The sequence below is a fragment of the Silurus meridionalis genome, chromosome 25 (genome assembly GCF_014805685.1).
Source record: "Silurus meridionalis isolate SWU-2019-XX chromosome 25, ASM1480568v1, whole genome shotgun sequence".
In the NCBI taxonomy this organism is placed as follows: Eukaryota; Metazoa; Chordata; class Actinopteri; order Siluriformes; family Siluridae; genus Silurus; species Silurus meridionalis.
The window spans coordinates 13,664,749-13,897,112 of NC_060908.1; the positions used below are offsets into that span (position 1 = coordinate 13,664,749).

Here is a 232,364-nt window from a genome sequence, read left to right on the forward strand (position 1 = left end):
TCAATGCTGCTATTATTGAAAATGAATCAACATCAGCCAGCCAATCAGAATCGAACATTGAGCAGTTTTTCAAGATATTATTAACAGCTTTAGGACCTTAAAAATATTCAGCTCCTGTACGGTAGATATTGGCCGTAGATGCAACTGGTGCAGTGGTTAAGATGTTGGTCTTTTGATCAGAAGGTTGTAAGTTCAAATCCATGCATCACCAAGCTGCCAAGGGCCTTGAGTAAGGCAGTTAACCCTCAACTGCTCAGTTCTAAAATGGGTTTGTTGTAAGTTTGCACTGGTTGAGGGTGTCTAGTAAATGTGCTGCAAGCTTTTGCACTAGGTTGTCCATGTTTTGCTGATTAACCGATGAGAATGTTCCTTTGGACGTACCATTACGTTCCATTAGACTTTACCTCACCAATTTTCCACATTCCAATGGGCACCTTCAGGGCAGTTTCTCAGACATGACTAGATTTAGTGCGTGAGACAAAAAAAAGAAAGGATTCTATTGATCAGGGGAGAAGTTCACCAAAAATCACTTAAATCCACTTTAAAACACAATGCTACACATAATAGCCCTGCCCCTGGAAAGAGCATTTAAGGCGGTTGCCAGAACCCTGGCTAATGAACTTTTATCTCATTTCAACAAAATCTGCTGCGTGGTCCAAATGAATATCTTACTGGAATATGAGGTTTTAATGAGATGTCCAAAGTGGGCAATAATGGTGGAAGGGTGTCCGAAATTAGATGTGCCCCAAAACAAGTGAGGAATACGTTCATATCTGATTGGTGTAGCCAAAAAAAAAGGAAGGCATTCACTCTGAGACAATCCATAGACGTCCGTATCTATTAGGCAAAGGAAATAAAAAGGAAATGAAAGGGAAGCACGTGGGAAAAGGGAAGTGAAAAAAAGAAATTCGAGCTGTGTCACGTCGAGAATTAGTTGTGGGTAAATACTATGTTAATTTGAATGCGATCCTAGGAGAACTTCTCTTGATTACAGAAACAGGCCTGTACCAGCCATTAAGGAACAGCGAGCAACAAATAACCGTAAACGCATGAAGGCTACATGTAGCACCGTAACTTTAACGCCGTCTCGTTTAACGGCCACCAACGTGGTTTCAGTGCGACTAATTACATGTGGTTGATTTTTTTTGATGATTGATTTTCAATGGCAGCAAAACAAACGAGATTTTCAGTAAAAGATGTTTGTTTTTACACATTCAGAAGAGTAATAAGTTGAGTGTTTGGTACAAAAGAGTTTTTTTTTTAAACAAGTTTATACAGTTAGGCGATAAATCAATGAACAACACAGAAAAATAATAGTGGTGTTATTTGGTCGTCAATTGAGGTCTTGGGTCAAACACGGCTGCTTGCTGCTAAACGCTAAACACAAGTCCTTGAAGCTAAATGGTCCAAATTAATTTATTGGGACAAAATGCTAAAATGAACGACTGAAGCTAATGGGTAACAAGCTAATGCTTATAAACTATAAATTGATATGTTCCTTGAAACTAAATGGAAGAAGTGACTCCTTGATTCATTTTTCTATTAAAAAATTAATTACCTGAAACTTAAAACTATAAGCATAAACATTTCTAATTCAATTTTAATGTTACAATTTCTTTTTTGGGATTAAGTACTACGTATATCTATCAGTAGCCAGCCATCAAGACCTTGACTGGCTTAAATACTTGGCCTAAACACTGGCTCATTTCCATGAATATGTATTCAATTATTCCCAATAGTCTATTCTCTTCATTTCATAGCTTTTCTCTCAGTTGTGCTGCTTCCAGCAGTGTATCTTTATGTTATTGTATCAATCCAAGCAGATTCAGTTATAACATGTTGACAGGCCAAAATAATCTTCAACTGTTGGACGCCTGTAACGTAAAACACATCACTAAAACTTCTGCTTTAACCAATCTGATTTTGAGTTGTCGATACACCGGGGCCATCTAGCAGGCCTACAATAACGTCGGCATCTTTTGATTAGATGGTTAGAGAGCGCACTATTCGGAGCTCGCAAACTGCACCTGTAGCAAAGCTCAAATATATTCATGTGGATTTAATAGCTTTTTTAATTCTACAATAGCTGATAGAGGAATGTTGAAGCTGGATATCGTGAGGAATGGCCAGCCCAGTAAGTTTAAAACGGGTTACCAGTAGAATGTGACACACAATTTGCCATCATTTCAAATCCCCAGGGAAATCCCCTCGTATTTCCATGTTTGGAAAACTCAAAAGGTACTACGTAGAGAAATGCACGGAAAACCTGGGTCATAATATAATATCAACGCTTCTGCTAGAGATGATGGATGTGGGTTGTGCAGCTGTGGCTGCAGTGAAAGGAGAATATGTTATACTATGTCTCACTGTAATATTGATGGTTTCCATTGCCGTGGTGTCATAATGATGGTATTAGGAGACAGATTGATTCAGGTAGGGCGCCACTGAAAGCCTGGCTGGGAAATGCACGTCCTGCCACTGGTATCCATCATCTATGATCTATCTAAAGGACTCATTGAATCTAAATATAACTCCTTAATAGTTTTTACTTTAAACAACTAACTGAATCGAAATGCTCTAAATGACCCTTGAATCAATAACCTACAAATGACAAATGAAATGGTCACCCCATGATTTAATAAATGAATGTACTGAGGAGAAAGAAGAATTTCTTTTTATTTTTTTGAGTAGTAAAAGACAAAAGTATTACACAGAAAGACAAAGCAGAGTTCAAGTAAAGGGCTGGACTTTTGTATTCTTTAATGAACATGATTCAGAAGGTATAAGCAAGTCCTGAAGCACAGCACTGCTGTCCTAGTTTTCCGGCTGCGTTTTTTTTTTTTTTTTATTGCGTTCGTTTATGCAATATTTCTTCTTTCCATCACGCTATAATAATAAGGATTTCAAAAACGATGATAGAGTCCTACGAGTCATGAGGTTGAACTAATTCTTAATCAGTGCGCTTACGTTTAAATCTGCCGTGCATGGAACAGGGACAGATTTAATCAGATGAATTTATCACACGGGAAAGCTGAAGGAATCTGTAATGCGAGATTAAGCGAAACACGAGCATATCTCTCTCATTCTCTCTTTCTCTCTCTCCAGCTGGTGGCTGGTGGTGGTGTGCCAACCTTCTCCTCTCTCCTGGCGGCCATTTGTTTCTCTTTACTGTGACTTTAGCTGTATGAAAGGCACGTTTCAGGACAAGCGCCATCATTCAGCCTTCCTTGTCCGATCCCGATCGCAGCGTCTTATCTTTCGGCGAGATTTATATCGCAGCCTTCGCTGGGAGAAAATGAAGCTCGACGGCGCATTCCAGCCAGGAGCCATTTGCCAACCAATAAAACCTCCGGCTTTGAAAATTCAAATACAAGATAGACTCGTTTCTGCGGTGGTGCCTGCGTCAGGCAGGTTGTGCAGCTTTTTTCATGCACCTCATACAAATCCAGGATATGGGAGGGCTTTATTGTCAAATGAACTGATTGGCCATTTTATTAGAAACACCTCTGCATCTCTAATTATCTGATTAGCCCAATTTACAGAGGTCATTGGGTTATCAATGCGATCTCGGTCTGTATGAAATTGTCACAATGTTGCTTATTAGGCAGTACATTGATTTAGGTGATTAAGCCTACCAAAACTACCTACGTGTTTGCCGGTCTGAAATCACATTTTTTAGCCAATCAGAATCGAGTATTTAGTATAATAATGGTACAGTCGCAATAATACCATGCACAATACGTTAAGTAAATAATCTACTGTATAATTCAGTGGTGTGATGTGGGTTGTAAAAACTTCACACCACAATGAAGATCAGATTCAGTATAATGTTTTTGTTCACTAGTACACTAGTACAGAGACAATGAAGATTTTATGCAAGCAGTAGTGCAAATAGCAAACAGATACAACAATTGTGTGTATTGTTCATGGTATGATGCATATCAGTAATGGCAATGGAAATAAATAATAATAATAATAATAGGTTAAATAATCCTAGGGTAAATAAAAATAGGGGCAGTAGGTTGATGTAGAGTTTACACACACGTGCAAGATCATTAATTGAAGGCTCGGGGACACTTAGGAGCTGATTTCAGCATGTTTGCAATCAAAAGCAAAAAAAATTTTTTGTTGCACAGCAGCATTCTGTACTGTTTTTCTAAGGGGGGATGTAAACATAGTCCATGGTGGGGGCTTTAATAAGCAGCACTTTTAATAAAGGTCTGTAATTTTGTGCAAATGTGTTCCAATAATGTGTTGGGCAGTTTCCACTTCATAAAAACGATTCTGTTTTTTGAGCAACACACTATGAAGTGTTCTATTACTGCTTTATAGCATGTTTTGTCTGAACTCTAAATTCTGATTGGCTGGAAGGTATGCATTTAAACTGGTGAATGCCGAGGTAAGTCAATTTAATCACAGATTTAAATGAATGCGCTGCCTTTTTTGCAGCAGCAATTAGATACAAAGCTAGATAGCTATTGGGAACTTTTTCTATTTACCTTCGATCAATGTTTTTTTGCATGTTATTTGGTGAATCTAGCATTTTTATTAATGTCAGAAGAAACCAAATAAGAAATATAACAAATTGGCACCATCAAATGCTTTATTATTAGTGTCGTCCACTGCCTATCCAAGTTCTTCCACACCACCCCACTGCTGCGCTCCCTTCACTGGCTTCCCGTAGCTCCATGTATCAGATCAAAAACACTGATGATGCCTACAATGCCAAAAATGGACCAGCACTATCTCACCTCGGAGACCTTATCACACCTCACACTGCACCACGCTGTCTGAGATCCTCCAACACTTCTCGACTGGTACCACCTACTCTCAGGATGAGCGGTAAGTATACTTCAAGGCTCTTCTCAGTTCTGGCACCGAGGTGGTGGAATGAACTTACCAGTACTAGAATTGAGTCAAGTCTTATTTGGGGTCCCCAGTTGTTGTGTAATACATATACTTTTTTCTAAAATAATCTTGGGAATATTTTACTTGTCATGGTGGGGTCCTTAATGCCTTATGGGGGCTCCTGGATATCCCAAGTCCAGCCTCAATTCAAGCACTGGAACTTACCCTAGATGTCTGAACAGTGGAGTCCATGGCTATTTTCAAGCGATGGTTGAAGACCAACCTCTTCCTGAAACACTTTAATTAGCACTTTTCAAGTTTGCTTTGTAAAAATCAAGAGTTGTAGTGTGATTTATCTTAAGTTTGTAATCTAGTGTACCAGTGTAGATTTATTCAGACTCAAAGCACTTTTGTACGTCGCTCTGGACAAGGGCAAAAAAATGTAAATGTGTCTCTTAGGTGTTCTCACTCATAACTATTTATTACATTTTACTTGAATAAACAAAATTGTACTTTTTTCCAGCTTTAGTTTCATTAAAATGTTTTGTAAGGTCCTGTGACTTTGTTATCTCATTACCTCACCTTAAAAAAAAAAAAATAATGATAATAAAAAAATGAAATAAATAATCCTATCAGTAGTTTCGAAAGTTAAACATTTGCACTTTCTTTTTGGTAAGAAAAAGAGCATCTCTAAAGAAATCTAGCCACTCAACAAAAAGCTAGATAATATACACTGACTCTTCCTCTAGAGCTCCAGCGCTCGTCTTTTGGCCGGAATGAATTCATCACGCAGCAGATCTAAATGCAATTTGTTTTGCAGGGGTAATGTTCCCTGCGGCACATTCATCACGGAAGACTTCAGCACTGTTTGTTTAACTCTTCCCAGAACTCCATATTTCATCTGTAGGCTCATATTAGTGGCCAGGTTTATCAACGTGGGGGGAGGAGGGGGGAAAAAACAGCGAGGTGCTCTGACTCAAAAGGCGTGTGGAACAACTTGACATCAGAAATAAATGCTGTATCAATCCAGAAACTTTTTCCAAAGACTCATGAGTGAAAACACTTAATTTTTTTATTTGTAGATGCATCCGTCAAAGCACACATCCTCTGTGCATTATGTGGATATGAAAAATGTTTTAGCTTCTCTAATAATTTCTTAACATAGCAAACCAACCGAAAGGTCACGCATCCTCGTTTTTTGTTTTAAAGAGAAAAATCCTTCGTTTGTTCTCAGGTTAAGAGAAAATCTTTTCTCGATAATTGGCGAAGCCACGACTCCCAAGGTACAAAGATCTCACGCTGTGACTCGGCTTGGTGCTAATTCACACATTGCAGAGCAGATTTCTGGCTGCAATAGTAAAAATAATATAAATAAATAAACTCTATCATAAGGAATTGTTATGGAAGTGTGACCAAGCGCTTTGCTTCAGGTGGAAATTAACTATGCACAATTACAGTAAATGAAACAAAGAATGTGTGGACACCAAAGCATACGTGTGCTTTTTGAACATCCCGTTCCACATTTAGAGCCGATTTGCTGTTATAATAAACCTCCACTCTTCTGGGAAGATGATCCACCAGATATTGGGGTGTGTTTTTGGAGATTTGGGTTTATTCAGCCTGATGTATAGTAGCAGACGTGAGGAGGCCTGGAGTGCAGTCGCTGTTCCAATTCATCCCAAATGTTCACTAGGCTTTTTAGCTCTATAGCAGGCCCCTTAAGATCCTCCACACCAACCCATGTAATCCGCATCTTCACAGTATCTTCACAGTTGGATGTAAAAACATTCTGATTTATAATTTTCTCTGGTATATTTGGAATATTTTCTCAATGTCTCTGGTCATCTTTGCTAAACGTTTTGCGAAATCCAAAATCTCATGATCTACAATAAGGTTTTTTTTGTTGTTGTTGTTGTTGTTTTGTTTTTTGCACTTGGAGCAAATCAACTCCTAACCTTAAATCATTACATTGAAACCAAATATTGACCATCTGAAATCATAAGTATCATGCAATTATTCTAAAATTAATGACAAAACATTTCTATCAACACTGGATATGTGATACTGAATGTTTTGTTTTGAATTGAATTACGGTTTTTATTTGTTTGTTCGTTTGTTTTTTAGGTATAAAGTTTTATCCATGTTTTATTCGTGGTATTCCCAAACCTAGCAAATTTACATGAAATGATAAAATAATAATTTTTTTTTAATAATTTGTGTGAAAGGTTTAATTTAGAAATAAAGAATAAAACATTACGGACTGTGGCACTATAACGATGTAATTATGCAACGGTGTGACAAAAAGTTTTGTTTAATAAGTGAATTCGATACACATAGTTATTAGTTTTTGTACAGTTATGTAACAAATCTAATCCTGTGTTCTCCCCATCGTCCATCCTGAAAACTGTTCAACAAATGCAGGTTGAAATCACATGGCAGGTGGGGGATATAAGTTGTTTAACGTACCAGTGTCTGTCAAAATATTTGATTCTGATTGGCTGGAAGGTGTGCAGAAACTTTTGAGGCAATTCTGGTCAATTTAATCAGTTCTATATGAATTCACTGCCCTATTAATATATACAGCTATTCTAAAAATTTCCTAATAACATTACTGAGCTGAATGGATGGTTTTTTTGTGGGTCATTTAATTATACAGTGAATACAGTGAATTTGAATAGGCCGAGGCACAAGATAAATTTGACACACTGGAGAAGAAAAGGTTAAAATGTGAAATATGACCCAAAATAAAACAGCAAAAGGAGTTAACAATAATTAGACACTAAATTAGACACTAAACACTACTTAGATGTATATAGAAAGTAAATGAACACCTTCTGACTAATCAGATTCGAGAGTCCTACAGCGCTGTAGTATAAAGTCACAGGATTATGTAAAGCACTAGGTTTGACCCAGAATGACCCCTGACACGTTAATCCAGCTGTGTTTGATCAAAATCGATTCTGGCATTTTTAACAGTTAATAATAATGATAATGAGAACCAGGATAATGCCTGGTTCTTCGGCTAAATCTGATCTCGCGGGCTGCAGATACAACGGTTGACATTTCTCCCGACAAGGCCTTGCCCTTTAGTTGCCAAGCAGAAATGACACATTGATTTACCCCTCAATACAATCAGAGTTGAGGACTCTCTCCGTGTGTCAGTTTAAAGAAACATAATGCATTTTTCAACTGACTTGGGGCTCGCTGGTGGAGAATTGCTCCAAAATAAAAGCTCAGACTAAACAGTATCGATTGAGCACATTTTAGGGTTGAAGAAAGGTAACGTTCTTTCTGAGCGTTCACTGGACTAAGAAATCCAGTTGAATTCCTCAGGTTTCATGTGATTTGCCACCAGATTTTGATGGTAATAGTATTCTTGTGGTGTTACTTTTCTTTTTTTTTGAGGAATTAATACTTCTTTTCCCCCCATAATTTAGTCATTTTCCAGCTTTCAACAACACTCTCACTAGCTCGATATCTTTCTCGATATAAGAGCAATTAACCGGGGTTAAATCTAACACATGCTTCCTCCAAGACACCTCAGAGCACTGCTCCAATCTCATTGGTCTCACCAACTCTCACGGCACAAGGAAAGCATGTATTATGTTCTGGTACCTAGGCGGTGGAATGAACTTTAATCTGTTGTTCGTACAGCCGAGTAAAAAAAAAAAAGACGACTAAAGACCTCTTCCTGTTGTACTTATTTCTAAAATAGGATGTGGTAGCTCAGCAGTTAGGGCTCTTGGTTACTGATTAGAAAGATGGGGTTATACGGTATCACCCAGCTGTCACTCTTGGGCCCTTAAACAAGGCCTTTAACCCTCTTGTGCTCCTGGGAAGCTGTATCACATCTGATTCTAGCTTCCTATCATTGCTGGGATATGTGAAGAAAGGATTTCATTGAGCTGTAATGTACATGTAACAAGTAAACACACTCAGAGTTTATAGACTGGTGCTTCTTTTTGGGCCATGACCTAGACAACTAGTTTCAGTATTTATTTATCCATAGAGACTTAAAAGCACCTCTGTAAGTCACTCTGGATAAGGGCAGAAAAATGTCAATACCCTGTTTTATAATGTCAAAACACGTCAACGTTTATATATTATGATCATTAAGGATTAAGTTTGAGGGTTCCCGGTGGTCTAGTGGTTAGGATGCGGCGCTCTCACCGCTGTGGCCCGGGTTCGATCCCCGGTCAGGGAACCAACCCCAGCCACTCTTAGTGCCGGTCCCAAGCCCGGATAAATGGGGAGAGTTGCATTAGGGAGTGCATCCAGTGTAAAAACGTGTGCCAGATCAAACATGTGGAGGATCCGCTGTGGTGACCCCTAACGGGAGAAGCCAAAGGAAAGTTTATTAAGGAATAAGTTTGGAGAAGTGGAAGAAAAAGACCATTTGAATTGAAGAACTTGTATTAGTGTAAACTAGGCACGATTTATTTGCATTCAAAGCCACACATGATGGAGAAATTCTTGTTCCCTGAATGATCACACCAGTGCAGAGGTGCAGGCCAGGGTGCATAATAGAACACTGACAAATTCATAATCCAGTCACTGAACTGAACACCTCTAACCTCCGGTGCGTTAGCCAAAAAACAACGCATTATTTATTCTTACAGGCGGACTCCTTCTCTTTTTTCGCCTTCTCAAATCCTGGGCATAAAAGATCAAAGACCTATTATCTGTGCTAATAATGATGTACTTATTCATTAACCAAATCGATAAGCCTATTCATAGTCAAAGCCAAAAAATAACACGGGATTTCATTTCTTTCTATATTTCAATCCATAGCTAGGGGCATCCATTGACCTCCTCAACCCGAACGATACAGCTGCCGTTATAACTATAACCTAATTGCGTCAAATCAGTAAGCAGGGTTTACAAGGCAAGTGTGTGAAACAGCCCAGAGGATGTATAAGAACAAAAAAAATTGCCCGTACTGGATCATATTTTCTGTTTATCTGCAGCAGTAGGAAAAAAACACACACCAACAAGGTAATTGACTGGAGGCAAAAACAAACGAAGGCGGTGAATTTAGACACAGCGTAGGTGCGTCGAGAGAAAACCAAGCAGCATTTTTGCCTTTGAGGGCCAGATAGATTTTGGCAGACGGTTCCATTTATTGTGGATTTAGCCCTCAAAACGAGCCCATAAGGTGTTCAAAGAGGTGCGAGAGGACTGCTAGGTATGATAATGTAGCAGCAGCAGTAGTATATAAGTCCTACTCAACTTGAAATACAGAATTGTATATGCACTCGATTGGCTTTATTACACGATACGTGGGCGATCGCATGAACCTGAGGCAACGTTGCAGATTTCAACGTGACCCTAATGGAAAAGGACAAGAAGCCTGAGAGGTAATAAAGTGAATTTGGAGTTTCGGGCCGAAAATCCTATTTCTGTGAAATCAGGCGGATTACGAGTCATGCTGCAGAGGAGAGGGATAAAGTGAGAAAAGTGTTTCTGGAGTAAGCGACGTTTGAATGCAAACGTTAACTCGCTCTCCGAGTACGAAGTGGTCGCGGAAACAAGAGAACGAAGTTTCGTTTACAAAAACACTTTAAAACCTAGTGTGTTTAATGCCCGGCTACTTAGGCTTTCCCCTCTTAAGTGGGAGACCAGAGACACTCGATCTTTCTTTCTCTCTCTCTCTTCTTCCCTCTCTCTCTCTCTCTTTCTCTCTCTCTTTCTTTCTCTCTCTCTCCTTTTCACCTGTCTTCCTTTCCGCATTCTCTGTTTTTAGCCTAATAGCTTCATTAAAGCAAAGATCAATAAGTTAATTTCATTCCCTACTCACAGCTTGAAGTGTTAATGGCGCATCTGAAGCGGTAGGCACAACAGCTGTTTCAGGGAGAAGACCCCTCCATACACACACACACACACACACACACACACAATTTACTGTGTGCTTTTGTGTTGGGTCACCATATCATAGCTTCATTTTGCACCCAATGGCCAAGAACACGCATTCCCTATTCAAATTTCTTTGTAGGCGTTTCAGTGGCACGCAAAAAAAACTTTGAAATCGAGAATAAACTTGTAATATGTTCAGAACAATGTCAAAATATTCAGAGAATAAAGTTGTAGCAGTACGAGAAAAAAGTAATATTTTAAGAAAAAGCGCAGAATTGCGAGAAACGTTTCACTGTTTTGAAACGAATGTTGAGGATTTGTTTCAATCCTAGCAATGAGAAAGCATGGCGTTTTAATTACTAAACGAACACGGCAGCGGTTATTAAGGAAACGTAATTTATTCCGAAGAAAGATTCAGACAGACATTGAGGAAATTGTCACTTTTGTGCAGTCTGAAATGGCTAACAGTGGTCCACTCTGAGGAAACTTTTTTCTTTCGGCTTCATCCATTAGGGGTCGGCACAGCGGATTTCCGTATTCATGATCCGCATGTTCGATTTGACACATGTTTACGCTGGATGCCCTTCTTAATGCAACCGTCCCTATTTATCCCGGCTTGAGACCGGCACTAAGAGTGTACTGGCTTGTGCAACCCTAATGGCTGGGGTTGGTTTCCTGACCGGGGATCGAACCCGGGCTGCAGCGGTGAGGTCGACTCCGAGGATATTGATGGTTAAATCTGTGACTAATAAAAGACTATGAGGATGGTGAACGAAGAACCCTGAAGGATCGATTTATTCTTGTATCACAACGACTTTTTTTTTATGTGGCACTAAAACGGTATTAGGAAACGTAGGTTTTGTTAAAAAGGTAAGAAATAAAATATACAAAATAGACATAAACACCACCAGTTGATTGTCGCTACGGCACAAGTTTTCAGAAACTAGAACATTCTGTGGTTAGAAACTACGACTCATTAGCACAACTGAAACATGTTGCATTCTACATGGAGTACTAAATGTACACTGTTTTGTATTTTTGGTTTTTTCAAACATTGGTTTGCTGGGTCTCTGTAATTGTCTGAACGAACCTAACGAGATAATGAGAGTTTGCAAACAGATCTGACTCCCCCCTTTCTCTCTGTGTAATGTAATATCCTTCAATATTGTAGGCATGTCTATCTGTGGTAACCAAATCAACTAGACCTATATTCGACGGGCGACCAATTGTCTGCTTCTCTGTTGTTGTTCGGGTTTTTGTTTTGTTTTTAATCTGCTCGTAAAGACGATAACCTGAAATTGGTTCCCATCTCTTCGGAATCCTTAGGCCTGCTCGTCTTGATGTAAGTGCATTGCGCGTTGCGTCTGTTCTGGTCGTAGGTTTGCAGGCTTAGAGATACACTAATAACCTCGGATGAATAAATGAATGATGGCTTTGCATACCGATTGCATTTAAGCCATCTTGGTTTTTACGTCCTTGGAGAAATGCGAGAGCCTGGAAGGATCGTTTCTAGGGATTTTTTGTATGATTGTCTTCCTGTATTCAGTGGTGCTTTTGAAAGTTGGCAGCATACAATGCGCTCTTCTACACAAATACCAACCAAGTACCTATCACAGTATAGCACAGGGAGGACTAATTACCCAAATCAAGGCCATCATTGAGGAAAAGGTACCTATGTGGATAATATGTTGCACTTCTGAACATAAAGTCATGAGTTGAAATCCCAGCACCGCCAAACTGCCACTGCTGGGCCTTTGAGCATATATATATATATATATATATATATATATATATATATATATATATATATATATATGTGTGATAAATGTGAGTTGCTCTAGATAAGGTCGTCTGCCAAATAAATGGGTATTACGATCCCACCATATTCAACTCCCCTAAAAAACCAAGACAAATACATCACTAAGTTTATCACATTTCATTTATGTCTCAGAGGCAATATTTGTATTCAACGTAAAAAAAAAAAAAAAAAAAGGTTCTCAAAGATTTTGGAATTTATTTATAAAATGAAGCCAACGAAAAAGAAAAAAAGTCAACAGAGGTGCAACATGTAATTGGTAACGATCATTGTCAATTCAAATATAGTGAAGTGCAAATATTGAATAATAAATATAGTTAAGTAAAGAGTAAAAGTTTCTTATATCTTCTATACTACTAAATAGAAAGCAGCCAAAAAATTATAAATGTACAGTGACAAAGTACATTTACTAAAATACTTTATACCACTGACAGATTTTAGATCAGGGGTCACCAACCAGGTAGCCCGCAAGAACCACATGATTAGCCTGCGGGCCTTTTCTAAAAATAGCTGTTTCCTGCTTTGTTAAATCATTTTTGATAATTATTAAATCATTGTTAAAATCATTAACACGATCAGTGTCTTCACATAGATGAATATCATTAATTATTAATAATAACATATAATAAAAGGTAAATTAATCAAATTTGTTATTTCAGATCAAACTGAAAACTGTGTGTATTAAACTGGTAGCCCTTCACATTAATCGGTACCCAAGAAGTAGCTCTCAGTTTTAAAAGGTTGGTGACCCCTGTTTTAGATCATATACATGCAGTACTTTTCTAAATTTTAAAAAGGAATGAAATACAAGCAAAAGCTTTCCCTCTTGGCTTTCTTGTCCATTGTGACACATCATGGGCATTGTTTTATTACATTTTTTCTTTCTTACATAACTAATAGCTACCTAATAAATAGCATCACAGCAATATATACCTGCACATACACACACACACACACACACACATATCAGATGCTAAACTGAACTGCTAGGTTTGCATAATAATGGAGTGACAGGTTTTCAATGAAGAGGACACTGATTACATAGTGGCACTGAGTTGCACACTGAGTTAATTGAAAATGATAATATGTTCACCTGCTATCAATCCCAAAAGGCCCTACAATACATTACCAAGGTCTCCTGCAGGCAATAATCACAGTTTGAGAACGTGTGCACGTGTATGGGATGCAACCGATGGTAGTATTTTCTTGCTATCTTCACTCGCTCAATTCATCTAAACATAATTGCTTTATATTCAGCTCAGACTTGTGGTATGTACAGTATAAAAAACCTATATCACTGCACAGACGGTAGGAACACACCCCGGATGGGATGGCTGATCTCAGGACCTTGGAGCTTTGTAGCCATAGTGCAAGTATAAATGATTTATGGCCACACATTCATCAAACACGGTCTTTTCTTCGTCCTGCGAGCTTCGTATCAGACCACTCGCTCATGTCCACACATGAAAGTGAAACTTTTCACTCGCATGGTTTTCATTTCGCCTGTGCAATCCTGATCCTTTTGCTTCAACCAGATGGCATGTGAACCTTTCTGACAAGCTTGCCAAAATAAATCATACTATATATTAGTTAACTGTGTGTGTTAGCGGTACACCATCCAACCCCTATGTTGTGTACAGGCTCCAAGTTTCAAATATTGAATAATATCCAGGTAAGTGAGTGCTCTCAACCTTGGTGAAAGCTCTCTGAAGACCACTTTGGTGTTGGAGAAAGAGCAGCAACATACTGCTGATGGAATCGCGCATTACCGTTGACCCGTCTGAGGGCACTCAACATACTGCCTCGGGTGAGCTGAAGAGCTGAAGAGTGAGAGGCAATCAGCTGGGATAATACAAAGGCTTTGGGCCAAGTTCTTCAACCTGACAGTGCTGAGACTGGAAGAATATGACACCCCCAACTTCCTCTCCCATCATTCCTACCACATAAAAAAAAAAAAAAACCCACAACAACGTTAAACCCTAATGCTTTTGGACAGGGACAGATGTGTCCCATGCCACCAGAGATTTCCTGACTTTCCTCTCCACAGTTCAGCTGCATACAAGTAGGTGTAGGTGAGAAGAAATCAGGTGACTTTTAAAGCGATGGCTAAGAATCACCTCCATTCTTGTGAGCAGAAGGTTGAGCAGACAAACAGCGTAACCTTCTCAACATTTATTTCTCCAGGCGATTTATCATGGGCTGCTCTCAATCTGCTGGAGTCGTCGCATTAGCAGCAGGCGCATTTGCATATCGATCCATCAGTCATCGCCCAGACAGCTAGACAAGCAGGATTGATGTGAGGCTTCTCTCGTTCATTGAGGAGCAAAAAGAGAAATGTGGAACACTGCACAGGAGCGGCATGTCTCAACCGATAGACTTTGCTATTGAAATTTTGTTCTTTTTAATCATTATTAACGCCAGGAACGGTAGCATTGCGCTTTACAAACTCGTAAGGCAGATGGCTGAATTCAAAACGTAGCAGCTCAGATTAATCTCCCAAGGAAGATGACAGTCAACACTGCTTATTATATATACAAAGAATAAATGAATGACTAGGAACGAACAGGTACCTGAGTGGAAACCTCACTGCACAGATGGTTTCCTCAATGATATGAAATCATTTTCTTTTCTTTAAAGTATGTTATAGGATGGATAAGTTACTCAAACATGGGTTTTACCTTCTTGTCTAAATGCCAATGGCGCACAAATGGCACTTCCTGTTGCAGCTATTCTCGGAGGGTTGAAAACAAAAGAATGATAACTTTCATGGTAACCACGGGTACTCCGAGGTTCAAGCCACAGTTATGAGAGGCGGTGAGGTGTGACTAAGCCATCAGGTTTAAAGCGCTGGCGGTTTCCGCACTGCCAAGCTCAGCTGAATTATAGCACAGTCGGCTCCAATTCATTACACCGATGAAAGGTGAGTTAGCCCATTGTCTTTCCGATTTAAAAACCCTTAGCATTATTAAAGTTCTGTCTGACCTCTGAATGCTTGATGTTTTAACAGTTTTTTTTTCCCCAAGAAGCTTATGCTTTGTTCATGATATATTGGAGAAAAGATGTGGATCAATTGAGCCATATAGAACTTATATGAGCTAGAGATCACAGATCTGCTGCCGACTTTAGTATCCGAGAAAATGTAAAATAAATTCTCCTATCTAATAATACTTGTTAAACTACCAATATCAACATTTACATGGTAAATGTCAGAATAGAATAGCCTTTCTTTGTCACATATACATTACAGCAAAGTGAAATCCTTTTCTTCACATATACCAATTTGTTCAGAAGCTGGGGTCTGCGCACCCCTGGAGCATAGAGGGTAAAGGTCCATTTTTAAGATCCTAAGAGTAGCAGCTTGGTGACCTTCCGATCAGTAACCCAGATCCTTAACCACTAAACTACCACTCTCCCTTATTTAGATGTATTCAGACAAAATAAATACTATATGTGTTGATCTTAAGCCGCTGGGTTGAAGTACATTGGCCAGTCATATGTGGTTCCTCTCCCAACAGTTACCACAAAGATGGAGGCACACAATTGTATAGGATGTCAAAACATTTGCAGCATGACAATGTCCCTGTGCACAAAGCCAGCTCTATGAACATATGGTTTACATGGCTTAGAATGAAAGATCTTGAATGGCCTGCTATAAAGCTCTGACCTCAACCCTACTGAACACATTTGGGATGAATTGGAACACCGACTGCACCTCAGGCCTCCTCACTCTCTCTGTATTTGATCATTACTTATTCAAGTTACAAATATTGTATATGCATTTGCATAGTTGTAAAAATATGTTAGCTTATGGCTCTGTGTTATTATATTACATTATTTTATTACATTAATTTTGTTCAAATCTTGTTTTGTCGCAGTCGAGAGGGGCGGATCTATGGTACAACAAATAACTGTGAGCTCCTAAGAACATGTGTGACATATGTGGCAAAAAACAAATGGCCTTGAAGAGGGCATGCATCCAAAAAATTAGAGATGGTTTAATTCCAGTAAACATTTGGCTGCATGAATACATACACATGTAAACACACTGAATACACTGCTACACATAGAAAGTATGTAATTAACTCAAAATAACAAGCACGTTTGTCTCGGTTCACAAATGTATCACACACCATTCTCATCCACCGCTTATGTGCTGACAAAACTAAATGCAAGCACAAGTTTCAAACTGCAGTGAAATTAAACTCAGGGGTGGGCCGTGCATTTCAGACCCAGGCCTTCAGTGGTGTCCTGCCTAAATCAATCCATCTCTTAATTCCATCATGACATCACGGCTATCAAAACCATTAATATTATACAAAAATGCAGTATAAAAGAGCGCTGCATCACAGACAGGAATATCATACAGCGAGAATGAATGTCATTACTAATGCAAGAAACCCAATTACCACAATACAGTCTTCTTTCACTGTAGCCACAGCTGCATCATCTCTAACAGAAGCATCAATATTCACCTCATAAAATGACCCAGAGTTTTTTTTTTGACCTTTGTGCATTTTTTTCATTTGTTATGGCACGCATCCAATCAACAGATGTAAAAAAAAACAATGTGTTCGGATGCCTGCTAGGGTGCCAAATTGTGCTCTGGTTGATCAAAATTACAGCTTTTACAAGTTTATGGTCAAAAAGCCCGCAGCTGCTGACTCTGCTGGTCAGATACCTTTGGCCCCCGGCAACACATAATGTGACGGCTGAAATATAAATGAATTGAATTGCAAAAAGTAACAAATGTATAAAATCACCTAAAAACTATAAAAAATGCAAAATAATAAAATAAAAAAAAGAAAGAAAAAAAACATTACCATCTTTAGTCTTCTATTTGTATTAGTTAAAAATATAAATGAATGTAACTTAAATAAGAAAAAAACTAAGAAAAATTTCAATTAAATAAATTTAAGGGGGCAATTGAGGCCAACACGTAAATTATTTTTTTTCTTTACATCCAGCAAATCTGAAATGCAGACTATTGGGAATAAATGAATACATATTCATGGAGAAAAAATATTAAATTTTAAGTCAGTGATTCTGATAGAGGTTATGCCAGCGAAAAAGCCCTTTAATTTTATTCATGATTTAAAGCATGGTTGTTAAAAACTATGGTTCTCAGTGGCATCCCAGGTTTTATAAATGTGAGGGGGAAAAAACAACAAAGGATGCATACCACTAATATCCAAACAGTCAGACCAGGAAGGCATCCTCACTTTCTATCGGTCCTGTTGCTTGGAAATTCAAAAAGATACGTCATTTGCATTGAAATAGGAGCTGCATTGGATTAGATGGCGTAGATTAGTGTGGCTTTCGAGGGAGCGATGCGTGGATTTGGATTTTTAAAATGGCTGGTTTCTGAGGCACTGCATTAAGTAGCCTTACCTGACTACAGGCCAACATTAAACTATATCTTTAAACCTGGCCAAGGATATATTAGTACTTTATTGTGGCGTTAGCTTATCATCTACGACTCGAGGCACTTTGACGAACGGACTTGATAGCTATTGGTGTTAGGTGCGTTCCTTGTGCCACTACATGGTAACACAACTAACTACACACGTTCATTAAAATTGCATTCAACTTATATTAAGATATTTAGGATTATTTTAATAGTGATGGCATGCAAATATTGTTCATTATCTTGTCACATGTTTTCATTCACCACAGTGTAACTTCCTGGTATTGCTGTGTGCACTTTGCATTTAGTTTCCTGGTCGTATAAAGGTGCTTCAAGTAGAAGACTTTTTTATGACCAGTGGGATATGTCCAGGCAGAGTCTCTTAATTGACGCCAATTTGTCTCCTCTCATAAATTCATCATCGCAGGGGTCGAACCTGTGCTCTCTGGGCAGCTTTTAGTGCTCTGGGACCATAAACCACAGTAACATATTTGAACATCAATATTGCATCGGCCGCACTTTTCCAGGATGACCTGGCCACTTTCCAACTTTCTTGAAGGCAGTGGCCATGACAAACTCCTAAACTCATCATCCCAAGGTTTAAAAATGTAGGACAGTAAGCAGGTGATTGCAGGATTAAGGGTTTTAATGATGAATCCTTTTTTTGATAATGATTCTAAACTACTAAAGATGTATAAACCAATGTTAAGCAAAAATATGTGATTTTAAATGGTGTCTTTTCCTTAAGATCTACTAATAAATGAATGGCAGGATTAGCATAGAATTACACAAATGATGGTTAATTAGCATTCTTGTTAATGACATCATGACAACAAAGCCATTAGTTTTTATCAAATGATTACTGATCAAATGATGATTGTATTTTCGTAATAAATTGCCTTTCAATTATAAATCAGGTAACAGTATTGTCGATATATGGTGATCATTTAAGTTCCAGTTTCAGTATTATAAGTAAATATTAAGTGGGAGAATAAACAATGAAATCACTTTTCAGAAAACTTTGGGTAAATTTGCACCTTGTGGTAAATCTAATGTTTAATGTTGTGTCGAGTACATAATTCATCCGCTGTAGGGTTGATCAATCTGTTTCAATTAATTATCTTTGCAACTTATGTAATGTTAAATTATGTCAATTTAGCTACAAATTTAGTTTTTCCAAAATATGATGTGCTAAGGAATTATACAATTATAACATGGAAAAGTTCAAGTGGGTGAATATTTATGCATGGTCCTTTAGTTCTGTAATTCCTATAATAAAGATCATTGCATTTGCTGCACTTGCAGAGAATTAATTTCTGAGAACTCTTTAGTGAGTTAAAATGTAATTATTCATAAAGTATGTGTGTAAATATGGAAGTGACATAATCATCTGCTTTAGTTTCAACTGATGAGTGTTAATTGTGCTTAATTTACTCAAATACAAACTAAAAAGTAATGATAAAAAAAAAAGAATCTTCAGCTTTAGCACCATCAATTGATTTTTACAAAGGTCTATAATAACAATTCGTCCCTCTTTCTTCATTCAGGGCACGTTCATAGTCTTGCAATTCTGGTCCTTCACTTCTGGTCTTTATGTAACGATTGAATTTATCATCAGTTAAAACAAAATCTGATATTTTCGCCATACAAGGTCATTATTTACGCAATGAGAAGTTTGCCCGCAAAAACCACAAGCTGGAAAACTGCACATTTGCATCCACACTCGATCAAGTCTAACGTTAACCATGGAACAAATGGGCATGGTGTTTTTTACGACCATTCTGATGTGAATTTTACAGTCAAATGTCACGTCGGACGCCGATTCACTGTCAAAAACATATTCAACAATAACATGGCAGTTGCTCACAATCTGATTTTGTGTATGTCCCTTTTTTCGTCCTATTTGACGTGAGGATCAAACATATTTCTCATCCCATCCTTTAATATCATACGGTTTATCTCCAAAAGAATGAGTTTTATAACTGTAAAATGCACCTGGTGTCATTATAAAGGACAGAACCTTCGTTAAGAAGGTTTCATGCAACAAGTAGCAGTCATGGTGAAGATTAAGAATTTCATCGAATATTTAAGGAATCTTATCAAGCACTTGATTGGGGAATGAAAGGTTATAGGGCTGTAGCGGAGACCTTCAACATCCCTATCATATCAGCTGGTTCGATCATCTTCAGGTGGAAAGGTCATAAAACCAAATATGTTCATAAGATAAAAATCTATTGTATAATTTCCAAATATGTTTGTTAAATCGATTAGTTTGAACTATGCAGGATTTCACATGGCACACTCAGTTCACGTTTATCAATTTAATTAGCAAATGTTCAGAATGTCAATGACTTTCAGGAATCCTATGTAATCAGGTCATCACACGAACCAAACCACGCACAATTTTGGAATTTACAGTGGGATGATGTCTAGGTATTTACAGCTTATCCTGTGGCAAATGTTTACAGTTTTGGAATTCTTTGTGCACACAAATCTCCCAGTAGGTTGCAGGCATGTAAGAAGAAGAAGCACGTTTAAAATTCTTCAAAACAAGTCCTAATCAGCAACAAGCAGACGACAAAACAACAGCGTGATTAGCGTCTTGGTAAAACAACAATGGTGTCTCTATTGAAAGCAAGTCACTTTCATACAGCGTTTAATGAAGAGGGTTTTTAAAAAACAGTTTTTATAGTCTGGGTTTGTCACATAGCCCTAGCAACCCCGCAGAACTGAACCCACGCAGTAGAAAAGAGACCACTACACTCATTTCTGCTCTACCTGATTAGCACTTGCTGAAAAAGTAAGCATAGTGTTTTCTCCAGTGGATGTGTGTACAGCTCCTTTCCCCTCTCCTGGCTCACTTACACCCACACACACCTCCACTAAGCCAGAGTAGAACCGATGCAGTATGTTTCTTACTTTGTTATGGATGTTCGCCTGCGCTCCTGAGATTTAGAGTCGACTCAGACCTTTTCAGTAGGGGACAGTGTTATTCTGAACAGAGCAGCTATTTGAGCCGAGCTTTGATTATAATACAAAGGTGAAAATTAAATTGATGAGCCCGGTGTAAACAAAAGCACTTTTTATTTTTTTTGCAGGCTTATATTCCCTCTACTAAAGCGGCTGTAATGAATTTCAATTCAGTACAAACTGCATTATAAATGGGAGCAATACACTGGTGCCATTTAAATGGACCAATTAATTACTGACGAATTAAGAATTTGCGAAGAAAATTAACGAAGTGGATTAGCAAGGTGTTGGGGCACCAGATTCTACAAGTCGCTGGATGTAGACTCAAGTAATGAACAGGACTCTTTTTAAAAAATGTAGAACTTTCATACAAAATGGATTGTAAAAGTTTACTTTGGTCGACTGTCCAAATTGGACTGAATAGAACTCTGGGCTTTATGCTGATCCATCCACATACCAGAAGAGAGAGTCTCTAATCCCTCTCTCCTAACCTGCATGATGCATCCTAGGAAGTTGATTCGACTTGGCAGCTCTCATCTTGCTAATCCGCCCTTATCGCAATCTTGTCAGTTACAGCTTCATTGGATGTCATGACACGTCCATGCACCGGGAAACTCGATGTCAAGGAGCTTTCTGGAGCATGATATAGTCGCTGGATTGTAAAAATTATTTGTGAGGTTTACGACATCCTAGGCATCTCTTCGGGCATCTAGACATTGAGCAAACCAGAGTCCTAAAGCAGTAACAATTTTATATTGACAGTCATTGTGGATACGGAGTGTGTTCCTGGAACGCTGGGTTTGAGGCAGAAAAACAGCCTAAATTGGATGCCAGTACATTCAATGTGCACTAGAGTCATCAAATTCTACCTATGGTCTTCTCTAGGAAAGTTGACAATCTGCAGGAAGCAGGCATTTTGTCGGTATGTAAATTACACACAGCCAGCAACCCGAGAGACTGAACTGGGACCCTGGTGCTGTGAGCTCTGTAGCGCTGTTCCATCGGAGCAATTTCTATTAATACATTTCAAGTAAAAACAACAGTCTCTAGGTTGTTTGGTTGTAATTTCAGTCAAAAAAACTGCACAACTTGCACAGATACGTTTCTTGGTTGTAAAGTTTATATTCAATTCAATTCATTTTAATTTGTATTGCGCTTTTAACAATATACATTGTCTCAAAGCAGCTTTACACACATAATGTGGTGATAAAAATGAATATGTTCTTTATAAGTGTAAGTTTGTCCCTAATGAGCGAGTCGGTGTCGTCTGTGCCAAGGAAAAACTCCCTGAGATGGCATAAGGAAGAAACCTTGAGAGGAACCAGACTAAAGAGGGAACCCATCCTCATCTGGGTGGCACCAAATGTCTATTCATTAGAGCTAAATGATGTGAAGGTGTGCAGTGATGGTGATCAGATGCAAACTGTAGTCCTGGGTCAGTGTAGACTGTTGACATTAAGTACAGTTCAAATCCATCTTTAAAGCTCTATAATTTCATGGATCCACAGGCCATTGATAAGAAACACCATCAACAGATCTGAGGAGAGGGGCAGGAACTGTGGTCACTGGTCCCTCAGGAGCATGTTTAACTCGACTGAGAGAGAGAGAGAGAGAAAAAAGAGGGGTGACTGGGAGTGAAGGATATGGATTATTAAGTATCCTTATTACTGTATAAAAGTTAAAGATACTGGCAAGCCTATGGCAGCATAACTAAAAGGTAGAACCAGAAGGTAACACAGACATGAGGGATCTCTGGGATAAGAGACCACCACACCACTAGCAACAAACCTGAGTGAATGCGTGAGAGTAAGTAAATCCCAACAATGTCACAGCCATCAATAGCCAAGTGCCAAAAATTGGCCATGCATGTTCTTTGTATGGAATCGAGAATACACTCCAGTCAATTGCTGGTACATTTAAGTATGTTTAGGAGCAAAGCTAATGTAGATACTTTCTGCTGAGTTTGTTAGACTACATCCTATAATGTAGCACAAGCAGTAATACAAAAAAATGTGGTCTTGGAGGAATCAAGTGCAAACCTTTGTCCCTTTCTATTGGTAGTTGCTGTGTGATATCGATGAATATGCTAGAGAGGGGACAGGAATTGGTAAATAACCAAAATGGTGTTCTATGTGAGTGATTTATGATGCAATTAAGCAACAATACAAATAATTGGATGCAGTGAATTCCTCAGATCAATCTTCTGCCCTTTAGATCTTGAGAAATACTTTACTCTTAATTGCAATACATGGAGGAAAACCATTTTCTAAATTTCACCCGGGTTTTATTAGTATATTAAAAAAATATACACCGGAAGGTACAAAAGCCAGAGTTGCAAGGTCAACGTGAAATGGCCGGCCCAAGAGACAAAGCTAAAGTGATGTCAGTGACTCGTGCTATTGTGAATGCAAGAGATGCTTTTGGAAAAAATATATATATAAATAACAACAGTGGTTTATTTTTTATCTCATAATGACCTCTTTCCATAAAATCCAACCAAATCGTTTTTGCTTTTCAGTAGTTCCAAGAATTTTACACAATGCCAGGGTCACCCATTCGAGTCGAGGATTCAACCTCGTGACCCCTTAAGGACATTTCCTGAGCATTTTTACTCTTTCCCATTTTTTTAACCTGCTGTTAATTTCTAATTGTTTCTAGACTTTACTATCAAAACGAGTAAGTGTCCAGCTCAGGTGTTACATCAGGAATACTAAAGTAACACTTCCTGTCTTTCTAGTCTGGTGTAGCACAAGCATTTGATAGACTGTATTTGATTTATAGCTAAAAGAATACAATTTTATCTCACACAAAATTTAAAGGTATTATTTTAAAAGAAAGCTTATAACCTTGTTTCTAAACCTTACCCGTCAAAAATGTACAAATTTTACAATCCTGGGGACCTTGTTATGTCGAAAGATTGCCATTTGATCCTGTGTATTTCTGCACACCGAGAAGCCACGCAGGGTCAAGATGGTCAGAACACTAGGCCACATTCTGTTTTTCTTCCAGTTAAAAGGAAAAAAAAGGAAGAGGAGTTTGGAGGATAATACTTGGGAGAAAAAATAGATTTTTGTTCCTGCAATTATGTAAGGCATTGTGTAAGATTTGCATCTTATGAATTGGGATTTAATCTGCTACTTGATATATTTAGTCAAGGTCTGGTGAAACTGTTGTCTTCCCAGGATCTTAATGGCTTTACTCCTTCAAAGCCAAAAGTTAACATTAAATGTTTAGGGTCATGAGGTGCATTCTTTAATGGCAGCCATAATAATCAGGTTGCCAGTCAAAATAATTTGGTCAGGAAAAGACATTATCATTTTCGTGTTTTGTCCAGGCAAGTTTTCGAAAGTTTAATTGCGATGGCATTCCTCTAGAGATACACTATATGGACAAAAGTTTGTAGACACATGATTATAAGATTGGTGTGTGCTTTCTGAACATCTCATTCCACATTTGGTCTCTATCTGCAGTGAGCCAATCCTCCACTTTTCTGGAAAGATGTTTCACAAAAAAAAAAAATGTTGTGCTCTTTCAGCCACAAGGGTGTTAGTGAAGTCTGGTACTGGTGTAGGTTTAGGAGATCAGCATTCCAATGCATTCCCAAAGGTGATGATATTCCACTCTAATCCATGTAAACCATATCATATCATAGAGCTGGCGTTGTGCACATGCTGGAACAGGTTTGGGTCTCATAGTTCAGTGAAGTGACCATTGCATCCAAAGGCATCCTATACAATTGTCGGGCTCCAGATTTCCAACATATTTCTGGAAAATCCACATAGTGTATCTGAAATTAAATAAACAACTATATCTAATCAACTGTAATCAATTTGACCCTTAATATGCCCATTATAAATAATTTCAATGCACAAGACACCATTTGGACCCAATGTACCTGAATTAATTCTGTTATAAAACATTTTTAGGTGCTCATTGAAAGAATACTCCATAACCAATCAGCCATAAAACCCCAAGGTGATTGTTTCATTAGAAATTTTCTGATTGGAAATAATATTTCACCACATCTCAAGAGAACATGTGCGAGATGGGGGGAAATACATTTCATTACTGCAAAGTGTTGATACAGTGCACAGGGCCTTGTTTTGGGAATATTTTCTGTATCCGCAATCAGCCTAGGACTGAAACGGAGCAGCCGCATTGTTTGTAATAGGAGATCTCTCCAGTGCACACAGAGGTAAGCTGCAATGTGTTACTGAAGCATAAATATTGCAATACATTGCAAAAAAAAAGGCTAGAATGCACATTTTATAGGGTCAAATTTCCTGTCGATCATTCCCGGAAATAGTCACTAGTCATCAGAGAAAAGTGTTGCTGAATATCTTTGATATGTGAGAAATCAAACAAAATGTCATCGAGATTATGCGGCAAAGGGTCAGGATGTAGGTATGGGAAGGTTGCATCCGGCTGCAGGGCCTGGCAGATCGTTTGACGATAAACAGGAGAGCATCATTGCACACGCTGATTCATGCCGACGCGTTGTACAGGCGCGGCGCGGCGAAATCAATAAGCCCCCTAACCTCTAAATGAGCAAAACCTGTTGTGGAACTCATTCATCACTCACACTTTCTTAATGAACCGCTCAAACCCAGCAAAGGCGCCTCGCAGGGTGGTAAGTACACACAGGCGGGCAGTGAGGAACGAGCAACGAATGAATTAAGTGTAGCACCTCTGCGGCATTCCTACTCTATTCGCTTCAGCCTCAGATTGAGCATAAATCACTTCCGAGCCCTGACACGCGGATAGATTCGGATGGTTTTTTTTTATCCCAGAATGCCGTTTCAAGCACCTCCGAGTGATCCATTATCACTCTGATCCTCAGTGAAGGTGTAGAAGTCAATTACTAGGTTTAAATTTCGAGAGCTTGTTAATTCAGCGAGGAAAAAGAAATGAATGAATAAACAATAGAAAGTGAAAAAAGGCAATATAATAATGTGCACTGCTTCCTATCCAATGACATGTCAAGTGCATGACTGGCAAAGCAACCCACGTTTGATTAATGGCCAGTGCAATACTTTTATTTTTAAGTGTGGAAGTTGTAGGTTGGGTGGGAAGAACTTTTTCTAAGCACAAAACAAGGCAAAACAATCTATAGTTTCGGCTGCACGTCCTGCTCTGACCCTTAGCTCGTGCCAGTGAGGAAAAACCGTCATGGCTGTTTGCCCGAAAGATGCATGATTCCAAACCGAGTGTCCACTGCTGATTTGCCGTCTCTTGGCAGCAGTACTGTCTCTGGCACTGAGTCAACGTTGGCTCATTTGTGAGAGTGTGCGTGGTCATGGACGCATATCATGTACGTCATAGCAAGAGGCAAATCTTGAACTCCAATTAGATTAATATTAAAGGATAAGGATTTTCACTGAATGGTTTAAATGACTTGCAACTCTGAATGTTTTTTAATTTTGAATAACGTTCAGCTGATGATCGTGATGCGAGCCGGTGAAGCCCTCGCTTCATCTCTACAGAAAGCAATGCAGGGCGCTTTAGTCCTTTATTCCATCCAGTTATTTCACCTTCTCATCTCTAAACCCCAAAAAGAGATCCACTTTCAAAGCTTCAACTAACACTATTGATGGCATGATGCTGTCTGTCTCTGGGGATCGCTAACAAGTCGAGTAAACCATTCATACGGTGCATTCTGGTTACCTCCTTACTTTAAGATTTTTTCTCCTTTCTGCACAAACCTATCGCAAAGATGCAGCACCAAGCTACAAATTAGGACCAGAATAGCTAAACCCGTCACATATATTTCAATATAAACCGTCATGCTGGGGGGAACGGCAAGAGTTGTGCAGCAAAACACACTGATAAACGGAATTCATATATTCATAACCGAGTTGAGCAGAGTAGGCAGAAAGGCCAATGCAGAGGCCACAGGTCCCAGTATGGAAGCCCCTTGAGGTATTATTTATGTCAGAGCTCATCAGCTGGGAACCTGGTGAAGTATTTTCACTAGCCCAAGCTGAGCTTTTGAATAAAATATCGTAGCAGAGCCAATTGGTGTATGGAGAGTAAAAAGTTGAGTTCATCGAGTCTAGTTTTCCCAAAGAATGACAAGCTTGGCTGATGGAGTAGATCCTCTGTTGACATTTAAACAGTCGCATGTATTTATGTCAGTTAGTTAGCTATATACTATATAATTTTACTTTGATTGAATGCACCTGTTGTAAAAAATATTTTTGAAAAACAAACATTGTATACAATTGTATTGTATTGTAAAGAATAGGTTTTGTAAATTGTAAAACTTATATATAATATATATTATTTTAATACATTTTTTAATAAATAGCATTACATCAAATAAATATAATAAAGAAATAAAAATGTCAAAAACATATTTTACTTGTAAAATGTAGTGTAAAACATTTATAGTTTATGTCTATTGCGCTTTTCACAGTGGACACTGTCTCAAAGCAGCTTTTAAAGATCGAAAGAATAAAATATTGGAATATAAGTGATATAAATGTGTATTAATCACCGATAAGCAGCCTGGGGCAGCTGTGGCAATGAAAAACTCCCCTAGACAATATGAGGAAGAAACCTTGAGAGGAACCAGACTCAAAAGAGGAACCCATCGTCATGATCTTATACAGTCAGATGACATTATGGATTCAGGTGCTATTGAGTCAACATATACAATATAATTTATAAAATATTACCTCAGTTTATAAGCAAACATGTATATCATGATACCTACCATGTAACATGTAAATCCCTCATATCACCCAGCCTTACTTCTTTAACCCTGGTGGTCAGCTAAAACGTTTAAAGGACAATGAAAGACAGAAACGGGAAACATACAGATTTGTCCATTAATTTATCATAAATTCTCTTCTCAAAACTAGAGGGTGGATAAAATCAAGTTGGGAATATGCTGCAACTTGGTTTAACAGCTCAAACCCATTAGTGATTCATCCACCGTATACCTAAATGGGCTTAGGTTTTGTTAATAAACCCTAGTGTTTTTCACCAGAAAAACTTCTAAAACACACAATATTGTTGCTAAAGGTGTCTTTCATAGCAAAAAGGTAGGCCATGTAACTGAAATGATGTCTACTTGTTTACAAGTTTGTGAACACATGACCCTAAAATTGGTATGTGCTTTCTGAACATCCACATATAATCCATATTTCCTGCTAAATGAACCTTCACTTTTCTGGAAAAGTCAGGTCTTCTAATACTTTTGTCCATATAGTCTGTCATTGCTTTCAAGGATATAGCATCAAAGTGTACATGCTTGTACCTGTTGAGTAAAAGGCTTTCTCCAGCATTTTTACCTCAGGAATGATGCAGTGCCAGGCAGCACACTCCTCACCACATAGCTGTGTAATGATTAACAGCACCGCGCCCATTATAACATCTTAATTATTGTTCAGCACGCTGTAATCAGCATTTGTTTTTTCATTAGCATGGCTTGTAATGCTGCATTCAGGATACTATATTTTTTGCTAATTGATCCAAAACAATCGTTTCCAATAAATATATTTGGGGACTAGATTGGCTATTCTGTGGGGACTGGGCATTCGCACTTCGTTTTGCATCACTGGAATAAATAAAGAAAAAACTCAAAGGATGAGGTTTTTGTAGTCTGCAAGGCACATAGTGGTTTAATGCAAATCATTAATCACTGCACGCTCAAGGCACAAAGTGTCGGGGGAATATGTCACCTTCATGCGAATAGAAGCACTACATATGGGATGGTGAGGGACGCCTAACGAGTTAAGAGGAGATGACTGTGGTGTGTTTTTTTTCCTGAGGAAGCACTTAATTACTGATGAGTTTTTCCTTTATAAACAAGTCCAAATTTTGGTAGCTTTTAAAAAAAGATTGCTAGCACTTTCCCACTAACAACTTTCATCTAATGCTTCAAAGCTGCTTAGGACAACATGGGCACCCTCGGGCCATTCATTCGTCTTCAGTAACCTTTTCATCCTGGTCAAGACTCTGGAATACACACTTGATAGATGTGTCTATCAACACAGAATGTTGAAGAAACTGGAAAACCTACACAGACATGACCATTTAAACAGTAAGTAACCTGGGGATAACCTTAGGATCAATCTAGGCACCTTGTATAGCAGTTGATAACAGTCCATAGGTTTGGTGAATTGGTGCCTTTTGTAATGGGTGCAAAGGGATCACTATTTGGGAGGTAGTAGCTCAGTGGTCAAGGAATTGGACTTTGGATCCAAAGGTTGTGAGTTCAAATCCAAGCCACACTAAGCTGCAATTCCTGGACCGCTGAGCGAGACCCTTAACCCAATAGCTGCTCAGTTGTATGAATTATAGAAATGTAAGTCACTTTGGATAAGAGTAAATGTCAAATTTAACACAAGGTATACAAGGTGGCAGTTTCCAAGTGGGAATTCTGAAGTCTGATCGGCTTCAAAATGAATGCAACACGAGACTCATCATCAGTTGCATCACATTAAACACAAAGAACCAAATTAGCCATATTTCCTCCCACACAAACCCAAAAATATCACACTTTTATTCTTACACCATGGACAGAAACAAGTGAGAACAAGTTATTAGCAAAAAAAAAAAGGAAGAAGCGGTCTAAGCATAAGGAAAACAAGCGTGTCTGGATTTAGTCTTTGCACTGCGACTTGTTAAGCATGTGGTGTACGGCATAATTTCGATCTCAGAATTGGTTTGGAAGGTTATATTTAATCATATGTGTGAATGACAATTTAGTCCTTCAGTGATTCAGTGGTAAATTTGTTTAATGTATACAAGCCAATCGCTTATTAATGCACTTTTAAATAAATTAGTAGGTTTAGAGTTACATGTTCGGGGTCACGAATAAATAATGTACAATGTGACAAAATGAATATTAACATTTTTGTAATCACTGTGTATAGCATTGGGAGATTCGAGACTTAAAATGCAAATATTGCACATAATCTGAGGCATTTATTTAACATCTATGGAAAAAGTCTCCAGAGTCAGTGCTTCGTAACAGCATGATTTCCACCACCAGAAAGTCTTCAGTTATGTGTTTATAGGCTAGATAAACCAGACACTGCTGCGAGTCTTTGTGGATTTGTTAATATATCTGCCACCAACCTACCAAACCCACAGTTCTCATTCTGCATCATTGTCTTTATTGCCACCATTTACCTCACATTGTCTGTCTGTATGGAGCTCGTCATCATCTCATATTGCCCATTAAGCCAGAGAGATAGGCATAGGCCTCAGTCTATATAGAGGTTCCTGTCCAATTTTCAGATGCCGAGGATCGATAGATAATTTGATGGATGGCGTCAGGAAAAGAGGAGTCCAGATAATTCCTCACGAGGGCCGTTAGCAAAGAAGACCGAATCTCAGAATGGAGCCCCGAAGTGAGGCCATAATAACGCAATACCGCAACGCTGACAGAACATCCCAATATTTCACCTATTATCTAATTAAAAAGCTAATATCCAAACTTGCGCCACTGACAGTGCAGCCAAAAAAATACTTATTACCTCATATATCCTGGTGGCCAGCACACAAAGGAGCAAAAATATATATAAAAACCTCACATTTGCTCAGATCGATCCAGCAAAACATACAGCATATCTTTTTAATGAGGAAGCAGATATGCTTGGGAAAGGCGAGCCAGAGGCGACGGTTTGGAGCTAATTTAGCAGACCTCTTACAGCCCTCTTGGCTGAATATTTATTCTAAAGGCCATTGTTTTGGCATTTTGCAAACTGCTGGCTAAGACTAACGGAAGCGAAACCCCGGTCTGAACCAGTCGCTGACACACGCGAGGTGTAGAAATGGAAATGTTATGGCACTCTGAAGCCCACTGGAGCATAAGATTTCTATCCATTTACATTATTAATTATGAGCTGCAGGATAAGGGCTGGAAGCTTGGCGTTAATGAACTGAGAGCGGCTCGACTGCAGGGATTCGCAAGAGGCAGAGCTTCTGGAAATTTGCAATTTTGCAGCAGGGGTCGGGAACATACCCGGCGTGATCACCAGTCATTAATGAGATTTGACAGTTCAACTGATTAACGGGGGTGGCTCACATGTACTCACATGAAAATTTGTGGGAATTGTGGGAGCACTTTATTTTAAGAAATACTATAACTTTTTAAAATAAAATTTTAATTGTGTCATAATTGGGCACTGGTGGTTCAGTGGATAAGCCTCTGGGTTACTGAACATAAGATCAGGGCATTAGGCCCAAATGCCAACAAGCTGCTGCTGTTTGGCCCTTGAGCAAGGTACTTAACCCAATCTGCTCCAGGGGTGCTGCATCATGGCTGATCCTGCGCTCTGACCCCAAGCTGGGATATGTAAAGAAAATAATTTCTGTGACAATTAGAGATTTTTTTTTTGATCCCATGTCCACTGTACCTACATTGATGGATGTACAATGATACACAACTCTGCAAATGCTACTGCATTGTTAGGCAAACATGAGTGGCATGATATACCAGGACAAAGCATTCAAAGAGAATATCCATCAATCTCAAGTAACTGAATCTTTTGCAAAATCCCTTGCATGCCCTCGCCAATCTCCTGACTTGAATCCCATTGAAAAATGTATGGAGGATTTTGAAACTGCGAGTCCATCAGAAAAAAGGGATCCTCATAACCTTGGGGAATTGAAGACAATTTGCCAAGAGCAATGTGCCACAAAAGTTTGGGAAAAAAGCTAATTACTTCTTATCAGACGTCTTGATGTTGTAATTGGCAACAATAGCTTTGCAGGAAAGCACTAATGTTGGGAATTTTCCCCCATACATTTGATTTCTTACTTAATCTTATTTAATATTCTTTATGTTCACAAATATATCATATTTACAAGCATGAAACTAAAATAATATGGCAGCAAAATTAGGGGCAGTGGTAGCTCAGTGGTTAAGGCTCTGAGTGCTGGTCAGAAGGTCAGGGGGTTCATAACCCAATATCACCATGCTGTCACTCTTGGGCCCTTGAGCAAGGCCTTTAACCCTCTGTGCTCCATAGGTGCTGTTATCATATCTGACCCCAGCTTCCAAACATTACTGGATGTACTTTTAAAGCAGGTATATAAACTAGACGTACAGATATTAACTAAAAATGTGTCAGAAAACTGTTCCCCTCACTGTCAATAAAATCAAAGCTTGTAATTTTGCTATGCAAGTTAACGTCCTATAGAGTCGCCCTCGATTCTGCGGAAGATAGAATGGGTGAGATTGCTGGAACTTCCCGATCAGCAAGTGACTGATTATAAAATATTCTCCTCCTGGAATCCGGAGAGGATCGTAAGACTTGAATTATAAACAGCTGCACCGGAGGTCAGCTTCGAGCTGGAGGTTTGTTCCTGACAAATGAGCGCCGTTAATGAATCCGGCTCAGTGGCCAGGATGCCCATTCGTTCCGACACAACCGTTACTCCCGATGTGGTCGATTCCGACTATGGATGGCGCCATAAAACCAGACGGGACTCCGCCCATTTATTTCCGAGCGTCGTTAGGCAAACGACGTTTCTGCACGCCTGTGCCTCTAATCCTAATGTAATCTACCCGCAAATCGGCAAGACGTACAGCCTCGTCGTCAATGGACGAAAATCAAAAACACGATCACTGGCTTCCATTATCAAACACAAGGAAGGAAATGAGCAGTCGGTCGAGGGATGAACTGTATTTGCACCAGACTACATTCGTCTACAGTCCCCCCCCCCTCACTTCTCTCTGCTCATTTTAATTACAGACAACAAACAGCATAGAAGCTTCCTAATAAGATGCAATCGGAGTGGGAATCGTTATGTTCATGAAGATGGAGCATGAAGAGATAGCTTTCATAAGGTGGAACGTTCCTCGCACATGGGGAGGAAGCGCCCCAGACTTGGCTACGTGCCAAATTTGTGAATATTTATATGTCTAAAATTATTTCAAGCAACCGGTTTGATGCCTAGCTGTCTGGTTCGTTACAAGCTTACTGACAAAATACGTGTATGAGCTGTCGAATGTTTTTTCTTGTGGAGAAAAAAGGTACTGCAATAACCCTCTGGAAATGTTTAATAATCGCAGCCAAAACTTTACACTGAAAATTTTTATAAAAAAATTCTAAAAATTTCCAAATGTATTTATGTAAAAACAGCTTCAAACCTGAAGGGCTTTCCCCCGTTCGGTCAAAGGAAGAATTCTAGTTGAGTCAAGTTTGATGGAAGTCTTCATTCGTTCCAGAAGAAAAACCGATCTCTCACACGTTGGCTCGTCGACACGTCGCATCAATGTAAATGCCTGGAGTCGTTCGGAGAGCTATTAGACATGACATGAATTCTTTTCCCATCTATTCAGTGCTCAAAAAGCTGACATGGCTTTATTTTCTCAATGGTGACATCGACCGTGATTGATTTTGTGAGATGGGGATATTTCTTTGGCTCATTGGAGCATTCTTAGCTAATTGTTCGGAGATATTTTGGTGCTGACATAGCATCGATGAGAAATGCAATCGGAAGGTCAGTTTTAGCCTTGGGCACGACTAAACTAGCACGGTCATTTACATTCTTCGTTTTTAGCTCAGCCAATTGGAGATGTTCATCTCTTTTTTAAAGATTTTTTTATAACCATTCTGATTTCAGTAAGGGCATTTTTAAATAATTGGTACCTGTGTAGATCATAGGTAATTCATCATTTCATAAAAAAAATTAATATATTCCATAGCAAGGACATTCCTGCATCTTATTTTAGTATACTATATAGTATAATAAACTACTTGCACAAACGTATTGGAACTTTTTCAGTCATATGTAGTTCTTTCCCAAACTGTAACTACAAAGTTAAAGGTACGTTATTGTACATAATGATGCGGAAACCATGAAATCTTCCCTTAATTTGAACCAAACCTGTTTCAGCTTGACAATGTGTATCATGAAGGTATGCTTTACATGGGGTTGCAAAATTATTGAAATTTTCAAGACTGGAAACTTTAAATGGGAATTCTTGCAAATGAAAAGGAATAAACCGAGAATTTACAAAATTGCAGGTTCGCCTATTAACAGAGAAATTTTATCTAGTTGGGAAAAAAAAATACAACCAGATTTAATACAGTTTCGGTTGAATTTCTACCTGCGCATTCATCAATCACATAACACATAATTGTTTGAATCCTGCATGTCAAAATAATGTCAAAAATGTTTCATCTTGGTATTTATTCAACAAAATTATACTATATTATACTTCAGTAACAATGAAGTCAAAGTAAAAATACTTTTTTTTAATTAAAATTTGTATTCGTTTGCATGCATGTCAGCTTATGACCAAACAAAATGTTTATATTTGTTTGTATGATACAATTTATATAAATTTAGCAAATTTCTAATTCATTCGCATACATTTCTGTAAATTCCCATTAATTCCTGTTAGGTTTCCAACTTGAAATATTTCCATAATGCCCCAGATGAAGTTCCCATAAAAAGTTTCTGGGAATTTTGCAATTCTAGTTGGAAGTATGCAGAAACATCTTCCCAGATGTAGAGTTAAAGGTTATTAAAACAGCAAATCGGGACTAAATGTGGAACTGGAGATTCTATGACTCTTGTCTATACAGTGTATATTCAATTCTGTTCGTTTAGAAGATTTGGATTCTTTTTCTAGAACAGCAGGTCTTATACATTACTGTTTCTATAGTAACCTATACAGCGACTCAAAAAATTCAAGAAAAAAAAATGCTGAAAATTTTATTTATAATTTAGTGGCATTTTCTGGGAAAAGGGGTTTATTTAGCATATTTTTGGAAGGAGGTAAAGTAGGAAGTGGCATTAACGTTGTAGCAATAAACAGATTAGATTTAAATTAATAAATAAATGTTGTCGTTGGCTATTTTGAGTTTTTGGATGGATTCAGGGAAGTAACAGTAAATCTTTATACACTCCACTGTATCATTGAAACAGCAGGCCCTGTTGTGTTTTTTTTTTCTTGCTGTCAAGTTAGAATATTGGCATCATTTGTAATTTCTAGCAAATATTTAAACATAACCGGGTCTCCTTTAAATCTAAGCTCCAAGGACCTCAATACAGAATACTTTGCTAGCTGTCGTATTATTATAATGTACGGAATGAGCCACCGTTTTATTAAAGGGATCCGAATCCCTTTTTAATCATAACAACCTCTTCATCCGAGCCCGTGGTTATTGCCGGTGTGGCACAGTGAACATCAAAGAAGTGAACATGGCTTACTCACCCTTCACTTCATTTCATGCACTGCTGAACTCGTGTTGAGTAATGAACCATCAACACGGCCCAGTCACACATCCCAGGCTGAAAGTGTGCAGCGTGTCGGGTCGGAGCCACGCTTTTCTCTTCGAGAGAACAGCGTTTGGTGAAAGAAAACACCTTCGTGGGGGCCTAAACAAATGGAGCGTGCCCTCTTCTGCCCGTGTTGTGGAACACGCTTTTTTAGCTATGACAGGGAAGTGCGACATCTTTACTTTACATTATCATGTCTGCGACAACAGCTGAGACAATGTCTTTCTCTTTTTTTCCCCCCACACAACCCCCTTACAAAACACACAATATAATTTCTGAGCAAGAAGAGTTATTTGACTGAGATTTTGAACGGGTTTAAATCTCGCAGCTCAATACTGCCCTCTGATGGAGAATGGTGCATCTGGCCAATGTACTAGAAAAGCTGTTAAATGTAATTTAACCAAACAGTTCTGTGGATTTAAAATACAAAATATGACTCCGTTGAATCACATGAATATGAAGATGTCTCACTAGGTTTTGGAGAGTGCTTGTGGAGATTTGTGTGCACAAGTATGCTAGTAAAGTCAGGTTTTGATGTGGGGTGTCGAGGCCTGCGGTGCAGTCAGTGTTCTAATTTTACCAAATGTGTTCCACCATCTTCCAACCAATATAAACCGAATCTTTATGGAGCATTTACATGCTGGAGCAGGGTCTCCCTATACAACTGTGTGCCTCAGTTTGAAAATGAACCACATATGGCTCAGAAAAACAGGTGTCCAAATACTTTTGCCCATTTTATTTTTGTGTGTATATATATTTAGATATACATACAGATAGATAGAGAGAGAGAGAGAGAGAGAGAGAGAGAGAGAGAGAGAGAGAAATAAACCCATTCTCCCAGAAAATGCACAAAATTTTCAGCATTTTTTTTCGTTCATTTTCCAAGTCGCTGTATAGGTTACTATAGAAACAGTAATGTCTTAGAAGTGCAGAACTGTGGTTCTAGAAAAGGAATCAAAATCTTCTAAACGAACAGAATTGCATATACACTGTATAGACGAGTCATATAGAACCTCCAGTTCCACGTTTAGTCCCGATTTGCTGTTTTAATAACCTTTAACTCTAGTTCAGGGAAGTTGTTCCACAGGATTGTGGTGGTGGAGATTTGTGCTCTTCAGCCACAAGGGTGTTCAGGTACCGAGATGTAGGTGATGTAAGGAGTCCTGGGGTGCAGTCAGTGTTTCAATTCCAAAGATATTCCATAGGGTTGAGGTCATAGCTCTATAGCAGGCCACTGAAGATCGATTTATCTAGTAGCAACATAAAGGCAATTGCATTTCACGGAATGATGAAGAAAAATTTTGAATGAGAAATAAAGTGTTAAAAAAATGGCACAAGTTTGAACACAAACAGCTTCTTATTACAACTCGTTTCATGATCATCTTATAGCACTAATTACTCTGTGTGCGATTTAGATTGGGCAGAATTATTTATATCCAGGCATAATCTAGACAGACAGACGGGCAGACGGAAGAACAGACGGATGGACAGACTTGGGTCCCCCCGACCCTCGTCGCAGACGATGAATTTGGAAAACAAGACAAGAGGCACAACGTGTAGAAATAAAGGAGACGAATGTGGGAATTAATGGAACTTGAACAGCATTGTGGGAATTTAAAATCTGCTTTCATTTCCCTATTCACCTTATGTAACATGGTTTTAATTTAAATGGGGTGTCTATTCTACCCCCTCCCCCTCCCTAAAGTGTGTGTGTGTGTGTGTGTGTGTGTGTGTGTGTGTGTGATATCCCTTGTGCGTTCAAAAACCTAAACAGCAGCATCAAAGCATTTCAAACAGCATGAATTGAAATGTTCGCAAATCGTAACACTTTTAATTTTGTAATACAAGTAATACAGTACTAGTAAAAACTATTTGCAGTGTTTTGCAATAATGACATGGGATCGTTGGAAGTTGGAAGTTGGAAGAAGCGTCAGAAGTTACTATAAATGGTGGTCTGTAACGCATGCCATGCCGGGAAAGAAGCGTTTTTGATAATTTTATGTTTTATTTAGATTTTTTTTTAAAGCTACACTTGGCTTTAGAAATCCCTTTATGATTCACAGCACTGCCAGAGCTAAAGTGCTACGGAAAAAAATAAATCGCGTGTTCAAACCCAAATCGTAGCTGCCTCTCGGATGGTATGAGAAAAAAGTGACAGCTGTTCAGAAACAGAGATATACTTAAGAGTCGGGGGAAAAAATGTAAAAAGAGGATGGAGGTCCATCGCCACTTATGTACAAAAAAAAAAAAAACTTCATACTGTAAACCTTCCCTTGTTCTCTCGTCCTTAAGTAATGTACCGAGTAACATTTGGCTCAGGTTCTGAACGCCTGTATGGCTGTTGTATACGCTGGACCAGCCATTTAAAAAAATCCTGGATGTTACAGAGAATCGGCTCTTAAATCCTAGCGGAGATGCGATAAAGGGTTGTACTTTTTTTTTTTTTTTTTTTAAATGATGCCCAAGCATTTTACATGCTCAAAATCTGCCTACGATCTCACACAGTGTCTCATTCAGGGCGATCTACTCGGGCTCACGTGACCGAGACGTGTCTCTTTTCAGGCAGTCCTCGGTTACGCCCTGCGCCGCCAGCTCGGCCAGGACGTTGTCCAGGTAGTTGGGGTCTGGGTATCCGTGGCCCGATACGTTCGACATCATCTCGGTCTTGTGGTGGATCTCGTTCCACACCACCGTGTCGGGCTCGCCTGTGGTGTTGGACGTGCCTACTGTGAAGATCAAACGCCGCGTCCACGCCACCTTCAGCAGCTCCAGAACCTGTGGAGAAAGACACCGAGATGGTGGGAGATTGTATCTGGAATCTGACTGTAAAAGAATTCAAACTCCAGCAACACTTCTTTATATTAATCACTGTGTGTTACCTCGTATTTATACCTCTGTGAAACAGAGAACAATTTTCTTGTTCCTTCTTACTCAAATACATTTTGATCCATGATGAAACACAGATCTTTGATTCTTGACCAAACTTTGTCATTATTCTCAGAAGAGCTCTTCTTTAGAGAGCGACTGTGTAATTAAAACACATGCGATACCTTTCTGCCCTTGTCGTTGTCAGGCAGGAAGCAGAAGCGAGGAAAACCTCGACAGGTGTAAGGCTGGCCCGGATTCGGGTGCTCGGAACCCTGAGGACAGAAACACGAAACTCGATGTAATTAAATCGTCTCGCTCGTCTAAAGCTACCGCTCAGAGCTGCGTGATGCGGACATGCTTCCCGGCGACTCCCTTTTAAATGAGACAATCAAGATTTTGACTTTGATAAAGTTAAATGGGAACCAGATTAACTAGTGTAAATATATGCTGTACTCTATATGAATAGTGTAAGATTTGCTTTTCTGAACATCCTATTCCACATTTAGTCCCTGTCTGCTGTTGTTATAGACTCTTCTCTTCTGGGAAGTTGTTCTACTGAATTTCGGAGTGTGCTTGTGGAGAGCTGCGCTCTTTTCGCCACAAGGGGGCGGTCAGCGTTTGAATTCGTCCCGAAGGTGTTCAATAGTGTTGAGGTCGATGCTCTATAGCAGTATATGATGCATATATAAATGTAAACAGCTGAATGGTGCAGTGACCTGTAATCCAGGAGGGATGTTGTAGATTATCTGTATTGTGCCACAGTCCGGGTGACCAGGGAGGGATTGAGGGATGCTGTATATTTCCATCTTGCCCTTTGGTTGAGTGCCGGTCTTTTCGCCGTAGATTGTCTTGCAAGAGGGACACTGCAGGCTGCCGTCCTTCCAAAAACGACAGACACAGAAATGTCAAAAAAAAAAAAGCTGATATACAACACGGAGAACACTGTAAACAAAAATACGCTCATGCGTGTAAACAAAACAGAAGACGCCGTTTTTAAAGCGCTTTGAATTCGTGTCGTTTTAATCCGAAGGCGTTCGTTTGTAAAATGAGAAATCCACAACATGCTTTTTTATAATTAATTAAGTTTCCATAATGTTATGCATAATTATTCAGTTTTGTATCATTATGTGGAAAATATGATGAAATAAAAAAACAAACAATAATAATAATATTTTACCTATAAATTAATACCTAGTAATTATATATTGCATTGTTCATATACAAAATGTATATATTTTTATTTTATTTATTGATGCAGACTAAAATGGCACAGCTGTTAGGGGTTAATAGATACAGAGAGTAAAAGCGAAAGAATGTGAGTGACAAAAAAAAAAGAGAGAAAGAGAAACAGAGAGAGAAAGAACAAGAAAAAAAAGAGGAGAGATGAGCAGCTTTCTTTGTTTTTCCTGCAGGCCACATTACAATATCATCATGACAACAATAAAACAAAATCCCCCTTTATCCAAATACAAACTATATCAGCTGGCATGTGAATGGGTCTACCTGGAACCCCTAAATGGGTTCTAAAGGAACTGAAGACTTTTTCAGGCTTGGTGGTCCGTTATTTGGTTTCTAACCGCATCTCAGTTTTGTTTGTTTTTTTAATAAATCCTCCTCGACCGGTTTGATTCATGTGTTCTTCAGCTCTGTTTATTGGACTCTCCACTGTGCAGGTTGTGAACTCTCTAGAGAACCCAATGTGGGGAGCGGTTATGGTTTAGATTTCGAAGGACTTCGTTCAGAAGGTGCGAGTGACATACGCAGGCGCCGACGTAAGCGTCGCATATGTCCGAGTATGTTTTGAGCAAGGGGCCGCATATCAGATCCATACGGGAGGATCGAAGGCCGGGGAAGTCGGATTTTGTTCTTGGTAGAGATGAAAATTCTGCATACTGATAATTTAAGTATTAAATAGAACCTCGTCATTGGTATTGAAGAAAACCCTGATTGGCTGGCTTCAGATCTCATCATGAGATATGCTACATACAAATTACACTACAAACTTCACACGCATGCACAAATGTTTTGTGTGTATATATATATTTTTTCCCCCTCCCCACCAGGTGCGTCTCTGCTGGAAATGCAAAAATGGTAGATATATTTGTTTTATTCTCATCTTATTCTTAAACTTGTAGTTTGACTTCCACGATGGACGATTTATTTTTAAAGGCTGAAGAATGAGGCCCATTGTTTGTACTTACATTGTGAGAGAAACAAAACCATTACTCAAATGCATCATAAATCAGCCTGGTTTTTTTTTTCCCCCACTATGTGCCACTAATCTCAAACCACATTACTTCCTGAGCAAGTATTTAAATCCTGTCTGCGTCAGTTCTTGCGGTCGAAAGCAGTGGGTCTGTATTTGAGAAATGCAGCTCGGTGAGAAGCGTTATACCTTGTTGCCGTTGTTGTACATGGCCAGCATGCAGAGCATGTGTAAGGTGTGACCACACTTGGTGAACTTGCCCACGGTGCTAGGCTGCAGCGCCTGGCTTCCCCCTTCAGGGCTGTCGTAGCCAGAGGGGCACGACAGACGCTCCATGCAAATCATGCAATCCTGAAACGACACCACATGACTCACTCTTTTCCCCCCGGCTGCACACCAAGCACATACTACAGTGACACGGGAAACGACATCACAATCGCAATCGTACCTCATCTGGGATCGCCCGCACTTCCTCCATGTACTTCTTAATGACCTCTTCGGGTTTCTGGGCAGCTGAGGACACACAACGGAAACATTTTATGCGCGTCCAAAATCGGAGCATCCTCTCAACGGGCTGAGGGATTACACACAAATCTGTCGCCGCTATCGCTAAAAGAATACGCTAAACAATGTAGAGTCTCGGTGACCACGCAGTTCTCTTTTTTTGCACACATTAAGAGCACAAATCATGTGTGAACTCTGTACGGTGAAAAGTGCTGAGTTGAGACGTTAAGCAGTTTAGCAAAAGGCATACTCTGGGAAAGAGTCTATTCGCACCGCCGCCGCTTCCTGCGACGCATAACTGCCTCCCGAAGTAAATACATTACTAAAGACAAATCATCTGGTACCACTTTCCCAGAGTAATAGTGAAGCTATGGCGAGGAAATTGATGTGCAGTAAGCGGCAGTTCGGGTCCCCTGGGTCCTAGCGCACTTGACTGAACAAGTCCGAGTGAATTAACCGCGTTAAAAACGGAAAGGTTTGTCGTTAGCGGATATTAAAAGGAAGTGGGTTAGGCTTGCTTGTAAGTGTCAGTCTTGTCGGAACCTCGTCAGATCCTCCCCGCTTACGTGGTTTTTCAAGCGGCCAGGAAGCGCACAGCGACTTCTTGTTATGCGCGATACACGTGATGTTTAGGCTCGTGGGTTAAACGGCGTGCGTGTCACAAGCAGGTGATGGCCGGACAACAAATGGACAATCGATGCAGGCATTTCGAAAGGCAGAGTGGCTGAGTGCGCATGCACAACGTGAAGTAGGGACCAGTGAGGTGAAACACAAAAACCACACACAGTTTTCTATATATAACAACAACAAAAAAGGAACTGAGCAAAGTGGCGTTTTAGGGCAAGCAGCAGAATCATGTGAGGAAATAAGAAAAAAAAAAAAAAAGGAGGGATGCGGGCAGCAGGGGCAGTTCAGGGGTGCGGGGTTAGGTGTAGAAGGTTTGGCACGGCTTAGCTACCTGTCCTGTGCTGTCTCTTTGCCCTCTTAACGGAGCTGGCTTGGGCTTGGTTGGGCCTGCCGGAGGGGCTGGTCATGAAGCGAACTCCCAGTCCTGCTGCAGACATCAAAATGGAAGCCATGCCTGGACAGCCGACCCCCGAGGCGGAAAACATGCGGGGGGGTAGGGAGGGAGGGAGGGAGGGAAGGAAAGAGGGAGGGAAGGAGGGAAGTAAGGAGGGGTGGGGAGGGAATGGAGGAGAGGAAAAGTGATGAGCCAAAAAGTGGAGCAGGCCAACCACAAGTGAGTGGGGTGGTTGCATGCTGTGATGAGGGCGTGAGTTCAGAGCATCCCTTGACGGTAAGGAACCCTGGCAGTGAGTGTCATCCACCTGACTGCGCTTTAGAGAGCTGTACCGTCGGAACGCCTCGGAGAAATCGGAACCCATCTGGCTTGGCACAGAGGGCGGCGAGCGGCTCGTTATCCCAGTTCTGTCTTGACCAGGACTATTTTTTTCTCACTGAGAAACCGCAGACAGCTCCTAATTCCCTCGACCGGCTGTCAAATCCAACCTTAAACATACACTATCTAGGCTGCTGCGCGACCTGGTGGTAAACTCACGTGGAGAACTTTTTTTTTTTTACGATAGCTTCTGTACAATGATAATGAATCTGGGCTGATGAGATGCGACTGCACCGGGTCAGGAAATATTTCCAGCGCTTTTTTTAAATATCCGAGCCATGTCAAAGATACAGACTAATCTGCTTGGCATCTGCTGGGAATCTTCACCTGGTTGACTGACTGACTGATTGATTGACACTCACAAGAAGGGCGATTTCTGCAGGCTACGGGTCAAAATGCACAATCGGGGGGGGGGGGTTAGAGGAACTGAAGACAAAGACACATGGGAAAAGCTGTTGTTTGCAGATGTACGTGTATGCTACCTGCCAGGGCGGCACTCACGCTGCTGGAGCCGTTCAGTTGTAAGGGGATTGACGGGATGCTGTGGAAATAGAAAAATCATAATTCGTTATCAATGACTGTATTACGACACACAGCGCAGTTGAATACTCAAATCTGATTGGTCGGGCGACTTATTTTCAGCACCTCCATCTGTCTCATCTTAAAGATTTTGCACCCAAAGCATCTGCCTGTGTGAAGCGGTGAAGGATGTCCGCTTAAATCAGAGCCTAAAAATAACCATTTCAGGATGTCAGCGTGACTCGTTTGAAAGAACGCAAACAATCCATGGTTTCGGATCTCGAGACCGGTCTAAACATCAGCATCAGGAAAAAGCAGAGCGTTAAACGACACCATAAGGAAATCCAGAGGCCTGATCCAAACCTAGGACTTTTCTTAAAGTACTTGATAAAGGTGTTAGGATCCGGATACGGCTGTAGATTTCCTGTTCTATCCCTTCAGTCATACCGTGTTAGTTAATTTCATTTTCATTTCATCGCTGACTGAGGTCGCACTCGTGCACTTGACCGTGTAATTTCCCTAATGGCACACACTCACTCTCTCTCACACACACAGCAAACTACTGTTAAGATGATTTACTGCCATTAACTCATTCCCATCCGGATGTAATAAAACTTAATAAACCAGAGATGTTTTGCATCGATGTAACACGTGTTTGGAAACTGCCCCCCCTCTTTTTTTGTTTTCAATTAGCGGGTAAAATGTGTGCGCATGGCAACCCGAGTTAGAATGTGAATATAAACCAAAAACAATCAATGTTCAAAAGGAAAAAGGAGAAATGTAGGAAAGAGCTTGGACTTCCTGTCTGATGGATGCTGTGTGGTCTATTTTGCACGTATTAATAGAGCATCAGGGTCACTGAAAGTGGAGAAACAGGGTGGCACTGTGGTTGGTGCGAGATGCTTAAACATGGGCACAAAGAGCCTGTGTAGACAGAAAGGAAGTACTATTTCTGTAACACCTCCAATTAGCATAGCCCAGACTACTTTCAGTCGACAAGACAAAACAAACTGTCTTTCTTTCACAATCAGAAGCAAGTTCAGCAAATAAACTATAAACACGTTCATCTGGAGAAAAAAAAAATGAAAAATAAGAAAGAAAACCCTAAACCATACAAAAGCTGGCCATTTTTAAACCCCTGAACTGTCTACGTGTTCCATCTTCCAACCAGAACCTTACAGAACACCAGCTAAACATTCAAGATTGACATCTGCAAATACTTTCAGCCTGATGACTCGAACTGACCTCAAGCCATTCGGAGTACTCGGAAAGGACTGCACCGGCCCTGGAGGCTGAGCCATAGAAGAAGCCGCTGAGCTCCAGGGTCCTCCCCAAGCCATGTTCCCTACGGAGAGCGGCCTTCTGGGATACGGCGAGTACGCCGAGGAAGGGCCGGCAGCAGCTGAGAAAGAGTGCCGTGAGCGCCCGGGCATGGGTCCGTGGCTCAAACACTGCTGGCAGGTGCATGCCGGTCCCGAGTGGATGACCGACCCCGAGCCCGTGCCCGTGCCCGAGACCGATGCAGGCGGGTACGGAGTCCCGGTTTGCCTGCGCACGCGCCGCCTGTAACCAGACGTCTTGTTGACTTGCTCGAACGTCATGAAGTCCACCACGTAGTTCTGGCTGTGTGGTCCTAAGTCAGCCGTGGTCTGGCGGGTTACGTAACTGTGCTCCAGCAAAGCAGACGTGTGCATTTCGTAAGCTGTCCAGCTGCCTTCGTCATTGGCCCATTCCCAGAGCACGCCGTTGCCCAGCGCAGGCGACTGAGGGAACAGGCTGCGTCGCACCGAGCGGACTTTACCTGCAGGAAACAGGTTTTTAGTGAGTTTTTTACTACCGTAGGTAATCGATATAATTGTGTGTTACGCTGGTAAGCCGCCCTGTTTGTTCTTCTGATATGAAACACAGAAACAGTAAACAGAAACACGCTGCATACAAAATGCAAAACGTACCTAAAATTAACTTGCCATTTGTGTAAGTACTAATTTTAAGTGCAACTTTTGAGAGTTTCCCCCCCCAACTGCTGTCCTTCCTGTCTGAACCTGCAGCACATTTCCTGCTATTATTTCCTCCCTCGTCCTTCCTGTTCAGTCAGCAGGGAGTGCAGGTGTCGCAGGTCTTTCAAAAACACTAAAGTGAAACTAACGGTTGTGTGGGCTTTTCACTGTTTTGGCTCACGGTGATTTTGGTTATTACAGGCGCAGTCTGTATGCTGAAGGTCATGTGGCGCGAGCGTACTTCTCTGGGAAATACCCAGCAGTGTCATGTGGAACCGAGTCTCCGGTTAAAACCCAACCTATTCACTTAAACAGGGTTCTTTCTCAAACAATAACAAAGTTCTGGTAGTTATTAAAGGCTCTCTGTGGATAAAATAAACAGCTGCTGAGCCTGAAATCTGACAGAATCTTTAGTATGGTGGTGGTATTAATGGTGATGGGATCATGGTGATGGGATCATGGTGGTGGTGGTGGTGGTAGTAATGGTGATGGGATCATGGTGGTGGTAGTAATGATGATGGGATCATGGTGGTGGTGGTAGTAATAGTGATGGGATCATGGTGGTGGTATTAATGGTGATGGGATCATGGTGGTGGTATTAATGGTGATGGGATCATGGTGGTGTAGTAATGGTGATGGGATCATGGTGGTGGAAGTAATGGTGATGGGATCATGGTGGTGGTAGTAATGGTGATGGGATCATGGTGGTGTAGTAATGGTGATGGGATCATGGTGGTGGTAGTAATGGTGATGGGATCATGGTGGTGGTAGTAATGGTGATGGGATCATGGTGGTGGTAGTAATGGTGATGGGATCATGGTGGTGGTAGTAATGGTGATGGGATCATGGTGGTGGTAGTAATGGTGATGGGATCATGGTGGTGGTGGTAGTAGTAATGGTGATATGGTGGTGGTATTACAGCTAAATGGTCCATGGTTCAATCAGTTGAAGTTTACTTCATCTAGGAGACAACATATATATTGGCACCCCTACCAGTGAAAGCACTAATGAGGCGGATAAAAGACAATGTAGCCTGTGTGTGGCAGAGGCGCATACCGGTGTCCTGTCGGAACTGTGTGAAGCTCGGGATGTCGATGATGTAGGCAGCCAGACTCGCGTCACTCTGCCCTAGGGAGATGGTGGTGACAGCCGGGCCTGCGCTCCGGTGAGGATGGAGACACTGCTCTATGAAGCAGCTGACTTGGCCGCTGTAGGGCCGCCACGCGCCCGAATCGTCCTGCCATTCCCACACCGCCACCATGGCCTGCGACTGGCCGACGGCTCCGGACGAGGTCCCGGGCGAGGCAGCGGACAGAGCCGCGCCACTCCGCGAAGGGAAACCGGAAGCGGTGGCCATTCCTCACCCCGGGATCGTGTGGAAACAAACTAGCTGATTTGATTTCCTCCCCAGAAGCGAGCTAGCCGAGCCGTGTCGCAACCAGGTTCATGTGAAGACCCAGGGGTGTCTTGTATCCGGATGAGCCAGCTCGTTGTCCTGCGTGAAACACGGTTCCTCCACAAAGGCCTTCAATCTCTCCCAAAACCCGCTCGCATCTCCTAAAGCGCCGCTAACTCCGCTAACCGAGCCGCCCTCGAGCGCTAGCCACCGAGCGCTGCTTCTCCTCACCGAGCAACCTACTAGTTCTGCATTACAGCGCCTACAACCCGGACAACTGACCGACATGAAGTCAGAATTACTGCTGTCAGGACCATGTCTCTGTATCTCAGGTGATAATGTGGTGTTGGAGAAGAACCGGAGTGAGAGCGGAACTGTGACCCCGAGCTGCTGCGCTGCTGAGCCGCGGACGGAACACAGCGATAACAAAGCGGTAACCGCGCGTCACTGCGCGCGCGCGCCGAACATCAAAGCAACAAACCAACAAGCCCCGCCCCCTAAGGAGAAAACCTGCTCACCTATAAATCCCTCTCTGATTATTATTTTTATTATTGAAAATATATTCAACTGATGTAGTTTATTATTATTATTATTTTTTTTTTTTTTTATTATTATTTTTTTTTTTTTTTTAGCAATAGTATTTTCATTCTTTTTCGTCTTCTCCCATTAGGGGGCGCCACAGCAGTTCATCTCACCATACCCCCGTCCTTACATCTGCCTCTTACACAACAACTACCTGCATGTCTTCCTTCACCACATCCATAAACCTTCTCTTTTCCTCCTTACTGGTGGCTCCATCCTAAGCATTCTCCTACAGACATACCCCATGTCCCTCCTCTGCACATGTCCAAACCATCTCAATCTCGCCTCCCTCACCTTGTCTCTGAAACGTCCTACAAGCTCTGTCCCTCTAATAAACTCATTTCTAATCCTGTCCATCGTCGTCACTCCCAACGAAAACCTCAACATCTTCATCTCAGCTACCTTCAGCTCCACCTCCTGTCTTTTACTCAATGCCACTGTCTCTAATCCATACATCATCTCAGGTCTCACCACAGTCCTATAAACTTCCCTTTTCCTTTCACTCTTGCAGATACTCTTCTATCACAAATCACTCCTGCTATTACTCTTCTCCACCCACTCCACCCTGCCTGCACTCTTTTTATAGTAGTAATATCAATGTTATTATGATTAGAAGTAGTAGTAATATAATTATTATTAGTATTATTATTAATAGCAGTAATGTTATTATTAGTAGTGATATTAATGTTATTATTATTAGTAGTAATATTATTATTAGTAGTAGTGTTTTTATAATTAGTAGTAATATTATTATTATGATTATTAATAGCAGTAATGTTAATATGATTAGTAGTAATAATAGCAGTAATATTATTATTAATAATGTTATTATAATTAGTAGTAGTAATATGATTATTAGTAGAAGTCGACAGTATTCTACTATCATTGTACTATATTTTTTCCTTTTCTTATTCTTTGTAGTAACACTGCTGCCAATAATAATAATAATAATAATAATAATAATAATAATAACTAGTTAACTCTAGTCATTATTAATTAGTTATTCATTCATTCATTCATTCATTACTGTATTTACAATTCTTTACAAATATTTGTTGATTGTTGTTTTATTACTATTAATAATACTATGATACTATAATTATTACAAAACCTAAATAAAACAAATATCAATAAACATTAATGAATTATTGTACCTCCTAGTTAATATATATGGTATACATTTAACTACCGTTGTACTATTTATTTTTTTCTTAAAACGTAATTGTTTTTTTTTTCTACTTCTTATTATAGAAGTATATAGAAACAGTTATTGTTGTTCTGTTACTACTACAACTACTACAATAATAAACTTATTACTGTTGTTTGTACTAATACTATTATACTACTACTACTAACAACAATAATATTGCTGTTATTTCAAAACAATCAATAAAAGTAAGAATTAACTATGAGTTATGATACAAACCTATTCATAAATATACTAATTAACTTCTATATTTTGTGTTCTCGTTTTTCTCCTTCATAAAATTATTATTAGTATAGTATATTACTGTTACTCCTACTGCTAAAAATCAATCTAATGAATAATAACTGGCTACTAGCAAAATATAATTCATTAGTTATTAATAAATAATTATGTCTGTCATACATAAATATGTTTGTAGAAACTTATTCCTGTTACTCTTAAAGCAGCAGTAGTAGTTGTATGTCTTACTACTATATTAATAGTATAATAGTACATTCCTCTTTTTTTATTTCTTAGCATGTGTATTCAAGGAAATATTTTATTTCATATGTAACTTATATGTTCTGCATTCAAATAAATAAACAAACAATCGAAATACAAAAGCTATTTCTGTGTTCTTTGATATTCTTAACATCAAACGTCCAGTGATGGTCTGTGTGTAGTCACACTATTCACCACTAGATAGCGCTGTAGGCAGATTTGTGATGTTAATGAGAAACGAGCATGAATAATTGATGATTTTTTTTAAAATGTAAATATCAAGTTTCAATTAATCCGATTTCTTGTTTCTTGCAAACGAATGAGTAATTTTCGCCAACCACGAATATTTTGGGTTTATTTGAATAATTTATAAAACCTACCTCTACTGCAATCCTTGGATTTATTTCACAGATGTTCAAAACATGTCACGAATCTCAGAACGGACAGAATTACACATTTGAAGCTAAGAGATATGGTGGCATACGGTAGACTGTAACTTTATGGTCAATTGTAGTATTTATGAAGATTTGAATAAATTAGGAACAACGGCCAATCGGCTTTCATCGCCACAGAGCGGTAAAAAAGACGATTGGACCCTGTAGATCGCAGCTCTATTACGACCGTGTGCTGTTTTTATTTATTTTTTTAGATAAACCTGCACCATCACGCTCGAATGCAGTGGACGCAAGGCAACACATTTTTATTTAAAAGGCCTAAATGGCATTAAAGTACAGCATATAAATACTGGTGATTCCAGAGAGAGTCCCATAATGAATAACATTATAACCAGTCTTTCCTTTACATACAATACATTCATGATGTGTGTGTGTGTTTTTGTTCCTCTGTGAAGGATCATCCTGCATGATCCATGAGAACAGGGGTAACTTACAAGGCTATAATAATAATAATAATAATAATAATAATAATAATAATAATAATATAAAAAAACGCCTTTCATTGAAATATGTTAGTGCTATCATGTTAGAGTAGTCCAACTCAACAGAATCAGGGAAGAAAGTGGAGAAAAAAAAAAAGAAAAAATATATAATACAAAATAAAAAAGCTCTCTGTGTGTACATACAGTAACTAACCTGTTTTAGTGTCATCAGTCATGGAAATTCAGCACTTTTTGTACTGAACAGCGCACATTCCCTGCGTATTCAAATTCCTTTTTACCGCATTTCTTTTCTCCTTATTATTGTTATAAATAAATAAATAAATAATACAACATTTAGCTACGAGTCAAAGCCAGATACTACAGTTTTGTAGTGTGGAGTTACACACGTGTTCAGCACCAGTTTGGGTTCTCCATCCCAATCGTTACCCAGCAGCACCTGTGTTTGATAACGATTGCCCTCACGACTCGTTACAACATGAAAACGCTCCTTTGGGATGAGAAACGGCGCACGGGACTAATCGGGAAGTGACGATCGGTGCGATTTTGCGCAAAAAAAATAATAACAATGCTGCTTGGAAACGGCAGGAAGAGCGTCTCCTCGGTTCTGTTTCCGTCGTCACGCTTAAGGAGTTCACGATTTCCAGCTTCCGTGAGCGAGTTCGGGTATATGGGGCGATCGGAGCTTCCAGCTGTGCTCCAGCTGAGTTGAAACCGGGTGGCCTTTCTTCAGAGGGCTAGTATTTCACCTTCCCTGGAACTTGGACGTTCACGCCACTATAGTCCACCATGTACATGGGCCATTGCTAATAAAAGAGAGAGAGAGAGAGAGAGAGAGAGAGAGAGAGAGAGACTATACATTACATATATCATCGATCCCCAACCTTTTTTGCACCATAGACCGCTTTTACACGTGACAATTTTTCTAACCGGATAAACACAATAGCTAAACACAATACCATGCAAATCATGTTAATACTATACATTTTATACGATTGAATTTTTAGCATAATTATAACATATATAATAAAACATAACTCAACTCACCATAATTCAGAGCTTATTTTAACGATGCATGGTACAAAAAACAGCGACTAAATCTAAGTGCGGGAAATTGGCACAGGCAGAAGTGGTCCTTTTCAAAATTCAAATAAAAAACACCACTGACCACAAAATCAAACATTTTTATTCTTTCTATGTGACCGGGTAGCAAAAAAAACGTTCCACCGCCCAGTACCGATCCACAGCCCGGTGGTTATACATAGCATTTTTGGAAATATTAAACATAGTAATAATCTATCGAGGGATAAGAAAAAAAATTGCACGTACCATGACTGGAATCTGATTGGTCGAATTGGCAGGGTCGGCTCCCAAAGGCGGCGCGTTTAAACTGTTATCCGGCACTCGTTTCCGTTTGCGTCGGTTGACCGCCACTTCATTTCCTTCTGCAAGCGATGAGTGGAAATGTACATACATAATCTATATCTTACTGTACATATATAATCTATAGACTCATACACCCTTTTGCTTTGGGAAGGATGGATTGTCGGTAAACGAGCAGCCTAAATGAATTTAAGACTAATGTTTTAAACACTAAATACTGAAGACTAATGCAAATTGTCCATAACGATGTACAGTGATACAGTGGTTGGATCCAGAATGGTCTGATCCATTCTTTGCATTTGACTTCTAAAAATGAATAGTATGAATGAGCAGCCCCTTAGGAAGGGAACGTACCTGAACTGGAAGTCTGTGGACAAAGCTGTACGAAAGGCCTGAACACAAAAACACATTCCATTACACAATATGAAACATCCACCGCACTGGACTGACGCAAAACCCAAATAAAGACGATCTATACGCACTGCAGCGGTGTTTTGATGTTGATCGTTATGTCGTCGCGAGCCTGGAGGATCTTCTCCAACCGGATGATGTCATACGTGTTGGGGTTTCTGAAGGGGACGTCTTCTGGAAGACCGGACACCTCCAGAGAGTCGGGACTGGCTCGGATCAGCTTGTACGGGACCACGACGGGCCGATCCAGACCCAGAGCTTCTCCTAAACGCAGGGATCTCAGAGTCAGAAACCTGCGTTGTACTCTAAGCGCGAACGATGTAACCGTTAACGAGTTCTGACCGTATTTCTTATTGAACAGCTCCTTGACTTGTTCCCTCAATATGACTTTTTCACCCATGCGATTGATGTCTTCCTCTTCTGCTGCATAACAACAGACATCACAAATCAGAATCTTTTCCGCAGGCGACACTAAATGAAAATGCGGCTACCGCGAGAACAGGATGAGGCTCTCACCGCTTATCGAGGAGTACGCTTTCTTTAATAAGGTGATTCTTCTGGGTGCTAATAAAGAAAAGTAAAGAAATTCAGGTTCAGCGATGAAAACATTTTACACAAACACAAGGGCTAGATTTGAGAACGCCCACCTGGTTTGGGGATAAGTCCTTGGAAAGGCCTGCAGACAAAACAAAAATACAACCGGCGATTAAAGACTACAGATTTTAACCTTTTCCAAAATCACCCAGGGTGCACCTTGTTTAAGCTCCTGAGGGGCGTGTAACTCATTCTGTTGCTTAAATGATGACATTCTACTCTTCGCTATTGCTTGTACGTTCTCACCTCATAATGGTGAAGGAGATCTTATCAGCCACCGCCAGTATCCTCTCTAGGTTCTGTGAACCGAACGTGCAAGGTTTCCGGAAGGGGATTCCCGGCGGCAAGCCCTCGATGATCACCGATCCGGGGTTGCTCTTGATCCTCTTGTAAGGCACTTGCACGGGATACTTGATGCCCAGTGCCTCGCCGTACTTCCTGTTGAACAGATCCTGGACCTGCTCCCTCAGCGTGTTGGCCAAGTCGATGCGAGACAGTTTGGCCTCTAAGCTGTCTGTGAACGGACACAAAGAGACAGCAATGAGCCTTCTCATAAAAGGTGTTTGGAGGGTAGAAAACCTTCGGTCGTAGGAGTACCTAGGAATCCAGGTCTTTTGGAAGCAGGTCCAGGGTCTTCTGCGAGGTTGTCTTTGGGCTCGCATTCGCCTGGAATGAGAAGAAACGTCTCGGCTATAAAGTGAAACCGAAAAGTGTTCACAGCGCTTCAATACTTATAAAAAAATCGCATGTACATTTGTTTCAAACTAACTTCTCCCACGTTGTCCTTATGGGGTATTGTTTGTAGAATCTTTAAGGAAAATAATAAATTGAATCCATTTTGGAATAAGACTGTCACACAAAATGCTGGAAAATGTGCAAAATGTGAAAAAAGTGAAGCACCGAGGTGCTGGAATGATGTCCATGGCTATCTTCAAGCGACGGTTGAAGACCTACCTCTTCCTGAAATACTTAAATGAGCACTTTCCAAGTTTGCGTTGTAGATTTCAAGAGTTATATTTATATTAAGTTTGTAATCTGGTGGAGCAGTGTAGATTTATTCATTGCTAGAACAAGGGCGTCTGCTAAATGCTGCAAATGTAATGGTAAATGTAAATGTAGCGCTGTGAACACTTTCCGGATGCACTGTATGTTTGTGAGTCTGAATAGAGAGAAATAGAGTATTTCTGAAAATGTTTACCTGGACCACAGGGCGACTGAGATGGAGGCTCCTGCTTGAGTTGGGGTTCAGTTAGCAAATCTGGCCTTGAATTGAGAAAAAGAAAGTTTTAATACTAGAAGTGTAACGGTACACGTATTCAGTAAAGGGCTGAATGCAGTCCTTTTTACGTGCGGAACAGAGTTCAAATCAATATTCAGTTCCTGTTCAATAGTTGGGAATGACTATTAATATGTAATATAGTTTTCTTCCAGACACACCTTTTGATTACAAACTGGATCTGGTTGCTGGCACTGAGAATCTTTCGTAATTTGGCTGCTCCGAAGCAATTGGGTCTCCGGAATGTGATCCCTTCTGGAAGTCCTGTGAGGTACAGGTCCTCGGGATACATCTGGAACTTCGAGTAGGGCACCTTCACTGGCTCAGGCAGTCCAAGAGCCTCCGCTGGAGAGAAATAATAATAATAATTTGACAAAATGTACAGCTGGAGTGCATTTATAGGAAAATAATCGACCACTGAGATGCACTGTTTCACACCTCATTAAAAAAAACCTCACCATAATCAATATTTCTGACAAAACTTATTTCAATGCTGTTGTTACAGACCAACCGAACATGATGGACCCCTCACCGTATTTGATGCTGAAGAAACTCTCGACTTGCTTCCGCAGCTGCAGAATCATCTCTCCGATGTCTTCTAGAAAAACGGACAGCAATCAAACGATCCGACGGAGGCAGGTGTAAAAATGTATGCGAGAGCATCCGATAAAATGGCGGCTTACCTTCGACAACTCTCTTGAGCCCTTGGGGCGCGGACTTCTGCGCCAACTCTTCCACTGCACGCCAAAAAAAACACAAAAAACTTGCGTTACCCGAAATGCGCCGTGAAGTCTTTGCGTTTGAGGAGAGATAAAAGTGGGTATTCGGAGATATAATATATATAATGTAATAGTCTGAGACGTTGCTTTTAAAGCACCACTCACCTTTCGCTTACTCCAATGACCATTTGTGTAATGCAGACTTTAAAATAACAGATTCAATTTTATTTTATTCATCCAACAAAATAAGAAAAGAAAAAAAAACTAAATGAGTTAATACGGACAATTCAACTCCAGTTGTGCGGCCACGGCTTCTGAATTTCCCATTCGTTTTCATTGAGCGCTTTACAGATATCATAGAATTTATTGCGGTCTTTGACAAAGACGTCTCGTGGCTGCCTCGTGGTGGAGCTGAACAGTGATATTAGCTCGCACTGTAACACTAACACTGAAGTCCAGGGTTGGGAGACTAAGGGAAAGCTCTAATGTTCTCTATGTTTGATGAAACAACAATACAAGGAGAAAGAAAGGAAATATATTTAGGAGATTCTAATCAGGTGTAGCTGATACCTGGTTTCTCAACAACAACAAAAGTAAACACCAGACAATTTGGGTAAAAAGCTCAGTGTTATTGCATCCTAATTTCTAACAACCAATCAGCTTTCAGTATGCAAATGAATACAAAGAGAATTGCAATGCAAAGAGAATTCTCTCTATAAGAACGTCTGCCAAATGCAAATGTAAATGAAGGTCATCTCACATTGGTTTTTCTAACAAAAGGAGCTTCGAGATTCAAGACTTTTACGTGACATCTGACACCAGCACAAACGAACGTGGACTAGGGAATGGAACAGGAAACTACATTAGGACCGGGAAAAGACAGGGTCATTATCTAGCAAGGTCATCACCGGTTTCCTGGCTTTGTTCACTGAAATCTGTGCCTGAGGGTGAGATTTCTTCCAAAGCCTGCGCGTGCTGCGTCCGAGCTCCTGATGGGAGGAAGGCGAGGATTTCAGTTACCTGCGAGAGGCTCCAGGGGGCGCCGAAGATCAGGGGTCACAAGTTCAACCTGAGGCTCGCACGGCTCCTCCGAGGCTGCTGTGTTCTCTAGAGAGAAAGGGTTTAATGAGCCGTGACGTTCCGCAGTTCTGTATCCACCTCCGTGTCTCGTGATGCATTTTTGTCTAAACGTTATTAAGCATCGTGCTTTCGGGAATCAGTTCTTTTAGACTGGTGAAAAGCTAACAGTTAACTTCAGTAGCAGTGGCTCTGGCATTGTTCTTGACCCAAAGCCTGATCTTTTGAGTTTAAATCGATACGATTATTACTGACTCATTTACCAGCCATGAAATGATCATAAAAAAGGGGGCGGGACTTCCGTAGGTGTTGCTATTTATATTGGAGATTTCAAAAACACGTACATGGCTGTCCATCATTCCTTATACACTATACGGACAGATGTTTGGGGACACCCGGTTGTAAGATTGGTATGTGCTTGTTTGAACATCTCATTTCACATTTAGTCTTCATTTTCTCTTATAACATCCTCCACTCTTCTGGGAAGATGTTCCACTGGATTTTTTCCAAGAGATTTGTGTTCATTCAGCCACAAATATGTTAGTAAAGTCAGAATTCTGAGTCAGCGTTAAAAATCATCCCAGGTGCTTGGAAAAATCAGGTGTCCCAATACTTTGTCCGTATAGTGTATGTAGGTTGGTTCATCAGAACCTTTATATTTGCACTGGAACCAAAACTGCAGCTTTTCATAAAGTGACTTCCTGTCTAACGTTGTAACATCCTTACTTGATATTTCTGCCACTGTTTCTGTGCTGGTGACTGAAATGCAAATGAAAAGACAAAGACCTAAAGTAAGCCATTGTACAAACTAGGACCTGAATACAGTTTAAAGGATCGCTGGAAATGATGTTTCACGTTCCAGGAGGAGGAAAGGAAACTCGTACCTGGTACAGTGACCTGAATGATATCTCCATCTGGCGGCTCGGTTTTGACCTTTTTTAAAGAAACGCAGTCTCCCGAAGGCCCTGAAAGAAACACGTTTTCTGTTCGTGATGTGAAAATAATATATACAAAGAGGAAAAAAGCGACTGACAATAAGCCGAGTGTAGAGTGACGGGGGCTCACCTGCTTCGCAGTCTGCCAAGGGACTGACGCAGGAGCTGGTGGATCTGAGAGAAGAAAAAAGCAAAAGGGACGAGCGAGTGCAATTTAGTAAGTAAACACAGTTAACCCTGACTGGCAGGAAAATATTTAAAAGCTTTGCTAAAGGGCTTTGCAGTAGTCTAATTAAACAGCATAGAGCTCGCCTGAAGTTCAACAAAAATTAGCGTTGTGTGCTTTGGCTGAACGCGTCGGCTCGCGTGTTTAAAACTAATTAGCCGAGCTGCCAGTCTGGACGCCGGCAGGGCGCTGACGTGTACCTGCTGCTGTGCGTGTTGGTGAGCAGCTCGAGGCCGGAGCTCGGCACCCTAAGCCCGTCTGGGAAGCCGTCTTCGGGGGAGGAGCCATCCCCCCTGCTTTCCTCTTTAGCTAATTTTCCTGCGGCTGATTAAAAAAAAAATGATGGAAAGTTTAACTTTCTAAACTAAACAGTGTTAAAGCAAATTTCAGTTGTGTATCACGACCCTGTCGAAGCAAACGCAAGGCTCTGATTTAGTAAATCTGTGACTCACCGGTGAAGATCCGCTCATCGAACATCCTGAAAGAGAAATGAAACAAGCGCGTGAACAAACACGAGTGAGAAAAAAGCAGGCCGCCATATTGAGTCGCTTTATTTGGATGCGTGAGGCTGCCGACTCAGCGGGAGACATCCTCGTTAAAGCCAAATCGGGGGGCGCACGCTGGCACGTGGAGGGCAGTGGTTACTGCACCCGGCAAACGGCGAACGCCAGCCTGCCAGATGGCACCTGGAGGCTGGACGCTTTATTCACGAGATAAATGAGAAAATTCTCCAATAAAGGGAATGCAGTCAGATCTGAAATGAAACGGTAAACGAACTGAAGCGAATCGCTGAGCCGTGCGTCTCCTGCACATCTGTTTCAGGGAGCCAGTTATTTGCGTTTGTTTACAGTGACATCCAAGTTATTCCTTACGGACGTATTGGGACACCTGATTTTTTCAGCCGTATGTGGTCCTTTCCCAGACTGGTACCACAAACGCTGTAGGCACACAATTGTCTAGAACGTCTTTAGATGTAGGAGCATTCGATTTTCCATTCATTTGAACTGGGAATGATATTTTTTTAATACAAAGTTATTAAAGTTAGGGATAATACACTGTATGGACAGACTTATGTGGTTCTTCGCCAAGTTGAAGGCAAACAATTGTATCGGTTCACTTGAACTATGAGACCCAAACCTGTTCCAGCAGGACAATGCTCCTGTCCACAAAGTCCACAAAGCTGGAGATATGGTTTACATTAGGGGTGTAACAAAACACAAGATTCACAGTTAAGTCACGGGTCGGTTCAATTTCTGTACAGTTTGGGGGAAAAGGGCAAAATCTAAAATTGCTTGTCGTTTTTTTTTTTTTTTTTTTACAATTGTGAACATCGACTTTTTTTTAAAACAATTTTAAATAAAATGCCTGCTTTCCTTAAATAATATCAAATTATATTTTTCAATATTTAATACAAAAATAAAATAGTACAAATCGAATTTATTGCATTGATTTAATTAAGTAATCAATCAAATTGGCAAAAATGAAATGGATTAAATAAAATGTAATAAATGGAAAAATTTGAGATGTGTATGTAAGTGTTGGGGTGTGTGTGTGTGTGTGTGTGTGTGTGTGTGTGTGTGTGTGTGTGTGTGTGTTTTACATTTTATATTTATTTCTCTAAAGATATGAACTACGTAACTGTCTACTTATTTCAGCAGATTTTAACAAATGTCTTCATTCTTTCCATCCTTCATTCATTCACACCCTCGATATGTGGAACTGTCGGGATTTTCTCCTTTTAAGAGAAATTCTTGACTTGAAATTCTTAAAGCTGCACATAAAATGCTAAAGTATCCATAGTGCTAGCGTTAGCTGCTAGCCACTTCCTGGTTAGCGGCTAAGGTTAGCGCTATGAAACCTTTTCATGAATTTCAAGACAAATCGTATTTCCAGTACGGAGTGAGCAGCCACAGTGACACTGCGCTAACTCTAGTTTCCTTTTTTAATATCCCTGGAATTATTGTGTATGTTTTCAAGTATAATAATAATTATAAAAATGCACTCAAAGTGCGAGGCGGAGATTGAACAAACTTATAATATGTTTCTGGGGAACCTCAGATTTGACTTTGTTCCGCACATTTATTTAACCTCCACAACTTAAGGGGATTTTTTTCTACATTGCTGCTCATTCGTAAAAAACCTGGTCACGACTTCTGTCTGTTTTACTCACCTTCTCACGACAAACCGTACGCCGTGTCTCTCTTCCAAAATGCGTTTTAATTTTGGTACGCCGTAGGTGCACGGCCTCTTAAAGGGAATGTTGTCCGGTATTCCGATGATCTCGACCGCTTCCGGATCGCAGGCGATCTTCCTGTACGGCACTGGGACCATGTGATCCAAACCCAACGCTTCAGCTGGTAGTTCAAACACATGTAATCAGTCTGAGTTAGTTATAAGGTACCACTATAAATTTGCAAATGTAGCAACGAAAATAGTTATTGCAAATAGACAGAAATGATCCGATTCGACAAGACATTTTGCTGGCATTGTTCTATCTCTATACGTAAGAGGGGTTTAGCGGGAGACAGAATTCACGGTCCGGTTGAATTTCGTTACAGAACATGAAATTGTCCTTTTTAATTATTAGTAACGTTTGTAAACATTTTACAAGTTTACATTTTCAAAACATTCTGAAAGAAAATGTCGGCTTGCTTAAATAATATATAAAAGAATATTTGATCGTTTATATGTCGTAAATTAAATTAAGTCAATGCACTTTTTTTCTATTGTATGTACTCACTTTTGTTGCCAGCTATTTTGACAATAATGGCTGTAAGTCGAGTTCTTCGAGGACAGGTTCTATAGTATTGTCCTTGAAAAGATCTACTAAAATGGCTGCTGAAATGTGAGGGGGTGCACTCACATTTTCTGAGACACTGTAAGTGTGTGTGCTTTAATTTTCTAAAGATATGTTCTACTTAACAGTTCGACTTATTTCAGCAGACTTAAACAAATGTCTTCATTTCTTCCATCCTTCATTCATATGTGAAATTGTCAGGATTTTCTCCTTTTAAAAGAAATTCTTGAAGCTGTACATAAAAAGCTAAAGATTCCACATCTCCAACGTTAGCGATAACCAGGAAGTGGCTGCGATTTCGCACGTGCACAAAACAACGCAATACAAATCGTATTTCTTATTATAATTTACACAGCAGTTGCCGCATGAGACCAATAACAGACTTGTTTTAAACTGAAAGCAGACAAAACAGAAAAGAGCACAATTAAAATAGTGGTGCTAGATGGGGGAAAAAGTGGCTCTGATATGGTGTGTGTGTGTGTGTGTGTGTGTGTGTATAGATAATGGCCACTGGCTCACCATAACGGCTGTTAAACAGGATCTGCACGCACTCCCGCAGCGTGTTGATGTCCTCCGTCTCTCTGATAAACGCGTCCCATTTTTCTGTGCAAGACAAGACGCCATGGTCAAAAACAGAGATATAAAGAGCCGCATCGGTTCATTGGGCGTAATATTTAAAAATACAAAGCGGTGTGTTTGAGATAGTACAGTGTATGAATAAAGGTTTGGGAACACCTAACTTTTCCAGCCATATGTGGTTCTTCCCCTGTTGGAGGCACAAGACTTGCTTGATCTACAAAACCTGAACCTGTTCCAGCATTACAATGTTTCTCTACACAAAGCCAGCTCCATGAATATATGCTTTACATGGGTTGGACTGCAAGATCATGAGTGGCCTACCATAGAGCTCTGACCTTAACCATACTAAGAACACATTTAGCATGAATTGGAACATGGACTGCACCCCAGGCCTCCTCACCTACAGTAGTACACAAGCACCACAAGCACACAAGTCTAGTGGAACATCTTCCCAGAATAGTGGAGGATATTATTACAGCAAATGGGGACTCAAAGTGTTTAATGGGATGTACCATTCTTATGGTCAGGTGTCCACAAACTTTCGTCCATACAGTGTAAAACTTAGAGGGCAAACTCAATCAAGTGCGTTTTTCTGTAAGTATTATACTGTTATTTCACTTGCAACACACTTTGGCATCATCGCAGCTCTAAATCCCATTGTACTGAAACTACTTTAAACAACCCTTTACTACAATGTGTTGAGAAGAACCGGCGCTTTGTTTTGTTCACTGGAGTTGTTTTGCATCAGTCGCTGAAGACAATGAACACGAGTCTTGACTCTTGGCAGCGTCCGAGCGGCTTCCTGTTGCTCGTTTGGAAAGGAGCAGAAAGTCGAAGTTGAAAAGCCACGGAGTCCTGGCTAAAGCTCCTTCTCTCTTTTCTTAATCAGTCATCCGCCACTAGGCGTGGATTTATTGGGCCAAATACTATTTAAAAGAAAACTCCACTCTGAATAACACCGACATTTTTTTCACATAGCTTGGAAGTTCTGGTGCTAGTTAACTAGCTGGGTGCTGCATTTGAATTGGTCCTGTGAGAAGATTTCTGAGACCCAATCCTGTGCACTTCTAATGTATGGGGAGAGATGGAAAAAAAAAATCCTCGATGATAAAGCATTGATGGTGGCATTAGCAGGAAAAGTGAAGCTTCATAAGCTGCTTGAGCAGAGCTCACAGATTAAGAGGATAAGACAGCTGAAGGGCTGACGGTCCAAAATTCTGCTGCATCATTCTCTTTGGGTGGAGATGAATTGAGGTCTGAATCACACCGTGAAAGGGGACATTTAGTCGAGGACCCTGGACTAAAAGAGCTCTTTGATACTGCTGAAGACGATGGTTAATTGTGAAAATTGATACAAGGTTATTTATAAAAAATAAAAAAAAATACGATAAAAAAAATCAACAATGAATGTATACCTGATTTCTCATGCACTATAGAGAAGAGTAGGCGTTTGGAGATGTGGATGCTTGGAGGGCTCTGTGCCACGTCTCCTGCGAGTGCTAACCGCTCACCTGAAGCACACACACAGGGAAAATTAATCCACGATCAAACTAAAACCAGAATGCATTATCTGGGCGTGAGGGGAAATCGCCCACCGTTGTCAGGAGCCTCTTTGGGGGCGACCGCCTTCTCGTCGCTCGGTGCCCACGGTGCCAGTCGTTCCTTTACTAGACCGTGCATCACGGAGGGCTTCGCATCACCCTTAGCGTCCGGGTGCGATTGGGAAGGCACGGACATACCATACAGGAAGCTGGAGAGCATAGAGCTGCTAGCAGGCACTTCCTGTGTGGGGGTTTTAACAGGCGTGTGGTTGCTGGCACTCTTAGCAGCAGGGGAGGGGTGGTGGTTGTTTTCCGGACAGGATTTAGCATCGCGCGGGGCTTCGTCTGGCATTCTGTGTACGGAAAACAAATTTGATCTCGTTCCATCAACGCTATAAAAAATAGTAGTGTTGTTATTGTTTATATTAGCATAAATGTTATAAAAATGACGGTTAAGCAACATATTGCTAACTGGAGCTTGTAGGGTTAATTAGTCGAGCTAGCATTCAACATTTTTACCTCACAAACACGTATTCTTGAAACTATAAGTGCGCAAAGCTTTATATAACACAGACTTAGTGCCTTTGTGCTTTATTAACTGGTAATAATGCTAGACCTTTCAACATGGATATTATTCTATATTAATTCTGCATTACCATTTGACCTCAAAATTTTATAGAGTACAGAATTATTCACACAGCTAGAACAAAGCTAACTAACATGCTAACTAGCTGGCTTGTAGCCTTCGTTCACTGTCAAGTATGCTAACAGCCTGCTAAAGCACCTTCTGAGGAGAATTATCCCTTTATACAAATAAAAATAGAGTACTTTTAAAAACATAATTGCTAATAATGCTGTACCTTGCTATTTATATTGATTTAATATTGCAATAAATGTTATAAAGTTGGTATTAAGTAAAGTGTGGCTAACTAATCCTTGTTAGCCTTTATTCACTGTTAGCCAGGCTAGCATGTCTGAGGTGATTTAGCCTATTTACCGTACATTATTATTTCGTACATACTTTTCTTAAATGTATATTTATATATTAGTTGAAATTGAAAATAGGAAATATGCAAATAATATATTTTTTTTACTTCAAACCAAAATGGCTAATATTAATAGTAATTCACTCATAGTCAGGAAGACATTTATAAGGCCCCTTTATATTTCCATATTTTAATTTAATTGAACAATTGTTTAAAAAAAAAAAATTTAAATAAATTAAAAAAAAGGACAACCACAACTTTCTAGCAATAAATATTAATAAGTTGGTGTTAGGCAATATATTGCTAACTGGTAAATTTTTAGCTTTCATTTACTGCTAGCATTTGAAGGCAAATGAGTCCATAAGGTTAACTTATATAAACATTAGAATTTCTTCAGACTAAGTGATTAAAAAATAATAATTTCCCCCAATATCTTAGTATAAAAGAAGGTTTACAGGTCAGGACTGTGAGCAGACAGTTGTGAAATCGCAAAAGAATTTCTAAAACATAATAACAGCATGGACTAGTAATAGAAGGCCAAAACTTCCAAACTGATTCACTTGTATACGTCATGGATCGTTATAAAAAAAAAAAAAAATTCTCGTCTCTGACCGTTTGACGATGAAGCGAATGCGGTTGCTCTGCTCCAGGATCTTCATTAAGGTCTTGGTGTCGTATTCGGCCGGTCTCCTGAGGGTCACGCCTTCTGGGAGGCCATGAATGATCACAGCACTGGGCTCCTTCTGAATCCACTCATAAGGCACGGGGACCAGGCTGCTCTTTCCTACAGCCTCACCTGAAACACATTAATCAGGTTTTAAAAGTAACCAAGAGGCCATGAAACTTGATGCTACCACCACCATGTTTTACAGCACAGGTAATGCTGAAAACACTGGCTTTCAAAATTAAAGGACTTGGTAACACAGGCTTAGCGTTCTTACTATAAAGCACGCTGAAGACTTCTTCCACCATCTTCCTTAAGACAAAGATATTGGAGTGAGCGTCTGTTAAGTTGCGCTGCTGTTTTGCAGACGGTAAACCGTCTTTACCAGTCCGGCTGCTTTCTGTATCTGGAACTTTGGTGTGGGAGCTGATTGAATTTAGTGCTTGTAGACAGGACACCCCTGTGGAATAAAAAATAAATAAATAAAACAGCTATGCAACGGTGCCATTTAATACTTTTAATTCCATGCTCTGCAGGACCTTCCCTTGGCTAAAGCAATAACGTTTTAAAGAAATCCAGAGAGGTTAGCGTTACGCTCTTCCACAAACACAGGGTTAGGAAAGACTCACTGCAGAATTTGTGAAAGTCTGTCTGGATTTCCTTCCTGGAATTGAGGAAAATTCTCCCCTTTTCCGTCCCGACGGCGATCACGCTATCCTCGTGTACGGTGACGCAGGCCACCTCGGCGTTCAGTTTAGACATTGCGGTGCACTACAGGGAATATGGGGAGAGGACATAGAAAGTCGGTATTTAGAAAAAAAAAAAAAACAAGCTATTTCCAGTAAAAAAAATATATGCTTGGACCCAATTATTAGTAATCACTTCACCGCTGGCAAGATTATGTACTGCGATTGTTAAAAATTATCCGAAAGCGGCCGGTTCGCGTAAAAATGCTCATTAGCTGTTCCAGATTGCTGAAGCGAGAAGCGAGTCGTACCACAGAGTCCAGCGCCGACACTAAGCTGGTCAGGATTTCATGTCTGGCAGACGTCTGTGGCCCGCGGAGCTCGGCACGAGGGTTCAGCCTCATCCCGTCACAGCCCAGCTTCCGCAGCTGTGCCATGGCTCTGAAAGGGTCAGATATCAAAGTTAGAAATCGCATTGGCAAGAACAAAACTGAACGCTTTTGTTTGTATGCGGCCAACTCCCAAGATTGTGATCATTGTAAGAATCTAATGTTAGGAACAAGTCATACGTAACTACCACGCGTTCGGCGCTGACGACGTGCGATGCCGACTGTACAGACGCGAATAAAGCACCGCCTTTGTTTATCGAGTGCCAGTGATCTAATTCTGTTCCACATTTGGGAAGGGAGTTTGGGAAGGTGCTCGTCTCCTAAAAGCTGCTTTTCGTGTCTGAGGAACGCAGTTGAGGATATAAAAACCTTTAAGAAGCTTTAATAAGTGATAGTAATACCCCTCGTCTGCGCTAATGCACCCAAATCCGTTACACGTGCAAAAGTAGCTAATTACGATAAGCCTTTGTCAACCAATTAAAACTGGCTCAGATTATTGCCTTAATGCCCTTCGCTGCTAAATCGATCTCAGGGAAAAAAAAAAGAAAAAGAAAAGAAAAACACGCGCCACCTGGTGAGAGACCTGAACTAAAACCCAAATGCTAATCCGTGGTGTTTTAGAGGCATTTTCCAGAACAGCCATTTTCGGCTATAACAATCATCATATCGGATAGTAATCATAGGGTTACATTAGGATGACAGGAGGACAATGTGCGCAAAGCCGGCTTCGTGAAGATATTGTTCACATGGATTGGAGTGGAAGATCTCCGGCTGTAGAGGTCTGACCTCAACACTACTGATCACCTTTGGAATGAATGTGAACTCTGATCGCACCTCAGGCCTCCTCAACCTCACCTCCATCAGTGCCTGACTTTCTAAGCCTCTGAATGGGCACAAATCTCTACAAGAACACTTTAAGATGTACTAGTGGAACATCTTCCCAGCAGAGTGGAGGTCATTACAACAGCAAACAAAAAGCGCACAAACTTTTGTCTACATAGTTCTAGTTTATAAAATAATAATATAGCAATAGAACTTCAGCTCAGCTCAAGGGGGGGGGAATTTTTATGCATAAACAGAAAGTAAAAACAGAAGCCGCTTGCTTAGAATTTTCACTAGAATCCTATTTATGATTAAGATACAATACAGAGAGAGAGCTGACAATGCTGCTGCAGACCAAGCTCCAAACAGGACCGTCTTATCGGTGCAATCACAACCCGAAGGGAAAAAAAAACTGGCAAATAGAACTACGGTTAGATTGTCCGGGGAAAGAAAACAAGATCACAATCCTAATTCCGGACTCTACATTCTCACGGCAACAGCAATCCGTCTCCTTGGAAACTAATCTCGAGGCATGTGAACAATGCAGCCCGGGCCTTTTTAATCTCTGCAGACACTGGGCGCCATTATCCTGGCCTCGAGGTGAAGCCAAAAAAGCGCACCCAGAGAAGAGAGAGCCGGCAAAGCTGAGGAACTGTTACTCGTCTGAAGCGAGCAGACGGACGGACGCGTCCGGTAGAGTGGCGGATTGCTCGAAAGGGTGCGGTTTGTTTTACTACCGTTTACACGCAAGTTCAGCGTGGAGCCGGCGTGTGTAACCTAGAGGTGTTAAACGACCGTCAATGCCTTTAGGCTACGTTTTTAAATCCTGTGACAAAATTTGCTTTACACAGAAACAAAACATTTTGGGCCGTTTTGGGGGAAAAAAAAGTGTCGACTAGACCAGACGAGACCATTAAAGCACCGGGAAAAAAAGGGATAGGCTTTTTAGGAACGATCCCAAACCTAGATGGGGAGTGAGAGAGAGAGAGAGACAGAGAGAGAGAAAGAGAAAGCGAGAGAGCGAACCAGACTGACATGCTTAAGCGGTCAGATTAATGACTTCTGTTTCGGTTGGAGTCTCTCTGTCCGGCTACGTCTATCCAAGCCCTGGCAGAAATCTGGAAATCTGACTTGTTGAATAAACGCCCCATGTGTGCTGTTCGAGAGAGATTTACTTGTGTACTGTGGATCTCTGAGGCGTGCAGCAAATAAAAAAAGATAATCAGATCAGCTGATTTTTTTCCCCACCTGAAAACATCTGCTAATCATCTCAGGACTTTAATCCGGAGACATTTCCCTCACCTACTTTTACTTAATGGTGGGTCAGTAATCAGATTTATGTGACAAGCGTCCTCTAGAGACAAATACTGTCCAATACGTGTCTCTCGGAAACTAGCCTGGATATGTATATACATCCAAAAAAATGAACAAGCGCAGACGTTTCTTTTCAAACCTGCACCATGGATATCGTGGCTAAAAGAATACACAGAAAGCGGTTTATTTAATAGTGAAGAGCTTTTACGAACTTCCATTTCAAGTCAAGTCAAGAAGCTTTTATTGTCATTTCAACCATATATACCTGACATGGTACACGGTGAAAACGTTCCTCCACAACCCTGGTGCTACATAAAAAAACATAAAGCTACAAAACACAGAGCTAAAGGACTAAAGTAAGTGTCCTCACCACATGAAGTGCAACCTGGTGCAAAGACACAGCAAGACAATGTAGGACAAATACAGAAAACACAAAAAAGCGCCGGCGGTGAACCTACCGTATATTGTTATTATTCAGACTGGTTTTATGTACAGCAAGGTTCAAGTTGCTCAAGAAAAATGTAATTGTTTCAACCCATTGAATTGTCAGACCACCATAATGCAATATCTGAGTTCATCAGTTCAATGATTCATCCAAGAAACAGCCCAAACGCAAAAGTTTGGTAAGAATAAAAGCTTGTATTCAAAAGTCTGGCAAAAAGTGTTTACATCACAATACCCAAACAAGCTACATTTCTTTAGCATGTGATATTTCTTGGAAAATCGAGTTTCTCTAACAATATCGAAACAATAGTGGATTCTACATGCTTTAACTTCCGAGTATACAAACAAAAAATCGAAAAAAATCACAGCGAATTTAAAGTGAAAAAATTCCTGACAATACAAGTGATGTTTTGGCATGTGATGTGAAAATTAAGTCAATTGATAGTGTATACAGTGGCAAAAGTCAAAAGTTTGGAAAAAAGGGCGTGTTCCTTTTGTGGAACTAATTAGATTTAATGTGCAGATTTACTTTGACGAAACGAATATAGAAAAATGTACACATAACAGATTTTCTCATTTTTGGCTTTCGGAAAGTATGTTTTTTCCGTAAATTCTGCTGAAATACTTTGTCGTGCCTCTTGTAAAACTTGTAACTTATCAAAGGTATTCTTCACTAGCTGGAGATTTCTTCCTGACTTCGCTATCCGCTTTATCTCGGAGCATTTTAATAGGATTTAGGTGTGGAGCTCTCTAAAGCACGCCAACAAGGTCGGTATCAATTATTCGGTTCCAATTAGCAGTAGTGCAGGAGGAATTGCGTGGTGTTGAAGTATGGAATGATAGCTATGTTGGTTCAGTATTCCTTTCACCTGGAATAAATCTCCAACTTTTCCCTCTCAAAAAAACAAAACACCAAACCATTAAGCTTCCACCTCCATGTTAGACTGTTGGGGGGGCAGTCGGCTAACGTCTTCTCTCCTGTTCCCTGTCTTCCGCAAGTTCTCGGTCTTATTTGTTGAACAAAGCTATCTTCCAATCGTTCACTCTCTGATTCCTGTGTGGTTTTGCCTTTTATTTAATGTGTTCCATACAATCAAAAACCATTAAAGACTTCGAAATGCCAAATGAAGAAAACACAACATTCAACATCCTCTGTCCTGAAGACTTTCTCAAGGCGGAGAAACCTAATGACTCCTACGAAAAAAACGCAAGCAACGCCTTAAATAAACGCAGGAAAAACGTCGGCATACAAACGTCTTTACATTGTGAACTGATAACACGTCTTCTTAGTAAGTTTGTACGCCACTGCCGGCATTTGGAGCAGTCGTTACTGTAGAAATGATAATGTGTTAGGACGAGTGTGCTGATATTAACTCTTGAGGGTGGGTTTTTTTTTGTAAATATAGATGTCCAGATGATTGTCCTGTCCTGTTTTTATTTCAGTCAAGTCACATATTATCATTCAAGCTCTTCTTGCAGACTGGCATTAGCGTTAGCAAGGTTTCCCCCACTGGACTTCACCTGAAAAAAGGCCCATCTGTGACATCTTGAAAAATCCCAGGCAAGAATCTTGCTTATGATATGCTTTTTGATTTTAGTTATTTGGCGACTGTGCTACGTGCTTTTATACCTTCAAAGCTTGATTATTGTAATGTGTGCTATCTGGTGCTAGGTTCATGACTGGAACTAGAATATTTGAGTTTTTAATTCGTGTATAAGAGCCTACATGGTCTGGCACCTGCCTATTTTATTTCCAGTCGACATTTTTACAGAGAGGCAAGGTCCTCGATTAGCTTACAGTTATCTTAAAAACAAAGGGTGACAGAGCATGCTCAGTTGCTGGATTTGGTCTCTGGAAAGATTTGCGTTCCATATCGAGTCCTTACTGAATTCTGAAGATTTTAAGCCATAATATTTATTCAATAAATTCATTTTTTTTTTATCCGTTTGTCTTTATCTATCTTTGATGCTCTGTACATCACTCTGGTCAATAGTCACTGTGCATTTGAAATAAATTGTGACTTGTTTTATTCAAGCAATCGTGCCAGATTCATCCTTAAGCATTACTTTAAGATTGTTTCTACTAATCCTGTCCAAATAGGGTTCAGGCCAAAAGATATTAAACTGACAGGTTCAATTCACTTTGAATGTTCACATGAAAACACACAAAACTTTATTCTTATTTTGGAGTGTTTACAGCTAAACATATGTATAACTTTTTGTGTTTTTAGTTCTGTATAATTTACACAAACCCTATTGAACCAATTTTAGTGTCTTTATTTTATTTCTTTATTTATTTTACATGCACCTCTACCTAGAATTGACTTCAATCAGACTTCAATTTATTTTAAAGAAGCGAAACATATGCATACGTCTGCATAAGGTGTTCAAAAAGATGTCTTTATATTTTATTACATTTTATTTCTTTTATATAATTGTCACATGCAGCTTTGTGTTTAATAGACTCCAGTCAACATACTGATGTTTTACACCTCATACATCCTGTCCTTTTTTTTTTAATATACAGTATCTAAACGTATAAGTTTGTAAACGTTGTTAAAAAAGGTGTTTTATATCAAATTTTTTGTTATTTCATTAAGCTCGGTGTAGAATTGACTATAATCAGTCTATTGATACAGAAATCCTCTTCAGCCAGCTGTAATAATGTGCATTTGACATTGCAAACATGACCTTCTCAGTTCACGGCTCGTTTTTATTGTCTATTACACTCCCTGTGAGAAGCAAACATTAAGAAAAGACGCTATGATATCTGTAGTTTTTAATATTATAATTTATGTTCTCCATACAGCGACAATAGAAAGTGTTCAGTTACAGCAAGTTGCTAACGGCGGAACAAAAAAAAAATCCGTGTTGTGTTTCACGACCGGAGGAAAAAAACAGATACAACCCTGAAATCAAGTACAAACTGAAATATACTCCATTAAAGACTCCAAATCGCTTTTAGGAAATATTATTATATTAAAAACATTTTTTAAAGGTTAGCTTTGCTAGCTAGTGTTTGCTAACAGTTGAAACAGTGTCTTGCTAGCCGTGTCCTCCTCCACCTCCTCCCCCCCGGAGAATTATAATCTGTAATTTCAGCCATAAAAAGTCACGTGTCCGGGTAAAGGTTTCCTTTATTACCTGGTTATAAGTAAAGAAAACCTGCAAACCGAAAACAAAAAAAGAGATGGCATTAGGGTTTGTATTTACCTTCTCAATCCCAGACTGGGTTGTTATCTTTTTTTGTTGTTATTATTCCCGGTATTTAATCCAATAGTGCAGGGCGGAATTCCCGTCTAAAGCAACGGCACACGGACTTCACCCAACCGCATAATCTGGAGCATGGTTTCGTCTTCGGTTTCGGTGAGATTACGGCGAGATTTTCCTTGTTTTTTTTCCCTTGTCCCCTTTTTTCGCGTCTTTAACGCAGGGACAGTGTCCCCTTTCCCCCCTGTTCTTTGTTCTGTAATCCAGTAAAATTGAAACTCATTCGCCTTCGCTAATCCCAGCCCAGCTCAACACCCGCATCCATTGGCTGTGATTTACATACAGGATTAAAGAGCCATCTGTGTGTGTGTGTGTGTGTGTGTGTGTGTGTGTGTGTGTGTGTGTGTGTGTGTGTGTGTGTGTGTCACAAAAAATATTGAAATAAAAATATCTAAAAAAATTTATTTGCGTCCTGCTTGTGATCATTTCTAAGATCCACTTTATACCCTTTTACAATTTATACATTGTATGTCCTCATACAGAGCAACATGTATCTCATTCATACAACTGAGCAGCTATAGGGTTAAGGGCCTCACTCAGGGGCCCAGGAGTCAGAGTTCATTGTGGCTGTGATTTGAACTCGCACTTCACGTTAGATTAATGATTCATCGGTATAAAAGTCAGTAATGTGATGCATAATTTTTTTTTAAGTTTGCATCCGATACAAGTATCGCGTCGGTTTTAACATTATTGCATCATGGGGGGAAAAAAACGATGAATTTTTATATAATGATTAGTAGATGCGCTCTACCTTAATATTCAGAAAGTGACCGATTTACATGTGGATTGATTTCTCTTCGCAAAACCGTTTTTCGAGCGCGTTCTCTCGGCACCGCTTCTACGTGAATACGACGAATCCCAACACTACGGAGGCGTGTCCTGAGAGAATACAGATTAACATGGCAGAGGTAGAGCTGCATCTTCCTGTAGACAGGCTGGTTTTATTTCATAATTCTTTCTTTTTTTTGTGCTACAAAGGAAGAAAATGTTAGAAAATGTACTCAAGTAAATGTATGATTTGCTGCTCGGTCTGAACCAAAGAAATAAAAGCGAACTTTTGGTACCATATTGAATTTGGATTGCATCATATTTTGTCCATTGCACCGTATCGCAGTGAATCACATTGTGTTGAATCGAATCGAAATCGAATCATTTAAAAAAAATTTATTTGATTAGATTTGAATTGCTCCTCGTTGTAATCGGGGTGAATCATATCGCATCGGTTATCTGGTTCATATGTATCAGCCTTACTGAGCAAGCATAATGATGGATATGTAGGTAGGTTATCTAGGTATGATGGCTGATCTGAGAAAAAAAGATCTGAAGAGAAAAGGTGTGGGGAAATTCTGATTCTCTGAGTGTATAGCAGTGTATTGCTTGCTTCTTCCAACAAGAGATTTTTAAATACAGCCGGATATGTGCAGTGTGATGTAATGTTCAACTTTGGAAATCTGGACAATCCTGGTGTTCATGTGAAGGCCACTTTAGCCCGTACCACCAAACAAAGCAATGATGGAAATTAGTGGTTGGTGATGCTTTTTCACAGCTTCAGCCTCCTCTTAATAGCATCATTATGATGCCACGGCTATAGAAACCATCACTATTATAGAGAAACACAGTTTAACAGAGCGCTACATCACAGACAGGAATCTCATACGGTGAGAATGATTGTTATTACTAAAGAAAGAAAACCAATAAACACAATTTAAAGTTTTCTTCCTTCATACATCATCTCTTGCAGAAGCAACAATATCAATATCAACAACCTCATAAAATGTCCCAGGATTTTTTGTGCATTTTTTTCCATGCATTAAGGATTTTTTGGGGGAATTGAAATTGAAGCAAATTGTGCGTTTTTGTGCAAATTCTACATGAAAGAATACGCAATAGTATAAATGGTTTATGAAAAACCTTCACAACTGTTTTTAACTGTTTTGGTTGACCTTTTCCTCACATATAGAGAAACGCTATGAAATGAAGAGCATAGACTACTGGGAAGAGTTTAATACATATTCATTGAGAAAAATATATTTAAACGTAAGTCAATGTTTCTGATAGCGTTTAGGTTGGCATAGAAATACCCAATGGTGGATATTCCAACGGTTTTCCAGTGGAACAAGAGATTGAGGTGTTGATTTGGACTCCAAATCTTAATCTGATCGAGCCTCAGTGGGACGTGCTGTAAAAACAAGTCTAATCGAGTCCTCACAACTTACAGGACAGGATGGACAAGATGCAAATGTCTTGGTGCCAGATACTACAGACCACCTTATGTGGTCTTGAGGAGTCCATGCCTTGATCGGGTGGCGCTGTTTTGGGGTCACAAGTGTGACCTGGCTGATAAATAAATAAATTAATTAATTAATAAAGATAGATAGATAGATAGATAGATAGATAGATAGATAGATAGATAGATAGATAGATAGATAGGTAGGTAGGTAGGTAGGTAGGTAGGTAGGTAGGTAGGTAGATAGATAGATAGATAGATAGATAGATAGATAGATAGATAGATAGATAGATAGATTGCGCGCACAACCTTTGCTTGAACAGTGTTTATAAATGACCCCAAAGCAGTCCAGAGTTTGCGTCAGTAATAATGGTCCGTGGGGAAACACAGGCAATTTTGTATTCGAGTTACTTAAGGAATCGTTTTAGCCCTACCATTGGGTTTAAGTATACAGAATAAAGATGCTGCCTCCTGCTGGTTCCTGCTTGTCTTCATAGCTTGAAATGTTGTAACAAAGATTCAAGATTTTGCCCATGAAACAAGCTTCTCTGTTTAAGAACAAAACACTTTTGACCCTTTCACAGTTCTGGTTAATTTTGTGCAACATGTGATAATTACATCAATGATCAATATCAATAATGATCAATAATTTTTTAACAATGGGAAAAAACTTCTGACCCCTCGCATTTAAGAATTCTTTAAAGTTGTGGAAATTATGCTTTGTAGATACATCAATCAGTCAATAATTTATAAACCTTATAAACACTTGTAATGAAATAGTTGATCTCCTTACAGTGTCACCTGGCTACAAGTGATCTGTTTTCAAAGTTGATGTGTCCGAAGAAGGAAAAATGGGCAAGCGTTAAAATCGGAATGACATTGTGATGGATAGACAATTGGGTCAGATCATCTCCAGAACAGAAGGTCTTATGGGATCCAAACAAGGACAGCTAGCGAGTCAGGGTCATGACTACCCAAGGATCACTGATCTGTAGCACAAACTGCTGAAAATGTGAACCCTTGCTATGATATGGGGTTAAAGCATGTTGTGTACGGAGCTTCATACTTGTGCACCCCATGCTGACCCGTGTCCACTGCCTAGAGCAAGGCGGCCTGATCATGTGGAAGGCCAGGTCTATGTATGCCACTTGGGCAAGAGGGAAGAGATGGTACCAGGATGCAATATGGAAGGGTAATGTGATGCTCTGCTGGGAAACCTTTGGGCATCCGTATGGAGGTTACTTTGACATGTATCATATCTGAGACTGAGTATGCCACTTAATGGGATCTGCTCTACAAACCTTATCCATGGAGGCTCCACCTCACCAGGACTAAAGGATCTGCTATTAAAGTATTGATGCCAGATACCACAGCACACCTTCAGAGGTCTTGTGCAGGCAAGGGCTGGACAGGTCAGAGCTGTTTTGGCACAAGAAACAGGATCTACACCATATCTAAAAGATGGGTTGATGTTAATGTTTGGTGTAATGTCGCCAGTGTGGTCTTCAGTATATATGCCAAAATAAAAATAAATCACTAAAGGATACCTGTACAGACCCCTCAAAAATGAAATCAGTCGGTGCATCAAAAACTCACACACAACACATAAGTTTTATTTCTTTTTAATGATTGAATCAAGATGATTACAGCTAGAGCCAAGGGAGAAAAATCTTTTTTTTTTTTGTGAAAGCATAAAAGAACATCAGAGTCCAACGACTTGAAGCTTCGTTTTTGCAAAACTTGGGGCCAGCCCTATCGTTTTATTTGTTTAATCCGTTCCTGCCAATATGAAATCCCTGTTCGCACTGATAGAAAGATCGAATCCGTAATTGAGCTAAACGGGTGGGTTGTGTTTCTCAAATTCGACCCTGCTGACATTTAGGTTATAATGTGATCGCTTGTAGAAAAACGGAGATGTGTGATAAATGGCGTACGTTCAAAGCCTAATTTTACTTCGACCTAGCTGGTTACAGTGAAAACTGTATCGTGACACATAAATATACAGCATAAACACAGTACTAGGCTTAATAATATGTCTGGCCGTTAAGTCTTTTACAGGAATACAGTGGTGAAAGTCTTCGTTTGAAACACTGGAATTCCTAAAAAAAATCGTGTGCTATTTTAATGGATTACAGGAGGATGGATACTGGTAGGTGGCTGAACACTGTGGCATTTGTACAGTACGCAAGGAAAAAGAAAACAAAAACAAGTGCGAAGTGGAACGATCCCGTCTTCTTTACTTAGACATTCACTACAGAGGCTTAGGGAGAATAGCAAGTCTTTCAAGGCAAAAAAAAGAAAAGAAAAGAATTCGAGAGACGCCTTCCGTCTCAAATCTGACAGCGTAAAATGCAAATAAATTAAAGTATAAATCAAGACCAAAAGGTTTACCAAACCACCTCGTGGCCAATCGGACTACTTAGCTTCATGGAGGTTTCAGGTGCTCAGGCGCCGCTTTTTTCACTTCCCTTGGATTAATTGTCCATACTGGAGGTAGCGTACAAGGTGGATCAGTGGTCCGAGTCTAAAACCGCAACGTACCGCTTCAAAGATCATTTCTTTGTTTGGTTGTGTTTGCTTTTTCTTTTTTTTTTTCTTTTTTAAATAGTATCTCACTGTTTTTACATACACATTCGCTAAGTGATTTCAGTTTGTTCGTCGGCTTGGTGATAACTTGTGAAAAGAATGCGAAGCTCTTCGATGAGGGTTCGGTCCCGAGCTGAGGTGTCTCAAGGTATTTTTTTTTTTTTTTTTTTTGCAGCGTACCTCCATTATTTTTCCCTAAATGCTTGAAGACCCCCATCATCAGTGCTGTCCCTAAATAACAGAAAACAAAAGATTATATTTCTGGAATTAGTAATGATTTCACGTGTATAATATTTATTAGGTGTTAGCGTGAACCTCTTCCGTGAAGGTAGCGTCTTGTTGATGGATCCCGTTTGCCGAATTTGGCCTGCTGTATACCTGTTCAAAAACATACTTTCAGAACCTTCCTTTTAGGACACTGAGGTAAATGAACAGCATTTTGTTTTAGCATTACCTTATCAGGTCGCATGCGCATGGCCTGCACCAGCTGATCCACCTCTTGGTTGTGTTCCAGCGCGTTTCTCAAGGCCTCCTCGGTGCTCAGGAGTCGTTGGCGTAGGCGTGCCACCTCTACGTCCGTCCCTGACGCCTCCATCATGGAGAAGCGACGGTGCTCAGGTGATGCCCTCTCACGCCCCTGAGATCAGGCGAAACAAAAAACAGAGTAAAGGGTTTGATACTGACAAATACTGACAAAAACATGTTAAATATACACTATAACTACAAAAGTATTGGGACACCTGACTTTTCCAGGCATATGTGGCTCTTCCCCAAACTTGAGGGCACAAAAATGTCCAGGATGCAAAGAATATTTCCTTTATTTAAACTACAGGCACACAATTTTACAGGATGTCTTTGGATGCTGTAGCATTATATTTTCCCTTCACTCGAACCAGGAGACCCAAAACCTGTTCCAGCATGACAATAACCATGGTGTACATGGGTTGGAGAGGAAAATCTTAATTGGCCTACTACAGAGCGCTCACCTCAACCCTACTAAACACCAATCAAGGGTTCTTTGGAGCAACAAGGCCAAACAGAAAACAGAAGTAAACCAGAACATAAAGCCCAAGTCTTTGAGTCTTTGAGCTGCCCATTAGGAGGCTCACCAGAAGCAGAAGTTTCTCCCTGAGGCTCTTGATGTCATCTTGCAGCTTCTGTTCCTTCATCTTCCACTCGGTCTTGTGCAACTCGCGGCTCATTTCGCGGTCTATGCCTGGTGAGTGACGTGGCGAGTCCAGCAGCAAGACGCGCAGCTCGTTCAGACTCCTGACGTGAAAAATCGTGTAAAAAAATACGAAATCTGTAAAATACTTTTATAGAAAAGGTTCTGAGGTAAACCATGTACCATCAAGACTGATGGTGATCAAAAGCCACCATAAAAATGCATATGATACGATATGAACCGAGAAAAGCCACCTACCTAATCGACAATAAACGGAGACTGTGCAGCTGCAATGAAGACTGAGGCTTTCTATATTGCATAACTCGATTATTCACCTTGTATTCGTTTGTACTTATTGATCTTTGTTCACTTATATGTCTATATGTCTTTCCTAAGCCACTTTTTCAAATGTAAATAACCCCTAAAAGGACAGGTGGCATTCTGAGTCAGGATATGGCATCGATCCGAAAGGCTGAATAACACTTAAACAGGGGGGGGTTTAATTAGACGGATTGTCCTCATTAACCCAAATGGTTCTTAAGTGGATTAAATGGTGAAATGAGAACAATTCGTGACTCTGTAATAATGAGTGACTGCCAGCAGATTTCTGTGAAGATGATGAAGCGAGAAGGCTGAACAGCTATTGAGCGAGGATACAGGTGTATGTGTGAGAGACGAAACGAAAGAGACACTGCGTAGGCGCTTCATAAATACAAGATCGTACATAATAAATCACTTAAATCAGCCTCCAGATGGCTAAAGAGTTGAAATCATCAGGCTCTAATACCTCTTTTATAAACCTTGCTAACATTCCTTACCTCTCTTTCTTCAAAAGTTCCTGACTAATGATCACCAGCTGGCCCGATGCATCGTGGGATTTCTTGGTGAGAGCCTCCAGCTCTGCCTCCAGACGCGTCTTGTCTCTGAAGAGGCCGTCCGCTTTTCTCTCCCCTATGCGGACTTTAGTCTCTAAGGCTGTGAGCAAATCGTTTTGAGAATAATACTTTAGTTGTTTGAAGGTTGATACTGGAATTTTCTTTATTTTTATCAAATAAACATCGATTGCTAAAACTCTGGTTAACCATTAAAATTTTACAGCTCCATTAAATTAGAGAACTTGATGCTAAATGGACAAACTAAGTACAGAACCAGCTGACCTGCTGAAGGAAGAACATTTGCTTGGGTTGGACGTTTTGGAGACAAAGTGAGGGAGGCGAGATTGAGATGGTTTGGACATGTGCAGAGGAGGGACATGGGGTATATCGGTAGCAGAATGCTGAGGATGGAGCCACCAGGAAGGAGGAAAAGAGGAAGGCCAAGCAGGAGGTTTATGGATGTGGTGAGGGAAGACATGCAGGTAGTTGATTTGAGGCAGATGTATAGGACGGGGGGATGGGGGTCTGGGGTCTGGAGACGGTCGGATTAGCCATGAATTTTTTACTGTGGCAAATGTGGAGAATCAATTCATTACCTGTTATCTGTGTTTTGAGGTCATCGACTTGTGTAGTAAGAGTGGAAACCTCTTTTTCTCTTTTTGCCAGTTTCTCCAAGGTTTCTGTGTAAATGCAAAGGCATAACCGTTTAAATGGCCCTAAAAATAAACGCTGCTTATTTAAAAATAATAAATAGGGCACTTAGTCTTGATCACTCAGTGCTGTTGTGCGACATAGAACAATTCAACAAAAAGGATTTGATTTACAGACCTTCCATATTTTGCTTTAACTTAATCTTCTCTTCAGAGTTGTCATTATTTTCTATCATCTGAGAAAAAAAAAGCAGACATTGCACACAAATTTACAGAAACGCGCCAAACACAATAAACTCCCAATTTACAATCTAATAACTCACGTTGACGTCCTGGCTGATGTGATCAGCCTCGACAGACTGCAGCCGGTTCTCGCTAACCCTCAGCTTCTCCTGCAGATCTCGGATCTCGGCTTTGCTTTGTGCTTCGGCGCTCTGCAGAGCCTCGTAGTCGGCCATCTTCTTCTCGGCCAACTCAAGCCGCTCCCTCAAACTCATGACCTTTAGTTCGGCCTCCTGAAGCTTCTCGGTAGACTCGTTGAACTCCAGGTTGCTCCTGGCGTTCTCCTCGCTCTCCTCTAGCTTATCTTGTAGTTCTTGGACCTTGACCCGAAGCTCCTCTCGTTCCTTGGCCAACACGGCCACTTCGATCTCGTGTTTGGCCTTGAGATTCTCCACCTCCAGCTGCTGCTCCATCCTCAAGCTCTCTACGGTGGCCCTCATTTCAAGCGTGGGACCGTCTCCGCCTCCTCCGCCGGTCTCAGAAGCTTTGGAATCGTTGATCATTGAGGATTTGAGCTCCTCCAGGGCACGTTGGTGGTCTCCAACCAGGGTGTCCAGCTTGGCTTTCCAGCTATCCATCATCTCCATGTTCTCACGTGTGGCCTGCTGGAGCCGTTGGCGCAGTTTGGCGATCTCTGAGCCCTGCCGTTCTGTGGTGGCCTTGAGACGTTCGGTTTCTTGGCGGCTGCTGCTCAGCATGGCCTCGTAGCGTTCACGTAGCTGGTTGCTCTCTTCGCGGCGTGCAGTTTCGAGGCGTTCTCGGAGAACGAGAGCCTCGGAGCTTGCAATCACATCTCCACCTTCCACTACGGAGGACGATGCCATCTGCAGGCGTGACTGGAGTTCGCCCACTTCGGCTTTGCACAGGGTTAATTCCTCCTCCAGTTGCATCACGCGGCTCTTCTCCTCAACCGTGGTTTGCTGGTGAATAAAGAAGAGGTTTTTAAACCGAGTTCCTCTTCAGAATGTGGTCAAGTCTCAAGTTCCTGCTTCTTGTGGGTTAAAACCAAGAGCAGAACATTTCAATCTGTCCAAACCCACAATATTTACGGAAATGTAAATTTCGGGTTGAAGACAAACCAACAGAATCATAACTCATTGTTTATATAAGCTAATTTTTTGGAAAATGTTCTGCCAGGTCACCCCCAAAAAAACAGAACTTTCAGCATTCTCTAATGCATGGTCAGCGTCGTTTCACGCGTGCTCGATCAACCGCTGACATTTTTCAGCCAAGTCTGACTTACAAGCATCATGTCGAAGAACATAGAAAAGGCAAACTACGAGGAAGGGGAAAGGAGACAAACCCAAGCAAGCCATACTTAGCACTGTGTTCCTAGAAGCGGCCAAGCAAATGTGAGATGATGCATTCAAGACGCACACACACGCACATACACGCATCTAACGAGCTGTAAAAAAAGAATTAGTTTGAATCCCAGTCAAACTGGGATTGAAAAAGAAGACCTAGTGTTAGTGGTGGCAGAGGTTCTTTCTCTTGCATTTCTCAGGAAATCGCTGAAGACATATGCTGGCATCAGACAGCATCAGAAAACATTCGGAGATGCAAATCCCAAACGAGAAACGATGAAGAAAAGAAAGAGAGAAAGATCACACCACTCTGCTTAGTGTTGACTGATTTAGGAAGATGTTTAGAAAGTTTAGGCGACACACAGGATTACCGGGTTTTTTTTTCACCTTGATACTCTTATCCAACCTCATGGGTGTTGCCTGATGTCGCCTTCTTCCCTGTTAATAAATAGCAAAAGCTTGAATTGGAAATTTGAGTCAGTGCATGTGGCACTGCCCCGGTTATACGGCCACGACATGATTTCAATTAAATTGGGAAAAGTGTCCCATCGCACTTCAAAGAAAATGTAATTGTGGCCAAAGAAGCATTGCATTAGATGTATGACTATATGATTTTATACAAATGGGTGACATTACTAGAAAAAAATGTCTTAATAAGAAGTTTGGTCACCACAAGCAACCAAAACAACTTGGCATTGATTCTTCTTCAAAGCTCTTTTTTTGAACTGCGCTGGAGCGATGAACCCCGACCTTCTGACAGATCTTTCGACATTTGGTGTTTTTAATGATTATCGACTGCTCCAAAATCATCCGAGATGAAATCTGGTGTGTCTGATGACCATTTTATACAATTTTCTATTCAAGTACGTATTCAATGAGACTTGGGGTCATACTGGACTTGACCAGTCAAATAAAATACCTCAATTTGCAAGTGGAGTCAAACTATGGCATCAACAATAAATAAATGCCCCCTCCACAGAGGTACTGTTTTTCCTCGAATTTGTATATACGTATATACCTAAAAATGCCATGTCAGCATTTCAATTACATACATGTAATGAAAGCTGTTTGGTGAAGGCAGATTTTTTTTTGCATAATCTGATCTCTAAAGTGTCTTTTAAAATGTCTCTAGAGTAGACAAATACGAATGTGTCCCCATGAGACTTAAAAATCTCAATTTATGACAATCAATGTTAAAGGTAGTTTTCTAGTCAAAACAAATCAAAACAAGGGCAGGAGTCAAAATATTGTGAGGTGATGAGGTGGTTAATATCAGAGAGTTCAATATATACTTTGACAGTAAAAGGTGCTTCAGTGTAAAAATTGTCCATCGTCCATTGTTTTTTTTTTTTTTTTGCATTGTCCCTCTAAACGCTCACCTGAGGCTCAACTCCACCCACTCTTACCACCCGTGTAAATACCCCACAGAAAATCTATTCTCTAAGAAATTTTCATGTGCTTTTTTCCTAGAATCATCTCCAAATAGTCCTCCTCTGAGGAACCAATTCAGAGATTCCACCTTAATACCCTGTAGAACGGTTTTATTGGTTTGTCCTTCTGGGTGAACCCTTTAAGTGTTTCCTGGTTTTCCTATAAGAGAAGATTTATTCTGTAAAAACCATTCGAGAAACCTTGAAATTCACGACCTATTCTTTATCTAGCGTTAATCGGGTCGAAGGCCATTCTGATGATTAATTGGATAATGCTTCGAAGACGCTCCGTACCCTGCTGAGACAGAAAGAATGAAAATATACGGAGAATTAAAAGCCACTTTTGGAAGAACCTGAAATTCGGAGGAGAAATTGCACTGGACATGGACATAAAAGCGTCAAAAGGTCTCCAACATGAATGTCCCTATTACTGTAAAGCTAATAATGCAATTATGGTTATTGCAGTGGGACAAAGAGAAAGTGATATATACATATGTATAGGAACTGGTGTAAGAATAGCAACATAGACAGGAATGGACAAATCAGCAGCCCATTATTTATATATTTATTCATTCGTATCAATGCACTAGATAAATATCTCTCCGTATCTTAGTCAGCAATTTGTAAGTTGGCGTTCCATCAAGCAAATATATTTCAACCTTTATTTTCCTGATGTGCTAGCTAATCAATCTCATTAGCTGATTTGTCCACCCCAATGGAACAACCTTCTGATTATATTTGGGTGCTGGACCAGGTCAGGATAGCTGATGATTCTACCATACGGATGAAAGGTTGTAGCTGCGGGTGACTGATGGAGACCTTGATGCTTGGATGTGCTCAGGCAAGGCTGGTGCATTGCAGTAAGGCAGAACCAAAAGCATAAATGGGGCATAAAAGAAAGAGAGGGGTAAAGATGGCTACAAGCAGGTGCGACGTCTACTCTCGCTGCACGTTTACCACCTTTTCCTCTAACTCTTTCTGAAGCCTCTCTGCTTTGGACTTTTCCAAACGCAAATTCCGCTCGAGCTGCCGAATACGGGCATGCTCCAGTTTGGTCTGAGTCTATGGAGAGATAAAAGAAAGAAAAGAAAAGGAAAAAAAAGGAACGAGAGAAGGGAGAAAAGAGAGAGAGAGAGAGAGAGAGAGAGAGAAAAAGAGAGAGCAGAAAAAGAGATAGGAGAAACACACAAACAGGACACAAAGTACAAGAAAAGAATTGTAACTTCATGTGAAGAAGTCTTTAATGAGTAGATTAAAGAGAGGGAATGAGATAAAAGGACAGCAGGAGGATATAGAGAGCAGATATCGAGTGGCTTGCGTGAGTATTCGCGCCCGTAAAAAATGTTGGATTCGTGCATAAAACACGATAAACTCATTTTAGGGACATTCTATCTGTTAATTTTCACTAAGCAAATGCAGATTTCTGAAATGGAAGAAGTTCTGTTTGGGGTTTCTTCCTTTACGCTATATTAGTAGATTTAGTATGTGTTAGTAAAGTGTACTGTTTCCATAGTGAATGCATCGATATGCGTGTAGTGCCTGATTTAGACATTTTTCTTTACTACTTGTGCAGTGAAATACCTCGAGATCCCCTTTAGTGATGGATTCCTCCTCCACCCTGAACTGAAGGTCCTCCACTTTCCTGTTATGCACAGAACAACCACTAGGAGTCAGAAAAACATCTCTTTTGGAAAGTAAAATCCTCGAACGTGAGTGGGAGTATGATTGATCGCTTGGAGGAGGTACCTTTTCTCTTCTTCAAGCTGATTGGTCAGTTCCATTTTGTCTCTCTGTGCATTGGCCAATAGAGTGCGCACTTGCTGCAGGTTGCTCTCTGTCTCTGTTGCATACTGCAGAAAGTGGAGATTGGATAAGTGTAGCGGATTGGAAATGTATATACTGTTTTAATCACAGAATTTCAAATATATGTTAGAAAAAAAAATTGTTGGGCCTCAAAATTCTCCTTCATGGAAGGAGTCTCCAAGGAGTCGCACTTTGTAACTGACATTGAGGTTACTTTTCTTGCATCAATAAGCAACACACACACTCTGAGAGACGAACCTGCAGGTGCTGGGCTTTGAGTGTGTTGAGTTCTTTCTCCACCTCGCAGATGTGGCTGGTGGCCTTGGCCACTTCGGCTCGTTCCAGGTCGCGCTCGGCCAGAAGCTGCTCGATGTGCTGCTGCTTTTCTTTGAGCGCCTCCTGCAGTGCAGTGGTGCCTGAGATCTTGCGCGCATAACGGGACGAAGTCTCGGTCAACTGCGTGTTGGAAAAAAAAATGGCATGATGTGTCTCACGTGACCAAGACCAAGGTGATTTTGAATTCTTCACAAGATTAATGCCTTGCTGCAAACTGCCATCTTTATAAGGATTAAAGCTGAAAGGTTACTTCATTTTAAACCCATACAACAAACTCACCAGGCCGGTGCGGCTGGGCCTGCCGCCGACGCTGGAGGCCACGGAGCTGACGGAGCTGATGGATGAGCTGCTGGGGCTGTGAGCCAGCGAAGATACTCCCATTGCCACACGCTTGCTCTTCTTGGCCTTGGCAGGACTTGTGGATGGAAAGCCGATGCGGATCACCTTGTGAATAGGGGCAAACAGGCCAAATTTTGGTGGGCACTGAAAATACCTGAACAGAGGGGGAAAGAGAAGATGAAAAAGTAGGTCAAAGGTTCTACCAGCTTATAAGCAAATGGAACAGTGGTCTTGATATAGGGCAATTAGTCTTTATACCACAGCACTCTTAAGTCGGATAAATTTTCTATCCCAACAGGTTGGTGTGACACTTTTTCTAAGGAAATTGAATTATAGTAGACAGAGCACAAAGAAACTTGGAACAATATTTATTGTAGCTCAACTCCAAGAACAAACTGCATCATTAATGCAGATGAGTAATAATAAGAAAGTCCAAAATACACGTTATCAAGACGTTATTACATACCATAATTTCCTATTAATGCATTGCTGTGCGAATTACAGGTTAATCACTAATATTTTGACAAAAAACAAAAAATTCTGTTCCAATAAGATTTAAAAACACAAATACTCAAGTGTGTAAAATGTAATTTAATGGGTATTATTATGTGGTCAGACATTGCACCAGACCTGGTCCCGGCCACGGCTCCATCGTTCTTCCCGAGTGGCTCGTCCAGCTCCACGCCACACCACTCGCCCTTGGCAAAGTCTGTCTCGCCGACGTACCGCACCACACCGGTCTTTGTGCCGCCCACCTGAGCAGGGAATAAAGGAGCATGGCAAGTCAGGGGGTGGTGTGATCGTATAATCATCAAGGACGGCAAGAGTTTTTATGCTATTATTCTATCGGCATATCACTTATATTAGCGAAGGATGGTGCAATTTCAACATGGCCTTTTGTCTGGTACTACTGTATATAAAGGATGAAAAAATGCTTTGAAATTCTAAATAAAAAAACAACAAAAAACTTTTATTAATTAGTCATGAAAAAAGTTATGGCCTTAAATCATGATTATTTAAAAGATTTCTTAAAATAAATTTCTCCTGGACTACATTCAATATTAAACAATGAATACTTCAAATAGGGACAGGACTGAGGTACTATTTACTGACTATAAACCCGATTCTGCTGTAAATATTGAATAAAGGAGCAAATTAATATATTTATAATCAGTGCAGGACTTAACATAAAGCCTTGAGGCACTTTTACTATTTACTATGCAACAAACTCTGTAATTTAACATTGACTACTTAAATATATAAATGTACAGATGTTAAACTTTGGTTTCTTTAAAATAAATCCATGTATCTGGTAAAAAGCCAAAAATGTTCGTCACAAGTAGGAGATTTTTTTCTGGCCATGCAATCCAGTTCATAACAGAGAGGTTCAGTCGGATTTAGGTGTGGTGACTGGGCAGACCATTTTATGATAGATAACACTGTTTACTCTCTAAATAACTCTTACAGAGCTTCAACATACACTTGGGCTCAATGTCTTTTTGTATTGGTTCCCATAAGGGTCCCTGCTCCAAAACAACCCCTAGCCATTAAACTTCCACCTCCCTGTTTAACTGTGAGGGTGAGGCAGTCTGCTAACGTCTCTTCTTTCACAAGGTCTTCTGTTGATGCCAGTAATTCTGTCCACAAAACTTTCTTTCAGTCATTCACTGTCCAATTCTTGTGTGTTTTTGCCTTTTACCTAGTTTGTTGCATAGAAATAAAAGGAACATGCATGTGTTTAAAAAATCATAAAAGACTAGATGTTTCCAAAATTTGAAAGGCACTATATTTTATATCAACAAAATACTTCTTTTCTTTTTTACTCATTGCATAAAATATTTCAAAACAAAATTGGATTTAACATTGTGCCTTGTGGCCCTTGTTTTTTACAGATTGTGTTTTTACTGAAGCATCCAAGAAGATGCATAAAAATCTGGTCTGGTTTAAAATTAATTGACCGCATTATATATGAGTCAGGAAATATTTTGTGTGCAATATATAGTGTAGCATGTCTTACAAGCACACTAAAAGAAAATCAGATCAAAATTCAATACGTGTAATGATGCATAGGAAGACTAACATCAGTCCACCCTGAAAAGAGCACCAGCACGTGTCAATCTCAGGAAAAGGATTCAGGCCGTCATCAAGTCGAAATTACGCTCGCTCTGAGCACTAATTGGCCACGAAACCGATCTGCCCTACATGCATCCAAGGACCGTGAGCAAAAATGTGTCACACTCTAGAAAAAAGTCCTATCTACTGTATGTACTCTCACACAACCCCAAAGACATAGACCACCTTGAAGCAGTTTGACAGCAGCTCTGGTTCCATGCAGATCGCATGAATGGTTACACTTCTAAATTATGCATCACATCAAACCTAGGAATGTAGCCTGGAGAAGCAAGCGTCAGCGGATGTTGAGGTAACAAGGAGCGAGCCGAGAGTTGCCGTGACCTCTCCCACTGAAACTTGCAAACTACTGAGCATCAGCAACGAGGCACAACCTTCTAGTTTTTAGGGTAGAATGTACAATTAATGTACAATTAATCAGGCCTGGTTTGTAAAGATATGCCATGAAAACTCCTCATATATACCTGAATATCCATTTTAACATCAAATCCCATAACTGATTTTCTTCTCTTTGAAACAGTACCTCTGTAAAATTGATTGCACTGCAAATCATGCTATTATGGCAAAACTAGCCAAAATTGATATAATTTCAATATACATTAATATCTGGTCAGCAATGCCACGTTTGATAGCTGTTTATGAGTTACGAACAAGCTAGGGGTGACAGCAGAGAGGTTGCAACCCAACATGCCTACAAGGGTAGATTAAAAGTGGTTTCAGTGCATTCGGAAATAGGGATTATTGTAGCACAATTAATGCGGCCCTATATGGTAACTACAGCCTTCGGACCAAAAAAGTCTCTCGACTCCAAATGCAACAAGCATCAACAACGAACAATTTTTACCAGGAAAATTTAAAGAGTCTCTTCAATCCTTCAATTTCAAGTGATCTCAAATCAAAATAACTGCTCACAGACTCAGCGCTAAACAAGGAATCAACATACAAACCTATTTGCTTGGTAAATCTAATAGTAACTATACATGTCTGTTTTTTTCTTCTTTTTTTTACAATAAAACTAAACATGATCATCACAGTTAACTGTCCAGCTTGTTGCTAACTATAGACAGATCCTTCCCACCTTTGGTAGCTTGAATGTATTGTGATAAAACACTGATGTAATGAAGAGCCCTGACTTCCCACTTCTGAGGTAAATCGATCGTTATGTGAGTAAAGAACACAGATTTGAAGAAAATTCGAAGGCAGAGAGTAAATAACCAAAATTGAAATAGATACATTCATCAATATTTGTAAAAAAACGAACAATGAACCTAAATCAGAGCCTTGTGGCAGATCTCTGATTAAACGCTGAATGGCTGATTCCAGGGATGTACCATAAAGCCAGCCAGTAGATCATTTCCTGTTATTCCTAAACAAACCTCACTGACCCGACAAATTCCAGCAGGTCAATAGATAATGTTGCTTCGTGGATCAGTGCCACAGCTTAACCAAGGAAACAAAGCCACCTTGTCCGTTTTTGACTGAGCAAAACATGGGCCAGTGTTGTACAGCTTTCAGGGTCGGTACCTCCGGCAAAACCTCAGACAGTAGAGCTTTTGTGTGGATCTCAACACTAACCCTCACACTGGATGCGATAGAGGAGCAATGTCAGCATTTTTTTTTACTTGCATGGCCAGAATTGCTAATTGTGGCAATGATTTTGAGGTTAGATTTTGTTTTTTCACGAAAGATTTTTCAATTACCAGCAGCTACACTAAGAACTGAATCTACACTACAAGTCAATAAATACGTGAGAACATTGCAGAACGTTCTCTAGTACGACATTTCTTTGTCCTAAAATATGCAGACAAGTGCGCATCAAGCGGCAAAGTAGAGGTAGGTTCTGTGGTAGAGTGTTTAAGTTCTTCCAGTCCAGTCGAGGCAAACTATCTCATCATGGAGCTTGCATTGTCTACAGATGCACAGTGATGCTGAAACAGTTTTGGGCATCTTAGTTTCAGTGAAGAGAAATCATAAAAGGATTTGAGCGAGGGCAAAATTGTGATGTCTAGACAACTGGGTCAGAGCACCACAAGTGCTGCTCCCGGTCTGCAGTGGTCAGTGTCTATCAAAAGTGGTCAAAGGAAGGAACAGTGGTGAACCGGCAACAGGATCATTGCTGGCCATGGCTCATTGATGCACGTGTGGTCTGTTTCAACAGACGAGTTACCGTAGCTCAAACTGCTAAAGTAGTTCATGCTGTTGGTGCTGGACGGATTTTGGCAGCAAAAGGGGGACCAAAACAATATTAGGCAGGTGGCCATAAAGTTATGCCTGTACAAACCTCTCACCTCTCACCTGTTTCAAGGAAATCCCATATATAAGTGAAATGATCAGGTGTCCACAAAACTTTGGCAATACCTACTAAATTTCAGACTCAAATGTAGAAAATAATATTCCAGCGAAAGACCTCAGGTCCAAGTAAACATTATGTCACTGTTTTTCAATTACAGTAATACCCCGTTTTAATCTCGGGCCCCCGGTTTCTCGCGGAATTGTGCCACATAACTAATTTGTTTGGCTGATTTTCCCGGTCTCTCGGACAGCACGATAGACCAAAAAAACTTAGTTTTTGTGTTGAAATAATGGAATTTATTAATAAAAATATAATTATCAATTATAAAATGAAGTAAAATGTTAATACAGTACAGCACTGTATGCATAAAATAGCATTTTTGGTGTGGTGTCTGTTTATCCCGGGCGGTTTTGGAACGTAACCACCGTGATAAATGGGGGATTACTGTATATCGAGTATTCCTTTAACGTAAAATACAAGCTGCTATACCTGAATTTTTTAAGCTACGGCTCGATTTAGAACTTTACAATGCTTTGCGTTGTCATTAAAGGTCATCATTTTTGCTGACAGCCTTAACACTTTTCCTTAGTATCTGGTGAATCTCAATGGAAAGGAACTCAAGCTCTGCAGCTGTGAGTTCCTGTCTCTCATTTTTTTCGACGAGACAGGAAGCAGATGAGACGGCCTCATTGCACATGTGGCAGTAATGTAACAAAGTTGGACACAAACTGGAGAGCAAAGTGTTTTTCCATTTCTGGGTTCGGAATCCTTCTGAAGGTGTTGGTAATGCAGGTGGAGGTGAAGTATTATCTTCAAATTTGTTTCTTTTTTCCAAATCTGGTGGGGAGCACATCCAGGTTTAGGAGGTTTTTAGAACCTTCTAGAAGAACCTATAAAAAAATTGGCATTGTTTGTGAACTGAAACACATTATTCCATTTTATACCAAAGCAGTATTCAATTCCTGAGTCTGATTGGTCACATTCATGAGATGTTTATTTAGCAGTTTTGAGAAGGAGCCTTCAATATCAATGCTTTGTAACAGGTGTTACAGGTGAAGCTGTAACGTTTATTAATACATTTGATGTTCGTTAGCATGGGCATTTTGGTATGAAAGAAATAAAGCAGCTCTTCTGCTGCTATAAAAAATAACCCAACTTCCAGGGGGTAACTGTAACTGTGCTTATTGTCAGTTATTATTTTCCCATAAATATATAATGTCACATATTATTCCTTTCATATCTTCAACATATCGACATAATGCAGAAGTATTTTGTCATCAGGACAAACCATAGCATTTTTTAAAGACTAGCTTTGATTTTCATTCCACGTACCCATAGCTCTCGATCTGAATCTTATCTTGGGAGCATCTGTAATATTTGACGGTGCTTTTTGTCTTCCTCTGTCCTCTGTCACTGTTCACTTGAACATTCCATTCCAGCAGGTGATTATCATGCAAGAAGAGACTTACAAATCAAGGCAAGAATGAGTCAGTGAGAGTCAGCTTCTGGATTCGCTCTCAGGCAAAACATCTGCATGAGCCTCCACTTGGCAGTCGCATAATCCACCTTCCTGTTCCTCACACGAGCTACACGAAATGAGCGGCTTCTTCGTTTTGCATGACAAAACCTCAGCTAAATAGCAGCTGCAAACCTTCTACAGCGTTTGTAGGAGTTCAGGTCCTCTTACGCCATTTACTGAAACGTACCGCATTTTACTGCCGCCTTGTAAAATCTAGCATCATATCATGCATGTGCTTTACAAACCATTCGGGGTTCTCATTCTGAGATCTTACCAACAAAATCCCATTGGGCTTTGACAAACAACAGATAGAGGCGCCTCAGAGGCACAATTGGGGTTGAGGTGACAACCAAAACTGACAAGATATACAATTTCGAATTCACCATTTATTTATGAATGAGCTGAGTTGAATGTAATGAGTGACGTATACATTTCAGATCCGTGCAGTCAAAAGCATCACTATAGACTTTACAAGTACATGTTCGAGTATTGATTGGGACAAAAAAAAAAGCTTTTATGCTTTTTACAGGATAACTTAAAAAGTAAGATGTGCTGCTTGGTTTACTGCTAATTCTGTGGGTGGCCATTAAGTTTTGGCATCACTTGCTAAACTCAGGTTTGAAGAGACCCCTGAGTCGAAAGGTTTTCTAGTCAGAAATGACAAATTACAGCCTCTTTGTCGAATGCAGCATATGAACTAAGAGACTTTGTAAGGTAGTCAGGATCATGCTGCACACTAAGGCTAAAACGATTCTTTGAGTTACTTGAAGTTTGATCCGTGGGGATCATTATTACTGACGCACCACCTGATAAACCTAAGAGCGCTCTAGACAGCGAAGGCGAGCGAGGGGCGAGGAGAAGATTCAGGCCACAGAAAATTATAAAGTTTCCAAACTTTTGGATCATTTCAAACTAAAACACCGTACAGTGCGTTTTGAATGCAGTGTTTAGGTTTATTTATAATTATTGAAGGTGTATGGAATCTCGTTTTAAGTTACCTTCCTGTACACAAATGTTTGCCTTTTACAGACATTTATATGCAGAATACAACATGAATGGTGAAATGGAAACCCGATCGGCCCCTCAGAATTTATATAAAAGGGTCTATAATTATAAAATATAAGAGAATAAGAGAAAACTAAAAAGCTGCAGAACATTTATGCAATGTTCAGGTTTTATTATAATTATTATAAATTTTTTATTACTATTATTTTGATGTATGCCTTAGTTTTTGGTTGTACTATGGTTGTAAGTCATTTAATATTGATTTCTGCATTTTATTTATAAAAGCCTCTACAAATCCTAAATCCGGTCCTCTACATCTGCCTCTTTCTAACCAACTACCTGCATGTCTTCCTTCACCACATCTATAAACCTCCTTCTTGGTCTTCCTCTTTTCCTCCTTCCTGGTGGCTCCATCCTCAGCATTCTCCTACTGATATACCCCATGTCCATCCTCTGCACATGTCCAAACCATCTCAATCTCACCTCTATCACTCTGTCACCAAAATGTCCTACATGTGCTGTCCCTCCACTATTATCACAATATCACACTAAAATCACTAAAAGCAGTTTTAACAGGAATTTGGTTGCTATGGTGACAACAATATTAGAAACGTATACCTCATAAGACTGAACATTTTCTGTGGTACTTTGCATGAAAAGATTTGCATGCACCTAAAAGAAAACACATCAAAAACTCAGGGGCAGAAACTTAACAGTACTTTACAGAGGGTACAAACATTAATTTTTTATTATCCACAAACAGAAAGACTGCAATGACCCACCAAATTTTTTTATTAATTCATTTCACAAAGCAAACTGGTACCTTAATTCACACAATTTGACTGTAGTAACTAAAAACATGCCCATTATGAGTCAAATGTATTCCTTTTTATCCCCTAAGGGTGTGCAAAATTTTGTACTCTGACTGTAGAAACCCATAGATGGAAGCTGAGTGAATAGCTTTTTCCCTGGACAGTGTCTAATTTCAAACAGCTAGCAGCTACCTGAAGACCGGGTGAAAACAGGGGAAAAAAAGGAAAACTGATCAGCACACTGACGCAATTCAGCTGCAATAGAGATAAAAAATAAATAAATAAATAAATCATCAATGGTGAGACCAGTGAACGTACAAATGTAAAATAATTCTGATGAAAAGACAAATGGTTCGTTCCAAACATTTAAATGAATTAGGTGGAATAATGTAATGTAATATATTATGTCATAAAATTAGCTTCCTATTTTTACAACTGGAAATATATAAACTTACGGGAAGGAACCTTGACCTTGATTAATCTTTTTAAAATTAGAACGCTGAGTCTGGAAAACAGGTTAGCTCCTGCTATCATTTACGTTATAGCAATTATAAGTCTCAACAAATTAATAGAGCAAAACAACTTTTTAGTAAATAATTCATGGCAATGATACAGAGCGTCTGGTGAACAAGTCCCAGTGACGTATAAGATTAGCATGTTTATCTAGAGCTGTGGTTTGCCTTGAAGCAATCGGTTAATCAACTTCTTCTGACCAATCAGATTTGAGAATTCATCATCGCCGCGGTATAACCACATGTCCTTCACCACCGACACCAGATTGTGAGTAGTGCATATTTGACCTCCCAAACAGACACCAGGTGGGTGCTGACCAGGGTATGAATCCTCCACAATGACTTTATTGATGGGTAAAAACCACAGGAGCTGTCAGTTAGAGCTACCAATTGACAGCTGATCCTTGGTGACGGTTCCTCCGACGTGATCCCAATTGATTAATGCTACTGACTGCACGAAAAGCTTTTAGCCAGCGCTGTGCTAAATGGAAGGAGATCTGACCTCAAGCCAATCAAAAGAAGGCGGTTGTGCTGGAAAGCTGTTGCATGATTTAAGGGAGTGGAGCTGACACATAGCCTTTCCGTCTATATAGAGATTAAACGGATCAATGGCAAGCTTTGGATGAAGTCAAATAAGGGAGTGATTGGATAGATATGTATTAGGTTAGGGCAAGTGTGCTTGGGATACCTCTAGTATTACCCAAAAACTCTGTCTAGTTTTTACAGGCTTTGATTATAAATCCAAAGCAATGAAAGTCAGTAGAAGTAAGACAGAATACATGTGTGTGAATGAGAGGGAGGGCAGTGGAGTGGTGGGGTTGCAGGGAGTTGGAGAAAGTGGAGGAGTTCAGGTACCTGGGGTCAACAGTGTAAAGTAATGGAGATTGTGTTAGAGAAGTGAAGAAAAGAGTGCAGGCAGGGTGGAGTGGGTGGAGAAGAGTGATAGCAGGAGTGATTTGTGATAGTAGGGTATCTGCAAGAGTGAAAGGGAAAGTTTATAGGACTGTGGTGAGACCTGAGATGTTGTTTGGTTTAGAAACAGTGGCATTAAGTAAAAGACAGGAGGTGGAGCTGGAGGTAGCAGAGCTGAAAATGTTAAGGTTTTGTTGGGAGTGACGACGATGGACAGGATTAGAAACGAGTTTATTAGAGGGACAGCGCATGTAGGACGTTTTGAAGACAAGGTGAGTAAGGCGAGATTGAGATGGTTTGGACATGTGCAGAGGAGGGACATGGGGTATATCAGTAGGAGAATGCTGAGGATGGAGCCACCAGGAAGGAGGAAAAGAGGAAGACCAAGGAGGAGGTTTATAGATGTGGTGAGAGAAGACATGCAGGTAGTTGGTTTGAAAGAGGCAGATGTAGAGGACGGGGGTTATGGAGATGGATGATCCTGTGTGGCGCCCCCTAATGGGAGAAGCTGAAATAATAAGAAGAAGTTGTTTATAATCCAAAGCAGACTCACCAGAACGCGGTCTCCCACTCGGAGATCCTTCTCTCCACCTTTCTTCACCGAACCACTGTCAGACATGTTGGAGCCAGACTCGTTGCCTGTTTTGGTTGCACTGTTTAGTATTCCCTCCCGCAGGGGTACGACTACACGCTGGGCTCCGGTGGCAGTTTGGCAGTTTGGTCCGGCAAGCGGATCTGCAGAATGGGCATCGCCACTTTCGGCTGCAGGCTGGCGCGTGAGCTTGGAGGGCCGAGTGAAGATACCCTGGAGAGGCAGGCACTCGAAGTATCGCACACCGCCCACTGAGCCGTCATTCTTCCCCACAGGTTCATCAAGAACGACCCCTGCCCACTGGCCCGGGGCAAACTGGGTCTCGCCAAGATAAGCCACGCGGCCCGGCTTCACGCCGTTCACCCATACACGCTCGCCTAACGCAAAGTCGCTCGGCACTTCGTCGCCCACCTCCGAAGCTTTCGAGCTTGACTTGTCGGATGCACTGCTGCTCGGGGCCGGCAGGGGCTGTTTGTGAGAAACATCTGGAAAGAGATGTTTAGATGAATCAATGAATCAACCCAAATCAATAAATTAATTCATGATTAATGCAAATATAAATGCAAATATAAATATATATTTTAGGGCTAATAACACATTAACGCAAATTCATTTGTACTGCACTAATTTCCATAACGCACGATTAGCGCAGTGTGCATTTCTGTTTGACCATTTTTATTGAAATATAAATAAATAAATAAATACAAAAGAGGCAAAATTAAAACCTTCAATGCAACACATTTATTTGCGATCTCCTTTCTTTACTCTGATGTGAAAAAAAAAAACTCCACCAAAAAATCTTTTTTAATCACCAGACATTTGTTTTGCTGATGCACCAACTCTCTAATCAGCACCAAAATCCACCATGATGCGCACATCCGGCAATTAAAACCGTCCGTGTGGAAACATAGCAAAAGTTCCGTACGGTGTTCTGATGCTTTACGTTATTTAAAACACCAAAATTACTTTAAAACATTTACAAGAATATTTTGTCTTCATGTTCAATGTTGAGTTTGATTTCACTAATAATAAACATACATTTGCATAAAGCATCAATATTTGTCAATGCCCATGATTATTACGGTTTTAAAAACTTGAAAGTATGAATTTTAATTAATTAATTTTAATTGAAGTATTAAGATAAAATAATTAATGTGCGATTAAGTTGTTAATTAACTCGTATTTATGATACGTTTGATACATTTCTTTGAACCTGCATTTTCTTTTCTTTTTTTTTTTTTTTTTTGCATTCGCTATGTTCCAAACATCATTAATTATAACATCATATGATTACAAATATAGCTAAATTATGTACTGTATAAGTGTATACTCCACTTTATTGTGCCAATGTAATTTATTCACCCACGAGATCTTTCCAGTATTTACATCGGATCAGTAGCCAACCGCACACCACACACACCTCATTCAACGATGACTTCGACTCCAGGTCACGGCAAATATCGTGCCACGCTCAGCACTACGCAGCTTTCCCTGAATCAGTGGGATTTTGCTATAATATACAGATTATCAGCCTCAGCCTTTGACACATGCAGCTGGTTCTGGAGCTTGTGGTCTTGTAGAGATCAGTTAAGAGGGAAGGTGGGAGGGGGCGAATAGCTGCGCCAATTGCTCCCATATGTCCGACGCAGTCATGCGTGGAGTCAAGATATAAGCAAAATTTGTGCTAGCATCTGAGATAGTGTGTTTCATGATAAAATGGTGGGAAATGATAATGCGGTCAGCTTTCCCTCCTCATCACATGGCAGACCGGTTATTCGGATTGTGCTGGTATTGTGCTCACCCAAACCTTTAAGCTTCTACTAAACCAAAAGAGACACCAATAGAAAAAAAAGAAGAAAAAAAGGGGAGCACAGCAGCAAGCCACGATCGCTTATTCAGCAAAATGTGACCTAAAGCTGCAGGGCGAATCAAACACCAACTTCAGCCAAATATAACGAAGAAGGAATAAAATTAACTTCCAAACCAAACCATGGATGTGTAAAATAAACCTTGTGGTCTGGTAGCATTCGAATTTCCCATCAATTATTTCCCAGCCGATGAATACTAATGAGAGTGTAGTGATTAGATATGTGTTCAAATCCCATAAAGGTAAAAAAACACACAAACCTTTTGATTACCATAAAAAAAAACTAGCTTTCATCTGCTTTTTTAACTTATAGTATACTGTTTTTGTAAAGCATCAACAAATATGGTAGACCAAATGGCTGCTCTGATTCCAGGACAGACTAAAAGACATAAGATATGATAAACCAGTCTTTTTTAGTCACTTTCATGCAAAACTTTAATCCATTTTTAAGACTTATTATGGTAAAAAATTATGTGAATATTTTTACATCCTGTATGCAGACAGAACTGCAGTGATCCTGAAGCTCCAGGCCAGAAATGTGTCTCAAAGCTATCAGACTCCTCTTATCCTGTGGAGGAAGTGTGTAAGGATGAGACTTCCATTTGTTTACTGGAATGATGTAATACTTGTGCTGAAACATTGGAATTATGATGCCTTTTTGGGCCAAAATATTAGACTGTAATGCTATATAAAATACAGTGGAACCCGGTTATCTCGCCCTCGGTTATCTCAACAACCCTATTAAGTCGACGTTTTTGAAGTGGAACCGCCAAATTCTCGCTTTTTCTAAGCATTTTTTTATCGGTTATGTCGACTTTTTTTATGTCGCCGAACCCTGATATCTCGAGCACAAGGGTGGGAAAAATTTGCCATTTAACGTCGGTTATCTCGGTGCAGCCGCAGAAGAACTCGCGAAGTGGCGGAAAAATCAAGCCTTACAGATGTTACAGGTGTTGTATTGTATACTGGTGAATCTCTGCTGTTAGTTAGTGCACATATGCCTTTTGTTGTTAAACGTTATGCGATGAACGGGAGGCGGTGCGCGAGTGCCGGTTGGAAGGCACGTACCGGAACACACATGCGCGATAACAACGACCGCCGTGAACCAACATATACCAACAATAACGGACGGTGAGAGTGTGGAAGTTTAAATAGAAGCTGGTGATGATGATAAACGAGCACCATATGTGCGCGATTGAAGCGGAGCTTCAGAGAAAGCGGCCGAGAAAGCACCTGACACGCTGAAGGGGGCCGAAGGGGGCGTGGCAGGTGGATTCCTGACAGATAAACATGTACTGTATGTATTTTTATAGCATGCCTTCATCAAACAAATTGCGGCAACGCTGTTGTGTAAAAAACCCTTCAAAAACACGTGCATGCACATTCTCATTTATTAACGCACATCATGTACATAAAGAAATTCTATCGCCTAATAAGCTGCTGTTTATTAAATTAAGGGCACATTTCTCTCCGGAAGTCACGGTTCGGGCGGAGAAAGAGCTAAAGGCCCACAAAATTTTTTCCCGAGTAGCTAAGTTGTCAGGGTAACGAGGGAATCGGGGAGGACACACAAACACGCACACTTTTGAGGCAAAAGGGAGAGAAGAGAGCACTATTGTGCCCCGGTCACCTCCTCCCTGCGCCTGAATCCCACCATTTAGTAGGACAGGCCGGCACAATGACCTCAGCTCAGCCTCATACCCCAACACACACACACACACACACACACACACACACAAGGGTCTCAAAGCAGCCTAGGCCCCATGCATGCCTCTCTAGACACTTGAATATTCCTCACAGTGTTTGCAAAGCAGAACCGAACCAGTTTCCTTTCAGCAGCATGACTCCTATTATTTACAAAGTGCCTAACTGGAAGAGTTGAGTCAATGAAACATCTGTAACATCTGCTGGAAAAACATCTGCCGACATCTCAGAAATGAGTTTGGGATTGCTGATTTACCCTAAAAGCTGCTTGTGAAACAAAAACACTTTATTTAGACCTTCTAATAAACCCAGCGGCTCTCTACCAACATGGTACATAAGTGTTTTAAAAGGAGTATTTTCAAGTTGCCAATCTGGGGCCCTTGAGAAAGGCCCTCAACCCTCTGTACTCCATTGGTGCGCCATCAGTACATTTTCATTCGGACCTATAAACCAATGGGATCAGTCTGTTGGGTGGATGGGGAGGGGAGGTTGTTTAAGTTGTCTTACCTTGGTTTTTTTTTATTCAAAAGTCAAATAAAGCCTAATATCCACGCACTCCAATGAGGAACTCAGTTTGATTTGCATTTTTGTTTTGTGGGATTTACTCCAAAGCCTTGCGCTTGATTCTTGGTATTTTTAGGCTGAGAAAAAAAAATTATTGTATTGTATTTATTGATAAAATCAAGGTTTATGTTCAATTTGGACACAACTTCATACAGAGGGACACTTATTTATGCAAAAGAGGGTAATGGACCTTGCTCAAAGACCTAGGTGGTGGTGCTAGCTAATTTTCAGTTAAAAGTCCAACATCTTAACCACTGAACTACTTCTAGCATTCAAAGTGACGTATTGGATGATATATAAAGCAGACAAACAGAATGTTCTTTAAAACTATTTCTAGAAAAAAAACGTGTCTCTAACGTAATAATGCTCAATATACAGACAGGAGGAACCAAAATAACCAAAAAAAACCCTGCTTGTACGCTGTCCTATTGTCTAATGTTATGTTTGGTGTACTGCATTGCAATTACGGCTGGCGTGTTGACAGCGAGCTCTGCCCTCGCTTGCGAATAACACGTTCACACTGATATATGCAAGCATTTGTTTTCTTTGCTTTTTTTAACCGTTCTCCATTACCGCAAGGATTCATGTGACATGGATAGGACAGACTGTCGTGGTTTATGTAAGGTTTAAATGAGTTTAATTCCCATTTCTAGTCTCAAAATACTACTTACTGAACAAGTGTATCCAACAAGTGCGCTTTAAAATATTCCAGCTAATGACGCCAATCGCCGAGGCCAGCCAATATAAAATATAAAGGCTGTCTCCACAGGCATGCATAATTCATAGGCAATATCACCCCAAATCTGCATCGTCCTTAGTAATGCTAATCCAACTTTTCCAAAAAAAAAACTGCATCTTGTTGGCAGTCTAAGAAGAGACAAAGATATAATTACCATCCTGAAATATTTTTTTCCTTCAGGTGGATCGTCCAATAGCGCAGTTCCAATAATCATAAATAAAAATATTCTAGCCCTGTGTTTGATTTGTGATAAGTCATAAGACCAGCTGTTGTATTTTGGAAAAGTCCAAAGACAAAGCCATAATTCTGCTCCCTGGATGAAAGTGTGTTGTCTATAAAAACGAATAAAAAAGAAACAAGCAATGTGCTACACCCCAGAAATAAAGATTTAACTGATACTGGTGCATCTTATAAGGAACACAAGCTTTTTCTGAGGCCTGTGCGTCGCAGATAAGAGGCCATAACATACTGATAAACAGCAAACAATGAACTTTTTAAAGACCCTGTGCAGTTAAAGGCTGCTGGCTGTTTACACAGTGAGACCTCACTTCCTGTGTTTCCTTTTTTTCCCACTCCAAGCATTCCACAGCGTAGCTGAACCATGACGCTCTTCTGTGTCAAACAATGTAGAGCACTAGAGCTTATTACTCAGTTCACAGTCTGTGTCAGTAAATCAACAGCTCCTGCTCTAGACTCTCTGAAATTCCAATGCTGCCAGTTTCACTGCTGAAAAACAGCTGAATCATGGTTAACTGGAATGGAAGGCATCATGACTTCCTGTGTGTTGAGAGCTGCCAGAGAGAAACCGGGAGACAAAATGGTGACTTACTGTCTTTCTGAGTTGCGGGGGCAGATGGGGGCCCCGTGGTGGTTCGTCCCACCGGGCTGGAGTGCTTCGGACCCCTGCCGGGGATCTTAAGGCCGCTGGACTTTAGCATGTTCATGGTGTTTGCTTGTGAGAGGGGGAATAATCCACGAGGCACTAGATATTCAAACTGTGGGTCGCACTCTCCATTTTACCTGTAGGACTGAGAAGAAACACATATCTAATTAGAAGAGGCTGGCACACCCTCATTTCAGTATTCCCTTCAAAACCAGACACCTCAGAAGCTTGAATATTAGTTATTACTTATCAAGCGACGTCACTGATAAAAAAAGATTCATGAGAAGAAATAAGAGAAGATTAAAACAAACTATTACTGGCCTCTCCATGTATCTATATGAAACCATTAACTATGCTCTCTATCAGAAAATCTTGAAGCAGAAAATCCAGCAATCTGTTCATAATCTGAAGTACAAAAGAGCAATTGGGTTATGAAATAAGTCCACGATTTAAACGAAAAGAAACAAAATGGCAGATTCGGAGTCTCGTAGTCAAGTCCTGACATGAACCCCAATAAGATGCCCTGGCAGGACCTCAAACGCCCTTCAAAGTAGTTGAATTGAAGCAATTCTGCAAATAACAGTGGGACAAAAATGTTTATACTGCGAGGACTAATCTCTCACGTTAGAGCTGCAAAATAGAACAATCAGTTGTTATGAATAAAAAACTAAATCTTTTAAAAGCTATTTAGCCTCAGAACCTTCCTCTCTAAAAAATGTTAGGACATCATGAAATGGTCAATATTCAATATTTGATCATAGTATAGAGGTTTATGGCTGTAATGTCCAATTCTTACCCAGAAGAATCGGTTCAAATTTGAGTCTGGTTCCTCACAAGGTTTCTTCACAAGTGTTTGATTCCGGTGACTACCACAGAGTCATCTAGAAGCCTTTACATTTACATTCATGGCTTCTGGCAGACGCCCTTTTCCATAACGACTTACATTTAATCTCATTCATACAATTTAGCAGCAATGGAGGAAATTAAGGATCTTGCTTAGGGGCCCAAGAGTGGCAGCTTGGTGTGGCTGGGATTTGAACTCATGCACTTTGGATCCAAACCCTTAACCACTAAGCTACCACCTAACCTGGAAGTCGACTGCTCAGCTTGGGCCATAGAAATTCATATAAATCACAAAAAAAGTACACCTTTTAGTTAATTCCTAGGAAAAACATTGTCTGATTTATATTGTTATTACACTGTTACGCCTGTTAGAAACCCCCTCTCCAAAATAAATACAAAAATCTGATATAATTTAGCTAGATTACATAATGGCAGGTTTACACTGTACGGTTTTCAGCTGTCACAGACATTTTAGACATTTGGCAGGCACCATGATCCCAAACAACTTACAATGATTTCATTTATATGGCTGAGCAGGTAAGGGTTAAGGGCCTTGATCAAGGGCCCAACAGTGGCAGCTTGGAGGTGCTGGGATGTAAACTCGTCTCTCTGATCAGAAGTTTCAGCGAGCAATCACTTCACGGACAAAATCTCAGCTATGACGCTCAAGCAAGAAGTAAAGTACTGAAAGATCTCACACAAATCATGTCTTATATTACAATTAAACGCAAATCACAAATTACAGAGTAGAATTTCCAATCCTTGTGGAACTGTCAGGGAATTCTGGAGGGTTTCACCATCTTTGGTCCTGGTGAGGAAACCAGAGAACACAGAAGAAACCTGAAACTCCAGGGATTCCATCCATCACAGGACACTATCACATAGTATGGACAAAGTGTGTAATCGCTAACTAGCCTACAACTCTTTCAACACAATCTTTGGTCCAGGTGAGGAAACCAGAGTATGCAGAAGAACCACAAAACTACAACTACAAACAGAGAGGGTGGGATTCGAACCCCTCAACCTCAGTTCAAAGTGTGAGGCTAACCACTGAACCACTCTATTGGTCAAGTTGACCATGCTCCTGAGGTACCAGTGACCATGTCCCGTTCTTCTTTTCAGATTTGCCTAATCAACGTCATACTCAAGTCTGTTACAATCGCTTATGACTGCAATTATCATGAAACGATCTGCATTTAAGCACCCGTCACTGAACAGTTCACCTCAGCAATGATGGAACTGTGATGAATGGACATTTGGTTCCTCTCAAGGTTTCTTCTTCATACCATCTCAGAGAATTTTTCCTTGCCACTGTCACCACTGTCTCACTCATTAAAGCTAAATTTATATATTTGAATGTTATAACCTCTTTATAACTACAAAGCTCAAGTGTTAAAAGTGCTCTACAAATAAATCTGAACTGACCCAGGGAGGTGATAGGTGTTCAAGACACTGGACTTTGGATCTGAAGGTTGTGAGTTCAAATCCAATACACCCATGGACCCCTGAGCAAGGCCCTTAACCCCATATTTACTCAGCTGTATGAATGAGATTAAGAACGTCTTCCCGAATACAATAAATGTTACTGAATTGAACCACTGAAACCAGTTCCCCTGCAAAACAGCACCTCTAAATCTAAAATCACCTCTTGTATTACCTTGTTACATCAAACACCAGTGTCCTGGCACCCCCTTTGCAAAATGAATCGAAGATACTTATCAATTTACCGAAAACCGCGATATGAGACCGAATACCGTGTGTGGATCGTATCGAACGACCCCTCCCTCTTCTGAAAGCTATGCTAAACCCACAGCTTGTGCACATCCTCCCAAGATAAAGGGAACACCAGTGGGACATTTTTCCCCATGGAAAATATAAACATAGGCAATCAGACCATCCTATTAGGGGTCATTTATTCTTTATTTTTTAAATAAATATATGATATTTTAGGACGTAATTCGTGAGACAGAGACGAGATCTTTAGGGTTATTTATCATCTAAGCGGCCGTTTGAGGAGCTGAGAATGACTCAGAGAAGAGAAAGAGAAAATAAATGATGAAAATATAAAAAAGATGTATTTTGGGAATGTTTATATATGATAGTTGAGACAGTTTGTAAATAAAGCACAGGCGCAGACTACACGGTGATCTATTGTTTTGGCGATGCGGCGTGTTTTCTGTCGCGGCCCGAATCACGGCCGGTTATAAAGCAAAATAAAAACAAAAACAACACAAACACTTGTTTACCTTTTTAAAGTCCATCCGTTTTTCAGTCAAACCCCCGAGCAGGCAGTGTGCAGCTTCACCGTTTCCTTTGAATGGAAATATTTCTGCCGGCATGCGATGGCTGCTGCCACTCCCTACACACACACACACACACACACACACACACACACACACACACACACACACACACACTCGGATGCGAACAACATGGATGCTGAGCCGGAGAGGGTGGAGTGTACCGGGATGCACGGGAAAACGCCGGCCGGGCCACGTTTTCACGCATCACACGTGAGTCAATTACAACACGTTTGCTCATTTAAATACGTGTGTTTTGGACAAACTGTATGCAAATCTACCGGGGAAGCCTAGTGTTGAATCTGTGATTGTGTTTTTTTTTATCATCATAATAGCACTTTTTAAATGAAAAGGAAAAACATCTGCATCAAACGAATAACTATGGATTTTCTATCTGTCTTTCTTTCTTTCTTTCGTTATTTCTTTCTTTTAGGTAGAAATGTGTACACGTGTTTCCCCAACCGAGCTGTGAATCGGTTCCCAAAACGATTCGATTCTCCGTTTCAACTGAATTGGAACTCCGGAAGAGTCGACTCCATACACTCGATTAAATTTTTTTTATTTTTTTTATAATTATTAAAATTTGCACTAAAATACAAGGCAAAATATACAAAAGATTGGCTTACTTCATAATAAATATATTACTGCTATAATTAGGAGACAATAGATCATGATTTATGCAGGGTGTATGAGTCGAGATTTTTTATTTTTCACAATATTTTATTTTTGCACATTTTTTTTTAGATATTAGGATTAATAAAACATCGAGTAGATGAATGAAATTGAGATACTGTCGAGAAATTGGACCAAACAATACATTTAGATTCGGAGTCGATTCCGAGAGATGTTGAGTCAAATAGTGCTGCTGATTATGCACCACAAATAGACCGGATGGAAGCCCTATTTCCGGAATCGACCTTTGGAATTTGTGCACTTCCGGTGAGTTGATTTTGGGGTCGTCCATCACTGAAGCAGGTTAATCAGGAAAAGTAAACCCCTGACACTTATTGATGAGCAGCCAGTAAATATGTGAAAGTTAATTAAAAAAGCTCATTAGGATGGCCCAGGTTTTTAAGGACAGCATGGCAAAGAGACACAAAAGCACAATAAGGGTTGGCAGAGTGTCCTGAACAGAGTTAAGGTTGAAGAAAAAGCTGTGAGGAACACACCATAAAGGGACAAGGAGGCAAGAACACGAAAAAGGTGGCACAAAGAGGCAAGAACCCATTAGGAACTGGCATAAAGGGTCAAGAACACACAAAGAGAGGCAGGAACATGGTAAAAGACAGGTAGACAATTCACAAAGCAGTGTCAAAAATGAGCAAGAATATACTAAGAGATGCAAAAGACATGCAGGACCATGCTAAAAGGTATCCAAGACAGGCAGTGGCAAAACGTGAGCAAGGACACACCAAGAAGTGGCAAAATGGGAAACGGAAATAAAATGTGCCAGATAAACACAATAAACAGAAAACATATGGGGCAAGAACAAACAAAAGGGTGGTAGAGAAGCACCAGACCCTGCTAAAAGGTGGATAAACAGAGCAAGAGCAGACTGAAATGTTGCAAATAGGGGAAAGAGAAGGAAAAAATAGTGCAAATGGGGGCAAGAACACATTAAGAGGTGGCAAAGAGGGGAGGGGGTGATTGAAGGAAAAGAATGTGTTCTTGTCCTTTTTGCTACCTTCAATCATCCCCTTCCAGACACATGATAAAAGGTAGCAAAGAGGAGCAAGAATACACATAAGGTTGGCAAGAAAGGTGGAGGAACATAATAAGGGGTCACCCCACCTAATTATTGTATGTTTCGAGTTGAATTTTCATTGTGACTGAATTGTTCCCATGGTGCATGAATGGCTACACAATGCCACTGGATTTATAGTTCAAAGAAACTAAATTAAACCACATACAAGTATTATTCATCAAAACTGATGAAAAGGAAATAAATCCGTGAGAGTTGTAATTTGAGGTCTCTTTCCACACCCCTGCTCAGTTTAATCACAGTTCTTGACTCTTAACATGGAAACGCATGAATTATAGGTCTAACAAAGCTATTTTTATATTTTTATAAGCAGTTCTCAGATTACAAAGCTGTCATAATATTGGTTTTAAACAGGATTGGGGGAGCAGGCATACAAATTTTGAGCCCCCTCAAAGGCGCTTTATCTCAGATCATTTGAATTTTGGATCTAGAAATTTTTCTATTCCCAACATCAACGTCAGACTGCTTGATGAATCCATTGGTCTGATACATTTTCAACAAGCTTGGACAGTCAGACCAGCCACAAGTACAATATATCATTCATATGATGAAGATTTTCAGTTGCCTTTTTGAAAGGAATCTCCAGTGTTTTGAAACAAAGTTATAACTTTTTTTAAACATAGACAGGGCAGAAGACTTGATAATATGGCAGCTATGGCCAGACATATACCTACTACATAATGGACTGCAACAGCAGCATGGGTGCTCTTCAGGGGTGATTTGTGTGGGCAAGCAGATGAGAGAAACATATGACCTGCTCAAGTTTCACAGGCGTAAACAGGAAACACATTCCTCCTACAGTTTGTAAGACACAGTGATTCACTTAAACTGCTCCTTTTTATTAAACACAGCACGCAAGGCTTATATAGTGCAAAGATTTATTAACAGGACATTATGAATCCATACACATGTGTTTTCCTTTTTGTCCATAGCCTATAAAAGACCTCATACTAGATAGATAGATTTGTGAACCATTTAGAAGCTCCAAAACTGGACATTATCCTGTATGGATTAATAATGTTAATAGCAAAAGGTTATTTCTTTAATCTTACTATTACTAATATTGTTATTACTTTCTGGTTTCACTCCTGCAGTAATTTGACCAGGAAACATTCTTCACCAACTGCTTTTGGAGACATTTTGACAAACACCGTTGCTTTCAGAGACAGGTTGACCAACCCAATTTTACCCAAACCCATGCTGACTGGTCTGCCTGCTCCTGCAAAAAGTTTGATCAACCCCCAGATTTCTGCAGAAAGATTGACCAATCCTGCCTGCTCCCACAGTAAGTTTGACCAACCCTCTCTAGATTCGACAGAAAGATTGACTAAACCTGTCTGCTCCCACAGAAATTCCAATCAGTCCCCCCAGATTCAAAAAATTTGACCAATTCCACCCATTCTCATAGACTTTCTAGAGCAATCCTTCTGGCTCATGCAGAATTCTCCGTGCTTTTACAGAAAATCCTGACAAATCCCACTTGTTTCCGCAGAACATACGACCAAAGTTGCTCACCCTGTAGACACTCCTGATCAACCTGACTGATCCCAGGGAAAGTTTTACTAATACTGTCCTCTTTAACAGATACTCACCAGTTTTGCCTCTTTCCCATACTAACATTTACATTTACGGCGATTGGCAGACGCCCTTATCAAGAGCGACTTAATTTTTTTTTTTATCTCTTCATACACACAGAAAATTCAAAGTACAGGAATGTACCTAAAAGAGTACAAATGCTTTGTTGCTCCAGCCGTACCCTAGCGGGGTACAGCAAGGTACCTCTGAACACTGGTCAGAACGGATACTTTTAAATTGAAAAACAAAGGTCCACAGCTGTCACCTAAAGGACAATTTCTTGTACCTTACAGGGTACTTTCATGGCAAATATACCTTTAGGTGTAGAAAGAACACCCCTATTTTTCTGTGTGCACAACTGAGCAGCTACAGGTTTAAGGGCCTTTCTCAGGGGCAACTTAATGTGAATGAGATTTGAACTCATGGCCTTTGACCTTTTGATCCAAAGCCCAATGCCTTAACCACTATGCTACCACCTCCCCTTACTGAAGTTGAGCAACCCTAGATAAACCCACAACAAAAGCCCTCCCACTCTCATAGAACATTTGACCCACTCAGTCCTGCAAAACATTTGACCAGTCTTTCTTGCTTCTGTAGACACTCTTGGTCAAGCCTATCTACAAACTTACCAATCCTGCCTGCTTCTACAGACACTTCCTGGGCAGACAATACATTTTGTCCACCCCCACAGTAAACTCAACCAATCCCAGCCAATCCCATAGAAACTCTGACAATTCCCAAATGCTTTAAAAAAACCTAACCAATCCCACCTCCTTCCACAGAAATTTAGACCAATCCTGACTCCTCCCAAAGAAAATCTGACCACCCTTGATCAATCCCACCCACTCAACAATCCTGTCACTACCACAGTTTTGCATGCATCTAAGTAGTTTCCATTTGATCCTAATGAGATTAAATTCGATTGGATTCAAATTAAGTTTGGATAAAGAATTTGTATATTTGTATATTCATTAACATTCTTTGTCTAACTAGCTTTATGTATAACAACGGACGTAGACAATTTTTTATCACAATGTATACCTTTACAACATTAACACACACGCCCTCTATAACTCATTCAATGGAAGGCATCGACTGCATAATAACTGTCATTGAAGATCATTTAGGAATGAGCACATCGCAAAAGATAAGTGTTTGTGAGACATCATTTTAATACTAATCAGCATTCAAAAATGATGCAAAGTGATACATTGAAACAATAAACTATTGCTTAAATGGGTGTCAGTTTGAATATCAGCATTTTTAATGGATCAGTTTGTCTACATTTCTAATCAAGGCATCGATCTAAACATGTGTTACCTTTTCACACCATTTCTACGGGTTCCCAGATTTCTATGGCCCGGTTTGTGGTATAAATATTTAAATGCTGCAGAGCCATCTAGTGTACAAAACAAGGCTGCTAGCTACAAAAAATGGCCTCGTCGCTTACATTCATGTCGTAACAAAACCCAAACTATAAAAAGACAATCAGAAATACATGTCTATAATACACACTGGTTTTGGGGCTGACTAATGCTTCACACAAAATTGACAACTGATAAGTTGAAGCATGGCAACAACAGAAACGGTATACTTTGTGAATAATTGATAAACCTATCAATACTGAGCGCAGATGGAGGATCGCGAGTGTCGCATCGCTAGCAATACTGTCAATAAAGTGGAGATAATATGAGCTGTTTACTGGCAGGGGTCCAGAGGGAATGCAAGGGAATGAACAGCAGGGATGGATTTTAATGAGAGGGACTATATAGTGAATCAAACAGCACTCACTATACATGTGTATTCGTTTTGTATTGAAATCAGTTTAACAGCTTGTCGTCGAACCAGTTTCACCTTCATTTACCTCTATGAAATTGTCGTTTCCTTCACTTGTACCATTAATGAGAATATCAGACATGCATTACAATACCATGCATTAAAATACCACCATCCCGGAATGTATGAACGATGCATTATTTTTTGCCCTCAACTGTATACTGTAATCTGTTTATTGTGCCTTAGGTCTGGGATTGTCTTGTTGTAAAACATCCAGCAATTTAATTTCAATTTCCAAAGTACCAGAATTGTTTTTTTTGGGGTTTTTTTGTACTCCTCGAATGTCTTCGAAAATGTCTCATATCGTGCTGGACCGCTTTCAATAATCACTTCTTCAGGTTGATGCATATCTCCACCACCTTTCCCCCTACAGGCATAACTGATCAATCATGCACCTACACCTTTGACCAGAGAGGATCAGGAAGCCATCGATATACTGATGCGGCGGCAGACCTCAGAGACGACACGTGTTTTTGGGAGTCATAAAGAAATCGGGAGACAGGACACAAATAAACAATGCAGGATTGCGAGAAAAAATGTTAATAAAAATGGCCCACGGGTGTAATATTTAAAATACTGTAAACATGTGGACTTGTTTACAAAGGAATAAAAAGTAATGCTTCTAATATAAAATACAAGCACGATAAAGTGCCTATAAGCGAAGAGAACCAGCCAGAACACGTGATTTCCAGTGCCTTCATGCTGACGATCTTATCAAGCTGCAACACTTATACACTCATGGACAAGATGCACTAAACACTATTAGATCTAGCCTTGAAGCACACAAGCTTTCGAAAGGCAGCCCACTAATTCTGTAAACTCACCTCAAAGAAGAGCCATGCAACCTGCTCTGAAACCTTTGCAATATGTGAACTTGCTGTGCATTTGGGTTGAGCGGGTTCACATAATACACCCTGTAAATGAAGTCAGTGTGTGACCTGGTATTTAACCTCTATTTCTTTTTTTGGTCTGTTTTTAACGTCCGTTTTTTACGTCTGTAACTCGAGGAAAACGTTCTTGTTTTTCAACCGTTCCTGCTCTTCCACTGCCGCGTGAGCGTTGCAGAGATCTCTGAGAATCTTGAAAAGACTCGATACGCAGTCCTCCTTCTTCGGATCTGGATGGTGTGGAAGAAACGAAAACAGTGAGTTGGCAAAATGCACAAGGACTTGATGGTGTCTAAAAGTACACTATATAGACATTTCGTGGAAACCTCACCAGAAGATTTGTGCTTTTTGAACATCCTGTTCCACATTTAGTCCCCATTTTCACTGTTAATGTTTTTTGGTTTGTTGTACCTCATTACTTTTTTTACTTCACTTTTGCACTCTTTTCTGAATACCACTTTATCATTTCCGATTGTTGCTCCATTTGCTTTTATTTGCTCCACTTTTCTGGGAAGATGTTCCACTAGATTTTGGATTGTGCTTGAGGAGATTTGTGTTCATTCAGCCACACGGGTGATAGTAAAGTGGGGTACAGAAGTAGGTGCTGATGTAGGAGGCCTGCGGTGCAGTCAGCAAACTAATTTATTCCAATAGGCTTGAGGTCAGAGCTCTATAGCAGGCCACTCAAGATCTTCCACTTCAACCCATATAAACCATGTCTTCATGAAACAATGCTAAAACAGGTTCGAGTGAAAGGGAAAATATCACGCTACCACATTCAAAGGTGTCCTATACAACTGTGTACCTCCAAGTTTGTGGTAAGAACCACATCTGGCTGGAAAAGTCAGGTGTCCTAATACTTTTGAGCATATAGTGTACCTTTTAAGCGCAATGTTGACGTCTCGATCACCCACGTGCCCTTTTATGGGGGCTCATGTAATGCAATCGCAGTATAACGTACATGCATATAAACCCTTCTACTCTTATCATTGGATAAAATAAAGAAGCTTCCACAGTACCTTGGTCCACATCTGAATCATCGACTCCTTCTTGCTTTATCAGTTCAGAATATTTATCCCTAGAAGATGTTGAAAAAAGGGGCCAGATGTTAAAATTTGAATTAGGATTGTAATTCTTGAAACATCATGCTGATATGCATGATATGCAGCTCCGTATTTGTTGCGTTGTTATTACTATGGTCGGAGAGATAAATCTTTAAATATACTGCAGTATTTCTTTCCCACCAGAGCAGTGCATCTGGATTAGTGAGTACCTCATGGTGTGTTGGACGCCGCTCAGGTGGCGGTAAATCAGCTGAGCTTCCAGGTCCGAATCCAGCGGGTCGTACCATTCCTGCAGGGTGACACCATGTCTGGTCTTGTCGCAGCCTAGGTCTAAGTTAGGAAGAAAGCCAGAAAGCAATTATATGTATTATAACTGTTAAAAAATATAAAGCAAAAGGATGAGTACTATTATGTCAGAAACATTCAGAAATAAGAAATAAAACGCAACATTTCGGAAATATGTTTGAGAGCTATATTAAGGCATTTCCATTAAAATGGGAAAAGGTCATTTCCATTTAAAACAATTGCCCTTTCGAATTTGTCTGGTTGCAGATGCTACACTTGATCCCAGCCAAAAAGCCAGGAAGCTTGTTGCATGAATCTAAATTTCACTTTATTCAAATCTTGAATTTTTTTTTTTACTTCTATTTAAAAAATTGAATGAATCTTTTTAGGAAATAAAAATCTGTGTGCAGGGGGGGATTGCAAACTGCACTTGTCTGAAAAGATTGCTTGGTTAAAAACAACTGCAGTACCTGTTTTCTCCTTTTGGTGGCAGCAGCTCCATCTGTCAGCTTTGAAGATGCCTGGATGATAACAGCTCATAGTGTTGGTGTTGTGGCTGCACGCTTTTCGTAAAGCCGAGAGCCACTGGTTCAGTTCGTTTACGCTCTGATAAGAGAATTATGTTGAGAGAGAGAGAGAGAGAGAGAGAGAGAGAGAGAGAGAGAGAGAGAAAGACATATTTGAGACTCAGTTATTTTAAAACCAGTATCTCATATCAAGGTGGTGCTGATTACTCAAAGGTGATTGAAGGTTGTTCTGATACATTATAACTCCTATAGTAGTAACTGACTTACAAAGACCTGTATGGTTTACTCTGATATAATTCAGACCAATAGAAACCAGACCTGTTCATATTTAACAATAGAAATTGGATTTAGTAATAGTATAATAGGCAACAACTGACTTCTCTTCTATGTTCTTTGCTTCTGTAGGCTTCCAGCTTTTTCAACTTTTTTATTGCCATCCGGACCGTATATCTATACACTATATGGACAGAAGTATTAGGACGTCTTTGGATGCAGTAACGTCATTTTCCCTTTACTTGAACTAGAAAACTCGAACATGTTCCAGCAATGCAATGCCCCTGTCCACAAAGCCAGCTCCATAAAGATTTGGTTTGGATTGGTTGGAGTAAAAGATCCTTAGTGGCCTGTAATAGAGCTTTGGCCTGATTTAAAGATTGAGCACCTTTGGAATGAATGGGAACACTGAGTGACAAATCATCAAAAGCACACCCCAGAATCTAGTGGAACATCTTCCCAGAAGAGTGGAGTTTATTATAACAGCAAATTAGGGAGTAAATGTGGAATGGGATGTTTAAAAAGCGCATATCAAACTTCAGGTGTCCAAAAACATTTGGCCATATACTGTATATATTGTACATTAAAAGCAGGTTTTAATATTCCAAAGCATCATGCGACATGTGCACGTGACTCAGAAAGAACAAATATACACTCTTATATGATCCTGTGCTGGTTACACAGTTGATCTGTTATATAACCAGATGTGGGAGTGCTTATAAAACATTACAAAAAAAAAAAGACAATCAAGTAGGACTATGTGATTTTGGTTAGAAGAACATGTTTTATTATTCGTAGTGGCTTCCAAGTGGGGCAACCGAAAAGCACTCAACGGGATTACGAGTTCAAATCCTTCCAAGAAACCATGATATGGGCTCTCTAGGTGGAAAAGATGACACACTATCTGACATGTATGAAAATCCCATGCTGTATTTTAAACGTAATTTTCAGCAAAGATCGATATCTATTCGTATTTATTTCATAAATTAAACTTAATTTGTTGTATCCATAAACTTTTTTTTGCCCATCCAGAAACTATGGGGGATGCAAACTTTTACACTCAACTGTATGCAATTCTGTGCTGACTATGCCTTAAATATCTGGGGTTGTCGTGTTGCAGAACATACAACAGTTTCATCTCAATTCTATTTCTATAGATAAAATTTAATAGAGAGTTTGATTTTTACCCACCCAGAAAAAACTTTTGCACATATATAATGTATGCTTATTGTGCCTTAAATTCGAGAATGTCACGACACATAATTCTTACACTTTACTATTATGATTCGGATTCCATTGTATGTGTAGGAATCACAATTACAGAGGCAGTAGCCAATCATTGGGTGTCTGTGAGCTCATGTATGAGGAAGAGGGCAAACTGCAGTGGCTTCGAGTGTACTGTTAAAAGTGCCATACAAATTAAAAAGAATGGAATTGAACTCTAGATCTAAAGACCCTCCCCCGCCTTATGTACCCTGCAGTCCAGGTAGAGTGTCTCCTGCTGCCCGGAGTCCTCGCTCGAGATTATCTGCATGACGTTGGCGCTTCCGAAGCATTTTTCCTCAACCTTCTCCACCGCACGGATCTTCGGCAGGGAGATGAACGAGCTCTTCTGTGTTGTGGAAAAAAAAGTTACAAAATTCTCATGCACTTAGGGTGAACCCGATCCAGAGCTGTTAGCATGACTCACCTTGGAATGCTGAGTCCGTGAGTAAGACAGCGTGTCTTTGCTGAGCGTCACGTAATACTTTTTGAAAGGAGAGGTCATGAGGATGCCCTTGTCTTTGGTCTTGTGCAGGAGGAGAAAGCCCTCTTTTTCCATGGAGCCGCACTGGAGATTCATACGAGCTTGCAAACTAAGATCTAGTGGAAAAGCAGGAATGAATACCATATACTGTCATGGGTACGACTGCTGCTGATTGACTCGTCCTGCAATGTTTACATTCTACAAGTTCTATAGCAACACATGCCCAAAAGCTTCTAAAGTGAACTTCTCCATATACCTAAAGCTCAATAATAACTAGATTTATACAAAAAAAGTTAATATTTAACAAAAAAAGATTTTGATATGATGACGCTTCCCCAACGTTTCCCCAATTTTCCGACAATAGTACATGTGTTTTTGTGTAACAAGAGCTAAAAAACAAGTAATTGAGCTGCAAATATCAATCTCATGCCCATTCACAATGTCCAAAAAATCTCATTAAAAACACGGCTTATGCACCTCCAGCTTGATCAAATGCGAACGAGCGCACTCACGGCTCTGATTAAGCAATGCGAACGGTAATAATCCATGAATTCACCTTCCGAGTCGTGGCAGCTGACCAGGCGTGTGATGAAGTCCTTAAGTTGGTCGATGCCCTGCTGGATGGCAGGCTGCAATGGCACCATCCACGGCTCCTTCGAGCAACACACCAGGGTGTCCAGATTGCCGATGGTCTGAAGAGCCTGGAAAACGTACATTACCTTAAAGATCAAAGAACTTTCTGATTGATAAGTCATTTGGTTTAATTGTACTTTTTCCTAAGGTTCTGTCAAATTTCTGCTAAATCAGGTAGAAACTCAGGCACTTCATGTGTTTATTTAGAGCTGCAAGCACATATGCTGATTAAGCAAACCAGTTTTTACCTAGGAACAATAACTTTACAGCTTCTTTTACAATTTCCTTTGGTTAAAAATTCATAAAGTTGTATTTAGTTGTTCATTAGTACAGATCAACAAAATTCTTTAGAGGGGCTTTTACTTTCATGGTTTAGTCAAAAAGCAAAGGGAAGCACGGATACATGAGGTGTTGTTGATGCAGAAGATGATTTCAAATCCCAGCCACTCCTGGGCATTAACCACAGAGCTGCTCATTTGTATGAATTAGAGGTCGACCGATTAATCAGTTTTGCAGATTAATCGTCACTGATAACGGAATGCTGGAACTATAGACAAAAATCCATACCGATAGTTTTTCCAGGTTGCGTTAGTACGAGAGCAGCCTCTAGAGGTGAATCACTGGTGCCACATGCTGTTTATTTGAAGTCTTTAATTCATCCTGATGGTAACTGTTTGTATGTTTTGGAGTGTTACTTTTTGTTTCAATTTGAATGCATGTCTTTTATTTTCCCTAATATAATTATATAATATAATTAATATATTCACATTTATATCATTAAGCAAATTTCCATTAATTGATTCTTTATTTTTTTGTAATAAAATTCAGTACTATTTTACATGGAGTGTAATTTTTGTATTTATTTATTCATTTTCTTTAAAGATTTTTCAGTTGATTAATAGGTTATCGGCGAGTACGATACAATTTGGCTATCAATATTGGTACTTCCAGTCAACCTTTAGTATTATTTAGATAAATGTGAGTCACCCTGGATAAGGGCGTCTGCCGAATGCCATATAAAAATGCAAAGTGTGCGCATATTTTCCGTAACAGTGTGTTATCCGATGACGACAAACTGACGACAGTTTGCTAAAGGTAGATATGAGACCTGCAAAAGTGTCGATGGAGATGAATAAGAGTCGAATAATTTCCTAAGCCTGAGCCAAATTTGAAAGAGGAAATGTGAGTTTTTGAAGCCGAAGCCAAACTTACTTTAGCCAGGAGCAGAAGGGTGCGGCTGGTACGGGCATCGGCGTGTTTCTCCCTTAGGTGGAAGAGCTTGGGTGACATGATGGCAGGAGAAATGAAGCGTAGACACAGAAAGCTGGTCACAGCGATGAACTTCACTTTCTAGAAGAGCAAACAGAAGTGCATAGGAATCAGCAATGTCAACAAACCTTCATTACTGTTTCTATTACAACAAACATCAGGCTTGCTTTTCAGGCACGTGCGATGAAACGGCGAAAATAATGGGCGACGTACATAATTTTCTCGTTCATATAATGTGACCTGGTTCGACGAGAGGTGTTTTTGTAACTCAAGCACTTTTTTTGAGCACTTCTCAAGGAAAAGGGCACATGTCCAAGTTTCACTGTTCTGTAATTCAAACCTTCACTCAAACTCAAGTACTTCAAGCACTTAATGCACTTTGTGTAAACCCTCTGCAAAAAATCAGGCACTAGAGCTGTTTCCTGGCTTTCTGTCTACGAATAAAGCTCATGATCAGTGAAAATAGTATATGTACAACTCATAGAGTGAAGCGATATAAATGAATGGATCCAAGCCTGGAGGTTTTTTTTCTGAATGGAGCTTTACCCTGTATTCCGGGTCTGGGAAACGAGCTTGTACTCTCTGATAGAGCTGCTGGAAAGCCTGGCAGAGCAGCATCGGGCAGTAGGAGGACGACTGCAGGATGGCAGCCATCAGCTCAGACAGGTACGACTGGAGCAAGCTGGAGCTCTGCTGGATCACATCGGCTTCTGTCTGCAGACGATGCAGTCCCGCGCACCTGTCGGTACAAACGATGAGTTTTACATATAAATCCTAAAAAAACAATATATATTTTCATGAAGATTAGCTTGATATTAAGTAAATTTACTAGCGATGGAGTGTCCAGTAGTGAATAGCTTCATTTACAGTTTATTGTAAATTAGTCCAATCCCAGATTTAAGATTTGAATTGTGCCTTGGATTGTATTTAAAGCCGTCTAAAACTATGTCAGTGATCACATGGTAAGTTACACGTATTCAGTGTCGGTTTACGCATCTGCTTAGTGGCCCCCTGATTGTATTAATGATTATGTAAATGACTTGTGGTTAATTTCTAGGAGTTTACCTATTTCTTTTAAATATAGTGTCTCCAATTTTTTTATTGAAAAAAACAGGGATAGAAAATGTAGACGGAAAAACTTAAACTTATAGGGTTTAGGGTTAAATGGGGACCATAGGGTTAAATGAGCCGCTACTAACACACTCACTGTGTTGTATCTGGGCAGACAGAAGAATTTTTTGCTTTCTGGTCCTGAAGCTAGCCATTAAAGTTTTGCACACCGACTTAATCAACCAGACGAGAGACCCTAATTGTAGCTGTAGAGAATGCACTAAAAAAAACTAAGTTTAAATTTAAAATGAAGAAATAATTTCATGACCTTGATTCTGCACTTAAGTTGTGCAGACAAGCGACTAGTGCTATTTTTTTAATAAGTGAAATTTGAAAGTCATAGTTCCCCCTATGGTTCTATGAAACAAGAAAGTTGTTGGGACTTTCTATGGTTCTTCATTGCCAGGGTAATTTTCTTACCCAGCTTCTTTCAGTTCCACCTTGTTAGGATCCAGTTCCACATACTTCTTCTCCTCAAAAATGCGATTGATGATGGGGCCGAGAAGCCTGTGAAGATACTGCATCCCGGCCACCTTCAAGCACAGAGAAACATCCTGGTGCTTAATAAAAAAAACTAAATCTAACTAAATTTATTGCATTCATTATATGCCATAACATATAATGTATTTACCTTGAGGAACGACTCCATGGACTTGGAAGCCAAAGAGTTGCTCCTGAATAAGGTGTTGGGTTCGGCTGAGGAACATCAGAAACAGTGCACGGTTTACTAAAATTGTGTTAATCGGATTTTAACATGAGATATTGGACCGTGTTCCTTATATACATACTATTCTTTTCCAGCTCCAGTTTGAAAAGTACATCCAAGAACTTTTTGATGAGTCCTTGCCCTAGGAAGAGCTTCACTAGATTAGTGGCCACCTCCTGTCTGTTCTCGGACGTTGTCGTCTCGTCGATTAGCATGACCAGGTCCGGCCAGTTGCCCTATGGTTTACACCATGGTCTTATGTTAGGGCATTCAGGAAGATTGGAAAGCAAAAGAGCAAATGTGCACAAACTTTTTCCTATGAAGGGCCAAACTTAAATGAAATTGTATTTTTTGTAGACAGACAGACATAGTTGGAGTTAGAGAGAGATGAAGTAAGATAGATAGATAGATAGATAGATAGATAGATAGATAGATAGATAGATAGATAGATAGATAGATAGATAGATAGATAGCTAGATAGATAGATAGACAGACAGACAGACAGACAGACATACAGACAGACAGACAGACAGATAGATTGAAAGACAGAGACAGACAGACAGACAGACAGACAGACAGACAGATAGATAGATAGATAGATTCTAAATAAGTGAAACTTTTAGTACAATGAGAAATTGTATTATAGTATAATAGAATTCAATGTCTAATACAGTCATTTGTTGGCCTTTAATGAGGAACGTGAAGCTGTTTTTTCTTCACAATTTTTTTCAAATGGCATCCCCCCTTTTCCTCCATTCTCATATATAGCATTCTGGGCCAAATCGAAGGTAAAAGGCTCTAGTTTGGGCATCTCTGTTTTACAATCGAATATTATTCAACACTTCATTCCATCCGAATAAATGCAGTTCTTTGTTCTAAATATCGTCTTTTTCCCAATGACACAAGCAAATCAAGCACGATGCGTATATAAATCCCCCCCTCTGAAAGCAAAATGAGCTCCGAGCCAGTGTAACTGATTTTCCATTAAAGTGACCAAATTGGTTACGGCATCCCATTGTCGTCATCAGACAAGCGAACGAGGAAGTAATTTTCTAAAATTACAGCCATGATGTCTAAAACTGGAATAAAGGGTGGCTCGTGGTAATGACTCAGACTCACGTTGAGGTGAGTCTCGACGGAGCGGCACAGTAATTCGGTGAGCGGCTGGTAATGGCTGGACGGCAGGACCGTCTCGTCTCTGAGTCGCAGCTGCAGCCGTAAGGAGCCCAGCGTACCTCTAAGGGACAGACAGAGAGACAGATGTACAGGTGTATTTGCTTCACAGCTGTCACAAAGTTCAAATATACTTAACCTTCCATATTAGCTCTATTAAAAGTCAAGAGTTTTGCTACATTTCAAAGGGTGGGGATTTTAAAAAAAGAGCACGCAATTATTGTGCTCTCGTTTAATACCGCAATTTTTCGTATTGCTTTTCACTCGCTCTGAAGATAGATTATGGAAGAAAGAACCCACAAGCTCTGACTCACTCCACTTAAACGGTTCCAGGAAATATGGCCAGAAGGACAGACAAACAATAATAAAGAAAATGAGTCGATTACTGCGAATAAAACGGCCCGTAAAAAAAAAGCGGCACGGCTTTAACAGCGCGTGGGTAGACCGGGGGTGTAGAAAGCTGGCGTAGAGAAAACGACTGAAAAAATAAACGAACGCATAAAAGGGAAAAAAACAATGTCACGGTCTGTAGGCGGCAGCTGCCGAAGGTCAGACGAGCATCCGATCTGCTGAAGCTTGAAAAAATAAAAAAAAAGTTGAAAACAATCGAGCTCTGTTGCATTGTTTGGCTTTGTTTCAAATTGTATTTTATTCACATAAAAATCATTTGTGCATTATTATGAGTGTCATAATACTTCGAAATGATTAGCTAAATACTGCTGATATTAATATTAGATCAAATGATGTAACAGATGTCTTCTCATAGATTTAATACAGCACTCAACAACTGTCCTGTGCCGCACACACACTTCCGCTTCCTCCTTTCCCACTGTGTGATTTTTCCATTTTACAGACAGAACATGCTGCAACGTCGGTGCCTCATATCAAAATACACTGTTATTTATTTCTGCTCCCAAAAGAATATGATTGCATCCATTTTTTCTCTTCCTCCTCCTTCCCGCTCCGGCATGATATTTTCCCTAGCACCTACTCGAAGCACACCCTCACTCAGCTCCACTCCATCACTTGCACTCCATGATCTCGGCGCCAGAGAGGGCTATCACTTACGAGGGAGTGGGAGTTCTCAAGACGAACGAGCGTGCGCCAACGCCACTTACGGCAGCCAGTCACCGAACAGCAGGCAGCAGATGGCAGGGAGTTAAAAAAAAAAAAAAGGAAGAGAAAAAAAAGCAAACAAAACAATCGAGACGAGGAAAAAGATAAAGGGGAAATAACGACAGCAGATTGACTCACTCGAGCAGGAAGAGAAGGGAGAGATCATGGATGCTTTGTTTTTGGGGAGGGTTTTTTTCCCCCTACAAATGATTTCAGTAGGATTACATCACATCAGCAGAGAGGGATTTAAACACCAAAGCCATGTCAGTGATTTGTCGTAGGTGCTCAAAAAATGGGTTTAAACATGATACACTGGCCTTCCTATATAGGCTTTAAACAGATTTCTGGCTCAATACAGTACCAAGCCCTCAAAAAAAGATAATTAAAAATTAAAAAAATTATATATATATATTTCTATCTATCTATCTATCTATCTATCTATCTATCTATCTATCTATCTATCTATCTATCTATCTATCTATCACATGTTTAGAATTTATATTAAACATATTTAATATACAGTACATTTAATAATTTGTTTATTTGTTCGTTTATTTAATTGATTCTTCATTTCACTGATCATCAATTTTTACGGTATGCTCCTCTTTGGGTCAAAAGTATTGGGACACCCGACTTTTCCAGCCATATGTGCTTCTTCCCCAAAGCTGTAACCACATAGTTAGAGGTACACATACATATAGGATGGCGTCTTTTTTATACACCAATAAGTGGAAAAAATGTCCACAAACATTTGTTTATATAAGTGTATGTATGTATGTATTATTTCTGTATTAATATTCAGCATTTTTGTAGGTTTATATTGCTGACGACTGTTACGTAAACAGAAAAAAAAGAAAGATCATAAATCTGCTTTTTTGGTTGTGTAAGCGTTTTTTTGTTTAGCATTTATAGTTCAAGGACAATATTACTGTTGACTGATATCCGTATTTACTATAAAAAAAAAAAAAACATCCAACTAACAAATCTGTTGCCCTGTTTATTTATTCATTTATTGCTTATTTATTTCTCTTTTTATTCATAATGTCAGGGCCACTGTTTTAGAATATAAATCACCTTCTGACCCACACCGTGAGAACGAGAGTGAGAGAGAGTATGTGAATGCATGACTGAACAGATGGATGGATGATTTGGGGTATAAACTCTGTCACACTGCCATGATGTGACGTGTCTACAAAATTCTCTCCTCCTAATCCTGATCTCTCATACACACTCACTCTCTCTCGCTCACACACACACGTATATACACACAGATGCCACATTTGTCATCACCGTGACCCAATCCCTATAGTCTCATAAGCCCTGATGTCATTCTAGTGTCCTTTATAATCCTTCTTCCTTACACACACATGACAAAAGAAAGAAAGTAAGAATAAAAATAAAAAGCACCTCCCCTTCATAATCTACACAGACAGGTACACAGTACAGACCAAAAGTTTGGACACACCTTCTCATTCAAAGAGTTTTCTTTATTTTCATGACTATGAAAATTGTAGAGTCACACTGAAGGCCTCAAGGTCTATTTGACCAAGAAGGAGAGTGATGGGGTGCTGCGCCAGATGACCTGGCCTCCACAGTTACCGGACCTGAACCCAATCGAGATGGTTTAGGGGTGAGCTGGACCGCAGAGTGGAGGCAAAAGGGCCAACAAGTGCCAAGCATCTCTCGGGGAACTCCTTCAAGACTGTTGGAAGACCATTTCAGGTGACTACCTCTTGAAGCTCATCAAAAGAATGCCAAGAGTGTGCAAAGCAGTAATCAAAGCAAAAGGTGGCTACTTTGAAGAACCTAGAATATGACATTTTTCAGTTGTTTCACACTTTTTGTTATGTATATAATTCAATATATAATTCCACGTGTTAATTCATAGTTTTGATGCCTTCAGTGTGAATCTACAATTTTCATAGTCATGAAAATAAAGAAAACTCTTTGAATGAGAAGGTGTGTCCAAACTTTTGGTCTGTACTGTATATAGGCAAAAGTTTGTGAACCCCTGACCAAAAGATGAACATGTGCATTCGACTAGATTTTGTGGCGATTTGTACTCATTTAGCCACAAATGTGTTAGTATTATGTCAGATACTGATGTAGGTGATGTGAGGAGGTCTGGAGTGCAGTGTTCAGTGTTCACATTCACCCCAAAGGTGTTCAATAGGAACAGGTTTTGGTCTCCTAGTTCAAGTGAAGTAAGAATGTAATGCCATCCAATACAATTGTCTCTCTCTCCAACTTTGTGGTAACAGTTCAGGGAAGAATCAAATATGGCTGGAAAAGTCAGATGTCCCAATACTTTTGTTTAGATCGTGCAGAACCCTGCTTGTTGGACTGAATTAAAGTGCACTTACTCGTACTGGCTGTGTTTGGGTTTGTCGGGCCCCAGGCGAAACCAGCCCTCTTCTTGCTGCGCCGACTGAAGCCTGTTAATGTTGAACAGGACCTGAGGGAGAATGCGAGACGTCACGCGTCAAAACGATTCGAAAATTAAATGTCAAAGCAGTACCCGGACCGAGACAATGATCGAGACGTTTATTCGCAGGGCAGGAAATTCGTTTTGACTGACTGCTTCGCAGGCCAATATGAGAATCTCAAAGCTGGAAGGGTTAAAAGCTTTGAAATGTAACCTTAGACATGAACAATGAACCAGATCCAATCCAGAGACAAAGACTCCAATGCAATTTATCGATACCCCGCTGTTCGGTGCTAAATGTAAAGACTTAAGAGCAAAAAATCCCGATAACATTAAAGGCACGCTCATGTCATCCAACTTTTCTGGTATTTCCTCAGGCTACACCATAGGACGGGAATGTTTGCGGTTTTCGTTACGATTTTTTCCTCAATTTCCATCCAACCTGTGTCCAGAACTCGTGTGAATGCACTTCAACACTAATAAAACCCTTAGACCTTTTGCTATGACCAGAACTCTTCAAATGTACTTCAAACTTTTTAATGTTACCAAGATACTGTGGTGATAAATGTATCGCAGGATTGAATTTGTAATGCCCTGAGTTTCAAAATGTATAAAATCTGTATCACATGCAGGTTTTAAGAACCAGGAGGCAAATCTATAGACTCTGTGTTTATTGTGAATGGCAATTTAATATTTCACTATTATCAAATCCAGAAATCCAAAAAATGAGGCTTAGTATTCCACATACACTGATCAGAGTTTAAATTAAAAGCACTGTCAACTGACATGAATAGAATTGATTATCTTGTTACAATGGTGGCAATCACTTGGGTGCAACTTTTTTATATACTCAGCACTCATATTAAATGTTTAGAAGAATTTACAGTCCTTGATGGCTACTGAACACAAAAACTGTTCAGGAATAACAAAATGTTCAGTTGACTCCCCAAAAATTCAGATCAAGTATCCGTAACCAAAGTGCAATCTACATCACAGCTTAGAGGCAGTTTACACAATATCAGGCAGGGAGTTTTAATGCTATGGCTAATTAGTGTAAATGTAAGACAAGGATCTGTAATCAAGTAAGATTAAAAACAACCCAACGATAAGATAAGAACGGAGATTGAATCCAAAACAGACGGATATAGGGGAAGCATAAACAAAATTATCAAGAGCTGTTCCCTTTCCACAGGAAACGTGCCGCATGCTTGATAAAAAATCCTGTTTGGATGATCTGTCACTAATACTAAAAGCTTCAATGCTGGCTTACACTATGAGAAGGGTATTTAATGTGTGTATTTCATTGTGGAGAATGGATCTGGTGCTGCTTGATCTGTTCATCGATGCGTTCGCCGATGTTTCGCAAACCTAAACTTCTACGACTTCTTTCAAACTCGACAGTAATGGACCGAGAACGAATTTATATCTTACGTGAAAAAGATAAAAAATAATCTTGACAAAAAATAAAAAACAGGGTTCGTCTATTGTCTTGAGAGCACACGATTAAAATTGGTCATTGGTAAAGGGGGAGGTATCGTATACTTGCTATCCCCTGTCAATCACGGCTACAATAGCCAATCATGAGCATTTGTGAGCTTGTGTATGCGGAAGAGGGCAGATAGCCCTTTGCTCCAAGTGTAGCGGTAAACAAGTGGTGCACGCTTTTATATGTTTCTTCATCCTCCCGTATTGGTCATGTGTTTGGGAGAAGTGGCTGATGGGTAAGACTTGGCAAGGAACCAAAAGGAAAGTGACTACCAAAGATAACCGAGGCGCATTCTCTCTTCTACAGAAAACCAGTCTGTAAATATCGTAACATTAACATTCCAGCATTGCTTTATAAATCATTTATGCAACACTTATGAATGCCTTATAAAATCCCAAATGTGGCTAGGTACCCTTTGAATCAGTTTCTGATGAAACAGGGGTGTAAAGCCCATGGCATGTATTTAAAGAAGAATTCAAATTATTAACTCATATATTGTAGACCCAAAGGTTTCCTATAAAACTCAGATTTCATATTAATCCAATTATTGATTTCCTTTTTACATGTTTGCAGTTATTATACACCAGTCAATTCAAAAGCTTTGAAGATTTGCTGAAGATGTTTTATTTTTTTTGTGTTACCTTTCCGAGGAAGTCGTTTCTGCTCACCAGGTCCCAGTCCCACACCTCCACGCTGAGCAGGCTGTCAGTGTCGTCCAGCTCAAACTCGAAACTCTCGTTCCAGCGTGGATAGCAAGACTTCTTCACCACCTACACAGCCACGGTCTTATGTAAGATCGGTGCCACATGAACGAACGCTTCGATCAAATGCAGCTAGCAGTTATAGAATACATGATTTAAGCCCAATTAGCTATCTCCAAGAGATTAGCAAAGAGACGGCAATTTATATCAAAACCATCCCTGATCTCATGATCTTGGGATTAGGCTTAATACAACTCCAAATTAAAATAAAGACATATTTTCAAATGAAAAAAGCTTAAAAAGACACTAGGAGTGTACACAAAATATATCATGCTAGCAAAGACGCTTGATAATTGTCCAGTGAAACAGGGGAAGGATTCTTAATAATTAATAAAAAATAATAACAAGTCTCTGAGGTAGTGTGGAACTTTTCATTAAACTTTCTTCCATTCATTAATATTTAAAATCTACATTCTATCTATCTATCTATCTATCTATCTATCTATCTATCTGTCTATCTGTCTATCTGTCTGTCTGTCTGTCTGTCTGTCTGTCTGTCTGTCATGAGATTCTTATGTGTTTTTTAAACACCTTATTTGCTGTTATAATGACCTCTACTCCCACTCTTCTGAGAAGATGTTCCACTAGATTTCATGTATACCATATCTTCATGGAGTTGGGTTCGTGCACAGGAGCATTATCATGCTGAAACAGATTTAGGTCTCCTCGTTCAAGTGAAGGGAAAATGTGATTCTTCCACATTCAAAGATACAATTGCCTCCAAATTTGTGGTAACCATTTGGAGAAGAACCAAATACTGTAAAAAAAACAGTTATTTTTCCGCTTCTCCCATTAGGGGTCGCCACGGCGGATCATCCGCATGTTTGATTTGGCACGTTTTTACGCGGGATGCCCTTCCTAACGCAACCCTCCCCATTTCCTCTCCCTTTCGTCTCTTTGCTTCACCTATTCAACATTTGATGTTAAGCTGTGAAAGCTAAATACACATTCGCTTACTGCGCTTTCATGGGATTTGCCGTTATATCTGACTCGGACAAACGGATCCGATGCTCCGTTGCGGTCTTTTTTAGCCAGGTCTCTGGAAATCAGAAAGGAAACTACATGTTAAAGAGAGCGTTTGCTCCAGATCTACGCATTTCCATATCCCGAACTAATAAATTATTTTCTCGTGATCAATAGTCCACCATCTCTGACATCACAAGTGTACAATTTGCATTTGAGACTCACCTGGCCTCCAGAACCCGACAGCGCAGTTTGCGAGGCACGTCGCCGTCCCCCAGCAATGAGATCTGCAAGTGAATCTCTCCCTGAATTTCCTCATCGGGATCGATTTCGGTCAGGTTCATCCAGACATCCAGACCTGCAAATGATTAAAAAAAAACATACCATACATGCTCAAAACGTTGCATTGTCATGAATACATAAGCATAAGGTATATTGCAAGATGTTGTAAAGAACAGAATCTGTCCCAGGTCTTGTGGAAACTTCCTCCATTATATTTAAACAAATTCATCACCAGGAAATACATACAACAATGGGGAACTAAATATCTGCCCATTTTTGTCTTCATTATTCATATGCGATAATTTACAACACTCTCTCTCAGGGGATAGCGTCGTCAAGAAATCAGCGATCACTCGGAAGAGTTGGAGAACGTAAAAAAGCAGCAGGAAAAACAAACACGGATAACGAAATCTATAATTCACAACAACGTTAGTCATTTGTGGAGTCTCGATACTTTTACTGACCTCACGTTTTTTTGAACATCCCACCCGAAATGTATTCCACCATTTACTGTTATAATAAACTCCACTCTCCTGGGAAGATATGGAAGATTTTGAAGTCTGGATGTGGAGATTTGTGCTCATTCAGCCACAAGGGTGTTAGTCAAGTCAGGTACTGATGTAGGTGAGGTGAGGAGACCTGGGGTGCAGATCCAGTTCATGTAAAGCATATCTTCATGTAGCTAGCTTTGAGCCATGATGGAACAGGTTTGGGTCTCCTCATTCCATTGAGACATCCAAAGACACCAATTGTGTGCCTCTTACTTTTTTGTGGTAACAGTTTGGAAAAAGAAAAACACATATGACTGGAAAAGTCAGGTGTCCTGATACTTATCTTAATCTTGTTTTGCTCTCACTATAAAGCACATTTTGCAACATTCTTTCGGTTTCCTTTGCCAGAGAAAAAAGCAGATGGGTGTCCTGCTTTGCCACAGCACCACTTTCGAAATAATCTCACCAGCCAGCGCTAATGAACAGCTGCTTCAGAAATCAGCGAGAAGCCCAAGCTCTAACAGTAGGACCAATCGTGAGAGTACGATCTGTAAGTCTAAAAAGTTTTAAACAGATGTAAATTCTTTTTTTCAGCTCTTGAGATGCCGTTAGCACTCCATAGTTGTGTGTTCATAGCACCATTCCATAGTCGTAATTTATTATCATATTATAACATACTCTAACAAAATCGCAACACTAACTAGAATCTGAGGCGTTTTTTTTTATTATGTACTTTACAGCTTATACAAAAAAAAGTCGACAATCCTTCCAGGATAATAAAGTAAAAAGAGCAAAAAAGTAGGGATTGATTACAATCAACAAAACAATTAACAAATGATAACAAAATAAAATACAACTCTGTATCCTCAAGATTCAACCAAAACTGTATTGTTTTTTCTTAAGTGTTGTGTATTTTACACTCTAAAAGAGCGATATCGATCAAATATGACTGCCAAAGGGACAAATCTGAGGTAAAATTTTTTAGCAGCAGTAAGATCAGCTGACTGCATCTACCTTCGATAAATAGTCAATGAGAGTGCAGGATCATCCAGTAAAAGAAAATCTAATGGGTCCACAATTGGTACTTTTCATCCATTTATTGTTATGTTGTAACACTTAATTTCTGCTATCACATATAGGTTTCTTTGCCTGAAGTTACCAAGAAAACAAGTCCACAATGAGGACTTTCTCATAGTGGAAAACCTACTAATATATCCAATGCTGTGAAGACTCCTTTATTAAATGTTAATTAAACAAATATACAGTATATATACTTTATACTGTATAATACATGTATCCTTACCAATATTTTATACTGCCCAAAGCTCTTTTGTAAGGTTTGAATATCGACCCTTGGATTGGATCTCTTGAGACGTACACCCGTTGTACGATGAAAATGAATCTGACATCATATCAATATCTCTGTGCCTCAGGCTTTAAGAAGCTTAGTGTAATCGATTAATTCCTGTCCGCAGATTAACCGTAGACCTGTAAGCTTTGGCAGAATTACATGTCGGAGAGAATCAGAGCGAAACCCGCTGAGGAATAAGACTCTATAGAGAGATCGGGAAACTGCAAAAGCAAGGTCAAAAGACAAAACGCGTCATCCCTCTCTGCTTAGGAAATCAATCGAGCGAGAAACAAGGAAACAAAGCACTATAAACAGGGGTCAGTGGGCACCCCGGCGGTTTCAAGTGCTGCATTAGTGACCTGAAGGTTTAAGGGTTTAAATTCAAGAACTGTCACACTGCTTTTACACCTTTGACCAAGAGAATAAGTGTGAATTCTGGAGCGATTGTGTAACTCGCCTTGTGGATTTCATTCCATTGCTGTACAGACTGTAAGGCAGGGTATTAAATAGGTAATAAGACACAGTGTGAGGTGCTAATATAGGAAAAGAATCACCGACTTCGCATTTTGTGAGGCTCAACAACCTCATGTCGCACATCACAGCCTTGGGTATAATTGTGATAAATAAATTTGCCCCTTTCGTCTTCTTTATTCACATGCAATCTTTTCCATTCAGAAAAGAGTTGCAGGACGACCCGAAAGCAGCAGGAAAGAAGAACACAGAAAGGGACAAGCAAATGAAATGCATTTCGCTCAACATTCCACTGTACTTCGCAACTACATTAGTCATATGTCGGGTGCAAATACTTTTAATCTTTTGGATTCTACTTATGAAAACAAAACAAAGTCTAAAGCTATTCAAATCTGTAGTGGATATAAACAGGAAATCCACAAAATTAAACTATATGATCAAAGTATGTCGACACCTAACAGATCCAAACATGCTTTTCAAACATTCCACATTTAGTCCACATTGTTGCTGATATATGAAAAGAAACAACGACTTTCCATTTTGAGACGCTCAACAACCTTCTGCCACAGCTATATTCCTTATATTCCTTATAATACAGTGGAACCTCTGGTTACGAACGCCCCGGCATACGTATAATTCAGGTTACGAATCGCAGTTCATAAAAAATGTTGCCTCTAGTTACGAGAATTTTTTTAGGATACGAGCGTTGCGCACGGAAAAATCGCAGGCAGGTTAGTTTTTTACGTATCGCCACGTGCTCTCGCTGCGCTCTCGTGCAGCACATACACATCCGCTCGTCGCTCTAACAGTGTGGAATTACTGAACTTTAAATACTGTACGTATTCCTATCACCATGCCGCCAACAAAGTAGCCTGATGGAAATTCTCCTTCCAAACAATAACTCTCCCTCCTCCGCTTCTCTGGACGTCGTCTCCATCATGCACGCAGCGAGACTTCTTAAAGGTAAGGTACCATTTAAAGATTTATTTTTTATATGTTTATATGTTTTTATATGATGCGATTTCAATATAACATGTTAAAAGTAAATAATATTAGTGAATATTGGCGTTATTTTTTTTTTAAGAAACACTTTTTGGATGTCCAGAACGAATTACCGAAGTTTCTATTCATTCTTATGGGAAAATTTGTATCGGGATACGAGCTTTTCAGGTTAAGAGTAAAGTGATGGAACCAATTAAACTCGTAATCCGAGGTTCCACTGTATGGTTTATGTGTTACCTCATATTTATACTCCTGTGAAACAAGGTATGGTTGAACAATTTCTAGTCACTAATATATAAAATATCAATTGAAATATATTGTATAAATGCATGAATTCATAACGGTAGCAATAATTGTGGCACAAACACAGTATCTCACAAAAAGTGAGTACACCCCTCACATTTCAGCAATCATTTTAGTATATCTTCCGAAGGGACAATACTATAAATATAAAACTTGGATATATTTTAAAGTAGTCAATGTGCAGCTTGTATAGCCGTACAGATTTACAGATTTGCTGAGAAAGCTAAAGGCAAAGGTGATGGAGTGGACAAGTATGTCTCCAGACCTGAACCCTTTTAAGCATCTGTGGGGCCTCTTCAAGCAAAAGGTGGAAAAGTGCCATTTGTGTCTAACATCCAGCAGTCATTATGGAGGAGTGGAAGAGGATCTCAGCAACAACCTGTGCAGCTCTGGTGAATTCCATGCCAGCAGGATTAAGGCAGTGCTGGATAACGATGGTGCTCACACACAATATTGACACTTTGGACACAGTTTTGACATGTTCACTTGGGGCGTACTCACTTTTGTTGCCAGCTATTTAGACAATAATTGCTGTATGTGGATTATTTTTAGAGGACAGTAAATCTTTACTGCTATACAAGCTGCACATTGACTCTAAAATATATATAAGTTTCATTTCTATAGTATTGTACCTTAAAACCATATAATAAAATGGTTGCTGAAATGTTAGGGGTGTACTCACTTTTTAGTGTAGAATATAAATCCATTTTGTGTTTGCACTTTGATATACATCAGTGGAAATTCCATTTTGTGAATGTTTTGGAAGAACAGATAGGGTTGGTCTTTTTTTCACAGCCGCCTTTGTACATATTTAACAAGGCTGCCAATATTAGTGAAGGCTGCTGGATTTATATCACTGGATTCCAGCGAAATCCTTCATAATCACTCTGTGTGTATCACAATGGAAAAAGTCGGCACAAGTTCTCTTCCCTATTAGTATTCTAAGTCAGCCATGTCATGCTCCATTATGCTCTTTTTTGTCTTGCTCCATTGAGTACCCTGAATATAAATTGCACCCGGCTAGGCCTTGTCAGTTTTTTTACCATTTAGATGAATGGAAAAAACACTTCTGCTGTTTGTATGCGTGTATCACTCCAGGGGTTTTTGAACACGACGCTGCTTTCAGAACGTGACCGGGAGGCATGTTCGGCGTTCGCTTTGAACCCGTGTTACGTTAATGAGCTCTGCAAATTTAGTCGATTACTCGCCGCTGCTGTTTGCCCAACATTTCCAGTCCGCGTCCCTGTGGTCTCGGGTTCGGAAAAACAAAAGAAGAAGCAATCAATGTAAAAAAAAAAATTATTGTTTGTAACTGTCCAGTTAGAGGGGAAAATTGGATTGCAATTAAGTACAATAACCACCAGGCCTGCACATGTGTGTGTGTGTGTGTGTGTGTGTGTGTGTGTGTGTGTTTGTGTGTGAGAAAGAAACCTCGGACAACGAGGATGAGAATTAGACCGTCCGATCGCGAAGGCAAAAGACGGCATGAGAAAATATCATATAGCTATGATATTACCAGCTGTTAAAGATCTGGCATGTGATGTTGTGAAAGTCTACAGGGAAGTGACATCACACACACACACGCACACACACACATTGGGGATAACCTTTAAAATGCTTCTGCTTCAAACGGCTTGTCTGCAGACGGTGCCACCTTTTTATGTCCCAGGGTCAGTCATTATTGATCTAATAATCCCAGATCAACTTACGACAACACACAGTCTATACACCGTCAAATCGGTTACTTGCAGGTGTAAAATCAGAAAAGGAAGGTTTCATGTAAACCCTTAAGTCATATCAGTCAGTTGAGAATGACACTATATGGTATATTATACTGATATACTATAAGTATGAGTATGGTTTTAGTTATGAAAACTGGACTTTACGTGACTATGTGATTCACTGACCTGTAACCATGAGGTTTGCCTCGCGCTTTTTTTTTCCTTCTCACATTTCATCCCGTCTCATCATGACGCCTGCGTCATGCTCCTTATCCACATCGCTTTTCATTATCGCCACCATTCGCCGACTGCAGTCAGACAGTCAGTCATTCATTCCGTCAGGCCGCTGATTACCGCAGCATATGTCACAGTTTTACATAATCGACCCGATAAACTGGGTTACCGCTCACATCAGCACCTCTATAGGTGGCAAACCAGGTGTGGGGTTTAATCGATTAGAAAAAGTCATAACGTGTTTTTTCCAGGTCGTCCCAATTTTTCCAAAAACAGTTCACTTCCTGGTGATGTACTCCAGTCACTTGCTAGCCTCCAGCTGGGCAACGCATTCTCAACCTGTCAACAGCCACGTAGGGAGTGTGCTGCTATTTCTATGCGTCCCAACCACCTTCTCATTAAAATATAACCGGCATGGCTTGCGAGAAAAGAAGAGAGTTCAAAAGCTGTCTCGCTTCATGGAGTAGAGGGTGAGCGTATAAATGGCTAGTTCTTGGATGCGCCATGAGGACTAACGAGACATAGAACAGCCTCTGATATGCATTACATGTACACAAATAGAGGTGCATATCTAGAAATGTCCAGAATCACATTTGGTGCCACATAAATACACCGATCAGGCATAATGGTCATAGCACTTTGGCTGATCTGACCCAGTAACTCAGGTCCTTATGATTGCAAATTGTTCGTGCTTTCAACCCTCAGATCTTTGAGAACTGCACACTTGTTGCCTAATATATCCCAAGCATTCACAGTTTCTAGTTTTTTTGGCACCCTAGACAAGATTACTATTGTCAACACCCCAATGGCTCCGCCCTCCCACAATGATGCTCCACCCCCACACCATGCAAATCTATTGCAACCTTCGATAAAAAAGTTAAACACCTAAATAATCATTGTAAAATTACCCGAATTCAAGTATGTAAACATATACTGTATATTAAACTTCAGCAGAAAAACAGGCAAATATTAGAAATGGTGGTGGGGCAGGGGGCGCTCACTGCCACCCCTCAGCTGGTTTTGCCCTAGGCGACTGCCTAGTTTGCCTATGAAAAAAAAACAGTGCTGCACCCTTTGACCTGTGCCATTTTAATAAATATATATATATATGTACTGTATACTGTAGTAATCAGTGCTAATGTTGTAGCTGGTTGGTGTATGTACAGTATATATAATAAAACTGTGTAAATGAGCAGAGAGCAATTATTAAAGGTTCTTATCTTGGTCCTGTCGGTTCCATGTCGACGCAGGGTCAACCGATGTAAATCGTTGCCCACTCATGCCGTGAATAAGGTTCTCCGCCACTTGAGAGAATGTCGGCCCCCGCAGCATTCTGTGACTCAGTTACCTCTGTCTTTAGCCTCCTGAACATCAATTGAGCCCTGCCCATGCATGAGTCAGCCCTGACAGTCTCCTGGTGGGACTCTGTTGCTAAACTATTTGAAGTTTAAGGTTTACGCACTTCAGAGGCCTGCATCTCTCATGAGGCACAAGCTCGAATCCATACAAACAAAACAACCAATGCTCAAATCAAAACAAAATAACCTAGATTGGTTAGCTAATTAGCTATTTATCAAACTCTCCATGGATTTCTGTTTTTATTTCAAGAGTTCGGATTGTACTTGATGGTTTCCATCCACACAAACTATAGAGGGTGGTGTAAGGTACGGTCACTGTAGATACTACCACTAGGTCATGTCCTTGGCCTGGAATGAAGAAGTCGATTTTCAACCATTGGCTTTTTCAATACTGATATTCACAAGATACCTTTATCAGTGGACAAAAAGGTTTAAGACAACCTTGTGTGGGGGTTTAAGGAACCAAGGCAACCACATATTCTGAACAAAACAATATGGCCCAATGTTTTTCCATGCCACTTCAGTTTTACATATTATATAACATTACAATGACAAATTCTTTTTCGATATAGAGAATCTGAATTTGAGGTTGATTATTTATATAATTTCTATTTGGTACACATTATAGGTACTATGTTACAGGTACTATTTTATAGACATAGGTAATGTTGTTTCAAGTTGCTGCCTTGATGTGTATAAAAATCCTAAAATATATATACATATTTTAAGTATGAAAGGCATTTTGCAGTGAAACTATTTAACAAAATAATCAATTAGATTTTATGGTGCATACTACGTAGAGGGAAAAAACAACCCTTGGGTATGAGGAATTACCATATACAGTTCAGGGAAGTGAGATAGACAAGGGCTGCTTGTATTCTGGAGTCTTGGGGTGAATTTGCAAAAGGTTAATGATGCACTTATTTGAAACCAGGACTCATGTGATCTACCAAGTCATTATGGGTGATTCTGAGCTAACATGCAATACTGTGATTAAGTGCTTTACCTTGTGGTTTGACACCAAGTGCTTCTTTGCTGATCGAGACCTTTCCGATGACATCATCACGGCTGGAACAAAACCACATAAAGAAAAAACATTTGACGATATTCGCAGAGTTAATTACTATCGTCGATAATTATATATATATATATATATATATATATATATATATATATATATATATATATATATATATATATATATATATATATATATATATATATTCGATTATAGAGACATTAGCAAAACAGCATATGAATGACTCATTATGAATGAAGTGGAGAGGACATGGCGTTGTTTGTGTGACGCACATTAAGACCCTGACCTGAGATTGTCCTCATCCATCACATACAGGGACACCGTGTGAAAGGAAGGTGGAACGTGGACGTTGTATTCCTCTCCCCAGAATGGGGACAGAGTCTTCCATATTGTTGCTGTCCTAAGTAGAAAGGGTATTAAAAACAATCTTAAAAACAAAGCTGAAGCAATTTGTCAGTTAAAACAATCTGAGACTAGTTAGCTGTTAGCACAAGTGTATGTGAAAAGTGCTAACTGGTCCTAAAACCCTTTGCATTATAGTTCTTAGCATTGTTGGGTTTGCACTTTGTTGGATGTATTCCCAATGTAATATTCCTGGTGCTCGGGTCCGCCCATTTTCCTTACATTCATGGCATTTGGCAGACGCCCTTATCCAGAGTGACTTAGATTTTTCGCATTAATACAACTCAGCAGCAATGGGGTTAGGTGAATTGCTCAGGGGCCCAGGAGTTTCAGGTTGGTGTGGCTGGGATTTGAGCTCATGACCTTTTGGATCCAAACCACTAAGCTAACATCTCTACCTACCATTTAGAGCTCATTTGGGACCTCCTGTGTTATATAATGTACTATAAGATTCCCAACTTACTGTCGTTAACTTCCAACTACCAAAAAAAAGACCATTAGATTCCAGTCCAGATTTAGGTTCTCTTTGCTGTTATACTAACTTCCTGGATCAATCTTCTGTGAAAGGCTTCCTCTTAATTTTGCCGCATTTACAGAATGGGGGTATTTGTGTTGACTGAGAAACACGAGTTTTAGTGAAGCCTGATGATTTATGAGTCTTGGGGTGCAGACGGAGTCCAAGTTCCACCCAAAGGTGTTGGTTGAAGTCAGAGCACTGTGCAGGACACTCAAGTTCTTCAATTGTCTAAAAGCAACTTGGAGGCAATAAGTTAAAAAAGCCTATATATGCTTGTGATTGACAGGTGTATACAAACGTTTTATAATATATCGTAGATTAACTGGAGAGTATATACGGTCAGGGAACCAACCCCAGCCATTAGGGTTGCACAAGACAGTGCACTCCTAGTGCCGGTCCCAAGCCCGGATAAATAGGGAGGGTTGTGTTAGGAAGGGCATCCAGCGTAAAAACGTGCCAAATCGAACATGCGATTCTCGAATAACGATGATCCTCTGTGGCGACCCCTGAAGGGATAAGCCGAAAGAAAGTTTATATACAGTTGGTATCAGCATGACTTAAAGTCTAAAGCGAGTAAAGAACTATTGCCGGGTCGCTGCTTCCGGCAATTCTATTTCATATCAATGTTTGGAGAAATAAACTTTCCAGATGCCAAGAGTGTATAAAGCTGGTATTCATGCTAAAAAAAGATTTTTCAATGAAATTCAAGTGGAACATCTGGACATTTTTAAAATTGTCAGGTCCTAGTTAATCATGCGGTTAAATGACCTAGTTTGTTGCATAAAAACATGAAAAACACGTATGTGTCGACTTTATCATATTCATCATATTCGGAATCGACTATAAAAAAAAAATTGTTAGTGATTTACAAAGGAAACGCTTGCCTTTTAAAAGAATGAATTATACCTCATTTCCATAATAATCGTATTAGTATTCTATGAAATTCAACAAAATGGATTACAGGGTCTGTTGGTACTTGGCAACACAGAGAAACCAATACGGTCTCAGTAAACACTCTGAGTTATTTGGATCACATGAAGACGATTCTGCGAGTAAACCATTAAACGGAGAGTCTTGTGTTTTTTTACAATGTACTCTGGTCTGAAATGCCAGTGTACTGTTACCATGAAGCCTTGAAAAATAAACCTACTCGTCTCCTGGTTTCAGTGGAATGCCGTGGGTTTTGTGATTCATGTGCACGTTTAATTCCTCATGACTAAGTGCTTTCATTACTCACCAGTGTCTCGGTGTCAACATGGAATGTCATTTCGCCATTTTTTAATTACAGGATATGAAAGAATTCCATTTATAGGCTGCTGCAATGCGAACCATACGCAGCGCTTGAGTCACTCAGTGCTGACACTGATGCTATGACACCTCCTTAATGGACTTTTCAGCGTGGCGCACGATTCCGTTTGATTTGCGGAGGCCGCTCCCGGGGTCTCGATGTAGCACGGGGGGTTGAGACGTCATTGATAAATAAAGCGATATTTCATCAGAGCGCACAGCACGACCAAACACAGCTTCTGCTGTTTTCCGTGCTGCTGCTCTCAGCAGTTTATTCTGTGCAAATAAAAGTCAGGACTTCAACTGCAAAGACTGGAATGGAAATGAGCTTTGGTGTAGGGAACCTTTTAAATCTAGGCTAATCATCTTACAGGAGATGAAGAAGAGTTTAAATATGAGGCAAAACAGAAAATCAGTTGTACTGTACCTTATAATGGCCTCGTTGTCAATTCTCACAATGCAGTATGGGTCGCTGCTTCCGGTTCTACAAAAGAATTCATAAGACCAGTTAATAAATCAAAAGTATAAAAAGCGCTGGTTAAAGTGGTAAATTCCATCCAGTTTTTTCAACTAATCATTAAGTAACATTATTACCAGACCAGCATGTGACACTGACAATGTTCATTGGCTTTTTAAGCATGGCCCAAAATAAAATGTATATATCCAGTATACAAACACAAATCCCATTCTTCATCTGAAGACCCGTAACGAACGTCTTAACACATCCGCTGCGTTCGCTTTTCCGTTCCTGTTCCCGTTACTCTTTCACCGCATGTGCCACAGGTAGAGATACGTGAATCCTTTGGTGTGTTAAAGCCTGTGCCAAAGGCTACGCCTACGTGAAGGAGTCCCTACTGAAGCCTTTGGAGAGCGTAGCTTCAAAGCAACCTCCAGTCAAGATACACACATAGGCCGAGTTCCAAAACGGGTAGCCTGACGCATAGACAGATAAATTGACGGTCTCTGACTGCTCAGTCAAAAACATACTTTAATGTCACACGTCCCGGAAAAAAGGGAGGTTCGTTGCTTTGAAATTACGCATCCTAAACCGCACCAGTCCTGTGACTTCGCTGGAATCCTTTGGCGAATTGTCAAGAAGGCATGGAATTAAAAAACAAGCAATGATAACATCACAAAGACAAACTTACTCAGATGTTGACCATGACAATCCCTAAAACATAATTTTTTTTTTCCCTATTCAAATTGAGATTAAAAAATAATATATTTATCGTAAATAGGCCACATATGCACTTCTGGATAGATGTTAACTGCATTTCATTGGCTCTACACGATGAAAATAAAGTTGAATCTAATCTAATCTAATTAAATCTTTTCTTACAATATACAGAAAATTGACCCCAGAAGTGTCATTAAACGCTTGTCATTAAGGGTGAGGGTGACAAAAATACACACCTTGTCTTGCTACATTACATCATCATCATGTGATGCTGTTGATGTACACTGGATATTATTAGCTGAGTCAATTAAAACCCCTCATTCTGTCAGCGTGTTCTCTACAAACCTAATCAATGTAATTAGAGACCGAGTGCAGTGTTTTGTTTTGTTTTTTACAAATAATGCCAGGTATATATAGAGGGAGTGCTGTTGACTGGATAAAAACTGGATTCTTCAAACATAATAGATTATTTATCAATTATTTATTGTTTCTCCTTTAATTGGCAGTGGTGGACAAAGTACACAAAACCATGTAGTTGAGTTAATTATTACTCCAGTAAAAGTAAAAGTACACAAATGTTTGCAGCCAAATGTATTTTAGTATCCAAAGTACTATAATTTATTATAATATATTATATATAATATTTGAATGTACCTATTATCATTTCTGTCACAGTGCTCTTGGTTAATCAACTTAGTTGATGTGAAAAGACTCTTAACACACGAATCTATTAATAGAATGATATTAATTACCCAAACCCTGATTGATATCTATTAAAACTATCACGAGCCCAAAACATTCAACTACCGTATTTTTTGGACTATAAGCCGCTACTTTTTTCCCACGTTTTGAACCCCGCGGCTTAAACAACGAAGGGCTAATTTATGAATTTTTCTGGGTTTTTCCCGGTTTCACAAACTTCAAGCCAAAAAACTGAACCCCATAACATTAGGCCAATGAAATTTCCGAACGGAAACGAAAAAAACGCACCTCACCTGTGTTCTGAGCTGCACGGCTTTTCTCGGCAACAGCGTTATGGGTTAGTCAAAGAAATTTAGAAATGAGCATCAGAAAATAATAAGGACATATTCCTCAGTCTTACACACACGCAGTAATACCGGAAGAATGCAGTGGCAGGCTATTCCCAAAATACCGCTCTGCTCCTAAAGGAAGCGCAACATATTTCACCCGTGAGTAACGTGTCTTTCGTTAAAGCCTGTGTAAAGTACATTAGTGTAGACATTGGTGTTAAAAATAAAAATATTTGTAAAATTCAGTGGGTGCGGCTTATATATGGGTGTGCTTTATAGTCCGGAAATCACGGTACTTTGCGTAAATAAGGCCACTGGAGTTGCAGCGAGTTCGAGTCCGGAGTTTCTTCCGTCATTTATTATTCACAAAATGTTCTGCTTGCTGTTGAACTGATGCTGAACTGTATGTTGGTGATAAGTAGATGCCACCAAGCGCCAATCAAAACAAGTTTAAAACAGAGCACGCGCTCAACCCTGATTGGTGGCTTGCTGCGTGTTTGACCAGGATTTTATCCTCATAAAAAAAATAAAAATGAACGACTGATTTCGCAAAATGTATTTGAGTTAAATATTTGACTTTGAAATGTAGTGAGGTTAAAGTAAAATCTCCCCAAATACAAATACTTCAGTAAAGTACAGATACGGGACAAAGCTGCTTATGTACAGTAACATTGACTTTGTTATAGTCCACCACTGCAACTTAGCAAGTTGAAAGTTTTTTGACTGTGAGACATATTTAGAGGTTTTTTTTTTTTTTTTAAAGAAGATACTGGAATTGTCGAAGTTTATGAGTCTAAAAGTGCAGCAAAAAAACAAGAATTAGAAAGACTACAACCACAAAGACCTTGGGGAGCAAATGACTGCCAGAGGTGAAGCAGTATATGTGTGTGTGTAATAAGAGGGAATGTGCCACTGGATAAGGTGATTCATCTCTGCCTGTTGTCAGTATAAGGGTGAAAAACTGTCTGTCAGTGACAGGTGTTACATCAGACATCTGCGTGGCCTGGCAGTTGAACCACACGCTGCACATTTGTCTGCACGTTACCTGCAGAAAGATGATAGCGAAGCTGTTCGCACATACACACACACACATATACACACAAACACACTCGCTGGCTCAGACGAGCTCTTTCGGAATGCACCTCTGGAAAGTCTTAAGGACGACAAAGTCCAGTCACCGGCCCTGTCCCGAAGCCAAGAGCTGAACTTTTTAAAAGGCCGTGTGAGACTATTTGATCCGTCTGCTCGCCTAGTAGAAAGACAAAGACTGATAAAACAAAAACCAGGAGAGGAACTACACATAGCGATATTTCAAAATGAGACTAAGCACATCTCAAAATCACTCTTACTGCCAATCTACAATAAGCCCATTACTCATAAAGACAGGAATTTGATTGCACTTGTCCTTTTTAAACACAACTCCTCTTTTCTTTCGGAAATTTATTCCACAGATGGAACGCCATTCATTCTCATATTCCCAAGCACGGGGCGTGTGAGGCCCTGTCTGCGAAGCCGCTCGGATGCAATCTGTCGCCGCTCGACTTGGCAAAGTCACCACAGTGTCAGTGTAAACACTCCACACGACATCTGTCCCTCAGCGGTAGCACACACACACACACACACACGTACACACACACACACTCACATGTTGGAACGTCACCAAGCCTGCAAACAAGAAAACACAAACTGGGGCATTCTCGAAATCTTACCAAAACTTCAGTGCCAGGGGTCAGGCGGAAATGTTCGAAATAATGAAGCATCATTCGTCCAGCCGTGACCCAGATCTCTGCAGAAGTGGGAAGTAACGAAGTACAAATCCTTCATTATTGTACTTAAGTCGATGTTTCAGGTATCAGTACTTCACTATTTATTTTTCGCACAACTTTTCACTTTCACTCATTACATTTTTACACAAATATCTTACTTTTCTACTTCTTACATTTTTAAAAAAAGGTTTGTTACTTTCGTTTGAATCTGTCTGGTGAAATGTCAATATTTTTTCTTTTCATTTCACCGTTTTCAGCCCATTAACCTGTTTCCTGTCATTCCGCGGCTTTTTCAACCTACCACTGGTGTATCATTTCCTGGCTCTCACACACCACAGACGTAGTCTAGTTTACAAAGCTAACAACAAGCATGGCAGAAGGCAACAAGTTATGGGGTTAACATGAACAGAGAGAATCAGTGATGTAAACATGACTGAGAACAGAGACATTCCTGATCACCATCATCTTTTCTCTGCTTGTGTTCTATACGGTGTTTTTTCTTCTTTCGGTTTCTCCCATTAGGATTTGCCACAGCGGATCATCCGTCTCTATGCCCCTTCGTCCTCTACATCTGCCTCTTTTAACCCAACTACCTGCATATCTTCCCTCACCACATCCATAAACCTCCTCCTTGGTCTTCCTCTTTTCCTCCATCCTGGTGGCTCCATCCTCAGCATTATCCTACCGATATACCCCATGTCCCTCCTCTGCACATGTCCAAAACAACTCAATCTCGCCTCCCTCACCTTGTCTCCAAAACGTCCTACATGTGCTGTCCCTCTAATAAATTCATTTCTAAACATTTGTTTTACTGATGCACCAAGTCTCAAATCAGCACCAAAATCCGTTATGATGTGCACACCCGGCAATTAACCCTCTAGGGTCTGCAAACGCACCGGCGCGTTTTGTGCCATTTTTTCTTCATAACGCCAAAACGAACTTAAATAGCGCTGTCTTTTTTTAACGTACAGATAAGAGCAATACATCATTCTAATCTGTAAAGGGTCTACTTTTATTTATACACACTCATATATCAACAAAACTCTGTGCTTTTGTAAAAAGAAAACAGACAGGGGGCGCTCTCTGCCATCTCCGTCATCTTTCTTCACAATCATAAATAAAACAACCTGAATATCAGTGAATACTCGCCTCACTGACATAATAAATATACGAATAGAAAACTCGAAATGTCTACTTTGAATATTCCCTGATTATGTAATCTGTATAGAAGTTAGAAGTGGTACAGTTTCTACGGTGTCACCTCATTAACCGACCGTTTGGAAACATAGCAAAAGTTCTGTTTGGTGTCCTGATGATTTACGTAATTTAAAACACCGTAATAACATGTAAAATTAAATTTATGTCTTAATGCTTAATGTTGAGTTTGGTTTTACTAATAATAAACATACATTTTTTATAAAGCATCCATATTTCTCCATGCCCATGTAGATTAGAGCATTAAAAACTTGACAGCCCTTATAATAATATGACATGAAGTCCAGTTACCAGCGTGACACTAAAACAGGTGGTAGTAATGGCTACTTTCTTACTTAAGTACATGTCAGAGCCCAAAGTTCTTTACTTTAACCTGAGTAAAAAATGATAGTTAGTACTTCAACTTCTACCAGAGTATTTTTAAACATAAGTTCTAATCAAGTGAAGGATGTGTGTACTTTTGCCACCTCTGGTTGGATGCAACATGGAAAGGTAGTGCCTAAGCTGTGGGCGAAGCCTGGTTTCATAACCGATGCTCATGAGAAATCGAAAAAAAAAAAAAACCCACTTGTTTTAACTGCGGTTCAAAGACCTGCTCGGTATAATCCACTATCCAGGGATGCCTGACTTGACTTTTTATCATCGTATCAATTCAGTGAAGTGTTTAGAGTCTCATCTGACGTGTGCTTACATGTTAATACCAAACAGTTCCCGTGAAAAGTGCACACTCCATTAGAAGGAATTAAGCTCCAGCCTTCGTTCTGAATTCGAGAGGCACTTTATTATCAGGCTGGATAATATCTGCGCATAATGTTTTTTTTTTAAAGCGACAAAATTATTTTTTTAAAACCAGGTGCATAAAAAAAAGAGTATTTTTTTCTTCCAAATGAAGGGAATTTACATCCTTAACCACAATTTCTTTTGTACATTTCTAGTTCATCAATAACAACTCTGAACATACATTTCCCACCATTTAATACAATACTCACCTAATTCCCTATAACACAAAATGGCACGTAATCCCTCAACTCTGAGAGCTGTTTGTGATTCGAAAGAGGATGCAATGTCACAAAAGGAAATAATACCTTCCTTTTTCAAAAGAGCCCTGCCTATTTACAGTCATGGATTAATGCTGTCATATCATATCATCTACGTGATAGATCCCAGATCCTGATAGATCTGCCTAAACGTCATAGTAAAAATAAGTGATATGTGTATAGGTTTAGGGGATGGAAGAGTACCAAAGGATATTTAAAATCCTTAAAACTTGCAGCTATATATATATATATATATATATATATATATATATATATATATATATATATATATATATAAGAAAATGTGTATAATATTATAAAATCATATTAATAATCATATTGTTGTAATAGTACATTCTCACTCAAATGCAATAACATTATATATAGAGATGTAAAGAAATTAAATATGGCAGCCTGGTATTGCAGTAAATAATACAATGTAATAATATAATGCAATATATTCTTACACTGGGAATGAAATAGAAAAAAAAATCCTTTATGTAATTTAAGGTATATAAAATATATATTATTGCAATGTGGGTGCACCTCCAGTGATCCTTAGATGAACTTTTCTCTTCCCAGATCAGATGCAAAACCAATTCCTTGGAATGTCCCCTTGGAAATGGCAATACCCTGTTACTCACATATCCTTGATGGGCAAATTTTTGCCTTCCACGATCCGGATAAAGAGCGTGCTCCTCTTGGCCATCTGTACCGGTGTACCAGCTGTTTCGATACACTAATAGCAGGTGACGGTCTGATCATTGCATTTATGTACACAACTCAATTTGAAGCCTAAGAGCCAATGCACGCGCACTCGCACATCTGGCACACACACACACACATTCAGCTACATATTCGCATGCACATAGAGTATACGCGCGCGCTGATCAGTACAGACAGATTTACCTCCGGACGACACGCTCAGTGCGCGTGCAAAGCTCGAGTGCCAGACAGGGTTGCCAGATCGTAATGAATCCCTCATTCGTAATCCTCGGTTTAAAACACGCCCAATACTCTTTCAATGCCAGTGATGGCTTAACCTCGTGGACACACACTCACACTACATTTTGCGAACGCAAATACAATAGAAAGAATGCAAAATTTTATTTCTTTCAAAAAATAAAAATAGAAATTACATTTGGCAACCCTGAAGGAGGGTGTGGTAGGTTTTGATAGTTCCATACTATCTACAGGAGTAACACGTTTTTCTTGTCAGGTTGCCTTACCTTAAAGTCCTTCCTTTTCTTTATTTTATATTCTCATAAATATGTCTACATGTTGATCTGATAGTAGTTCCGGCTCAGAGGGCAAATAACATGCTTCATATCAATGCACTCGTTCTGTTCACTGAATATCAGCGTTGTAACAATTTACAGCATGACCGTGCATGATGGTCACTTCGAATAAATGGATTATAATCGGAAAAAGTTTACGATCTGTGTACATTTAACAGTTCTGAAAAGTCCCCAGCGTTTCGGGTCAGTCAGTAGGTTTTTCCACCACATTAGAGTCTGCGGACGGTATTGTGTTCGGGTTTTACATCCGAATCTGGCGATCATTTACAGCTTGCTTTTATATGCGTATAAACGTTCACATTTATGGCATTTGGAAGGCATCCTGACCAATTATCTCATTTAATCAGTGATGGTCCATTAAGGCCTTCCCTGCTGGCCTATCAGAATCACTGAATTATGTGTTAATCTATTTTTTCCCATGAATATGTATTAAATTATTCCCAATAGTCTAGAGTTTCTATCCAATCAGATTTCAGCCATCACATCACGTGTTGGTGGGGTCAGCGGTATCTTTCTGCCTTGAGCCTTTACAGTCAGCATCAGCAAGCTCTTACATTGTACAGTTCATGCAGATTAAAGCTGTTGCTTTAACAATCAGACTGTAAGTTTGCAACATCTAAAAAGCGTACAATCATGTCAACATTATTACGTCTTTTGATTGGATGGCCAGAGAGTGCACTAGTCAGAGCTCGTAACCTGCATCTGAAGCGAACTGCGCGAGCATACATATATTCGTGTAAATTTAATAGCTGTTTTTATCATTCCACAATGACTGACAGGAGAAGGAATTGATTTGGTCACATATATACTTACAAGGACATTTACAAGACAGACTTTCCAAGAAAAGCTGGATATCATGAGGAAAGGTTGGGTTGAGTTCATTGGGTTTCTTGCTTTAGTGATTGTATTCATTCTCACTGTATGAAATCCCTGTCTGTGATGCGGTTTCTCTTTAATATTGATGGTCTCTATAGCTGTAGCATCAAAATGGCGGTATTGAGGTGGATTGATTAAGTGAGACCTCACTGAAGCCCCCCACTGCAATAATTAAAAAAAAATCTGATAGTCTGCACTTACAGCTTATATGTGTTATAAACACTAGGGCCACATAAATCTGGACAAATATGAATCTGCACCTTTTCTCGACATTCAGGGACTGATATGACATTTTTGTGCAGCAGAAATTAACTTTTTCACAACGTTCTCTCAAGTAGATACATTTAGAAACACCATACTACTGTGAAAAAATACAGCTATTCAAAATACAATGTTTAGTCATGTGATTCAATCATGTGACCCATTCAAATATGAACAATCAGGATGGTGTATAATCTATGATTTCATCTGCCTTCGCAAACCTGTTGTAGTCTTCGGTTGCCTGAAACTCCAAGTCCAATTCTTTTTACCTTCATTACCAAATCAAAGAGACAGAAAGTAAATAAAAACCTGACATAACTGATGCAGACCAAAGATGCAGAACAAATATTTATGGACCTCGCCTCGTGTTTTACTAAAAATATAAGTTCACATAAAAAAATCACCTTTATAAACTGAGGAATTCCCAGTGATGGAAAACTTGACCCTGACCCTGGAGACTCATTCCATAATCAATCTTGGCGAAAAACCTCACCAAGTCAACAATTGTCTCATTTACATTGTATATATCACTAGTTCCAGATGACCATCCTAAAGATCCAGGAAGCTACTGTGAAGATTTAAACTTAGTAACCATGAAGATGGATGCAATGGCTTAAGGATGCAATTGCTATTGAACAGTTTTGCAATCAACAAAATAAATAGACATTTGGTTTCACCCAGATGAGGACACCCTTTTGAGTACGGTTTCTCTGATGGTTTAATCCTCCTATCATCTCAGGAAATTTTTCTTTGTCACTGATACCACTGGTTTGCTCATTAAGGATAAACTTATAGAGACTAATTTATATATAACGTAGATTTCTAATTTATTTAAAACTGTAAAAGCTGCTTTGCGGCCAGTGTCCATTGTTGAAATTGTCACAATGTCCAAATAAAATTTAATTGAACTTCAATGAACTGTTACGATTACACTATATATTAATATGAATCTTGCAGTTGGACTACTATAAAAAAAATTGCTGTTCAGTCAGATTTTTTTAGTCAGAACTGAGAATCAGGCAACAATATGGTATAACAAAAAATAATCGCATAGCAACAGGAACAATTTGGAGAAAATGATTTATTACTGTAGCTTGTGTTAGCCATTTTTTGTGACTCGTGAGGGGTCATAAAACGTAACCCCCTGCGAGTTTCGAGGTTGCACTGTACTTAATTTTCAACCATACGTGTTTGATTTTTATACATTCACGTTTTAACCACTTTCTTTTTGCATTCAGAGCTCTGCAGCCTGTTTTCAATAGATCTTGGATTGTGTAGCATTAGAAGCACATGGTTAGAAATGATATGAGTCCAGTGATAAATGATGGAACCAGAAAAAAAGAAGAGTTGTCAAAAAGGGAACTGAAACTTTTCACAGGCGAACGAAAAAAAAGAAAAAGCCTTTTGTTATAAAAGTCTTATCAACCCAACCATATGCCTACATGGAAAGATAAATCGTTTGACGCTCGAAGGGGAGAAAAAAAAAAATCCGAAGGACAAATGTCATGTTTGCTTTTACAGGGAGTGCAGAATTATTAGGCAAGTTGTATTTTTGAGGATTAATTTTATTTGAGGATTTAATTTGAACAACAACCATGTTCTCAATGAACACAAAAAACTCATTAATATCAAAGCTGAATATTTTTGGAAGTAGTTTTTAGTTTTAGCTATTTTAGGGGGATATCTGTGTGTGCAGGTGACTATTACTGTGCATAATTATTAGGCAACTTAACAAAAAACAAATTCATACCCATTTCAATTATTTATTTTTACCAGTGAAACCAATATAACATCTCAACATTCACAAATATACATTTCTGACATTCAAAACCAAACAAAAACAAATCAGTGACCAATATAGCCACCTTTCTTTGCAAGGACACTCAAAAGCCTGCCATCCATGGATTCTGTCAGTGTTTTGATCTGTTCACCATCAACATTGCGTGCAGCAGCAACCACAGCCTCCCAGACACTGTTCAGAGAGGTGTACTGTTTTCCTCCTTGTAAATCGCACATTTGATGATGGACCACAGGTTCTCAATGGGGTTCAGATCAGGTGAACAAGGAGGCCATATCATTAGATTTTCTTCTTTTATACCCTTTCTTGCCAGCCACGCTGTGGAGTACTTGGACGTGTGTGATGGAGCATTGTCCTGCATGAAAATCATGTTTTTCTTGAAGGATGCAGACTTCTTCCTGTACCACTGCTTGAAGAAGGTGTCTTCCAGAAACTGGCAGTAGGACTGGGAGTTCAGCTTGACTCCATCCTCAACCCGAAAAGGCCCCACAAGCTCATCTTTGATGATACCAGCCCAAACCAGTACTCCACCTCCACCTTGCTGGCGCCTGAGTCGGACTGGAGCTCTCTGCCCTTTACCAATCCAGCCACGGGCCCATCCATCTGGCCCATCAAGACTCACTCTCATTTCATCAGTCCATAAAACCTTAGAAAAATCAGTCTTGAGATATTTCTTGGCCCAGTCTTGACGTTTCAGCTTGTGTGTCTTGTTCAGTGGTGGTCGACTTTCTGCCTTTCTTACCTTGGCCATGTCTCTGAGTATTGCACACCTTGTGCTTTTGGGCACCCAGTGATGTTGCAGCTCTGAAATATGGCCAAACTGGTGGCAAGTGGCATCTTGGCAGCTGCACGCTTGACTTTTCTCAGTTCACGGGCAGTTATTTTGCGCCTTGGTTTTTCCACACGCTTCTTGCGACCCTGTCGACTATTTTGAATGAAACGCTTGATTGTTCGATGATCACGCTTCAGAAGCTTGGCTATTTTAAGACTGCTGCATCCCTCTGCAATATATCTCACTATTTTTGACTTTTCTGAGCCTGTCAAGTCCTTCTTTTGACCCATTTTGCCAAAGGAAAGGAAGTTGCCTAATAATTATGCACACCTGATATAGGGTGTTGATGTCATTAGACCACACCCCTTCTCATTACAGAGATGCACATCACCTAATATGCTTAATTGGTAGTAGGCTTTCCAGCCTATACAGCTTGGAGTAAGACAACATGCATAACGAGGATGATGTGGTCAAAATACTCATTTGCCTAATAATTCTGCACTCCCTGTAGATATAAAAAAAAAAGAAACGAGTGCAAGCCTATATCAGGGGAGAGAAGGTGTCAGAATGCGCACACTGTATTTGCAGAGGGATTAATGTTGAGGTTTTGTAAAAAAGGTCTGCCATGATTACGGTGTGACTGAGCAATGACTCATTCCTCCCCGGCAGCAGAGGGGTTTTCCGAGGATGCTAGAGAAAGAGAATGGATGGACGTGCTCCAGAGTGATTTTTCTCATCGGTGAGGGATTCCTCGGAACAACTTCAAAATGAATAACAATCATTGACGATTGAAAGCACAGCGTCTCCCCTGAAAACCAAAGTGCTTTAAAGTGCTTATTTAAATTAAAGGGATGCTTTCTTGAGCATGAGTAATCCCTAAAGAGGAGTGTAGTGCAACTGTATGTGTGTGTGTGGGCTTGGGTGACTCACAGGCTCACAAATTTATGCTTTACCCATAAAACGGTGACCTGGAGTCGAAGGCCGGCTTATGTGGGCTTTCTGTGACTCAACCGACTATCCACTGATGGCAGAGGTGGAAAAAAAAGAAAACCTGACCCCGACATGTCCGAGAAGTATTTCACCTAGAATCCTCAGTGTATGCATCCAATTGTCGAGTTTAACTCCCAAAACACACACTTGAAATCAAACTTTTTGAGTTTTTTTCAAGCCCTGAAAAATACTCTGAATATTCTCAGCAATATATGGAATAGTTGTGATGAAAGAGTTTTAAAAACAATGGCATTTGGTTACGCAGACAGCAAAGGGCTATTAAAAACTAAATGGCCACTTTAATGTAATCATGAAGTCCAATGGATTTCAAAGTGATTACATTCTTTGTACTCCGGTGAAATGTTTCCAGATACTATAAAGAATATCAGTTTGAAGATACTTTGGATTTGGGTAGAGTCTTAATTTCAAGATTTTTTTTTCTGGCCCTGAAAAACTGAGAGAGGTGTTTATAGTTTCAGCAAGGGGATGGCATACGTGCGAGAAAAATGACTTTAAAAATGTCTTTTTAAAAAAAAACTTTTTTTAAACAAAAGTCAATTTGCTCCACAGACAGCAGGGGGCTTTAAAAAATCCAAACAGCCACTTTAATGTCATAATAACATCCACTGGCTCTCAAAGTGTTTTATTGTTTACACAACTTTATGATGGTTTTGAAGTGTCTGGAACAAAGTTTGGATTCGGTCTCAAATCAAATAAAAAAAGCTCATTCTTGCAGCCCCCATGGGGTTTGCTCAAGGGTTTACAAGATGACCCATCTTTACACATTATTGCAGCCAAGTGGGATCCAGTGGCCACCGTGTTCTTATCCAACCCAAAAACCAATTTTATGTACCGTCTCAGCAAATGTGTAAAAATCCTGCGGTTTTATGCAACCAGACAGCATTTCTCTCCCAAAGGTCTGATTGAGAAGATAAATCATGGTCTCTTCTCAGCAGTTTTATCATAAATTGTGCTAGAGGGTATGAAATGTGTAATTGAGCTTTAAGGCAAACAGCTCCACCTGGTGAATATCACAATTTATTAACTCGCAATTATGGCACTTGCATACCACCTTGGGTTTTTGGTAAACATTTTATGCGTTTTTTTTGGGGTTTTTTTTCTCATATTTCTTTGAAAGTTAAAAACAGTTCAGCATTCACTTCAGGATTTGTTCTGCTTTTCATTTTTATTCTACCCAATCTCAGATATTTGATATACAGTATGCCATTGCCATTTAACACGGTGCATCAGAACATTGGAACTCATTGGTTAATTGCTTTAAGTGAACCAAAACCAAATGGTTAAAAAAAAAATATATATATATATATATATATATATATATATATATATATATATATACTAACATTATTTAGCATTGTAATATACATAACTATGAATAACATATGGATAGCAAAGACGAATAAAAGTATCAGATGAACCGTTACATTAGGACTCTAGCTGACAATGAATATATTGCAAAGCTAAAGGAATACATTTATATAATACATGTTTGACACAAAAACATGACATCAACTAAATTTTATTAGTTGCATAAATGTTCTTTTTACTTTATAATGCATTCAAACTGAGAGAATTTGAGCATTTTTTTAACCGAGTTACACGTTTATTTTTATACTCCAGCGTAAGTAGAATTTCTCATTAATTCCTCAACCCCTATATTATAAACTTATAAACCAAACCCTGTTTTCTTTAATGCTGTGTACATTTTTGTAACATAATATAACATAATGTTTAATATATTTAAACATTTTTTAAGAGTTTTCATTAATTAAAATGCTGCTGTGGCTGTAAAAATTTTAAACATAGTAAAAAGTATGTTAGTGTTGGTTGAATTCATTGGTAGGCCCTATTTCAGTTTTGATCAAAATGGTTGTGTCAAATTTCTCCAAGAAGCTCAAAATTGTAAACCCTGACCAAAATAGACTTTTAATAACCTGACCTCTCTCAAAATCTGAGCATGATGAATCCTGACATTGTCGTATTGAAATTTGCCTGTTTATTATAATCTTATTTCACTACATGTTCATTCAAGATTTTTCTCCGCCCACATTTCGTCCTCAAACATGATGGTTCACCAGTATCCTTCCAGGTTTTAATGATGCGTTGGAAAGTTCTTAACCCAATTTTAGTAGTTTCAGCAATATACTTTGTTTTTTTCTTTACTTGATGCAGGCTAATAATTTGACCATGTGAAAAATAACATCTTTCCCACAACTGCAGTTTATGTCTTCCAACATAAGTGAAATCTAGATGGAGACTTTTTCTGGCCAGGCAATGCAGAATGTTTAGTCAAATTTAGTCCAAAATAAAACACATTTCCAATTCAATTTCAATTAAAAAAAAAAATTAAATTAGCATGTTGTGTTTTTGCCTCCCAGATTGCTAGCCACGTTTGAATTCAATCAAATTTGGGTATGCCTTTACATTTTCTGCATGTTGATGGTATCTGGAGAGTTGGACTGCACCGTGGTGATGACGGTAGGGGTTTTCTGCGGCAGGGTGGAAGTCTTGGTGTACCTCTTCTTCAGGTCTTGCTCATATGCAGGGTTGTCGTATGGGGAAGGGTTCTTCAGGTGGTGCACATCATAGCTGGGGATACGGAGGGATCCCATGAACGAAGTCTGACGTCTCGCTTCGTACGATTGCGTTTTCTTTTTGCTGATGCAGCTGGAAGAGAAACCTGTCTGTCAGCTTTTTGTATCAGAGTAACAGCATGGCTACATGGGAAACCTATTTTTTTCCTCGTCTTTTCTCTTTTAAAAATATTTTGCATTTAACCCTTTGCTTGGGAACAAGACAAAACATGTCAGCAGGCTTTTGTAGCGTGTACAGAACTTGGTTAATGTTTTATTATTGGAATCGTATTAGATCTTATTAGAACACTGAAAAAGTTGTTTCTGAGAATGTGATAACTAAAAAGCAATTTATTAGACTTATTGGTTATCTGGGAAAAAAATTAATGAACTGACACCATGTCCAAAAAGGCATATTTTTCTCTCCGTTTTAATCCTTCCATTCGCAGACAACGGTATAGTCAACGAAAATTCAACTTTTGAAAACGCTCTCCAAAGTGGATAAATTTGAAAACGCCATTTTTGAGTCGCATTTTTGACTGCGCAAATGGAGGCCTTCGAATACGGTGCTTTTTTAGTCATTTGATGCAGTCATGTGACCAATTCGGCCAAGATAATCATCCATCCTCTTCTTCTTCTTCTTATTATTATTATTATTAATACAATTATTGAGTTTTGTGAGCTCGCCCTTACTGTGAGGGGACGCAACCTCATCAGCAGGATACTGTATTTTGAAGCAGTCCAATATTTCACCTTTTTTTTTTTTTTGGCAAGTCTATCAGTTTATTTTCAATCTCGTTTTTGCAAGTTTACACTCCTGTGATACTCGCAGCAACAACACCACCTCACTGTCGGTGCATTTATAAAAACTCGGTGCCTTTCCTCGACATTGTCGCGACGTTTGAAAGAGGCGGCAGACGTGAAATGCCGTAGGTCAAAGTTAGTTTACTCATTAGTTTCCCTCATGCGCACTCAAGTGCTTTCCGACATTTTAGTGTGGACAAGCAACTTTTGGGAAACGATTCAAAACGATAATGTGGACGCAAAAACGTTTTTAGATCAAAATGCCATTTTCCAATTTGTCCGAATGTTGATGTGGTATAAGTGGTGTAAGTGGATTCTCATGGAGAAACTAAATCCTGATGAACTAACAGACAACCACATTTTGTACTACATGTTTGATATTTGGCAGGAACTTGTACATGCCTCCATCATAGAATGACAGACTTACATAAAGATTCATCTGCCTTTTAGCGTGTTTAATATTTCTCTCCAAAGATTATTCCTTTCATACCATCATTGCGAATCACGAAATAATAAAGTGCTCAATAAGAATTCGTCCATTATCTACCTATTGATGGACTCTAAACCTTTCATTTAATTTTACAGTAATCATGAATCATTTGTAGTGGTTGACCTACCAGGACAGAATCAGGGCAATGAGCAGCAACAGCAAAATGAGAGCTGCGGCAGCGCAAAGAATCGATGTGATCACCACCATCGCAGCGGACCTTCCAGCGTAACCACTACCGAGACTGTCTGGATCTTTCACTGTGAAAAAACAAAAACCAGAGGAAGGTTTTATCAGCTTTACTGAAACGCCTCGCTCTTAGAAATGGGATTGAGATGGAACTGATGATTCCTTACGTGTTTTCAGAGTAATGTTTGTTAACCAATTTGTCTCTGCAACAAGTACGTTGTCTGCAGAGACAAGAAGATACTTGAAACTAAGAGGGGGGAAAAAAACAATAGATCAGACATTAGCATTAAAATCATCACGCAATAGAGGCAAAATATAAAAAGTTAATCCAACTAGAATGACATGCTGTTTACAGAATGAAACATTATTGGAGAATAAGATAAAAATCTGCACTACCTCATAGTCGAGCCTTGAGGCAACACACCATTGCAGTTAGCGGTATTACAAGCCCCATCTGCTCCGACTAGGAAATATGAAGGTGTAGTACCAGCAGCTGAGCAGACGAAACTATTCTGAAGACCAACTTTAGTGATGGAGTAATTATTCTGGCCCGGTTTGAATGCAGTTGGGTATGGAGACAAGCTGATAAAGCTTGGATTGGTTTTGCTGCTGTCAAATGTGCTCATTGCTATCATGAAGGGAGAAAAATACAGACAAAACATTATGTTAAATATTACATACATATTCAAAGTTTGTTTTTTCACCTAAAAAAACAACTTTGGCGATATATAAGGATTGTGTAGTCATTAAGGAGAAAACTCCTGAACTACCAGAAAAGATTGATTCAAAACAACAATTGAAAGGATGATTGGTCTGCAAAAGGTTAACACATGGTTAGCAAAAGTCAGGTGGAATGTTAAGCTTAAGCAATGAAATTGAATTACTAATAAGTTTGGGAAAAAAAGAAGAAAATGAAAAGGCTATACTTTATTTCATTTTCCTTTTAATTTGTAAAAGGCGTAGTTTATTATTTTCCTTCTGTTTAAAATCATAGAGCCCTCACCTGAGCCTAGGGCGGACACCAGCCATATGTTACACGTGCTTGGGGTTCCACAGAGTGGGTCAGTGATATTGTCAAAGCTACAGAATGGCTTCTTTAGGTACACAGTGTTGGTAGTGACTGGCGCGGTCACGTCTGACAAAAGAGTTGGTGTGAAGTTAACTGGAGCTGTCAAACAAAAATGAACACAGTCAACCAGACAGTTTAGGATTGGCATAACATTTCAACACCTTTTGTACAGGCTAAAAAAGTACACTATATGGAGAAGTGTTTGTGGACACCTGACCATAAGATTGGCTTTTTAAAAATCCCATTTCCTCCCCATTTGCTGTCTATCCATATCCTCCAGACTTCTGGGAAGAAGTTCCACTAGATTTTTTTGTGTACTTATGGAGATTTGTGCTCATTCAGCCACAAGGGTGTTAGCAAATGCAGATACTGATGTAGGTGATGTGATGAGGCCTGGGGTGCAGTCAGCATTCCAATGGGATTAGATCAGAGCTCTACTGCAGGCCACTCACAATCTTCTACTCCAACCCATGTAAAGCATATTTTCATGGAGCTGGTTTTATGCACAGTGACATTGCTATGTTGGAACAGGTTTGGGTGTCCTAGTTCAAGTAAAGTTAAAATGTAATGCTACGACAGCCAATGACATTCTATACAATTGTTTGAATTCAACTTTGTGGTTTTCAAACTAGGTAAACATTTTCAAAAATTTCAAAGAAATTGTGGGAATATGTAGAGCAAAATTTTGTTAATTGTGAAATGTACTGAAAATAAACTGAAAAGCATTTTCTGTTGGAATAAACCCTTTTAATTGTCAGGTAAATAATGTTCAAGAGTTAAGCAGGTTAGAAGAGATATTAAATAAACACAGACTTGAGAATTTTTCTTCAGAATAGTAACCCAAAACATCATCAAAAACAGGAGTTCAGATGATTCATATACAGGGATAACCAGCGATAGAAACCGTTCATCAAACAAAGTGTCAAACAAAGTATCACGGCTTGGCAATAGTTGAAAAACAAGAGTTCTAGTTCTTTATTTAGGTTACTAGGCTTTGGCTTATACAGTGAGTGTATTGCTTTGTGTTGTTTGGCTGAATTAGGTAGGGTCTTTTTTTATAGTGTGAGTGTGTGTAACTGCGCACACATGCGCTTTAAGAGTAAGAAAGCAGAGTCAGAGTAGGAAAGTGTGTGTGTGTGTGTGTGCTGGGAGTTGGACTCCAGGGTGGCCATGTCTGGCTGTGGTGTGTGGTTTGAATTTGAGTCCAGCAATAACCTAAAACTAATTAGGCATAAGAATAAATGTGCAAATTTCCTGAATGCAGGCCATGAACCCAAGATATTTGGTTAAGAAGCTGGAAAAACGGAATGCAATTGTGTTTTTCCACTTTAGTTAACATGCTTGGTATGATTATATACACGTTTATTGGTGAACTTGGCATTTCTATTAAAGGGACACTTGACATAATGGCAAACAAACATTTTATGGGATATCGAATGACAAAATTTCCAGTCTTTTTAGACAAAAAAACATAAAAAATGCAAGAATTATGACTACTGTCTTTTCAACATTAGCTGTAACTGACATTCAAGGTTTCAAAGTTGTTTCAAATACTGATTAAGGGGTTATTAATCCATGACTAAAAATTATTCTGTGTAAATTAATGAATTTAATAATTAAACCATTTTTCATGTTAAAAAACTAACAAAAAAAAAAACAACGCAAAATAACGTTCTTTTTAACAACACAAACATATTCACTGAAAGTTGTTCATCTTGCCCATTAAAGAATGGATTTTTATTTTAAACATTAGCATGCTAACATTAACATTATATTTTTGAACAAACAACATTTATTCTTTTTGTCATTACGCCACATTGTCTGTTAAACTCTAGGCCTGAATAGTTCAATACTTTTGCACCTGTTATAGTGGCTTGGTGGGTTAACATACCAGTTTGGTCTTGTCTATGGTTTGTGTCAGTATTTGATTACAACAGCTTCTTTCTCCACAGTAAACATGTCTTAACGTTGAGTGCCTGAGAATCTAGTGTTTTACTTTTAGATTTGTCTTTTGACATACAATTATCTCATCCAGCTGATCAGTTTAAGGTTCGGGGCCTTGCTCAAAGGTCCACCAGTGGGTTTGCTGGGATTTTAATTCACAACTTTCAGATCAAAAGCAACATTTTAATCACTGAGCTTCAACTTTCCATTGTATGGTACTTGTTTTAATATATTTATTCATATATTAAAGATTATAGATTTATAATTAACACTAATGAACGGCTGACTACCGCTACCAGTTCACGCTGATTTTTCTGCCAATTAAAAGTACACAACGTGTCTAAAATATTTACACCACTAGAGGCGTGGTAGAGTTTTCAACAAACGTTTATCACAGACGTGTGTGACATATAATCGAATATTTCATTCAGACAGGCTGAACTGGGTTTAATGTTTAAAAGTAATGACTAAACCATGCACCAGGACTCCAGGCCCATCCAGGATCCCCTATAAAATCAATCGTTTTCATCTCCATCAAACAATCAAGCAAAAGTGCCTATAAGCGTGTGTGCGCACATATACCACAAACCTACAGCTACAGAAGCTGTAGTTACTGGCTAGGTTCTCTCTTTTTCTCTCTATCGTATAGAGTACTGTGGACACCTGATTATCACACCCATACATGGTTCCTCCCCAAACTCTTGCCGTAAGAGTGATAATAAAACCATGGAACTGAAGGGTTCTCTTGTACTGTACACAAACTGAGTTTTTTTTAAACATATTTTGCCAAGTTGGGAGTCAAATAACTCGTATGTCCTGCATAAAGCCCTGACCTGGACTCCACTACACACCTTTAGGATGAACTGGAATGCTGACTGAACCCCAGATCTTCTCACCTAACAATTCCTGATCTGACTAATGCACTTGTATGTAAATGATCTCAAATTCCACACCCACATTCCAACATCCAGTAAAAATCCTTCCCAGAAGAGTGAAACTTATAACAACAAAGAGAGAATAAATATATAAATATAAAAATGAATATCAATAAAAAATATTTTTAAATAAAGAACCTTTGTTACTTGAAGTCCGGTATAGATAAATAGTGAGGAAGGAAGGAGAGAAACTCTTGTTCTAAGGGTTTAAATATTTTCTAAAAACGATGAAGTGGGTTGTAGAGCATTTACTTTTCCCCCAGATGGAACTCAAGATCTTAAATTTTGCCTCATCATGATTTTTATGAGAAATTTCTCCGACTCATTTCGCTTTTTTTTGTGGCTTGGCTTCCTTCCAAATCAGAAATGGTGAAAGTAATTTTTCTGCACAAACCGAACCTCTATAACAGTGACCTGTTTTTCACCTACTTTTGATGTTGACTCTAACCACAGGTTTGTGCTGTGAGCCAATTTTCATGATGAAAAAAAAATATGTGACTAAAATAACCAGAATTAAAATAACCCAAAATATGTTTTTTTATTTTTTTGGTTTGGTTTTTAATAAATGAGGTAAAATGACTCACCGATTGCAAATACATGAAGGATTATCATACAAATCAAACAGACCACTTGGTAGGCCTTCATTGTGGCATCCAGCAGTAAGGACACTGTGTTCTTCTGGAAGTGAAATGCTGTGTGAATTAAACCTGGCAGGTTCTACCACTTAAAAAGCTTTCCATTAAAAAAACATCCCTCCCATGCAAAGAACAGGATATAACAGTTAAAGGGAGTGGAGCATGTATATATGTGTGTGTGTGTGTGTGTGTGTGTGTGTGTGTGTGTGTACTGGTGTTTTTGCATTTCTAGTGGAAACTGGGAGGTGCAAATGACAATGTCCTGACAAATCAAAGGATGGTTCAGGTTCTTTATGTAAGGTTGACCCACCTCATCATAGGGCCAAACAAGTAAAGCCCTGAAGTCTGAAGACTCGCTTTCTAAATGGCCAAAACCACATGATGATCCAACCGTGTGAACACAAGACACTTGACACCAGAGTGGAAAAGGCTTTCTGTGCACATAGACACACAAACACAAACATCTGTAGGTTGAAAAGGGAGATTCTGAGTCTTCTTGTTTGTTGCATTCCTTAAGATGTACACATAATGGTGGACAATTTATTTAATGATACAACGACATCCGTCGAGCCAAAACTCTACTTTGTGCAACAAACCAGTTATATGTAATAACGACGGGGGATAAAATATAGAATTTCTCCAAACCTTCCGATATATTCACCAGTCAAACGAGGTCTACTGAAAATATCCAATGGAATTAACAGGGATGGGTGAAACCAGCTCGACCAGAGCCTGCATAGACACAACACCGCTGTTTATGATGACTCAGATTTGCTGGGGGAAAAAAATAAAAAAATAACTCTAGCTAAGCTGAAATCAGAGTCAGACTCGGTGGAACAGGATCGACCAACAGGCCTTCTGGAGAAAAAAAAAGTGCAGAAATATTAACATTTTGTTGTTAGGAGTCATAATATTATCTTCATATTCAACATGTATGTTCAACGGAAACTTAACAAAATGGGCAAATAATACTGAACTGAGATTCAAATCTCCTTTAAAGAAATAATAAATGTGGGTGTGTCCGGTTGCAAGACAGAACCTTCGGGAAGCTTTTTCAAACACAAATATTTTTTAGAAATTTTTCACATTGCTATATCAAATCTGGTCCGTTTGTATGCCAACTGCTGCGTCGCATCTGCTTGTACGTCATGTAAGCGAAAAACGTCAAATCAAATCTAATTTTTATTTGTCACATACACATACATATAGAATACGACATGCGGTGAAATGCTTTTTACGATGGTCTGGCATTTAAGCATAAAAGGTAATGGAATATAAAGGGAATAGAATGAGGAAAAATAAACCAAGAAAAAAAAGAAGGTAGATAAATAAAAGGTATAACATAAAATATAAAAAGATATATGTGAAAATATGTGTAAATACATGGATGCGTATGACAGTAAAAACAGTAAAATCTAAGGAGATTAATGTGATTGTCCTTAAAGTGTCCGTGTCCGTGTGCGGTATGGGTGTGGTATAAAGTGGCACTGTGCTGTGCAAGTCCAAAGTTAAAGTGTCATAGTGCAAAGAAGTTATGCAGAAAAAGTAAAGATGGAGAGAGAGGTCCAGTACTAGATCCTGGGTGTCTCCTGGTTTAAACTCTGAATGGCCTGCTGGAAGAAGCTCCTCCTCATTCTCTCTGTGTTCGCTTTCAAGGAGCGGAAGCGCTTCCCTGAACACCACAAAGAAAAGAGTCCATTGTTGGGATGGCTGAGGTCCTTTACAATCTTCCTGGCAGCACCACATGCTGTAGATGTCCTGCAGGTTAGGGAGCTCAGTGTGGATGGTACGTTCAGCTGACCGCACCACCCTCTGAAGGGCTCGTTTGTCCTGCATAGTGCAGTTCCCGAACCAGGAAGTGCAGGAAGTGATGCTACATGTCAGGACTTTAGCACCTGAGAGGAAAGTTTAAAGTCCCTTAAGCGTTGCAGATAGTACAGACGCTGCCGGGCCTTCTTCACCAGGGTGTTGATGTGACAGGACCAAGACAGGTCCTGTGTGATGTAAACACCTAGGTCCCGGAAACTGTCCACTCTCTGCACTGGGGTCCTGGTAATGTTTAGCGGTTGGTATGTCCACTATCAACTCCTTAGTTTTGTTGATGATCAGGAGAAGGTTGTTCTCCTGGCACATCTATCCAGGTTTTTAAACTCCTGTAGGTAGGTAGTCTCATCTTTGTTGGAGATCAGGCCCACCACAACAGTGTCGTCAGCAAACTTGATGATGGTGGTGGATTTGGAAGAGGCCACACAGTTATATGTGTACAGTGAGTACAGCAGGGGGCTCAGAACACAACCCTGGAGAGCTCCAGTGTTGAGGGTGAGGGTGGATGAGGTGTGTTTGCCCACCCGTATGGCTTGTCATCTGTCTGTCAGGAAGTTGGAGATCCATTGACACAGCGGCAGGCTGAGTCCCAGGACCTCCAACTTAGAGGTGAGCATGGAGGGAATTATAGTATTAAACGCTGAACTGTAGTCCACAAACAGCATCTTTGCATAATTCCCTGTTCTGTAGTCCAGGTGGCTCATTGTTGTGGTAGAAGTTTCACTATTTAACAAGTAAAAAGCGTTCAGCAGTCTTCTGCAAGGATGTTTAACATTGCTGTAAGGAAGGCATCTGACTTTTCACCAGTCGGAAACTGAACGGTTACAAAATGACCTTTAATTGTGTTTATCACTGTTACAACATAACTGATAACAGGAAACACTAAATGTAACAATGGACAAAAAGCGCAATGCCTTATTGTTTTATTAATAAAGCATTTTTTAAAGCTGTTGGGAGAACGATTCATGGTGGTAACAGTAACCCTGTGCTTGATTATCTTCCTATAACAGTACATACATCTCGTTTTATTTCATTACATAACTTTTGGTTTTGGGAACTTATTTGCTTGGCGAATGTACCAAAGATTCTGCCCCCTTCTGACTGAACTCAATAAAACCAATGGGTCATTTAATCAACAGCACACACCTGATATACAAATAACCTCTAAATGAGTAGGTATTTGGGTGGGTGGTTACTTAAAGAAGCAGGTAGGAAGGTAGGTGGTAAGGTGGGTGGGTATGTGGATTGGAGGTTATGTAGGTAGATAGGTGATTATCTGTCTCAGTAGGTGGTTGGGTAGGTGGATGGAAGGCTATGTAGGTAGGTTAAGATGGGCAAGTAAAAAGGTGAATAAGTAGATGAATGAAAGGTTTGGTAGGTGGATGAGTAGTCAAGAAGGTGGATGGGTGGGTAGGTGTGTTAAGTCAATAGGTAATTAGGTGGGTATGTAAGTGGGAGGTTATGTAGATGGATAGGTGGTTAGGAGCTTAGGTAGGTAAGTAAGTAGGTGGGCAAGTACATGGATTGGGAGATCTGGCAAGTAAGTAGGGTAGGTAGTTTTGGAAGGTTTGATGGGTAGGTGGTGGGTAGATAAGATGGATAGGTAAGTGGGTGTGAGGTAAGGATGGTAGGGAGGTGGGTAGGTAAGGTGAAGAGGTAGGTGGGTGTGAGGTTACATGGGTGGGTAAAAGGGTGGATAGGTGGGTAGGTAGGGAAGTTGGTGTATAAAAAGGTAATAGATTATAGGTAATAGTGAGATAGGTAAATGGGTGTGTAGGTGAGGTGAGTAGGTCAAAAGGTAATAGGTAGGTAAATGTAAGGTTAGGTATGTAGGTGGGTGGGTGTGAGGTTAGGTGGGTAAGAAGGTGATGGGTAGGTGAATGTAGGGTTAGGTTTGTTGGTGGGTGGGTAAGAAGGTGATGGGTAGGTGAGTGTAAGGTTAGGTTTGTAGGTGGGTGGGTAAGAAGGTGATGGGTAGGTGAGTGTAGGGTTAGGTTTGTAGGTGGGTGGGTAAGAAGGTGATGGGTAGGTGAGTGTAGGGTTAGGTTTGTAGGTGGGTGGGTAAGAAGGTTTTGGGTAGGTGAGTGTAAGGTTAGGTTTGTAGGTGGGTGGGTAAGAAGGTGATGGGTAGGTGAGTGTAGGTTAGGTTTGTAGGTGGGTGGGTAAGAAGGCGATGGGTAGGTGAGTGTAAGGTTAGGTTTGTTGGTGGGTGGGTAAGAAGGTGATGGGTAGGTGGGTGGGTAAGAAGGTGATGGGTAGGTGAGTGTAAGGTTGGTTTGTTGGTGGGTGGGTAAGAAGGTGATGGGTAGGTGAGTGTAAGGTTGGGTTTGTAGGTGGGTGGGTAAGAAGGTGATGGGTAGGAGGTGGGTGTGAGGTTAGGTGGGTAAGAAGGTGGATGGAAGGTTAGGTGGGTAGGGATGTGGGTGTATAAGAAGGTGGGCAGGTAGGTGGGTGTGAGGTTAGGAAGGGGGATGTGAAATTAGGTAGGAAGTGGTAGATAGAGAGCAGCTTTGGGAAACAAAGAATCATTGTTTCATTCGCAAAATATGAATCGTGAAAATATGTTTTTGTAAACAGTTTTTTTCGTAATGTTTATTAAAAATAGAGTATGTACAGTTAAGAAAAAAGACAACCAAAACATTCGTGAAAAGAAACAACGTCCAGAATGTTGACAGTTTCATCCAGGTCTTTCCTGTTCAGACTCTTCAGGAGTCACCTCTTGCTCATGACAAAGCTGGGCTCTTCAGCATCATCCTGCTGATCTTTCTGTTCCTCGTCCTCCTTTTCTTCCTCTTCGCTCGCCGACTCCTCCTCCTCCTCCTCCTTATCGGACTCTGCACAGACATTTTTATCAGTTAATCATCAGTCTGTGGAGGTTTAAAGGCATTAAAGAGGATTTGGGGAAGATTTGATGTACCTGCTTGCTTCTTGCTTATTTGTTTGGCTTTCTTGGCCATCAACTTTTTCAGTTTGAGCTTCTCCCTAAACAACAAAAAATGCATTTAAAAAAATAAAATAAAATTTCCTAAAACCTACCCTACATTTATAGATATTTATGAATGAATCACTGTTCTTTTGTACTTTGTAGTTCACATTCCTCACTGTATATTTGTCTTATTTCTTCCCCCCCGGAACAAACATTACACTCCGTTACAGAATTATTGGCACCGCCTCAGGACTTGAATAAATAAGCAAGAAAAAACCCACACAAACAAACAGGGAGACAAACAATTTATTTCAAATGAACCCCGTTACGCTTTCAGATTTGTTCCCTTTTTCGTTTCAGATCACGAGCTTTCAAACATGTTTCAAGCATCTGATTCGATGTTAAAAGCTGCAACCAGGAACCTCCTGGCAAATATAATATAAGCAATAAAAATCTAAAAATAATATAAAAAATTATACACATTATTGATGATGCCATCGGTTTTCATAAGAGCACCTGAATCACCAACGCCACCACGCAGGGGTGCCAATAATTCTGGAAGGCACAAGTACAACCTAACAAATCACTAGGCAAATAATAACGTGTTCGTCATAGACGGCTACATTTTCTTGAGTTTGTGTTTTGAACAATGCTCAGGGTTTTTCACCCTCGATCTAAAAAGCTAAACACTGCGGTCACCTCTTCTTCCTGCGCTTGGCCGTCCTCTCCTCAGCTGCTTGCTGGTTCTCCTGTATTTTCTCCTTATAGCTTTCGTCCAGGTTTTGCTGAAGTAGGAGCACAGCGTTACATCATCAGGCAGAAAATCCTCATATATAAGCACGTACAGCACTTCAGTATATTATAACAAGCAGGTAACACAAAACTTAAGAAAGTTTGGTTTCCAAAGTTAATACGCTACATGGATAAAAGTATTTGGACACCTGACTTTTCCAGCCACTTGTGGTTCGACCCACAATTGTATAAAACCTCTTTGGATGCAGTGGAATGAACATTTTTTTCTTTACTTGAACTAGGAGACCCAAACCCTTTCGAACATCACAATGCCTGTGTGCACAAAGCAAACTTCATGGTTTGGAGCTTAAGAACTTGATTGGCCTGCTATACAGCTCTGACCGCAACCCTACTAAACACCTGTGGGATGAATTGGGACTCCAGGAGTCCTCACCTTCTCACCTACATCAGCTCCATTGTGGCTAAACGAATCTCCACAATCACACACTAACATCTAGTGGAGCATCTTCCCAGAAGAGGTGAGGACTTTATTACAGCAATGAGGACTAAATGTGGGATGGGATGTTCAAAAAAGCACATCAAATCGTATGGTCTGTTGTTTTTCATGTATAAAGTGAAGATAAGAAGAAATGTGTCCTACAAATGGACCCATGTTTATTATCATTAAAAAAACCCTGGGAAAGTGGGACATCATCTAATTTTGGTATTAATTCCATCCTGTTTCTTAAGGTTTACTTCACCGTCTGCCTTGTGAGCCGCAAACCAATTTGGACTTCTATTCAGCGTGACGTGGTAACCACGGAAACGTCTCGGACCTTCACACTGGCTGGCAATGAAGTCACTATAATCACTTTAGTGTACCTGATGGTGAAGCTGCAGATATCTGGGTCACCTTCTCAAGTGATGGACACAAACCGGTAAATGCCTGACTGAAACATGGTCCATGACGTAGATCATGAAAACGCTCACGTGTACATCTGGAAATCGAAATCCCACCCCCTAAAAGGACAAACTGACTCAACCAGGACATGGAAAGTTCTGATTGGTCTTCTCACATGCTGCTCAAAGCCAATACCTTTTCAGACATCCGGTCGAGAAAATCTTGTCTCTGGTACTCGCGCCGCCTCAGGTGTCTGTAGACGTGGAACTCGCCGCTGCCTGCGCCGGCGCTGGAGCCTGTTCACGGATCGCGTTAGGGTTATTAGATTCACCAGAGGTACCTTTTGGTAGCTGAAACACTAAATCAGAAGTACATTTCCTATATACAGTACATAGATGTGAAGTAAGTCTTTAGTGCAGTACAGTATATACAGTATGATGTATAGTATAGTATTGGTCAGTAAGCTATCAGTGACTATATTTAAATCTCCTTTTGAAAACGTTTTCATGCAAACATATTAATGACATTTGAACTTGATTGAGAAAAAGATGTGCTTCTTACAATGCTACTGTAAACTACTTGATCGGACAATAAATGTGTATTTATTCGGTTTTATGGAACCTGCACCATGTAATCCATTTAAACCGATTAATATCGTGATTCACACCGTGATACCGTCTCATCGATATCCTCGGTTATACCGCGTGGGAATAAAGAGTCAGCCAATCAGTGAAGAGCACTTACCCATGACGTCACGCACAAACTCCGGGGCCGAACGCGGTGTCCAATCTTTCAGTCTTTCCGGTATCGGGGCCGGTTTGTCCTGTGAAACAAATATCATCACACCTTGCTGCGTCAGAAGCGTTTATGGTGACCTCCCAAACCGCACACTACTCCCTAACGGACTCATTTAACGCTAAAACATGAGTATGTGTAATGCTCGGTTCCGGACGCAGCCATGTTGTTTATCTAGCAATCATGCGCGGGAGGATTTAAAAAAATAAAACACGCACACACCGGGTTACGCATTAACTTCTCCAGTTTGAGCCGCTGCTCCTCAGCAGGATTTTTGGCAATAATTAAAGGCTGTGACTCCTTCTTTGGAGCTTTTCCCGGTTTCGAGTCTTTCTGGGACGCCGCCATGTTTTCGGTGTGTCCCCGTCTTCTTCGGGTGCGTTCAAAACAAAATCCAGATAAATAAATTGCGCACACTGACACCTAGCGGACAACCGAAGAGTTACTCTCGTTACAGCTTCCCAGGCCTGGGGTGCGTGGGGCCAATTTTCCAATTAATTCCAAAGGTGTTCAGAGCTCTACATAAGGCCAGGCAAGATCTTCCAGATACTTCCAACCCATGTAAACCAATCAAGCTTTTACATAGAACGTTCGCAACTACCTTCCTATGCTGTTTAGAAAAAATATTTTGACCTGGACACGGCTTTGGAAGGAGACTCCAGTCAGATTTAAAGCTATAACTTTTCCAAAATGGGAATTTTCAAAGCCTTTCTTGTGCTTTCAAAGCTGGCAAAGTGATTCTGTCCAAAATATCCTGCAATATATATTAGGGATGGTAAGATTCACTGATACGCATCGTTGCATCGGCATAAAAGTTAATGATGCGATGCATCGATTTGAAAAAAGTGCGCATTGGATACGAATATTTTTTAAGCGCGTTCTCAGCACCACTGCTGCCACGTGAATGCGACGTATCACAACACTACGTCGACCGAGGTGTGTCCTGAGTGTCACATAGAATACAGATTAACATGGCAGAGGTAGAGCTGGATCTTCCTAGAGACAGAACAGGAAAAGAACATCTGGATTTATTTAATCGTTTTTGTAGCCGTGTGTTAAAAGTCAGAAGATACTTAAGTAAATGTATAATTTGCTGTCTGTTTCGAATTATCTGTACTATATTGAATCTGTACTATACTGTAATAATAGAACTAAATAACATAAGTGGATATTTTATACAAAATATTCCATCTTTTTATTAAAAAATGTTTAATGTTTAATATTTGCTGTAGTTTGCTTTAGTTTGCCTGTAGCCTCACTTTCATTGTACAATCCGTCACTGACATCTGTACATCTGATAATTAAAACTTGGACTTTATAATCGGATATTTGTATCGCTGTTCGAGCCAGAAGTGTTTGAATCATGGCGTATTCATCGCTGCAGGCATATGCTGATACATACATCATACAAAGCGTAGAAACAGCCGTCCTTTACGAAGAGCGGTGCACCATAGATGATCACACAATGGACACTAAATGTAGCCAAACACAGCATATAATTACTGCTAAACAAGTTCTCAGATCAATTGTCTGCCCTTAGGTGGAGTCAGAGTGCCTCATTGACTTTATTCTGCACATTTTCCCGGGGCATTCTGCATTCATCACCTGGGAAACACCTACACACACACACACACACACACACACACACACACACACACACAAACACACACAGACAGACACGCATGCACGAACGACAGCTTACTATGCTTACATTCCACATGCATGCCGTAACGCTTTCATTGTGCAAGCAGCAAACCGACGCTGGTGCCCCAGGTGACATTAGATTTTTTTTTTTTTCCCTTTTTCTTTCTTCTTCTTTCTTTTTCTTTTTTTTCGGGCACACCTCCTAGGAAAAGGAATGCTGCACCAAAGCGAGGAGCATTGAAATGCCTGTCACACAGACTCAACCATTATACGTGGGAAAGGAGCGTCGTTCTGTCGTCTCACACACACACACACACACACACACACACACACACACACACACACACACCATGAAACATAACGCTGTTTAAAGGCGCTGTGGTCCCTCAGCCCCTGAATTAATGAAACAGACTCATGCTGCAGAGCTCTCTCTCTCTCACACTCTCACACACACACACACACACACACACACACACACACACACACGTGCAAATCCTATCACAGCCAAACAATCCATAACAATGTTAATGTTTAATGGCCTGCTGACCCTAAGGTTCAAGTTAATGGGATGAGACTTGGATGGGGTGAGAGGTGGTGGGGGGGCACCGAATGTATACGAGGATACACCATCGCTCTTTTTGTATGACTGTAGCTTCTTCCGCAGTCTACTCAATATTGCAGAACTTCGAAAAAAGCAGACCAGCCGATCACTCGATTGCGACCACCATGTTTTTTCCCCCCAATCAGTTCTCCATTCTGACTCTTTGATTTTGATCCTGTTTCTTTCGCAGAAGCACAGACAATAATTCCAGCTACAGGGTTTACAATGTACTATTACAACATCAGCGCGGTGCAGTTGCTATAGCAACAGCTCCCAATGGGACCGTTCGTACCGACGCAGGATGTTTACAAATCCTACAGCGTTTACGATGGTGTGTTGGAAATTTTCCGGCATGGACATGGAGTTGGAAGAATTCTGCAGTGTTACAGACTGATGTAAAGCGATATCTTTTCCGAAATAGGAACGAATCCCATTGGATGTTGGAAGATAATCTGTTTTCATGTTTTCTTGTGCTTAAACAGCTGGTGAAGTGATTCTGTGTGACAACTGTTGATACATATATATATCAACATAAAGATATATATATAAAGTATTTAAACAGCATATCTCTGTATAATATATATAATATAATAATATATAAGAACACCACTGTGATTCTTCAGTCATATGGACTTGTATGGATGTGTGGCTGTACTTGTGCGACCTTGCATGCCGGTACATGTGTTTTTCCAAGTACAAATCCCTGGATTCACGTGAAAGCACATGTATGTGTCTTAGAGTATGTGTGTGTGGGGATTAACAGCACTGTAGGTCCTAATACATCTTGACAACCACCATCACGGACTCTGACTCAAGCGTCTTTGGACTCCTGAAGCGTACTCCCTTCATATTTTCATGTCCCGTCCCGACAATTCCATCCTGCAACACAAACATTGAGGTAATGCACACTGAGCGGTGCCTTATTACATAACAAGATGGCAAGGAAATGGATTAGCAGTGAGATCTGATGAGATGAGTCAGATGATATGCTGCATCTCGTATAATCCCAGTGGACATATCGCATCCCAGTTCCCCAAACACACTCACACACATTAATGTCACCTCTCTTCCATCCAGCGATCGTTAGTCATCCCCCTGACAGTGGGTAAAGGCTCAAAGCCTAATCCTTCTAAACAGCAAAACCCCTTAAGATATAATTGTAATGAACTACTCTCAGCCTCAAACTCCACCCTGAGGGGTTTTTCCACCACACAACATACTTTATGAGAGGCACATTGTCACAAAACAGCTTTTCTCAAAATCTAAGGATATCTTTAATGAGCAAGCCAGAGAAGACGGGGGCATGGAGAACTCCCTGAGATGACACAAGGAAAAAAATCTTCAGAGGAAACTTTGGATACTGGAAAACTGTCCCAGAGGTTCCAGACGTGGGTGCCAATATAAAGTCTGCCTCAGCTAAGCGGGACAATTTCACTTCCTTATTGTTTCGCTGTACCATCTTTTACTAAACGTCGATGAAAACGTTCCTTCGTTCTTAGTTCTGCTTGCATGGCTTTTGTTCCTGGAGACGGTTTGACCACAACAGAAACTGATATTTACGTTTGTGCAATTTGGCAGACAGACTTATCTGGTGCAACTTACTGTACATTTATTAGCTGAGAATTTGGGGTTAATTTGCTCAAGGCCCCAGCTTGCTGGTGCTGGGATTTTAATGCCTCTTTATTCCTCTTAACTTCTGATCTACCACTTCCAGTTTTGTTGGTGGGCTGCCATTTATTTACAATTCCTCATCTGCCATGTCTTGGTTTTGTCTCAGTTTTTATCCCTGTCATATTACTGGTCCGTTACCTGTATAGTGTTCACCTGTTTGCTCTTAATAGGTTTCTCTATTTATAACCAACTGGTATTGTTTTGTTGCAAAGTCTTATCATGTATTTAATATTGTTAAGCCCAAAACCCTTTTTCCAATGTTTCACTCAATTTTGATTACGAATATATTTTTTTTGATGGGGCTAGCATGTGATTTTAATTTTGCTGACATAAAATACAGTTTATTAATATGTTTTTGTTTTCTCCCTTGAGATATCACCATTTACATTTGATTGCCTACACATACCGTACCCCAATGTAACACCACTTATGAGCACAAATACAGAAAAGCATACTATTTATAGGTTTGGAACTACCAGGTTTAAGCTGTCTCTCCAGGTTCTCTTACTTCTCCAAGTTTTATGTATCATAAATATTTGATTTATATATTTTTTTAAATTGTGAACAATTTAATCAAGCAGCTAGTGAACCCTTTTTTTCCAGTAGCCATAGTGTTCACTGTGTGATTTCTGTTTTCAAAGCCTTGCCATTTCGTGATTGTGTATTATTGGAAATAAATAAACTATATCAGTCATCAGTTTGGTGGCATTGGGCTTGCTTACGCAGTTCCCTCTGTTTGTGACGTTTCTTGTATTCAGATGTAGTAGTACCAAGAAAAAAAGAAAAGAAAAAACTCAGAAAGGTCACAGATGCAACCGTTTTAATTAGAATAGTCCTCTAACCCGTACATCAAACTCTGAAGCAACTCAGAGGCCTCGACTTGACTTAAAAAAGAGGGAAGTGATCTGTTTTAATAGAGTCCATCCATCTTTTGGAACATTTGAAAATGTGCTGGGTTTTCCAGCATGGCGGGGGTGAGGGATTAGAGTGGGAATATTAAGCTCAGACTCCGAGGAGCCCGAGGGCAATTCGATCAATCAGGCAGACTCTATTAGCATCAGTTGCAAAGCCACGGAGAAAAAAAATGAATATTAATTATTGACACGGTTGTAATTATTACAGAAAATTCATTAGGAAGCCTTTGCGTGGCTTCCTGTTTAATAAATAACTCTGCAAAGAGGGTTCAAAGGAATGTGCCAACAGTTTACATACATACTGAACTTCGAAGTGCAATTCAATTAGATATGAACTGCAAAAATGGAGGTCATCAGTAGATTTTTGTTTACTGTTGACTGAAGTACAATTTCAATAAAATCACAGGACTCACAACAACCAAATTGTGCAAAACATAAATACCCAGATTTATATTTCATATCAGATATGCAAACATGGTATTTATTTCTATATCAGATAATGTAATTAATGATAATGATATCATTTTAATTAATGATGTATAATAAGTGAATGACATCACAGCACATCTCGTGTTTTATTTCTCTTAGTTACACAAAAGAACATTAGCATTGTACTTACAGTATCGATTGTACTGTACTGTACTATATATATATATATATATATATATATATATATATATATATATATATACATAGTATATACATATACTCTTGGTTACTGGTCGAAGGGTCAGGGGTTCAACCCCCAGTATCACCAATCTGCCAACTTTGGGGCGCCTGAGCAGGGCCCCATATATTTATATATATATATATATATATATATATATATATATATATATATATATATATATGTATGTATACATATAACATTTTATTATTAGGTTTAGATTATGCCCCTTTTTAGATTACTGCATTGCTTGAATATAGACTCTGTCACATAAAAATGTGGTATATTTATTGCAGTAAGTTTATATAATAAATAAAGGAAAGTATTGCAAATCCCACTCCACAAATCGTTCATGGATTTTTTTTTGTCCGTCAAACAAAAGTAAACTGTGCCTTTCTAAATAACACATGAATTCGGAGGATAGGGATCAGTTGCGGGGTACCGCTGGCCTGCATTACCGACATCATGGAGTCATTTGCATGCAGAACCACTTGAAGAAGATAAACAGCTCCTGCCATGCAAAGCCATCGGCCTCAGTAACCCTGCTGTGCTCATCCTGTACAACACTGGCCTTGCTCCTTGCGGGGGGGGTTCAGCTGGCCAGTTCTCAAACAGCCTAGAGCATGAGGTGGGAGGGTGGTGGGGGTGGGGTTGTAACCCTTCATCTTCCTTGTGAGGGCATCATCATGTCAAGCAGAAAATGAACAGCAATGACAGGCTTTGGTCAGATCAGCGCCAAAGTATGGAATGCATGCCTGGATTTTAGTTGCAAGAATTAGTCTTTTCACAAGGTATGACAATGAAAAACTTGCTTTATGGCTTTATGGTACACATCTGTATTCCTTGGGAATTTTTACAGTTAAACGAGAATTTCTTTTTTTTTTCTTCTTTTTTTTATTTACATAAAAAAGGCATGATTTTGTAATCAGGTATTAGTCAACACTTAGTAGGAAAATGAAACGTAATCAGTTTCTATTACAGAAGTCATGACGATACTCCATTCTCTCTGCCCCAGTGACAAATCCCATCATGCTTTCATAATCCTGGATCCTGTCCCAGTTTTACAGCAACCCAAACAAAATCAATGGAGCTGGAAATGATTAGAGGGGAAGTGTGCCTTCCTTTTCCTTTGCACCTATCTCAAAACACAAACACATAAGCTTAAGTGTACACAACAACATATCAGTATGAAGTCCAGTTCAGGCTCCATGGTGGCAAATCGTACAAATACGACGTTCCCCCTCGTAAAGCCCCGAGGTACAGCAGCCCTCTCCTCATTTACATTCGCCATTCACTTTTACACGACACGAAGCTTCTCTGCGTCAAAGCGCAGGGCTATTGAAATGCAACGCAGTACAGCAGGAGGTGGTTCGCATCAAGACACATGCTGTTTGACATTCTTCAAAGGTTTTGTCTCCAGGAGCCGACACCACCGTTCCCTTTTTTTCCTATGACATTTTTGTTATGCAAAACAGTAAAAATCTGGCACCGTTTCAGCTTCTCAACGCTGCCCTCTTTCCACTTATCAGATCAAAAATATAGATCAGAACAACACAGCAACCTAATGAATGAATGACAATGAGCCTGCATCTTCACCCAGGCGGTCCTGATCCAGATATGCTTTGTCGATTTGGGGGAATTCGGTCGTTGTCGTATTTATTTTACAAACCAACCGCACTCCAACGAGCGATATCAGGTGTCAGGGTTTTTAAACCCGGAGGCATTGTCGTAATCAGATACCTGCAGCTTTGCATTCGCTCGAGGTGAATTTTCAAGACGTTTCTTTCACAGGAGTCAGATGACACTTTGGCTCGCTCTGGTAAAGCATTCGATCGTATCTTTTTGTAATCCAAACACCGTTGTACCCTGTGAGAATTCATTTTAAAACAAGACACTGCTGAAAACCTGCAGGAGGCCAAGGCTTTGCCCATTTAGGGTCACGTTTATGGCGTAAGTCATTCCGTGACCAATCCTAGCTCCCCAGCTGACCCTAAGGGCTGATCCTATCATAGACTAGAGATATCTAGGAAATTCTCTAGACAGGGTGGGGTCTAAATTGGTCTTTAGATGAAATATAGGGAAGAAAACATGACCCAGTGTGTTTGGAAATGGAGTGGGGTGGAGTATTTTACTTCACATCCTGTAAAGTGGTTCATTTTTCTTATATTTTAGTGATCTTTCTAAACAATTAAGAATTGAACAATGGTTTAGTGGTATATTTGCCAGAATGGACTCGTGCTGAGGTGGAAAGATTAATAAAATATTGTACTCAAGAAAAACTTGTTACTGAAATGAAATTTCTTCTGAAGTAAAAGTAAAAAGTAGCTCATTTAATATTAAAGTAAAATTTACCGAGTTATTTTTTTGACCACGAAGGTGGGGTGGGGTATTGTATCGTAGTTAAAAAATATTTTAAAAAAGTGCAAAAAACCTCCAAAAAACATGACTCGAATCTAATGTGTTATGCACTTTCACAGCACACAAAAAACCCCCATCTGTTCTAATGTCCTTTATGATAACGAGAGAAATCGCATGCATTGAACAACTACTACGGCATTTTCTGCAGCGGCAAATCAAAACACTGCATTCTCAACAAAGGTTTGTAATTGGTTATACGGTAACGCATAAATACAGTTGTGCATAAAAAAATAACAAATAAATAAAACATAAATCACATGACAAAATGTACATTTTTTTTATATACAGTTTCCTATATACAGTACTGGAATACACCAATGGATGAATTTGCATTGGTTACCTCATTAGATCTACCTACATTCTTTGGCAATTTTATCTGATACATTTACATTATAGATGCACTTTGTAGGTATACAGTTACTCGCTGAAACCCATCTGTTTTTTCTTACTCTCTTTCATTAACCAGTTTATCTAGGGTCAGGCTGATCCTATCCAGAGAATGTTGGAGCGAGGCAGAAATACACCCTCTATCGACACTGGTTCATTTATCAGCAGTGCCCTACATCTATCACTGGAACCTCACTGACCAGATGTTATTTGGGTTAAGCATATATATAATCTTCACCAATAATTTCCCAACAACATCAAACGACTTCCTTGAATGCAAAGCCACGTATGTATTCAAGGTAGCATTTCTTCACCAATTAGTCCTCGAGAGTAAGAAGTTTTGTTTTCTTGAGCATCCATTGTACCATCAAAATGAAAGGTGAAAGTTTTCTATAATCCAACGCTGAGACGTTGCAACAAAAAGGACAAAACATTCGTTATATCTCCGTAGGTACTGCAGGCTGTTGCTATAGCAGCGCTGCAATGAGGAAACGTATAAAGAAGCTCATTGGCAAGGTCATGTCTTCAAACCACACATGCACTGGAAAGGTAACGCTTTAGGCTTTCAAATATCAACTGGTTTTACCTTCTAGAGCTTCTGAAATATTATATTCCTTTTAAATCCTTGTGTCATTAATAAACAATTGATGGCAATTGTTTATTAATGACACAAGGATACACTTTACTTTTTCATTATTTAATTTTATGTATAATGCTATGGAACAAGGCATTAAGGGAGTTCGTGTTTTCACTTTCGACAGATGTATCCAGTTGTTCCCTTGACTTTTTTTTTCGAAGCCGCCAAAAAACCCCCAGCTTGTCACGTTACTGAGAAACCGCAAAGCCGTCTGTCGTGAAGACGTTCCCAGGGCAAAATTTGGCTCGCAAATATACACTACTGCTGTTACTAAGCGCAGACACTGGAGACTCCTTTCCATCTGTTAAACTTTACATACAGGATACATTCACTATCACTGACTAAATGTTTTTTTGTTGTTTGTTTGTTTGTCTGTATAACACAAAGTTTTAATGAACCAATCAGAATGCAGAATTCCATAATGCTTAAAAAAAATGTATCCCTGCTCTTCTCCTTGAGAAGATACACATCAATATATTTAAGCATTGCTAGGCAGCAAAACAGCATTGCCACATTTAGAAGTACTGTACAACCTGTGGATTCAATTATGGTCCTTGGTCAAAAGTATGCATACACCTGACCATTAGAAATGAGCTTTTATACTTGTCACATGCACTTTGCAGCACAGTAAAATTCTTTCTTCTCATATCCCAGCATCTAGGGGGTCAGAGCACAGTGTCAGCCAGCACCCCTGGAGCTTAGAGGGTTAAGGGCCTTGCTGAAGAGCCCCAAGAGCTTGTGGAAATCCAGGGCTTAAACCCCCCAAACAGTAACCCAGAGCCTTAACCACTCCTCCTCATATACCTCTATGTGAGAAAGCTTTGCTGTTCCCAACATAACAGCTTATTCTCAATTGCAAATGATTTCCACTAGATTTCTGGAAAATGGCTGTAGGACCCATGCTCATTCCATGACAGAATCATTGGTGAAATAGGAAAGGTGAGGGGGTCTGGGGTGCAATCTGTGTTTCAGTGGTACACATACAGATGTGTACGTTTTGGCCTTATAATTTTGTTTAGTTAACATGATTTAACAAGCTTGAAAGATTAAAACAGCTGGAAGAAAGAGAGAAGTTGTAGAAGTAGATCGCAAAATACAAGATTTCTTCATTATTTGTCCAGTCCACAAACCAATCGTCATATACATATTTATATTAGAAAAATGTTTTTATTTTTTTTTTTACATATACATGAATTGAAAATAGTCCATTGGAATTTGGAAGAAATGTGCCAGGAATTAAATTATTAGTCACAGCAAACAAGCAGAATTCATGAGGTGACGCAAGGCGCTCCATTTCCAACAGGATTTCCATAAATAAATAGATTCTGCTGTCTTTGATATGACTTCCAGTCGGAATAATGTGGGAGCGGCTCATGTTCGGGTTTTTTTTTGTGGCTTGCCCCAATTTATTTGGAAAGCTGTAATCAGTTTTGGTTAATGAAGCTGTCTGTATCTCCTGAAACACACCCATACTTCTGACAGCAACGTTCATCAGCAAAAAAACACATTCGGTGAAGTCTTTCGATGGACACTCACACACTGAATGAATAAATAGATGAAAAAAATATGTAGAACTGAATTTCCATTGTAAATCCCTCAACTTCTATGAAAACAGCTGACACTAATGTGTACCATTTCTTTTTTATATGGCAATGTAAATTTAATGTGAGTTTAAAAGTCCACAGTTGGTCTCTAAGTTCCAGTCTTGTACCATTAAATAGCTTTTAGAGTAACACTCGACCACTATAAAAAAAAAACCAAACTTTCCATTAATGCTTTTACCCGATTAATAGTTTTGTACACTTTTTTTTCCAACAAACTACAAAGGATCTTAAATGAACTGTGGAAGCACTGCAATATTGGTTTATAATAAACAAAATAATAGAACTTTATTGATCATAATCACCATAACAAGGCAATATCATTAGCCTGGCTTTTCTCCGAAACATCATTGGCATCAAACGAAAGTCCTTCCAGTCAGATATCAGTGTCGTAACGTTTCTCTCTCTTCCGAACAAAAAATAAAAATACAAATAAAAATAAAGCAGCAGCCATATCCCGACAAATGGGACAGGAAGAAAACTAAACGACACAAACAGGCAACATTGACAGGGACACCCTGGAGTTGTGTACATCCACTGCCTGGTTCACAACATAGACAAGACATTTTATGGCTTTCCAATCATCTTCTTGCGGATGAAAGCGACCTTGGTGTGTGTGTGTGACCAATGAAAATGTTTACAATAACTCAAAGTTCTCTGAGCAGAATCAGGCGTTACCGATGCACAGTGTTTGGACGTTATCGATATGGAGGTTCATGCTGATGTGGACTGGGCCTATAGAGCTGCTGTAACCGCACTGGTCTGATCGGCCAGCCTGGTAACTGTCCTATCACTCTGAGGCCTACAGGTTGCCCAGGACCCAAATGAGGGCCACCGTGCCCTGAAGCCTGCCGCTGTCCCGTGCACGAGTCCAGAGAAGACAAGCTAGAGGCAGGAGCTGAGGGCGTAGACAGGGGAACCAGGATGGCTGGCGTGAGGCCGTAACGCACCTGGAAGACTCGCGCCGACCCGTGGGAGGTAATGCCATTTGGCCGGAGATCCTTTGACCCCTCATCCTTTTTCTTCTGCTCTTCCTCCTCCTCCTCTGAGCGCCTGACCTGTTTCCCTTCAGCCCGCTTGAGTTCCTGGATCTTCTCAACCTGTGCTCGGCGGACGTGATATGTCTTCCTGAAGCTTTGGAAGGAGTCCAGGAAGCCCTCCAGCGAGACCTGGCCCTCCATGAATCTCTTCAGTAGCTCCTATGGAGGTCAAACAAACAACGATGAGAGACAGCATTCTTTGGCTAGTCTTGTTCGAGACGTTGCTTTCAGGTTATTTTCAGCACAATAACTCCAGTGTATAAAAAAAAAGGAATTCACTCAGATATTCAGAGGAAACAGATTTGTCGCTCGTGTGCTTGCTTCCTGTTTATCACACTTCAAGAGTTCCTGTATTAGACTCAGTACACAGTACACATGAGCCAGTAGAGTGATCAGGACATGTGATTTATTTAACCTGATATGATTCTGTTCTAGAGAGCAGGTGGTAGGCCCTTATCCAGCCCAGTATGGGGTAATTAAATTATTGATGGTAGCTGTGTCTTCTAGCTGCCTCACCCTTCCCTGATTTCCAGCCTGGTAAACACAATAAAGTCTGTGTCGAAGCACTGCTCATAGTGAGCCATAAATCAGTGGCTTTTGCCATCTGCTCAGATAAAGAGTCTCATTCATTTGGTGCTTGTTTGATCCAAACCAGCCATTCGATAAGGCCATTAGGGCCGTATCTAAAACCGGAAAGTAACATTACCATTTACATGAGGAAAGTTATTCCTATAGAGCTGCTTTCGGACCTCCTGTTTAAATGATGCACATTTTTTTATTTGGCTGATGTTTCTTGAATAGACGCATCTCAGACAGTGTTTATCAACAGCATCTAGACTGTTATGTGCTATCATTCATTATTTACATTTAATCCACTGGTAACATTTAAACTTAAGCAATTTGTTTTAAACACTAAAAATGCATGGATAGTAGGAAATAGGAAATAGGAACTGAATACATCTAGTCAGAGTCGAGTAATTACCACATTAATCCCAATGTCGCTGCATATAAAACAAAATCCAGCACACAATGAACGCTACTTTTTTATGTGTACATCCCAAGATCCTCCCAGCGTATCGTACCGCATATACATACGTCAATATACGCCGCTACGTTTGCCTGCTGCACGAAATGTTAAATGTTTTTACAATTTTGTCGTGTCGCTATCGTCATCGTAATTCGAGCCATCGTAAATCAGGGACTACCTGTAGCTATTTTATCCCACTTTGTCGAATTAACAAAAATAATGCCAACAGATGATCTGCAATGAACTCAATGCTGTTTCTCACCCGATCTGAACTCAAACACTGAATCGCAAAGTATGGATCTGAACACTGAGCGATCAGTAACTGATTTTAATAACAAATCCTTGCCTAAGGACATGTAGCTCGACTCATAAAAAAAAAATAATAATTCAAATATTTGATTACAATACGAATATTTGCTATGTCATCAATAGAATTCACTTATGCATATATACCGCATGAATCCGTGTATCTGTTTTATACAACGAGCATGTCGCAGCTGTCTGCTCCAACAGGAAAATCGATGGCTCTAATCCAGCAGGTAAATGGATAGGCCACTGAGACGTTTGCCTCCAACAAAAAATACGCTGCCCGCTCGTACCTGGCTGACAGCAACGCCAAGCACAAGGTGACTATCCATTTAGCCCGGCCATCGATCAGAGCAGAGCAGCTTAATGACTCGGAGTCTCAGGGCTGTCAGTCAGGCCTTGACAGTGGGCTAAAAAGCAGGATGTTTACTTATGGCCCTTTGATCGATCGTGTGCACGGAGCAGCCCGAGACCTGACTGTAAAAGTTGCATCTGCATATACTGAAGTCATTCTGCTCAACGGTTCTCTGTGGTTTGTGTTACTTTCACACGATCATGATCATGACCGATTTAAGTGACGCTCTAATGCTTTGTTAACTCAATGAGTTTCCTGTAATTTGTTCGCCGCCGCACCAGCAGGACGACAGCAGGGGTCATTTTCGTGCAGCTCAGCAAACGTGTGCATATCATCCTGTCCATGACTCAGTTATAGCGAATGTAATAGCATCAGGTTTATGGTAATGGGATATCCGACATTATCGCTGGACTGCTTTATTGTGATTATATGGAGGATTCCTAATGCGAGGATATTAAATATGAAATATAGTGTGGATTTTTGGAAAGTCAAACAGAATGAAAAAGAAAAAAAAAAAACCTGATGCATTTCTTATTGAATGTGAGTGTGTGCTCGTTACATTACAAGAATACAAGAATATCACAGTGAAGAAAGAGCGGCAGCTAGAAATGGATAAAAATAGCATGTTTGATTTTGTAGCTACACGTCGCATTTGCGGCAGGCCACAAACCGCCGAGCCGAACCTGGCTTGCTCATTAGGGATCTAAAGGTATGTCTGGATTTCTCTAAAGCTACTTCTTGGCAGTGTATATTGTTGAAGATGCTCTTCACAAACATTGAAACTGAAATGCACCTAAGTTTATTATTTAATTGGGACTGGTTCATGGTACGTCTAATGAAAATAAATACACAGCCATGTAAACCGATTCTGCAACCATCTCAGTAGTTGTTAAATCTATTAATGGCAAACCAACGTCATATGTCCATATGCTGCCGAATCTCCGTCCAAAATCGTGTCTTAAGATCAACTAGTCAACTAGCTAGCCTTCCTCATATTACGTATATATATGTATATGTATGATGATTAAGATTTTTGCCCTAAAGAAGAAGCTATATATATATATATATATATATATATATATATATATATATATATATATATATTAGTATATATATATAATATATACTAATGTTACTTTAACGTTATCTGTTGCAGTTATCAGTGCTGGAGATCATCAATAATTCAGCTAAATGAAGTAGGCTTTAAAATAGTCTAGTGGTTTTACTATAACATGCAGGTAGCTATTACTGTATTAAGTGTTTGACATCTGAATGGATTTACACTAAATATTGTGCAACATTTTTAGCATTTGGAGTCAGATGTAGCATGCAGGATGAGGTGCAGCACAAAATATGATTTCACATGCCAGAAGACATGTTTGAAACTATGCAAGGCGAACAAACTGCAGTTTAAAAGTTGCCCAATCTTGGAAAAACCACTGAGCTAACGTATTTACAGAGCAAATAGTCGGTTGGAGTGTCATCTTTCGTGGAACGGTCTGCTCAGTCACTGCACCTAAATTCTATTGAACTTCTCTGGGATGAACTGGATCACAAGAAAGAAATCTCCTAGTGACGAACACCTTCTGTGAGTTTTACAAAAGGCACGGATGAATTTCAGCCGAATGTTTGAAAAAACTGTCTGAATGCCAAGAAAGCAGTTATTCATGCTGAGGGAGAATTTTTTTATAAAAATAATGTGTAATATCTGTACACTTATATAAAACCTAAGACTGGGTGTTTCTCAAATTTCACAGGCACTGTGCAGTATGAAGATAATGGAGTAAAAAATGGAGTGAAGAAATAAGAGTTTGTTATGAAGTGTGAAATTCTGTTGGATGCAAAAGAATAACAAAATGAATGTTTCACGTGTCACACTTCTGCTAGATTTGAGGAACATTGCTGTAAATGTTCACCATTCGCAGTACGTGCTCTTGAACAAGGTGAAACAAGCGTGAAGCCCAATGGACAACAGCCATTGGTTACGCTTGGAAATGGAAACAATTTCACATATATCCTCGCAAATAATGTTTTTTTTTTTTTCTGAAAATCTCAGCCTGTCTTTCTGGCTCATCCTGAAAGCCTTAAACAATTCTCCCCTTATATTTTCTTCTTCTTCAGGGTTTACATTGACCACTAAAGTAGTCAAGAAGTCCAGATTACCTCAGATTGCTCCTCGGCATGTGCGACTTCCTCCTGTAGGAGGTTCTGAGCCGTCTGTGGGCTGTGCTTCTGCATGTAGGTCTCTGAAAGAGGACAAAAACATTTTATCTGTCATTACCACTGCAAGATCAATTTAAATTCAGCTCTGACAAACCCATTCGATCATATTGTTTTTGGTTGCTATGAGAGGAATACCACTAAAAGCGTGAACACAAAGGACAGGGGGGAAGACCAAACATTTCTTTTAAACCAGACCTGATGGTTAGCCTAACTGTGTACATGTGTATAGCTGTGTGCTTGTGCTGTTTGCTATCGGAGAGTGTCTTTGTAGGGGACAGAGAAAGCAATCACTTTCTGTTAGCTCATCTCTGCTAATAAGTACATGGCTGAGGGGGTGCATATGGGGGAGGGGCCAGTCCCATAGAGAGTGTTCTCATGAGGTTACTATAGCGACCAGCCATTTTAACATGCGATAACGTCCAAGTCCTCTGAGGGGGATGAGCAACGACAGTATGCGCTAGTAACTAAGGAGGGCGAGCGCAGGTCAGCACCATGACACCAACTGGCCTCCATTATGTTCCCTAATTTAAGCCAACTTGTTCAAAATGGAGTTTGGTCAGCAGTAATTTTACGGGTAATTTCACTCTTTTCTGGAGCTCCTGTGATTTTATTTCAGTTCGGATCGGCAGATCTATCCGTCTCCCCCCCCAAAAAATTCCATTTCGAAATATACAACGACTCGAGGGTGGGCTGATCATTTTACCCTCGTGTGGATTTGCGTCTGAGATTTTACAAGCAGATGTTGGCTCTTTTGTTGGGAAACATTTTTTTTCTTGTCTGCTGCTACATGCTGTAGGCTAGTCAGTCGTCTTTGTGGACATATACTTATGGCAATCAAGAAAATGATGAAGCTTAGGAACAGTCTCCTGTTAGAACCTGTGTCAATTCAAAGCCACCCCGGATACAGGAATTTTTCCTCACAAAAGAAAACATTTTGTCAACAGAGTAACCCTAAGACAATAACGCCTTCCAAATGGACTAATGTCTCATTCTCTGATTTAGAAAAAAATCTAATGCTGCAAAATGTGGAAACGAACACAAAAGCACAGCAAGCTTGAGATATTTAAACATCGTGCAACATTTAAAGACATGGTTCTTGTGCATTAGAAGAAAACTAATTTGGCTTGCTGGATTGTATTTATTGATAATGCCCTCATCTTTCCCCTGCCTGTATGTGCTTTGTGTACACAACCCAGCTTTACACAGTGTTTCTGTCCCCTGATTTCGCTGCCACAAAAATCGCACAATATAGTTGTCAGGAATGAGGCTCACATTGGACGCATATGTAGAGTTTGTTATAACACAAACAGCAAAAAATCCAAGGACAAATCTTCTATCGTAACAGAAAAAGACTGAACAGGGCAAAAACAAGATAAAACAAGAAAAACACAAAAGTAATCAATAAACATGAATCTTGAAAGGATAAAATGTGCAGAGATACGATGGTAAGACAAAATATACGAATGGGAAGGGCGTCACTGGAAATGGGGGTGTTGTGACTTTCGGCCTGAGGTATTAATAACATGACTGGTCATGTGGTGGACTTTGAAGATCATTAAAATGCTGGAAAATTGCATGTGATGCATTAAAGTCTGGGAACTGAAGTGCGTGATGTAAACGTGTGCCCACCATTGGCTGATTTACTGCCTTTGCAATCAACAAAGTACTTGCAGGTCAAGAAAAAAAACTAGGAGGATGGTCGAGGATGCCATAAAACTCAAGGGCCGGCTACAAATCTAATAGAGGCAATGGCAAAACAAATATTAACATGCTAATGAAAAGAAAAGTCTTCATTGCTTTGGAAGAATGTTTCTGTTTTATGGAAACCCGTTATTTGCTCCAGCCCAGATTGCAACGTTTGATGACGTAAGAAGAACTTTGTTTAGTCGCAAGCTAAGAAGATCTAGTATAATCATATAATCTGACAGTCTGTTGTAGAATTCAGCCCGAGATTTTATTGAGATCATCTCGTACAGTGAGACCAGTCATAATCGTAAAAAAAAAAAAAAAAAAGCATTGAATATTATTTCACGAACCGCCTGGGAGTGTTTCCAGCTTGCATGACCCATAAAGGAATTATGAATGAATGGCTTGGCACTTGCTTGACCTCACTAGCCAGATGTTAGAGTTGTAATGGAAGGTGACAAGCAAAGCGAAACATTCACTTGGGGAGCAGCTGTAGGTGACCTACATTCCTTCGGAGAACTTGCATAGTGGGCCCCTCGGGCTCCAGCACTTCACATGAACAGAGGGTGTGTTGGGGGTGGGTACTTTTTGAGCCAATAAAACCTAAAGACCTGTGGGAACTGAGACCCACAGTACAAGCCTGTCACAATGGGGTCAAGAACGGATCCTTTGAAATTCTTAACAAATAAACAAAATGAAGCAGCTGAGATTAAAAAATACAATCAATCAAAACGGTCTCAACATGTTCATTAAAAACACATAAATGATTGCCACAAAGTTGGTCAGGATATGAGCAAGAACCTATAGAAGTGAAAAGTTTGCTGGAATGCTATTGAATAATTGGGACTAATGAGATTATAGGGGGGGTCTGGAGGCATAAGAGGCTTCTGGAAGACAAAATTATAGGTCCCATGCTCTATTTGTAGCAAATACATGGTTCTTATGGTGTGCAAAAACAAAGCCTTCAATAGGAGGCTAAGAAGAAGGAAAAACCACCGGTGAAAACCACCATGAAGGATTCTTTTCCTTTTTATTTATAATTCTCTATTAGTTATCCACTCTCTGAAAGCATCTTTTCTCTGAGTTTTCATACTCTGCGACTTCATACTAACCACATCATTTACAATATTTACAGTTATATGCTCCCAAAGGGTTAGGTCGTTGTTTGAAAGCAGCTTGAGTTCCAGTAAGCACTAAATTAGCCCTTGAAAAGAATGATCAATCTAAATAGGCAGTGGAGTCTGATTGTATCTGACTGCAGGCCTTCATTTCAACTAAACGCGGACACACCTGATGGCTGCGATTTAAAGTAAAATTAGCTGCTTGACTAGGATGGAAATCTGAAATCTGAAACAGTATTCTTTGAGATTAATAATGGACCACAAATTTTGTGTTTGATTTTGTGTATGCAGGAAAAAAAATGGTTCGCTCTCTTCCTTTGCACACACATACACATAGACACGCACTCAACCCCACATAAATATACACACTTCCTGTCAAAACACCAGAGCAGTGGGTGTCCTCTTGTGGTTTTTGAAGATAAATACCACCGACTGTTTTGCTCACAAAAGAGGGATGGGGTGATTTTAGGCACCAGTTTGGACACTTATATGAGCTTGATTGGCCCAAACCCACTGCTCATGATCTTGCTTTCGCTCGCTTCCTGATAAGGGCTTTGAGCCGACATCTGTAGCTGGGCAATTTCTCTAGTTCAGCCTAATGAGAGCTTTACAGGAGCAGACTGAGGGGAGGCAAAGCACTCAAGGGCTCTCATACAGTGGTTGTTTGGGGTCAATTTTGCGAATGTTTCCTCTCATCCAAACACATAAATAAATGCAAGCTCATGAATGGACACGGAAACAGAAAAAAGCTCTGAGGGGATAAGGTGACTTACGGAGATATGCCTACTGGTTGCTACACTTTGTAATATATGTATTATCATTTACTAATAATTTATATACAAGTCTCATGTTAGCATGTTATCAGACTGGACAACGAAAGAAATGTCTCACCTGAAGACTTGCACTTGGTTAATGTTTTACATAATACACTTATTAACATTTGGTCTGACTTCACACAAAAAATAATAGCATTAATGTTAGCTAACTTCTTGGTAACATCTGGTACGATTAGCTTGGTTAATGGGCGCACACAATATCTTCGCTAGCTTGATAGTGCTTTGGTATCACTAACAAATACTTAGCCAGGATACTTCATTCACATAGCTACAGCAAAGCTGAAAATCCGAGTAACTAGCTAATGTTGCTAAATAAGTACCCCCATTCTGTGTGCTTGACCTCATGTAAACCTGTACCCTCGCTGCTAGGAATGATGAAATAATGGAATGTGTATTATTCCAGGGACCTGTGCAGTTGTGGAGATTTTTAAGGGATGAATTTCAAACATGTGAGAGATGCCGCATTATCCTACTGAGAGACTAAGCCAATGCGTGGGGTAGCTCAATAGCCCTAATCCAACTTTGATATCCACCTCTTTTAATTTAAAATAGAGAGGCAAAAAGCGGGGTATTTAAATCTCGTTAAATATAAAATCTGGGTCTGATTATGAGTTTGTGGCAAGAAGATAGCAAACATTTATCCCTGCACTCTGCAATGTAACGTTAATATACAGCCTTCCATTCCTCTGGCTTTGTCTGCAATATTATAATGTATAGTAAGCTAGAAAGAAAGTAGACTGACGTTAACTGTAATGTAATAGCCATTGTAACATCTGTTTGATGCCGGATGAACAATATACTCTGACAGGTTTTGTATTCCACCTTGGGCACTGTTCTGTGTTTTTGATTTTTCATTCTATTTGCTGTAATGAATACCAGCACAGATCACTAGCTATCAAATGACGCAATTTAGTGAATATTAAGGCTTTTTCTTGTAAATAAAACATTTCAATGTTTTTACTTTATATTTGACAGCATTTCTGAAGCCTAGTGTTAACCCGGGATTAGGATTTACACCAAAAATTGGGCTAATTTTTAAATATGATTGTAGGTCTGCAGGTTGAATGCTTTTGGGTTAGTTTGAGAACAATCACTAAGAGGTTGCTTTATAGCAAACAAATTAAAACGGGCTAATTAATTTCCACAAACACAAGGAAATGCAAGTGCAGAAATCGTATACACCACGTCTTTCTGTTGTAAGATATATTTCAACATTTGGAAGAAGGAATAGGGGATTATAGAGTGGGATGGTGGATTCTTAAAAAGTATGCCCCATGATGCCTTGTTTCTCATGTGCACACTGAGAATAATTTTTGTGGCTTGTTTCAGGTCTTTTCAGGTTAGAATTGTTTCCTGAGACCCAGCAAGCCTGAGGGATTTACAAAGCCATATTTGAATGTAAAAGATGTATACCCAACCATGTAGGAAGTTCAATAGGACAATAATGTGTGCATGACTTTCATATTTTAAAGTCATGGTCAATTGAGAACATCTGTACCCAGTTAATAATGCCAACATCATCCAGCTTTTGTTTTAAATAGCATTACATTCCCCAGTAAGGTTATTCCAAGGTTTTATTCTAAATATTATAATCCCTCAGACACTAAAACAGTGAAACCTCTATCCAGGCTACAGATTGATATATTGGATTTACTGGAGCTATTAAAGAGAATTTCATGCAGGATGATTTACATCTCCACCTTGTCCAAAAGGCCCCTTCACTTATTTTTACTTCACTTTATTTTACATGCTCTAGAGAGGAATGATGACTTGTCTGTCTATGAGCTGTCTTGCTTAAATGGTCAAAAAACAGGTTTCCCCAAGTCCCACAGCAGCAGGCCAAGCTGCTATGTAACATTACGAAACTATGACAACTACCTCTATTTTACGAGCAGAACAAATAGTTTAAAGCATACCAAAGCTGTCACTCTCCAGAGACAAATGTAGGCCAAGAATGTGCTATTGAAAACATCTGGCGGAGAAGCAGCAGAACAATGTTGTTGGGAGTTTTTTTGCGGAAGTTTATCTGTATGCTGGTGAAAGAGTCAGTGACTGTACTATTACTATAGAAAATCCCTGTAAAACACATCGAACAGACAGTTCAGACTCTGAAGCCTGAGACTGAACTAGTCTTCTAAGCTGTAATTCCCTCACAACATCACTGATGTCTGATCCTGATTATGCAAAGATGGATGAGCTATAAGACTTTTTTCTTAGTCATGCAAAGAAATCTAGTCATTTTCACCCCGTACTATCTCTCGTTCTGTCACGCTTTTCCTGTAGCCGTGGCAGAATGAGAATCAGATGTTCAGAGTTGGAGGAAGGATCTCTCTCCCACCCATCCTGCCCCAGGCTGCAGCTGGAGAAGCGGCTTCGCGTGTGCAACATGGTGACAGGAAGGTGAACATTCCACCCTTCTTCCATCACTGGCCAGCTGCTCCAAAGGGGAACGAAAGGAACAGAGGAAGACAGTGTTGACAGAACAGCACTTCTTGAGCTAAGGAGATGGCGATGGTGATATGGATGAGTGCAAAGTGACTCGCTATTCCTATACAATAGCGAACAAGTACTGCACAGTCAAGACCTTTGATAATCTTGCAAATCTTGCAAGGGGCTTGTTCTTTTGAACAGCACTGGAGGTAGTGGTCATAACAAAGGCCCTTTCAAATGGATCTGCCTTGCCATTTGCGTCTGTAGAATGGCAGGGAAGGGTCTGGGAAAATGTCAACAAATAATTCATATTTGCTTTGTTGAGCTGAGAGCTGGAATGTAGACTCCCCTCCTCAAATGGAGATGGAGAGGGTATTTAAGGAAGGAGGGTGAGAGGGGTTTAAGGATTTTGGTGGGCTGTTGCCGAGGTAGCTCTCTGGGGCTTCTTTATCCTTAATAAGAATTAATGTAGCCAGTGGGAAAATGAGTGCGTCCAGCAGCCTTGAATCATTCATAGACTGGGAGTGTAAACAGACCAAGCAGACGTTAGATAGGAAGGGTGAGACAGACTGAAAGAGAGGGAGCGGGAGATCTTCCTCTGAGGTCTCTGCAGGGCCGTTCTAATTACAGCCTTTTGTTTCCCAGCAAACACCAGTGCAGGCAAGCAGGGGCAGTCATCCTGTCCAAACACAATGTCCAGACCATTGCGGTTTAAACTCGCTCACTGTTCCGGTGGGTTCTGTTTCGTTTAAGTTGGCCCTTGTACTTTGCAATCGGGGTCACCTCGTTCACAATTTACCATCACATGCGCTATTGTTTTCATAAAATCTCCACAAGCTTAAACTTTTATTAACTGATAATAGCCAAGAGGTCTTTACAATCCAGAGAACAATAACGGGGCGTGAGAACTAGACAAGTGAGGAGGAATATTATTATAATATTTCTTTTATTCTGGTTGAAACGATTAAGAAAAAACAAAAACAAATGCAAACTACTCCCTTGATATCATGTGGCCCGGTTTGGGCAATGAAACCTGAGCACTTCAAGTAGGCCTGCTCTGGTTAACAGTGGTTATTCCTGGCCCCTGTTGAAAAGAGGTGTGGAAGCCAGGTGGGGACCTGATGACCTCCGCTCACCCTTCGGGAAAAAGTTACACTGTTCCACCCTGGACAGGGGGGGTGGGTTACAGTGGGGGGTCTGAAGAGTGAGCAGTTTTAGTGCTAAAGGATGTGTGGATGATCAATTCAGGAAGAGGTCACAATGCCAGCAAGCATCGCACAAACTAGGTGGCACCAGACCAATAGGTCATGTTATTATGAAACAAGTTCAACTGGCAACCATTAAATGCCACTCGCAAAAGCAGGTGCTGAGAGTGTCTGAATGCTATTCTTAACATGGGCTTTGTCAAATAATAAAAATAATGATCTGCTCATGGCAACTAACTGTGAAAATGTGTGCCAATCACATATTCCACAGACAAATACACCATCGCTAGTGAGGCCCAGTGAACAATTAGGTCATGCTTTCAATTGTTGTTAAAATTCACCTTGAGTTTATGAGTTACTAGAACAACACAACGGTTCTGGACTTAAATCCTTCGCATCAACTTACATACTAGACGCGATTTACTTACCAAGTCGGCTTTGTTTCTCTCTGTAGGAAGCCGCTAGCTTTGCGAGCTCCTCGTACTTAGCACCCAACTGAAGTTTCCCATTCTGGAGCCGGGGTCGGAATGCAAGGCTTTCTTCTGCAAGGCTTCTATTAGTCACTAGTAAGGTTTCCCTCTCCACCTGCAGCTCTTGAACCTGAACACAAATTCCAGGTTAAACCAAAAAGCCTATGAACAACATGCAATTTCATCTTGTTACATTTTTGTCACGGGGTTGAAACAAAGCATCATACATTCTTGAGACTAGACTCTAAGAAGCATTAAAAACAAAAAGAGGAAACACTAGAAACTGAAAAGTAGACAAGGAAAGGAAATAAGTGTTGGTGCCTAATTGAACGACCATCACATAAATATATCATTAAAATGACTCCTAAAGAATAATCTGATATCAATATTCATCCTGTTTCTAATTTGTCTCTGATACACACCTGCACACACATTATTGTCCAACTTGCTACAGTTCCTCACATGTGCACACAAGGCAGTATTCTAGGTCAGACCCCAGCAGAGAGGAAACGCTAGCAAGTATAGCCCTTAGTTATTTATGCGTATAAGCAGTGTGAAAGAAATTGAACCAATAGACGCAAAGTCACGGATGGGTCATGGGGAGAAAGTTCAACCTATTCATGGTAAAGAAAGCTTAAAAATAAGTAGACAAGTGTTCATGTGACTGCAGACCACCCATGAGCCTGTACAAGCCAGAGGCCTTTTTTCATACCAGTGTGGCTATCCACCTTGCTGGGTATTGGGCTTGAATTCCAGGTCAAGGCTACAGCCCTGCTCATGTTTCATAGGGCCAGAGCGAATGCTTTAAAGGGTTTGGCATGGAACCATATAGCTGTAAACTTCAAGTTATAAACCTAGCACTAGCCTCAGTTGAAAGCCTCTGTTTTGCTTAATTCATTTTTCAGGCATTTTGATTTATTTTTATCTGAAGCTTTAATTCAGGGAACTCGATGTTCCTCGTACGAGCAAGTCAAACGGCTGTGAGGGATCGTCAAGAAATGGGCGAAGCCTCCTAGATACCTCATTCAAAAACAAAAAGAACTTATTGCTGTTTGTGCAAATGAATGATTTCCAGATGAAAGACAATTTGGAATATTTAACTCACACAGGAAAAGCCTCGGCCCGAAGCTGTGGTGGAGACACTATTTAATGAACAACCGCCACAGTCTGCCATGACTCGCTCGCTGTAGACCTAATTATGAAACTCCTGCTTGTGCATGATGGGTTGCTTAACAGTTCAGGACATCATTTGGTAACTCTGCTCTCTGTGACACTGAGAAAGACCACTCGCTTGAGCTCTGTGAGGAATAAAGGAGACAAATCCAAACCTCCAAACCTCCAAACCAACGTCCTAATGGAAAGCATTTGTGAAGAAATCTCGAAAAACCACATTCTCTACACTGAGCGTAATTGTCCGTGCCATGAGTATGAGGTATGGGTCGTCCTGGAATTTTGTGGAATTTGTGTTTCTTTCCTCTGGTTTTTGCCAAAAATATTAAGATGATCCAGGAGGTGGCCTTAACTACTAGTTTCATATGCGTCAATATCGTAGGGCCGTACTGTACTCAGCAAAGCACATAAGAGTCTAATCTTCAGTTTGCTGGATGGATATGAAAATATTGCCCGTATTCTTATTCTTCAGTATAACTTCAAACAATGCTCTTCTATCCCCACTAGATCCATTTCCATCTCAGGATGCATTTTGCTAAAAGCAAACTGAAAGAGCCAAGAAGATGGTTTGGGTGCGAGTCATATTTGAGCTGACCTTAAAGAGTATTACTGAAGATTAGATAAAAAAAAAAAATCTCGCTTTTTTCCAGGGGTTATGTAAGGTTCCCTTTTTCTTTTTGTAACAACAGCTTTTTAATCGTAGCATGGGGACATTTATAAATTCCCTGCCTCGTAGCGCCCACAGTGCAATTCATCGCCGTGGCTAATTATAATTAATATTCTACGTTTTACTTCACACAACAGCAACTGTTTTTTTTTTTTCCCCTACACGGACTCTGTAAAACTTCAGAGCACTTAGGTAATCATTTTCTAATTAATGCAAATGCATGGCTTGAAATCAAACGCAGACACGGAATTACGCGGTGTTTTTCTCGGTCGCCGGGTGTTAACTGATTGAAAATTAAATGTTCGATTTCAGCATAACAAATGCTGCCTTTAGGAGAAAACCCACAGAGTGGAAATTACGGGTGCGAGATTGTGCTTGTGTGTCTGGAACAAGCTTTTTAAAGGCAAAAAGATTACGGCGGTGAAACCTATAATGCATTCCACTTTGTTTGCTTACAACTGACAAACGGAAAAAAAAACACGAATCCTTTGAGTCACCTTAGACAAAATAATCCGACAGATTGCATGTTTTGTTTTGGCTGGCGTCGCCGAAACAAAGAATGTTTTCAAATGTTTTTTTAGCAAATTGCTGTTGAATGCTCAAAGCTCTTCATTCATTGTCTGCAGGGATCTGGCTGAAAGATGATGATTGTGATCAGCATTCTGTGACAAGACAGTTCTACTTTGGAAGGAGTCTCCAATAACAGTACAAGGAGAAACTGGACGTTTTCTGACATAGGAAAGTCTTCAAGACTGACTTTCTGTTAACAAGACATTGGTCACAGTGTAACCAATCAGGCATAACATTATTACATTAAAACATTATGAGCAGTGAAGTGAATAACGCTGATGATCTCTTCATCATGGCACCTGCTAGCGGGGGAATATATGAGGCAGCAAGTAAAAATTTTGTCCTCAAAGTTGACGTGTTGGAAGCAGGAAAAATAGTTGAGCATAAGGAAAGCGAAATCGCAATGACTAAACGACTGGGTCGGAGCATCTCCAAAACTGCAGCTCTTGTGGGGGTGTTCCTGGTCTACAGTGGTCAGAATTTAACAAAAGTGGTCCAAGGAAGTTAATGCTGTTAATGCTCGTGGTCTTAATTTTATGCCTGATCAGTGGCCATAAAGTTATGCCTGGTCGGAGTATCTATAAATGGACAAAAAGTACGATCCATCATTCTTTAGTAGATAAACAAATTGTTAAACTGGCAAACTGGTGTGATCTAAAAAGAATAAAACACCTCCGACTAGGGGTGTGCGATATTGGCAAAGAAAATGATATCTCGATATTTCTTTGGATTTTATAGATAAGGATCATTAGATGATATTTTGCAAAGATAATATTATTCTTCACAGTTCACAGCAGTGACAGAAATTAATATTTTCCAAAAAAGTTTCAATTGATTCGAACCTTTTAATGGCCATTTTTTACCTGTGCATCGACTTTTGAGTCAAATTTTTAACATTTAATCAGTCAATTGAAATAAAAAGACAATTTGGCTCATACCAAGCAAATGAAATCAGTATTTTATAGTATTATAATATGAAATAAATGTATTAATATATTCAAATATATTTTGTAGTGATCTATATGTACACACCCCATATCCTGAATTTTGTGATAACTCTAAACGCATTTTAATACTGAATCGTGCATGCATGTATGCGTGCACTCTGTAGGTGTGTTTTGTTGGGGTTTCGCGATATTTTCAATAATGTCAAATTCGCATAACGTGGAAACAACAATTACGATATTATCATAGATGATATATATCTATCCTACACCCCTACTTCCGACCATGATGTTATAAAAACGTGCGTATGCGTCATGCCTGTTGGCATCACACCAAACCGTCGTTTAGTATTGTCCTTTAAAAGCGTGTTACAACGGGTGTCATACCATACCTTGCCTGTTCAACTTTAGCATGAGAAAAAAAATACGTGCAATTCTGTATGCAAGCTCATCATGAGCCGTTATTATTTTCAATATCTTTGGTGGAAAAGGCTGAAAAGACTTGCTCCCATGGAACCCCTTTCGGATTCCCTATCAATTTTAGAAACATTCGTACTCTACACTCTAGTGCTAAATAGCGGTATTTGCACGATGAGGATCAGCCAAAAAGATCTCGAGATCTCTTTCAGACAATTGAGATGACAAAATGACAAATGGATTGGCTAATAAATCTGTTTCCAGGGGGAGAAAAATAAAAATGTTAGCTTTCGATGAGGTCGAGCTACAGTATTGTGTGCTGTAAATCTGATCCGCCTCGAACGCTTCTATGTGGCCGATATCACAGCACGTCCATTATGACTGCGGAGAAATCATTATTCACGCCAAATACTTAAGGTAATGAAAGCAGATCGTACACTTTCATAGTTTCCACTGCATTCTAGTAGATTTAGTTGTTAGTGTAAGTGCATGTTTTTCTTCATTCTTCTTTTTTAAAATTGTGGTTAATATTACTGTGGTTGTGACTTTTTCCTTTATTTTCTTTCACATGTGCTGCCTAAAATAAAACTATCCATCACTTGAAGCCTAGCACTTATGGCTGTAATACGAAACTAATGAATATTCATTGGTTTAGTAAAAGAGAGCATGCTTTCGTAAGCTTGATTGTGTATGGTATAGCAGATGATGCATTCAGGTTTTAATTACATCTCATACCGGACTAATGAATATTCAGGATTTTTTTTTTGGTCGAAAATGATGAAAAGTTTTAAGCGTTGAGTCCAAAGCCTTTGAATTCATCTCAGACTCGCTTGGTAATTGGTGCCGTTTCCAGACGAACGTAATTAATTCTGCTTCAGATACTTTTCAAAGGTATTCACCGGTTTCAACTGTTTTTTTTTTTTTGCAAAGGCAAAATTATTTTTACCTACCAGACAGGAATTATTTGCTGAATTTGTCTGAAATATAAATCTGAATAAGTCATGATTAGTAAAGGATGTGGTTTTACATGGCCATGCCATTACCAGGAGAAAAAAAAAACTTGCATACCCTCTGCAAACGGTGTTTCTAGCACTTAAACATCTTCCGTTCGTTTGCTACCTTCTATGGCGCTATTCCTGAGCGTTCAATACGTCGACCTGATGACTTTGCACCATGTGCACTCATCCAGGGTCCATAACCCTATAAGCGTCATCCGTTTTTCTGCTTTGAATTTTTTGCTATTTCTCAGCCCGTTCGAAGCCGATCTTAGAAGACAAGATTGCAGAGTCAACCGCGGCTGGATTTTGGAGCCTCTGGAATCCCGAGCATTTGGCCCCGCACTATTAGACATAATTGGCTTAGATTTAACATTGGGTTTATTTCTTTCACTGCTTCCTCTCTTGCTGTGACTGTGACAATCCCAGCAAAGCAAAGCACAGAATGCAGTCTGAACAACTCCCAGTGTTTCCCCTAAACAGGAATCAACATGAAGTATCCATTTCCTTTAGCACATGCCATGATTCCTGTTTATTCACTTAATGGATACAAAGTCTCCATGGGCCTTGTGGTATAAATTGATATAGTGTCCAGTAAAACTGTTTACCATGGAAGATTGGTCAAAATATTTATTACTGCGTGCCCTGTTTATTATTTAATGACTCATTTGGTTAAAAATTCTCTTAGTAAACCTTCACCAGCTGTGAGAAAAATGCGGTTGCATCCTTCAAACACTGCAAAGCCGGGCTCTTTGGGTGTTACAGCAAACTACATAGACCAAACAGTCTGGAAACACACTTTGAAGTCATGCTCTTGGGTGGCAGTCGGATAAGAAAGTCGACATCCTTTTGAGATGGATGGTGGTGAGAGGGGTTTGTTTCGTTCGATTGTGTCTTTAGATTCAAATGTCACACCTTAAAGTGTTTTATATGCGTTTATATGCGTTTAGTCTGAAGAGCTTGACTTCGGGAACGACCCTACTTGACAAATCAGACAGCAACTGAGCAATGGCTTTAAGCATTCAGTCTTTGTATTAAAATCCAGTTTTCCTGATTTCCATGGATTAAATTCGGCTGAGCCAGTAGTAAAGCAATCACACGTACGTAAATGGTGTAAACAAGACAGACCTACTTTAGATAACCTGATATATGTGACAATAGAGATGTACATAATAGAAAAGATGACTTTTGTTGTTAATTCAAAGAAGGATGTGTTTCTGAGAAAATGGAGAAAAAAGGTTGAATATGTAGCAGAAAAAGACCTGATTATGTTGCCATAAGTAAATAGAATTACTACACATTACGGTAGTGTAAATTGCTTTGTTTTGCTAAATTATGTACTGTAATGTGTTCAATTATTAACAAATTACAGTATACTACCCCGTACTGATCACCATTCTTTAAGACTCCTGGGCAGGCTAAGCCATGTCTCGACTTCTGATATTTTCAAGTTCTGATGACTCATCGTAACTCGGGGATTACCTATATATATTTTCTATTATATATATTATAGCTCTTTCGACAGTATTGTTGAGTCAACTGTATGCTGAGTTATTTTTAGAGGACAGTTAATCCATACTGCAATACAAGCTGCACATTGACTCTTAAATATATATTCATTTTTTTTTCATTTCATGTAGTACTGTCTGTTGAGAACATATATTAAAAAGTATATATATATTATATATATATATAAATACACACAATGGTTCAACTTACAATTTTTCCGGTCTCGCAATAGCAATACGAAAATTTTTTATTTTATATATAAATCAGCATGAAGCAGGAAAAGCTTTTACAGTCGTAGCACCATCTTCGACTTACGGATATTTTTGACTTACAATCGTGTCACAGAGTACGTATATATATATATATATATATATATATATATATATATATATATATATATATATATATATATATAAAATAAATAAAACAAAAGAAACCGTCTCTAACTGGCTACTTTTCCAGTAAACCTGTCATACAGGTAACAGTTACATAGGCTATTGTCCCAGAGTCTCCTTATAAAAAATGTTACAATAAAGGAAATCTCCACCCTTTAATACATTGTACTTTCAATGAAACATTTTTACTGTAAATATGATCGTACAGAAGGCAGCCAGGAAATTATCAGGTTTTCCATGTTAGCTTCTAAGAAACTGAAGAACAAGGGCTTATTTCCTCTTGCACTTTTGGTTTGCAGTCATATTAATAAAAAAATCTAATGTTGTCATTGAGTCATCAATTCAAAGTTCCAGGAAATGCAGCTATATGACACGGGGTTATGAGAGAGACTTGGGTCAGTTAGTTATCAAACTACAAAATAACCAGTGTGATGACGTCGATGCAGGGCTTGGAATGAAATTCAAAGATGATCTATTAGAACAGAGGTGAAAGAGCTGGACAGATAAAATTGCCGAAGCACTTCCGGATCGGTCTCCATACGAACCTAGATTACTATCGGCGGGTGAACCGGTATCATGGCTAATGTTTCCAGACAAATCGAATAAAAGGAAATCAACGCAAGAATTTCTTAACAAAATACAAGTCACCATTAACAATGAATCTGTAAGGTATTTAGGGTGCATTTGTCCTTCAAGGATACTGAACCCCTTCCAAATCCCGCCCCCTGTTTTGAATTTAGACTACATTTTGTCGTTCTGCAACATTTGTGTAACACTTTCATCATCAGCCCGAGCACCAGAGGCAGCTGGTTACCATTGTCGCCTGGCAATGAGGTTTGTAGATAAAACGGAAAAAAGCTCTGCGTTCTGCTCCCTGGCAATGCTTTTTTATGTTTTACTGTCAAAATGCCAGAAAGACAGCATGGACGACAATGGCACACATCGAGTTTTTTGGAAGATGTGAGCTGTGAGAGAACAGAAACGTTTTAAAGAAGACAGCTTTGACAGCTATATTGGTCAATTTACTTTTTTTAGGATAACGTTTTTCTGCACTTTTATTTTAAATAATAATTTTAATTTCTAGTTTCCTGTGATTGACCAGTCTACCATTTGGGTCAAATGGTAACTTTTGCAACAGTTGAACAAAATATAGGTCATAAGTATCTGATTAGTCCAGACTGTTTTCATAGAGCAGTCTACTCAAATAAAATCCTACTGTTTTAATACTGTACCACAGTTTACAAGAACCAGACTGCAGAACATAGTTTTCAAGTTTCCAGTTTCGCTTCCTTTTTATTTCAAGGGCTTCTGTTGTTAGTCAGTTTCCCTGGTCCGAACTGGTGAGCTTTCTAATGTTTTTGATCTGGTCTTTTTTGTTTCATGGTGAACAAATTTAGGCCTAAAGATAAATGATGGCGCTTGTGAAAAGGCTTGTGCAAGGCAGGTAGAATCGAATCATATCAACATGGCAATCGACCTGCACTAGGACTTGGTCAGAAGCAACTTAAGACCTCTTCCTGCAAATAGTTTTTTGCTGACTTTGTTCTCAAGGTTGATAGCTGTACAACAGGCTTCAATTCAAACAGCCCAAAGCATCCTAAACAAGCTTTCACACCAGCCAAAAAAACTCATCTTGAAGGTCAACGAGATCTGTGAATACTGACAAGACTTCGGAAGGTGCTTTGATAGGAAAATGTATTGTGGTTTCAAGTGAAGATCTGCAAAACAGATTATATTTTTAATATCAGCAAGACTTTTATTTCTCTTTTATATCACAAGAATCAACTCCATTTTTTTATTTCTCTCATTTTTGAGTTATAAGGCAATTAAAATGTGACTGGCCATTTTGTAGAGAAACCGAAAAACACGTCCATCCTGAAGAAGTTGAAGAAATACCACAGATTTTACAGCTTTTTCTCTGAATGGCACTTGAGACTCTTTCCACAGCAAATCAATGCATATTCAGACTCATGCAACAAATAAACCAATAATGTGCATTACAGCTGCTATTACTATCCAATCTGCAACTTTTCAACCAATCAGATTGCAGGATATAACATCGCTGTACATGGACCTGACGACCCCAATAACTAAATAAAAATAAATAATTTAAAAAATGGCGCTTGATTTCCGGCAGCAGAGTCTTTTTCAATAAACCTGGTGTCTGCACTACCTGGAGACAAACCTGCGGTACAATTCATCAACGCATTTTGGTGCAGACGCAGCACACCCTACTTTATTACAACCGTAAACGTCTGGTCGAGGAAACGAACGTCGGTGTATAAATGCGGTCTGCAAGTGAAATATCACTTTCAAGGGGTTTGAGAAGGAAATGGCACATTAAACACAAGCAATATTTGTAAAATGTCAGCTTTGCCATGACTAGCTGACCTTAGAGCAGCTAAGGAGCACATTTTAAAGTCACGCATAGACCGAACTGCTAAGTGTATTTAGCTTCAACAGCCAGACTTCAGTTTTCTATTCAAAGATATGAACTATAATACATTAAGGTAAGCTTTATACAATTATATGAATATGTTTGTGGATACCTGACCCTAAGATTAATACATGTTATAAAAACTTCCACTCTTCTGGGAAGATGTTCCAACAGATTTGTGGAGACAAGGGTGTTAGTAAAGTCATGTACTGTTGTAAGTGATGTGAGGAGGCCTGGGGTGCTGTCAGCATTCCAAGTCATCCCAAAGGTGTCCAATACTGTTGAAGCATTATAACAGGAAACCTTTTTACTCCAACCTATCCAAACCTTCATACAGCTGGGTTTCTGCACAGGGGCATTGTCATGCTGGAAGGTTTGGGTCTCTTAGTTCAAGCGAAGGTAACATTTCATGCTGATGTATCCAAAGGCATCTGTGTGCCTCCAGATTTGTGCTACAAGTTTGGGGAAGAACCACCAATAGCTTCAGGTACTTGTGTCCCTATAGTATCTCATTCAATTGAAATATTGCTAGTAAAACTAGCTCGATAGCCACACCTGATTTAACTAGCATCTCAGATCGATCTACGAGCTCCAGAAAGCTCTAAATAAACACTTTCTAACACAATTTGAAATCGTTGTAAGCCTTATGATCAGTAAAAAAAAGCCTGAAAAACTGTACCTCTAATAGCACACACCGAGTGTGTCATGATTTAGCGTACAATTAGCTATCGATGACGCTCTATCATCTAAAACAATCAATGAACCAAAAGCGTCTTAAATATAAATCCAAAAATGTGAACCGGGTAAAATGAGGTCTATCGAGAGTTTACAGAAAGATAAATATACGCAAACTCGGCAATACTGTGATTGCGATCTATTATGTATGACACATTTTTGCACTGTGGACATAAATGTTACCACACGCCAAAAAATAAAAAATCTGTCACTTCAGCTGTTGCATGTGCACTAGAAATGCAGAATGTCCTACGTTAGACAAAACAGAAGGCAACTCATTCTTCCTATATATTCTTATAAGAGCAGCAAGAACGGCGTCCATGTCGGTTGGCAATGCGCACCACAAGCACTTGAAATCACGCCAAACGTATAAATTACAAGTCGTAAACGGGACTTTTTACCAGGAGCACATGGACGAAGCGCCGCACGGGTCGTCGGGGGCCGAATTCCTCGGGACTCTGTTAAGATTCTAAAGTGTGCGCTTTATTTGCTTCGTGAGCAAACGAGAAAACAGGCTCTCATTCAACTCAGCTACTCGAAGCAGACAGGAGCTTTGCATGCTCTAACAATGTTTCAGGACAACAATGCGAGGTAATGTTCAAGGTAAAGTAAAACCCGCTCAGGCAAAGACCCCCGTCCGTCTCACCGAGCAGGCTCTGAGCAGGGTTGCCCTTGGAGACCTTCGGAGAATTTAGGCTTTGCGTCGCGACTCGGCTCCCGCATCATGCATCACTCGCCCACAATGAGGCTCGAGCGCCAAAGCCGAGGTCACGTGACCCACCCTGGCCTCCTCCCACTGGACTTTCAGCAGTGCAGTCAGCGAACATTCACATGCAGGAAACGCAGCTTTCGAAAGATCCTTCACAAAGCTTTGAATATGCTGCGAAATGATTTAGTGTTTTGGAGACCGCCAATGAGAGACTGCACGCTCTTCGTTTTGAATTATAGGCCATCGATGGTTTGCGGAAATTACGGCCACAACTGCGGGTTCTGGGCTGCTCTCTGACGATTATTATGCTATTATTAAAATACGTGCAGCGCTACGGTTACGATCAGTTCCAGGATCCTTCGAGTCAGAGAGCATCTCTGAGATATAAATCAAGGGAGCGGTAGCTTAGTGGTTAAGGTGCTGGGCTACTGATCGGAAGGTTGGGGGTTGCCACTCTTGGGCCCTTGAACAAGGCTCTTAATGCTCTGTGCTCCAGAGGGGCTGTATCATGATTGACCCTGTGCCCTGACCCCAAGGTTCTGAACAAGCTGGGATATGCAAAGAAAACGATTTCACTGTGCTGTAAATAATGGCTATTCTTCTAGTTGGGGTGACAACTGGGAAGTCAAGGTTCCATTTATTAGTGATAATGCAAATAAGTAGACCAAATAGTGCTGGGAACAGCTTTAGGTCGGGAAACGACATCATTTGGATAGTGTAGATTTGTTCAAGTTATCGTTAAAGATTGCTATGTGCTAGTCTTATTTACGATACGTATAAAATGACCATCTGTTTATTGTTTACACTCTGTGGAGCCCAAAAAAGACAGATTTCTTGTTTTTTTCCTACCTTGTTTTAAAGACATTTTCCTGTCAGTGTCACCACAGGTATTGGTTCTTAATAAGGCTAAACAACTGAAATCATACACGTGTTGCAAGAAATTTGAACAAAAACTTTTTGAAAGTATATGTACAAGATGCAGGTGTTTTTTTTTTTACCTGGATTAACTTTTTTATGCATTTCTACATTGAAATACACAATTTTAACATTAGCGTATCGTTCGTTTTTGATAAATCATCCCATTTCTCTACAATTTCGAGCAGCCCTACTTCTTCTGCAGGCTGTAAAATAACGCTGACCTCGTGTCTACTGTGAGCGGCTACAGTGTAGTGTTATGTAAAGTGTTGTCCACTTTTCTAAACAATTAAAATGTTAATGATGTTCATGTCATCCTGAATAGGAAATGATTTCGTTTACAAAAAATATCGAATTGAACTCATTGGATGGTTGTGTCCGACTAAGCTGTAGGTACTCCAAGAACTAGCGTCACTTGTAACCACTTAAAAATAATTTATTTCTTCACATGTTATACAGTTCCCCTGGAGCACAGAGAGTTAAGGGCCTTGCTCAAGGGCCCAAAAGTCACAGTTTAGCTACACTATCCCCTACCACATTCATCTCCAAAGGCAAATAGACTGGATGTTTTGTTAGACGTCGGCGGACATAAAATGAAAGCGATACGATGAGAACACAAAGAGGACATGATAAGGACATGATGAGGACATGATGAGGACATGATGAGATGTGCTGCTCCATCTGTTTGTCAAAAACCAACTTCAGCGCACAATCATTTCGGGAACAAACTCGAAACACTTCCACATTAGGATCTGGGAATTCAATGGTTGTGACGTCAGAACATTCTGACGTAATAAAACCGATGTCAATCAGAGCAGATGTTTTTTGGGGGGTTTTTTTGGAACTGCATTGGAAAATCTGCGTCTTCGAGCGGTAATAGGGATGCCAACCACGCCGCAGAGAGAGAGAGAGAGAGAGAGAGAGAGAGAGAGAGAGAGACACGTCGTAAATCCGACCACTTGGTGAGTCGGGAAGAATGCGGGTTTTGGACGCCGGTAGCGCAAAATCTGCCTGTCAAACATCTGGATGGTCATGGAAAGAAAGAAAGAAAGAAAGAAAGAAAGAAAGAAAGAAAGAAAGAAAGAAAGAAAGAAAGATTAAGAAATTAATAAAAGCATGAATGAAAATGACCGAGAAATAGATAGATATAGAGGAGGGAAAGAAAGAAAGAAATAAAGAAAGCAAAGGCGCGCGCACCAGGGCAGCGCTCACGCCGTAGGATCATCTCACCTTCTCGCTGAGGCGCACGATCTTGTCCATTTTCCCTTCATCTTGAAGGAGCTCCCGTAGTTCACTAGTGTTCAGGACCCTGTACCCATCCGGGCAAGAGTTCACTTCCCTCTTTTGGGACATTGTAGCCCCCGTTTAGAAAAAAAAAGAAAGAAAAAGGGGGAGAAGAAAAAAAAGAATTAGACGTCTCTGGTCGGCATTTCGCTCGTGCAATGCGCAGAGTGTAACCGAGCTGCGCTGCAGGAGCACAGTGCACGGAGAACCGACCGGAGAGCAGGCGGAGGAGGTCTCATCGGTATGAAGGCACACCACTGTTTAGAGACAATGCAATAGGATATCACACGTTTGCACTGGTGCTGCAAGATATGAGGCCACAAGGGGGCGTCCAATGCCTGGCATCTTCTTGGTAACACGCCTAAGCAGCACCAGTGCTCGAATTAAGGGGGGGGACCCCACATAAAGCATTAGGGACCCCCCCATGCCAAGTAAAAAATGGCTTAGGGGGTTCCTCATGATTATTTTAGTAAAATATATATGCATTACAAAACAACTGGGGACCCCACATAAGACCCCACTAGATCATCTTATGCTTTATTAGAGCTTTAGGAGAGCTTTATGAGATCACCTGTAGATCACCTGTAGCTCTGTACAATATGTCAGCCCACATCTAACTCATCCTTCAATAAAAAAAGTGCTCAGAGGTTGCCATGATTGGCATGGAGGAGTTGGAGTCAAATCTAAAATACACTAATTTAATGCTCCTGGTTGCACAACTATAGCTGACTATAAAGAATATTTCTCATAATCACACACTCCTTCTTTCCTGTGTTTTAATGTTTTATTGGTTTATAATCACACTCTCGGTGTTACCCAGCTGAGGATGGGTTTAGATTTGCTCATCAGGGATAAACACACAATAGCTTACTTATTTAAATTATTTGTTATATAATTAGTACATTCTGTAAAGCTGCTTTAAGACAATATCCATTGTGAATTTGTCTACTAATGTGTACTCACTAAATGCACATGTATATACATTTATAAATATACATATTCAGTATTGTGCTGATGTGTATATTTTTTTTATTATTAAATTTTTTATTTGCATAAGTCACCTTTTTGCAGTCGTTTTCTTCTTCTTCTGCAAAACAGAAATGCACTTAAATAAATAATACTTTATTATTTGTGTACCTGTTTTCATTCTATTTTTGTGCCAAGAACAGAAATGCAGGCAAAGCAAACAAACAAAATTATTAATTAATAAGTCATTATTTAAAGTATTTTCTTTTTTTTTTATTATTTGGTTTGTTCTTTTGTTGTTGCTGTTACTGCTGTGGTGGTTGTTGTTGATTTAAGATCCTTGAGGTTTTTAGGTAAAATGGATATTTACTTACATTTAAACCCGAAATCTTTTAAATCTAGGACTTACAGAAAACAGAAATTACCCACCCACCCATCTACCTTCACAACTACTTAACTACTCATCTACTTTACTACAGCACCTTTCTTCCCACTACCTACTCACTCAGCTACTAGTTCTTTTGTTAATTGTACTTTTTTTTATCTTTACTGCACCAACCACCAATGGGCGGTTCACTGTTCAAAAAATAAATATGTAAATAAAAATACAAACAACTATTTACATCTACGTGCAAAACTACTTATCTGCACACCTACCTATTTACACGCCTGCCTGCCTGCCTCTTAAAATACTTACAGTGCTGTGAAAAAGTATTTGCCTGACCCTGAATTTCTTTTGCATATTTGTCACAGTTAAATAATTAGATGATTAAACTAAATTTTCATATTACACATAGATAACCAGGGTAAATACAATATGCAGTTTTTAAATTATGATTTCATTTTTTTAAGGAAAAAAAAGCTATCCAAACCTGGCCCAATGTGAAAAAAAGTAATTGTTCCCCCACTATGCTAAATCATAAATGAACTGTGATTAACCAAATTTTTTGGAAAGCTAAGGGTTATAAATATTTCATAAAACAAACATCATACAAACAGTCCAACATGGTGGTGGTGGTAGTGTGATGGTTTGGGGCTGCTTTGCATAATTGCCATAGTTGATGGAGCCATGAATTCTGCACTCTACCAGTCCGGCCATCAGTTCATGACCTCAAGTTCATGACCTCAAGCTCAAGCACATTTGGGTTATGCAGTAGGGCAATGATCTAAAAACACACCATCAAGTCCACCTTTGAATGGCTCAGAAAAATAATGTTTTGGAGCAGATCTAGTCAAAGTCTGCACTTAAATCCGATTAAGATTCTGCGACATGACCTTTAACAGGCCTTTCATGCTTGAAAAGCCTCTTCTTTGCAATTCTGCAAAGAGAAGAGGACACAATTCCTCCCTGGTGATGTGAAAGACTTATCACAAGTTGTTTTGGGGGAAAACACTGTATATTTGACATTTTCCAAAACTGTATATTATTTACTAATAATAATAATAACCTCCTGGTTTTAAAGCTAATTATATTTTTTTCAGCACCAACCAACAAATAAGCGGTTCACATACGACAAGTCATAAATAAATCATTTTTATAATCAAATATATGTAATGTATCAACACAGCTAAAGAGTAAAACCCGCCAAAGACGTCATCACCCTGCGACAATACACACAAGGAAAAAAAAAGATGGCGGCGCTGGCAGGAGACCGCTGGAGGGATGAACTGCCTGATCACGAAATATTCCGCAAACTGCAAGAAAGCCGGGGTTTGGAGCCCCAGGGGACGAGCAGGAGGATCGTGAAAAACCTTACGTTTTGCCTCGATGGCGATTTGTTTGTGTGGGACAACGTGGAGAGCGTGTTTTACACGACAAACCTGCGGCAGCTCAACTGCGAGCTCACGGCCAAGTACCAGGTCAGAAGGTTTTAAAGCTGAGTCGACTAATGTGTTTGGTTATTCGGTTTATTGTATTTTTATTAACCGGCTGAAAACGCCTGCGTTGGGTTTCAGTAAAAAATCTCGCCTCCCCTGATGATGTCATCTGGCGTGCAAATGTGACAATAAAAACAAAGCGAATGAGTTCATTCTTTGAGGCTGATTTGCTAAGTCTCGTGTGTATTTGACTGCTTTTGGAGTGTGTTCTGATTGACCTTGTGTTCGTTACAGACGTTGATGTGCATCAACCCACCACTGTTTGAGGTCTGTCAGGTTCTACTCAGTCCCACTCAGTATCACGTGGCTCTCATCGGTCAGCGTGGGGCATCTGTGCTAGAGTTACCCCAACGCTGGGGCAAGAAGTCAGAATTCGAAGGCGGACGCCTCGAGATCAACTGCAAGTGAGTTTGGTGTCGATGTGCCGGATGTTCTTCTTGGATTCGTAAGGGACACGATTGTAAGTTTCCTGCTTCTCTTGTTTCAGGACTATTCCCGTGGCCGAGCGCTTCTTCACCAGCTTGACCTCCGTGACCCTGCGTCAGGCTGCTTGGTACCCCAGTGAGACGGAAGAGCCCCATCTGGTGCTGCTCACCTCAGACAATACGATCAGGTACTTGTGCAACGATACTTAATGATCCATGTTTCTCTCTCTCTGTCGAGTTAAACATCCTCCTAAGTTACCAGTGATCCTGTCCCTTACTTTAATTTGGATCAACCTTTTAATTCTGACACCCTACCTCTAGAGGGAGTTGTGTTAATTGGAGACCACTCTGTGCATCTGAGGATGGTTCCACATGGACCCATGAAGTTACTGAGCAATTCAAGACCTTTGAGAAGGCATTTGGTCTGTAATTAATATCAACACTTTGAACAGTTCTGTATTTAAGCACCTTTCAATGAACATTACACCTCAGCAACAATGGAACTGTAATGAACGAACGTTCAGTGTCACCCGGATGAGGACGGGTTCCCTTTTAAATCCGGTTCCTCTCAAGGTTTCTTCCTCATACCGTTTCAGGTGGGGGTTCACTCGTAAACGTATAATGTGCTACACTTATAAATTCTTTAAAGCTGCCTTGGGACAAAGTCTATTGGTAAAAGCGCACTAGAAATAAAAGCAAATTGAATTTATCCTGTAGGAATGAGAAGAAATCTTTCATCAGAACGTGTTTTTGATGAGCCTGTAGTGTTCAAGCTCAAGAATGTGGAAAATAAAAAAAGCTTTGACTTTGTAAATGTTTTTTTTTTTCTTTTCTTTTCTCTGTAGGTTCTACAGCCTTAAAGCGCCGCAGAATCCGTCTCGAGTGCTCTCAGTGTCCCAGTCGGAGGAGGAGAGCAGCATTCACCCAAGAGGGTAAGTACATTTCTGACAGTGTTGTCGCTTGCATTTCAGATCCAAATTGTGCAACATGCAAATATTAATTATAGTAACTTTAAAAAAGGGATGTTTGATCTCAATTTTCTCTTCCAGACGTTCCTATGCGGCCTCTCTGGGCGAAACCGCGGTGGCGTTCGACTTCGGGCCGCTAGTCAACGCCCCCCGACATCTCAACGGCACGCGTCTGAAGGAAGACCTGCTGGTTTACCCGTTGTACATCCTCTACGGGAATGGAGAAACGTTTTTGAGTTACACTTCTCTCACCTACGTGTAAGGCCCCCTTGTATAGAGGCATATACACAGACCAGGCATAACATTATGACGTTATAATATTATGGGCAGTAATTAAATAACGCTGATGATCTCTTCATCATGGCACCTGTTAGTGGGTGGGATATATTAGGCAGCAAGTGAACATTTTGTTCTCAAAGTCGATGTGTTAGAAGCAGGAAAAAGGCTAGACGGCTAGACGTCTGGGTCAGAGCATCTCTAAAACTGCAGCTCTTGTGGGATGTTCCTGGTTTGCAGCAGTCAATATCTTATCAAAAGTGGTCCAAGGAAGGAACAGTGGTGAACCGGCGACAGGGTCATAGGCGGCCAAGGCTCATTGATGCAAATGGAGAGCGAAGGATGGGGCATGTGGTCCGATCCAACAGACGATTTTTGCTAAAGAAGTTAATGCAAAAGGGGGACAATACAATATTAGGCAGGTGGTCATAATGTTATGCCTGATCAGTGTACATATGGCATTCATGATATTGGGTATTCACTGTGTGTGTGTGTGTGTGTGTGTGTGTGTGTGTGTGTGTGTGTGTGTGTGTGTGTGTGTTAGAAATCTCGGGAAGCTCTTGGGTCCTCTACCCATGTACCCTGCCGCAGAGGATAACTATGGCTACGACGCCTGTTCCGTGCTCTGTCTGCCTTGCGTGCCCAACATCCTGGTGATCGCCACTGAAGCAGGAATCCTGTATCATTGTGTGGTTCTAGAGGCGGATGAGGAGGAGGACGGGGGGGTAAGTACATAAAATACAAGTTTTTCGTTCGTAAATTTACGCCATAGACAGAGTGCAAAATGATTGGATAATTCTTCATTTAAAAGTATTGGTTACTGGGCTGAAATCCATCAGCGCATCAAGTCAATAATGGTCGGTTCGCGCGTGTCTTGTGGAGGCTATAGAGAGGTGGTCGCGAGGCTCGGGGGCAGTGCCGTCGCTCTACGTGTTCGAGTGCGTGGAGCTGGAGCTCACGCTCCGACTGGCCGCCGGAGAAGACGAGGATCCGACGGATTCGGATTTTACCTGTCCGATCCGATTACAAGGAGGTCAGACTGCGGCTGTAAAGTAGACTTCTTTGTCTAGACAGCTACTCTTAATTCATATCAAAGGTCTGTTTGCGTTTTGTTTTTCAGATCCTCTGTGTCAGCACAGGTACCACTGTACACACGAGGCGGGCGTTCACAGTGTAGGACTCACATGGTTCAACAAACTCCACAAGTTCCTGCAGTCAGGTGAGGTCACGCCATTTTGTACACTTTTTAGGCTTATCGGATTTAACTCTAGGCCAGAATCAAGATGTGCACGTGTGTGTGTGTTTGCAGATGAGGAGGATAAAGACAGCCTCCAGGAGCTAGCAGCCGAGCAGCGCTGCATAGTCGAGCACATCCTCTGTACCAAACCACTCACAAGCAGGTAAATTGAACATCCAAAAGTCTATGGACACCTGACCATTTCATATGCGCTTTTTGAACATTCCACCTTGACTCCCCTTTTGCTGTTAAAATAACGGTATGTGTTTTAATGGAGTGTGTTTGTGTGAGATTCATTCAGCCACAAGGGTGGAAGTAAAGGCAGGTACTGATATAGGGGATGAGGTGACCCGGGGTGCTGTTTCAAATCATCCCAAAGGTGTTCAGTAGGGATGAGTTCAGAGCAGGAGATCTTCCAAACACTTCCAACCCATGTAAAGCATGTCTTCACTGAGCTGGATTTGTGCACAGGGACATTGTCATGCTGGAACAGGATTGGGTCTCCTAGTTCAAATGAAAGGAAAATTTATTGGTACCTTTATGGCAACTGCCAACTTGGATTTATTTCATTCATTTCAACCAACCAGCTATAGGATTAAGGGCCCTGCTCAGGGGCCCATGAGTGCTAGCTTGGTGTGGCTGCGACTTAAACCCATGACCTTTTGGCTTCAAAGTCTAATGCCTTGCCCATTAAGCTTCTCATTATACAACATCAATTGTTAGACATCTAATACAATTGTGTGCCTCCAACCTGGAGATGAACCACATCTGGCTGGAAAGGTCAATTGTCCTGAAATGTTTTTAGGATATAGCACAAATTAGAGGACTACTGATTTTACCAATACCGATGGCTAGGTTGGATCATACTTGCAAATAATTGATTAACCAACTGCTATTTTTAAAAATGGGTACTGGATAAACATTCCATGTAAATTAGTAATAAAATTTATATACAAATAAATAAAAGAACAGTACTGAATCATGAAATAAATATTTTCAAAAAATTTTCATTAATAAATAATAGAATTCAAATAATAATAAAAAGTAATCTAGCACTGCATTCTAGTGTGTAAAAACAAACAGCACGTGGTGTCAGTGATTCGCCTCTAGAGGCCACTCTCGTTACTACAGCGAACTGGAAGCCGGAAAAACTATCGGTATGGATTTTTTTTTTTTGCAGATGGTTCCAGTTATCTAACTATCGATGAATCGGCTGACCTCTACTACAGACCAACGTTTACGTTATTTGTAGAAGGTTGTAATTAATGTCTAGGAAGCAATTTCATTGACCACTATTGTGTGTGTGTGTGTGTGTGTGTGTGTGTGTAGTTTTCCAGCTCCGGTTCGTGGATTCTGGATCGTGTCTGATCTCTCTCTGGGTGCCACGATGATCTGCATCACCAGCACTTACGAGTGTCTCCTCCTTCCTTTGCTGTTAGAGACACTTCCTTATTAAACATTTAATGACAGAACCGCAATTCAATCAGAGACATCAATGGTTTTTTTTTTTGTTTTTTTATCCACGTTCACCCTGCAGTAGTTCTATCCGTCCTGCCTCTCCCCCTCTGCTGTGTTCGCGAATGGGAGTGGATGAGGGCACCGTAAGCTCCCCGCTGCGTGGACTGGCTCACGACCCGTTCGAGCAGCACATCCGGAACATTCTGGCACGCAGCTCCACCAATCCGCTCATGCTCAGGTAAGGACTAGAAATCATCTATGTGAACATGAGATTAGAGTCAAAGAAAAATGAGGGATTTTTAGTGTGTCAGAGGAAACCTTGCTGCAGGACCAACAGTCCAGGAGGGGGAGCCAGATCTGATCCAACACCTTCTGAATAGAAATACGGCATATTTTTTTCATTGAATCGTATCACATTGTGTTAAATCGAATCGAAGTGTGTGTGTGTGTGTGTGTGTGTGTGTGTGTGTGTGTGTGTGTGTGTGTGTGTTTTCAGGTCGGGGGATAAAGACTTGTCTACTCCCACGCCAGAGTGTCTGCAGCTGCTGAGCAGAGCCACGCAGGTCTTTCGCGAGGAGTACATCCTCAAGCTGGACCTGGCCCGTGAGGAAATGCAGAAAAGGCACTATATTTAAATCTAAATCCATTTGCCTACGATATATAGACATTCTACTATTTCTTATTAGAAGTATCCTTGTTTAAATGTTCTATTTTGCTCACAGAGTCAAACTACTGACCAGCCAGAAGAAAAAACAGCTGGAGGACCTCGCGATGTGCCAGGAAGAGAGGTAACTTCACACCGCCCGATTCCCACTGACTCCACAATCATTATCTAGCAAAATCAGGCTATTTTTCAAGCTGTACTTTGTTTTAGCTGATGCACTTAATTTTGCATTGACCAGAAAGAGCCTGAGGGAGGCAGCAGAGCGCCTGGCCGACAAGTACGAAGACGCCAAATATCGTCAGGAAGCCATTATAAACAGGTGCCTTTTACGTTTATTTGAGATTCTCTCGGGTGAAAAGTTCTTCAAATCCATTTTCGCTCATTATTGACCTGATTTTCACATCAGTTGTACTGTTTTTGTGCGTATAGGATGAAGCACGTGCTGGGCAGCCTGAGGAGTCAGCTTCCTGTGCTGTCCGACAGCGAGAAGGACATGAAGAAAGAGCTGCAGACCATCAACGACCAGTTGCGCCACCTCGGCAACAGCATCACCCAGGTCAGATTAGGGATGGGGATCGTTTATATTTTATTGATACTGGTACCGATATCAATACTGGTATCAATGGATACTCTTATCGATACTAATCTCTATAATTTGTATAGAAAATATGATTATTTTAACGATTATTCCATCGAGATAAAAAGTACTAAATGAGAAAGACTTGTACTCTCAAAACGAACAAGTAATTTATTTCCTTTTTTAATGCTGAAATTCCCAAAACCAAACTAAACCCATATATATATATATATATATATATATATATATATATATATATATATATATATATATATATATATATATATATAAATACAGTGCATTTTCTTTTTTTTTTTTTTTTTTTTTTTAAAAGTCCCTCCACAGTGGAAACTCTTTGTTTTAATAAAACAATTATTCTCTATAAATTATTTATAAAATCTCGCACTGTATGTGGTTTTATTGTATTAGTGTCGCCTCCTGTGGTCACTATTATGCTACTGCATGTATTGCCTCTGAAACTGGTGTTAGTTTTGTAACAAGCAGCAACTTCTAATTCACCATTAACACCAAAGTATAAAGAGACAAAACACAAGCATGAATAACGGTATCGTTTGTCCTGGGGTTTATCGGTAGTCCGGTATTGACCCATTAATGCACCGGTCCAAAATAATACCGGTTCTCAGTACGCTTTTCTAAGTACTATCCACCAGAGGTCGCCAGAGTCTCATGTTGGAACTGAAGAGATCGCTGCGAAACTGCACTATGAAGACTTGATGATAAATGTCTAGGACATAGACATTAGACAAAATACCCGACTTCACTGGTAGTGATCTTACAGAAGCAGGAAGAGAATGAGTCATATGGTGTGGTCATGCTGGTCAGGGATTTTCCATGTCTTACTTTGTTGTACATGTTTGGTCACATGACCTCAAAGGAATAAAAAAGGGGGGGGGGGGGGGGTAAGAATTATTTCCTTTGCACGTCAGGTATCGATATTATTAGATCAGACTTGTCAGATCTGATCTATTTGCAATTAAAGAGACTCAAAACGACTCGTCTCCGGCTGTGCCGTCCCTCAGGTGACCATGAAGAAGGACTACCAGACGAAGCAGATGGATAAAGGCTGGTCTTCAACACGAGCCACCATAACGCTAAACGCCCACCAGAGGAAGTGCGTGCAGGGTGTCTTAAAGGAGCAGTGAGTAAACCCAAATACACGAGTGGTCATCTTGCACTGAAAAATAGAATAGTACAGATTGTGGCTTTGAATGCAAACACATTCTATATGAACAAAAAGTCCCATTCCATATTTAGTCCTCATTTGCTGTTAGAATAACTTCCACTCTTCTTTGAAGATGTTCCACTAGATTATGAAGTGTGCTTGTGGAGATTAATTCAGCCACAAGGGTGTAAGTGAACTTTGCAGTTCCAGTCACGTTTCATCCAAACTCGGAAAGTCAATAGCCTGGATTAGGGCCTTTACAAATTCCTGGTCATATTATGACAAGAAACTGTCAGTTAAGTGAAGGAAAAGCAGCCAACAAGCACTCAACACTAGAGGTTGATCGAATCGTCCAGCCGAATAATCAGGCTGATTTTTGGAATTGTTTTAATTCATTAGCCGATTGTGCGTGTACCTTCTGCGCTTGCGCGAGAGACATTACCTTCCCATACCAGCAGGAGGCAGTAGTTTGTATTCCGCATCCCAACGGGGAAAACGGAAGCGCTAGAACCGTAAATATATAAAAGCAAGCAGTCTGATGTCCCAATACTTTTGTCTGTATACTGTATCAACTATCGAAATATCGTTTAAACATCTCAACAAAACGATCTCGTTTCTTCTTCCAGGGGTGAACACATTGCTGACATGATGAAGCAAATCAAAGACATCAAGAACCATTTCAGTTTCTGAAGAGCAGAAGTGAAAACACAAGGCAGACGCCGACCGCAAATCACGTTACGTTCAGCTCTTAGCCGTGTCTGACCTCAGCTGACCTGTTTGTGTACCGTATCTTTTATATATTGTATGTGTAACGTGGCGTTGGAGGGAAATAAAAGTTTTTTTTTGTACATTTATGAAGAATCTGTGATTTATCCACCACAGTGCGGTGGAATTTTTCAGTACGTGTCAGCAATAATTTAAAAGATGTCAATAGAAGGTTTTTTTTTTAATCTTCAGAACTTTTTTATTCATAACTGAAAGTTTTAGGCTGCTGGGGCTGGGCAATATAATCGATATAATCACTATTGTGATAATTTCACAATACACTTGTCTCATATATCGTTGGTAGTGATTTTTTTTCCTAAATTTTGCTAAAGACAAATTACATTGTACTAAATGGATGCCACTGATTTAGTACACAAAATTATCATTCAACAGTTTTTTGCTAAAGATTTTTGGATGCTTCAAGGAATTACCTCACACACAGCTGAGCCACGGCTTCCTGCAGAGTTTATCAGTGTGACAGAATGAACAAAAGGTGAAAGCCATGGCAGGAAGTGGTTGAGTAGTTTCATTGACTTTCAGGGACGCCTATACATGAGCTGTGTGTGTATATATCTATCTCTATATATCTATAAATATATATATCTATATATCTCTCAATCTCTTACAAATGATGTGTGAGGGGTCTGCTGTCTTTCTTGAGGTCAAAATATAAGTAATGAGTAAATGATCCAGATGAAGCTTCCAGATGTGCTTTAAGTAGTTTGGTTTATTAGATATGTACAGAGATATGTACACGGTACAGTATATAAATCTTTCATGCGAGAACAGAACAAAACTGTTAATTGTCTACGTAGGTGTGTCCCCCCCCCTCCCCTTATTTTTCCACAAAGATTAGAGGAAACATGGTCTCGGCACTCGATTGTAATCCACACATGATAGCATTGTGTCGTTTAGAACTTCAGGAAATGATTCTGAAGGTAGTTAGACAGTAGACGGACCGCATTTCGGCATTGATAAAAACGAGGAAGCAGCAAAAATCCAGTTTGTGTGAATGTAGAACTGTATATAGAATAATGATTTAAAAACAAACCAAAAAAATCCCACACTTTGAAGTGCATTTTGAAGGACAATGTAATTTCATGAAGGAATAATTACGGACTGTGTTTGGAGGTGTGAGGAAAAGATCTAAAACGGTGGGAAAGAAACGTGTTGCCACACTACAATGGAAACACGGCTGCCTGTAACTCCGATTTCAACATTGTGATTCAATCAGAAATGACCACATGACCCGGTTTAGAAAACCAGAACATTTGGATGTACATCGATCCGGCATGATATTATGACCACTTGCTTAATATTGTGTTGGTCCACATTTGCTGCTGAAACAGTCCTGCATTAACTACAACTTCAGCTACAGTAGTAAAGCATCAGTGAGCCTCGGTCGCTGGTTCACCACTGTTCCTTCCTTGAAGCACTTTTGATAAGATACTGACCACTGCAGACTGGAAACCTCACACAGGAGCTGCAGTTTTGGAGATGCTCTGACCCAGACGTCACGCGAATCCTTGCGCTCGCCCATTTTTCCTGCTTCGAACACGTCAACTTTGAGGATAAAATGTTCCCTTGCAGCCTAATATCTCCCATTGTTCTTCACCACTTATGGTATAATGTCATAGTTATACCTGATCGATGTATATAGATAAAAGTCCTCTCTATGTTCGAGCTGCAGCATGCGCTTGTCAAAATTTCCACTAACCTTCAAGAAATTAGGACAAAACCTGTGTGGACACCTGAACATATGTGCTTTTTAAACATCGCATTCCAAATTCGAGTCTTTGTGATTTCCTTCACTCTTCTGGGAAGATGTTTCACTAGATTTTGGAGGGTGTTTGTGGAGATTTGTGGTTCATTTGGCCACAAGGGGGCGTTAGTAAATGTACCGACGTAGGTGATGTGAGGAGGCATGGGGTGATGTTGGGATTTCAATTCTAGGCCAGTTAAGATCTTTATCCAATGTAAAGCATATCCTCATGGAGCTGGGCTTTATGCATTGCCATGCTCGAGCAGGTTTGGTTCTCCTGGTTTAATTCGAAGGAAAATTCCGTACTCCATACTCAAAGACATCTAACACAATGGATAACATTTTGAAAGAAAGGAAAAAAAAAAAAACGTGTAAAAGTCGGGTGTCCCAAAACTTTTGGCTACGTTGTAAATTTTTTTAGCATGTCCGAGTTCTGATTTGTTCCCCCCAAAGTGATTTGCTGTATGTTGTTTTCTAGTCCGATCACAACCACATGCTTTTGCGTCGGAATTCCTGTAGTAACGAACGCGGGATGCGCTTCGCTAAACGTAGCAGCTTCTACATGCGTAGTGTCCTCGTGTCCGATCTCGGTTTGTCGTGAATCGCCGGGTTCTGACGTGTTGTTCGGGAAAACTATCGAAAGTATGGAAAATTAAACGTCATCAGACCCCCAGCCCAAAAAAAAATACAATTGATTGTGAGCTGGAGGTCCTCGATTTGTCTGGAAAAAAACGAAAGAAAGGGAGGAATACTGACACCGCACGGGTTAGAATCATGAAATGAGTCACGGACGCAGGAGTGCAAACGAAAGGCGCGCACGCGGCCAAATTAACTTAATGCAATATACATATAATTCTGTATACACAGGTATGTACAAACACGACTAGCAGATCCTTCATAAATCCCCGTCTTTTAGGCTCAGCGGATGGTATCGGAGAAGTGAAGCATGATGGGAAAGACACACACATACAGACGTTTCACATTTAGTCAGCGTAGTAGTAAAGAGTCGTAGTGTTCGGTCACGTGTCAGCCATATTCTCTTTCATTTTCTAGAGTGTCCTGGAGGAGACGTGTGTGTGTGTGTGTGTGTGTGTGTGTAAAGTGAGGTGCTGAAAGAAACCTAGGAAAGAAAGTGTGTGTGTGTGTGTGTGTGTGTGTGTGTGTCAAGAAAGGGAGAGACAAAAGGATGTGGGATAATGAGAGAGAGAGAGAGATGGTATCATGTCTCAGGAAGCTGGCTGATGTCTGTCAGGTTGGTGTCGTTGAGGATGGCGCGGATCCGCTCTAAAGAGTCCGCCTGCCGGATTCGCTCCAACTGGACCTGAGAGAAAAAGAGGGAATATGAGCACTAAGGAATAAAAAAAAAAAAAAAAAAAAAGCAAACACAGGTATTTTCCAAGTGAAGAATCCTGATTTTATTTATTCGGATCCCAAAAGTCAACCCGAGATTTACCTGGAGAGTCTGTGAAAGCTTGACGAAGTCTCTCTGGACCTGCTCGCTGACATCTAGCTCTGTCTGTAGTCTCTGTGCTTTGTCCTTCTCTTCAAACATTTGAGTCTCCAGGGCAGTCTGTTAAAAAAAAGGGAAAAACTATATATTAGACAGAAGTCATTGACCAGCTCGAGAGCTTGTGCATTTTAAGAGAATCCGATTCCTTGTCTTAATGATCCTTTTAAATTCTTGGTTTGTTTTTGCGCGACGTCTAAAAGATGAAACGTGACATTGTTCATTTGACAAACAATCTGAAATAAAAAACTCTATAAAAAGAAATCAAAATCTGAGAAATTTATGCCAAAACTGCATCCGTTCGGGAGTCAAAAGAGGCGATTCCACTCTTTTGGAGTCCGAATATGAGGGAATTCACATTCAGCAAAAATGTAACACTGAACAATCCCAAGAACTGGCAAGTTGGAATGATTCGAACTGGGGGATGTGGTATATTATGTGTGTGAGCTATTACCGTAGTTGCATCGTAGATTATTAATGTACGGTTAAATTTGGAAACCCTTCTCTCGTTTCAGTCACGTGATCGCACCTTGCTGGAGACTGCGTCTTTGAGCTGTTCCTCCATGCTGTTTTTAAGACTCTGGACCTTCTCGAACGCTTGGCTCTTCTCCGCCAGGCTGCTCTCTAGCTGTTCACACAACAACAAAAAATGACAGGACAGAACAGGATGTAGAATTAAAACACCTACAGTCCATTAGGCCGTCTTTTAATACACTATAAAGAGTTTGAGGACACCTGAGCATTCGATTTATGTGCTTTTTTAAATGTCATTCCAAATTTTGGTGTTTTCTTTTTGCTGTAATAATGACCTCCACTCTTCTGGGAAGATGTTCTACTGGATTTTGGAGTGTGCTTGTGGAGATTTGGGCTCGTTCAACCACAAGGGTGTTAGTAAAGCCAAGTACTGATGTAGGTGAGGTGAGGAGGCCTGAGGTGCAATCAGTGTTCCAATTCATCCCAAAGGTGTTCAATAGGGTTGAGGTCAGAGCTCTACAGCAGGTGATCTTCCACCGCAACCCATGTAAAGCAGATCTTCATTGTGCTGGCTTTGTGGTATTGTCATGCTGGAACAGGCTCCAGTCAGAGCTTTATAGCAGGCCACTCAAGATCTTCCACAGGTTTCGGTCAGAGCTTTATAGCAGGCCACTCAAGATCTTCCACAGGTTTCGGTCAGAGCTTTATAGCAGGCCACTCAAGATCTTCCACAGGTTTCGGTCAGAGCTTTATAGCAGGCTACTCAAGATCTTCCACAGGTTTCGGTCAGAGCTTTATAGCAGGCCACTCAAGATCTTCCACAGGTTTCGGTCAGAGCTTTATAGCAGGCCACTCAAGATCTTCCACAGGTTTCGGTCAGAGCTTTATAGCAGGCCACTCAAGATCTTCCACAGGTTTCGGTCAGAGCTCTATAGCAGGCCACTCAAGATCTTCCACAGGTTTCGGTCAGAGCTCTATAGCAGGCCACTCAAGATCTTCCACAGGTTTCGGTCAGAGCTCTATAGCAGGTCACTCAAGATCTTCCACAGGTTTCGGTCAGAGCTCTATAGCAGGTAAATCAAGATCTTCCACAGGTTTCGGTCAGAGCTCTATAGCAGGTAAATCAAGATCTTCCACTGCAACCCATGTAGATCTTCATGGAGCTGGCCTTGTGCACATTGTCATGCTGGAACAGGTTTGGATTTTCTAGTTCAAGTGAAGGGAAAACTTCAAGCTTCCACATCCAAAGACGTCTTATACAGTTGTGTGCCTTCACCTTTGTGGTAACAGTTTGGGAAAGAACCACATGTGGCTGGAATCATCAGGTGTCCCTACACTTTTGTCCATATAGTGTAGCATTAATGGCTCCTTACCTGCTCTTTTTCCGTCTTAACTCGCTCCAACTCCGTCTTCAGGCTGGAGAAAGACGCTGAAACCGGAAATGCGAGTCAGAATTATACAATATATAGTGGTAGATTCTATACTGCCATTAAAATCTCTCATTAGTAATGCAGATCATTATATAGAGCGAGGAAACTAAAACGTTAGTGCTGGTTAGACATAAGTACATCACACAGGGACAATAACATTGTACCACAGCGCTGCCGAATTCTCAATTCTGATTGGTCAGAAGATAAAGAGTTCAACAAACACCGGCTACATGGTTTATATCAATGTGCTTGTTCTTAAATGTTCTCTTTTCTATTCACACGTTTTTGGCTTGTATCGAGTTGCAACCCTTTTCATGTGCTGAACAAAGTTAAGCGTTTTCACTCAAACGTAAGTTGCGAACCGCAAGTTTCTTTAATCTCCGCCATGCACTTTGAGTGCATTTTTAGAATTATTATTATACTTGAAAACATACACAACAATTCCAGGGGTATTAAAAAAAGGAAACTAGAGTTAGCGCAGTGTCACTGTGGCTGCTCACTCCGTACTGGAAATACTAGTTTTTTTTTGCATTCATGAAAACACTAAAGATTTCATAGCGCTAGCGTTAGCCGCTAACCAGGTGTATGTACAGCTTCAACAATTTCTCTTAGAAGAAGAAAATCCTGACATTTCCATGAGGGAGTGAATAAATGAAGGATGGAAAGAATGAAGACATTTGTTAAAGTCTGCTGAAATAAGTAGAACAGTTACATAGTTTATATCTTTAGGAAATTAAATATGATAAAAACAATATATATAATATAATAATAAAAAAAAAAGTATTGCATTAATTTGATTTCTTCCATTAAATTTTTTATTCAATGGAACATTACATTACTAAATATTATTTTATATATTATTTAAACAAACCGGCATTTGAATAAAAAAATGCTTTAAAAATGTAAACTGTTGATGTCTACAAATATAATAATAATAAACTTCTTTGATAAAAAATGAAATTTTTTTTATGTTATTTCCCCCATAATACCCACAATCCATCAATTCACCTACACCATTACCTCGTCTACTGACACCTACGACATGGAAACTAACGTGACTGAGATAATCACTGACTTTCAAACAGACTTCCACACACAAGAACATGCTAACACACTGAACCGATTGAAGCACAAAGCCAGAGTTCTAGATGTCTTTTATGCAGACAAACACGACACAAACCGTGTGCTCGGATGGGGTTAATGGCGTGAAAATGTCGTGAAAATGGCGTTAATGCTACCGGTGGAGACAGACAGCCTACACACGCATGGACTACAGTCAGTCAGCTGATGAATCATACCTTCCAGGATGTCTGAACACATGTCCCCAACAGAGGGAGAGGGAAGAGGGGGGAGGAAAAACAAAGATTTGAATCAGATGACAGGAACCGAGCAATTCTTTTTGTGCATAAAGCAACAACGTTTCTTAACAATCCCGTATGTAACAGTGGCATCGATCGAATCCATTTAGGTGCTGTGTTATGAATGACGAAAGAACAAAACGAAAAAAGGAAATGGGAACTAATGATAAAACCACAAAAGTGAAGAAATCCGCCGGAAATTAGTCAGATGTGGCAACCCTATAGTGATCCTGGTCTTTACCTAGACAGGTGCGATTGGATGAAGAGCAGCTGAGAATCTACTACATGGGGAGAGGTTTGTAAAGACGGTTCACGTGGTGGTAGGTATTATTTGGTAGCCTGTCACTCTCTGATTGGTAGATATGATTCAATGTAGAGGTTCTATCGTTTAGAATTCGTTGACACGTGTGTGTAAATATGAATGGATTTAGATGCTTCTTTCATTGTCACGTTCCCTGAACAGAACACACATACACAGAAGCACAGACTCACCTATCTCCTCTTTGCAGCCCTCGATCTCCAGCTGTAGTGTGTCCTCCAGGTTCTCTTTGAGACACTGCTCTGCTTGGATCTGATCCTTCAGGAACAAGATCTCGGCTTTCAGCTTCTCTTCCAGTTGCTCGGACGCCGTGTGCACTGAGATAATGTCCTCACGGTACTGCACCACCAGAGTCTGGAGCTCCTGAGGAGGGGCACATATAGATATATAAATACTATGTATATATGTGTGTGTGTGTGTGTGTGTATATATATATATATATATATTAAAAAAATAAATTTAGTTTGGGCATGGGTCTGAGTTTTTTTTTTCTTCTGTTTTTTAAGCTCCATAGACATCAATTCAAATTGCACAAAGGACATCATTACCTATTCAGGTCTCTATTCCATCAAAGATGAATCCACAATCGGAAATGAGAATGTCTTGAAACAAGGATCTAAGCAGTACCTGGGTGGTTGTGGGCATCTGGAAGTTCTCCTCCTGCTGGAGCGTCAGGTGTAGTCTGTGTTTGCCCTGGAGACTATCGTTGTCTCTCTGCAGCCTGCTCAGCTCTTCAGCCACCTGTTCCCTGGACTTGAGCAACACGGCCTGGAGAAGCGCACAGAGACACACAAAGTCAGCCTTAGTACAGTTTTTGGCATTTGTACCAGGGGGTCCACCAACCACCAAACAGTGGACCATTCGAGGGCTGTGAGAATCAAAACGTCCATTTTACTGACATTTTCATTAAACATGTAACAAAATGAATAATTCGAGCTCCCATATGGTCTGGCGATTAAGATTCCTGGTTTTGGAGCTGGTAGCTCAGTGGTTAAGGCTCCGGGATCAGGTGGTCATCAAGGTGACATCTTCCAAATGCCATAAATGTTATTACATCATTGCGACAATATACAGACCCCCTTAACACCACCCCCTATGGACCAAAAGCTGGAAGCTGCTGCCTTATACCACTGTCTGGGGCACTTTCTTTAGTATAAACAACCCTAATTAAGTAGTCTACCCTGCTATCTAGAATGATTCTTTACATGGAAATAAGGACATTTGGGAGAATTGAATCTGCTTGTGTACAAATGACACATCGTTTCGGAAAAACACACATGATCTATTGCGACAACAGAATATTATGACACTGACAGAAAAATTAACTTTTTTTCTCCCCTTATCATCCACTGTATTACGTTTTCTTTTTGCCCTGATTGATCAAGAACCCCACACCCCACACTCACCCCCACATGACCAAAAAAAAAAAAAGCATTTCTTCTTTTAGCAATCCACATCCTGTCCACCTCCTACAGGATTACATGTCCTCCCGATTGCAAAATGAATGACAGCTCAATGACGTAGCGTCGCTCCAGAATTGGTTTCTTATTAAACAGAACCAGAGAAAGTGGTGCGGTGGTTTTCGACGCTCCGCCCGACTGCTTGGGACGCCGATGCTCTGTTTTTCACGAGGTGTGTTTCTAGCTCCGGGCTGAGGCATAACCCGTCACTGTATTTTAAACTCAGGAGCTCTAATAGACCATTTCAGCTCTATTCAAAAGGTCTGAATAGTTTCGAACCTTAAAGAGGCGGTCATGCAGGCACGCGAAAACTTGACTCGTCCCTGTAACCAGTCATTCAGAGATCGGAGTTGCGCAGCAAGTTCGCACGCGTTCTAATAACTCTAGAAATGTTTACCCAGACGAGGATGATGTGAAGGTGTGGCCGAGTGAACGCTCCCAAGCACATTCAACCTTTATGCTCGTAAAAACTTCTGTAACATGGCGTTTATTACACTGAGGTTCAACAACAGCGATTCAAAGCAGTGTACAGAAAAGTCTGAACGGGGAAAAATACATAATTTGTACGACACGTACACTATATTGCCAAAAGTATTGGGTCACCAGGTCATAAGGATGCAATGTGATTTTTGAGCATCGCATCCCACATTTAGTACCAATTTAATCTTATAATTCCCTCCACTCTTCTGGGAAGATGTTCCACTAGATTTTGGAGTGTGCTTATGGAGATGTGTGTTCATCAGCCACAAGGGTGTTATGAAAGGCAGGTACTGATGTAGGTGGGGAGATCTGGGGTGCAGTCAGCGTTCACATTCATCCCAAAGGTGTTCAGTATAGCAGGCCACTCAAGATCTTTATCTCCAAAGCATGTAAACCAGATCTTCAAGGAGCTCACTTTGTGCACAGGGGCATTGCCATGCTGGAACAGGTTTCGGGTTTCCAAGTTCAAGTGAATGCAAAGTTGTATTTTAGCCACATATTAGCAGGAAAGGGCAGGTGACCCAATACTTTTGGAAATATAGTTATCGCTTTTTTTTTTTTTAATGTTAAAAAATGCTAATGCTAATGATGGATCATTGTTTAGGTGAAAGTAATGAATTACATTTACTTGTTAAATCATTAACTACTAAATAATTTTAAATCAAATTCGTTATAATGTAAAAATATATATAAATAAAAAACAATTGTGCCCTGGAAACTACTGCACTGATTGATTGATCTTACAAGAAAGATGGAGAGGGAACAAGACAGACACCGGAAAGGAAAGATGTTCGCTCGCTGTCTGAATTCTGAATCTGCATTTACGATTTATGTCATTATCATAAATAACATGACTTTTTTTTTTTTTGGCAAAAGTACAAGTTACATCAAATCACGGACTGTAGTTTTTTTGTTGTTATTGTACTTTCATTTTTAAAGGTGTTCCTTTGAGATTTATATCCAATTGTCCTTTTTGAACAATACAAGAATCCCCCACTTTCACCCCCTACTGTTAAAAAGTTTAATACTTTATAACTCTTTCCACCTCTGCTTGTTTCTTAAATGGGCTAAATATCAGTGTATAGTCATTTAGTGTGTGTGTGTGTGTGTGTGTGTGTGTGTGTGTGTGTGTGTGTTATGATACGACCATACCATCTGTTCCTGGGTGTTCCTCTTGGCCTGGCTGAAGGCTTGTTGGAGCTCGCTCAGCATCGACTCCGACTCCTGGACTTTCTGCATCAGCGCCGAGACCTTAAAGACACGAGTGAGAGAGGAATCATCACTCTGACTAAATCAGCATGGGGACTGTTCCAGTTCCAGTGTATGACTTTTAATCACAGCTAAACGATTCGCACTCGTCTGTCTGGCGGTCTGCGCTGAGGTGTACGCTGGTGCTGCAAATGTTCCTTTACCTTAGTGTTAGTTTCTTCATGGCCCTGCTTCACTGCATCTTCATACAACTGCTTCTCGATCATCGTCCTCTCCAGCTGATCGTTCGCCTGCCGGAGCATGACCTGCAGCTTCTTTACCTGAACGAGACAGAAGAAAAAACACTGTGAGGCTCTCGCTTGTATGCACTATATGGACACCTGATTATACGATTTGAGCTTTTTGAACATCTTGTTCCACATTTAGTCCCAATTTGCTTTCATGATAACCTCCACTTTTCTGGCAAGATGTTCCACTAGATTTCGTGGAATATGTGCTCTTTCAGATACAGATGTAACAGTAAAGTCAGGTAATGATGCAGGGTGAGAGTCCTGGGGTGCAGTCAGCGTTCACATTTAATCCCAATAGGTTTGAAGATCTATAGCAGGAGATCTTCCACTCCAACACATTTAAAGCCTGAACCTGGCTTTGTGCACAGGGGCATTGTCAAGCTGGAACGGGTTTGGCTCTCCAAGTTCCCCCTGTGTGGCTCCAAGTTTGTGGAAAGGGTCAAGTCAGGTGTCCAAACACTTTTGTCTGTATAGTGAATGTACACTAATCGACTCTTATGTATCTATTGCATCAATGGAGCTGTATATATTTGGGCTTTCGACCAACAGAACATACCAGGGTCAAGTGGAACATTTTGGAAAAAGTTCACAGCAGAACAATGAAATGTAACAGTTTTTTCAAATAGTGCATAAAAGAGAAGCGTAAGTGTGACCTGGTCTCGTGTCTCCGCCTCCTGCCCCTGAATGACCTGCAGCTGCTTCTCATAATTGGAGCACATGTCACAACGCCGGCCCAACTTCCTCCCTGCGTTCTTCAGCTGCTCGCCAGATGCAACACAAAAACACATGTTACTAAGAATCATTGCTAAATACATTATTCTGTAATATCCCCTAATATTAAAAGTACCACACAAAAGACGTGCATCTGCTCCCTAATTCTGAGTGAGAAGTAAAGAAGTTAGCGTGTGATCGAGGTTTGTATTTGTCATTTGTTAGGGATCTTCCGTACAATCACATGCTGGAAAAATTTTTTCCTGAGATATTTCACAAAATAAAGTAATTTTTCACTTCATCATTTCATACAACCCTCAGACTCCCTAAAGATGTGAAACGTTTTTAGATAATTCATTTTAATTTAATTTTATATTTTAGAAACTGAATAGTCATAGTATGGAAACACAAATATTTGGAATTACACGACCTCAACCTCTACCAATGTGCATTAACTAGCATGACATGGCATTTTCAATCAAACACTGACCTCTCACTCACACACTTTTCAGTCATTTTAATCCTCCTACCTCCTGCTGAAGCAGGTTCCATTCCGAGTCGCTGACCAACCGGTAGCCAGCCGGAGGCAGGTACGTGGCGTCGAGCCGCTGTGAGATGCTCGAGAGCAGTGACGCCGTCTCCTCCTGCTCGGGAGTCATGGCCTTGATGGCCTTCTCCTGGTCCTTGGTGAGAAGAAAAGGCAGGGAGCCAATAGAGGGCGCGACGGAGGGGTTGTACTCGGCCCCGACCAGCGGGCCAAACTCTGACTCGTCCAGGTTGCTGGCTGATTTGGCTTTGTGGTTGAGTCCTTGGGGTTGCAGCGCATTTCCGGACGAGCCCAGGCTGTCGGTGGATTGGACGCGACGGAGGCCGTCTCTACAATTGTCGCACGAGTCCGTCCCGTCCTCGTCCAGCGAGTGTATAGAACTGTGGATGCTGTGGTTCAGGTGAGACTGATGTGAGAGACACAGGAAAAAAGCTTAATACTTTGAACAAAGCAGGGCCCATATACAGGATTTATCACAGGATATATAATAAACTGCTTTGGTTCTTCTATTTGGTTCTAATAAACTGCTCCTGGTCTATTAAAGACTAAAAAAGAAAAAAAGGAATTACCTAACCACGATACAAGGCGGTATCAAAACGTTTCCAGACTAATTTTGTAACATGCCAACAGATGGCAGCACAAGGCTGCACACACAGTCAGAAGGAGCACCGACAGTCATAAGTCACTGTGCCAAAAGACATCGTTCTGACAGGATCTGTCCATCACTAGTGTCAAAACTTTTTGATATCACTTTGTATGTTTTAGTAATAATGCTTCTGAGTGTGTTACACTGTGTGTTTGTCATGCAGCATAAGTAATAGCAAAAAAACGGTATCTATGGGTGGAATACTGCATTAGTTCAATCCTCTGTGTTTATAAAATGCTGCTAAAATGTGTTAAAAGTCTAAATTTGAGCTTGGACTTGCTGCGTGAGTAACAGGTCCATCAAAAGCTTTGAAATTCCCACTTCAGGATCATGTCAAATTATGATTTAGGTTTATGTTTCGTACTTCCTCTATAGAAAGGCCGAAGAAAGAATCCTCAACCGCCTCTGTAGGGTCTGCTCCATCGTCCTCGCCAGCTTCCTGAGCCTGACTGAACCGCTCCTTCTCATCCTCTTCCTGAAGAAGAAAAAAAACGTTCTCTACATTAATGTCCTACAATGCGCAATGTGAAGGAGAAATTAATGGAAAATCATTGTTGTGACGCATCGTAAAGGTCGTTGTACCTGGTCCCTCCTCTTCATCTCCTCGACCTGGCGCAGCTGTTCGGAGCTCAAGACGCTCTCAATGCGTTGCATGTCTCGCATCAGCAGCCGCTGCGACTCGAGGAACTGGTCGTTGGCGCGTTGCCAAGTGTGCTTCAGCTGGTTGTGCTGCTGGCGCTCTAGTTCTAACATGTGACACACTGCGCACGCACGCACGATAAGCGAAGGATGGAAAGAATTAATTCATTTATAAATTTAATGTATTAATAAATAACTAAATGTAGAGCTTAGTTAATGTATGCTGAAATAAAAAGAACAGTTACATAGAATATATTTTTAGAAAATTAAATATTTCAGGTAAAAAAATAAAAAAATAAAACCCACACATTTGCATTTCCCAAATCTAAGAAATGTAAACTATTTAAAAACATTATTATATATTTATTAATTAATATAATTAAATTGTGTACTGCATTAATTCGATTTTATTTTATTGTTATATATTTTATTTAAACCATGCAGGCATTTTATTTGAAATTGTAAAAAATAAAAAAATTAATCAAATAAAAAATACAAGCAATTTTTTTAATCTCTATTAGTGTTTTTGGTCCTTAGGTCATGAACCTCAGTACATGATGTTTTTACTGGTGTTGAACCACGACTCATTTGGCACTATTTCAAGAAATGGAAATGATTCTCTCCACAAGTTTATTATTAGGACTTGTGCAGCTGCTTGACTTGAACTCAAGGAAACGCACACACTGAGACCTCGGAGCAGCTAAATACCCACCTTCGTGGAGCTCTTTCCGTAGTTTCTCGGTGTCCTCCTGGAGGACAGATTTCTGAGTGTTGAGGACGGCGACGTACATCTCCAAATCGGTCCGGCACGACTTTTCGGCCTCGAGGACGTGGTTGAGCTCCTTCACCTGTGAAGCAAGAAACTGTTCAAAAATCAGGTGTTTTTACACTTACCGAAAATGAAATAAAGAAAGTAAAAACAAATAAAACATTCGACTCTCGCTTCCTCAAAGCCGACCTTAGCCGCCTCAAGTTCCTTAACCCGCTCTTCTGTGCTCGTCAGTTTGGCCTTCAGAGCGGCGATTTCATGCTCCATTGGCATCACCACAGATCGCAGTTTCTCAGCGTCCTCTTGGGCCTGAGGGGAAACAGGTTTTCCGCTCAGTCAACTTTTTTTCCATTCTTTTTCCGAGAAAAAACGTGACTGCCGTGCACCAAAACGAACCCAACTGTCAGTCGAACAATTGAAACCGGTTTAACTAGCCTTAATGTTCCAGGGATTTTCACTGACCTTCTTCATGTCGTTCTCCAGGTTCTCCTCCACCTGGCCCTCCGAGAGACGGCGCCGCAGTTCGGCCAGCTCTCGCTCGACCCCTTCGCGGTACTGCGCCCACTGCGCTCGCTCCTGCTCCAGTCTCTGGTGGAATTGCACCTCGTATTCCCGCAGTGTGTCTGAGCACAGATACAAGTGGTGATACAAAGTACACAAACCATGTGCTTGAGTAAAAGTAGAGATACAGTAGGTAAAATGTGACTCCAGTCAAAGTAAAAGTGTCCCTTTAAACTTTCCTGAGTGAAAGTACAAAAGTATTTGCCTTCAAATGTACTTAAGTATCCAAAGTACTATGATTTATTATGGCTATAACGTATAGCCGTTTTGCTTAATCAACTCGTAACTGTAAAACGACTCTAATGCACCAATTTATTTATAGAATGATATTAATAAGTCAAACACTGATTGATTTCTATTACAATTATCATGAGCCCAAAACTTTCTTTGCAACTACTTTAAAAAAAACAACAAAAAACAAAAACAAAAAAAAAAAACATACGGCATGCTCGACCCTGATTGGTTGCGTGCTTGGCCCGTTATGTTTTTATTCGCTCATAAATAAAGAGCAACAACCGATTTATTGAATAAACAGTCAGATATTTGACTTTGAAATGTAGTCCAGTAAAAGTGTCCCCAAATTGAAATACTTCAGCAAAGTACAGATACGTGAAAAAAACTACTCAAGCAATTATATTTACTTAGTTAACTTAGTTACTGTCATATGAAATGCCGACACAGCAAGACTTGTTGACGTAAGTGAAAATAACCACAAATGCATCTTTGCAATTGACCTTGCCAGAGACTAGTCTGCACCATCAATCTGGAGGATATTTCAGCTAAAAAAGAGGTTCTGTAGGACTTTATCATGCATTTATAACTGATATTCTCATCGAACTTGTATTATCTGATCTTCAAAGCTGAATTAATCTCAACATTCCAAATCAGCACACGCCTACCTTTCATGATAGCCTGTAAGGATGCCACCTCCTCCTGCCACTGCTGCTTGACCTGGTCGATGGCCTCCTGCTTGGTGTTCTCTGAGACCGTGGCCACGGCTTTGATGTTCTCCATCTCGGCTTTGGCGTCGGCCAGCTGGGTCTGCACGCGGCTCAGCTCTGCCTGGGCGCTTTCCAGAGACGCCACCTGACGCTTCAGCTCCTCTGAGGCCAACCAAAAAAAAAAAAAAAAAAAATGTTTTCTTTCTTTCTACATTGACTGAGAATAAGTGGTAAACCATAAGGGTGGGCTAAAGACAGCAGGGAGTTCAAGTTTTAGCTCCTCTAATGAGAAATCACAGGTTATGGTTTCCTTTGAAGTGTTTGGATTTGACTCAGCTCTCATTCGAGGCGAGACCATCAACAGGTTTCTGCACGAAAAGTGGAAGAGCGGTGCAGAAACTTTCCAAACTGCCTCACTTGACCACACCAAAACTGCCTTTTCAGCACTTTTTAAATGATTTAGGTGGAGTGGTGAAAAATTAAGGTTCCACCACTATTAGAGTTTCCATCCATTCAGTTTGCATGGCCTTCAGGAAATTACTGTTGCAGCATTTATGGCGTACTGCTTTGCATAACTGAGTTTAAACTTGAGCTAAATCAACATGTCATTAAAAAACAGGAAGCACTTTTCTTTTTGTATCATTTAGATAGTGGGCAGCCAATCGTTCCTCACCTCAGGTCTTTTTTACCGAGAGCAAATATTATTAAGGGCTTTCTGGAAAATATCACCGCACTTAAAAACAGCTGCGAATCTGTCCGGTTGCCGTATTTGAACGCAAACGTTATTTCTGATGTGTCCTGAACAAGAATTTAAATCAGTCCTGTTTGTTTCCAGTTATGCAGGACACAGTAAATGAAAAGTTTGAAGCCCAGGACCATGAAGAACCCCTGCAAAACTCCTGATCAACACTGGCAAGGCTACAAAATTGTATCCTTCCATCAACTTGATCAAATTCTCTACACACTTTTGCATGCTATAGTATTTAATAGAACCATCAGCTGATTTACAATTCCTACAATTTTTCCCCAACATTAATGGAAACCAAGTCACTGAGGAACCCACTTACCTTCTTTGGACAAATAAAGCTCCTTAAACTTGGCTCGCTTCTGGTTGAACTCCATCTCCATCTGCTGTTTGATTTTGAGGTACTCAGCCCGCTCTTGTTGGAGAAGCCCTGCCACAGCAACAAAGAAGCCAATCAGAAGAACAGCTTCAATCAAACCCTTGAGCAATTTACACCATGTGTGGAAGTTCTGCAAACTTTACTACCAAAGGAAAACAGGATACACAGCCAAAATACTGTGGAAACCAGACCATTAAACCCATTATGTGCTTTTTGAACGTCGCATTCCACATTTATTTGGACACTCGAGTTGACAAACCATGTCTTCAGAGACCTTAAGGCTCAACCCGTAAGCTCCAGTGCATTGTAATGCAACATCAGACACAAGACATCCTGTACAATTTGTGGTGACGGTTTTGGGAACTCCCCTGTATAGATGATTAGGTTTCCATTTGGCCACATTTGGCGAAACAGGGTATTTCCGTAACAGTTCGGAAAATTTCCGTCCAAAGCTCCTCCCTCAGACAAACCCAGAACTGGTCCTGGGTGTGGACTCAAGAATTTGGTCCATTCATTTGGTTAAAATGTAAGAAGTTTACGGAGGCCAGGTCTGAAAAAAAGCTTGATCAAGTGAGGAAATATTGAAGGTTCTCCCAAGCAACTCGAGAAACAGGGGGAAGGTGGTAGCTTAGTGGTTGAGGCAGTGGACTTTGGATCCGAAGGTTGTGAGAGATTTAAATCCCAGCCACACCAAGCTGCCACACCTGGACCCCTGAGCAAAGCCCAGCTTAATGGTTTTGGACCTTAAACCCCCAACCTTCCAATCAGTAAACCAAAGCCTTAACCATTGAGCTACCCCTTCCCTATTGCTTCATTGATACTGCTGTCACATGGCCTGTATTACAGTTATCACAAATCATTTACTGAATAGATGCTAAATACCATCGAGCATCGCATTTGTTGATTCAAACAATTGGTAGCTGGTAAACTCAAGTAACGTATCCATCCCTTTTTCAAAGCGCTGTCATTATCAGAGAACCGTCATCCAACGCTGATCAAAACCACAGCGACAAGTCTGTTCAAGATCACTTGAGAAGCAAAAAAATCACGAGTGGACTTCAATTTCTTCAAGAAACGGCTCTAGAGCAGTAAATGTAGTGTGTGTTGATGTATTGCCTTTTTAAAACAAGCAAACCCAAATTACAAAAACAGGGATCGCATGGACTGCCATTTATTGTTGGTGTACATGACCGCCAGCTGTCCTGAAAGCAAAATTTTAGACACGACACCAAGACTAATGCACCACGTATTCTCGAAAAAAATTCAATTTAAAATTTTTACAATTTACGAAAAAATTTTTAAAACGTATCGAATTCTAGGGAAGCATCCCAAAAGTTTACATTTATGGCATTTACATTTACCGACTTATATTTTATACACTCACTCATACAACTGAGCAACTATGGGGTTAAAAGACTTGCTAAGGGGCAGCTTGGTAATGGTGGGATTTAAACTCAGAACCTTCAGATGCAAAGTCCAATACATTAACCACTAAGCTACCAACAACCCGATTGAACCGATTCTTAATTCCTCCTCGATACATCCAAGCTATAAACCAATCAAAGGCCATGATCTTGTAAGACATGCCAGTTTCCTAATTAAGGAAGCCACAAAGAGAGAAGTGATGAGTGAATCTCGTCTAGGTTCAAACATATGACAATTGAGATTCAATCAAGAACAGCAGCATCTACAATGAAAGTGTGTAGACACCTGACCATCACACCCATGGATGCCTCGTTTTTGCTGAAAATTGCACACAATTGTCTGGGAACGTCTCTGTATGCTGTAGAATTACAATTTCCTTTCACTGGAATGAAAAGCACCAAAGCTGAACCAGGGGTTACAAAGCGAGCGCCTTACACACATGATTTGACAAGGTTGGAGTAGAAGAACTTCAGTTCAAGATTTGGAACATCAAACTTTCTAGCACCTGACCTCATAAATGCTTGTTTCCTGATAAATGACCTCAAAATTCCCTATAGTCAAAAATTTGCTGGACAACCTTCCCAGTAGAGTGGAGTTTATTCTAACAGTAGAGTGGGTACACAATCTGGAATGGGAAGTTATAGTGTTGAAATGGGTATAATAGTCAGGTTTGCCCAAATATCTGGTTATGTGGTGTGTAAAATCTACAGAGCGGACATCAGGGTTTAGTCGGTGTTCCGGTTCATCCCAAAGAGGTTCAGTTTGATTGAACTTAAACCAATAAAAATAATGATAATAATAATAATAATAATAATTGATTCAAGAAGGAAATCTGATGTTGACGTAGCTCTTTGCATCCTTAGCAAGTAGTTCAACCATTTAATTGAACTATACCGAGACGATCGATTTCCGCATTGCTAACTTAAGCGCACTGATTTGCATTAGTTTATTATAAATCCGAAGATGGATCCGGGTTAGATAGGGAATCGGTTTGTCTCATCAAAGAAGCATTATTGCGCCGAATTTCCGGTTCATACCAGTTAAGATTTTCATATCGATCTATATCATTTTCGACAACGAATAATATTCTGATGCATGCACCCCTAAGCAAGTGATCTGGAGATTAAGATTAGAGGCTCAGGCCACTTTGCATTTGTCTGGGAACCGATGATCTGAACCAGAAATGACAAGTAATCAAAGCAAACTGTGCAGAAACATTTCAAAAAGCAGAAAGTGTGGCATCTTCATTAAAATGTCATAAATTGTGTGCACACCACACAATGAAGCAGTGCAGGAAGTGTGCATAGAAATGCAGTAGGTGAGGGAAGAGGGAGAGGGAAGTCGAGTTGTGTGAGCACCGAGCCGGTTTGCTTGGAGGTCATGGTGCAACGCTTTGTGCCCACGTTTAATGTGCAGTCTCAGGTTGGAGATCCATGCAATCTTTGTTGCAAATTTGATCTGGCATCTTCATCATAAACCTCAGTCACGGGTGGTCTCGAATACCAAAATTAAAAATTTCAAAAAAAGTGCACTAAAACTGTGTGTTAGTGTGTAAATGGCATTAACCACTGCTTTAATGAATTTATATCTGATCTACAGGGTGCCAATGTGCCAAGCAAGCACGTGTTTTAGTGTGTCATCAGTACAGATCCAGGTTTAGAAACAGCTCAGATTGTTGCCAGCGCCACAAAAAGAAAGCAAAGGTATGCTGCATACAGGAGAACGAGCTCTCCATGCATGTGTGCTGCAAATGCATTATGAATTTCCTAGAACAAGTGTTCATACTGGCCCAGTGATCGGCTCTTGATCACCCTGCATCACTGATCTCAAAGCAAAGGAAATCGATGCTGTCAAAGTTCACGAGCAGACTGACAGCTCGCCTCACGCAGCCAAACGCTAGCATGCCGGCTAACGCTAAGAAGCACGGGAAAATGCCAAGGATAACTGAATACAAAAAAAAAAATGCAGTTGCTGCCGCTGCAAAAAAAAAAAAAAAAAGATATATGATATTAAGCGGACGCTGTAACCGCTAAGCGCGAGCGCGTCACCGGCTTAATGCGCGCGACCAATGCCGAAGCAGGGGACGCGCACAGGCCCCGCAGGCCTACAGGCAGGGACCATTAATAAAAAAAGACGTAAATTGAAGCCGTCCGGCGTCCCGAGGTAGGTCTTACCGTCGTGCTCGGGTGGCCGGGCGGTTTCTTGGGCCTCTTCGGCCATAGCTTCTTCGGGGCTCGCTTCTACTCGCCGGCTCGAAGACCCAAAACTAGGGAGTGCCAAACAAACCAGGAGCCCATGGACTAGGCAACGTCATAATGGAAACAAGGCGCACTGCGCATGCGTGAGCGTAATGGGCGGAGATGGTTGGGGTTTTTTTTTGTTTTTTTTTGTTTTTTTGTTTTTTTTTGTTTTTACCCCTTAATGCTTTTCTTTCTTTCTTTCTTTCTTTCTTTCTTTCTTTCTTTCTTTCTTTCTTTCTTTATTCACTAAATTCAGATCTACCCGCTATACAATGCAGGTTACCCAATTACACCAACTATTTTGATGCACTCTCCACTGTATGTCTGAAAACTGCATAATTTCCTGTCATCCAGATGTGCTGTGAACCCTCTTGTCCCACGTGCCAGATGTGTATTCTATCTCAGAACTGCATGTTATTGTTGATAAAGTTTCCTATTAAAGGGAATATAATCAGGGATGAGTGTTGTGAGCCTGACATGAATCGGTCTGGATTGTTTGTCCAATAAAAGCACATCCTGGCATAGTTGATTCCTCTTATAACTTTATTTTTATATTTTAGAAAAATCCTTGGGATGTTTGGATACTGCTGGGGTCCGCCCACCATTCACGCAGATCTCAGGTTTGTCGACGGTGGTGTGGAGGGCTGTCTTTTATTCCAGATATCCCTCATGTTTGTGTTCGGAGTCCCTACTTGCACCCTGATCACACTGCACAGCATCTTTAACTTTTATCTACAAAAATCAGGATACATAATAATACTTGTTTCTCTCTTCCTTTCACTCCTTTAATCTCCTTTTTTCTTTGTCTCTCTATCTCTGTTTCTCTATCTCTGTCAAGTGATGCTCCTGAGGTTCTAGTGACCTAGTGTTCCTGTCCTTTTCATCAACTGGAGACCACTCTGTGCAGCTGAGGATAGTTCCACATTAACAGCCTAAAGATCCATGAAGAGCAATTCAAGAACTATGAGGATGGATTTGGACTGTAATGAATATAAACAGTCTACTACAATGGCTTAAGACAGCAGTTGGCTTGAATCAATGCCAACTCACCGAACAGTTCCCTGAACAGTACACAATAACAACGAATGGACATTCGGTGTCACCCATATTATAATGGGTTCCCTTTCAATCTCAGTCTGGTTCCTCATTCAGTCAGGGAGTTTTTTCTTGCCACGTGTTGCGTTTTGCAGCATTGACACAGTGTTACAATAAGAACACTAAGAGAGTAAAAGAACACCAATGCAGATAACAACACTACTGCCCATCGCAAAAATCTCAATACATTCCACTTTGCCGTTTCTCTTGAATAAGATTACACATTTCACCATTCTGAAAAATTAACTCAAGTCATCAGAAGAGGGAGATATATATGAGTCATTAGCCGGTATCTGTTTAGACAGTTCAGAGATTTAATTTCTTCTTGAATCATATCTGACACCTAAGTGGATTTCTAATAGGGTCGACAAACCCCCAATTTCTCGCTAAAATATTTTCTCCATTTTGCATCGGTATTAAAATGAGAGAATGGATTAGGAATATGAGTGTAGACATTAAGAAAACATAGCATGTGGAGCTTAAGGTTATATGTGACGTCTCATCATCATCCTTTCTGAATCGTTTTGGCCTAAACCAGTCACTGTCCTAAATACTTCTTGAAGTTAAAGACAGTGCATCTGTATCTAAGATGACTGAAGATCCATGAGTGGAAGGTCCTATTAATGTTCAAACTGGGGTTAATAGATGTCATGTTAGTCAAATTACTACTGGAGTAAGCAAACTAATTCTGCGAATTCTTAGTTGTAGGAATAAAGAGATTGGTACTTGGGCCTACATTTCTCCACACATCATCACTACCTACAACATTTCAATTACTGAACATATTAAACACTACTGGCATTCAATCTGATATTAGGATACATTTGACATCATTGAATAGTTCCCCTGGTATCACTCACCAATGGCAATTTATTCATTTATAGACAAAACCAACCATTGGATTATTTGATCAGAAACCAGGCCTTTATCCAAATCTGTACCAGTTTCATCTTTAAGTGTAACTTTAAGATCAACCAGTACTTCTCTTTTACAGCAAAACAAATTGTGTACCAATGTTAGGCCATACCATATTCACAAAAATCATATGCACAATTATAAACAACGATTTTAAATATCATTCAGCCTCTGCTATAAATAAATCAAAGCAAGCCTCTAGGATTTTATAAGCTTTGAGAGGAAGAAACACATTTTAGTGGTTTGCTACAGTGCTTCTCTGCTGGAAACTCATTCACAACGATTGACTTGCGTTTGAATATATTTTTGCCTGTGAATATGTATTCAATTATTCCCAATAGTCCAAGTGTAAGTTTTGATTTGAGCTGATTTATCCAATCAGATTTCCATTTGAAATTACGCACACAATTTGCTTTTAGTTTAAATCCCCAGGGAAACTGTTATGCATAGAAGAAAAGCCAGAAACCCAGGAGTCATTTTATAGGGTGAATATCGATGCTTCTGCTGGAGATGATGTATGTGGGCAGTGTAGCTGTGGATACAATGAAAAGAGACTTGTTGAATTGTGTTCAGTGGGTTTTCTAATTTTAGTAATGGCCTTCATTATCACTGTTTGAGATTTCTGTCTGTGATGTAGTGCTCTGTTATTTTGTGTTTTTATGTGTTATTAATGTTTTTTATAGTCGTGGTTTTATAATGATGGTATTAGCAGATTATCTAGGTAGGAAAATGAATACAATTCAATACAATTTGATTTAATTGTAAAGAAAATGCATTAAATAAATAAATAAATGGACTTTCAAAAAAGAAAAACTTTTTCTCTGTTTTTTAGGCTGTTCATTTACACAATTGTTGCAGACTAATAACGCAAACAGGTTTCCAAGTAGATGTTATGAAACAGTGCTGTTACGGCTCTGTGTACACCACAAACAGCATCGATCTGTGAACATGATGATGTCATTAACATTCAAATCACATGTAAAGCACTGTGCCTTTATATTCTGTTTTTACCGGATGTTTCCAGATGAACTGTTGAAGCAAACGAGGTTTTCGTTCCTTAAAACTTCACTACAAAAATGTAAATGAGTCACATTTGACGCATCTGTTCGGCAGAAAAAATCACGATGTTGAAATATTTTCAATTTAGTTACATTTATTTTTATCCATAGAGCACTTTTAACAACAGACATGGTCTCAAAGCAGAATGTATAAGTTGAGTGCCTCTGAGTTTGTTTCTTATATTTGTACATTTATCCATAATGAGTGAGCCAGTGGAGACTACTGAGATGATATTGGAAGAAACCTTGAGAGAAACCAGACTCAAAAGGGAATCTCATCCTCATCTTTGTGGCACCAAATTTCCATTCATTACAGTTCCATCGTTGTTGAGGTGTTCAGTGATCTGTTCATGAAACCTGTGGTCCTGAGCCATTGTAGTAGACTGTTGATAATAATTACAGTCCAAATCCATCAGATTTTTTGAGTTGCTCAGTAACTTCATGAACCATCCGCAGCTGCACAGAGGGTCTCCAATTAAAGAGAACTCCATCCAGAGGTAGAGCATTGGGATAAATCGGCCAGATACAAAGAATAGAAAAGGACAGGAGGACTGACCACTGGTACCTCAAGAGAGAGAGAGAGAGAGAGAGCGAGGGAAGGAGAGAAGAGTGAGAGAAAAATTGTTAAGTATTATCATTGTTTCATAAATGTGTAAAGGCAAAGTCTTCAAATGAAACTCATACTGTTACAATTTGCTATGTCAAGTATAAGTACGGTGTTTTAGTTGTGTTAGTATAGTGATCATCTTGACACGTACGAGCCGTAAATAAAACCAGGATGACAGACAAAATTTTGCATAATAAAACTTAAAAAAAAAAAATTAGTTGTGTTAGTATAGTGATCATCTTGACACGTACGAGCCGTAAATAAAACCAGGATGACAGACAAAATTTTGCATAATCAAGACTAGGATAAATGGTTATTAATTGGTTGGCACACACTGGCTGTCTTATAATAGTTGTTTATTAATAAAATTACTTGTGATCGAACGATGGATACGCCTACAATAAGAACATCGGTGCCAATTAACAGTCTGATTTATCCGTATTATCTAATAAAAATATTTTAAGACTTTATAGCATCTTCCTGAGAATTAAAATGGCATCTGCCATTTCTGGTTGAATGAGCATGGCGGGCTGCTGGTAAACGCCTGGTTAACTGTAAACAAGAGTTCACTTTAAAAACAACACAAAATGACAACTAATTCTCAGAGTTACTCAGATCTGGCACTTCCGGTGTTAACCCCGATCTGTTCACACTTTGTTGCTGTCCACTGGTTATTTTAACACTGGCAAATTTACTGTGTATAAAACATAGCTGATCTTATCTTATATTTTTTCACTTTATTAAACCTCACCATTTCAAATCACTGACACTGGAGATTTCTTCCAAAAAGTTCTCATCATATCCAAAAGAATTGTTTTATCTGGCTGGTTTATTAGAGTTAGACCATGCATAGTGTTCACCATACAAGTCTAGATGTTAGTGACTACAGAAACTATAAGGTGATAGATAGATAGATAGATAGATAGATAGATAGATAGATAGATAGATAGATAGATAGATAGATAGATAGATAGATAGATAGATAGATAGATAGATGCAGTGTATATACAGATGATAAATAGATAAGAAGATAATCTAGGATATACAATGAATACATTATTAAATAGAGAAATAATTATCCAGAGATGATACAAAGTGGTGCAGAACTGCACAATGATTTCTGGCAGCAGAATAAGTGCTTTAGTTTAGCTTGTGATTTCAATTACACCCAGAACTGTTTTTAAAAACAGCAAAAAAAACAACAAAAAAAAACCACTGTGATGTCAAAGGTGCTGTAGTGTGAATTTTCAGCCAGCAGCAGGTCTGAGCTAAACTACAAACAGTGAAGGTGCAAGATATCTGTCACATAATTGTGTCACACTG

At 40.0% G+C, this 232,364-nt stretch overlaps 9 protein-coding genes and 1 long non-coding RNA gene across 18 annotated transcripts; 2 read left to right on the plus strand and 8 right to left on the minus strand.

Annotated features, from left to right (window-relative positions):
• Positions 1–36,944: 36,944 nt before the first annotated feature.
• dtx2 (deltex 2, E3 ubiquitin ligase) lies at positions 36,945–46,509 on the minus strand. Of its 2 annotated transcripts, XM_046839335.1 has the most exons (9): positions 45,691–46,509; positions 43,883–44,438; positions 42,601–42,659; positions 41,678–41,800; positions 40,664–40,728; positions 40,405–40,566; positions 38,726–38,887; positions 38,192–38,281; positions 36,945–37,916 (listed from the first exon to the last, which is right to left on the minus strand). In XM_046839335.1, the coding sequence occupies exons 1-9, from the start codon at positions 45,989–45,991 to the stop codon at positions 37,665–37,667; spliced, it is 1,770 nt and encodes a 589-aa protein (XP_046695291.1). In that variant the 5' UTR covers positions 45,992–46,509; the 3' UTR covers positions 36,945–37,664. The 2 variants fall into 2 exon arrangements, with proteins under 2 accessions (XP_046695291.1, XP_046695292.1); XM_046839336.1 differs by lacking the exon at positions 41,678–41,800 and having other exon boundaries at positions 45,691–46,506.
• A 2,464-nt stretch (positions 46,510–48,973) lies between these two features.
• On the minus strand, positions 48,974–69,571 carry gtf2ird1 (GTF2I repeat domain containing 1). Of its 4 annotated transcripts, none has more exons than XM_046839199.1 (28): positions 69,251–69,571; positions 63,380–63,509; positions 63,012–63,153; positions 62,660–62,842; positions 62,331–62,514; positions 60,787–61,085; positions 60,607–60,702; positions 59,132–59,215; positions 57,986–58,169; positions 56,268–56,293; positions 56,016–56,139; positions 55,720–55,763; positions 55,539–55,619; positions 55,381–55,413; positions 54,598–54,684; positions 53,542–53,595; positions 53,391–53,453; positions 53,020–53,203; positions 52,781–52,845; positions 52,180–52,248; positions 51,829–52,096; positions 51,636–51,664; positions 51,505–51,552; positions 51,331–51,411; positions 51,060–51,252; positions 50,932–50,969; positions 50,524–50,639; positions 48,974–50,000 (listed from the first exon to the last, which is right to left on the minus strand). In XM_046839199.1, exons 2-28 carry the CDS (start codon positions 63,503–63,505, stop codon positions 49,932–49,934), a joined length of 2,970 nt encoding a protein of 989 aa, XP_046695155.1. In that variant the 5' UTR covers positions 63,506–63,509; positions 69,251–69,571; the 3' UTR covers positions 48,974–49,931. The 4 variants fall into 4 exon arrangements, with proteins under 4 accessions (XP_046695155.1, XP_046695154.1, XP_046695153.1 ...); XM_046839198.1 differs by having other exon boundaries at positions 51,331–51,408; positions 53,391–53,456; XM_046839197.1 differs by having other exon boundaries at positions 53,391–53,456.
• Positions 69,572–73,140: 3,569 nt separating this feature from the next.
• On the minus strand, positions 73,141–101,079 carry clip2 (CAP-GLY domain containing linker protein 2). Of its 3 annotated transcripts, none has more exons than XM_046838579.1 (17): positions 100,926–101,079; positions 97,783–97,981; positions 92,041–92,564; positions 82,935–83,059; positions 82,245–82,458; positions 81,888–82,085; positions 81,573–81,676; positions 81,408–81,468; positions 78,784–78,834; positions 77,134–78,012; positions 76,989–77,046; positions 76,757–76,840; positions 76,104–76,260; positions 75,230–75,389; positions 74,575–74,757; positions 74,436–74,498; positions 73,141–74,351 (listed from the first exon to the last, which is right to left on the minus strand). In XM_046838579.1, exons 2-17 carry the CDS (start codon positions 97,895–97,897, stop codon positions 74,340–74,342), a joined length of 2,988 nt encoding a protein of 995 aa, XP_046694535.1. In that variant the 5' UTR covers positions 97,898–97,981; positions 100,926–101,079; the 3' UTR covers positions 73,141–74,339. The 3 variants fall into 3 exon arrangements, with proteins under 3 accessions (XP_046694535.1, XP_046694534.1, XP_046694536.1); XM_046838578.1 differs by lacking the exon at positions 78,784–78,834 and adding an exon at positions 80,787–80,888; XM_046838580.1 differs by lacking the exon at positions 78,784–78,834.
• Positions 101,054–106,785, plus strand: LOC124378811. Its single transcript, XR_006924307.1, has 4 exons — positions 101,054–101,192; positions 101,413–101,918; positions 103,836–104,026; positions 106,526–106,785. It is a non-coding gene; the product is annotated as an uncharacterized LOC124378811 (long non-coding RNA).
• rasa4 (RAS p21 protein activator 4) lies at positions 105,471–140,216 on the minus strand. 2 transcript variants are annotated; one of them, XM_046838581.1, is made up of 21 exons: positions 139,906–140,216; positions 133,463–133,519; positions 131,116–131,229; positions 130,797–130,858; positions 122,803–122,935; positions 122,572–122,653; positions 121,495–121,623; positions 119,306–119,397; positions 115,773–115,890; positions 114,736–114,889; positions 114,579–114,643; positions 114,368–114,480; positions 113,384–113,576; positions 112,781–112,918; positions 111,492–111,636; positions 110,879–111,051; positions 110,663–110,800; positions 108,859–108,994; positions 108,313–108,433; positions 108,059–108,117; positions 105,471–107,269 (listed from the first exon to the last, which is right to left on the minus strand). In XM_046838581.1, exons 1-21 carry the CDS (start codon positions 139,968–139,970, stop codon positions 107,142–107,144), a joined length of 2,415 nt encoding a protein of 804 aa, XP_046694537.1. In that variant the 5' UTR covers positions 139,971–140,216; the 3' UTR covers positions 105,471–107,141. The 2 variants fall into 2 exon arrangements, with proteins under 2 accessions (XP_046694537.1, XP_046694538.1); XM_046838582.1 differs by lacking the exon at positions 139,906–140,216 and adding an exon at positions 139,214–139,345.
• Positions 140,217–146,780: 6,564 nt separating this feature from the next.
• Positions 146,781–154,092, minus strand: upk3b (uroplakin 3b). The gene is made up of 6 exons (XM_046838587.1): positions 153,863–154,092; positions 150,334–150,498; positions 149,727–149,958; positions 149,498–149,577; positions 149,272–149,401; positions 146,781–147,944 (listed from the first exon to the last, which is right to left on the minus strand). The coding sequence occupies exons 1-6, from the start codon at positions 153,921–153,923 to the stop codon at positions 147,698–147,700; spliced, it is 915 nt and encodes a 304-aa protein (XP_046694543.1). The 5' UTR covers positions 153,924–154,092; the 3' UTR covers positions 146,781–147,697.
• Positions 154,093–158,301: 4,209 nt separating this feature from the next.
• On the minus strand, positions 158,302–161,484 carry prkrip1 (PRKR interacting protein 1). Its single transcript, XM_046839841.1, has 6 exons — positions 161,314–161,484; positions 161,041–161,119; positions 160,492–160,592; positions 159,363–159,448; positions 158,655–158,719; positions 158,302–158,571 (listed from the first exon to the last, which is right to left on the minus strand). Exons 1-6 carry the CDS (start codon positions 161,437–161,439, stop codon positions 158,450–158,452), a joined length of 579 nt encoding a protein of 192 aa, XP_046695797.1. The 5' UTR covers positions 161,440–161,484; the 3' UTR covers positions 158,302–158,449.
• Positions 161,485–171,177: 9,693 nt separating this feature from the next.
• vps37d (VPS37D subunit of ESCRT-I) lies at positions 171,178–197,662 on the minus strand. Its single transcript, XM_046839708.1, has 4 exons — positions 197,024–197,662; positions 184,289–184,460; positions 176,523–176,605; positions 171,178–172,830 (listed from the first exon to the last, which is right to left on the minus strand). The coding sequence occupies exons 1-4, from the start codon at positions 197,144–197,146 to the stop codon at positions 172,330–172,332; spliced, it is 879 nt and encodes a 292-aa protein (XP_046695664.1). The 5' UTR covers positions 197,147–197,662; the 3' UTR covers positions 171,178–172,329.
• Positions 197,663–199,642: 1,980 nt separating this feature from the next.
• nup88 (nucleoporin 88) lies at positions 199,643–207,557 on the plus strand. The gene is made up of 17 exons (XM_046839919.1): positions 199,643–199,903; positions 200,156–200,325; positions 200,409–200,534; positions 201,192–201,278; positions 201,396–201,572; positions 202,135–202,315; positions 202,473–202,623; positions 202,711–202,809; positions 202,900–202,990; positions 204,157–204,261; positions 204,365–204,523; positions 204,782–204,907; positions 205,008–205,073; positions 205,188–205,268; positions 205,379–205,505; positions 206,567–206,685; positions 207,336–207,557. Exons 1-17 carry the CDS (start codon positions 199,676–199,678, stop codon positions 207,397–207,399), a joined length of 2,157 nt encoding a protein of 718 aa, XP_046695875.1. The 5' UTR covers positions 199,643–199,675; the 3' UTR covers positions 207,400–207,557.
• A 624-nt stretch (positions 207,558–208,181) lies between these two features.
• On the minus strand, positions 208,182–227,459 carry rabep1 (rabaptin, RAB GTPase binding effector protein 1). Of its 2 annotated transcripts, XM_046839232.1 has the most exons (19): positions 227,301–227,459; positions 223,645–223,752; positions 222,536–222,739; positions 221,538–221,698; positions 221,265–221,384; positions 221,019–221,154; positions 220,250–220,428; positions 220,032–220,142; positions 219,005–219,427; positions 218,417–218,521; positions 217,677–217,793; positions 217,417–217,515; positions 214,952–215,092; positions 214,498–214,687; positions 213,946–213,957; positions 212,591–212,646; positions 211,273–211,371; positions 210,690–210,806; positions 208,182–210,557 (listed from the first exon to the last, which is right to left on the minus strand). In XM_046839232.1, the coding sequence occupies exons 1-19, from the start codon at positions 227,344–227,346 to the stop codon at positions 210,456–210,458; spliced, it is 2,526 nt and encodes an 841-aa protein (XP_046695188.1). In that variant the 5' UTR covers positions 227,347–227,459; the 3' UTR covers positions 208,182–210,455. The 2 variants fall into 2 exon arrangements, with proteins under 2 accessions (XP_046695188.1, XP_046695189.1); XM_046839233.1 differs by lacking the exon at positions 213,946–213,957 and having other exon boundaries at positions 227,301–227,458.
• Positions 227,460–232,364: the final 4,905 nt, after the last annotated feature.

Bases quoted from the DNA above. Each gene is read 5' to 3' on its own strand.
- dtx2 (XM_046839335.1), bottom strand. From the start codon at position 45,991: ATGGCCACCGCTTCCGGTTTCCCTTCGCGGAGTGGCGCGGCTCTGTCC. The intron at 40,729-41,677 runs GTAGCTAAGCCG...GTGTGTCCTCAG, and splicing joins AAAGAGACAGCACAGGACAG to CTGCCCAGAAACCCGAAGAG. The intron at 38,888-40,404 runs GTATAACGCTTC...CGTTTTTGGAAG, and splicing joins TGTACAACAACGGCAACAAG to GACGGCAGCCTGCAGTGTCC.
- gtf2ird1 (XM_046839197.1), bottom strand. From the start codon at position 63,505: ATGGCACAGCTGCGGAAGCTGGGCTGTGACGGGATGAGGCTGAACCCT. The intron at 56,294-57,985 runs GTGAGTAAAACA...TTTCTCTTTCAG, and splicing joins GTACGGTTTGTCGTGAGAAG to GATGTTCGATGAGCGGATCT. The intron at 51,553-51,635 runs GTGGGCGTTCTC...TTTCTTTATTAG, and splicing joins AGGACTTATCCCCAAACCAG to CACCCAGAAGAATCACCTTA.
- nup88 (XM_046839919.1), top strand. From the start codon at position 199,676: ATGGCGGCGCTGGCAGGAGACCGCTGGAGGGATGAACTGCCTGATCAC. The intron at 199,904-200,155 runs GTCAGAAGGTTT...TGTTCGTTACAG, and splicing joins AGCTCACGGCCAAGTACCAG to ACGTTGATGTGCATCAACCC. The intron at 200,326-200,408 runs GTGAGTTTGGTG...CTCTTGTTTCAG, and splicing joins CGCCTCGAGATCAACTGCAA to GACTATTCCCGTGGCCGAGC.
- vps37d (XM_046839708.1), bottom strand. From the start codon at position 197,146: ATGTCCCAAAAGAGGGAAGTGAACTCTTGCCCGGATGGGTACAGGGTC. The intron at 184,461-197,023 runs GTGAGATGATCC...ATTTGTGTTCAG, and splicing joins TCGTGCGCCTCAGCGAGAAG to GTTCAAGAGCTGCAGGTGGA. The intron at 172,831-176,522 runs GTAATCTGGACT...TGACCTCCATAG, and splicing joins ATGCCGAGGAGCAATCTGAG to GAGCTACTGAAGAGATTCAT.
- upk3b (XM_046838587.1), bottom strand. From the start codon at position 153,923: ATGAAGGCCTACCAAGTGGTCTGTTTGATTTGTATGATAATCCTTCAT. The intron at 150,499-153,862 runs GTGAGTCATTTT...TTTGTTTGACAG, and splicing joins CCTTCATGTATTTGCAATCG to CTCCAGTTAACTTCACACCA. The intron at 149,959-150,333 runs GTGAGGGCTCTA...CCTTCATGATAG, and splicing joins GGTGTCCGCCCTAGGCTCAG to CAATGAGCACATTTGACAGC.
- rasa4 (XM_046838581.1), bottom strand. From the start codon at position 139,970: ATGGCCAAGAGGAGCACGCTCTTTATCCGGATCGTGGAAGGCAAAAAT. The intron at 131,230-133,462 runs GTACAGTACAAC...CTTTCTACTTAG, and splicing joins GACAACGAGGCCATTATAAG to GACAGCAACAATATGGAAGA. The intron at 112,919-113,383 runs GTAAAGCTCCAT...TTGCTCTTCTAG, and splicing joins TCCCAGACCCGGAATACAGG to AAAGTGAAGTTCATCGCTGT.
- clip2 (XM_046838578.1), bottom strand. From the start codon at position 97,897: ATGAACATGCTAAAGTCCAGCGGCCTTAAGATCCCCGGCAGGGGTCCG. The intron at 78,013-80,786 runs GTGGTAAACGTG...TTTATTCACCAG, and splicing joins AGAAAGAGTTAGAGGAAAAG to CAAACCACGGTTGAGGAGAA. The intron at 74,758-75,229 runs GTGAGCCTCCTA...GCCTGATCTCAG, and splicing joins GGGAGAAACTTCTGCTTCTG to GGGCGTGAGAGGGCATCACC.
- rabep1 (XM_046839232.1), bottom strand. From the start codon at position 227,346: ATGGCCGAAGAGGCCCAAGAAACCGCCCGGCCACCCGAGCACGACG. The intron at 221,385-221,537 runs GTCAGTGAAAAT...GTTTCCCCTCAG, and splicing joins TGGAGAACGACATGAAGAAG to GCCCAAGAGGACGCTGAGAA. The intron at 210,558-210,689 runs GTAAATCTCGGG...TTTTTCTCTCAG, and splicing joins AGCTTTCACAGACTCTCCAG to GTCCAGTTGGAGCGAATCCG.
- prkrip1 (XM_046839841.1), bottom strand. From the start codon at position 161,439: ATGGCGGCGTCCCAGAAAGACTCGAAACCGGGAAAAGCTCCAAAGAAG. The intron at 161,120-161,313 runs GTGTGTGCGTGT...TTTGTTTCACAG, and splicing joins AGAAGTTAATGCGTAACCCG to GACAAACCGGCCCCGATACC. The intron at 158,720-159,362 runs GTGACCGCAGTG...TTTGTTGTTTAG, and splicing joins GCCAAGCGCAGGAAGAAGAG to GGAGAAGCTCAAACTGAAAA.